This window comes from Dreissena polymorpha, chromosome 1, assembly GCF_020536995.1.
Source record: "Dreissena polymorpha isolate Duluth1 chromosome 1, UMN_Dpol_1.0, whole genome shotgun sequence".
In the NCBI taxonomy this organism is placed as follows: domain Eukaryota; kingdom Metazoa; phylum Mollusca; class Bivalvia; order Myida; family Dreissenidae; genus Dreissena; species Dreissena polymorpha.
In genome coordinates this window covers 178,499,204-178,720,500 of record NC_068355.1, presented here as the reverse complement: position 1 = coordinate 178,720,500, position 221,297 = coordinate 178,499,204, and the positions used below count along the sequence as shown (strand labels likewise).

Here is a 221,297-nt window from a genome sequence, read left to right as displayed (position 1 = left end):
AAGCATTACTTACCTAAAATTATATCCCTTTGCAAAGCAATACTCAAGTTCTATGCCATTCGGGGTTGTTAAATTAATTTTCGTTGTCATTTTGTTAAACTTGCTTAACACAGACACAACTATTACACTGACAGTCGAGCAATACACTCGCATGTACACACATACACGTGATAAAAGTTTAAAATTCAGAACATTTACCAGTTCACATATTAAAGGGGCCTTTTTACGTTTTGGTAAATTTACAAAATAAAACAAAATCTTTCAGATTGGTCGTTGTAGTTATTAATTGCGTGTACAGTAATACTGACCATTTACTTTGCTCTTAAATATCCTTTACATGTATATGCATCTTTTGACGGTTTAAAAAAGCATGAAAATGTAAAAGCGTTGCAACGCGAAACGATTGATCATTGGGAGAGTTTTGCTGTTGTCGTTTTATTTATCGACACTACGAGGATTGCTTTTATTAAGTATAAAATACATTACTCATTGTATGAGCTCGTTTTGCCGAGTGGTGTACGAGTTTGACTTTTACTCCAAGGGTCAGAGGTTCGAGCGCAGTTGATGGTTACTTATTTTCTTTTATTTATTTTATTCTTTTTTACAGGAGCTTTTTAGATTTATTGTTTACATTTATCGATATAAAGAATTTCATGACAACTTCAATATCTGCCAAAATCGGTGAAAAGGCTTGCTTAAATGGCATTTACATTCAAATTTAACAGAAACGCTCAAATACGACATTGCAACAAAATAGTAAACTAACGTTCATTTTATTTCTTTACCATTAGAATTTAATATGATTGTTATTGGTACTTTTACAACTGAGTTCACAACGTAACATGTAAATAAGTCATTCAGTTCTTTACACAATATCCATGAATTACTAATACAAACAAATAATACCACATTTTAACCAAATGTCACTTTTTATCATACCGCTGCATTTATATGCTTGATATAATAGTGACTGAAAAAAACAACAGGTTACTGCCTGATCTTTTTGTAATATATCAGCCTCGCCGGTATATCATTCTAAGCCTCGCCTGATATATTACAAAACGTTATTCTCTTTATATCAGTTTAAAAGGAAGTCTTATATCAGTCGATGATAGGAGGTAGGTCATATTACTCAGAATCAACTATAAAGTAATCATTTTTAGTAAATTCGAATAAGATTTAACAAAACAATTAATTTGATACCAATGTAAAATATTTTGAACACAAAATTCAAGAGAAACAGAAAAAAAACTTGTTTTACTAATATTAAGCGCAAGTGATCATGATGTCATTATAAACACGTCAAACGACAACAATCATATTATTTCCCGCTAAAAATGAAGATTTTTTTAGCGATTTTTTTCATTTTGTTACGAAATCCGGGACGTAAAGGTATAATAAACAGAAAAACAAGTTACTACTGCCTGATCTTTTTGTAATATATCAGGCTCGGCACGAATAAAATAAAGGCTCGGCAAGCCTCGCCTTTATATTATAAGCCTTGCCTGAAATAATACAAAAAGATCAGACAGTAACCTGTTATTCTCTATATATTATATGAGTTTATTTTATAAATAATAGAATAGTATGACGATATATCAACTTCATATCGTAACTAGTAACTAGTATGTGCCTCATAATGATCGTCTTCACTACTGTAAAAATTGACTCGCTAATCTACAGCTTTATCGTTATGATGCAATGCAATCTGACTTCGCCTTGTACAGCCACAATGCATGCGTTATCGTAATTTCATATTATTTGCTGAATGTAATTACCATGCTAATAAAACGACATGTGTTCATCTAACGCCCGAAGTCATCTGTTTTCCATCCTGTTCAATGTGAATGAGTGAGGATATGTATGCAGTTTTGTACGATGTGTATATGAGAGTAAACCTACGCTATGTCATAGTATATATGCGAGTAAACCTACGCTATGTCATAGTATATATGAGAGTAAACCTACGCTATGTCATAGTATATATGCGAGTAAACCTATGCTATGTCATAGTATATATGAGAGTAAACCTACGCTATGTCATATTATATATGCGAGTAAACCTACGCTATGTCATAGTATATATGAGAGTAAACCTACGCTATGTCATAGTATATATGCGAGTAAACCTACGCTATGTCATAGTATATATGAGAGTAAACCTACGCTATGTCATAGTATATATGCGAGTAAACCTACGCTATGTCATAGTATATATGAGAGTAAACCTACGTTATGTCATAGTATATATGGAAGTAAACCTACGCTATGTCATAGTATATATGAGAGTAAACCTACGCTATGTCATAGCATATATGCGAGTAAACCTACGCTATGTCATAGTATATATGAGAGTAAACCTACGCTATGTTCATAGTATATATGAGAGTAAACCTACGATATGTCTAGTATATATGAGAGTAACCTACGCTATTTCATAGTATATATGAGAGTAAACCTACGCTATTTCATAGTATATATATGAAAGTAAACCTACGCTATTTCATAGTATATATGAGAGTAAACCTACGCTATTTCATAGTATATATGAGAGTAAACCTACGCTATTTCATAGTATATATGAGAGTAAACCTACGCTATTTCATAGTATATATGAGAGTAAACCTACGCTATTTCATAGTATATATGAGAGTAAACCTACGATGTGTGATAGTATTGATCAATGTGGGTAAGATTGGGAGCCAAGCATTCTCACTTAATCATCTTTTAAGTTTCATGAAGTGCACGAGATAAACATGTTTACAAAGAATCTTATATTAACGGTGTATGCGATTAATATGTTTACCGAGATAGTTTAGAACTTGAACTAGGCCGCAATTGAAAATAAAAAGCTTTACATCTTAAGTGCACATGTTTATACCATAACTACGAGCATTTTTCTACCTGTGAAGGTATCGAATTTAATCGGGATGGTTTATAAGCTGTGTCAGGGGTTCAGACAAGCCTACTCGGTAGAACACTTGATTGCGGGATGTCCCGGGTTCGAGTACCTGTCTGGTTGCACACTTCCTCCACCAGGCAACAATATGTCCATCGTGGGACTATGATAGCTCTCAATAGCATGTGCCTGTGGGTTCATCAAGTTCAGTTGTACCCCGTGCTTTGTAACTAATATTCAAGGATGAATATCAACTTGGTAGGGGAGCATGTCACGGTATTGAACTTAAGCGTGATAGGTGTAGCGGCTCGGTTAGCTAAAGTCGATAGAGCACTCGCCTTGTTAGCGGGAGGGTCCCGTGTTTGAGTCCCGGACTAACAAACTTCTAACCTACCTGCGAAATTTTACATTAGTAACTATAGGTAATGTGCGAATAAACTGAACCATAAAACAGAAGGAAGCAACCACGTTGAGCGGTTGAACATACACGCCGCAATGTATTTATGAAAGAACAACGTATGTGTATAGCCAGCAATGTGAACCATTGAGTATGCTATTTTCTTTTTAAGTTTCAAACTATATGTATTGAGTGACGAAGTTGACTAGTCACCATTCGAAGTAGCCTTCCAATAACCTACAAATTAATGAATCCGAAGTGTGTCATGCTAATAAACTTGAACTTTAAAGTGAACGAATGGAACTCACGTCTTATGTTCAATTCATTGACAATAATGGAAATACGCAGAAGTATGTATTGTTCGTAGCTTGACCCGGATGTTTCTAAAGACAGTGCCGAGGTTTGGCTCGAAGTTTTTATTTATCACCAGATATTGTTCGATTATTTCATCCATTCATTAAAACTAATGTGAACATATGAGCAAATAGTACGGAATGGTGGAGTGTGATTCCTGAATCAGTTTAATGTTATAAGACGCGTCAACATGCCAACGTGGAATACATAATGGTCATTAAATTAGGTAGAAGCTGCGATACTTGCTGCGTCTTTCTGTTGAGTTATTTTTTCCCTGAAAGTTCAACAACTCTTTTATTTTATACGAAATAATAAGGTAAAACGTCAGAGAACAGAGAATCACATTTTGTTGTTTAATCGATATTCTAATTAAACTGCATGCATGTTGATCATCGAAGGTAAATGATAATACATTATAGCTCTTTGTGTTATACATGATTTTAATGAAATGCGGATTGGTACTTGATTGCGAAGATATACGAATTGTAAACATTTGCACTCTTGTTCTGATGTATATAAACTTATTGTCAAATGAGCTATTAAGAACTGTAAAGACCTACTGATTTGAATACTAATATCCTATGACCCTGAATTGATCAATTAAAATGCAACAATGACATAAACCACATCTGTACACAAACACAATTGTAACAAGAAATGTGTGCCCAGGCCCCCCCCCCCAAAAAAAATAAAAAAAATAAAAACACACCACACAAACCGTCCCTTACAAACATGATGAACAAAGGTAACAATATCAGTCAGTTTAAGCAAAGTGTCACTGTGAAAAGAGGCAATTTATATTTAAAAGTAACTCATCATTAACAATTTGAAATAAATGCCTTTAGGCTACATTCTTATTCATTGTTCTGGATGTATTTCAGCAAACACCGGTGTGATAGGAAATGTATGTGTGACATGGGTAACAGCCCAGAAACCTTCAAGGAAACAACCAACGTCTTTTGCCACTCTCTTTAGACAGGAAAGGTAACACTTGGATGATCACCCTAGTATAAGTAACTGTAAACGTTGTTTACTTTAAATGGGCCTTTTCATAGATTTTTGCATTATTGAAGTTTGTCATTTAATGCTTTATAATGATAAATGTAAAAATTGGATCTAAAAAGCTCCAGTAAAAAAATCAAAAATAAAATGTAAAAAAAAACAAAAAAACCTCAACAGGGCTCGAACAATTGGCCCCTGGAGTCCCGGTGGTAAAAGTTTAACATTTAGACCATTAGGCCATCCGTGCTCATAGAATAAAGTATGCATTTTATACAACATAAACAATCGTAGTTTTCACAAAATATAACGACAAACAACATAACTTTCCAAATTATTCAATCGTTTCGCGTTGCAACGATTTATAATATTCAGGTTTTTAAATCTAACGGATATTTTAGAGAATGGTTTATGTTAAGTATTACTGTTTCCTCACAAATATTATAACTAAAACGAACATTTGCGTATCTGAAACAACTTTTTTAATGTTGTCAATTTACCAAAACGTGGAAAGGCCCTTTAACACTTTCGCCATTAAAAGCAAAGTGCATATGGCTTTTTGCAACCAGCTTAACCCTTAAAGCGCTGGAGCTGAATTTTAAAGGCCTTTGCAAACAGTTTGGATCCAGATGAGACGCCACAGAACGTGGCGTCTCATCAGGATCCAAACTGTTTGCTATTCTGATAGTATTCTTTGAAAAAAATCGAAGAAAATGCTAATTTTAGAAATTCTGCAGACGACATTTTATCAGACGACAAATTTCCCAGCATGCAAAGGGTTAAAACCAGCCTGAGAGTAACTCGCATTCTGTGCAGGTTGTATGCTATTGGCTTCTCATCAGTATCTCAGGCTTGAAAAGGAAGCCTTTAACTAGAATTCAGTAAGAAAGGTATTTAATTTAAATGTAACTTTCTATGGGACAACACATGCGGCACAATACGTATCTAAGTAATAAAAGGGTTAGTGGATTTTACATGGGTATAAGTATATTCCATCTCGGGCCTACATACAAATATTAACATAAATTTGAAATCTATCAATATATTATATGTTTAATTATACAATCGCAGCTTTACAACATTAATTTATCAGTGGTTAAATGTCAATGAAGATTTTAGTTGGTTGGCTTATAATTCAATGGTGAATGATACATTTTTTAACCTCAAATGATTAACATGGTGGCCCATATTCTAGATAATCATCACAATTTAAATTAGTGTATTATGATATTTGGCATTTATTTCAAACTTATTGGTGAGAGTATCTGGAGTTGAAATGTTCGCTAAATATTTTATGTAACGAAACTTAATAGCTACGCGCACGTGCTAACAGGGACCATAGCACAAGCATTTGCTTCGCGCAACGAAAATATACTGACGTTAAGTAAATATACGTAAAACTCATTTTATTTTTCTATCATACAATTTATAACTTGTACACGCTATACGTACACTATCAATAGAGGTTGTTACTTTCGAGGATCTTGAAGGTAATGACAACCGTGCATTTATTGCAGACAATATTTTATCATTCATGAACTTATTATGGACAGCGACTTTGACAGAAAGGGAGAGCGAATGCGTCGACTCGAGATGTTGTTCAATTCGGATATCAGCAGCCAATTAGAGTCTAGTCCGAATATGAAGAACGCTGAAAAACTAAGCGACTTCCAAGTAGACCCAGACTGTGAAAGCATTGACGAAAGTGTCGAAATAGAACAAGCTCGGTTGCTTAACACGTGCTTGGAGGACATTATTTCAACATCGGTGTAAGGGCTGATAATCGTCCTCAGAGTGATTAAAAAACCATTTCCACTAAGAACAATAATGCTAAATGTAGTCCTGTACTTGGTATGTGGACCCGTTTGCAAAATGGAGTTGAGGGCGTTTCTCAGTGGAATTGAGTTTATGGGTTTGTAGACGTTCAAAAAAACCTAGGTGCTTGTCTGGCATCATGCCACGTTTTTGCAATTATCGATTCAAAGATGGCCGCCATTGACATAATACAATTTGTACTTTTATCTACCGTAACAACAATATACATATAATAAATATATATACTGACTAAATATGGTGTGCAGGATAAAATTATGTAATCAATGTATCTTTTCAAAGTCAGAATGACCTTAAAACGGCATTTACAAGGTCATTTTGTCATTTATACCGCTCAGTCCTTTGATTCGTTGATTTGCTGAACTGACAGCTTCAATTTTACTAAAATGTAATGCTTATTCATGCAGTTTTAAATTGTCAAATGTTTATTTGCATATGGTTTTTGTATTAAAATCAATAAAAATATGCAATAAACCATTCCTCTTAATAGATAGTCATTTAATTTTTATGCTTATTAGTGCATTTTGATTGCTTAGATTGATCCGATCATTTTATTTACAAAAGCGGGAAAGTCATGGTATAGTATTGCGAAATGCGAGTCTGTTTACCACAACATGCTGGCTGCTATTTTGATAAACTTTGGTTTATTTAGTATGTTCCCATGTAAAATGATGCTTAATTAATTGGCTTTGTTGCTTTGATTCTAGTATTAAATGTTTACATTTCAACGATCTCTGTTTATCAGAGAAAATGTCAATACAGTATCTCTTTTTGACCGCCAAGGATGGTTTTGCAGTGTTGCAGGTGATCTAAAGGTTGAGCAGACTATTCAGAGAGTATCAAAGGGTCCAGGAGGTCACTATGTTGTAGGAGAGACACGCAATGCTGGTGCATTAGCAGAATTTGAGCTTTTGTTCCATGAGATAGGGTCCATTACCAGCCTCCTCAATCTTCTAACCACCAAAAATCCGATGGATCACACAGAATGTCATCTTCAGCATTCGCTGAGCGCCACTCATCGTAACTCGTTCAACCACAATGAAGAAATGTTGTTGAACTATGTGCTCGAAGGTCAGAACCCATACACAGTGACGGTCAATGTTCCCGTTCCACTACACAATTTACTGACAAAACTGGCTGTTGACAAAGAGGTTGCTGTACGGCTTTTCAAATGTATTGAAAATGATAAACGTGTTTACCGCGCATACAGGCAGAAGAGAATAGTTGAGAAAGCCAAAAACATCAGTTCCACCATTTCAAAGAAAAAGCTTCCCAGGTTCACTGACCATCTTAAACAGTCATTATTGACTTCAAAAGCTATTCTTAAGGAACGGAAAGCCCCGTCATCCAACGATATGGCAGATGCACAGAGGAGCATGGACACTGCAAAGGAACGAGGCATGCCCCTCAAACAGAAATTATCCCATGATTTGATTTCTTCATCTCCATTATTTGATGGTGACGTCCCAGCCCATGTTAATAAGTCAAAACTTATTGGGGAGATTGGATCTAGACTGGACATCAGTAAATAGAGTCGGGAATCTCTTCTTCCCACTCATGTCATCGTGGACTTCATGTCTAAGATGCGACAGATGCCACTTGCATAATTTTCTACTCTGGGTGGTGCAATCAATACTGTCAGCAACTCAGCGTCAAGCATAGGGGCCAGAATACATTCATCTTGTACTAGTCTCATACGTTGAAATGTCTTTAAAGGAATGTGAACGGTTGCGGCGCGGAGACGAAGCAACAGGTATTGCAATTATTGACATTAGCAGAGACACACCAATCCCACAACAACTTAATAAATTCTGGGCATCCGAGGAAAATAAGCCTTATTTTCAACTATTGGTGAGGGATATAGTATGCAATAACGTCTGTGCCAACCCTCTCATTGCAAGTTCAGTTGTCTCTGAAAATGAAACTCTTCCAGCAATTAAGTTTGGTAATGAAGTCATTCCTGAACTGTTGAACTGGATTGAGACGGCCGATGCCAGGGTAGTGGCTCATGTTGAGTGGGCTGCTCGTATCAAACTGTGTTAAAGAGTTGTTGTGATGTCCAACGACACCGACAGCTTTGCATTATTGCTTCACTTTACTCCATATTTTCAGACACTCGGTATGAAATAAAAATGGCATCAGTATGGTACTGGTGAGAAGCGTCGAATTTTTCGGCTTGGGACACCGCTGGCAAGGACAATGATAAAGGCTCACATATTGACAGGCGACAACTTCATGAGAAAAATGAGAACCAAGCACACAGCTGTGACCTTTGAGCGGGTACAGTTTTTAATGAATTTTGGAGAGACAGATACCGTGTCAGAGCAGGATGAAGCATTAGCAAAAAATTATCTGGCACGCGTCTGGGCAGGGGCCAGATCGACGAAAACTGCGGAAACATTTGACCATCTCCGACTAGAGAACTATAACAGTGCGAGTGTTGGACTTGATTGCCTACCTCCTACAAGCAGTGTAATCAAAGGACATATTCTTAGAGGAGCCTTTCTAATACATAGGGCATTTAAACTGCTTATAAATATTGATGGTCCCGAGACACGGCTGGCGCCAGTTATACATGGTGGATGGGAGGAGTGCCTGAAGCCTTTACCACGGAGCTTGCTGATATTGTGCAAGTGTACAGGAAAGTGCGATACTCGACGTTGTCCGTGCCGTGCTGCTGGGGTGCTTTGTTTCACATTTTGTCATGGTAAAGTGGACAATTATTCTTGTGGAAACCTGACTTGAAATGCCTAACTTTGGAACTGTATGTAATCTATGTGAAACAACGTAATTTTAAACCAATTAAAAGCCCTATAAAGGTGGCAAATCCAATTATTATGCATATAAACTAGTATAACTTTTACCGGATTTCAGTTACTCATGCATAAAAAATGATTATAACACAGCTAAGGTGCAACGTTGTGAAGAATTATGGAAGATATACCCGTTTCATAATTGGAAGAAATGTTTACAACTTTGTAACTAACGTGATGTGTAGCCTCAAGGCGGCGACGTATGCTTAAAATAGCCGAAGACAATTCAATTTTAATTCAATTTTAAACAACTTTTTACCAGCAGAAAGTAACTTATTAGATCACTACAAACATTTTAACCATTTTGAAGAGACCTACTTTGTGAGTGATACCGGAAAACGATGAAAATCAACGATATATTTTTGGTGACCTGAGTCACTTTCACTTTCACCTTCCCAAGTAAACAGCGATGTAAATAAACTGATTGTTTGTAAACACAATTGACTTGGAGGACACTGTATTTTGAGCTTAAAACAAGTTGTATTGCTCATTTTTTATGGTTATGTCCAATAGCATATATGTATATATATATATATATATATATATATATATATATATATATATATATATATATATATATATATATATATATATTGTTTTTTGATAACCTTTATAAATAGAATATGAAAAAAATATTTAAAAATCGGTAAAAAATTACGGATTGTCACCTTTATAGAGCCTTTAAAATGAGAATGATAAGTTGTGTGCGTTTTGCTATAATGCCATATGGAATAATGTGTAAGCCCGTTGGCCAACTTAGCCTGTCCCTAGGACTGGGGATGATTCAGTGATTCTCTCAACCCAATTTTGCAAACGGGACTTCAAACCTAGTCCTGCACTAATGATCACTAAAGTGTATCCAATTGAAATGAACCTAGTAAGTCTGCTGACTAGATTTTTATACGCCCGTTGAAAACGGGACGTATTATAAGATCACCCTTGGCAGGCAGCGGGCGGGCGGCGTCCACAGCAGTGTCCGCTCTAGTTGTCATCCGATCTTCACCAAACTTGGTCAGAAGTTGTATTTAGACAATATCTAGGTCAAGTTCGAATATGGATCATGCCGGGTCAAAAATAAGGTCACGGGATCACTTAGTGCATTTCAAGGATTAAGCATGGCGTCCGCTCTCTAATTGAAATAGTTTTCATCCGATCTTCACCAAATTTGGTAAGAAGTTGTGTCTAAATATTATCTAGGTCAAGTTGAAATATGGGTAATGCCGGGTCAAAAACTAGGTCACGAGGTCACTATGTGCATGTCAAGCTTTTAGCATGGTGCTCGCTTGCATTCAATTAGTTTTCATTCGATCTTCACCAAACGTGGTCAGAAGATGTTTCTAGATGATGTATCGGCCAAGTTTGAAAATCGGTCATGTAGGGTCAAAAACAAGGACATGGGGTCATTTAGTGCGTTTCATACATTCAGCATTGTGTCCGCTTTCTAATTCAAGTAGTTTTCATCCAATCTTCACCAAAGTATTCCCAACCCTCAAACGGGCGAAGTTTGTGAAAGTTTGGCACTCTTGTTAATTATACTGCAATAATAATATTTTATTTACTTTAATTGTGGTATGTGTCGTAAGTTAATATTACTGCATATTTATTTTCTATTTTTTCGGGGCCGGGAGAATGTTTTGATTTTGGCGCGACGTCGCCGTGAATGGTCGCGTTTATAATAATAACTTATCATTTCTTGTGCTAATTAATGTCAGTAATACCTTAACGTTTTTAAAAGGTAACACCTGGATTGCGCTTTCCTTCATATTAATACACACGTACAATGGACTGTCGCAGTGTCATTTGTCAGTAAAAAACCCACAGTAGCTTAATAAGTGGCATTCCCCGTTAGATCATCTCAAACTTTTGAGTAAAGATCTGTCCAGACGATCTGGGAACAATATCGAGAATAATAGGTTGATGATGTGGATGGAGAAAGGTTATATGGCAAGTCGGAAAAATGTATCGGGTGAGCCGAAGGCAAACCAAATAAGATCCTCCGACGAGCTAGATAACCATTCTCCATCCACGACACCAACCTATTATTCTATTTATCATGTCACATTTACAACATTCGTTGAAATGTTTTTAAAATATCTAGTTTTCGAGTAGTTTGTGTTTAAATATTTAATATGGGAAACACCACGCGCGAACAAAAGTATTGCGACGTCACGTCATGCAAAGCGCTTAGGCTCGCTTCCATCTTGTTAAACAACACAAATCGAGTTACTCGTTATTAATTCAATACACAAAGACGAAATTATGCTGTTTAAATAATAATGTTTAAACAAACATTACTTTACATCTATTTGGTATTTTATAAATATAAAAAAGTATATTTTATAAATAGAAAATAGTAAAGGCATGCGCAAGCACGGAGAGCGACAGACGGATATTCGAGGTCACGTGGTCAACTAGCCTAATATCCTTTGGGTTATTAGGTTACCTGGTGATTAGGCATGTAACAGGATAAAATAAAATAGTTACGCTGAATGATACGACTGTGTTAAAAAAACGTAACATGAGCAGAACAGAAAACGCTTGATTATTTCTTTAACAAGCATCCGTGATGAATTTAAAGGCTGCTTGAAGATATTTTTTTGCAGTATAATGTGAGGGGTATGAGCTTTTGGAAATCCTCTTTTTTGCAGATATTTTCACGACATGTTGACAATGTTTTAGGATCTAAGACATACGCGAGAAACCGTGTAAGAATAGCAAGTGCTAAGAATTATTTTGTCTGTATCCGTAATTTCAATCCTATATTTGCGTTCATCTCTTTAAAACATTTTTTTGATATACAACGAAAATCCCGGTTCTTGTATTTATTGAAAAAATAAAAAAATGCAAAATGTCTGTTTACTAATAATTACATTCTAAGGATATAAGATGTATTCTCTTACTGTACACGCAGGACACGTAATTGCGCAGTTTCCGCGTCACTGCTCAGTGCGTCTTCATAGTAAATCAGCAATGAGACGAAAGGCGCAAATGTATGCTTTTAGTCTAGTCTTTTTGCAAGGTAAAGGCCGTATATTTGCATCGTCTAATTAAAGTTCTTGAATTGTATCAAAGGGAACGATTAACACATCCGCTGTCCGTGTGAAGGGTCCCAGTTTGTTCTTATCAGTCACGTAATATAAAATTAACAAGAATAACATTTATTCCTCCAAATGGTCGGTCATCATTTTTTTTATTTCTGAAAGTCTTCTGCTGATGTAAGTAAGCATTGGAGCACTAACCATGATGATTTCATCTACAATAATAGTAGATATTGTTTGAAACTGTCGTTGTAGTATTGACAACCGATAATTTGAAAGTGGTTCATATTCCAAAAATTGTTTGCAAGGAATTTTAAGTAAACTATGAATTGTGAAACCCCTTATATGTCTTGCTGCTGTTCCTGTAGGTGCACATACAACAACTGGACAAACACCAGTCTGAGAAGAAGTATATATTTGCAAGTAGGCAACAAGCATGTTTGAAATAAATGATTTTCCTGTACCAGCTCATCCAGTTATAAAATAATGGAAAGGCTCTAAACATTGACCAGATGCAAGAAAATGAAATTTAATCTTATTTAATGCATTTAACTGACATGAAGAAAGTAATGACAGTTTTTCATAAAATTCCACTTCAGACATATTACAACACAGCAAGTTATGCAAGTGTAATTGGGCATCAACATCATGAATTTCATTCTCCTCTTCATGTTGACTTCTAACATCTGCATTTTCTAGCAAAGGTATAGAGGTACGATATAATGGAAGAATATCACTAGAAGTGTCACATAATTCGGATTCAGGCAATATATTATTATTTGTACCGACTACCTCTTGTTCACATGACGAATTCTCCTGATTGCATTTTCTATTTCATTAGCAATTGCAATGAACATGAACTTAACACCTTCATCAAACAAATCTTTTCTGTTTTCAAAGGCCTCACGTGCAGTTGAAAAATCACCTAAGATTTCACGTTCATTTCGATGAGGCAAAACCATGCTATAAAAATAACCATCTGTACCAAATGCAAATTTGGGGTATTTGACAACACTAAATTAACCTTTTTTACCTAAACCATGCATTATATGTTCTTCAATAAATCTTGTTTTCCCTTTTAGAAAGTTGAGGAATTTTAACAAACCAAGAGACAAAATAAAGCAAACTACAATGCTCTAAACTTATAGGCCTATCTCGATAATAATCAAGCATGCTTTGCTGAAAAACGTCTGTAGTATTAAATGTCAAATTGTCAAGTTCAGCCGGAGGTCGCAGAATTTTGAGACGTTTCTCTAATGGTCAAGTATTTAAGTATACAAATTGCCTTGAAGCATGTAGAAGCTGCATATTACCCATACGATATGAAGCCTCTTGCACACTCATCCTTCTGTGTTTCAAAGTACAAAGGCTTCTTTAATAATCTTATATTTCTAGGAATTGATGGGTTGTCTTTTAATACATTATGAATTAAATTTGCTAATGCATTCTTTAAGTCATCAGGTTCAGACTTGCAAAGATATGAACATACATAATATGCTGCCCCTTCAGCGTTTTGTATGTACTGTAAATCCATATTTTCTCGCCAGTGTCTAAGAATAACTGCGTTATAATCATTAATATATCTGCTCTCGGAGTTTCTTGCCATCACATAAAAACGACCTTTATTTTTCTTTTGCACAAACACATTTGAAAGCAGTCTGGTATTTTTTGCTGTCTGCTTTGGAAATCCAAAACGACATGTTTGCTTATTTTTCATGCAGCATGTACTGTGGTGATGTGTTTGAAGTCTGTTTACAAGTGCATGCAACTCTGCCTCTTCATTAAGGTCAGGTATATTGCAAGATATAGTATTGTCAATATAATGTATTGCTGCATCAGAAGTATCATTATTGATAATTTTAGGTACACCATCAATCCAAAAAAACATGTGTATATGAGGACTACCTCTGTTTTGAAATTCTACTCTTGCAAAAAAATCCAACACTTTTCCAAGTGGCTGACTTCCTTTAATTATCATATTTTTTAACAGAGAACGGAACCTTCTTTCAAAACAAGTAATGGGTCACTTCGCATGGAATTGTAAAACGATTTATCAAATGCATCCTGGAAACTCATGTTTTCCAAAGTCATGCCCAACTCTGGCCAGTGGATGTCATCTGCAGATAAAGTCATGAATAAAGTGGGAGGCCCTAAACATCGAAAAGATGCCAGCAAGTCATATAGCATTTTCTTGAAATACGCAACTGTTCCCTTTATATTTTTCATAAACATGTAAGAATTCTCCAACAAATATGTGTTCATACGTATGTTGCGTAAACAGCTTACAGAAGCTGGTATATTATTGCCATTCACAGATCGACAAATTTTCATTTTAATATTTACAGCCGTTTTTAAACATGAAATGTTGCAGGATTCAGTACTATGTAACAGGAATGTTGCATTTTTTCTAAAACGGCCTTCATGGTTATATAAGCGGCTCTTAAAATACATCTTGGGCAGAAGTTTCAAAGTTCGTACCTGTTTATATCCATTACAACCTAAAGGAAATAACCAAGAATAAGCCATTTCTTTACCACCTTCAATGTCATGAATATGAACAGCTTTATTTATACTTTTATCAGGAATTCCCTTTATAAAATACAGACTTGATGGATTTACTGGTATAAGAACATCCTCATCTACTTCAGTCAATTGAAAGGAATCACTGGAACAATCTTTTTCAATTAAAAAGCTATCAGCACATTCTAACAATAAGTCATGGTACAATTTGTTATTTTTCATCAAAAGCAGGGCTTGCTGTATGCGTCTCACATATATTCCTTCACCCTGTACTAAGTTTACTACAACATATGGAAAGTCTGCTGCAGCTGAGGGCAATTTAGATATTAGTTCGAGTGTGTTTGAAGTTAAATCTAGAACCAAACCTCTCTTAGCATATTGTCCACCAGGTAATATTACAACAGTCGTGAAAATATTGATTTTAGCAATAAGCCTTCTTTCTAATTTGCTCAAATACTGCAAACATTCTGGTACAATTCCAGGATCCAACTTATTTTTATAATAGGCTGTACTTGGTAAATCACCTTTGTTTAGACTGTTATAACAGTTGTTACAAACAACACACGGTGGCGTTATCCCAAGATCAGTCAGTATTGAGTTGTTTTTTTTCTAAAATATATTACCTGATCTTCAAACAAAAATCTGCAACAGGATGCACAATAAAATTTAGGTTGCAATCGAATATACTTTTCATTACTAAAAATGTGATTTGGTTGCTTGAGGTAATCAACAAATGCTAAATTGACAGTTGAAACCTCGCATACATGAGCAACATTTAACATAGAGAATGTGCTTGCAGACTCACCGGAATTATGATGAGAAGTATAAAGCATATCTGCAAACGTAACAGAATCTTTAGGTCTGAACTTTTTTCTTTTCCACGATGGCATTGTGTATGAATGATTGCTCATTGCAGAGTTAGAGTTTTTCACCGGACCTTCAAACAAATCAGACACTTTTGTTTTTTGTTTCTTTCTTGTCCTTGACAATGGCACAATATCTTAAGAGTTACATGCTGCAAAGGTCATCGTTTCTAAATTTGAACCGGAGAGGAAATCAACTCAATTGTTGACTGGCCTGCATTGTCTGGTATATATTCAAATGAATTTGGACAACTATGATTAATCAAATTATTAGAATTTCCTTGAATTTTTATATCTATAAAAACAGGAGTCAGTTCAAAATGAGAACCCGAATAGTCTGTAAAAAGGAAGTGGACCAGGTCATCAAAAGAACCAAATCTTATTAGCACGACAGCCTCATTTTCTCTATATCGCCCGTTTATATCACGCTCATGGGAATCAAAAATAAAATACTCTTTTTTTCTGTGGAGAAGCGAATACTGAAATTGTCAATTGGTTTATTGTCAGCATATGATGGGGTGCCAAAGTCTAGTTTGAGCAATTGCTTCGTAAAAACATGTTTGCCCACATTTCTATTAATCACGCCAAAATAAACGTCTCGAAGATATTGTACCTGAAAAGAATTGTGTTCGAAAACTACTTCGTTTGGCAAGTCTGCATGACCAAGATATCTGATTTCCCCTTTTCCATTACATATTTCCGAATAAAGTCTATTTCCTTCAAGCAAAATATGATCGATGTCTTGTGGCGAATACGACCGATTACAAAATTGGAAAAAAACACACAAGAGAATCTAAAGCCATAGCAGTACATTGCATGCCATTAAATGGTGCAAAAATAGGACACCCATGGTGCATAATTATTTGCTTAAAAGCCCCTTACCATTTTGAGAAATATGTGTTAAGTCTCGTTGTAAGAAAAATGCCGCACTTAGATTTTGTGAAGAACATCACGTGACAATATCCCTTTGATTCTATTGGCAAAGAGTCTGGGCCGTATGGTACATGGTCCGTATCGTCCGTATACCCTATTGGCTATAATATTGTGTTGATAAGAAAAGACGGGAAGATGGGCACCTGCGCGGTGGAAAGATAGGGCTCTATAATATGTTTACGAATCACCCACCCACCCTCTCACACATATATTTAATGGGCATAATAAAAACAAAAAACAGTTACAATAAAACAGCATATTTATTTAAACTAAAATGTGTAAATCAAAACAAAAAGTAAACATAGAACACAAATAAAATAATTTGATTCTACTGGAGCTCGAACCTTGGACCTCTCACATGTGAAGCGAGCGTGTAACCACTACACTACGGAACCGCCTGAAAAATCACCTTTTAACAAAGATATTAATAAGCTATTAATAGTCGGTTTAAATGTAAACCCGGAAGTTTAAACGCTGGATAGTGAGCGGGGTTAAAGGTCCATACCAAAGGGTTCATACCACTGGCAAGATACGGGTCAGGCCTGCGGCCTTTTATATGTGGTTCTTAAAAAAACCCTGTAGGAGGACTTGATAATAATGAGACTGGGGTGCTGTGATGGTGCTCCTCATTGATAAGCGGCTGCTTCCTTTATCAAGACTCATTATTACAATTAATAATACGTGTCGCGCTTCGCGCTGTATAGCGCCTTTATAAGTAACTAGGTGGTTACTAGGATAGTGGAACAAAGAAGTTTTGTTTTTATACAAAACCAGAAAGTTTCACCGGTTCGCGTATTTGCTCAGTCCCTGTGATCTTTCTATTGTGATCAGTTATCAATTAAAACAATTAGCTTTGCATTATTGGCAATAAATGTTGTAGTCAATGTAATAGGCACAAATGCAGTACTTATTTACACTAATTTACCGATATGCAAGATATTCTGACAACAAAAATATATACATTTGAACTGTAAAATAACTTCTCCTCCCATAATACGAAATAAACCGCATTACATACTAGTCGCCGCACTTCAGTGCGACGCCAATAATTATCATAGCCACGTGATGTGTACATGCATGTACATTTGTATCACACACGGATTGGTAAGAAAGCGTTCGTGCTTGTATTAATTTAAAATTACTTTTACATGTTGTGTTTTTAAGTTTGTACTTATTTACTTTATTTAAATTCGAACACACCGCTAGCCAATCTATAATCAGAAACACCCTCGGTCCCTTTCCTGTTTGAAAATAATTAATATATAGCTTACCTGGTATCGAACAATCTTAACAATCTCAATGATTGGTACAGCAATCTGTGGCATACAATCTCAATGATTGGTACAGCAATCTGTGGCATACTAGACAATCTCAATGATTGGTACAGCAATCAGTTGCATACTAGACAATCTCAATGATTGGTACAGCAATCTGTGGCATACTAGATGCAACACTTTCGAGTTATATATCTTTGTTAAACCAATATATGAGTCGCCCTTGTAATGCATGTGCGTTAAGTGTCGTCCCAGATAAGCCTATGCAGCCCGAATAGGTTCAGCAGGGACGACACTTTCCGCTTTTATCGTGTTCTTTTCGTTCGACTGTCTTTTCATTTTAATTTTCTTCTAACCCTTGATTCTTTTCAATTTCGTCTCATGAAACCTCTGAAAAAGTCGTCTTGTCATATTGAGTTTAACATGTTTATATTTATTTAAATCACACATTCCATTAACACCGTCAAAAGATTGAAGTCATATTTGAACTTAAATGTTTTTGTCTGACAACAAATTATTTATCCACGTTTACAAATCGGGATTCATGTTTTGCAAAATCATTTGGGTCGTGCTCTGTGAAAAAGGGTTTTAATGCATGTGCGCAAAGTGTCATTTCAGATTAGCATGTGCAGTCCGCACAGGCTAATCAGGGACGGCACTTTCCGCTTGTGTGGTATTCTTGTTTACAGAAAGTCTCTTCTTAACAAAAAAAATATTTTTATGCGGAAAGTGTCGTCCATGATTAGCCTGTGCGAACTGCACAGGCTAATCTTGGACGACCTCTACCCACATGCATTTAACCCATTTTTTACAGAGCACTGCCCATTTATATTCGTCATAAATTTTCGTGGATAAATAAAAAACTATGAGTGAATTTTGTGTATTTCTGATTTGGGGAAAACATGAGGAATTTACGTTGGTTATTGTCCGATGTATTTGTGTTAGACTTGTTAATATGTCAACCCACGATAATAAATGCCCCGCGAATATTCATGATATAACAGTATATGGTATACGCCAATCTGTGGCATTACCACAGACTGAAAAGGAACATCGTGTCACGAAAATACAGCAAAACCAGTAACAATTAATTAAGTCTACGTAAACCTTATGTTTATAGCGAATGTATCATTAATTAAAGGTTCTAAGTTTAGCTTAGTTGACATTTAATAAATTAGATTAGGTAGCAAATGTCATGGTTATTTCGCATCTGCTTTGTTTATAAGACAACATACATCACTTTGTAGTACTATTAATGACATATTACGACATAAGTATCGTTAGAACGTCTCGGATAAATCATTTTTAATGTTTTTTTTATGAATGAATGTTTTTTTATTGCATTTATAGTGGCAAATAGAAAATTGAACTTCGTTCTTGGAAAACTGGGCTTAATGCATAACATTGCACACAGGCTTATCAGGGATGTTATTTTCCCTCTAAACTGGCTTTAAGCGAAGAAGAGACTTAATTTGAAAGATAAATACCACGAAAGCGGAAAATGGCTTCTCTGATCAGCCTGTGCGGAATAAACAGGCTAATCTTGGACGTCACTTTATGCACATGTATTACCATAAGTCTCGTCACTTTATGCACATGTATTACCATAAGTCTCGTCACTTTATGCACATGTATTACCATAAGTCTCGTCACTTTATGCACATGTATTACCATAAGTCTCGTCACTTTATGCACATGTATTACCATAAGTCCCACGTCACTTTATGCACATGTATTACCATAAGTCTCGTCACTTTATGCACATGTATTACCATAAGACCCGTCACTTTATGCACATGTATTACCATAAGTCTCGTCACTTTATGCACATGTATTACCATAAGTCCCACGTCACTTTATGCACATGTATTACCATAAGTCTCGTCACTTTATGCACATGTATTACAATAAGTCCCGTCACTTTATGCACATGTATTACCATAAGTCTCGTCACTTTATGCACATGTATTACCATAAGACCCGTCACTTTATGCACATGTATTACCATAAGTCTCGTCACTTTATGCACATGTATTACCATAAGTCCCACGTCACTTTATGCACATGTATTACCATAAGACCCGTCACTTTATGCACATGTATTACCATAAGTCTCGTCACTTTATGCACATGTATTACCATAAGACCCGTCACTTTATGCACATGTATTACCATAAGTCTCGTCACTTTATGCACATGTATTACCATAAGTCTCGTCACTTTATGCACATGTATTACCATAAGTCTCGTCACTTTATGCACATGTATTACCATAAGTCTCGTCACTTTATGCACATGTATTACCATAAGTCTCGTCACTTTATGCACATGTATTACCATAAGTCCCGTCACTTTATGCACATGTATTACCATAAGTCTCGTCACTTTATGCACATGTATTACCATAAGTCTCGTCACTTTATGCACATGTATTACCATAAGTCCCACGTCACTTTATGCACATGTATTACAATAAGTCTCGTCACTTTATGCACATGTATAACCATAAGTCTCGTCACTTTATGCACATGTATTACCATAAGTCCCGTCACTTTATGCACATGTATTACCATAAGTCTCGTCACTTTATGCACATGTATTACCATAAGTCCCGTCACTTTATGCACATGTATTACCATAAGTCCCGTCACTTTATGCACATGTATTACCATAAGTCCCGTCACTTTATGCACATGTATTACCATAAGTCCCGTCACTTTATGCACATGTATTACCATAAGTCCCGTCACTTTATGCACATGTATTACCATATTAAGTCCCGTTTTCACAGGGAGAGGCTCAAATGTAAGTTCATGAATTACGGTGTTATGGTTTATTCCTTATTGGCGTCGAACTGAAGTGCGGCGACTAGTATGTAATACTTTTTTTCGCTTATGGGAGGAGAAGTTATTTTACGGATCAGTGTATATATTTTTGTTTAAAGAATATCTTGCATAGTGGTGATTTTTTGTGTAAATTAGTGTAAATAAGTACTGTATTTGTACCAATTACATTTACTACAACATTTGTTGCCAATAATGAAAAGCTAATTCTTTTAATTAATAACTTATCACAGGGATTGGGCAATAATAAAAGATCACAGGCACTGGGCAAATACGCGAACCGGTGAAACTTTCTGGTTTTGTATGACAACAAAACATTATCAAAATATATTTATTTTGTGGTTTTTCAAACAATAGCGCAGACTTTTGCTGTTCGAGTTTTGGTTAACGTGTATTTTCTTTAATTTTACAAGACGACAGCGATTACACGGTTAATTACTTTATTGAAAACCGTTACAATACAGTCACTTATTAATATCTTAGTTAGAAGGTGATTTTTCAAGCGGTTCCGTAGGGTAGTGGTTACACGCACGCTTCACATGTGAGAGGCCCAAGGTTCGAGCCCCAGTAGAATAAAATTATTTTATTTGTGTTCTATGTTAACTTTTTGTTTTGATGTAGACATTTTAGTTTAAATAAATATTCTGTTTTGTTTTAACCATTTTTTGTTTTTATTATGCCCATGAAATATATGTGTGAGAGGGTGGGGTGGGGTGGGGGGGGGGTTCGTAAACACATTGAAACGTTAACAGTGTTTTCATATCAATGAGTACTCAACCCCTATCGTAAATGAGCAACGTAAGAATAAGTTCAGAATCATCTCCCCTTGAAGTTGAGAAAAATATGAAATTACGCTTACAAGATTAAGCAGATTTTTTAAAACCTACACAGTTCAGTTCCATTAATGAAAACTGCACACGGATGCCAGTAAAAAAAAGGAAACCAATGTAAATAAAATGAACTATGAAATATTTGGTGGTTACAACACAACATCATAGATAATGGTTATTTGGGGGTTATAACACAAAATCATAGATAACGGTAATACCACTATCTTTTTCTATTTTGATTAAAATAATCGGCCAATATATTAATATTTGCAGTAGAAAAAAAATCTTTCCATGTAACTTCATTGAGTGCCTTTTACACTGAAATTCCCGACGCCCTTTGATGCTTTGCATCAGTACTTATCTTGGATAATGTTCAAACGATATAATTACCCCATACGAGCCAAAAAGTATTTAGCCCCGTTCTGGGAACACTGGACATAAATTATATCAGTGTTTCCCAGCAGCACCGGCAGCCAGCCATTTCACCAGTTACATTCAGTCTAGATGCCGCTACTTTCCTCCAGCACCGGCAGCCAGCCATTTCACCAGTTACATTCAGTCTAGATGCCGCTACTTTCCTCCAGCACCGGCAGCCAGCCATTTCACCAGTTACATTCAGTCTAGATGCCGCTACTTTCCTCCAGCCAGCCATTTCACCAGTTACATTCAGTCTAGATGCCGCTACTTTCCTCCAGCCAGCCATTTCACCAGTTACATTCAGTCTAGATGCCGCTACTTTCCTCCAGCCAGCCATTTCACCAGTTACATTCAGTTTAGATGCCGCTACTTTCCTCCAGCCAGCCATTTCACCAGTTACATTCAGTCTAGATGCCGCTACTTTCCCCCAGCCAGCCATTTCACCAGTTACATTCAGTCTAGATGCCGTTATTTCCTCCAGCCAGCCATTTCACCAGTTACATTCAGTTTAGATGCCGCTACTTTCCTCCAGCCAGCCATATCACCAGTTACATTCAGTCTAGATTCCGCTACTTTCCCCCCAGCCAGCCATTTCACCAGTTACATTCAGTCTAGATGCCGCTACTTAGCCAGACATTTCACCAGTTACATTCAGTCTAGATGCCGCTACTTTCCCCCCAGCCAGCCATTTCACCAGTTACATTCAGTCTAGATGCCGCTACTTTCCTCCAGCCAGCCATTTCACCAGTTACATTCAGTTTAGATGCCGCTACTTTCCTCCAGCCAGTCATTTCACCAGTTACATTCAGTCTAGATGCCGCTTCTTTCCCCCAGCCAGCCATTTCACCAGTTACATTCAGTCTAGATGCCGTTATTTCCTCCAGCCAGCCATACCACCAGTTACATTCAGTTTAGATGCCGCTACTTTCATCCAGCCAGCCATTTCACCAGTTACATTCAGTCTAGATGCCGCTACTTTCCCCCCAGCCAGCCATTTCACCAGTTACATTCAGTCTAGATGCCGCTACTTTCCCCCCAGCCAGCCATTTCACCAGTTACATTCAGTCTAGATGCCGCTACTTTCCCCTTAGCCAGCCATTTCACCAGTTACATTCAGTCTAGATGCCGCTACTTTCCCCCCAGCCAGCCATTTCACCAGTTACATTCAGTCTAGATGCCGCTACTTTCCTCCAGCCAGCCATTTCACCAGTTACATTCAGTCTAGATGCCGCTACTTTCCCCCCAGCCAGCCATTTCACCAGTTACATTCAGTCTAGATGCCGCTACCAGCCAGCCATTTCACCAGTTACATTCAGTCTAGATGCCGGAAGCCAGCCATTTCATCAGTTACATTCAGTCTAGATGCCGCTACTTTTTCCCAAAATGTCAATTGAAATGGTGCAGATACACCCGTTTTATTGCTTAGTCGTCGGCTACTTTTAAAATATAACTGTTGCTCAAATTTTATGGAGAACATTTAATGCATGTGTGATACGTGTCGTCCTTTACTAAGTATTAGCTTGTGCAATACGTACAGGCTTACCAGAGACGACATTTTCCGCCTCAATGAGATTTCCGTTTAGGAGAAATTTCTTTTAAACGGGAAATTCCATAAAAGCGGATATTGTTATCCCTAATCAGTCTGTGCGGACGATACCTTTACATTCAGTTGACTTTTCAACTTTGCGCTAGAACAGTGTAGGTAGGCGTTTGCACAGGGGTTGAAATACGCGCTTCTCAACACGGGTTCACATGGCACATCAACCTCCGCGCAGATATTTGACGGGAACCAACATAGCTGGATCAAATCCCTGCCTAAATAATCAACCACGTGTTTATATCTTAGCCACGTGGTACAATAACTTTTCCGTTGTTATTTTCACTTTTTATTTAATTTGGGTAATTTATTTTTATAATGAACCTAAACTTATACACGATATTCAAAATTTAAAAGAAAATGATACTACTTTTCATCATATAATACTTAATACAACCAAAAATATTATCCTACCGAATCGGGTAGGATTTTTTTGTGATGGCAGAGATTGTATGCGAGAGCAAGGAACGACAACTGTGTGCGGAGATTGAAATGCGCATGTGAGCCATGTTTGTGGTCACCAATCCGCACTGTTGGGTTTCTTCCCGGTACGCATCAACATGTTAGTATTGTGCTTTATAAGCATGTTGACATATTTAACCCACGAAGCGCGGGCCGGGGTGGTGCTTAATTTTTATTAACGTGACCTGAAATGCAAGCGGCGTTTGATCCAACCAAGGTTGTTGGGCTGGCTTTCTCAGTTGGTAGAAATATATCCCCAATCTCCACGCAGAGTTGTCGTTCCTTGCTCCCATATATTATGAAAAGAAGTATCATTTTCTTTGCATTTTGACAATAGTAAATACGTTTATGTTCATAATAAGAAACAAATTACTTAAATAGAAAAAAAGTAAAAATAACAACGGTAAAATTAATGTACCGCGTGGCTCGGCTATCGTCACCTGGTCGGTTATGAAGGCAGGGATTTGATCCAGCGCTGCTTGCTCCAGTCAAATCTCTGCACGGAGGTTGATTTATCCGAGGTTCGAGTTCTGGTCCAGCAACTAGGCGTATTTCATGTGCGTAAAGTGACCTACTAGATTAGCACGTACAGTCGTATAAGACAATACAGAAAATGTCTTTTGTGCGAACCCACGTCGCCACAATAATTAGAATAAGTTGATTTTCCACTTACAAGAATATGCAGAAATGCCCTATATCACTATTCAATATTTTTTGTAAATTTTAAGTTACTTCAGCACAGTTTAACGAAAACTTGACGTAGAATAACCCCAATGGAGTTTTTGGGTCGGCAGGAAAATAAGGGTCGGTAGGCCGGTGGAAACACAACCTATGCGAAGAGATTCAACTGGAATCAGCACAGCTCGATCGAATCCCTGCCGTTTTAATCAATCACGTGATGATATCCGAGCCACGTGGCACACTAATTTTCCCGTTGTTATTTTTGCTTTTTTATTTTATATTTAGGTAATTATATTTTTGTATTATGAACCTAAACTTATAAACTGTTTTAAAAATATAAAATAAAATTATACTTCTTTTCCACATATAATACTTAAACCAAAATAATAAAATCCTTCCAGATCTGAAACGAGTTGTTTCTGATTGCAGAGATTGTACATATGTGATAGCACGGTCTGATTGCAAAGATTGTACATATGTGATAGCACGGAACGACAACTCTGCGTGGAGATTGGTTGAAACAAACAACTTGTTGACACCTTATATATAAGCTACTTAGCTCATGGTAAGAATTGCTGGCCATGAAACAAGAAAAGGCGTGTGCCTTGAAATTTCAGGTTTGTTTTCGATGAAAAAACATATAATATTATAATGAACTTATTTTTAATTTCATGAGAACATTGAATGGGGCCGTCCATATTTATTATTATAAGTTATTATTTTTACCACTCCCCTCTCCCCTAACAAACTGTAACAAATTCAGACACTCTTCCCCCGCCCAATAAAGTACGTCACAATTTCGAACAATTTTGAGTATGAACTTCTGATTAAAATTTAATGTTCATACCCGTAGCCAGGGGGGATGCGTTGGGTGCGTTCGCACCCAAATTTTTTGACGAGTAAAAAAATGTACCTTAAGTTGCAAACAACTTTATTTGACGCAGAAACGGTTATTTATTTTTTTCCAGGTACCCATTCAATATGCAACCGACAGGTCACCATATAATTAATTCCTCGATTAAGTCATTCCCAAGATAGCGCGTGATTTTTATTTACAATTTATAACCGCAGAATTGTTGAAATCAACAGAGATTTTGACTGCAAAATTTGAGAAGATCTAGGAAGCCGGTCCCTGCAAAATGTAATTGGGGATCTTTGTTATAAAAGGATGTTTGTTTTCTGTAAAATGCATAATTATTAACCTGGCACTCTTATCCGTATAAAATTGATACTTATTTATAAATATTTGATACTTAATGATTGTTTTGTAACTTTTGTCATCGTAATTAATGTCTGTTAAAGCCATAATTGTATTAGATATCATAACAAAATGATGAAGCCATGACTTATAACAATTACACATTTTGCACATCATTTTCGACAGACTGCGTTGTCTTTTTGTTATATCTCCGTACAACCATTTTCGGATCCCCTAAATGATTTTCCAGCAACAAAAATATCAGCTATGCTCAAGACAGGCTCATTTTGTTGTTAAATGACAAGAAAACAAATCATTTCTGTAAAGCAATGTAGCTTTTTTTATAGTTTACCAACCCCTAATGGCATCTGTTCTGCTCTACATACATAACTTTCCACAATGTTTTAATTATGTCAAACTTGACACTAGGAATGTTCTACACTCAAACAGTTGTTATAATGAATTTAAAACGTTAAAACATATGATCAGGTGGACGTTAACGTTAAATGTTCATCAACTTTGACGGATCGTGAGCATATAATGGGCAAATAATTACATCTTTTTTTCGAAGTGCTGGCATACATTGTTAAGGACTTTGAGACCATAGGGCCAGTAGTAGTTTGTGTTTATAGGGTCCTAATGAAGCCTTAAGTGCTATATTGTTCTGAAATTCGTTTAGAAAAAGATTACTTATTTGTGGAAAATAGTTTAAAAAACTAATAAAGTAACCAGTCATACAATTTTGATTTATTTTTAGTATCGATGCAGATTAGAGAAGACCCAATTTTGTTGATCAGTGTTTGTTGTACAATACACTATTATAGCACGTTTAGAGCAATGCTAATCCTCTGGTACTATCCATAGTAGCAGACAAACAAATGTTTCGAATAAAAAAGTCAAGTACTTCCATTTAATTTGCTCGATTTATGAATGGTAGAATGTTGGAATGGTGAAACACACCAATTTTATCAAGATTCAAGAAATAATGATATTTTATACGTTCTTATTGTTTGATTTAACATTCTATAAATTTGTTGATGCATATGTAAACAAAGTGTGTGCGCGCATACTAGTGTCGGATTAAACACCGTATAAAATGATGTATATCCGTGACTGATCAAAAAAGGTGGTTATTGAAAAACGTGGTGGGGAATACATGTATGTTACATGTATATCATATTCATGTCGACCAGTCACTGAGTATGGTCAATGGAAGTGAAATTTTATATAAACAATGCTCTGTAACTTCACTCTCTAAATACAGTTAAAAGTGACCAGAATGCAGTAGTTTACGTTTCATTTTCAAAATTTTCTAGGAGGAGGACATCCAAAGCCACCGATTGCAGGAGGGGGGGGGGGGGGGCATCCCCTCCCGCACATACCCCCTTCGCCACCTCGTTGCCCAATAACAATCGTCGATGGCAAAAATTCGCACCCCCTTTTCAAAACCCTGGCTACGGGCCTGATGTTAAACGCACCGCACAAGTTCACTGGACATCATCCATCTATGGTGAAGTAAATTGTCCATCCATAGTTAAACTGGCATTGTAAGTCTAATGTTTAACAATTGTATATATTTCTTAAAGCTATTAAATTCTAATAAATAATTAGATAAATAATTGCGTGACGTCCCATATGGTCTGAACCCCCTGCCACCTGTCACAAATCCTCACACTTTCTTACAACCCCTCCTTCCCGCTGGAGCTTGACGGACGCAAATGATAATTAACATGTCAGATAGGGGGAATAACTTCAGGACGACGTAGATTAGAGTTGATAAGAGTTATGCCCCTTTTAAAAAGAAAAACTACAACTGCAGCCGGTTGTATATTATTGTATAATACTAAAGACAAGAAATTCCATTCTCTCACTCGTATAAATGTCTAAAGATATGTTTTTGCTTCATTAACTCCCTATTAGGAAAGGAAATATAATAGATCTTCTTAACTTCTAAAAATGGAGCAAAACAAAAAAATATAGCATTGTTCGTTAATAATGCGCACTTACGCGATGGTTACCTGATGCAAAAGGTCATATTAAAGGGACCTTTTTACCGATTTTGTCATAATTGAAGTTTTTCATTGAATGCTTTAAATTGATAAATGAAAACATTTGAACTAAATACATCCAGTAAAAAACAAGGATACAAATTAAGGAAAGAAAAAAGGAAACCTTAACTGGGCTGCAACCACAGAACCATGGATTAAAAGTCTTGCACACAAACCACTCGACCGTTCTTGTCCTGATAATATCAGGCTTATTTTTACTTTATATAAGCAATCCTCGTAATGTAACACAATATAAGGATAACAACAGAACTCTCCGAATTATTCAAGCGTTTCCCGTTTGTAACGGTTTATAATTTAGTGGGTTATTTTCAAAGACCTATCAATAAACATATTGGTGCATCTGTGTGTGTGTGCATATAATGGGTATTTTAGAGCATTGTAAGTATTCAGTATTAATGTTTCCTAGCAAATATCAAAACAACAACAAAAATTTGCACATCTGAAACAATATTTTTCAATTTTGTCAATTCACCAAAACGTGAAAAGGTCCCTTTAAAAGAAGGTCAAACTTAATTCTTGCATGAGGATCGCCGATATATCTTAAAATTTATATAATCCAAATTGAAACAAACATAACGCGGATCGATTTTCAAACAGTTCTGATTTATAATGACCGGTAATCTTGAGCAGTTTTGAAAGTCACGTCATTGAAGTGCAAAATCAAAATGATTCGTGTTCAATTATCGTCATCAACCAATCTGATATATCTGTTCAAAATAATGTATATGTCATCTATGTAGATTTCTGTTATCAGATTCCCATTAAATGAACTCTATGAAAACAGGGTTTATTGTATGTGCTCAAAGTGTCGTCCCAGATTAGTATGTGCAATCCGCACAGGCTAATCAGGGACAACGATATCCGCTTTGATGGTATGTTTCATTGACATGAAGTCTACTTTTAGCCTTAATCCAGCTAAGGCGGAAAAGTGTTGTCCCTGATAGGTATGGGATACCAAAGGGGTCGAAACTTTAACTTCTGCTCGAGCAGAAAAAAATGCTGCTCGAGCAGCATTTAAATGCTGCTCGACCAGCAAAATGCTGCTCGAGCAGCAAATTTACTGCTCGACCAGCAATTTTTTCTGCTCGAGCAGAAAAATCCTGCTCGACCAGCATTTATTTTTAGATTATGGCATTAGCCAATCAGAACTCTTGTTATATTTGCCGTTTGGTGCGAAACTGGTTTGTTTGGAAAAAATGGCTGCCGCCATGATAATGCCTTTTTCACATCTTGTGCAAGTTTATGTGACGACCTGTTTAAATTTTAACATTGACACGCGGTAAGTGCTTTATATTTTGGCTGCAAACTAGTCGATCAAAAAATTGTTGCCATTCGCTTAATAAGAAAATCGATCATAAATGTCTAACGGCTGTTAAAACTTTTGCGAAAATCACGACGATGACTGATAAGAATGGCTCAAAGGGTGCGCAAGTGTAGGTTCTCTGTTTCTATCGATTTACTTTCTTAATGATTCTTAATAATTGCTTCCGACACAGGTGCCGATTGCCTGTGATTGTGCCTTTCTGGTTAACATTGTTTACGTTTCTCGTTCTCTCCATACATGTATATCTGCTGTTCTAACTTTTACAATTATCCCAAAAGGCAAAATATCATGTCTGTTAACCAGTTCTCAGTGCCCCAGATAAGCTGTGTATCTGCGTCTTTCACCCTATTAAAATGTTTAAAAATGCAAAGAAATACAATATCATGAGTATTGAAAACGCAATGAATTTGACTTTTACGCAAATTCGTCAAATTAACGATACAAAACTTCGATTAAAAATGCTTTGCTCATTTAAGGTATTTTCTCTTTGGAATTATTATCGTAACGAGGTGACGCTTACATTCAGCAAGCCCAGCAAACGGTCATAGTTATTCAAACGCTATGCGTTTTCAATCTGACCTAATTCGTCGCTCATTGTGCATGTTTTTGTAAAGCGTCTGTACTTTCAGTTTCTATTACGATGCAAAATAAAAATAGCAGAGAGAGGTCGAAAGACGTTCGAGATTGTTACGCCCAAAATAACAGCCGATCTCAAACTTTTTCAAATCGAGAAAGCAAGAGCCAATAAGTGCCGAATCATTCGTGTTATCGATTTTGTTAGAAACTGTGTATACAGCAGTTGAGTTGACATCCAAAAAACATGATGGAAAGTCTGTGACTTAACAAACCTGTCAAAAGTATAAAAAGGCATGTCATTGGTTAGAAATTGTCAACATTTTTTAAAGTTTATATCATGGACAGTTTCAAGGATTAAAGATATTACGAAACATCAGTTTATTAAAATTTATGATGATAGTTTACAGTTCTATTGAATCAATACAAGTGTGCAGCGTCAACGGAAGTAAATCAGCAATTATTTTAAGGTATGCATTTTTATTACTCATTTCACTCTATATGAAGAATGGAATCGCCCTATTTTTCAAAATCAATGGTTGAAAACCCTATTTCCCAAATAATTATCTGGGGCACTGAGTTCTCGAGGACTTTTCTCAATTTCAATGTAAATTATTTTTCACCGAGGCCAATTAGCTTGTTCAAAGCTAACAACAGGTAAAATGTGAGTTGTGTCTGAATTACAAGTTGTTTAATTTTTCATGATTGAAATGTTTACAATTTACTATTTATTGAATAACTTGGCAGTGCATAATTAAGTTCTGGGATGTTATTTTCAGCTCTGAACTGCAAAATTGCATAATAATTACATTGGTGGCACTATAATGAGTTACCTTTCATCTGTCCTTCCATTTAAATTTCCCTAAAGCAGACTTCCCAAACTTTGAAGAAAGAGTTTAGGCATTGTATTACACACTCATTTTAACCATGGCATGCTATTTTACAACATGTCTTGACAGCAATAATTTCGATAAAAAATATTTGCAGGAAATAATTTTTCCACTGCGAAGCGTTTGTATCTTTTTATCTTTATTCTGAAATGCCCCTCTTAAGAATAATGTCATGTATAGCTGGTTTAGAATTAAAGTCTCTATAGCGCTCAAAATCAACGAAAATTTCGTTAAGTATTTTGTAAAATAAAGGCAACACCTGAACAATCAGTGTTCCATATAGCAATAGCCAAAATTTCAACGCTAGATGTGGTATGATTACATAGATTTTTGTAGATACAAAATGCTCGTTTTTATTTATTTGTGGCCACAATTAATTCCCGCGAAATATATCTATTCATACGACACACGAACACCATTTATGTGTTCATGTGTCGTATGAATAGATATGCAAAACAATAATAAAAACGAGCATTTTGTATCTACAAACATCTATTTTACCAGACCACATCTGACATTGAAATTTCGGCAATTGCCATAAGGAACACTGATTTTTAATTGGTTAAGTTTATTTTACGAACAATTGTACGAAATTTTCGTTGATTTTGAATAGTAATGTTACTTTAAGGATGATGATATGTCCTAACAGCATTTTGTCATGTCATTTACTGTACTTCTTAACCTACATGTATTTGAATATTCAGTACCCATATAACTACGCCCATATGTTGTGGACATTTTCATACAAGAATACAAACAGGAATATGTATTGGAGTTTGCTGTTTAAATTGACAGTCAATCGGAGGGTAACAGGTTTGTTTTTAACCAGAAGTGAGGAACTAAACGCAATTTGCAGGGAAAAAAATATCTCTTTATACCACTTAAGTATATTTGTATCACAGGAGCTCTGGTGTCGTGAGGTTGAGGAAACTAGTGTTGAATCTTAAACATTTAGCATCATGGACTCAAAAGTGAGAAGCCAAGTCAGACACCGCAAAATGTAAAATAATCTGTCAGATGTTTGGCCTGACAGGCTACAAAATTCTGTCAGACTGAAGGATAATTTCTGGATTCCACTTATTAGCATACCTGATAATAGCATATTTCTGTTATTAACCAGGTTTTCCGAAGGAAAAAACTGGTTATAAGATTGGCGAATGCAGGCGGGCTGGCGGGCGGGCGGAACAAGCTTGTCCGGGCCATAACTAAGTCGTTCATTGTCAGATTTTAAAATCATTTGGCACATTTGTTCACCATCATTGGACGGTGTGTCGCGCAAAAGAATTACGTCGATAACTCCAAGTTCAAGGTCACACTTTGAGTTCAAAGGTAAAAAAAGGCCATAAATGAGCTTGTCCAGGCCATAACTATGTTGTTCATTGTGAGATTTTAAAATCATTTGGCACATTTGTTCACCATTATTGGACGGTGTGTCGCGCAAAAGAATTACGTTTATATCTGCAACGTCAAGGTCACACTGTGAGTTCAAAGGTCAAAATTGGCCATAAATGATCTTGTCCGGGCCATAACTATGTCATTTATTGTGAGATTTTAAAAATACATGGTACATTTGTTCACAGTCATTGGACGATGTGTCATGCAAAAGAATTATGTGGATAACTCCAAGGTCTATGTCACACTTGGAGTTCAAAAGTAAAAAAATGGCCATAAATTTGGACTGCATGTCATGCTAAAGAATTCAAGAGTTCAAAGGTGGAAATTGCCATAAATGATAATGGCATTATCATTCTTAAAAATCGCCATAAATTTGATTCTCTTGTTTTGTGAAGACAGCATGCAAAATAGTCTGTGTCAATGCGGCACGTGGGGGTATTTGTCACGTCTGTGACAAAGCTCTAGTTTGCTTAGTAAAGATCTGCATTAACTTTTATTCAACAAAATAATGGGAGAATGTAGAATATAATCATCGTACCTTTCTGTTGGTGCATTGGTTTTTAGAGCCTTGCATTTTCTTTTAATTTATAAAGGACATGATATTTCATATGTAATATCATAACCTGAGGATCAAACTGTGTTATAGAGTCCCACTTTTGTCAAATAACCCTGAAAAAAGGTTAAACAAGAAGATTACTCATATTTTAATTTATGAATGTGTCATATAATGAAAAAAAGCATTCTCTTTGCTCCATTATATAATTTTGTATGAAAAGTTGTTTTTCAGTGTCTTAATGTGATTGTATATTTATGATGCATAAAACATGAATACTTTTCACTGTCAAACTATCGTTCTTGCAATTTTATTTTCAGAAATAGTATGTTTTGTAAACACTTAATCTAGTGAATATATGCTTTTCTTATTGCAAACAAATGTTGTTGTTTAAGTTAAGTATGAATGACTTTTACTTTATTTCCAGACTGCCAAATGTTTGGTCATGAAAAAGCATCCCACAATGTTGCGACAGGCCCATGATTCAGTTTATCGAGACTAGTCCTGAGATGCAGACTTCTGATTCATGGAGTGCGGCAAACATATCTGTGCGACTCGATCACTTCACTGTAAAGACCCGCACGACATTAAAATGGAAATTATCAATATGTGTTGTTTCTCGAAAATATGTTTTTTTAGCAGGAAGTGCTTTGGGCTCGATTAATCTGAGAACTCAACAAAACATTAATAAAATCCTTCTGTGCCAAAAACATATTGACTTAAAATAAATAATCCCGATGGCGTAAATGACTTATCATTTCATGTTCACGAACCGGTTTTAAAATACTTTGTAGACTTATCTGCTAGGCGGTGAGGACTTTTAGACCACCTGATAAACTTCAACTTTATTTGCCCTAGTTCAGTAACCGACTAAAGATATGCTAACATAATACTGATGACTGAAGAGTCTGTTGTGTCTTATATTCTCATTGCTACTTAAAATATTAAGTCTATTTCAACGTTTAGACTAATAATAAGCAAATTCGTTAAATTGATATCCCCCGCCAAATAAATTTTGATTATTGATGGGTGCAGAACTAACAGAAAAGTTTATTTGAAGGGTTGTACCCTTATCTCACTTATTTAAAAGCAACAACATAAAAAAACAATTGGCAATAACTCTTATTTAAGAAAGTGTAGGGTTATAGATTTTGTGCATGACACCTCTCCTCATTGATATCTTAACATCCATTAAATTTCATCTTTAAATCGTGTATTGTATCTGTGATAGAGTCCTGTAAAGTAACATCAGACATGTACATATGTACTAGGGTTATGTTTCTTGTGCATGGCACTTATTCTCATTGACAATTATACACCCATGAAATTTCATGTTGAAATCTTGTATTTATAGTTTCTGAGATAAAGCCCTGAAAAGTTACATCATACAAAAACAACAAAGGGCAATAACTCTTATTTAAGAAAGTGAAGGGTTGTGGTTCTTATGCATGGTTCTATAAATGAGATATAGCCCTGAAAAGTTACATCATAAAATAACAATAATAAGTAAGGGCAATAACCGTTATGTAAGAAAGTATACGGTTATGGTTCTCGTGCATTGATAATTATACACCCATTAAGTTTCATGTTAAAATCTTATATAGTATCTGAGATATAGCCCTAGTTACATCATACAAAAACAACAAAGCGCAATAACTCTTATATCAGAAAGTGACGGGTTATGGTTCTTGTGCATGGCACGTCTCCTCAGCTATATTTATACACCCATAAAGTTTCATGTTGAAAACTTATATTGAGTTTCTGAGATAAAGCACTGAAAAGTTTGTGAGTGACTGCACTGAAAGACAGACCAACGGTACGTTTAAGTATATTTAGCGTACCCGGGGTACATTAAAGTTTACTTAAGAGTACACAGGGTACTTTAAAGCATTACCCGAGCTGAACCGACAATTACCAATCGAGCTTATTGACATATTAAATAAATGATAAAAGTGGTAACTATGATTGTGTGAAATATAATACAATAGTTTTCCTGAATTTAGTGTACATGTGAGTTAGCTAAAATAATGATAAAAATACCGATTGGGATTATACATTTCTGGAACTGAATTTGGTTCATAATCAGTTTTTAACTTTTTTAAGCTGAAATAATATATATATATATATATATATATAATCTGAAAATATTTTCTTAAATCAATGTTATATCTTTGTATTAAAAAAATTGCAACACTCGTGACTGTGAATTAGGCATTACCATATTTCTTTACAACGAAAATCGTTTTAAAAATCAAATGTTTGCATGGTGTTAGAACTACTGTTTTGATATCTTTGTTGTGAACAATGTGTTTAGGTTCAACGTCCGAAAAAAAGATGTCCGAAAATAACTGCAAGCTGTTAAAACGCGAAATTAAGTTGAATTGAAACAACAATGCGTTAAATATTATTTTTCATAAATGTGACATTTTTCACGGCGACTGATCGGAGCAATATCACGGGGGTACTGTGAAAATCGTCAGATCTCACGATTTGACAATATTGACGCTACACCGGTCTATTTCGTTTCCGTAGAGATAGCTAATGTCGTTCGTTTGTAAGCTCAAATTTGATTGGCTGACGGGTTCAATGGCTTATTCTAAAAATAAATGCTGCTCGAGCATTTTTTTCTGCTCGAGCAGAAGTTAAAGTTTTTACCCCTTTGGTGCGCCATAGATAGGCATGTGAAGACTGCACTTGCTTATCTATGACGACACTTTACGCACATGCATTAAGCCCTGTTTTCCAAGAACGCGACTCAAATATACTATGCCTTACCTCATACACGCACCCGGGGTCTTACATGTTTCGAATGTGGGTCCTAAGAGTTCTAAGCAATTGCATTCTTTTGTCAAATATACAACTCTCGGAAAACAAATAAATTCGAATGTAAAGCTCATTATGCATGCGTTTTAATGAAAGTAAAAGATTTAACTTAAATATGTATTTCCAATGACTTTTTTTAAACAAATTAAAGCCTAAAGGTGACAATCCAATTATTATGCATATAAACTGGTCTAATTTTTACCGGATTTCAGTTACTCTTGCATAAGAAATGCTAATAACACAATTTTGGTGCAACGTTGTCAATAATTATGGAAGATATACCCGTTTCATAATTGGAAGAAATGTTTACAACTTTGCAACTAACGTGATGTGTAGCCCCAAAGCGGTGACGTATGCTAAAATAGCCGAAAGAACATACAATTTTAATTCTATTTTAAACAACTTTTTTCCAGCAGAAAGTAACTTATTAGATCACTACAAACGTTTAAACCATTCAAAAGAGACCTAATTTGTCAGTGATACCGAAAAACGTTGAAAATCAACGAAATATTTTTGGTGATCTGAGTCACTTTCACGTTCACTTTCCCGAGTAAACAGCGATGTAAATAAACTGATTGTTTGTAAACACGATTGACTTGGAGGACACTGTATTTTGAGCTCAAAACAAGTTGTATTGCTCATATTTTTATAGTAATGATCAATAGCATACGTGTGTATATATATATATATATATATATATATATATATATATATATATATATATATATATTGTTTTTGATAACCTTTATAAATAAAATATGGAAAAAATATTTAAAAATCGGTAAATAATAACGGATCGTCACCTTTAAAGAGCCTTTAATTAAATGTGTAACTTAGGGTTTATCATTAAAATTCGGGCTGGGGCATATAGGGGTACGAGCATTCATTAGCGAATATACGGTAAGTTGGTTCCTTTAACGCTGATCTTATAAAACGGGTTATTCAGTTTCAACCTATTTATCTTTACTCGATTGCATCGAAAATCCTTGGCCTTTAGAGATGGGTGATGGAGGTTTCGGTAAATGACAAGTTCGGTAAATTGGATTTATATAGTGAATGCCGTGGAGGTTTCGTTAAATTTGTTTTTATAGAGGTGGTATACCTACATTGAGGTGTTAATGACACCTATTATTGGCTAACAATAACATCAGGGGCATATATTTGCAAACTGTGGATTAATTTTTAGGCGAGTAATTAATGCTATGCCTACGGTAAAGAATTAAGGGGCATTTAATTTAATCTGAACTTTTTAAAACGAATTCTTTTAGAAAATTGTAGGTACCAAACCAAAAATATAGATTGAATTTAAAATGTAACTCTATTGAAAGTAAATTTACGATATAAACAACTCAATACTATTATTTTTTTTAAATAATTGGTGCTTTTATTTAAATAACAGAAACGTAATCATAAATGATGATTTACGATGGAATCAATGTAAGATCTTCAATTAAGTTTAATGCTTTTTAAAAAAGGTTCTTGTAAAATATTGTAGACATGATTTATTAAAAATGTTTTCAGTTTAAATATAAAGCGCAATAGTATTTTAGACCACCTAAAATCACTTAACTTCTCAATATATATATATACATGAGGTAGTTTGCCAACATAATGAATATGTTGCCCAGCTCTTGCCACGTGTAGGCGACCTCTTGTAAGAGCCAAATGTTGAATTTCATACTACATATCACAATACACCATCAGCGGCCGAGCGCAGAATACGCTACATAAATTGTGGGTTGCTTCAAATTAAAGTTCAAATTCCGAGTGCGCTTTATATATAACACTGTTTTATTATTTCTTTCTGGTTGAGAAAAACACAAGATTTTTTTTATATAACATATAATACGTGTACGTAATTTATAAAAAGAAATAAAATGATACGCGTTATGTTTTATAATTTTGTTTAGTGCGCGTGCCATTGAACGTTGAGTTAAGCGAAGAGATGCGAACTAAATTACACATAATGAAAAACTGAAAAAAATGACATCTGACATAACGCTAGCAGACCCGAATGAATACACTGTGTATTAGCAACCTGCTCTGGTGATCCCTATCTTATCAGCTTAATACACAGGAACCTGGCTACTGAATTGGAACAATGGGATTTACGGCCAAAATAACTGATTTCATTTTTTGCCTGAACAAATCCGTTGAATAAAAAAGAACTAACTGATTAACTTTGTAATCCGTTTTATTTACCACATAATATAAATAAGACTACCTTTTTTATGTGCTGACCTGCTTGTAGTAAAAAGAAGCGAAAATTTTATTCATATATATATAGGATAAAATTATTATTATTATTATCTGATACACTTTGAATAAGTTTTTTCAAACTAATTGTATTTAGATAAACGTTTAATATATAAATTACCTCCCTTGATTAGAATATCAATAGGTTGCAAGTCTGGATATTTAATATTTACACTTTGCAAACATCTCTAAATTGATAACATCAACTCATTTCATTTTAATCTGATAATTTAATTAGTGCCAAACAACTCAATTTATGTACACGCTTATCGACTAAAGATGCGATAATCCCTATTTATACCAATTTACCGAAACCTCCACGGCATTTACTATATAAATCCAATTTACCGAACTTGTCATTTACCGAAACCTCCATAACTTTTAGAGATTCGAGGCCCATCAATCACGGGCGCCACCTCTTGTTCGAGAATCATTAATAAACGAGACAATGCTACACAATATGGGTTTGACAATATAAGCAGTCGACTTATAAATAAAAGGCATGGAAACATACGTTAAAAGTTACATTAAATACAAGTATGTCACTTCGTGAATGCAACAACTTGTATAGTTTGTATAGTCGATGCATTTCAAGCACAGATACGCGTTAAGTTTTCAGCCCTGAACATCGTAGACAATTATTGCGACACCATTACTAACAACATCAAGGAAGCCCTGCAGTCATCTGCTGAAGAAGTTCTTGGGAAAAAGAGAAGGCAGAACAAGCCATGGGCGACGACCGAGATCATGGACCTCTGTGACAAGAGAACAGAGTTGAGGCATGAGACGTACACCAGCCATGGGTCTAGGACAGAATACCAGAAAGCAAACAGGGAGATGAAAAAACAATATGAAAGAGGCCAATGAGGAGTATGTTGACGAGCAATGTATAAACATAGACCAACAGATAGACATAAGTTCCTCGTAGTATCTATCGTACTGTGCAGCTGCTAGACTGAGACTTCACGCGAACCAAAACGCAGGATACCCGGTACAGGCTTTGAACACAAGTGTCTCTAAAGATAGCTCCGGATCTAACTGGAGCACAAGATAAACGTGTACGTCCGGAACATGCCAGCAGCACTTGCTGGCCCACAAGAAACCCTAAACTGTGCTTCCGGAAATCCATGAAGGAGGTCGTCGTTGAGACCGTCAGAAGAAAAGCTGGAAGGAAAATGTGAACGAGTGGACGTTCCTTTCCATGGATGAGCTACTCGTATCAGCCTACAAACTTGCACAGGATCTCTGTGTCGGCGTCTCTCATAGGCGCATCCCCCCCGACGGCCAGACCGAACAAGTGAATGATGATGATGATGATGATGATGATGATGATGATGATGATGATGATGGTGATGATGATGATGATGATGGTGATGATGATGATGATGATGATGATGATGATGATGATGATGATGATGATGATGATGATGATGATGATGATGATGATGATGATGATGATGGTGATGATGGTGATGATGATGGAGATGATGATGATGATGATGATGATGATGATGATGATGATGATGATGGAGATGATGATGATGATGATGATGATGATGATGATGATGATGATGATGATGATGATGATGATGATGATGATGATGATGGTGATGATGATGATGATGATGATGATGATGATGATGATGATGATGATGATGATGATGATGATGATGATGATGATGATGATGATGATGATGGTGATGATGATGATGATGATGATGATGATGATGATGATGATGATGATGATGATGATGATGGTGATGATGATGATGATGATGATGATGGTGATGATGATGATGATGTGTGATGTCACACATTTATTTAAAAAACAACATATTTCTAAATTATTTATTATTTCTTAAGTAGAATGAAACAAGAAATATCTTTAAAAAAGATATACGGCGTAAATAGTTTAATGAATGAGATCAAGGATAGCGAATGTCTTTTTCTGTGCAGTTCTTAGCTGCATCACACGCAGTACGGGATGTTACGGGGAGTTTTCGCGGCTTATTTTACATTATAACATATTGCTGGTCATAAACCTATAGATACAAAACAGAAAACCAAAAGAAGAATGGAAGTGAAATTTAAACATATGAGTCAACCGGCCACACGAGAAGTATCCGTATTTATAGGCGCGTTCTTCGAACAAACCTGTTTTAGTGGTTTGTCGGGCATTGCTATTTGATTCGATTATTAACAGTATCAATTATCATCGTGCAAATGCTTAAAGTGATATTATGGGCATTTTGCACTGTTGAATTGAGCTGAAAAGAATTAACAGGTCAAAATAGTTAGTTAAAATGTGGTTACTGATTAATTATCTGCAACTCACCTTGCTACCAGTTGTTTATAAAAATATATTTTATATTCGATATTCTTACGTGACCCACCCAGTCCTGTAAGCTGAAATGATCCGTAAAACAATTTCGTGTCTTTGTGTCGTATGAACAAATCTGCACTAAAACTAAATTTAGGTTCAACTCGTAAACGCATGATCAGTTGTCAAACGAAAGTACGGTTGATATTCAAATGCATTATTTTTCTCTTTCTGGTATATTGTTTTAGTATGATGATGCTGCATTAATTAAAATAAGTGTATATGAAGTAGAAACATCAAAAATAATCAACGGTTGCGATAGACACCTATAAACTGTTACATGCTCATAATATCACTTTAGTACATTAGGCAATATGGACGAATAATTATTGTTAAATTTATCAACAATAATATTTATCATTGTATTGTTGAAAACACATTAAGAATCTATTATTTACATACCATAATTATATTGCTGAATATCTTCATTTAACATATTTCTGGTCTAAAGAAAATTCCAGGTCACCTAGTTCACGGATAGCGTCTTTATTATATAACGATTATTTTACTGGCCGCCAACTCCGGTGATGACCTGTATATAAACTCTGAATGTCCGCGAATTGACCCGATATACCTCGCGGGTTGAAATGCAATGCTTTAAAGTGAGGCCTCGCTTCCATTGCTCTTTATACTTTTACATGTTAACATGTTGACAGGTTATAAGGAAGTAAGTACTAAATATGAGAACATAGCCTTTTAAGTATAAACGCTCTTGCGCTGGTAATACTCTGAAAATAAAAGGTGTACGCACAAACTGTATTGATGTCGAGAATTGAGTGTAAAACTGTTCTATCTATTAAGCCTTTTCATTCGAGATAAAATTGTTTCATACAGTAAAACAGTGTTACAAAGACGCGGATATGTTTCCAATGTTCTGGTGGTATACTCAAATCAGCCAATGGAATAAATGAAGTGTATTCATTCGTACCTAGCCGCGGGAAATTTTATTGGAATTTTATTGGACACTTACAAAGGTCAGGCTAAGGTGAAAAGCTGGCTTAAGACAGCTTACGCCGAAAAATAATAATTTTCAAAACATTTGTGAAACATTTGAATAAGTCTTATGTAAAAATAAGAAGAATTGCGTATCTCCTGAATGTGTTGTTTGAATTTTTAATAGACACCTTGGCATAATCTCAATGCAGATTTCATTAGTAAATGACGAAATAATTTATTGGACTGTTCCATTGTTTAGATAGTAAAGGGTTAAAAGATATCTAAATAATATGTTCTTTTTTATTAGAGGTTTACACATGGATGAATATTGATGCCAGTCATAACTATGGATGAACACTTCACTTGACCATGCATGGATGATGTCCACAGTGAACATTTTTGAATTTAACACGTTATTCAATGAAAAACTGTGACAACTGTTGACAATTAACTATTCTAGTACAATGTATTAAAAGTCATTTTAATAATGTGAAAGTTCTTTTATGTGAAATTTTAATACGTTTTGATAGTGAATTGTTTTTTAGATTACATTTGAAATAGGTTTTAATTTTTAAAAATATGTTAGAAAATGTGAGTTTATGACGTACTTTAGGGGGGTCCAATATTTTGTGACAGTTTGTGACATGGGGGTATTAAAAATGGTAAAAAAGCGTGACATACTTTATGGACGGCCCCTTATGATAACTTGGGTTCTGGTGAAAACCTATTATATCGAATAAAACTTGAGTTTTGTAAGCCATGTGCAATATTCAAGCGATAACCTAGCGAGAAATGCTAGTGAACATTTCATCCATCCTTTATATTTTATGATATGCTTCCGCAAAATTTTCAACATGTGTTCATTGTGTAATTAAATATTGACTTACATTCGGTTGGGAAAAGAGATCTTTATTTGAGTGAACAATTATTGTGAACGCGCTCAGAAAAGGTGAACATCAAATCTGAAAATATGTTTCAGATATATCTAACTTGTATGTCGACAATAGTTCTTTAATGAATAATGAAGATATAGAGAAATCGTCGCATGCAAATTTGATGAATTGCCAATTATAGCGATGTGCTTACTCGATTAACTCGTCTTTGTAAATATTGAGATAGAAATATATATATGTACTTTTAACGATGTTTGTGTCCATTTAAAACGAATGTCTGTAGCTCTAAATGAAACACGTCGGTTTTTAAATCTGTGAGCCGCAATGACGGGCACATTGACTTAAGTTTTCAGGGAATCCATCAATCTCGACGCAGAGTTGTGGGAATTCATATGTATGGTGTATATTATTCATTTAAAAATATGATATTAAAAAAACTGTATAGATCTGAAAAAATGAAGACAACTTAAAACCAAGTTAAAAGTTTATAATCTTAGCGGTGTTTGATAAAGCTTGTAATAAACGTTCACAAGTGTAACAATGGTTTATTGTAACCTTGTACATATTATATATTTTCCCGTGGGGTTGAATACAATTTATAACACTGATTTCCATTGGCTTATAACTAGAACTCTAGCCAATCATACAGGGTTTTTGAACGCCCTTGGTGAAGTAATTTAATATTTGACGAATTTGTAAACAATTAATTAGTGAATTTTAAAAGGAACTTAAATGGTAAGAACATTTAACAAATACATTATTAAGTTCATATTTGGATGCCGCACATATTTACTTTTGTAAGTAATTTATATCACACCAAATTCACTGAGAAATCTTTAAAGCTAAATTGTGCATGTTTCTGATTTACAAACTGATCAAACCAAACTTCCAAAGTCCACAAACTGAGATAAACAGTACTACCTGTTAAAAACTAATAATTTTACATAATAGATAATTTCATTTAATTTAATTTATTAAGTTTTATGTTATTTAAGGAACTGATTTTGCAGCCTTACTGTGTAGTTGCAATAATCCAACTCCCAGCTACTGACCCACTGGTCGCTGGGAGTTGCAACTGCTTACGGCATTTTCCATGCCAAGTCCCCCAACCCAAATCCGGGCGGCAGTTTAATCTGAAATATTAGCCACATAAACTATTTTCTGGCATAAATAAACACAAATAGATCGTAAATATATCCAAAATGTGCAAATAAAAACAACTTACTTGATATGTAATGCTCGCATAATAATGATAATATTGATATCAATCCAAAGTTTTAAACACATCAACGGTTCTTTTAAATGTTAATGTTTTTGCAAAGCAGAGTATTCCAAGTAATACTGAATTCGAGAATACGCTCTGGAATCCTCGGCGAGATGAAGCTCGTGTCTAATCTACCAATTTTTTTATACGGACTATCTCCGGAACATCCATAAGACAGATCGAATCGTCAATTCAAAACTTCAGCTTCCGTTTTGATAACGGGTTTTGTATTAAGTTTTTGTTTTGAGTATTTCTCCACAATTCACTCGCAAATTGATATCGGTAATAACAGGTATTGTGTTTGTAACGATGTATTAGGTTGATTAAACTCGATTATATAGAGATACATGAGACATAATTTGTTGAAATAAAAAAATGGGTTACAAGGAGGAGCTGTACGTATGTATCTATAAAAGCTCAGAGCATTCAAGAAGAACTACCTCACTGTGTGGTTAAAGTTAATATGAACAACGAAATGGATGTTCAGATCAAATGTCGCTGGGGCCATTTGCCATAAGGCCAACTCTGCGAATCACAGCGGACCCAAAATATCTGCTGGTTGTTTATTGTGTTCGCTAAAAATAAAATAATTGAACATAAATGTATTGGATTGATCTCTTTCATTTAAAAGTGATAATAATAATGTATTTCACACCCATGCCCATGACAGTGTTTCCTGTCTTTTTTTACGCCGCGTAGTCCAGGGCCCTCAATCTGTCAAATTCACGGCCAAAATTCGGTCGCATTCCCCCACCTGAAAAGTATACTTTTTTCCCCTTTTAGGGGGAAAAATTCCCCCTAAAAACAATTGTTTTTTTTTTTTTTCTTTTTTTTTAAATAGATAGATGTGTCTCATGATTATTATATCTCAATTCTATTTTAATTTAATCTTGCCAAACATACTTATTTATGAAAAAAGCAATTAATATAGCGCAAACATGTACAAATGTAATAATAAGAGAGTAAGTGAAAAATCCTCCAAAAAGGGAAACGCCGCAAAAATTTCCCCTGCTGTGGGTAGCGGCCCGCTTCCCCTCAAATGGATTGAGGGCCTTGGGTACAAAAAGAAAACTGTGTAGGATAATGCACCTGGAGGAGTGATAATTGCATGTTTGATTATGCAATTAACACTTTGAAGCCATGGAGAACTAATGACTGAGTGTAGTAATCGTATTATCCCGGGTCTCTGGATTTCCCGATACATACATGTCAACTGTCTCAATAGCATACATGCAACCTCTCCCATCTTTATCCATTACTTGATAATCCCATATATGCCTGATTTCCATTTTATAAAGCAAATAATGGGTGATAAGAGCAGGCTTCCTGAAAAGTCCGTCCGTCGAAAAGGTCTAAGGTAAAAAAACAAAATCCAAGGGAAGTAACAAGCTTTAAAGGGAGATAATTTCTATTTTATACCATTTGGCAGCTACAGATGATTTTTACAAGGGAAGTAATATTTTTATGCCCCCCTTCGAAGAAGAGGGGGTATATTTTTTTGCTCATGTCGGTCCGTATGTCCGTATGTCCGTCCGTCCACCAGATGGTTTCCGGATGATAACTCAAGAACGCTTAGGCCTAGGATCATGAAACTTCATAGGTACATTGATCATGACTCGCAGATGACCCCTATTGATTTTGAGGTCACTAGGTCAAACGTCAAGGTCACGGTGACCCAAAATAGTAAAATGGTTTCCGGATGATAACTCAAGAACGCTTAGGCCTAGGATCATGAAACTTGATAGGTAGATTGATAATGACTGGCAGATGACCCCTATTGATTTTCAGGTCACTAGGTCAAAGGTCAAGGTCACAGTGACCCGAAATAGTAAAATGGTTTCCGGATGATAACTCAAGAACGCTTAGGCCTAGGATCATAAAACTTAATAGGTAGATTGATCATGACTCGCAGATGCCCTTATTGATTTTCAGGTCACTAGGTCAAAGGTCAAGGTCACAGTGCAGGGTTTTTTTTTACTAAGAAAGTGACGCCGATATTCGGCGTCTTCCCCTACCAGAATTTTTCCCCTAAAAACACAATTTCCCCTCCAAAAATATAATTTTTCACCAAAATATAATATTTTACCCTCAAAGAAATGTGTTTTTTTTCTTTTGGGAAGTCAACACTTATCCAATTTGTACCATGTACAACGATCTCGCTCTCTCTCTCCCGACGAACACTCAAATCTGGGAATACCAGTGATTCTAAATATAGCTCTTAAATTACGTCATTGAAACCGGGCAACTAATCGTATTAATCATGTGACTATTTTACTGGATTCCGGTCTTGCGTGAGAAGGGTGTTTAGTCAATTAATTACCGGAAACCAGTCGAATTTTCATCCGGGTTATGTGAAAGCCAAGATATAAACGTTAAAACAGAAAAAAGTCTCACAATTGGCGTTCATACACGAACAAAATAAAACGTTCGGACTCGGAAAATATTAATTGCGTTGACGTATTTTTTAAGAATGAATCATCAAAAACCGTTGAAACCCAGCAGGATTCGGAGGTACATGTAATCAACATCGAACATTGTGAAAGTGAAAGTACACAATCGGCAGCTGCTGCACCTTTCCCTTCCAATACTGTAGCAGATCTAAATCATCTACCCATTCATCATGGAATTGAATTCACAATATTGACATCGTCCCCCGGCCCCAGTTGAAAACATTTCCCATTATTAGATCTCCCCCCGCAACTTTATTTAGGACTTTGACTTTAATAGAACAAAAAAGTCAGAAACATGCCTCTTTTTCTAAAAAAAACCCCCTAAAGTCTGTAGGTGAGTTATAGAGTTGAAATGAAAAGTTTTTATTTTTTCCCCAAATATGTCGCTTTCGCGCTCTATTTTCCCCTTTTACCCAGCGTCCAGCGTCTTCCCCTTTTTCTAAAAAAAACCCCTGCAGTGACCCGAAATAGTAAAATGGTTTCCGGATGATACAACAAATGTAACTCAAGAACGCTTATGGCTAGGATCATGAAACTTCATAGGTACATTGATCATGACTGGCAGATGACCCCTATTGATTTTCAGGTCACTAGGTCAAAAGTCAAGGTCACAGTGACAAAAAACATATTCACACAATGGCTGTCACTACAATGGAGAGCCCATATGGGGGGCATGCATGTTTTACAAACAGCCCTTGTTATATATTTTTTCCCAAAATGGACCAGGGAGGCCAGGCATTTCCCCAAATCAATAAAAAAAGCCCTGCTCAGTCATAAAATAATGTCTCTGTTACAGATCTCTGTGGCCAGGGTGGGTTAAGCTGTTCCTCAGTCACACAATATTGTCTGTTATAGTCTCTGTGGCCAGAATGGGTTATGCTGTTCCTCAGTCACACAATATTGTCTGTTACAGATCTCTGTGGCCAGGATGGGTTAAGCTGTTCCTGAGTCACACAATATTGTCTGTTACAGTCTCTGTGGCCAGGATGGTTTAAGCTGTTCCTCAGTCACACAATATTGTCTGTTACAGATCTCTGTGGCCAGAATGGGTTAAGCTGTTCCTCAGTCACACAATATTGTCTGTTACAGATCTCTGTGGCCAGGACTGGTTAAGCTGTTCCTGAGTCACACAATATTGTCTGTTACAGATCTCTGTGGCCAGGGTGGGTTAAGCTGTTCCTCAGTCACACAATATTGTCTGTTACAGATCTCTGTGGCCAGGATGGGTTAAGCTGTTCCTCAGTCACACAATATTGTCTGTTACAGATCTCTGTTGCCAGGATGGGTTAAGCTGTTCCTCAGTCACACAATATTGTCTGTTACAGTCTCTGTGGCCAGAATGGGTTAAGCTGTTCCTGAGTCACACAATATTGTCTATTACAGTCTCTGTGGCCAGGGTGGGTTAAGCTGTTCCTCAGTCACACAATATTGTCTGTTACAGATCTCTGTGGCCAGAATGGGTTAAGCTGTTCCTCAGTCACACAATATTGTCTGTTACAGATCTCTGTTGCCAGGATGGGTACAGCTGTTCCTCAGTCACACAATATTGACTGTTACAGATCTCTGTTGCCAGGATGGGTTAAGCTGTTCCTGAGTCACACAATATTGTCTGTTACAGATCTCTGTTGCCAGGATGGGTTAAGCTGTTCCTGAGTCACACAATATTGTCTGTTACAGATCTCTGTGGCCAGGGTGGGTTAAGCTGTTCCTGAGTCACACAATATTGTCTGTTACAGATCTCTGTTGCCAGGACTGGTTAAGCTGTTCCTCAGTCACACAATATTGTCTGTTACAGATCTCTGTGGCCAGAATGGGTTAAGCTGTTCCTGAGTCACACAATATTGTCTGTTACAGTCTCTGTGGCCAGGGTGGGTTAAGCTGTTCCTCAGTCACACAATATTGTCTGTTACAGTCTCTGTTGCCAGGATGGGTTAAGCTGTTCCTCAGTCACACAATATTGTCTGTTACAGATCTCTGTGGCCAGGATGGGTTAAGCTGTTCCTCAGTCACACAATATTGTCTGTTAAAGATCTCTGTGGCCAGGATGGGTTAAGCTGTTCCTCAGTCAAACAATATTGACTGTTACAGATCTCTGTGGCCAGGATGGGTTAAGCTGTTCCTCAGTCACACAATATTGTCTGTTACAGATCTCTGTGGCCAGGATGGGTTATGCTGTTCCTCAGTCACACAATATTGTCTGTTACAGATCTCTGTTGCCAGGGTGGGTTAAGCTGTTCCTCAGTCACACAATATTGTCTGTTAAAGATCTCTGTGGCCAGAATGGGTTAAGCTGTTCCTCAGTCACACAATATTGTCTGTTACAGATCTCTGTGGCCAGAATGGGTTAAGCTGTTCCTCAGTCACACAATATTGTCTGTTACAGTCTCTGTGGCCAGGATGGGTTAAGCTGTTCCTCACTCACACAATATTGACTGTTACAGATCTCTGTTGCCAGGATGGGTTAAGCTGTTCCTCAGTCACACAATATTGTCTGTTACAGATCTCTGTGGTCAGGACTGGTTAAGCTGTTCCTCATTCACACAATATTGTCTGTTACAGATCTCTGTGGCCAGGACTGGTTAAGCTGTTCCTCAGTCACACAATATTGTCTGTTACAGATCTCTGTGGCCAGGACTGGTTAAGCTGTTCCTGAGTCACACAATATTGTCTGTTACAGATCTCTGTGGCCAGGGTGGGTTAAGCTGTTCCTCAGTCACACAATATTGTCTGTTACAGATCTCTGTGGCCAGGGTGGGTTAAGCTGTTCCTGAGTCACACAATATTGTCTGTTACAGATCTCTGTGGCCAGGAACGGTTAAGCTGTTCCTGAGTCACACAATATTGTCTGTTACAGATCTCTGTGGCCAGGATGGATTAAGCTGTTCCTCAGTCACACAATATTGTCTGTTACAGTCTCTGTGGCCAGGATGGGTTAAGCTGTTCCTGAGTCACACAATATTGACTGTAACAGATCTCTGTGACCAGGATGGGTTAAGCTGTTCCTGAGTCACACAATATTGTCTGTTACAGATCTCTGTGGCCAGGACTGGTTAAGCTGTTCCTCAGTCACACAATATTGTCTGTTACAGATCTCTGTGGCCAGGACTAGTTAAGCTGTTCCTCAGTCACACAATATTGTCTGTTACAGATCTCTGTGGCCAGGATGGGTTAAGCTGTTCCTGAGTCACACAATATTGTCTGTTATAGTCTCTGTGGCCAGGATGGGTTAAGCTGTTCCTGAGTCACACAATATTGTCTGTTACAGATCTCTGTTGCCAGGATGGGTTAAGCTGTTCCTCAGTCACACAATATTGTTTGTTACAGTCTCTATGGCCAGGATGGGTTAAGCTGTTCCTGAGTCACACAATATTGTCTGTTACAGTCTCTGTGGCCAGGATGGGTTAAGCTGTTCCTGAGTCACACAATATTGTCTGTTACAGATCTCTGTGGCCAGGATGGGTTAAGCTGTTCCTCAGTCACACAATATTGACTGTTACAGATCTCTGTGGCCAGGATGGGTTAAGCTGTTCCTGAGTCACACAATATTGTCTGTTACAGTCTCTGTGGCCAGGATGGGTTAAGCTGTTCCTGAGTCACACAATATTGTCTGTTACAGATCTCTGTGGCCAGGATGGGTTAAGCTGTTCCTCAGTCACACAATATTGTCTGTTACAGATCTCTGTGGCCAGGATGGGAAAAGCTGTTCCTCAGTCACACAATATTGTCTGTTACAGATCTCTGTGGCCAGGATGGGTTAAGCTGTTCCTCAGTCACACAATATTGTCTGTTACAGATCTCTGTGGCCAGGATGGGTTAAGCTGTTCCTGAGTCACACAATATTGTCTGTTACAGATCTCTGTGGCCAGGATGGGTTAAGCTGTTCCTGAGTCACGCAATATTGTCTGTTACAGTCTCTGTGGCCAGGATGGGTTAAGCTGTTCCTCAGTCACACAATATTGTCTGTTACAGATCTCTGTTGCCAGGATGGGTTAAGCTGTTTCTCAGTCACACAATATTGTCTGTTACAGATCTCTGTGGCCAGGATGGGTTAAGCTGTTCCTCAGTCACACAATATTGTCTGTTACAGATCTCTGTTGCCAGGATGGGTTAAGCTGTTCCTCAGTCACACAATATTGTCTGTTACAGATCTCTGTGGCCAGGATGGGTTAAGCTGTTCCTCAGTCACACAATATTGTCTGTTACAGATCTCTGTGGCCAGGATGGGTTAAGCTGTTCCTCAGTCACACAATATTGTCTGTTACAGATCTCTTTTGCCAGGATGGGTTAAGCTGTTCCTCAGTCACACAATATTGACTGTTACAGATCTCTGTGGCCAGGATGGGTTAAGCTGTTTCTCAGTCACACAATATTGTCTGTTACAGATCTCTGTGGCCAGAATGGGTTAAGCTGTTCCTCAGTCACACAATATTGTCTGTTACAGATCTCTGTGGCCAGGACTGGTTAAGCTGTTCCTCAGTCACACAATATTGTCTGTTACAGATCTCTGTGGCCAGGACTGGTAAAGCTGTTCCTCAGTCACACAATATTGTCTGTTACAGATCTCTGTTGCCAGGATGGGTTAAGCTGTTCCTGAGTCACACAATATTGTCTGTTACAGATCTCTGTGGCCAGGACTGGTTAAGCTGTTCCTCAGTCACACAATATTGTCTGTTACAGTCTCTGTGGCCAGGATGGGTTAAGCTGTTCCTCAGTCACACAATATTGTCTGTTACAGATCTCTGTTGCCAGGATGGGTAAAGCTGTTCCTCAGTCACACAATATTGTCTGTTACAGATCTCTGTGGCCAGGATGGGTTAAGCTGTTCCTCAGTCACACAATATTGTCTGTTACAGATCTCTGTGGCCAGGATGGGTTAAGCTGTTCCTCAGTCACACAATATTGTCTGTTACAGATCTCTGTTGCCAGGATGGGTAAAGCTGTTCCTCACTCACACAATATTGTCTGTTACAGATCTCTGTGGCCAGGATGGGTTAAGCTGTTCCTGAGTCACACAATATTGTCTGTTACAGATCTCTGTGGCCAGGGTGGGTTAAGCTGTTCCTGAGTCACACAATATTGTCTGTTACAGATCTCTGTTGCCAGGATGAGTTAAGCTGTTCCTCAGTCACACAATATTGTCTGTTACAGTCTCTGTGGCCAGGACTGGTTAAGCTGTTCCTCAGTCACACAATATTGTCTGTTACAGATCTCTGTGGCCAGGACTGGTTAAGCTGTTCCTGAGTCACACAATATTGTCTGTTACAGATCTCTGTGGCCAGGGTGGGTTAAGCTGTTCCTCAGTCACACAATATTGTCTGTTACAGATCTCTGTTGCCAGGATGGGTTAAGCTGTTCCTGAGTCACACAATATTGTCTGTTACAGTCTCTGTGGCCAGGATGGGTTAAGCTGTTCCTGAGTCACACAATATTGTCTGTTACAGATCTCTGTTGCCAGGATGGGTTAAGCTGTTCCTCAGTCACACAATATTGTCTGTTACAGTCTCTGTGGCCAGGACTGGTTAAGCTGTTCCTGAGTCACACAATATTGTCTGTTACAGATCTCTGTGGCCAGGGTGGGTTAAGCTGTTCCTCAGTCACACAATATTGTCTGTTACAGATCTCTGTGGCCAGGATGGGTTAAGCTGTTCCTCAGTCACACAATATTGACTGTTACAGATCTCTGTGGCCAGGGTGGGTTAAGCTGTTCCTCAGTCACACAATATTGACTGTTACAGATCTCTGTTGCCAGGATGGGTTAAGCTTTTCCTGAGTCACACAATATTGTCTGTTACAGTCTCTGTGGCCAGGATGGGTTAAGCTGTTCCTGAGTCACACAATATTGTCTGTTACAGATCTCTGTGGCCAGGGTGGGTTAAGCTGTTCCTCAGTCACACAATATTGTCTGTTACAGATCTCTGTGGCCAGGATGGGTAAAGCTGTTCCTGAGTCACACAATATTGTCTGTTACAGATCTCTGTGGCCAGGATGGGTTAAGCTGTTCCTGAGTCACACAATATTGTCTGTTATAGATCTCTGTTGCCAGGATGGGTTAAGCTGTTCCTGAGTCACACAATATTGTCTGTTACAGATCTCTGTTGCCAGGGTGGGTTAAGCTGTTCCTGAGTCACACAATATTGACTGTTACAGATCTCTGTGGCCAGGATGGGTTAAGCTGTTCCTGAGTCACACAATATTGTCTGTTACAGATCTCTGTGGCCAGGATGGGTTAAGCTGTTCCTGAGTCACACAATATTGTCTGTTACAGTCTCTGTGGCCAGGATGGGTTAAGCTGTTCCTCAGTCACACAATATTGTCTGCTAAAAATCTCTGTTGCCAGGATGGGTTAAGCTGTTCCTGAGTCACACAATATTGTCTGTTACAGATCTCTGTGGCCAGGATGGGTTAAGCTGTTCCTGAGTCACACAATATTGTCTGTTACAGTCTCTATGGCCAGGGTGGGTTAAGCTGTTCCTCAGTCACACAATATTGTCTGTTACAGTCTCTGTGGCCAGGATGGGTTAAGCTGTTCCTCAGTCACACAATATTGTCTGTTACAGATCTCTGTGGCCAGGATGGGTTAAGCTGTTCCTCAGTCACACAATAGTGTCTGTTACAGATCTCTGTGGCCAGGATGGGTTAAGCTGTTCCTCAGTCACACAATATTGTCTGTTGCAGATCTCTGTGGCCAGAATGGGTTATGCTGTTCCTCAGTCACACAATATTGTCTGTTACAGTCTCTGTGGCCAGGGTGGGTTAAGCTGTTCCTCAGTCACACAATATTGTCTGTTACAGATCTCTGTGGCCAGGATGGGTTAAGCTGTTCCTCAGTCACACAATATTGTCTGTTACAGATCTCTGTGGCCAGGATGGGTTAAGCTGTTCCTGAGTCACACAATATTGTCTGTTACAGATCTCTGTGGCCAGGATGGGTTAAGCTGTTCCTGAGTCACACAATATTGTCTGTTACAGATCTCTGTGGCCAGAATGGGTTAAGCTGTTCCTGAGTCACACAATATTGTCTGTTACAGATCTCTGTGGCCAGGATGGGTTAAGCTGTTCCTCAGTCACACAATATTGTCTGTTACAGATCTCTGTGGCCAGGATGGGTTAAGCTGTTCCTCAGTCACACAATATTGTCTGTTACAGATCTCTGTGGCCAGGATGGGTTAAGCTGTTCCTCAGTCAAACAATATTGACTGTTACAGATCTCTGTGGCCAGGATGGGTTAAGCTGTTCCTCAGTCACACAATATTGTCTGTTACAGATCTCTGTGGCCAGGATGGGTTAAGCTGTTCCTCAGTCACACAATATTGTCTGTTACAGATCTCTGTGGCCAGGATGGGTTAAGCTGTTCCTCAGTCACACAATATTGTCTGTTACAGTCTCTGTGGCCAGGATGGGTTAAGCTGTTCCTGAGTCACACAATATTGACTGTTACAGATCTCTGTGGCCAGGGTGGGTCAAGCTGTTCCTCAGTCACACAATATTGTCTGTTACAGATCTCTGTGGCCAGGATGGGTTAAGCTGTTCCTCAGTCACACATGGACATCCAGGTATAGTAACTGTTTTTGCTTCTTCCATGTTTTTTTTATGAACTTGACAGAGAATTTCAAGTTTTCTTTAGTTGACTCCAGGGATGTGCAAAGATTCCTTGAATATAACAAAAAGGTTAACAAATAAAGACTGACCTAACCTACTTTTTCCAGATGTAGAAACAAACAAAATACATGGATTTTAGCCTAATTAAAAATAAAAATTCATTTACTTGTGCCTTTTAGTGAAGTAAACATTTGGATTTGAGACAAAACTCATCGTGTCATGCAGGAGTTACATCTTCAATTGTTGATAATAAATTAATAATACTAAAGGAACATAAAATATTTAGTATTTTTATGCCCCCAGTAGGGTGGCATATAGCAGTTGAACTGTCCGTCAGTATGTCAGTCTTTCCATCCGTCCGAAAAAAAACTTTAACATAGTCCATAACTTTTGCAATATTGAAGATAGCAACTTGATATTTGGCATGCATGTGTATCTCATGAAGCCGCACATTTTGAGTGGTGGAAGTTCAAGGTCAAGGTCATCCTTCAGGGTCAAAGGTCAAAAATAATAATAATTTCAAAGCGGCGCAGTAGGGGGCATTGTGTTTCTGACGAACACATCTCTTGTTTTATTGAGTTTTACATATTTTGGTATTCTTGAACAATATGACTAATTCAGGTTGCTGACTTCTTGACTGAGTTGGATCTATATTATATATATTTACATAATTTGTTAATTAATTATTTTTTATATAGAACATGAGTATGTTATATATAGTTTTGGGTTTATATATTATTGTTGAATAATAAAAAGATCATATGAAAAAGGAACATTATCTGTCATATTAAAGTCATTTGATGATATTATTGTGGTCTAACAGTCATATAATTTATTTTGGATTGCCGCCCACATCCTGCTCATACAGTGCATTGGCACTGGAAGAATGAATTTTCACTGAATTGCATTATCTCAATTTTAAAGAAATGAAAAAGTGTGTTTTATTTAGTTCAGGAATCGTAAAGAAAGCTGCTTTGAAGTGGCATATTAAAAATATTACCCTTAATATAAAATCATCTTCAAATTGTTGAACAAAAGAATATGCATGTACAATGTCCAAGCATATTTTTTTTGATACTTGCTTCTAAGTTCTAACCTTAATCTGCTCCATCTCTATTGTAAAAATCTATTGGATCGGCAAGAAGCTAATGTTTTTGTTAACTCTTTCCCACTCAGAGGCAAAGAGAAAATGGCTATGTGCAAACAGCATAAAACCAGAACAGCATGTGAGTCCACTCACAGTCTGTTCAGGTTTTATGCTATTTGCTGCTCATCAGTATCTAAGCGTTTGAAATGAACCTTTTAAAATTCTAACCTAGTAAGAAAGGTCTTTGATTAAATTTAACTTTCTCAGGGACTGCAAATGTGTCAAAATACATTTCTAATTGGTAAACTTGAAGGGTTAAAACTCCAGCATGACACAACTTAAAAAGGTCCTCATGTTTTCAAATTGGTTGTGAATGTATGTTTCTGTATATTTGTCAGGGATGTGATTTTTCCGCGGATCCGCGGATTTCCGCGGATCGGGTTGTCCCGGATGTAACTTCTGAGATTTGCGTAAATTCGTTTTAAAAATTGTGGGGGAGAGGGGCTACCACCGATTCCGCGGACGTATTTCATAAGCGGCCCGAAATATCCGCGGCCCGGGAAATCTCTCCGCATTTTACACTGGTAGATTCTGCCTAAGCATTTTTATAACGAGCCATATAATTGGCTGTCGTTTCCCAATCTTCCAATTAAAACCATGTTCTTAAAATGCGCTCTGTGATTTTTTTGCAAATGGCGCCGTTGTGAAGAGAAAATTAAGATTATTGAAATAACAAATAGCAATCAAATAAACGACTGACATCACCTAGTCTGATAGGAATAATGAAATGTGTTTGTCAAAAAAAAAAGACTACGTTTTAGATACAAGCAACACATATTTAGTTAAGAAATGTGCCCACTGAATTTGTGTCACGGAAACCAGTGTTTGCAAATTGGAGTTTAGTCTACTCGCGAAGTAAAACAATTTCGAAGAGTATCGTTCGAACATGGAAATAGACAAACATGATTTTATTTTTATATGTCTGTGGGTCTGTGTATAATCAGATTCATATGCATATTCTGCTTTATTATGTTTGTCACGCTGTTCAGTTAACTGAAATAGCTTTGAACTAAGTGAAGATGTGAAATGCAAGATATTGAAAGGTAAACAAATTAAATATATTAATTTAACTCAGTTAATACATCATTAACACCAGAAGAACACTCAAGTGTGTTTGTTTATATTTAGTCTATTAACTGTAATTCAATACATTGAAAAACTGCTGCTATTGATCACAATAAATACTTACTTAACTGTTTACTTTGCATCCTCAGTATGTTAAATGTGAACTTAAACAGGTTTTTATAAAGAAATATTGTTATGAAGTTCAAAAAGTTGTTTATTTTAATGTCTGTTTTTATGTTTGTCATTGCGTTATGCGCGCCATTCGCGTAGTCAAAATCAGTCAACAGAATTTTCCTCCCCTCTGACTTGGCCTCAATCACACCCCTGTTTGTGCATGAATTTATTTTCGCTAAATCGCGTAACAGCGTCCGAATTTTTAAGTAATGTGAAATGTGTAAAAACATACACAGGCATGTACAACCTACTCACCCTGTACATTTCCCCGTGCACTTTAACCCTATGCATGCTGGGAAATTTGTCGTCTGCTAAAATGTCGTCTGCTGAATTTCTAAAATTAGCATTTTCTTCGATTTTTTCAAAGAATACTATCAGAATAGCAAACAGTTTGGATCCAGATGAGACGCCACATTCTGTGGCGTCTCATCTGGATCCAAACTGTTTGCATTAAAGGCCTTCAAAATTCGGTTCCAGCACTGTAAGGGTTAAAACATCCGGGCCTTAGCACCACCAAGGTATGGTTTGGCTTATGTTGTTTATTAATGCAAGTCAAAAAAGAGTTGGTGTCCATGCAATTGTTATGAATGTGATTTGATTGTTCATAATTTCTGGTGTACTTGCATACAACGTTTTCCTTTTTGAAATTGTCCATGTGAATTTTTAAGCAGCGTGAACACTAAATGTTTTACAATTTAGTACAAAAAATTTGAGTACTAAAACAAAGGTTTAAATATATTTTGAAAACCAGAAGTCAAATGATCAGGGGTCAAATGTATTTTCAGGGGTCATATAAAGTTGTCAGGGTAAAAAATACTGAAATTTATCAATAGTAATTTAATTTTTGCATATTTTGTTATTTTGGAATAAGCTTCTTTGAAACATTTTCTTCAAAATGATGCAAAGGACATTATTTGCAGGAGTCAAAAGTGAGAACATCTCAAAATGCTTGCATCAAAAAACAGGATTCTGCTTCAAGTGAAATGCATGCTGGGAAATTTGTCGTCTGCTAAAATGTCGTCTGCTTAATTCCTAAAATTAGCATTTTCTTCGATTTTTTTCAAAGAATATTATCAGAATAGCAAACAGTTTGGATCCTGATGAGACGCCACGTTCTGTGGCGTCTCATCTGGATCCAAACTGTTTGCAAAGGCCTTCAAAATTCGGTTCCCGCACTGAAAGGGTTAAATGTATGTGAAAGATCAGCATGGGTAATAACTACATAATAGTTGTAGATGTTCATAAGCAATTGGTTAGCTCCCTTGTTCTGTTGTAATCAAAGACAACAACAATTGTTTACAGCATTTTCAGTCTATATTGACCTATAGAACAACTCATATCTTCAATGTTTGTTTGTTTACAGAAAAGTTTTAAAATTATACACTTTGCAGGTTCATAACAGAAAGAGATTTTAATAGGTCATGAAAACCACGAGTAACATTTTATGCCCCCGGATCTAAAGATCGGGGGCATATATGTTTTTGGCCTGTCTGTCTGTCTGTCATTCATTCATTGTGTGTGTCCCAAAACTTTAACCTTGGTTAAAGTTTTGCAATAACTTTTGCATTATTGAAGATAGCAACTTGATATTTGGCATGCACGTGTATCTCATGGAGCTACCCATTTTGAGTGGGGAAAGGTCAAGGTCATCCTTCAAGGTCAAAGGTCAAATATATGGCTTCAAAGCGGCGCAATAGGGGCCATTGTGTTTCTGACAAACACATCTGTTGTTAGTGTTGAAATGAAGGTCACAATATACTAAATAGTTTCCCTACATATTTTAATGTAAAAGCAACAACTTTAAGCCAAAATAAATGCAACTTTTTGCGCATAGAGACCCCCAAAACCATGCCTTTTCTCATGAGCAATCTTACCTGAATTGATTTAATCTTCCATCGGTGCACTTTGATTTTTTTTAGAGAGTTAAGCCTGACATGAATAATTTGTTTAGTATACTGTAATCTGAAGTTTTCAAAATACATAAGTATATATATATTTTGTTTAAGAATATTTGTTAATTACTTCAAAAATGTTGTTTTGTATACATTTGAGTGAATTTAAATGTATGCAAACAGGCAACATTTGCCTCATAATAATGCATGGCAGACTATTTCCAGGAGTCAAAATGAGATCATTTTAAAAGGCTTTCTGCAAGAAGCAACTGAAATCCTAGTTGAATGTTTACTTGTTAACAGAAAATGTTATTTTATTTTTCATGTTATAAGATCTATCATAGTAGAAGTTTCTGACAGTTATAAATTAGTTGTATTGCCGGTTTCAATTGAACTAAGTAAAAAAAATGTATGGCTAAAAATTCTATTACTTCAAAGAAAAAAAAAAATGCTTTAAAGTTGCTTATTAACAATATTGCCCCTAAATATACACTAATATTAAATTGTTGAAAAAATCATTTAGAACGCCAAAAAATATTGTTTTCCATACTTGTACATGCTTATTTACTGGGGCATACACATTTTACCTTGCCTGCAAAAAATGTGCATTGCATAGCTTTGTATAATTCTTTAAAATAAATATTATACTGAACTTACTAACATGAAGTACAAAGTGACCATAAATGTGTTGATTAACAATTCAATAAATACCGTATACGTGCGCTTATAAGACGCCCTCGCTTATAAGACGCACCCCGACTTCGGACTTTTTATGGGTGGATTTCAGACTGACCCGCGTGTAAGACGCGGTCAAATTGTGCCTTATTCATCGGCCGGAAAATGGACGAAAAATGGCAGAATGTTAAAGAAAATCATCAATTAGTAAAACATTGAGAATTTTTCAAACTTGCGCTGCATACAATTAGTAATTCACGCAAGTCTGAAAAATAAAACAATCAAACAACAAAGTAAATAATATTTGTTTTTTTATGATATATTAGTGGGTTTTAATTTATTTTCAAGTATTATTCATGCAATAAAAATAATTATCAAATTGACAAAATTTCTAACTATTGCGTATTAATCATTTGCCCTAACAATTGCAAACAATTGCAAACATATTATGTTCGTAATATCAATGCACAAGCAAAATTGATTGTGTCAGTCATCTTAATTGTATTGTTTGTAATTGTATTGTTTGACAGGTATTGAAATCTAATAGGCAGATATTTTGAAAGCATTTAGTTTTATTACCTAGATTATGCAAATTTTACGCCCATTGTCTATCAAAAATAGGTAATGCCTACTTTCATAAAATTAGCCAATCGCGTGATAGAGTGATAGACTCCGAAGCGCAGATCGAAATCACGTGTCAAGAAGAAAGCCATATGCGGATAATTGCATGCGGTCGCTCTTTGCTCCCTTTGTTGTTGGCCCCTAATAAATAATGTGTCATCGGCATTAGTGGGTTGTCTGAATAAATATGTTTATTTAACAATTGACAGTTGCAAACTGGTAACTTATTTCAGAGGATACCCTAATTGCCAATTATGTCTTAATTTAAAATTAACGACGTGGAACAAAGACGATCAGATGATACAAACTTGTCAAATAGCATTTGTAACCGGCAGCGTGTTTATTAAACAATTGACAGTTTCAAACTGAGAATTGATTTTGCTGTTGTTTTTAGCATATTGTTGGCATCGTGTAGCCGCTTACACACGTATACTATAATGGCCAATTTATATGGCATTTAACGACGTCGCGCGCAGACAATCGGGTGATAAAAACTTTTCAAGATTAATCACGGACAATATAACGTCTTACGCCCCAAAAATAACAAAATTCAAATTAAAAATAATAGACAACAAAATCAGTAACAATACATTTTATTACAAATAAATCGGTAACTGAACATAGCGTTCCGATACACGGTACAGGCCAATACAGACTTTAGAGAAAATGCAAATGGCTGCCGCGATGATTCAAAACAACTGACAAGTGTCCAACTTGGCTAGCATAAGCCCAGTAAACTCGATATTTTGAAATTTTGTGTTTATTTTCACCAGTATCTCGCTATACTGAGGCGACCCCAACTGTAACTTATTAATTTAAGTCTCAAAAATGCGTCTTATAAGCGCATGTATACGGTACATTTAAAAAGATAAACTTATTTTATGAAAATATTATGCAATAATAGCCACAGATTAAAGTCTACAATCACATTTTAAAGGGGCCTATTTTTTGGCATGTTTTGAAGTTTGTCATTAAATGCTTTATATTGAAAATGTAAACATTGGATCTAAAAAGCTCCAGTAAAAAATCAAGAATAAAATTTAAAAAAAAGGAAAGAAAGTAGCCCGCATCAGGGATGGAACAATTGACCCCCGAAGTCCTGGAGTAAAAACCAATCACACAGCTCGGCCATCCTGCCAAGTATGTATGAGAGACGTATTTTATACTTTATAAAGGCAATCTTCGTAGTTTCACAAAATTAAACGACAACAACAGAACTCTCCAAATTATTCAATCGTTTCGCGTTGCAACGCTTTATAATTTTCAGGTTTTTAAATTGTCAAAAGATGCATATAATGGCTATATTAAACCATGGTAAATGTTCAGTATTACTGTTTTCTCACATATATCATAAATGAAACGAAAATTCGCGAATCTGAAACAACTTTTTTCAATTTTGTCAATTTACCAAAACGTGAACAGATCCCTTAAAACTGCTTACCCTGTACTTTGGCTCATTAAATTGCTACAAGCCATTATGTCACCACCCTTGAAACTGTCTTTACAAATAATAGAGGGATACGAAGTGGAATAATCATTCATTGATAAAATGATTGATTACATATGAAACTAATTATAATAATTTTGTCATAAAATGTCTTTCCATACATTTATTGACAGGTTATTTTTTCCAACTGATTTATTGGCAAAACATTCACCAAATTAATTCATTTCAAAATATATATTTGACCTTCCTTTAAAAGAATCTTTTTTAATGCTTGCAAATTTGAAAACTTTATTTTGCCAGAGCAAAATGTGATTGGGTACGGAGTTCACTTCTGGAAATTGGTAAAGGCGGTGCTTGATTTAGATTGCAATTGTTTTTTAATCGGTAAAACCAGGTTTAAATATATAAATCGAATCTTTGAAGCGCGATCATTGCTTCATATTTCCAAGACAGTCTGTAAAAACCTCCTCCTTTATGAGCAAAACTACCTAAATCAAATACCAGAAAGGTCAGACTTAGATTATTCAAACGTTTATGATGTGCGATCTGGTAAGGTAATGCAAACACTTAGCTTTCTGGAATGTTCATGCAAACCCTGGGCTGTATGGTATGGTAATGTTAACCATGGTCTGTCTGGTATGGTAATGTAAACCATTAGCTGTCTGGTATCGTAATGTAACCCTGGGCTGTATGGTATGGTAATGCAAACCTTGGGTGGTCTGGTATGGTAATGTAAACCCTGGCTGTATAGTATGGTTATGTTAACCCTGGGCTGTATGGTATGGTAATGTTAACCCTGGGCTGTATGGTGTGGTAATGTAAACCTTTGGCAGTCTGGTATGGTAATGTAAACCCTGGGCTGTCTGGTATGGTAATGTAACCCTGGGCTGTATGGTATGCTAATGTAAACCCTGGGATGTATGGTATGGTAATGTAAACCCTTGGCAGTCTGGTATGGTAATGTAAGCCCTTGGCAGTCTGGTATGGTAATGCAAACAATGGGCTGTATGGTATGGTAATGTAAACCCTGGGCTGTATAGTATGGTAATGCAAACCCTGGGCTGACTGGTATGGTAATGCAAACCATGGGATGTCTTGTATGGTAATGTAAACCCTGAGCTGTATGGTATGGTAATGTAAACCCTGGGCCGTATGGTATGGTAATGTAGATCCTGGGCTGTATGGTATGGTAATGTAAACCCTGGGTGGTCTGGTATGGTAAGGTAACCCTGGGCTGTATGGTATGCTAATGTAAACCCTGGGCTGTATGGTATGGTAATGTAAACCCTGGGCTGTATGGTATGGTAATGTTAACCCTGGGCTGTATGGTATGGTAATGTAAACCCTGGGCTGTATGGTATGGTAATGCAAACCCTGGGTTGTATGGTATGGTAATGTAAACCCTGGGCTGTATGGTATGGTAATGTAGATCCTGTGCTGTATAGTATGGTAATTTAAACCCTGGGTGGTCCGGTATGGTAATGTAACCCTGGGCTTTATGGTATGCTAATGTAAACCCTGGGCTGTCTGGTATGGTAGTGTAAACCCTTGGCTGTCTGGAATGGTAATGTAAACCCTGGGCTGTCTGGTATGGTAATGCAAACCCTGGTCTGACTGGTATGGTAAATGCAAACAATGGGATCTCTGGTATGGTAATGTAAACTCTGTGCTGTATGGTATGGTAATGTAAACCCTGGGCTGTATGGTATGTTAATGCAAACCCTGGGCTGACTGGTATGGTAATGCAAACCCTGGGCTGACTGGTATGGTAATGCAAACCATGGGATGTCTGGAATGGTAATGTAAACCCTGGGCTGTCTGGTATGGTAATGTAAACCCTGGGCTGTATGGTATGGTAATGTATATCCTGGGCTGTATGGTATGGTAATGTAACCCTGGGCTGTATGTTATGGTTATGTAAACCCAGGGCTGTATGGTACGGTAATGCAAATTATGGAATGTCTGGTATGGTAATGTAAACCCTGGGCTGTATGGTATGGTAATGTAAACCCTGGGCTGTCTGGTATGGTAATGCAAACCCTGAGCTGACTGGTATGGTAATGCAAACCCTGGGCTTACTGGTATGGTAATGCAAACCATGGGATGTCTGGTATGGTAATGCAAACCCGAGGCTGACTAGTATGGTAATGTTAACCATGGTCTGTCTGTCTAATGTAAACCATGAGCTGTCTGGTATAGTTATGTAAACTCTGGGCTGTCTGAAATGGTAATGTAAACCCTGAGCTGTTTGGTATTGTTATGTAAACTCTGGGCTGTCTGGTATGGTAATGCAAACCCTGGGCTGTCTGGTATGGTAATGCAAACCCTGGGTGGTCTGGTATGTTAATGCAGATCCTGGGCTGTCTGGTATGGTTATGCAAACCCTGGGCTGTCTGGTATGTTTATTTAAACCCCTAGCAGTCTGGTTTGGTCAATCAAAATGTTATAAGCCGAGAAAGACAAGACTTTAGATTGAATGAATAGTATAATTCACTATTTTGCTTGATTAGCTCCTTTAAGATCTAAGTTTATTAACAAGGAGGTCCTTCTACCTTTAGTGATTAATTGGTAGGCAACCCTTGAGTACTGGTAGGTTATAGCCGCACTTGAAAGGTGGAGGAGGACATAGGTAGAAAGGACAATTAATTAAACAGCCATATTGGGCCTGGTATGGAAAAAATCTGCTTCAGTGAAAGTCAAGATGGTTTTTACATCAGGGTCTTCCCCAGGCCATTTAAGCGCCCCTTGCCGGGGCGCTTGAATTTCGAAATCAGAGTTCCCGGGGCGCTTGAAATTTTCCGATCAGTGTATTCTTCAGTAAAAGAAAGTGGAGATTGTCCAAAAAAATCAAGGTTTCCCTATCAGTGTATCAATATTCCCTGTTTTAAAAGAGCACTCGGTACCTACTTTCACAAGTAATCGCCATAAACACCACATGGGGTAATGGATAATCCACTGATAAGAGAATAGCATGACGCGCGTATCGATTATTCTAGCCACATTACACGGTCATTTAAATGCTGACAAGGATGTATCTGGTAACTTTCCAGTCGTCAAACTGTGAAGTTCATCGTCCAATCGGTTACGCGAATGCTTATGAGGGCGGGGTTAACTATCGACCATTATTTTTGATTGACGTTGGGCATGAAGTAAGAGTTTATCGCAGCTTGATTAGCAAGAAGTTGTACCATTTGAGTAATATAAAACCGGTAATTAGTACAGTACAGAACATTAAAGACGGTTTCGGGCATCATCATCACACCTTTTTACTGTAAACAAGTGTTACCTATGACTCATAATTAATACGAGAAATTAATTGCAAGTGGTAAACAATTAATTATTATAGCGAGTAAGTTGTGCAAATGACTCCCAGTTACAATTATGTGATAACAATTAATTTAATTCCAGTACATGTATATTTCAACATGTCCATTTAAAGAACTGATTCACCTCGTTTTTCTGACATTTATTCGACACGTAATGCGCTTAAACAAATTTTCGTTGAATTAATTACGCACACTTGTAAATGTTTCGTCCGATAATCGATAGTTAGAAGCCTGATGATGGCAACCGGCCGTGATCCTCGTGGACAACGTGAATTTCATGCATAATTCCGTCAAAACATTTATTCGACTCGTAAAGTGTGTAAACAAATAATCGTTGAATTTATAACGCAACGGTTAATATTTGTTGAAATCTCAAATGGGAATAATTAAATTTGTAATCCAAAACCCATTACCGTAAGTCGATGTTAACTCGTTTTTAATCCGAAACACACTTCCGAATGTAAATGTTACCGCAATGTTAAATATTTTTGCTTCAAATTAGCAGTGCAAATTTATTTTGTGTCGAATCTTTTTCTCAATTAAAAAGAGCGCGAAAATTATGCAGCATGTACAACGTCGCGTCTATTGCATACAAATGGTGTGTATTGAGCATTTTAACAAGCACACAACAGGTCAGGGGATTGACGCATATTCAGAGGCAATATTTCATCAAATCTATAAATAGTCACTTAAAAAATGGCGAGGTTTGTGTTAAAGAAATAACTGAAAGCTTTTATCGTAAATATTTACCAGAAAGAGATTGATATAAACGGGATTATTGGGTAATAAATAGAAACTTGAATAATAGTAAGTATACAGTAATAGAGTCGGGTTGAAACGGATGTATTGGGGAATCGTTCGAGTCAGGAGTTTACTATCTGTGCGGAAAAGTTTTAAAACAATTAAACAATATACAAAAAATATATTTTTAAATGACTGGGGGATTTTTTTGAAGAGTCATAGCGCACCAAATGACGTCTTTTGACGCTGTTTTTTTAGTTATAACGCACCACAGAACGTGAATTGACACGTTAAATTAAAAAAAAAATCAACGTCGGGAGGGGACACCCCTCCCTAACCCACCCCCGGGGCGCCTGAACAAATTCCTGGGGAAGGCACTGTACATGTATATACCTTAACTTTCAAATAATTTAATCATGAAACAGCTTGGAATGTTGAAGTGTAAAACCACTGATCTTATTAAAAATTTAATAAAGATTATATTTGTTATTCATTTGTTTTTGTAGTGTAACAGGTTGGTAATGGAAGGGTTAATATGTTAGTTATTTACCTGTAGCTAGATTCCCTATGGCAATACTGTATACAAAAATGTAATAGAATTCTTCAGTGTACATTGTACTTATACTACATGCAGCTGAGTGTTTCGAACAATGACAACTATTTGATGCATTAAAAATAAAATGCTTTTGAGTGCAATTAATATTAAGTGCAACTTTTGTCACGCAAAATGCATTGTATAACAATCTCTGTGCTATGACTTTCGTGCACTTGGTTGCGTGTTGTGTTTGACAGCTGCTGACTCTAAGCCACAGGGTTATGAAGAGTTATTAGCAAAGGCCAAAAAAAAAGGTCTGTTTCCGGTCGCCCGACCTTGTCTCCCGAATCGGCGCCGACCCACAACTTTTTATTGGGGTCGCCATAAAAATTTTTTTTTTTTTTTTAAATTTTGTTCATTTAAGTACATATAATATGTCATATCAAGCAAACAAAGCATAATTATATATATACATGTATTTCTTAATATAAGCTTTAGTAGCCTTGCATTTTAGTACCCGAACAAAAAAAAAAAAAAATCCATACGGACCATCCTGTTTTTTTCCAAGGAGACCAGAAACAGACCTTTTTTTTTATGGCCATACCTGCCTCAACAAATATTTAAGTCACTGAAGGGGAGCCATTGTTCAGGCCTACAAAACTGCTGTTTCATTAGTAGCGTTTAAACTGTGACAAGTTTACTCAATACCACCACAAGTTAACTGTACCTTTCTGTCTTTGATTACCGCAAAAATGTAAGCTGTGCCTTTCATGTGTCTCACGGTCCTTTGCCTTTTGTTAAATGAGTCAGAAAAGAATGTCATATTTGTACAAATGGTTTTCATTCATTGCACTTTTTATTTATAAAGTGAACAAACTAAATACGGGTATTTGTTTGTAAAACTGGTGGGTTGGCATATTTTGTGTTGATTAGTTCATATTTGCGGTAAAAGATGGTATACAATGATAAGCATAAGTAAATACCACTGAAAATTATTGGGAGTTTGGTTTGAATGTTGTATATTATCAACTCATCACCAGAAATATGTTTTCATGGTGATGGACGCACACATTTGTCTGGGAAGTTATATAGTAAAGAAGTTAATGTTGGAATAAATAGTGACAAAGATTTTGTAGGAAAGGGATATGTGTGGATATTATCACCAGTAAATACTTGAGCACATTAAATGTAAATGCTTGGTTGTGTGTGTTCAGTTTAGTGAAACATTTGTGTCAACTGTGTGAAAAATGTGTGTCAACTTTGTGAAGCATTTGTGTCAACTTGGTGAAACATTTGTGTCAGCTGTGTGAAAAATTTGTGTCAACTTTGTGAAACATTTGTGTCAACTTGGTGAAACATTTGTGTCAACTGTGTGAAAAATTTGTGTCAACTTTGTGAAGCATTTGTGTCAACTTGGTGAAACATTTGTGTCAAATTGGTGAAACATTTGTGCTAACTTGGTGAAACATTTGTTATCAACTTGGTTAAACATCTGTGTCATCTTGGTGAAGTATTTGTGTCAACTTAGTGAAACATTTGTGTCAACTTGGTGAAACATTTTTGTCAACTTGGTGAAATATTTGTGTCAACTTGGTGAAACATTTGTGTCAACTTGTTGAAACATTTGTGTTTACTTGGTGAAACATTGTGTCAACTTGGTGAAATGTTTGTGTCAAATTGGTGAAACATTTGTGCCAACTTGGTGAAACAATTGTTGTCAATTTGGTGAAACATATGTGTCATCTTGGTGAAGTATTTGTGTCAACTTAGTGAAACATTTGTGTCAACTTAGTGAAACATTTGTGTCAACTTGGTGAAATATTTGTGTCAACTTGGTGAAACATTTGTGTCAACTTGTTGAAACATTTGTGTTTACTTGGTGAAACATTTTTGTCAACTTAGTGAAACATTTGTGTTAACTTGGTGAAATATTTTTGTCAGCTTAGTGTAACATTTGTGTCAATTTGGTGAAATGCTTGTGTCAACTTGGTGGAACATGTGTGCCAACTTTGTGAAACATTTTTGCAACTTGTTATAGCGTTTGTGTAAATTTGGTGAAACATTTGCGGCAACTTGGTGAAACATTTGTGTCAACTTTTGTGCAGACTGCACAGGCTAATCTGAGGTGACACTTACCACACATGCATTAAGCCCTGTTTTCCCCGAGGAAGACAGGTGACACTTACCACACATGCATTAAGCCCTGTTTTCCCCGAGGAAGACAGGTGACACTTACCACACATGCATTAAGCCCTGTTTCTCCCAGAGGAAGACTGAACTTGTTTTTGTAATAAATGCAGTTGAAAGCAGGAAGGGTGGGATCTATTATTAATCATTCAATCTATGTGATATAAAGTCAAGTGTTTGTCTGAGAGGTTTCAGTGAGTTCTGTATGGGGATTACCAGGCCAGCTGAGAAGGTGAGGGCACGTTCCAGTGTGTGTGTTTTTTTCGTTCACATTCAGGGTTGGTAATCAGCCCCATTATAAATGGAAAGTATATAGTCTTCCCAAACGGGACCTTACAATTCCCTTTGAAGGTTTCAAACATTTTTTTATTTTTTTATTTCAACATAAAGTTAATCTCCATATCTCCATATTACCCACTTATAGTCCAAACAACGCGGTGTTTCTCAATTCAAAGTGCCGCCGACCCCTTTCCCGAAATGGTAGAAACAACACTGACAGCAGTGTTTTTTTCACCATTGAAGGAATGGGGCCAGGTCCCTTTGCATTGGAAATGGTGGTGTTTTGACTAAAATTGGGAAATTAGTATTGTTGTTGTTTTGCTATAAAATGCACTCAACATTTAAAATAAGTGTTTTCAAATATACATACATCTGTTATGAAATATAAATATATAACACATGCTTTATCATGTTAGGGTAAATTAGGGAGAAGTTAGGCAACTTAAAGGAGAAGTGGTTTCTGTTCAGCATTTAATAAAATCTAAACTTAATTTTTATGCCCCCGGATCGAATGATTGGGGTATATTGTTTTTGGCCTGTCTGTCTGTCATTCTGTGGAAAACTTTCACCTTGGTTAAACTTTTGCAATAATGAATAACTTTTGCAATATTGAAGATAGCAGCTTGATATTTGGCATGCATGTGTATCTAATGGAGCTGCACATTATGAGTGGTAAAAGGTCAAGGTCAATGTCATCCTTCAAGGTCAAAGGTCAAATATATGGCTTCAAAGCCGCATCACAAAACTTTAACCTTGTTCATAACTTTTGCAATAGTGAAGAGAGCAACTTAATATTTGGCATGCATATGTATCTCATGGAGCTGCACACTTTGAGTGGTGAAAGGTCAAGGTCAAAGGTCAGATATATGGCTTCAAAGCGGCGCAATAGGGGGCATTGTGTTTCAGACAAACACATCTCTTGTTTCCCCTCATTACACCAAAGTGATGCCTTTAGGACTATTCAGAAACAACTCACATTTTGCAGTTTTGGGGGAAACAAACAGGTTTTTTCTCCACTTTTTGGGAAGATAGCCCATGGCTTTGGAATTGGGAATTTTATCGGCATTTTCATGAAATTGGGAAAGTAAATTCATTAGCCTTTTTTTCCACATGAAAACTCCACTGATTAGGGAAATACTAAATTTGATATAACTCTTTATAATCATTCAAATTAAAAGAACAAAATCATATAATACTTTGTTAGATGTAATTGAATTGAAATTGAGATAAAATACGCATTAGACTTCTTTCTAAAAAAAAAAAAAAAAAAAAGTTATTATTTTTTTTTTTGGAAAGTGGGAATTTTTTGCCACATTTTGGGAAAAAAGTATACTTTTTGGGATTGGGAACATAGCCGAATTTCGGCTATAAATTCGGGCCAAAAAAAATTCTAACAATAACACATATGAACGAACAAATTGAAGTGGTAATCTTATTATTGTATTTAACTGAATTGTATTCATAGTAAGTCATCAAAAGGAGTAGAAGTCACTTCTCCTTCATGTTATTAGAGGGAGCAGTTGATATTTCCAGGGAGAAGTTATCTCCTGTGTCTCCCTCACTTCTCCTTCATGTTATTAGAGGGAGCAGTTGATATTTCCAGGGAGAAGTTATCTCCTGTGTCTCCCTCACTTCTCCTTCATGTTATTAGAGGGAGCAGTTGATATTTCCAGGGAGAAGTTATCTCCTGTGTCTCCCTCAGGGCTGAGCCCTGGTGAATATGACTCAGGGGTTTTTCCAGTCATTTTGGGAAAAGGAGCCTGGTCAAATTGGGATTTTTTTAATTGATAAAAGTGGCAAATTTGGGAATTTTTTATCGACAAAAAGGACCAAATTGGTTTTTTGTTTGTTAACAAATATTGACACAACAGGTCTTTTCCTGGCCATTTTGGATAAAAATCATATAAATTATGATTCAAAATGTTGTAGGTTGTTTACAAAAAAACCGTTGAAATTATCCTATGTCATAAGACACTTCTATATACAAAATAATGTTTTTTTGTTTTTTTTTTGAACTTTGGAATATTTAAAATAATTTCGGTTTGGGATCGGGTCCGTTTGCTTTGGGTTTGGGTCTGTTTTACGGCCTTTTTTACATAACAGAAAAACCCATGTTACCCAATGGGCTGAAGTGGAACACTGGCTAGGGGTGTTAGTAAACAGTCGCATTATGGATTCTCAGGATGCAGCTGGGTTAAAGACAGGGACTTGGAACTTGGCTCAATCTACCGGTACCTGGCTGCTCTGTGTCTGTCAGTGGGGTTAAATATCCCGACAGATTACAGTGGTTTCTTTCATGGCTCTGATAGTGCAAGGCTATCAATGTTTAGTTTACAGATTGATAGGCATCAAGACAGGTGGCGTGTGTGAGTGGAGTGATAGAGAGGAGGGTGTGGAGTATACTCACTACACTGGCTTGGTTTATGTGCTGCAGTCTTGTGGAGGTCCTTGGGACTTATTGGTAGTGAATTTTAAAAACTTTTTTTACAGTCTGTTGCATTGGATACAAAAATTAGTGTGATTGATCTAAGGAAATCAGGAAGAATAAAATGTAATAAATTGTACTTATTGGTAATGATTGTTAAAAACTTTTTTAATGTCTGGGGCATTTGGAATAGAAAAATTAGTGTGATGAACCCAAGGAAATTGGGAAGAATGAAATATTTAAAATATTATTAAAATGTTACATTATTTAAAAATGTATCATTATTATACCGTGTTCAACTGCATATTGAGCACATAAAATATTATTTTACAGTCTGTGCCTTTTGGATTAGAAAAATCAGTGTGATTAACCTAAGAAAATCATGAAGAATAAAATGTAAAATGTAATAAAATGTAAAAAATATTACTAAAATATTACATTATTAAAAATGTATCATGGAAATTGGGAAATTGGTGTGTTTGTTCTAACAAATAAGTAAAAATTGAGAATAAAAGTGTTACCAAAATGAATACAGGGTTGAACTGCAATTTAATCATGATATAAAAGTGCAAGTCTAAGGTTTGTTCTTACAATTAAGTTTATTGGTCTTTTTTGGAGAATTTTAATTACATTGTTGGGGAAAATTGTAATTTGTTGTCATTGGAAAACAGTCCATATTTGGGATAGGTCACAATATATAAGATTGGTGCAGTTGTTTCGGTCAAACATATTATTCTTAAACTTTTATGTGGTACTAATTTGCTTCTTTGATACAGTTCTTGCTGGCATTTGATTTCTTACATTGTACTGTGAGTTTGGAGTACAATTGTAAGAGATCAAACTTGGAATGCACATCATTTTGGTGATTTTCTCAAACATAAGTGTTCAATTTATGTTCTGTATGTATTTTAATTAATATTCTTTCTTTTCTTTTAGTATCATTAGCACTTTTCCGTCACTTTTTCATTAACAAGGATGGTATTTATTTAGACTTTTTGACAGTTTTTTTAAAATGTGATCATGCACACATGGACACCAGTGAGTGTCATTTTTTATAGCATTACACACATTTCAATTAAATATCTAGTTTTGAAGTTAAATAGATTTATAAGATGTAATTACATAAACAAGTGTCTCATTTACTTATCGTTTGTCAACATTAACCCTTTGCATGCTGGGTAATTTGTCGTCTGCTAAAATGCTGAATTTCTAAAATTAGCATTTTCTTCGATTTTTTTTCAATAATGCTATCAGAATAGCAAACAGTTTGGATCCTGATGAGACGCCATGTTCTGTGGCGTCTCATCTGGATACAAACTGTTTGCATTTAAGGCCTTCAAAATTCGGTTCCAGCACTGAAAGGGTTAATACATACAACAGGTAAAACTGTACATAATACACGGTTGAACAAACAGATTATTTCAAGATTGATGTCGCTCTGTGAAAAGGGGGTTTAATGAATGTTGGTAAATTGTCATGCCAGAAAAGCCTGCGCAGTCTGCACAGGCTTATCAGGGACAACACTTTCCACTTGTATGGTAGTTTTGGTTTATTGAAGTCTCTTGGTAGCAAAATTCCTGTTTAGGCAGAAAGTGTCTTCCCTGATTAGCCTGTGTGGACTGCACAGGCTAATCTGGGACAACACCTTAAACAAATGCATTAAACCCCCTTTTCCCAGAGCAAGGCCCAACTGTTATAGCGTGTTCATTGGTGCAATTATGAGGATGACATGACAGACAGTGACTTTTATGGCGTAAACGTCTGCGTTGATATTATGAAGTATGAAAGTATTATAAAAGTGGATTATTCGAACGCAAGGTAATTTTCAGTTTCACTATAATTTGAGTAATCATGTTATGACAGTTCTTCTTCACACTTTGGGGAATGGGGTGGGAACCCTTTGAAACCATTGTTTTGACAAAAAAGGGAAATTGTTGTTGTATTTTTGGCAAAAAAATACTTAAAATTGAGGATATAATTTTTTTCAATATTTTATTTATTGAAGTCCAATGTATACATTCCCAAATTGTTCTGTAAACAGTCAAATAAGGATATTTATAAATCATTCATGTTGTTTATTACAATTTGTATCTGTTTTGATGCATGTATACATGTATGTACAGGGTGGGGGATAAATTTGAAATTATAAGACTTAATTATGGGTAGTCACATACTCAACAAACAAGCATTGACACCAGAGCTCCAGATAAAAATTAAGTCAAATTCTTATTTACTCCCTTTTTAAAAAATTAATTCTTATTTCACCCCCTATTTATAAAATTAATTCTTAACACTATATTACCAAATAATTTTTATTCATTGTTTTTGACACATCAACAATCCAACATTTTGGTTTATAGTCGTGGAAAAGCCTGGCTTTCTTTTCTGTTTCTTGCTTTCCCATAATCGGACAGCTTTTTCTGGCTCAAATGACCCCACATCTATCTTGCTCATCTTGCTTTTTTGCCTCCCACGATTCGATACACCGCTTCGGTCGGCCATTTTGATTTTTTTTATTTAAAACAGTAACTGACACTTCGGCTTAGGTCATAATGGCATTTTGGTCGCCGTTAAAGTCATATCAAAAAAATATATATTAAACATTTAATTTTAATGACATTTTGAAAGGGTATATTGTATATTACTTGTGTATACAAATTACGATAAGTGTAATTAAAAAGGTACAATAAACAGTAATGACTCTCCTGCAATACCAGGAGAACAGAATCGAGACCGTTTGGCCTTAGACCGTTCTTAGGTGTTGCCCTTTCTCACAGCAAACGCTTGAGTGACGTTGACTTAAAGTTGTAGTTTTAATTGAGCGCCTAGACGAGTCAGAACCGGGATGAAATATTTACCGTATATAATTTGCTACTGGAAGTTTTACGCATGTTCGAAAATGTCGAATTCGTGTTTTATTTTTTCAATGTGTAACTTTACGCAAAGATTTTAAATCTAAATCGTTATTTAAGAAATTTAATTCGTTTTTACGCCTTTACGCATGTTATCTGGAGCACTGATTGACACTCAAGACTAGTGTTCTAGACATAAAGGAATGTTCATTATTGCTTAAATCCCACTCCGTGCCAAAGTGAAAATGGCTATGTGCAGAAAGCAGTGATTTTTTTTCACCATTTTGGGAATGGGGGCCAGGTCACTTTGGATTGGGAAAAAATGCATCCTTTTGACTAAAATTGGGAAATTAATGTTGTCGATTGTATGCTTACAAATACTTAAAAATTGATAAGAAAAGTGATTTTATTATTATATTTAGTAAGGTTGAACTTACAGATCTGGATTTGGAGATAATTGACATGTTTAGATTTAAAAAAAAATATAATCTTTTTTGGAAACCTCAAATTGGGAAATTTTAGGTCCCATTTAGGAAAAATATATACTTTTTTCCATTGCGAATGGGTCCCCTACCAGACTCAAATTTTAACAGAAAAAAACACTAAAAAGCCAGAACAGCCCGCAAGTAACTCTCAGTCTGTTCATGCTGTTTGCTGTTTGTTGCTCATCAGTAATCTTAAATCTAGTTAATAAAGCCTTTAAACTTAAATCTAGTTAATAAAACCTTTAAACTTAAATCTAGTTAATAAAGCCTTTAAACTTAAATCTAGTTAATAAAGCCTTTAAACTTAAATCTAGTTAATAAAGTCTTTAAACTTAAATCTAGTTAATAAAGCCATTAAACTTAAATCTAGTTAATAAAGCCTTTAAACCTCAATCTAGTTAATAAAGTCTTTAAACTTAAATCTAGTTAATAAAGTCTTTAAACTTAAATCTAGTTAGTAAAGCCTTTAAACTTAAATCTAGTTAATAAAGCCTTTAAATTAAATCTAGTTAGTAAAGTCTTTAAACTTAAATCAAGTTAATAAAGTCTTTAAATTTAAATCTAGTTAGTAAAGTCTTTAACTTTAACTTTAGAAGGAAACAACACAAACGTGTCAAAATACATATGAGTGGTTCTCTGTAAAATGGGTGTTTAATGCATGCGCGTAAAGTGTGGTCCCAGATTAGCCTGTGTAGTCTGCACAGGGACTAAATGCATGTGTGTAAAGTGTGGTCCCAGATTAGCCTGTGTAGTCTGTACAGGGACTAAATGCATGTGTGTAAAGTGTGGTCCCAGATTAGCCTGTGTAGTCTGCACAGGGACTAAATGCATGTGTGTAAAGTGTGGTCACAGATTAGCCTGTGTAGTCTGCACAGGGACTAAATGCATGTGTGTAAAGTGTGGTTCCAGATTAGCCTGTGTAGTCTGTACAGGAACTAAATGCATGTGTGTAAAGTGTGGTCCCACAGTAGCCTGTGTAGTCTGTACAGGGACTAAATGCATGTGTGTAAAGTGTGGTCCCAGATTAGCCAGTGCAGTCTGTACAGGGACTAAATGCATGTGTGTAAAGTGTGGTCCCAGATTAGCCTTCTTCTTTAAAATAAATCTGTCTAGTGGAAAGTGTTGTACCTTATTAGCCTGTGTAGTCTGTACAGGGACTAAATGCATGTGTGTAAAGTGTGGTCCCAGATTAGCCTGTGTAGTCTGCTCAGGCTAATCTGGGACAACTCTTTCTGCCTAAATTGGATTTTTGTCAAAACGAGACTCTTACTTAAAAAAATACAATAAACTCGGAAAGTGTCGTCCCTGATAAGCCTGTGTGGACTGCACAGGCTAATCAGGAATGACACTTTATGCACATACATGAAAACCCCCTTTTTTCATAGCGGGTCTCATATCTACATTTTAAGTGGTATTAAGGGTTATACAAATCTAGCCCTGATTTTGTACTACAATTCTTCAGTTTGTTACAGGATATAAGCTCACATTACTCATGTCACAGTACACAGGAATTTAAATTTAACTATTAAAGATTGTTTATGGCTGGTTTGTCAAGCAACGTAAGAATGCTACAGGGTGTACTAGCATTTCATTATCACAGACAAGCTGCTGTAATTATTGCATAATCAAAGATAATAGTTGGCTGAACTCTTTTGTGATCCATGAAATCATTTTGGTGATATTTACAAAACACAATTATACAGTATACATTGTGGTGTAAACAGCATGTAATTGTTACTTGCCAGGGGCAATACAAATTAGTGCAATGTAGCCAGGTTAATTAGATTACATTTATGTATTTAATCCTAATTATGTTGGTTAATACATATTTTTGATACTTAAAGCTTAGATTTGTTTACATTTCTTTTGAGAGACAAACTGCTAAGTATTTTAGTTGAGTGTATGTTATCTTTACCTAATAAAATATCAATGTTGCAATAAAGCAGTATTTAAGTACTACTACTACTACTACTAGTAGTAGAAGTAGTAGTAGTAGTAGTAGTTATAATAATAATAATAATAATAATAATAATTATTATTATTATTATAATAATAAAAATAAAAATGAAAATAATAATAATAAAATAATAATTAAAATATTAACAAATAATTTTAATTTGTAAAAAATAAAAACAAATTCTGATAACTGACAATTAAAATGTTATTAGTCATTATTATAGCTATGGTGTTGGTGATAATGATGATGATCAGGTTTTTTTTCCACTTTTTGGGAAGATAGCCCATGGCTTTGGAATTGGGAATTTTATCGGCATTTTCATGAAATTGGGAAAATAAATACACTAGCCTTTTTTTCCACACGAAAAGTCCACTGATTAGGGAAATACTAAATTTGATTTAACTCTTTATAATCATTCAAATTAAAAGAAAAAAAATCATATAATACTTTGTTAGTTGTAATTGAATTAAAATTGAGATAAAATACACATAAGACTTCTTTAAAAAAAAAAAAAAAAAAAATTTTTTTTTTTTTTTCAATTGGGAATTTTTTGCCACATTTTGGGAAAAAAGTATACTTTTTGGGATTGGGAACATAGCCGAATTTCTGCTATAAAATCGGGCCAAAAAAACCCCTGATGATGATGCATTTTATAAATAAATATTCTGTTTAAAAAGGTTGTTCACCAGTCTAAATTAATTCACTATCACATACATGTACAAGGAAGGTTTGACATACAATAAATATTGACAATTTTCTGATACTGATAACTTGTATAAACATAAATTTTCCTCAAAGGAAATTATTGCTAATCCTGGTGGTACTTACATGTAATAGTCACAGTAAAAATAAGCCTTGCTTTGGGTAAAATGGGGCTAAATTCATCTTTGGTCACCCATTTATGCCTAGTGGACTCTCTCATCACCCATTTATGCCTAGTGGACTCTCTCATCACCCATTTATGCCTAGTGGATTCTCTCATCCTTCTAAAATGTATCAATTTATTTCCATAATTAGGGATGTCTAGTATATTTATTTGTATTTTTAGAATATTTCTTACAGAAATTCCTTTAAGCAAACAGATGCTAGGCATAAATAGGTTAAGTGTTGAGTCCCAGATGAGCCTATGCAGTTTGCACAGGCCAATTAGGGATGACAATTTCTGCATAGACTGGACTTTTGTTAGGAGAGATTTCCTTTAAATGAAAAGTTCCAATTAAAAGCAGAAAGTGTCATCCCTGGCCTGCGCAGGCTGCTACGAACGTACATGCATGAATTCCAGTTTTTGCAGAGGATCGATTAGGCTCAAATTCTATTAATAAGAAATTATACCGAGTGAGAACAAGAAGTTTGTATAGGACTCGCTACAAGGTGTGCTGAAATTTATTATTAAAATTTAAACGCACACACAACATTTTCTAGAGTTCTTGAAAAATAAGTTTGGCCCTTTTTAGCATGATTGCTTAAAACACAGAATTATGTAAAGTTCGAATTAGACACTTTTCAAGGGACCTTTTCACATTTTGGTAAAGTGACAAAATTGAAAAAAAAATCATTTCAGAAATCGCAAAATTTTATTTTGTTGAACATTGTAATTATGATATTTGCAAGGAAAAAGTGATACTGAACATTTACCATACACTTAAATATCTATTATCTGCACCTTTTGAGAATTTAAAAAGCTAAAAAATTATTAAGCGTTACAAAGGCAAAACGATTGAATGATTTGTAGAGTTCTGTTGTTATTGTTATATTTTGTGACACTACAAGGATTGCTTATATAAAGTATGAAGTACACCACTGACTGTACGTATCAGCACGCATGGCCAAGTGGTTTGAGAGCTCAGACTTTTACTCCAGGGGTCAGTGGTTTGAGAGCTCAGACTTTTACTCCAGGGGTCAGTGGTTTGAGAGCTCAGACTTTTACTCCAGGGGTCAGTGGTTTGAGAGCTCAGACTTTTACTCCAGGGGTCAGTGGTTTGAGAGCTCAGACTTTTACTCCAGGGGTCAGTGGTTTGAGAGCTCAGACTTTTACTCCAGGGGTCAGTGGTTTGAGAGCTCAGACTTTTACTCCAGGGGTCAGTGGTTTGAGAGCTCAGACTTTTACTCCAGGGGTCAGTGGTTTGAGAGCTCAGACTTTTACTCCAGGGGTCAGTGGTTTGAGAGCTCAGACTTTACTCCAGGGGTCAGTGGTTTGAGAGCTCAGACTTTTACTCCAGGGGTCAGTGGTTTGAGAGCTCAGACTTTTACTCCAGGGGTCAGTGGTTTGAGAGCTCAGACTTTTACTCCAGGGGTCAGTGGTTCGAGAGCTCAGACTTTTACTCCAGGGGTCAGTGGTTTGAGAGCTCAGACTTTTACTCCAGGGGTCAGTGGTTTGAGAGCTCAGACTTTTACTCCAGGGGTCAGTGGTTTGAGAGCTCAGACTTTTACTCTAGGGGTCAGTGGTTTGAGAGCTCAGACTTTTACTCCAGGGGTCAGTGGTTTGAGAGCTCAGACTTTACTCCAGGGGTCAGTGGTTTGAGAGCTCAGACTTTTACTCCAGGGGTCAGTGGTTTGAGAGCTCAGACTTTTACTCCAGGGGTCAGTGGTTCGAGAGCTCAGACTTTTACTCCAAGGGTCAGTGGTTCGAGAGCTCAGACTTTTACTCCAGGGGTCAGTGGTTTGAGAGCTCAGACTTTTACTCCAGGGGTCAGTGGTTTGAGAGCTCAGACTTTACTCCAGGGGTCAGTGGTTTGAGAGCTCAGACTTTTACTCCAGGGGTCAGTGGTTTGAGAGCTCAGACTTTTACTCCAGGGGTCAGTGGTTTGAGAGCTCAGACTTTTACTCTAGGGGTCAGTGGTTTGAGCCCAGTTGAGGATTATATTTTATATTTATTCTTGTTTTTTATTTGGAGCTTTTCAGTTCCAATGTTTACATTTATCAATTCAATGCATAGACAAACTTAAATACATGCCAAAATCTATGTAAAGGTCCCTTTAATTCATCAATCGAACACATCAATTGTGTCAGTATTTACACCATAAGAACATTTATTTCAATCAATCTTTTTTTTTAAACACTCCACGGTAAATTATCGTTTTCTTTAACCTGCAGCATTAACCAGAACAGGTGTAAAATTAAGTTGATGAAAGATTGCTATAAATTAAAAGACAGTTGATTTGTTCATGTAAATAAATAAGCAACTTATATTATATTCCCTGATCAGTGAAACTTTAACCTTACAAAGGCAGAGTTAATTGCTTGATCAGCATTGTTTTTTTGCCATTGTGGGATTATGGAGCTTAAGGGTCCTTTGGATTAGGAAAAATCACGTCGTTTTTACTAAAATTGGGACATTGGTGTTGTTTGTTTTTGATAACAAATTGTTCAACATTGAGAATAAGTGCTTTCAATTTGATATTGACATAAAATTTCAATTTTTTTATTGGGGGGGGGGGGAATTCCCATTTGATATAAAGCTATAATTTTCGATGTTGGGAATGGGGCACAATTTTGGTCCCAGTAATCAAGGGCTTTTTTGCCCTTCCTTAGCAAGGGCCTTAAAATAGCACCTTCCCCAAAGAGAAAGGCCCCTTACCCTAAGAGAATTTCATGAAAATGATGCAATTTTTCCCAAATTTTAATCTTTATACTTTGGTAAATTTTCTTCCTTTTTTAATTTTAATGGATAATTTTCACCCCAAAATTGAAGGCCAGGCCCTTTTCCCCAATCAACAAAAAAGCCCTGCTGATAAATTTTCCCCAAAAATTAAAGGCCAGGCCCTTTTCCCCAATCAACAAAAAAGCCTGTTGTTATCACTCGATCAGGAAAATTATTAATCTACATGATGTTTAATGTTGATTGTCGCAATGAGGTCAAATCTGTGTTAGCTAGACATCATTATTACAATCATTATTACATCGATGATTTCTATCCAACTAAAGTCAAGTCTCTTTCCCCTTGGGGCACATTCTTGTGAAGGTCACAGTGCAGTATGATGTGTAGGTTACAGTGCAATATGAGGTGTATAGAGTATAGCTGTCACTCAATTAGAGAAAACACATAACAGTGTTTTCCATGAAATTGGAATAAGACATCAAACCAGGAGTTGAAATCTCTTTATTATGTTGGTGATTTTCTTTTACAAAAATGTTCATTTAACGTTCTGAATGCATTATTTTTATTTTCTGTCTGTACTTTAAATATATGTTTTTAATTAGCACTTGAATTGTTTCATTAACACTGTGATGGTATGTATCATTTTGACTGTGATCATGCACACAATTGGATACAGATTTTTTAATAGGATTTTAAAAATACAATTTAAGATACAATTATGTATATATGGCATTGTCTACTTTAATAATACTTGAGTCTCGCTCTGTGAAAATGAATGTGCGTAAAGTGTTGTCACAGGTTTAAGCCTGTGCAGTCCACACAGGCTTATCAGGGACGATACTTTCCACTTAGACTAGTTTTTTGCTAAAAAGAGACTTTCTTTATATGAAAAAATATCATAAAAGCTGGAAGTGTTTTCCCTGATTAGCCTGTGTTGACTGCACAGGCTAATCTGGGACCAGTACACTTTATGCACATGCATTAAACCCCCTTTTCACAGAGCAAGACACACTTTTCATTAATTTTTCAAAATTAAAACAACAGGTTAAAGTGCATCGTTGTTGAAAAACAAAGTATATTGCAGGGTTGATGTCTTACGCCAACTTTACATAATAGAGTTTTCATTGGTCAATGTGCAAAAATGGCCCAATTTCAAGAATTGGACCTGTCCACCTGATTTTGAGTGGAATTTACTTGTTTGTCTGAGTGAAACTGAAAAAGCAAACAACTTATGCCCTGAAACTGAAAGGGATAATTATGTATGCTAATATTTTACCTTATTCTTGATTATGATTTATTGAAATAGTGGCTAAAGATGGAGTACTTGAACTAGAGGGATATTAGTGATATTGTGGTCATTTTTTGGATTATACAAATGTGCTAGTGCAAAACTGTTGGGAGTATACTAGAACAGAACTGTTGGAAATACACAGGTACATGTAGCATCACAGATTCATTGACACTGGTCTCTATACAATGATAGAAAGCATTAAATCCAACTTGTTCTCAAGATTATGAAGAAAATAAGTCTAAATAATCTGTCCAGTTTGCCTGACATGTATATACAATACCATTTTTTGCCCTGTTATTCAAAAACGCAACTTTCATGGAATATGTTTATATGGATAGTTCTTTATCGCCACTGTCTATATATACATGTTGTGGAATACAATAATAATTATATGTAATTTGCAGTGAATTCAGAAACTTTAATGTGTATGTTTTTGTCTGATTCTTTGAAAGGTGGAATTCTCTGTTATCAATTCAATTGCTGTAATCAAAAGTTCCGAACAACTTATGGAATAGATGTTTATCTTTAAGCGCATTAGTTCCGAACAACTTTTGGAATAAATGTTTATCTTTAAGTGCATTCGCATTTAATATATATGGATATGGATATGAGTTGTGCCGTGGCAAAACTGGGCTTAATGCATGTGAAGCGTGAAGTGTTGTCCAAGATTAGCCTGTGCAGTCTGCACAAGCTTTAATTATCAGGGATGACACTTTCTATCAGGGATGACACTTTCTGTCAGGGATGACACTTTCTGTCAGGGATGACACTTTCTGTCAGGGATGACACTTTCTGCTTTTATGGATTTTTTTTTGTTTAAGGGAAGTCTTTTTTAAACGAAAATCCAGTCTGCCTAAAAAGTGTCTTTGTGGAATTCACAGGCTAATCTGGAATTACACTTTACCGACATGCACTAAGCCATGTTTAACCCTTACCACTTGGAAGCAAAGTGAAAATGGCTATGTGCAAACAGCATTAAACCAGAACAGCCTGCGAGTAACTCACAGTCTGTTTAGGTTTTATGCTGTTTGCTGCTCGTCAGTATCTAAGGTTTGGAGATGAAGCCTTAAAAACTTGAATCTAGTAAGAAAGGTCTTTAATAAAATAAATTAACCATCATAGTTTACTCGAAGCCATGTTTTACACTTATGACTGTTGTTCTGGCTTTATCTCTTGTAGATATTGAAAGGGAAAGAATAGGCGTTCACTACTAAATATCTGAAAATGACAAAGTTAGAGACATATGTTAAAATTTGCACTGAAAAAGGTTACATTCAACTAGAAAATGGCCGAAAAATTAAGGTGTAAAAAACTATTGAATTTGATTTTTGTCAAGGTCTTTCTTGGTTTGAACATGATATTTTTTATTGCTTAAATTGATTACTCTTAGAATAACCTTTTAGAAAAGGTATGGTCATGGGGGTTTCTATGTGCAAAATGTTGCATTTATTTTCGCTTTAAGTTGTCGCTTTTACATTGAATTATATTGGGCAATTATTTAGTATATTGTGACCTTCAATAGGGTTACATTACACACTATTTCAGTGGGGTTACATTACACCATGATTTTCTGTGTTTTAGGGACCAGGCTGGAAGTTAGCGCGCAGCAAGTCTACCCCGCTCACCGGCCCCCGTACCGTCCACATCCCCCGCACTGAGCGGGGCTACGGGTTCACTCTACGACACTTCATTGTTTACCCACCAGCACCAAAGAACTTCCTGAAGGTAAGACGGCTTGTTCAAGGGGAAGGAGGGTTGAGCATTTTGATGTTTCATTGATTTGGAAGATTTATTTTATTGAAGATCCTGCCTGAAGTGGGAAATAGATCGTATATTGTGAAAAGGATTTGCTGAATCTTCTGCCATTATATGATGCCATATAAAAACTTTTATTTCTGGGCAACAGAAAAGCATCATCAATGCATGTAAAGAATAACTGAGTAGAGATGAATTCTCCCAGTGAGTGAGTAGAGCTGAATTCTCCCAGTGAGTGAGTAGAGATGATTTCTCCCTGTGAGTGAGTAGAGATGAATTCTCCCAGTGAGTGATTAGAGATGAATTCTCCCAGTGAGTCTACACTCTCCTACTATTGAGCCTCTCCCAGTGAGTCTACACTCTCCTACTATTGTGCCTCTCTCAGTGAGTCTACACTCTCCTACTATTGAGCCTCTCCCAGTGAGTCTACACTCTCCTACTATTGAGCCTCTCCCAGTGAGTCTACACTGTCCTACTATTGAGCCTCTCCCTGTGAGTCTACACTCTCCTACTATTGAGCCTCTCCCAGTGAGTCTACACTCTCCTACTATTGAGCCTCTCCCAGTGAGTCTACACTCTCCTACTATTGAGCCTCTCCCAGTGAGTCTACACTCTCCTACTATTGAGCCTATCCCAGTGAGTCTACACTCTCCTACTATTGAGCCTCTCCCAGTGAGTCTACACTGTCCTACTATTGAGCCTCTCTCAGTGAGTCTACACTCTCCTACTATTGAGCCTCTCCCAGTGAGTCTACACTCTCCTACTATTGAGCCCCTCCCAGTGAGTCTACACTCTCCTACTATTGAGCCTCTCCCAGTGAGTCTACACTCTCCTACTATTGAGCCTCTCCCAGTGAGTATACACTCTCCTACTATTGAGCCTCTCCCAGTGTTAGTCTACACTCTCCTACTATTGAGCCTCTCCCAGTGAGTCTACACTCTCCTACTATTGAGCCTCTCCCAGTGTTAGTCTACACTCTCCTACTATTGAGCCTCTCCCAGTGAGTCTACACTCTCCTACTATTGAGCCTCTCCCAGTGAGTACACTCTCCTACTATTGAGCCTATCCCAGTGAGTCTACACTCTCCTACTATTGAGCCTCTCCCAGTGTTAGTCTACACTCTCCTACTATTGAGCCTCTCCCAGTGAGTCTACACTCTCCTACTATTGAGCCTCTCCCAGTGAGTCTACACTCTCCTACTATTGAGCCTCTCCCAGTGAGTCTACACTCTCCTACTATTGAGCCTCTCCCAGTGAGTCTACACTCTCCTACTATTGAGCCTCTCCCAGTGAGTCTACACTCTCCTACTATTGAGGCCTCTCCCAGTGAGTCTACACTCTCCTACTATTGAGCCTCTCCCAGTGAATCTACACTCTCCTACTATTGAGCCTCTCCCAGTGAGTCTACACTCTCCTACTATTGAGCCTCTCCCAGTGAGTCTACACTCTCCTACTATTGAGCCTCTCCCAGTGAGTCTACACTCTCCTACTATTGAGCCTCTCCCAGTGAGTCTACACTCTCCTACTATTGAGCCTCTCCCAGTGAGTCTACACTCTCCTACTATTGAGCCTCTCCCAGTGAGTCTACACTCTCCTACTATTGAGCCTCTCTCAGTGAGTCTACACTCTCCTACTATTGAGCCTCTCCCAGTGAGTCTACACTCTCCTACTATTGAGCCTCTCTCAGTGAGTCTACACTCCTACTATTGAGCCTCTCCCAGTGAGTCTACACTCTCCTACTATTGAGCCTCTCTCAGTGAGTCTACACTCCTACTATTGAGCCTCTCCCAGTGAGTCTACACTCTCCTACTATTGAGCCTCTCCCAGTGAGTCTACACTCTCCTACTATTGAGCCTCTCCAGTGGTCTACATTCTACTTGAGCCTCTCCCAGTGAGTCTACACTCTCCTACTATTGAGCCTCTCCCAGTGAGTCTACACTCTCCTACTATTGAGCCTCTCCCAGTGAGTCTACACTCTCCTACTATTGAGCCTCTCCCAGTGAGTACACTCTCCTACTATTGAGCCTATCCCAGTGAGTCTACACTCTCCTACTATTGAGCCTCTCCCAGTGTTAGTCTACACTCTCCTACTATTGAGCCTCTCCCAGTGAGTCTACACTCTCCTACTATTGAGCCTCTCCCAGTGAGTCTACACTCTCCTACTATTGAGCCTCTCCCAGTGAGTCTACACTCTCCTACTATTGAGCCTCTCCCAGTGAGTCTACACTCTCCTACTATTGAGCCTCTCCCAGTGAGTCTACACTCTCCTACTATTGAGCCTCTCCCAGTGAGTCTACACTCTCCTACTATTGAGCCTCTCCCAGTGAGTCTACACTCTCCTACTATTGAGCCTCTCCCAGTGAAGTCTACACTCTCCTACTAGTGAGCCTCTCCCAGTGAGTCTACACTCTCCCAGTGAGTCTACACTCTCCTACTATTGAGCCTCTCCCAGTGAGTCTACACTCTCCTACTATTGAGCCTCTCTCCAGTGAGTCTACACTCTCCTACTATTGAGCCTCTCCCAGTGAGTCTACACTCTCCTACTATTGAGCCTCTCCCAGTGAGTCTACACTCTCCTACTATTGAGCCTCTCCCAGTGAGTCTACACTCTCCTACTATTGAGCCTCTCCCAGTGAGTCTACACTCTCCTACTATTGAGCCTCTCCCAGTGAGTCTACACTCTCCTACTATTGAGCCTCTCCCAGTGAGTCTACACTCTCCTACTATTGAGCCTCTCCCAGTGAGTCTACACTCTCCTACTATTGAGCCTCTCCCAGTGTAGTCTACACTCTCCTACTATTGAGCCTCTCCCAGTGAGTCTACACTCTCCTACTATTGAGGCCTCTCCCAGTGAGTCTACACTCTCCTACTATTGAGCCTCTCCCAGTGAGTCTACACTAGCTCTCCCAGTGAGTCTAGTGAGCCTCTCCCAGTGAGTCTACACTCTCCTACTATTGAGCCTCTCCCAGTGAGTCTACACTCTCCTACTATTGAGCCTCTCCCAGTGAGTCTACACTCTCCTACTATTGGACCTCTCCCAGTGAGTCTACACTCTCCTACTATTGAGCCCTCTCCAATGAGTCTACACTCTCCTACTATTGAGCCTCTCCCAGTGAGTCTACACTCTCCTACTATTGAGAGCCTCTCCCAGTGAGTCTACACTCTCCTACTATTGAGCCTCTTCCATGAGTTCTACACTCTCCTACTATGAGCTCTCTCCGTGAGTCTACACTCTCCTACTATTGAGCCTCTCCTCAGTGAGTCTACCTCTCCTAACTATTGAGCCTCTCCCAGTGAGTCTACACTCTCCTACTATTGACCTCTCTCAGTGAGTCTACACTCTCCTACTATTGAGCCTCTCCCAGTGAGTATACACTCTCCTACTATTGAGCCTCTCCCAGTGAGTCTACACTCTCCTACTATTGAGCCTCTCTCAGTGAGTCTACACTCTCCTACTATTGAGCCTCTCTCAGTGAGTCTACATCTCCTACTATTGAGCCTCTCCCGTGAGTCTACACTCTCCTACTATTGAGGCCTCTCTCAGTGAGTCTACACTCTCCTACTATTGAGCCTCTCCCAGTGAGTCTACACTCTCCTACTATTGAGCCTCTCCCAGTGAGTCTACACTCTCCTACTATTGAGCCTCTCCCAGTGAGTCTACACTCTCCTACTATTGAGCCTCTCCTCAGTGAGTCTACACTCTCCTACTATTGAGCCTCTCCCAGTGAGTCTACACTCTCCTACTATTGAGCCTCTCCCAGTGAGTCTACACTCTCCTACTATTGAGCCTCTCCCAGTGAGTCTACACTCTCCTACTATTGAGCCTCTCCCAGTGAGTCTACACTCTCCTACTATTGAGCCTCTCCCAGTGAGTCTACACTCTCCTACTATTGAGCCTCTCCCAGTGAGTCTACACTCTCCTACTATTGAGCCTCTCTCCAGTGAGTCTACACTCTCCTTACTATTGAGCCTCTCCCAGTGAGTCTACACTCTCCTACTATTGAGCCTCTCCCAGTGAGTCTACACTCTCCTACTATTGAGCCTCTCCCAGTGAGTCTACACTCTCCTACTATTGAGCCTCTCCAGTGAGTCTACACTCTCCTACTATTGAGCCTCTCTCCATGAGTCTACACTCTCCTACTATTGAGCCTCTCCCAGTGAGTCTACACTCTCCTACTATTGAGCCTCTCCAGTGAGTCTACACTCTCCTACTATTGAGCCTCTCCCAGTGAGTCTACACTCTCCTACTATTGAGCCTCTCCAGTGAGTCTACACTCTCCTACTATTGAGCCTCTCCCAGTGAGTCTACACTCGCCTACTATTGAGCCTCTCCCAGTGAGTCTAACACTCTCCTACTATTGAGCCTCTCCCAGTGATCTACACTCTCCTACTATTGAGCCTCTCCAGTGAGTCTACACTCTCCTACTATTGAGCCTCTCCCAGTGAGTCTACACTCTCCTACTATTGAGCCTCTCCCAGTGAGTCTACACTCTCCTACTATTGAGCCTCTCCCAGTGAGTCTACACTCTCCTACTATTGAGCCTCTCCCAGTGAGTCTACACTCTCCTACTATTGAGCCTCTCCAGTGAGTCTACACTCTCCTACTATTGAGCCTCTCCCAGTGAGTCTACCTCTCCTACTTGAGCCTCCTACTATTGAGCCTCTCCCAGTGAGTCTACACTCTCCTACTATTGAGCCTTCCCTGTGAGTCTACACTCTCCTACTATTGAGCCTCTCCCAGTGAGTCTACACTCTCCTACTATTGAGCCTCTCCCAGTGAGTCTACACTCTCCTACTATTGAGCCTCAGTTCCCAGTTGATGCTCCCGTGAGTCTACACTCTCCTACTATTGAGCCTCTCCCAGTGAGTCTACACTCTCCTACTATTGAGCCTCTCTCCAGTGGAGTCCTACACTCTCCTACTATTGAGCCTCTCCCAGTGAGTCTACACTCTCCTACTATTGAGCCTCTCTCAGTGAGTCTACACTCTCCTACTATTGAGCCTCTCCATGTGAGTCTACACTCTCCTACTATTGAGCCTCTCCCAGTGAGTCTACACTCTCCTACTATTGAGCCTCTCCCAGTGAGTCTACACTCTCCTACTATTGAGCCTCTCTCCAGTGAGTCTACACTCTCCTACTATTGAGCCTCTCCCAGTGAGTCTACACTCTCCTACTATTGAGCCTCTCCAGTGAGTCTACACTCTCCTACTATTGAGCCTCTCCCAGTGAGTCTACACTCTCCTACTATTGAGCCTCTCGCAGTGAGTCTACACTCTCCTACTATTGAGCCTCTCCCAGTGAGTCTAACACTCCTCCTACTATTGAGCCTCTCCCAGTGAGTCTACACTCTCCCTACTATTGAGCCTCTCTCAGTGAGTCTACACTCCTCCTACTATTGAGCCTCTCTCAGTGAGTCTACACTCTCCTACTATTGAGCCTCTCCCAGTGAGTCTACACTCTCCTACTATTGAGCCTCTCCCAGTGAGTCTACACTCTCCTACTATTGAGGCCTCTCTCAGTGAGTCTACACTCTCCTACTATTGAGCCTCTCCCAGTGAGTCTACACTCTCCTACTATTGAGCCTCTCCCAGTGAGTCTACACTCTCCTACTATTGAGCCTCTCCCAGTGAGTCTACACTCTCCTACTATTGAGCCTCTCCCAGGGAGTCTACACTCTCCTACTATTGAGCCTCTCCCAGTGAGTCTACACTCTCCTACTATTGAGCCTCTCCTCAGTGAGTCTACACTCTCCTACTATTGAGCCTCTCCCAGTGAGTCTACACTCTCCTACTATTGAGCCTCTCCCAGTGAGTCTACACTCTCCTACTATTGAGCCTCTCTCCAGTGAGTCTACACTCTCCTACTATTGAGCCTCTCCCAGTGAGTCTACACTCTCCTACTATTGAGCCTCTCCCAGTGAGTCTACACTCTCCTACTAGTGAGCCTCTCCCAGTGAGTCTACACTCTCCTACTATTGAGCCTCTCCCAGTGAGTCTACACTCTCCTACTATTGAGCCTCTCCAGTGAGTCTACACTCTCCTACTATTGAGCCTCTCCAGTGAGTCTACACTCTCCTACGATTGAGCCTCTCCCAGTGAGTCTACACTCTCCTAACTATTGAGCCTCTCCCAGTGAGTCTACACTCTCCTACTATTGAGCCTCTCCCAGTGAGTCTACACTCTCCTACTATTGAGCCTCTCCCAGTGAGTCTACACTCTCCTACTATTGAGCCTCTCTCAGCTGAGTCTACACTCTCCTACTATTGAGCCTCTCCCAGTGAGTCTACACTCTCCTACTATTGAGCCTCTCCAGTGAGTCTACACTCTCCTACTATTGAGCCTCTCCCAGTGAGTCTACACTCTCCTACTATTGAGCCTCTCCCAGTGAGTCTACACTCTCCTACTATTGAGCCTCTCCCAGTGAGTCTACACTCTCCTACTATTGAGCCTCTCCCAGTGAGTCTACACTCTCCTACTATTTGAGGCCTCTCCCAGTGAGTCTACACTCTCCTACTATTGAGCCTCTCCCATGTGAGTCTACACTCTCCTACTATTGAGCCTCTCCCGTGAGTCTACACTCTCCTACTATTGAGCCTCTCCCAGTGAGTCTACACTCTCCTACTATTGAGCCTCTCCCAGTGAGTCTACACTCTCCTACTATTGAGCCTCTCCCAGTGAGTCTACACTCTCCTACTATTGAGCCTCTCCCAGTGAGTCCTACACTCTCCTACTATTGAGCCTCTCCAGTGAGTCTACACTCTCCTACTATTGAGCCCTCTCAGTGAGTCTACACTCTCCTACTATTGAGCCTCTCCCAGTGAGTCTACACTCTCCTACTATTGAGCCTCTCCAGTGAGTCTACACTCTCCTACTATTGAGCCTCTCCCAGTGAGTCTACACTCTCCTACTATGAGCCTCTCCAGTGAGTCTACACTCTCCTACTATTGAGCCTCTCCCAGTGAGTCTATCTACACTCTCCTATACTTGAGCCTCTCCCAGTGAGTCTACACTCTCCTACTATTGAGCCTCTCCCAGTGAGTCTACACTCTCCTACTATTGAGCCTCTCCCAGTGAGTCTACACTCTCCCTACTATTGAGCCTCTCCCAGTGAGTCTACACTCTCCTACTATTGAGCCTCTCCCAGGTGAGTCTACACTCTCCTACTATTGAGCCTCTCCCTAGTGAGTCTACACACTCTCCTACTATTGAGCCTCTCTCAGTGAGTCTACACTCTCCTACTATTGAGCCTCTCCCAGTGAGTCTACACTCTCCTACTATTGAGCCTCTCCCAGTGAGTCTACACTCTCCTACTATTGAGCCTCTCCCAGTGAGTCTACACTCTCCTACTATTGAGCCTCTCCCAGTGAGTCTACACTCTCCTACTATTGAGCCTCTCCCAGTGAGTCTACACTCTCCTACTATTGAGCCTCTCCCAGTGAGTCTACACTCTCCTACTATTGAGCCTCTCCCAGTGAGTCTACACTCTCCTACTATTGAGCCTCTCCCAGTGAGTCTACACTCTCCTACTATTGAGCCTCTCCCTAGTGAGTCTACACTCTCCTACTATTGAGCCTCTCCCATGTGAGTCTACACTCTCCTACTATTGAGCCTCTCCCAGTGAGTCTACACTCTCCTACTATTGAGCCTCTCCCAGTGAGTCTACACTCTCCTACTATTGAGCCTATCCCAGTGAGGTCTACACTCTCCTACTATTGAGCCCTCTCCCAGTGAGTCTACACTCTCCCTACTATTGAGCCTCTCCCCAGTGAGTCTACACTCTCCTACTATTGAGCCTATCTCCAGATGAGTCTACACTCTCCTACTATTGAGCCTCTCCCCGTGAGTCTACACTCTTCCTACTATTGAGCCTCTCCCATGAGTCTACATCTCCTACTATTGAGCCTCTCCCAGTGAGTCTAACACTCTCCTACTATGAGCCCTCTCCCAGTGAGTCTACACTCTCCTACTATTGAGCCTCTCCAGTTGAGTCTACACTCTCCTACTACTTGAGCCTCTCCCAGTGAGTCTACACTCTCCTACTATTGAGCCTCTCCCAGTGAGTCTACACTCTCCTACTATGTGAGCCTCTCCTACTATTGAGCCTCTCCAGTGAGTCTACACTCTCCTACTATTGAGCCTCTCCAGTGAGTCTACACTCTCCTACTATTGAGCCTCTCCCAGTGAGTCTACACTCTCTACTATTGAGCCTCTCCCAGTGAGTCTACACTCTCCTACTATTGAGCCTCTCCCAGTGAGTCTACACTCTCCTACTATTGAGCCTCTCCCAGTGAGGTCTACACTCTCCTACTATTGAGCCTCTCCCAGTGAGTCTACACTCTCCTACTATTGAGCCTCTCCCAGTGAGTCTACACTCTCCTACTATTGAGCCTCTCCCAGTGAGTCTACACTCTCCTACTATTGAGCCTCTCCCAGTGAGTCTACACTCTCCTACTATTGAGCCTCTCCCAGTGAGTCTACACTCTCCTACTATTGAGCCTCTCCCAGTGAGTCTACACTCTCCTACTATTGAGCCTCTCTCAGTGAGTCTACACTCTCCTACTATTGAGCCTCTCCCAGTGAGTCTACACTCTCCTACTATTGAGCCTCTCCCAGTGAGTCTACACTCTCCTACTATTGGAGCCTCTCCCAGTGAGTCTACACTCTCCTACTATTGAGCCTCTCCCAGTGAGTCTACACTCGTCCTACTATTGAGCCTCTCTCAGATGAGTCTACACTCTCCTACTATTGAGCCTCTCCATGTGAGTCTACACTCTCCTACTATTGAGCCTCTCTCAGTGAGTCTACACTCTCCTACTATTGAGCCTCTCCCAGTGAGTCTACACTCTCCTACTATTGAGCCTCTCCCATGAGTCTACACTCTCCTACTATTGAGCCCTCTCCAGTGAGTCTACACTCTCCTACTATTGAGCCTCTCCCAGTGAGTCTACACTCTCCTACTATTGAGCCTCTCCCAGTGAGTCTACACTCTCCTACTATTGAGCCTCTCCAGTGAGTCTACACTCTCCTACTATTGAGCCTCTCTCAGTGAGTCTAACTCTCCTACTATTAGCCTCTCCAGTGAGCTCTACACTCCCTACTATTGAGCCTCTCCAGTGAGTCTACACTCTACCTACTATGAGCCGTACGGGTCTCCTCAGTGAGTCTACACTCTCCTACTATTGAGACTCTCCCAGTGAGTCTACACTCTCCTACTATTGAGGCCTCTCCCAGTGAGTCTACACTCTCCTACTATTGAGCCTCTCCCAGTGAGTCTACACTCTCCTACTATTGAGCCTCTCCCAGTGAGTCTACACTCTCCTACTATTGAGCCTCTCCCAGTGAGTCTACACTCTCCTACTATTGAGCCTCTCCCAGTGAGTCTACACTCTCCCTACTATTGAGCCTCTCCCAGTGAGTCTACACTCTCCTACTATTGAGCCTCTCTCAGTGAGTCTACACTCTCCTACTATTGAGCCTCTCCCAGTGAGTCTACACTCTCCTACTATTGAGCCTCTCCAGTGAGTCTACACTCTCCTACTATTGAGCCTCTACCAGTGAGTCTACACTCTCCTACTATTGAGCCCTCTCCAGTGAGTCTACACTCTCCTACTATTGAGCCTCTCCCAGTGAGTCTACACTCTCCTACTATTGAGCCTCTCCCAGTGAGTCTACACTCTCCTACTATTGAGCCTCTCCCAGTGAGTCTACACTCTCCTACTATTGAGCCTCTCCAGTGAGTCTACACTCTCCTACTATTGAGCCTCTCCTCAGTGAGTCTACACTCTCCTACTATTGAGCCTCTCCCAGTGAGTCTACACTCTCCTACTATTGAGCCTCTCCAGTGAGTCTACACTCTCCTACTATTGAGCCTCTCCCAGTGAGTCTACACTCTCCTACTATTGAGCCTCTCTCAGTGAGTCTACACTCTCCTACTATTGAGCCTCTCTCAGTGAGTCTACACTCTCCTACTATTGAGCCTCTCCCAGTGAGTCTACACTCTCCTACTATTGAGCCTCTCCCAGTGAGTCTACACTCTCCTACTATTGAGCCTCTCCCAGTGAGTCTACACTCTCCTACTATTGAGCCTCTCCCAGTGAGTCTACACTCTCCTACTATTGAGCCTCTCCCAGTGAGTCTACACTCTCCTACTATTGAGCCTCTCTCCAGTGAGTCTACACTCTCCTACTATTGAGCCTCTCTCAGTGAGTCTACACTCTCCTACTATTGAGCCTCTCCCAGTGAGTCTACACTCTCCTACTATTGAGCCTCTCCCAGTGAGTCTACACTCTCCTACTATTGAGCCTCTCCCAGTGAGTCTACACTCTCCTACTATTGAGCCTCTCCAGTGAGTCTACACTCTCCTACTATGAGCCTCTCCCTGTGAGTCTACACTCTCCTACTATTGAGCCTCTCCCAGTGAGTCTACACTCTCCTACTATTGAGCCTCTCCCAGTGAGTCTACACTCTCCTACTATTGAGCCTCTCTCAGTGAGTACTACACTCTCCTACTATTGAGCCTTCTATCCAGTGAGTCTACACTCTCCTACTATTGAGCCTCTCTCAGTGAGTCTACACTCTCCTACTATTGAGCCTCTCCCAGTGAGTCTACCACTCTCCTACTATTGAGCCTCTCCCAGTGAGTCTACACTCTCCTACTATTGAGCCTCTCCCAGTGAGTCTACACTCTCCTACTATTGAGCCTCTCCCAGTGAGTCTACACTCTCCTATATTGAGCCTCTCCCAGTGAGTCTACACTCCTCATACTATGAGCCTCTCTCCAGTGAGTCTACACTCCTCCTACTATTGAGCCTCTCCTCAGTGAGTCTACATCTCCACTATTGAGCCTCTCCCAGTGAGGTCTACACTCTCCTACTATTGAGCCTCTCCCAGTGAGTCTACACTCTCCTACTATGAGCCCCTCCCTAGTGAGTCTACACTCTCCCTACTATTGAGCCTCTCCTCAGTGAGTCTACACTCTCCTACTATTGAGCCTCTCCCAGTGAGTCTACACTCTCCTACTATTGAGCCTCTCCCAGTGAGTCTACACTCTCCTACTATTGAGCCTCTCCAGTGAGTCTACACTCTCCTACTATTGAGCCTCTCCCAGTGAGTCTACACTCTCCTACTATTGAGCCTCTCCCAGTGAGTCTACACTCTCCTACTATTGAGCCTCTCCAGTGAGTCTACACTCTCCTACTATTGAGCCTCTCTCAGTGAGTCTACACTCTCCTACTATTGAGCCTCTCTCAGTGAGTCTACACTCTCCTACTATTGAGCCTCTCTCAGTGAGTCTACACTCTCCTACTATTGAGCCTCTCTCCAGTGAGTCTACACTCTCCTACTATTGAGCCTCTCTCAGTGAGTCTACACTCTCCTACTATTGAGCCTCTCTCAGTGAGTCTACACTCTCCTACTATTGAGCCTCTCCCAGTGAGTCTACACTCTCCTACTATTGAGCCTCTCTCAGTGAGTCTACACTCTCCACTATTGAGCCTCTCTCAGTGAGTCTACACTCTCCTACTATTGAGCCTCTCTCAGTGAGTCTACACTCTTCCTACTATTGAGCCTCTCCCAGTGAGTCTACACTCTCCTACTATTGAGCCTCTCCCAGTGAGTCTACACTCTCCTACTATTGAGCCTCTCCAGTGAGTCTACACTCTCCTACTATTGAGCCTCTCCCAGTGAGTCTACACTCTCCTACTATTGAGCCTCTCCAGTGAGTCTACACTCTCCTACTATTGAGCCTCTCCAGTGAGTCTACAACTCTCCTACTATTGAGGCCTCTCCAGTGAGTCTACACTCTCCTACTATTGAGCCTCTCCAGTGAGGTCTACACTCTCCTACTATTGAGCCTCTCCCAGTTGAGTCTACACTCTCCTACTATTGAGTCCTCTCCCAGTGAGTCTACACTCTCCTACTATTGAGCCTCCCAGTAGAGGGTCTACACTCCCTACCTATTGAGCCTATCCCAGTGAGTCTACACCTCCTAACTATTGAGCCCTCTCAGTGAGTCTACACTCTCCTACTATTGAGCCCTCTCCCAGTGAGTCTACACTCTCCTACTATTGAGCCTCTCCCAGTGAGTCTACACTCTCCTACTATTGAGCCTCTCCCAGTGAGTCTACACTCTCCTACTATTGAGCCTCTCTCAGTGAGTCTACACTCTCCTACTATTGAGCCTCTCCCAGTGAGTCTACACTCTCCTACTATTGAGCCTCTCCCTGTGAGTCTACACTCTCCTACTATTGAGCCTCTCTCAGTGAGTCTACACTCTCCTACTATTGAGCCTCTCTCAGTGAGTCTACACTCTCCTACTATTGAGCCTCTCCCAGTGAGTCTACACTCTCCTACTATTGTGCCTCTCCCAGTGAGTCTACACTCTCCTACTATTGAGCCTCTCCCAGTGAGTCTACACTCTCCTACTATTGAGCCTCTCCCAGTGAGTCTACACTCTCCTACTATTGAGCCTCTCTCAATGAGTCTACACTCTCCTACTATTGAGCCTCTCCCAGTGAGTCTACACTCTCCTACTATTGAGCCTCTCCCAGTGAGTCTACACTCTCCTACTATTGAGCCTCTCCCAGTGAGTCTACACTCTCCTACTATTGAGCCTCTCTCAGTGAGTCTACACTCTCCTACTATTGAGCCTCTCTCAGTGAGTCTACACTCTCCTACTATTGAGCCTCTCTCAGTGAGTCTACACTCTCCTACTATTGAGCCTATCCCAGTGAGTCTACACTCTCCTACTATTGAGCCTCTCCCAGTGAGTCTACACTCTCCTACTATTGAGCCTCTCCCTGTGAGTCTACACTCTCCTACTATTGAGCCTCTCCCAATGAGTCTACACTCTCCTACTATTGAGCCTCTCCCAGTGAGTCTACACTCTCCTACTATTGAGCCTCTCCCTGTGAGTCTACACTCTCCTACTATTGAGCCTCTCCCAGTGAGTCTACACTCTCCTACTATTGAGCCTCTCTCAGTGAGTCTACACTCTCCTACTATTGAGCCTCTCCCAATGAGTCTACACTCTCCTACTATTGAGCCTCTCCCAGTGAGTCTACACTCTCCTACTATTGAGCCTCTCCCAGTGAGTCTACACTCTCCTACTATTGAGCCTCTCCCAGTGAGTCTACACTCTCCTACTATTGAGCCTCTCTCAGTGAGTCTACACTCTCCTACTATTGAGCCTCTCTCAGTGAGTCTACACTCTCCTACTATTGAGCCTCTCTCAGTGAGTCTACACTCTCCTACTATTGAGCCTCTCCCAGTGAGTCTACACTCTCCTACTTGCCTTGCTCTGAGACAGGTTGGGCGCCATGTATGTGCAGAAAGTGTTGTCCCAGATTATTGCGTGTAGTTTGCACAGGCTAATCAGGGACAACTGTGACTTTCTATTTTAAGGATTTTTGTTTAGAAGAGACCTCCATTTAAATGAAAACTTCTATGAACCCGGAAAGTGTCCTCCAATGTAGCCTGTGACAAACTCAGTCTCAATGCATTGAAGGAAAATCTTGGTAGAGATGAAATCTAGTAGTGTATCTATACACTCTAGAAATTTTTATAAAATGGTAGATTTGGAGCAGTTACAGAATTCTGCTGGAAGCAAGTTCAGGAGGTGATGGAGTTGAAATGCTTCTTATCTGAGCTTATCTCAAGTGAACAGCCCAACAGTTGCTGCTTCATAGATTTCATGATTCTGTAAAACAGGTCTGCCATCAACAGTATTAGGTGAAATTTACCCCTGAAATGTTTGCCTCAGTACAATAATTACAAATCAAGGAAATACTGTAAAATGATTATTATTGGCGAGAAATTTATTTCTGTACATTTTGTGGGTATACTGATTCACGAATTTTAGCACAAACACAACAGAACATGACCAACGCACATTCTGTATTGTTTTATTGTTTTCCAAAAGCAGAAATCCATTTATGTATGTGTTGAATAAAGCCGTTTTGAAAAACACAAAATTTCATCCAGAGAAAATCAAATCACTGATTGATATTTAAGTGGCTAGAAAATTAAATCTTTTTGTTTTGAAAGGCCCTATGTTATGTTAATTTTATCTTGCCGTAACTTGAAAGTTTGTAGCCTTGTTTCCAATTCGAATGTAAGCATAATTTATAGTCAAGTTATACATCGAATGTTATTTATTCACAATGTATTTTAAAAGCACAGAGCGAAATTTATACTTAAAAAATTTAATATGTTTTACAGTATAATAATTTATTGATATAAGTTGTCAATTCAAATTGAAGTTGTGTAAATAGCAAGGCCTTAAGATAGATAATAACATGTAATGGATTTAGAATTCATGGGCAAATAAATTGAACCTTTGTTCTGAAGTGAAATTGATGGATGAGCATTCAACTATTTTATCACATTCTGACCTGACTGTTCACACTTACATTTTGTGCGCTTGGGATAAGACAGCAGTAATGAAATACAGTAAGTTTCTTTTAAAGATAAATTATATACTGTTGTCTATGTGTTGTTTTTATAAAATTGATAAATTAAAAGCTCAATAGATATAATTGCATTATATAAGTTGATATTTCTCCAAAACTGGATGTCAAATTAATTGGATATACAAAAAATGTTTAACCCTTTCAGTGCGGGAACCGAATTTTGAAGGCCTTTGCAAACAGTTTGGATCCTGATGAGACACCACAGAACGTGGCGTCTCATCAGGATCCTAATTGTTTGCTATTCTGATAGTATTCTTTGAAAAAAATCGAAGAAAATGCTAATTTTAGAAATTCAGCAGACAACATTTTAGCAGAAGACAAATTACCCAGCATGCAAAGGGTTAAACAAATGTCACTATGAATGAAATACATGTAGTAACAGAAAATTGCTCATTGCTAACAGATACTTAACATAGGAGAATAAGTGTTTACAATGTATTATACCAACAATGTTATGACTAATACAGCTGCATACAATGATGAACTGAAGTAAAGATTTAAAAAAAAATAAATGTTTTTTAAACTTTAAATGGGGATTTTTTTTGCAGTCAAATTGGAAAAAAACAACTTTGTGGGAATAGGGCCAAATTTTGTCACAAACTTTTGCCAAAAAAAAAGCATAGCACCACCAAATAGCAAGACTATACAGTAGTTTAGTTCCACTTGCCTTCTTTATATCAGTTTTTTTTTCTTGTCTATGTGAAGCGGCCTTGACCCCCCCCCATTTTGTGATTAAAATGAGTCGCAAAATGTTCAAAATTGTGAAAAAATGAGTCGCAAACTTTCAAAAAGAGTGAACATTTTAGTCACAAACTTCTTGATATTGTGAAAGTTTGAGTTGCAAACTTCTTGAAATTGCGGACATTGGAGTTGTGAATTTTCCAAAATTGTAAAAAAACCGGCCATTCTCACAGAAGGGAAAAAAGTTTATTTCCACTTGCCTCCTCTATACAATCCATATAACCTGTGCCTGGGTTTGTAATCAAAACTCATGCAGACCTGTTCTGGAATATCTGAATAAATCAAACATCCCTGCTGCCACTGAAGTAGCTTACATCTAGGCCTTCTCAAGTGTTTATCTCTTTCAGTGCGGGAACCGAATTTTGAAGGCCTGTGCAAACAGTTTGGATCCAGATGAGACGCCACAGAACGTGGCGTCTCATCAGGATCCAAACTGTTTGCTATTCTGATAATTTTATTTGAAAAAAAATGGAAGAAAATGCTAATTTTAGAAATTAAGCAGACGACATTTTAGCAGACGACAAATTTCCCAGCATGCAAAGGGTTATAGAACCTCTTGAATATAGTAATGTGAGCCTTGTTCTGGGAAAACTGGGCTTAAAGCGGGTATATACGATTTTGTCAAATATTTATGAATTTATATAAACTGTGTAAAAAGCTTATTATATATATATTTCAATATAAATAAAAATAAAAGTTAAGAAGAACATGTGTCGAAAAATGCGAAATAAGCCAGATATTTAATTCTGAAATTGAAAACGGCTGTACAGCCGAATTCGCCAGCATGTATACCATACATGTACGATGTGCATTTAAACTTAGTTTAACGGTTTATTATACGTCACTATCGGCTCTAATTTGTCTCTGCTGCATTTTATGAAATTCGACTTATATGTATAATTTTTCTTGCCTATTTTGTGTTATTGTAACATATTTTATCAATATATTACAATTAAACACATATAAAAAAAAATCGTATATACCCGCTTTAATGCAGGCCATTTAACCCTTTACCCCTAAGATGCGTAATTTAATGCATTTTTAGTCCCCAAAAAGTTGATTTTTATTACAGACCTTTCTTACTTAATTCATGTTTTAAAGATCCGGATCAAAGACAATAAACAAAATTAAAAGATGGTGATGTATACACTTACCGTATACATTCTCCGCATTGATTACAAATAAATACAGAACAGTTTGATTTGTGTTTGGTTGTTTGCGTTTAACTACAATACAGGTGTAAAAATAGCTTGTGCTTCGTTTTATGGGCTATCGATCTTTTTAATCATTGACATCTTTTACAAGTTTTACCAATACATGTTAAAAATAATTGTTACTTGTAGCAATTGAAAACGTAACTGGTAAAGAGAAATTAGCAATCATGACGATAAGTTCCATCCAAACGTAGGGAAATTGTTTTCAAAAATTCACTTTTATTTTTGCGCGGTTTCCAGGAAATCCCCGGAAAGCACGCATTTCGAATGACTGAGTATGACGCAATAAAACATTGCTTTGTATCCCATTGCATTCAATCTAATTTAAACTCACTCGTCCATTGGTTGTTACAATTATATCTGAACTTTGCCCAATGAAACCGCTGCCCCATAATGAACTGTTAATTTTACACTTTCGAAAATTATTGTACTTAAAGTGATAAAATATTTACGATGCAAAACTCTTGAAACTTTATTGAAAACTGACCAAACAGTTTGCTAATACTAATTTTAACCAATAATCTATGCACCTTCTCTAATTTGCGCAGATAAAGGTAAGATTGTACGGTAATTAGTTTGGCCATGATAATAAATGAATAGGACCAATTGGCAACTGGCTTCACTGTTTCAAACTCGGGTTTCAAACACTCGTTAACGGTTATTCGGTCCCACTAATCCACTAATCATAATAATGATACACTAATGGGGGCAAATTACTGATCACCTGATAACAAAAGACTAGTATATTGACATGTGACAAACAGGCCCCACCTCCTTCAAGTGACTCTCAAGTGTCCTCCTTCTTTCCCGACTACGATTTTTCGCAACCGCGATATATTTCGGACAAACAAATTGGATATTTACTGAAGCTTTTTTTTTTAAAGTCAGGAATTGGCGAATTTAATTGCTGACGAATATAAAAATGACAAAATTTCATGCTGGGGAAAGTAAATGAGTTCACAGTATTAAAACCACAAGCAAACATGTTTTCACATTACCGGTACATTCTAAAAACTGTAACAGGTCCCTTAGAGTACAGTAATGTAAGGTGCTTATTTACAAAACATTAGCTATAGTCAACAAGGTAATTCCAGTCGCACATAAACATTGACAGATTTTAACCCACAAGCAAAAGTACCTTCATATTAGAGGTAAACACAGGTCTGTTAGAGTACAGTATCATTTATCATTTAGCACTTGCTTACAAAGCATTAACCTTAGTCAACAAGTTCAATCCAGTGGAACATGAAGAGTTACAGATTCAAGCAGTGCAGTGTTTTTTTTGTTTTTTCCTTTTACAACAGATTACCAGATATATTTTACAGGCAAAAGCAAACAAATAATTTGAATTGTGCTTCCCCTGAATGAAAAAATATGTTGCCAATACCGTTTTGTAATGAGAGTTTTTTCACCGCTTTGGGAATGTAACGGGGTCCTTTTGAATTGGGAAATTTTTGTGACGTCTTGACTTAAATTGGGAAACTAAGGTTGTTGTTGCTGTTTTGCTAAAAAATACTTCAAATTTAGAATCGATGTGTTTTCAGTATCATTTTTACTAAGGTTGAACTTGAATATGGCTGGATGGGAGATGAACAAAATGTTGAAAAAAAAAAAAATAGGGAATTTGTAGGTCCCATTTTCCGAATACCGGACCCAATTTTTAATGAAAAAATAAACAGCCTCTGGTATTGCAATAGAATCATGAGCCGCACTCTGGGTACAAAGTGTTAATGCATGAGAGTAAAGTGTTGTCTCAGATAAGCATGAGAGTAAAGTGTTGTCTCAGATAAGCATGAGAGTAAAGTGTTGTCTCAGATAAGCATGAGAGTAAAGTGTTGTCTCAGATAAGCATGAGAGTAAAGTGTTGTCTCAGATAAGCATGAGTGTAAAGTGTTGTCTCAGATAAGCAAGAGCGTAAAGTGTTGTTTCAGATAAGCATGAGAGTAAAGTGTTGTCTCAGATAAGCATGAGAGTAAAGTGTTGTCTCAGATAAGCATGAGAGTAAAGTGTTGTCTTAGATAAGCATGAGTGTAAAGTGTTGTCTCAGATAAGCAAGAGCGTAAAGTGTTGTTTCAGATAAGCATGAGAGTAAAGTGTTGTCTCAGATAAGCATGAGTGTAAAGTGTTGTCTCAGATAAGCATGAGAGTAAAGTGTTGTCTCAGATAAGCATGAGAGTAAAGTGTTGTCTTAGATAAGCATGAGTGTAAAGTGTTGTCTCAGATAAGCAAGAGCGTAAAGTGTTGTTTCAGATAAGCATGAGAGTAAAGTGTTGTCTCAGATAAGCATGAGTGTAAAGTGTTGTCTCAGATAAGCATGAGTGTAAAGTGTTGTCTCAGATAAGCATGAGTGTAAAGTGTTGTCTTAGATAAGCATGAGAGTAAAGTGTTGTCTCAGATAAGCAAGAGTGTAAAGTGTTGTTTCAGATAAGCATGAGAGTAAAGTGTTGTCTCAGATAAGCATGAGTGTAAAGTGTTGTCTCAGATAAGCATGAGAGTAAAGTGTTGTCTCAGATAAGCATGAGTGTAAAGTGTTGTCTCAGATAAGCATGAGTGTAAAGTGTTGTCTCAGATAAGCATGAGTGTAAAGTGTTGTCTCAGATAAGCATGAGTGTAAAGTGTTGTCTCAGATAAGCATGAGTGTAAAGTGTTGTCTCAGATAAGCATGAGCATAAAGTATTGTCTCAGATAAGCATGAGAGTAAAGTGTTGTCTCAGATAAGCATGAGTGTAAAGTGTTGTCTCAGATAAGCATGAGTGTAAAGTGTTGTCTCAGATAAGCATGTGCCGTCCAACCGTAACTGGATTTTCGCTAAGGAGAGACTTCATTTAAATACAAAATGCTATAAAAACGGAAAGTATCGTCCCTGATTAGTCTGTGTGGACTGCACAGGCTTATCCGGGATGACACTTTAAACACATGCATTACGTCTGTTGCTATGGATACTGTTTTGTATAATGGAATAGGTATTTGGTGTGTGTCATATTACTGAATCATGACATTTATTGAGATGTGAATAATAATATTCACTTGTATGACTGTCAGATAACACTGATTGCACTAACAATATTAAAGTTAAGTATCTAGCCTTCCAAAAGAAGTGACTTTGTACAGATGTTCTCATTGCAGTAATATTGATGGGCCACCTGTGGATGGTGTTTACATCTAAAGCTGTTATTATGATGTTTTGTTTTTTCCTTGATAACTTTGTCAGCATGCCAAGTTCAATCACAACCTACCGTAGTTAACTCAAATAGCAGCATGATAAGCCAGTAACTGCTGGGCAAAGCACTCCAGCATATTTACAGTACAGCCAAAGCGGAACAAACGTATTTCGCGATCCGCGGCGGCAAGACGAAACGAGTCGATGCCGCGTCAGTCGTTGAAGCCGTGTCAGTATGCGGCGGCAAGTCGCATTTCGCCACGAAACTTCGCATCTGTCCGCCGAGGCATGCCGTGATCCGCGACATGATGCCGAGTCGATTCGCATCATGAAAAAAAAAATCTTTTTAAAATTATTAGTTACATGTAGTTAACAAATTATGAAAGAACAATTATAATAATAATTAAAATCATAATAAATTTATTGTGCGCGGATTGTATTAGCATATAAATGTAAGCGTAGTTATTGTGTCTGGCCAATTATTAAGTTTGTTTCCCGCCCGTGGCGTATGTATTTCACACATAAACAAGGTCACGTAATTATGTTTTCGCACATACAAGTGGTCAAGGCTCCAGCATATGGTTGAATTATAAATTAATTGCATGTTGATTCCGCTATTATATTTTAGCTGAGAAAAATAGCAGTTTGAAGCCACATCAATAATCAAGACGGTGACGACGTATTTGTAGTTTTGTTAATTATCAGCTTATTATAACTATTGTCTGAATATGCGTATATATACACATTTTATTTTGTTCATATTATACAGTTAATATCGCTACTAATTACCCGATAATCCCGTATATTCCAGTTTTAAAGCAAATGCTGGTAAATATTTACGATACACAAACATTCTCGATATTTCCTTAAGTATCAAATACATTTTGGCATTTGTTACTATTTATAGAGATGATGAAATAACGTCTAATCGGGACGGTTTTTTTTCTCCACTGAACACGCGATTTACGCCTGACGTGATGTTCATGTAAATACAACACAAAATACACCCAAACTTTCCAAACGACGTTCTACATGTCTGCATAATTTTAGCGCGCTTTTTATGAAACAAAGGATATTTTAGCACTGTTTATTTGACGCTAGAATTTACCAAAGGACGCGTTAGCATTAAAATTCGGAAGTGTGTTTCGGATTACAAATTTAACAATGATAATCGAACGAAACATAAACAGTTGCGCGTAATTAATTCTATGCTACACATACATGTATGTACATGTAGGTGGATATCTTTTCACTCGATCCGCTGCGTACGTATGCGGCGGATTTACTCCGCGAAAGTACGCGAGGTTAATACAGACTCGGCGTCGTTGCGCATTTCGATGCCGAGTGCCACGGCGATACGCCGCGTGAACACACGATTCGGCCGCCGCGGACTAATAATCTGGCCGTGGCGTAGCCGCGGATTATGTTTGTGCCGCTTTGGCTGTACTGTATATGAGTCACTTTTTCGGTCGGTCTGTCTGTCCCGAAATTTCATCCGATCTTCACCAAACTTGGTCAGAAGTTGTATCTAGATGATGTCTAGGTCCAGTTTGAAAATGGGTCATGCCAGGTCAAAAACTAGGTCATGGGGTCACTTAGTGTGCTTTAAACTGAAAGTTTGTCCGGACCATAACTATGTCATTTATCGTTAGATTTTAAAATTACTCGGTGCATTTGTTTACCATCATGGGACAGTGTGTCGTGTGAAAAAAGTACGTCAAATATCTCAAAGGTCAAGGTCACACTTGGAGTTCAAAGGTAAAATGCTTGTCCGGGCCATAACTTTGTCATTTATTGTGAGATTTTAAAATGACTCTGTACATTAATTTTGTTTACAGTCATTAAACGGCGTGTCATGTGAAAGAATTCAAAAGTTCGAAGGTCAAAATGGCTATAAATGATAAAGGCATAATAATTCTTAAAAATCGTCATAAATTAGATTCTCTTGTTTTGTGAAGACAGCATGTAAAATAGTCTGTGTCAATGAGGCACGTGCATGGGGTATATGTCACGTCTGTGACAAAGCTCTAGTTGGTCTTAAATGTTATTTTACAAACAGTGTTGGTGCAGTTAATATTGTATGAATTAACTATGATTATATGGCTTATGGAAGCTTAAGGAGTTTTATTGTGATGAGGTTTTTCTGATTTTGTTGAAAAGAAGAAGAGAGGCCTTTTTAGAAACCTGTTAAACAGTTCCAGATCTTGGAATAATAATGAGACTCGTAAACATGTTATAAAGCAGAAGTGAATATAGTTATAGAAACTTAACAGTACATTGAACATTGTACAAAATATATAGTACATTACACACAAAATATATGGTACATTGAACACAAAAAATATATAGAACATTGAACACACGAAATATATAGAACATTGAACACACACTATACCGTATTTTACCATGCATAGCTTGGTAATTTCAAATTTCAAAATAAAAATTCAGTGCGCTTAATACATTGACACAAGGCTTTCCTGGTTGCCTAATTGCAAAAAATCCATTTCGTAATAGTAAATCTTCACAATTGCCGTCATTTTTTTTATTGCAGAAAACTACACCCTATAATGTTATAGACCGAAGGGGCCGTTGTCGAAACAACAAAAAGCGGGAAAGGGTAGGAATGAACAGGGTAGTAACAGTTTTGACAAAAATTAAAAGATGAAAAAATGTCTTTGTTGGTGTTTTCACACTTCTTCATTGATTGTTCATTAAAAAAAAAATCAAGGTATATTGATCCCGCGTCGTCGCGGTATTGTTTGTTAAAATTTTTGTTGTCATGAAAACTTGTTGATTTACAACGCAAAACGTCTTATTTGAACTGACGCTTATTATTTCAATCATATTTCTCAACTTCGCTTTTGCTTTATTTTGATAATTGAATCCAAAGTTTAATGTTAGCAATTCCGTAAATTTGCTTTCTATGTGAATTGACAGTTTGACATCATCAAAGGAAAGCCGCTTCCTGTCTGAAGCAATAAAGCGACAAGTTTCTCGCTGACAAAATTGGCTTCCTTTGTCTAGCAATCAACATGCCTAACCAATCATGTGTTTGTTCCTCAATGGCAATCGTCCAATTAAATAATAGCACATGCAAAGCTCCGCCTTCGAACATTTTGCAGAGAACGGAGGTGGAGTTTAACGGTTAATTAAGCAAGTGTTATACGTAAGTTGAGCTCCGATTTGCCGAAATTTCTCGGCCCTAAGCAATGAAACGACGAATACATTTATCGCTGATTTTCCGATTTCTGCATTAATATGCTACCGTGCAAGTATACTACATAGGTTACAAACCAACAATAGAGATATAGACTATAGTTTTATTTTCTTTCAATAGAGACAAACAAATGATATTTTTGTGTAATGGCTTTACGCCAATAACGCCAACTGTATGGAATTGAGGGTTCGGGTGTATTGTTTGTCTCACTATAAATACTGATCAACTAGACGCAGTGAAGGCACGAAATACCGGGTCAAACTGGATTTAATGGGGAGCATCTCTTAATGGGGCAATATTTAAGTGGATGAAGAAAAAAAATGGGATCCACGGACGATTTGCGTAAAATTGGACATTGCGATGTTGCAGGTCTGCAGAAGACTATGTCATATGATGTTGTGAGTGGCAGGTAATGAAAATGTTACACTGTTCAAATGTGAGGAATAGGTAATAGTGGTTCGAATTTAACACGCAGGGGTCTTGAAAAAACATGCGCAGTGCGCGGCAATAAGGACATATACGGTGTTCTTGAGAGAATAATCTTAAAAATTGTCGAAAATATAGTGCTATGCAACCCATGCTCCTGATCATATAAACACTCCCTACTTTAAAACAAAAAATTAAGCGCCCGAAAAACTCAGATTAAATGATTGCGCAATATAAGAATGGCGGCCATTTTGGGCCCAATTTTCAGGTTTTGGGTCTTGAATTTTTTTTGGTCTCCATTTTGGCTTTAAAAATTGCATGCGCGTTATACATGGGAGCGCGCTATACATGGTAAAATACAGTAGTTTATTGAACACACAAAATATAAAAAAAAATAATAAAAGAAGTGAGGTGTTATACATAGCCAGTCAAGGAGTGAGGTGTTATACATAGCCAGTCAAGGAATGAGGTGTCATACATAGCCAGTAAAGGAGTGAGGTGTTATACATAGCCAGTCAATATTTAATGTAAAATCATCATTATTTGTGGGATAATTGTTAATTTTGTTGATTAGAACAGTATACAAATTTAACACATGTCAGCTAATGAAAGATGTGAATTGCTCTCCAATGAAAAGTTTTTTCTTTTGAAAATAGGAAATAAATTTTATGCTGACATATTCAATGAGCAACGCTCTAGGAAAACCAGACTTGATGCATGTGTCTAAAGTATTGTCCCAGATAAGCCTGTGCTGTCTTCACAGGCTAATAAGGGATAACACTTTCCATGTTTATGGTAATTTTTGTTTAAATCAAATTCTCTTCATAGCAAAAATCCAGTTTAGGTGGAAAGTGTCATCCCTGAATAGCCTGTGTGGACTGCACAGGCTTATCTGGGACTACAGCTTATGCACATACATAAGGCCCATGTTATTTTTCACAGAGCGTAGCTCAAACGTTTGTACAGTATTTCTTAAATTGTAATGTCTGCTGCTGCTCACTTGGGTGCTGCTATTTGAGGGTGAACGGTACTTTCTCCAACTGGAAGCTGCTTATTGAGTGATCTACTGTACATACCAACACATACCTGTTGGTAATATTACAACGACACAATACCCACAATACCCGGTATGTAATCGGCTCCCAGGGAGAAAGGCATGTTGCTTCAGGAGCTGCCAAGATCTCGCACTGATTTCGTCCTCTGTCACTCAGTGTTTGTGTGTCTGTGTGCGAGTGATTGGTGCTGCTTGGATCTGGTGTCCCTTCAGTGTCTCAAAGGTTGACAGTTCTTGAAACTTTTGCCTGGGCATTGATATTAAATAGTGAATGGGTTTCAAACTGGAAACTTTTGCCTGGGCATTAATATAAATAGTAAATGGATTTCAAACTGGAAACTTTTGCCTGGGCATTGATATAAAATAGTGAACGGGTTTCAAACTGGAAACTTTTGCCTGGGCATTGTTATTAAATAGTGAATGGATTTCAAACTGGAAACTTTTGCCCTGGCATTGATAAAGTGACTGGACTTGAAACTTTTGACTGGGCATTGATATTAAATAGTGACTGAATTCGAAACTGGAAACTTTTGCTTTGGAATTGTTATTAAATAGTGACTGAATTCGAAACTGGAAACTTTTGTCTGAGTGTTGATTTTAAATAGTGACTGAATTTGAAACTTTTTGCCTGGACATTGATAGTGACTAAATGCGAAACTTTAAACTTTTGCCTTGGGCATTGTTATTAGGTACTGACTGGAATCGTAACTTAAACCTTAAATAGTGACTGGATTTGATTATTTTTCTGGTCACTAATACAAAGTCAGTCATGAATAATAATTTCTTATGGAATGGAAGCCATATATTGACAGCTCTCAGTGCAAGACACATGGGAAAGATGTAGTTATTTCGGAATTATGTTATCTCTTTAGGATTCCATCCATGCTGCAGTGTTATAACAGGAGTTTATTGAGTCTTTAAGGGACTTGCTCACAGTTTTTCGTATTTTAAAAATAAATCATAAACATTATTTTACTAACAAAACTGTTATATTTGGAATAGCTTTAAATATTTAAAACAAGTATCTTTAAAGTATATAGAGTTATTACAAATTCTAGTAAATTTACAAGCTGTGATTTGGATTTGAGGCATATAAAAAACACAAATAACACCATGACTTGTTGCAGTCAATATTATTAGTTGACATTCACGGACAGTTGCGATGTCTATGTTGCTAAAATAAACACAATTGGAAAGAAAATGTTCTGCCTATTCTACAAATTATTGTTAATTGAAAACTAAATATCATCATGTTAGACAATTCACCTTTTTCGCATGGTTTAAATTCAGTAAGCGACATGTTCGTTAAGGAATACAGTAACACATGTTTGTTAAGGAATACACACCCATGGCTCGCATGATCAGATAGATATTGAAAACAACATGTTTGGTCACAGTTCAATGTTCTCGTTCGATGAGCCTGAGCCTGAGTTGGAGATGCTGGAATGGAAATACCTGGTGAGTCTAGATACCTACGGAAAAAACGGCTTAATTCATGTTCTATTCCAGTTAACCCAAAGTGAAAGTGGAACCAGCATAAAACCTGGGATTTTTACAGCCTTTGAGTAACTGTCAGTCTGTTCAGGTTTTATGCTGTTTGCTGCTCATCACTATCTAAGGATTGGAGATGATTTGCTTTAAATAGTTGAATCTAGTAAGAAAGATCTTTAATTAAATATAACTTTCTAAGGGACTACAAATGCATTAAAATCAGATTTTTAGTGGTAAAGGGTTCAATTAACAGTTTTGAATTGCATTCTTACACACATGGGCAGTTTTGGAGTGAAATCAATGTATATGATGCAAGTTTTTTTAATTAAACAAATTTGATAATAATAAATACAACAGGAGAAACTGCAAAATGCATTATTGACAAAAAAGATTAATCCAAGATAAATGTCTTGTTCATGCTATACATAAAAGTGTGTTTGAAGTTATCTGCGCAAGATAACACCAAAAAACAGCAAATGTGTTTACCTTAATTAGTGAGATATTAGTGAGATTTGAGTGATAAGCAAGTAAAATTATCAGATTATGACTGATCATTATTCCCGGCAGCTGCCTTGCATACCTCTTGGTAATAGAGACTTTGGGGGGGGGGGGGGTGTATAGTTGTGAGAGCAGAGGCATTTCATTCTAAGCTGTGTTACAAAGAGCTTTTTAATGCTCCAGTTTTTATGCCTCCAGTAGGGTGGCATATAGCAGTTGAACTGTACGTCAGTCAGTCCGTCTGTCTGTCGGTCAGTCCGTCCGAAAACTTTAACATTGGCCATAACTTTTGCAATATTGAAGATAGCAACTTGATATTTGGCATGCATGTGTATCTCATGAAGTTGCACATTTTGAGTGGTGAAAGGTCAAGGTCAAAGTCATCCTTCAAGATCAAAAGTCAAAAATACAATCCAAGGGAAGTAATAAGCTTTAAAAGGGAGATAATTTCTAAACCTGCCAAATGATACATTGAAATTTTATTTCAAAGCGGCGCAATAAGTGGCATTGTTGTTTCTGACAAACACATATCTTGTTTAAACATTGAGCTATTGTATCCTCAAAGCAATCTCAGCTATTGTATATTCCAACCTATTTTATGCTACAAGTTATTGTATGCTCCAAACTATTTTACACTGAGCTATTTAAGACTTCAAACAAAAATAGCATAGCCTTTAATGCCCCCCCCCCAGTTGTGGTCGCAATTTGATATGCTCATTCAAAATCCATAGGTAAATCAATGTAACACATTCAACATTTTCATTTCAAAAATGAAGTCAGGTAGCTGGGCTCCATTTGGCTCAAAATTTTCTGTAGCCAAATTTACCTTTTTATGTCTTAATTCTTATTATTGTGGATGTCTTATGGGTGATATTGGACAACTTTGTTGCAAAATGGATTTATTTGTAGCCAAATATCCTTATGTGTAGCCATTGGCTAATTTGGCGAACTTTAAACGAATCTTAGTTCACTGTTTTTATATTGTTTTTTTCCTGCTACATTTTAGTTGATTGTAACACCAACATGCCTACTTTGCTTGTTGATCATAAATAATTTCCTTGAAAACAGGTCGCAAAAAAGAATAACAAAACAAGCGTCATTTACTGAAAAAATGTCTTCCAGTTAATTAAAATGATGTTTTAGAGGTGATTCCACTGCACATCTCAGTTATTTAGTATACTGTAACCCTAATCCTGGGAACCACTTGAGATTCATTCTTGCTGGGAACCACTTGAGAATCATTATTGAGCACACAAATGTCAGCTGTCTGGTAGAATTCCTGGAGCTCGGTTCCCAGCTTAGATCCGCATTCTTTGTGCACAATAATGATAGACTTTCCATCTGCGGTTCCCAGCTTAGATCCACATTCTGTCTGCACAACAATCAGACTTTCCATCTGCTTTATGAATTAGCCTCAAGTGCAGTGCTCCAGCTATGACTAAATGGAAGGGCTGCCCGCCAGCCCTTCCGAAGCCACGGCCTGCCCTTTTTAGTACATTTTTATTTTTTTTATTTTTATATACATTTTATAATTTATAATTCTCTTATTACGTATTTATTAATTTATTCCTCATTGTAGATATTTTATTTGCATGGTTTAATAAAATGATGGAAATAATATATTCTAACAATTATCAATAATGTACAAATTAATATGCAACAGGGAGCATTCTGGATACTAATGCACGCACAAAGTGCACTTTTGACAAACAAGCCCATCCCTGCCCTTTTCAAATGCTAGCTGGATAGTGTGTCTCACATTTTAGTGGCAACAAAGGTCATGAGTCCCACTCTGAGGAAAAACTTAGTAGCCTGTGCAGTAAACACAGGCTAGTCTGAGACAACACCATCCAACAAGACTACATTTTCTATTTGAAGAGACTTTCCTTAAAAAAAATCCATTAATGTCCAATACAGTACTAAATAGAGATTATACCAGAATATGCTAGATTTTAAGAAACCTCAATTTATCTGGCATTTCTATCTTACCTTGCCAAAATTAAAAAAAGTATGTAAAACAGACCCGATCCCAAAGCAAAGCATAGCATACGGACCTGTTCCCAAACTGAAATTGTACAAAAAAAAATGTGTCAATATTTGTTGAAAAATATCCCTATTGTGTCCATTTTGTTGATTTTTTTTCTAAATATGCCATTTTATTGATTTAAAAAATCCCAATTTGACCATACTCCTTTTCCCAAAAGTGTAGGAAAACCCCTGATATTAAAAACCTTTCAATTCACAAACTAAACCAACTGTATTTAATTGATGCATGTAGTTGGTCAAAAATTCTGCACCATTTCCAATCTCAAAAAGTATATAATTTTCAATGAATTGCCAAAATTCCCAATGGAAGTTCTCTATTAAACAATAAATAAAATCTATTTAAAAAATCTAAACTTTAAGTTCATCTTCCAGTATCTGTATGTGTTGTTGAACCGCACTTGATATGAATTAACAACACCATTTTCATTCTCAATGTTTAAGTATTAGTTCACAAAAAAACAATACCCATGTTTCCAATATTAGTCAAATAACAACATGATTTTCCCCTATTTAATGTGCCCCGGCTCCATCCTCCTTAAATGGGAAAAAAGCACTGCACAAATTTAGCAAACATGGACTCAATTGTGAGTCACCTCAGTGCTTGATTGACTCAGTAACTCGAAGTATATGACTATTTGTTAACAAAGTCATGTCACTGTATACTGTTGAAGTGCATTAGTTACACCAGGTATATGACTGCATATTGCTGAGCCATGTCACTGTATACTGTTGAAATGCATTCCACACATAGCTTATAGTCTACTACTGTTGGAGCTATCAAGACATACCTGGGATAATATGAGATCTGTGATCACCCTCATGGTATCACTTTGGTTTTGTGTGGGGATATATTGATGCATTTTGTGTAATTTGCTGCATTGGGGTAATTTGCTAGCTGAATTGGGGTATATTACTGCAGTTGAGGTAGATTGTTGGAGTTGGGATAGATTGCTGCATTAGGGTACATTGCTGCATTATGGTACATTGCTGTATTGGGTAAAATTGCTGCATTGGGGTACATTGCTGCATTGATGTCCATTGCTGCATTGGGGTACATTGGTGCATTAGGGTACATTGCTGCATTGCGGTACATTGCTGCATTGGGGTACATTGCTGCATTGTGGTACATTTCTGAATTTCTGTACATTGCTGCATTGCGGTACATTGCTGCATTGCGGTAGATTGCTGCACTGTCTTTTTAAAGTATTGGAACCCAATCCTGCATTGGTGTCATTGGGTGCATTGCTAGGTTGGGTTAAATTGTTGCTTTGGAAACAAAGCTGCATTGGGGTACGTTGCTGAATTAGGGTTCATCGCTGCATTGGTGTACATCGCTGGGTGCATTAGGGTATATTGCTGTATTGGTTCAACATTGCATTGAGATACATTGCTGCATTTTGGTAGATTGCTGAATTGGGGTACATTCATGCATTTGAGTACATTGCTGCATTGGAGTACATTGCTGCGATTGGGTACATTTCTTTATTGGGTAAAATTGCTGCATTTAGGTACATTGATTCATTGAGGTACACCATTTCTTTTGGGTAGATTGCTGCATTTAGGTACATTGATTCATTTCTTTTGGGTAGATTGCTGCATTGGACCAATTATTGGAGTTTTTGCCATTAGGATATTGATTGAACCCTGTCTTTCCCAGTGACTAGGTGGACAGCCATTTAATCTATAACATCTTGCCCACCCTGTCTTTCCCAGTGACTAGGTGGACACCCATTTACTCTACAACATCTTGCCCACCCTGTCTTTCCCAGTGACTAGGTGGACACCCATTTACTCTAAAACATCTTGCCCACCCTGTCTTTCCCAGTGACTAGGTGGACACCCATTTACTCTACAACATCTTGCCCACCCTGTCTTTCCCAGTGACTAGGTGGACACCCATTTACTCTACAACATCTTGCCCACCCTGTCTTTCCCAGTGACTTGGTGGACACCCATTTACTCTACAACATCTTGCCCACCCTGTCTTTCCCAGTGACTAGGTGGACACCCATTTAATCTACAACATCTTGCCCACAATCATTAGATTGATTGAACCCTGTCTTTCCCAGTGACTAGGTGGACACCCATTTACTCTACAACATCTTGCACACCCTGTCTTTCCCAGTGACTAGGTGGACACCCATTTACTCTACAACATCTTGCCCACCCTGTCTTTCCCAGTGACTAGGTGAACACCCATTTACTCTACAACATCTTGCCCACCCTGTCTTTCCCAGTGACTAGGTGGACACCCATTTACTCTACAACATCTTGCCCACAATCATTAGATTGATTGAACCATGTCTTTCCCAGTGACTAGGTGGACACCCATTTACTCTACAACATCTTGCCCACAATCATGAACCCTGTCTTTCCCAGTGACTAGGTGGACACCCATTTAATCTACAACATCTTGCCCACAATCATGAACCCTGTCTTTCCCAGTGACTAGGTGGACACCCATTTAATCTACAACATCTTGCCCACAATCATGAACCCTGTCTTTCCCAGTGACTAGGTGGACACCCATTTAATCTACAACATCTTGCCCACAATCATGAACCCTGTCTTTCCCAGTGACTAGGTGGACACCCATTTACTCTACAACATCTTGCCCACTTGATTGAACCCTGTCTTTTCCAGTGACTAGGTGGACACCCATTTAATCTACAACATCTTGCCCACAATCATGAACCCTGTCTTTCCCAGTGACTAGGTGGACACCCATTTAATCTACAACATCTTGCCCACAATCATGAACCCTGTCTTTCCCAGTGACTAGGTGGACACCCATTTACTCTACAACATCTTGCCAACTTGATTGAACCCTGTCTTTCCCAGTGACTAGGTGGACACCCATTTAATCTACAACATCTTGCTCACAATCATGAACCCTGTCTTTCCCAGTGACTAGGTGGTTACCCATTTACTCTACAACATCTTGCCCACGATCATGAACCCTGTCTTTCCCAGTGACTAGGTCAACACCCATTTACTCTACAACATCTTGCCCACAATCATGAATCCTGTCTTTCCCAGTGACTAGGTGGACACCCATTTAATCTACAACATCTTGCCCACAATCATGAACCCTGTCTTTCCCAGTGACTAGGTGGACACCCATTTAATCTACAACATCTTGCCCACAATCATGAACCCTGTCTTTCCCAGTGACTAGGTGGTCACCCATTTAATCTACAACATCTTGCCCACAATCATGAACCCTGTCTTTCCCAGTGACTAGGTCAACACCCATTTACTCTACAACATCTTGCCCACAATCATGAACCCTGTCTTTCCCAGTGACTAGGTGGACACCCATTTACTCTACAACATCTTGCCCACAATCATGAACCCTGTCTTTCCCAGTGACTAGGTGGACACCCATTTAATCTACAACATCTTGCCCACAATCATCACAGCCTCCTAGGCTGGTTATAATTTGCCAAACAATGTGTAGGCTGAAGTCTAAGAATAGAGAATATTTGTAAAATTGGAATATTCAGAAATTCCTTTAACTTTAAGTCAAACTTGGCGTTAATTGCCTCTATCTACGTATTTGTTTTTAACAACTTTCCGTTAAGGACATTATTGCCAGTAGTAGCCTGTGTATATTCAAAAGGAAGACATATTTTTTTTGGTATAATTTTATTCTTTACTCTTATGTGTAAGAAATTGGTGAATTTGTCTTGGTAAAAATGGTTGGGGTCTCTAGCTAGACAGGTGGATGCCCATATACTCTGCATCTTGACCTCAATGTTTTTTTTATTATCCATTTCAGGAGAGAGACTACACCAGTGATGAAGACCAAAGGGAGGGTTAGTACATTCTAGTAAAGTATGTTTTGCATTCTCCAAAACCAGAAATCCACAATTTATGTGTCCATGACAAAGTCCTTTTTTTAACCAATAAAATTCACGAGAAAAAAAATGATTTGACAGAAATTTATGTTCTGCAATATACTGTATTATAGCTACAGTTGCTCTTTATACTCGCAAATTGGACTCTTATTCAGAAGCCATTTAACGATTATGCAAGCACTCTTAAAATTTAAATTTGGGCGTGTAAAACTTCGTACAATACATGGTAAGGTACACAGTGCTCCAGCTATGCCTAAATAAAAGAGCGCACCGCCCTGTTCTTCTGAAGCCCCACCCTGCCCTTCCAAAATTAATGTATTCCTCTTTGTTGACATTTAATTTAAATGGTTGAATAATACTGGAAAAAATATATGTTACCAATTATGAATAACATAAAAATTAATATGCAACAGGTAGCATTCCAGATACGACTACTCGCTCGAAAATGCCCTTTTGACAAAATAGCCCCCCCCCTGCGCTTTTCAAATCCTAGCTGGAGCACTGGGTACGGTACTTGACATTACCTATCCGCAGTATCCGTACTGCAGAGGATAAGGCGCTTGCGTTGAAATCCAGAGGTCGCTGGTTCGATCCCGGGTCGAGGCACATACATGCCAGTCATGTTCCTGCGGAATGCTGACTGAAAAATAAAGGCTTAGCCAGGCATTAAGATGATAAGATGATAACTTATCACTTTTTAAAAAACTTAATGTTTAACTCATTATTCCAGAGCTGTACTACCAGCAGATAGAGTCAGGCAGCCTCCAGCCTCTGGACACCATCTTCGTCAAGAATGTCCGGGAGGGCGGGCCAGCACAACTTGCGGGCCTGAACGCTGGGGACCGGATCATCTCAGTCAACGGGGAACCAGTCACTGGGAGGTCTTACGGTCAGGTGATCAGCCTCATACAGCATACGACCTCTGACCTCAGTCTGCTTGTTGTGCCGAAGGAGGAGGACATTCTGCAACTGGTGAGTGCATTTCCTTAGCCAATATCCTCATAGTGAAGGGAAAGTCAATTCTCCCTTTGTCTTATTAGCTCCCTTTAGTGTAAATATTCAATAGACGACCTCTGACCTGAGTCTCCTGGTGGTACCCAAAGAGGATGATATTCTGCAACTGGTGAGTGAAGTTCCTGAGCCAATATCCTCATAGTGAAAGGGAGTCAACTCTCCCTTTGGCTCATTACCTCCCTTTAGTTTAAATATTCTGATGACCTCTGACCCGAGTCTTCTGGTGGTAACCAAAGATGAAGATATTCTGCAACTGGTGAGTGAAGTTCCTGAGCCAATATCCTCATAGTGAAGGATAGTCAACTCTCCCTTTGTCTTATTACCTCCCTTTAGTGTAAATATTCAACAGACGACCTCTGACCTGAGTCTCCTGGTGGTACCCAAAGAGGATGACATTCTGCAACTGGTGAGTGAAGTTCCTGAGCCAATATCCTCATAGTGAAAGGGAGTCAACTCTCCCCTTGGCTTATTAGCTCCCTTTAGTTTAAATCTCATGACCTCTGACCCAAGTCTCCTGGTGGTACCCAAAGAGGAGGACATTCTGCAACTGGTGAGTGCAGTTCCTGAGCCAATATCCTCATAGTCAGGGGTGTGATTTTTCTGCGGATCCGCGGATTTCCGCGGATCGGGTTGTCCCGGATGTCACTTCTGAGATTTGAGTAAATTCGTTTTAAAAAATGTGGGGGAGAGGGGCTACCACCGATTCCGCGGACGTATTTCATAAGCGGCCCGAAATATCCGCGGCCCGCGAAATCTCTCCGCATTTTACACTGGTAGATTCTGCCTAAGCCATATAATTGGCTGTCGTTTCCAAATCTTGCAATTAAAATCGTGTTCTTAAAATGCGCTCTGTGATTTGTTTGCAAATGGCGCCGTTGTGAAGAGAAAGTTAAGATTATTGAAATAACAAAAAGCAATCGAATAAACGACTGACATCACCTAGTCTGATAGGAATAATGAACTGTGTTTGTCGAAAAAAGACCACGTTTTAGATACAAGCAACACATATTTTGTTAAGAAATGTGCCCACTGAATTTGTGTCACGGAAACCAGTGTTTGCAAATTGGAGTTTAGTCTACTCGAGGAGTAAAACAATTTAGAAGAGTATCGTTCGAACATGGAAATAGACAAACATGATTTGATTTTTATATGTCTGTGGGTCTGTGTATAATCAGATTCATATGCATATTCTGCTTTATTATGTTTGTCACGCTGTTCAGTTAACTGAAATAGCTTTGAACTGAGTGAATATGTGAAATGCAAGATATTGAAAGGTAAACAAATTAAATATATTAATTTAACTCAGTTAATACATCATTAACACCAGAAAAACACTCAAGTGTGTTTGTTTATATTTAGTCTATTAACTGTAATTCAATACATTGAAAAACTGCTGCTATTGATCACAATAAATACTTACTTAACAGTTTACTTTGCATCCTCAGTATGTTAAATGTGAAGTTTAACAGGTTTTTATAAAGAAATATTGTTATGAAGTTCAGAAAGTTGTTTATTTTAATGTCTGTTTTTATGTTTGTCATTTCGTTATGCGCGCCATTCGCGTAGTCAAAATCAGTCAACAGAATTTTCCTCCCCTCTGACTTTGCCTCAATCACCCCCCTGATAGTGAAAGGGAATCAACTCTCCCCTTGGCTTATTAGCTCCCTTTAGTTAAAATACTCTCATGACCTCTGACCCAAGTCTCCTGGTGGTACCCAAAGATGATGATATTCTTCAACTGAAGAGTGCTGTTTCGGAGCCATTATCCTCATAGTGAAAGGGAGTCAACTCTCCCTTTGGCTTATTACCTCCCTTTAGTGTAAATATTTTCATGACCTCTGACCCAAGTCTCCTGGTGGTACCCAAAGAGGAGGACATTCTGCATCTGGTGAGTGCAGTTCCTGAGCCAATATCCTCATAGTGAAGGGAATGAACTCTCCCTTTCACTTATTAGCTCCCTATAGTTAAAATACTCTCATGACCTCTGACCCAAGTCTCCTGGTGGTACCCAAATATGATGATATTCTTCAACTGAAGAGTGCTGTTCCGGAGCCAATATCCTCATAATGAAAGGGAATCAACTCTCCCTTTGGCTTATTAGCTCCCTTTAGTTTAAATATTCAACAGACGACCTCTGACCCGAGTCTTCTGGTGTTACCCAAAGAGGAGGACATTCTGCAACTGATGAGTGCAGTTCCTGAGCCAATATCCTGATGGTGAAAGGGAGTAAACTTTCCTTGGGCTTATTACCTCCCTTTAATTTAAATATTTAACAGACGACCTCTGACCCGAGTCTTTGGTACTCAAAGAGGAGGACATTCTGCAACTGGAAATGACTGAAAACTTAAAAAACTTTGAAATTGTGAATGGGAAAGTATTTTGGCCACACATTAGACTATTAAAAAACAATGCAAATTAGTGGACCCAGGTTATGGAAAGAACCTGTACTAAAATTGCAATTCACTCACAGCAGTTGCAACCACAACTTTTAATAATTGATTTACCAATTTCAGGGTGATGATGCAATCTTCTTGTCATTGAATAAATTCAATTGATATTGATTTCCTTTTCAAGTGATTTCTATTGCCAGCCATTTCCATTTCAAATTATTTTCCTTTCCAGTGATTTCTATTTTCAGCAATTTCCTTTTCCATTTCCAGTGATTTCTATTTGCTAGTGATTTCCATTTCAGGCTTATGAAAACTCGAGTCAATCATTTGACTCGGACTACTGCAGCCAATCAGCACACACATACAGTCGCCAGTCATCAATGGACAGCAGCCAGCGAACCTCACGAGAGAGTCGGGATCGTAAGGTCCTCTCTACAAGTTCTTTAGACGCCAACGTTTTACTTGAGGGTCAAGAGCCGGGTGGGGGTCACGTGCTCCGGACTCTCCGAACTTCAACCTCGTACACATCCGGGCTTGGCGGACTACGGGACTCGGGGCCCATGTCGGAGGAGCAGACGATGAACAAGTCTGTGTTTCTTGATCGGAGGCGGGAGTTTGAAGCCCGTGCAGCTCAGGAAAATGTAAATCCAAATGCGTCGAAAGCGTATTCGTTTGGGTTGTACTTCCCCAAAAAGGAGGCGAAAGTCAACAGTTCGGTGGAGAATTTAGCCCGGGAAGTGGCTGTGAAAAGATCAAGGGAATCTGTTCTTCAGCCGACGGACTCACAGGAAAATATTTCAAAGACTCAGGGGCAGCCATCACGAACACGGAATGTGCCGATTGAGTATCGACATAGCAGCAGCCCGGATCCCAAGATAATGGAGAGGCTCAAGTCTCAGACAGAAGTTTCCACTCGGGTCAACGGGGCATCGTCTGGGTCGGGGTTCAGTTCCTCCATCAGGCACAGTTTCCCAGACTCCGGACTTCAAGTGTGGACGTCCCCGCGGCGCAGGACGAGTGATACCAACTCCCCGCACGGGTTTCTTGGTGGGGGCACTCCAATACCTGATGGTAGCCGACAAGAAGTTGGTGGTAGCAATGCGAACAGCTGGCAATACGTGCCCGTCATTTCTGACTCTTCCATTGCTAGAAGTCAAAACATGTCGGCTAGTGTTGATAGCATCGATCCGCGATCGAATGTGTATCACACGGAGCACCAGTTACGAACTGCGTACAACAAAAATGCGCCTATGATGGAATCGACCCCGAAACACAAGCCCCCTCCTAGCAGGACGTTTATTGTAAAGATAGGTGACGGGGAAGATCGGAGTACCACACCTGTGGCGGGAAATGCAGCGTCGTATGGAGCTGCCTTCGCCGTGACTCGATCTCCCAATGCGACAGAAGTGGAGATAAGGCACAAATCGCGAGAGCCGAGAATTCTCGTTTCTCACAGAAAGAAACAGTTTGAGGAGAGGAAGGACTTAACACCGCCGGTGGGTAACGCTGTGACTCAAAGATATAAAACAGAAGTGACGAGTTTTAGGAAGTTTGACGGTATTCAGGCGCGCCTGGCCTCGTTTGAGAGCAGTAGCAGCGCGGAGCAGTCACCTTCACGGTCCCAGACGCCCGTCGGCCCGGCGGGTAAAACCCGTCAGCAGTCGATGGAGAGACTCACGTCTCCAGAACCACAGGGGTGCAGCACACCATACCCCACTCAGGTAAATACTTTTTTCTTTGTTTTGTAGTTGGTTTTCGCCTCCACATATTACACATTTTCAAATTGTATTGTTAGTTATCATGTTTATTTGTAAGTATATAATTGAGTTCCTTTAACAATGTTTTCAATTTGTTCAGGGAAGTTCTGATTCAAATTATTCAGACTTGACAGCCAGGTATCAATTCTGATTATTCTGTGTATTATGTAATACTATCTTTTATTTAAATTTTGTGCCTAAGAGCATTGCATTACTGTATGATATTGACGTCAATTCTTGTGGTTATGTTATAATTGGACAGATTTCTCTTTCTTTCAGCTGATTTTCTGCCTTTTAAAAAAAAAATTATTTCACCAATAGTTATGAATTTAGGCCAAAAAAAAAATAGGTCCGTTTCTGGTCGCCCAACCCTGTCTCTCGAATCGGCGCGAACCTTCAACTTTATATTTACAAAAATTTTTTTTTTTTTTTAAACTGTTCATTTTCATTCATATAGGATGTAATATCAAGCAAACAAAGCATATATATACATGCATTTCTTATTATAAGCTTTAGTAGCTGCTAAAAGGTATACTTTGTGCGATTGGGAATATAGCGGAATTTTGGCTATAAAATCAAGCAGAAAAAAGCCCTGACAAGTGAAGAGTATTATTGTAATGCTGTAAGGGGGTTGGGTATTTACCTTGCTGTAAGGGGGGTTGGGTATTTACCTTGCTGTAAGGGGGGTTGGGTATTTACCTCGCTGTAAGGGGGGTTGGGCATTTACCTCGCTGTAAGGGGGGTTGGGCATTTACCTCGCTGTAAAGGGGGTTGGGGCATTTACCTCGCTGTAAGGGGGGTTGGGCATTTACTTCGCTGTTAGGGGGGTTGGGCATTTACCTCGCTGTAAGGGGGGTTGGGCATTTACCTCGCTGTAAAGGGGGTTGGGCATTTACCTCGCTGTAAGGGGGGTTGGGCATTTACCTCGCTGTGAGGGGGGTTGGGCATTTACCTCGCTGTAAGGGGGGTTGGGCATTTACCTCGCTGTAAAGGGGGTTGGGCATTTACCTCGCTGTAAAGGGGGTTGGGCATTTACCTCGCTGTAAAGGGGGTTGGGCATTTACCTAGCTTTAAAGGGGGCTGGGCATTTACCTCGCTGTAAAGGGGGTTGGGCATTTACCTCGCTGTAAGGGGGGTTTGGCATATACCTCGCTGTAAGGGGGGTTGGGCATTTACCTCGCTGTAAGGGGGGGTTGGGTATTTACCTCCCTTGTGGTGGTTCTTAACCCTGCACCACTTAGATATGTATTTTGACGCATTTGTAGTTGTTTAGAAACTTAAATTAAATGAAAGGCCTTTCTTACTAGATTCAAGTTTAAAAGGCTTTATTCCAACCCTTAGATGAGCAGCAAACAGCTTCAAACGTGAAGAGACTGCAAGTTACTCGCAGGCTGTTCTGGTTTTATGCTGTTAGCACTAAGCCATTTTCACTTTGCATCTGAGTGGGAAAGGTTAAGATCACACCCCTGACTTTGTACTAGTATTTGTTCTATATATTTTCACCAAAGGACTAACATTACTTTATGAAGTTGACGTAACTTCAGGACTTTATGTTTAAATCAATCCTACTGATGACGGTTATGGCTGAAATTTGTGTAGTATTTAAGGTATTAAAATAAACAAAAGTAACTTTGTAGGGTATATTTTATTAAATTATGTAATTTCTACCCAACTCAGTGAAATTATATTTTTTACCCAACTCAGGGAAATAATGAATCAAAGTAATTGTATATAACTATTTTATTTTTACAAAATTCAAGGAAATACAGAATCAATGTATGCAACTATTAAATTTCCAACCAACTTTGGGAAATACGGATTCAAATTATGTAACTATTTTTATTTTAACCCAACTCGGGGAAATACTGAATTAAAGTATGTTATTATTTTGATTTCAACTCAACTCAGTGAAATGCAGAATCCAAGTATGTAACTATTTAATTTCTACCCAACTCAGGGAAATACAGAATCTAAGTATGTAACTGTTTAATTTCTACCCAACTCAGGGAAATACAGAATCCAAGTATTCAGAGGGGACTCCCATACGGATATACTTGTCCCAAGGGAACTCCAAGACCGCGGGATCTCCCATTGTTGAGATCGTTCCCATGCCATCCTCATATAAGATGGATTCCGCAGCGCCGGACGGAAGGTCGGCAGGATTTATTTCTCACAGCGGGGAGGCATCGGAGCAGGTGGAGAATGATGGGCAGAAGCCGGTCAGGAAAGGGTCGTTCCTGTCTGCTGTTAACGCCCCGTACAGTCGATGTAAGTGTAGAGTGGTTCTATATGAGCTTTGTACAGTAGATGTAAGTGTAGAGTAGAGTGGTTTTGTATGAGCTCCATTGTGAAAAAACGTGGCTTTACAGGTTTTTTTTCCCAATTTTTGGGAAGATAGCCCATGGCTTTGGAATTGGGAATTTTATCGGCATATTCATGAAATTGGGAAAATAAATTCATTAGCCTTTTTTTCCACACGAAAAGTCCACTGATTAGGGAAATACTAAATATGATATAACCCTTTATAATCATTAAAATTAAAAGAACAAAATCATATAAAACTTTGTTAGATGTAATTGAATTAAAATTGAGATAAAATACACATATTTGTTTTTTTTTTTGGAAATTGGGAATTTTTTGCCACATTTTGGGAAAAAAGTATACTTTTTGGGATTGGGAACATAGCCGAATTTCGGCTTTAAAATCGGGCAAAAAAACCCCCTGCTTTATGCATGTGCGTAAAGTGTAATCCCAGATAAGCCTGTGCCGTCCGCAAAGGCTAATGAGGGACGACACTTTTTGCCTTAAAGTATTTTGTTTAGCAGAGACTTCCTTTTAAACAAAAAACTCATTTAGGCAGAGTTTTATCCTTGATAAGCCTGCATAGCGTAGTTCATTTTTCCCAAAATGAGGCTCATATGTCAATGGTGGCATAGTATATATAGGTGAATGCAGCGATGTGCTTATTATGCCAGGGCTTTTATATTTTTTGAGGCAAATCATTTCTGTTAAAATATGCATTTTTCCCTAATTTTTTTTATGGCAGAAACACCATTCTGTTTTCTTAGTTCTGTTGATAAATCCTTCAATGAAATATAACGGTAGCCATGTTCCTAAAGTGAGATAAAAACCCTTGTATGCATTCACCTTTAAAGTGTTGATTGGGCTTTATCTGTCAAAGTAGAAATTTTATTATTCAAAAGTATTTTGGGTTCAAGAAGAAAATATGCATAATTCAAATGTTGTTGTTTTTTTGTGCCAATTTAAAATAAATAATTGTATCAGGGGGGTTTTCCCGCCATTTTTGGATTGGGGCCCCTTTGGAAAGTGAAAAATTGTGTTGTTATGACGAAAATTGGGAATGGTATTTTATTTAATTTTGATTAATGATACCATAAAATTAATAATAAAAGTGTTGTTTTTTTACATCATATTTGTGAAGGTTTAAATTTTAGTTTTTAACGGCAAGTGTTTAGTGAGGAATTTCAGGCATTCAGTCATCTGGAAACAACTTGACAAAATAAATTATGCAGTTAAAATGAAAACATTTGTCGTTCAAATTACTTTTATAGACCACAGGGGGAAAGGGATTTAATATTTATTTGGTTGGTTTGTCTGCACAAGTTAGCTTTTTCTGTTTAGATCTTTTCGTACACTAATAGACATGCTTTAAGTGATGTAGCGTTGTTGTTGTTGTAGCGTTGTTGTTGTTGTAGCGTTGTTGTTGTTGAAGCGTTGTTGTTGTTGTTGTGATCCCAGTGCTGTCTTGTAGATCTCCCCCAGACTGGGTATGACAATGAAACCCCTTCCGAGACCCCTAAATCATCAAGAAACTACATCACCAGTGACATTCGAGCGTCCAATCAAAGTCTATCCAGAGAGATTCGTTCTTCCAATCAAAATGTATCGCACGATGTGCGTTTGTCCAATCAAAGCCTGGCGTTTGATCTGCGGTCGTCAACTCAGAGCCTGTCTCGTGAGGGGGCAGCGACTCCCACCCCGACCTGGAGACAGCCCAGTCCAGCAAGGGGTAGATATTGTAATGCTGTTGTATGTAGCGATTTTTTTTCCCAATTGGGAAAAGTACCGGTATCAGCCCAAATGGAAAAATTGTGTGCGAAAAACACTGAAATCGGGAAAATTTGCGTTGTGCTGTCTTCATATTGGGAAATGGGTGTATTTTGCTCACAAATCCTTAAAAATTTATAACTTAATGTTGTCAAGTTGTCAATATTATATTTACTTAGGTTCAAGCCATAGAGCTGCATAGGGAAAATAACGAAATGTGGCATTATATTTATACAAAAAAAAGTGCTGTTTTCTTGTACTTAATAAAGAAGGAAAAAAATCGCTGGTTGAATGTACCTACTTTGCAATGTATTGTGTGCAGTTTTATATACTAACATTTAAATTTGATGTGTTGTTCCACGTTATAATTTGATACAACGAATTGTGCTATAGTTAAATAGCCCAGTGCAGCAAGGGGTAGATATTGTGATGCTGTTGTAGTGTTTTTCACCATATTAGGAATGGGGCGGGGTCCCTTTGGATTGAGGAAAATCGCTGCATTTTGACCAAAATTGGGAAATTAGTGTTGTTGTTGTTTTTGCAACAAATGCTTCAAAAATGAGAATTAAAATGTTTTAAATATAAAATTAAATATATTGTTACTTATGGAGATAGATGGGAGATTACCTAAATGATCTATAAAAAAAAACAACTTCAATTGGGTATTTAGGTCCCATTTTGGAAAAAAATATTCTTCTTTTCATTTGGAAATGGGGCCGGATACCAGCCCGATTTTGATATAAAAAGAAACGAACTGTGTTGTATGTATCGTACTTTACAATGTATTGTGTGCAGTTTTATATACCAACATTTAAATTTGATATGTTGTTCCTCGTTATAATTTGATACAACGAATTGTGCTATAGTAAAATGGTGGCCATTTGTGACTATTTTCTTTATAAGCTCAATGTAATAATAATAAGGGATATTAAATGGTAATTGATCCTCTGATTCTACTATTTTATTAAAGTTTCGAAATCGCGCCTTTATTAAAACATTTTTAAAAAATCAGTTTACTTCAGTTTTACTTTTTTTTGACAACACATTTCAAATAATACATAACAATTTTTTTTAAACGTTAATGCCGAAACGTTAATAGAAGAAGTAGAATCAGAGGATTGTTTTCTTAATTTCAAAACTGTTTTCCTCCATTTTGTCATGAAATAGTGGATGTGCGTTATACATGGTTAACCCTTTCAGTGCGGGAACGGAATTGTGAAGGCCTTTGCAAACAGTTTGGATCCAGATGAGACGCCACCTAACGTGGCGTCTCATCAGGATCCAAACTGTTTGTTATTCTGATAATATTCTTTGAATTTTTTTTGAAGAAAATGCTAATTTTAGAAATTCAACAGACGACATTTTAGCAGACGACAAATTTCCCAGCATGCAAAGGGTTAAGTATGGTGCTGTATATAAGGTGCCTGGCTCTTCAGGCTGAAACAAAGATTTTAATAGATTGTTTTCTTTGCAAATTTTGGTGCTTTATTTCATTTGAATACGAGTCCTCACAGGCCAACCAGGGACGACTCGTACACAATTGATCCACGATCTTGGAAAAAGAGGTTTAATGCATGTGTGTAAAGGGTTGTCCCAGATTTGCCTGTGCAGTCCCCACAGGCTAATCAGGGCTGGCTCTCTCCGTTTTTATGCTCCCAAAAAAATTATTTTGGGGGGGGGAGCATATAGTCGCCGCTTTGTCTGTCCGTGTGTGTGTGTGTCTGTCCGTCTGTGCACAATTTTTGTCCGGGCTATTTCTCAGCAACTATTGACCGGAATTCAATGAAACTTTATGGGAAGCTTCACTACCAAGAGGAGATGTGCCTATTATCAGCAGGTTCTGGTCGAATGATTTTCACAGAGTTATGGCCCTTTGAAATTTTCCATTGTACATATAGTGCAATTCTTGTCCGAGCTATTTCTCAGCAACTTATTACGGGAATTCAATGAAACTTTATGGGAAGCTTCACTACCAACAGGAGATGTGCCTATTATCAGCCGGTTATGGTTGGATGATTTTCCACAGAGTTATAGCCCTTTGAAATTTTCAATAAACTGTACATATAGTGCAATTCTTGTCTGGGCTATTTCTCCCCAACTACTGACTGGAATTCAATGAAGATTTATGGGAAGCTTTACTACCTTGAGGACATGCACATGTTATTTGTGGGATCTGGTTAGATGATTTATTTAGACAGTTATGGCCCTTTGAAAATTTTAAAGTTGCTAAACCAACCATCATATTATTTTGTCCAAAGTTATGCCCCTCAAGACGTTTCCTTTTATCTGAATATATAGTGCAAAATTGTGACAAAAAAACAACTTTTCTTTCTTGTTATTGTATGTTTCATTTAAAGGAAAGAAAATACTGTAAAGGCAAAAAGTGTAATACCTGATAAGCCTGTGCTATCTTTACAGGCTGAACTGGGATGACACTTTACACACATGCATTAAGCCCCATTTTTCCAGAGCAAGGCTAAAAGGCTAAATTGTTTGTATATTTATTAGAACTCGAGCAAGTTTAAAGTGTGAACTTATGTTACTAATTTTAATAGGCATTAATACATTTGGCAAGATAATTAGTCCAATATTTAACTGTTGTATAGCCAGCAGCCTGCAAAGATCTTCATTAAGACAAAATAGATACCATATTTCAAATGTATATTAACATATATATTAGCTGAAAAGTCTGATCATAACTCTGATAGTAAGTTCTCATTTGTGGCTTTTCAAGGAACTATATGTATGCTGATTAACTCTTATAAATCAAATTAAATTTAAATTTATAAAACATGGCAAATAGTACAGATTGGTCATTCGGTGTTAAATGGAGTACATTGTGAACAGCAGTTGTTAATGTAGTACATCATGCTCAGTGTTAAATGTAGAACTACATGATATGCATGGAATCTGTGTTAAATACAGTACATCATGCTTAATCATTTTTAAATGCAGGAAGGCATTATAAGTCTGTGTTAAATGTAGTACATAATGATTAGTGGGTGTTAAATGTAGTTCATCATGAGCACGTTGTGTTTAATGTAGTACATCATGATCAGTTGGTGTAAAATGCAGTACATCATGTTCAGTCCATGTTACATGTAGTACATCATGATCACTTTGTGTTTAATGTAGTACATCATGATCAGTCAAAGTAAAATGCAGTACATCATGATCAGTCCATGTTAAATGTAGTACATAATGATCACTTTGTGTTAAATGCAGTACATCATGACCAATCAATGATTAATGTAATACATCATTATCAATTGATGTACAATATAGTACATCATCTCCAGTTTGTGTGAAATATAGTACATCATGATCAGTTGGTGTTAAATGTAGTACATCATGATCAGTTGGCAGGGGTTTTTCAGCACTGCCTGCGCCTCCGTAAAACGGAGGCGTTCCCAAAGCAAACGGACCCGATCCCAAACTGAATTTTTTTCCCCTAATTTCCAAAAAGTAAATAATTGTTTTTTGTTTGTTTTTTTTTTAGAAAGAAGTGTCTTTTGACTTATGATTATTAGATTATTAATGTTCCAACTCATCCAGCTGATGTGTATCATTTAAAAAAACCTGCTGTGGTTAAGCAAGGATTCAGCATCATGAAGCTGCTGTGCTCCCCATTACGCAGCACATTCACACAAAGCAAACTTACTCAACTGATGCTTACCTGCACCTGAATGACAAAACATTGGAGGAGCTATGTGATGCTTTCAAAAACGGAAATCAGAGAACAATTATGCTGTAACTTGTGTGACTAACCAGTGTTTGTTTTGGTCAAAAATATCTGCTATAAGTTTTTGACTGTACAGTTCTTATCCCAGAGTGTAACTGTAACTGAAAAACAAAATTGCAGTACTTGAATAAATGTTGAACATGCCCAATATTGCATGTGTTTATATAAAGAAGACAAAATAACAAATGAAAACAAATTTATTTGTTAAACCACTGACTTATTTAAGCATGATAAATTCACAATGTTTTCCCAAAATGAGCTGTTTCATCGAAGCAAAAATTCCCAAAATGGACAATTTTGTCAATTAAAAATTCCCAATTTGGTCAGACTCCTTTTCCCAAATAAGGCAGAAAACCCCCTGGTTGGTGTTAAATTTAGTACATCATCATCAGTTTGTGTGACATGTAGTACATCATGATCAGTCTGTGTTGATTGAATTGCAGCTCTCTCCCCCAGCAGCCTTGGGGACTCCAGTGTGGACATCACCTTGACAACCAACACTGTGACCCTGACCTCCGGATCTGGTACCGTTCGTATGCGCAACAAGCCCGAATGTAAGTAAAAGCCATGAAAGACCATTAATGATAAGGGCATGGTTTTGCAAATAATGTTATATCCAAATTGACCTGTTTCAGTTATTATGAAGATTTATAAATGAAAAGTTATTATATTAATTTTATTTTTGAAACAATTGTATGCACAAAAAAGCATTTTACAGATAAAATAAAATGCGTCTATATTCCATATGCTTAGGTTGGTCTTATATACAAATGACATAAACAGAGCAAATGCTAGTCTTAGATGAACAGAGCACAGGCTAGTCTGAGATGAACAGAGCACAGGCTAGTCTGAGATGAACAGAGCACAGGCTTGTCTGAGATGAACATAGTACAGGCTAGTCTGAGATGAACAGAGCACAGGCTAGTCTGAGATGAACAGAGCACAGGCTAGTCTGAGATGAACAGAGCAAAGGCTAGTCTGAGATGAACAGAGCACAGACTAATCTGAGATGAACAGAGCACAGGCTAGTCTGGGATGAACAGAGCACAGCCTAGTCTGAGATCAACAGAGCACAGGCTAGTCTGGAATGATAAGTTACACACATGCATAAAGCCATGTTTTCTCAAAGTGAGACTTAGTTTTCTATTCATTGCTTCAGTAACAGCTGAGGACGCTGAGACCAAGCTTCACAGACGTACCTCATACCTGATGGCGACTGCAAAGGACCGGTCTGCAGCCAGTCTCGCTATGTCCCCTCACTCCAATATCCCTATAGATCCCAGGTGAGTTGTGTGTAACAAATCCTCCCACTCGAGTATCCCTTTAGATCATAGGTGAGTTGTGTGTTACATATCCCCCCACTTGAGTATTCCTATAGATCCCAGGTGAGTTGTGTGTCACATATCCCCCACTTGAGTATTCCCATAGATCCCAGGTGAGTTGTGTCAGTCTCACTATGTCCCCTCACTTCAGTATCCCTATAGATCCCAGGTGAGTTGTACCAGTCTCACTATGTCCCCCCACTCCAGTATCCCTATAGATCCCATGTGAGTTGTGTCAGTCTCACTATGTTCCCCCACTCCAGTATTCCTATAGACCCCAGGTGAGTTGTGTCAGTCTCACTATGTTCCCCTCTTCAGTATCCCTATAGATCCCAGGTGAGTTGTACCAGTCTCACTATGTCCCCCACTCCAGTATTCCTATAGATCCCAGGTGAGTTGTGTCAGTCTCACTATGTCCCCCACTCCAGTATCCCTATAGATCCCAGGTGAGTTGTGTCTTACATATCCCCCACTTGAGTATTCCTATAGATCCCAGGTTAGTTGTGTCAGTCTCACTATGTCCCCCACTCCAGTATCCCTATAGATCCCAGGTGAGTTGTGTCAGTCTCACTATGTCCCTCACTCCAGTATCCCTATAGATCCCAGGTGAGTTGTGTCAGTCTCACTATGTCCCCCCACTCCAGTATCCCTATAGATCCCAGGTGAGTTGTGTCAGTCTCACTATGTCCCCCACTCCAGTATCCCTATAGATCCCAGGTGAGTTGTGTCAGTCTTACTATGTCCCCCCACTTCAGTATTCCTATAGACCCCAGGTGAGTTGTGTCAGTCTTACTATGTCCCCCCACTTCAGTATTCCTATAGACCCCAGGTGAGTTGTGTCAGTCTTACTATGTCCCCCCACTTCAGTATCCCTATAGATTCCAGGTGAGTTGTACCAGTCTCACTATGTCCCCCACTCCAGTATCCCTATAGATCCCAGGTGAGTTGTACCAGTCTCACTAGGTCCCCCACTCCAGTATCCCTATAGATCCCAGGTGAGTTGTACCAGTCTCACTATGACCCCTTACTCCAGTATCCCTATAGATCCCAGGTTAGTTGTACCAGTCTCACCATGTCCCCTCACTCCAGTATCCCTATAGATCCCAGGTGAGTTGTGTCAGTCTCACTATGTCCCCCCCACTCCAGTATCCCTATAGATCCCAGGTGAGTTGTGTCAGTCTCACTATGTCCCCCCACTCCAGTATCCCTATATATCCCATGTGAGTTTTGTCAGTCTCACTATGTCTCCTCACTCCAGTATCCCTATAGATCCCTGGTGAGTTGTGCCAGTCTCACTATGTCCCCCCACTCCAGTATCCCTATAGATCTCAGGTGAGTTGTGTCAGTCTCACTATGTCCCCCACTCCAGTGTCTCTATAGATCCCAGGCAGGTTGTGTGTAACTGCACTAATTCTGGAATTCATATGATTTTTGTTAACCTTTTTTTGCTGGGTTAATTAACTGCCCCCGGCATATGTTTCGCTGCCTATAGTTAGGCATTATATGTAGAAGAAATATGTTATGCAATACAATTAATATATTTATTTTTATTATGTGAGCTTTTTTTAAATTTTAATGAAATTCACTGTCTTAAATATTGTGGACAATCTTTCATGGTTTCAAGCTCCTTTCATATGCAAGTTTATGTTCTGTTCTCAATGATACATGTATACATATTTCTATTACATAACACAGGCTGTTCAGTTCTCAAGGATACACATATTTCAATTCAGCAAACTGGCTGTCCTATTTTCAATGATGTACATATTTCTATTGCAGCACACCTGCTGTTCACTTCTCAATGGTATACATTTTCTTTTAGATCACATTGACTATCAGCTCTCAATTTTCTTCATATTCTATTCCAGCACACCGGCTGTTCAGTTCTCATTGATAAACATATTCTGTTCCAGGACTCTGACTGTTCAGTTCTCAATTATATACATATTTCTGTTGCAGCACACCTGCTGTTCACTTTTCAATGATATACACATTTCTTTTTCTATATGAGATTCATATTCCATTCAGTACACTGGCGGTTCAGTTCTCAATTATATACGTAATTATTTTTATTCCAGCACACCAGCTGTTCAGGTCTAAACCCATTTATGCGTAGCATCTAGAAAAAAGGCCTTGGCAAACAGCGTAGACCCAGATGAGACGCCGAATGATGCGGCGTCTCACCAGGGTCTGCGCTGTTTGCTTAAAGGAATTCCTGTAAGAAATATTCTAAATATAGAAATAAAATATACTAGACATCCCTAATTTTGGAAAAAAATTGATCCAATTTTGAAGGATGGGAGAGTCCACTAGACATAAATGGGTTAATGTTCTACATATTTTTTTCAGCAACCCGGCTGTTCATTGCTTAATGTTCTACATATTTTTTTCAGCACCCCGGCTGTTCATTGCTTAATGTTCTACATATTTTTTTCAGCACCCCGGCTGTTCATTGCTTAATGTTCTTCATATTTATTTTCAGCACCCCAGCTGTTTATTGCTTAATGTTCTACTTATTTTTTTCAGCACCCCGGCTGTTCATTGCTTAATGTTCTACATATTTTTTCAGCACCCCTGCTGCAGGACAGATGGGCAAGCACAAGAGTATGCGTAAACTGAAGGACTTCTTTGGAGAGAAGGTGGGTAGCATATAGAAGGTGGGTAGCATAGAGAAGGTGGGTAGCATAGAGAAGGTGGGTAGCATAGAGGGAGAGAAGGTGGGTAGCATAGAGGGAGAGAAGGTGGGTAGCATAGAGGGAGAGAAGGTGGGTAGCATAGAGGGAGAGAAGGTGGGTAGCATAGAGGGAGAGAAGGTGGGTAGCATAGAGAAGGTGGGTAGCATAGAGGGAGAGAAGGTGGGTAGCATAGAGAAGGTGGGTAGCATAGAGGGAGAGAAGGTGGGTAGCATAGAGGGAGAGAAGGTGGGTAGCATAGAGGGAGAGAAGGTGGGTAGCATAGAGGGAGAGAAGGTGGGTAGCATAGAGGGAGAGAAGGTGGGTAGCATAGAGGGAGAGAAAGTGGGTAGCATAGAGAAGGTTAGTTCTGGCTACCATAACTTTAAATATCACTTTTTATGATTTTTGACTGGCGCGACTTTAAAGTTATGGACCAAACCCATTAGGAAAGTCAACCAGAAATTCCTGAAAAGTTGACAGTTAACAAAGACCGGTCAATAACAGCTTTTAAATACAGTTATTGGCCCAAATAAACCACTTGATCGGAAAGATTGACATTTTCACATTTAACTGATATATTCTTTCACAAAATATTATCTTAAACATTGAAATTTTATCTTTTCTGCTCTAACATATCGAGAAGAACAGCAATGCGACAGGCATTCTTGAAATGCGAATCTCTCGAGATTTCACGGTCATATGACGTTATTTCTATTTTTAGTAACATACCATGTGCTCAAATGTTTTCAAATTCAAAATGACATTTCCCGGTATTTTAAATTATTCTTGCTTGTTTTGTAAATAAGTTGTAGTGTAAATACAAACTCAAAGTAAAAATATTTAAAATTACCTGATTCACTTTGAAGTCAGTCTATTAATCCACCAGACGTAAGTTGTTAATCACAAATAATATATTTCAGAAAACGAAAATAATGTTTACAATTTCAGCAAAAAATGTCAATGTTGATCCGAAAGTATCCAAATGAAAACTCATCACGTGACAAAGCGACAATGGCGTCATAATTGTGAATTTCAGGCTGATGAGAGTTATTTTTATCTATTGTAAGATGCATTTGAACCTTAAAATATGCCCCGATATAGTAATTTATATTCAATCACCAATATATGTAGAAATGTATCCAAGAAAATGAATTGTCTTTGATTTATAGCGTGACATAAATATGTTACGACTCTGGTTGACTTTCGATATGGGGTTCGCTTCAGCGTACAGGTCCTTCAATACTATATAAACTGTACGCTGAAGTTTCTTTAGCTAAGAGAAGGTGGGTAGCATAGAGGGAGAGAAGGTGGGTAGCATAGAGGGAGAGAAGGTGGGTAGCATAGAGGGAGAGAAGGTGGGTAGCATAGAGGGAGAGAAGGTAGGTAGCATAGAGAAGGTGGGTAGCATAGAGGGAGAGAAGGTGGGTAGCATAGAGAAGGTGGGTAGCATAGAGGGAGAGAAGGTAAGTAGCATAGAGGGAGAGAAGGTAGGTAGCATAGAGGGAGAGAAGGTAGGTAGCATAGAGGGAGAGAAGGTAGGTAGCATAGAGAAGGTGGGTAGCATAGAGGGAGAGAAGGTGGGTAGCATACAGGGAGAGAAGGTGGGTAGCATAGAGGGAGAGAAGGTGGGTAGCATAGAGGGAGAGAAGGTATGTAGCATAGAGGGAGAGAAGGTAGGTAGCATAGAGGGAGAGAAGGTGGGTAGCATAGAGGGAGAGAAGGTGGGTAGCATAGAGGGAGAGAAGGTGGGTAGCATAGAGGGAGAGAAGGTGGGTAGCATAGAGGTTTTTAGATGATTAAAGCTTTGCATGCTGGGATGTTTGTTGTCTCCAAAAATGTTGTCTGCCGAATTTCAAAAATTAGCATTTTCTTTGATTTTTTCCAAAGAATACTATCAGAATAGCAAACAGTTTGGATCCTGATGAGACACCATGTTCTCTGGCATCTCATCTGGATCTAAACTGTGTGCAAAGGCCTTCAAAATTTGGTTCCAGCGCTAAAAGAGTTAAAAAAGTAGGAGGGGAATGTAAATTTATATTCCCTATTGCTATTAATGAATGGAAGCTTGATATTATGGCAGAACACAACAATTATTAGTATTTTTTTGCATGAACTTTTGTGCTTAAAAAAAATGACTTTCGTAGACACGTAAATTTGTTTACTCCTGATTTGGGATTGATTTAAAGTTCGCTGCTACCGTGGGGATCAAACAATTGACCTTGCGGTCGTTAGGTGGACACCATTATTCACTAAGCCACTCGGACTACATAAAAAGAGGAATATTTTAGGATAAATATGGATATTTAGATATTGATACTAATGCATGGATTTCATCTTGTAGCATGGTGTCCACATAGTCAGTATTGATATTAATGCATGGATTTCATATTGTAGCATGGTGTCCACAGAGTTAGCGTAAGTGCAGCACCAAGTGTGGACTTTCTTGTAGTGTTTGATTTCTGTAAAGCAGTTGTTCAGAAACAAGAACGCTTAATATTGACGTGGAACTAATTGTGACAACTACTTGATTGTTGCTACTAATGTAATATTGTACTTCTGGTTTAACCATTTCCTGCTCAGAAGCGAAGTGAAAATGGCTTTTGCAACCAGCATAAAGCCAGAACAGCCTGCCAGTAACTCTCAGTCTGTTCAGGTTTTATGCTGTTAGCTTCTCATCAGTATCTAAGGGTTAGAATTGAAGCATTTAAAACTTGAATTAAGTAAGAAAGGTATTTTAGATTTTATTTAACTTTTTTTAACAAATTTGTCAAAATACATATCTAAGTGGTCAAAATACGTATCTATGTGGTCAAAATACGTATATAAATGGTCAAAATATGTAGCCAAGTGGTCAAAATACATATCTAAGTGGTAAAGTGTTAATTGTTTGATGTGATAGGACTTACTGTTAAATCATTTATATTCGTAATCATCAAACTATGAGGTTTAAAAAAAGCCCTTTTTGTTTTCACGCTTATGAAAGATTTTGGATTTTGGACAAAAGAACAGGAATTTAAGTGGTCATTTTCTGATGTTATTGTGATTAATTCATGGATCTTTGTTGACGATATCATTGACAATTAATGCCACAAGATCTACAGTATTTTCATCAAAAAAACATACAAAAACATTAAATAAATCTTGTGGATTTACTTATCTCATTTTATTAGGTTGTAAAAACAACTATGGCAGATGATGTGCTGGAGTATCCGTACTTTCAAAATAACTAAATGCACTGTCTTTGTAATGGTTTATTTTTTGCTTTTTATGTGTTATTCTGTTGATGGATTAGTTTTGCTTGAAGATTGGCAAATTTTAAACCATAGTAAAATATAATAAATAAAATTGTTGAGTAAAAATTACTCTGAACTCTGAATTGAATTTAATGATATTTAAATTAAGCATTTCAGATTTGACTGTTTCACTTCATTTCAAGCTCATGGTTTATATAACTTTATTTTATGCTTTCGGATCTTTTATAGAGAAATATCAGTGCATTAAAACTGATATTTCACCGTTTCAAACAGTGAAAAATAGCATTGAAAATTATCAATAATTTTCATTGTTTTTTACTGGAACCATTTGAAGATATCTTTGGTTTCCCCATTGTGACCCCCCCGATGTTACCAATGGAAACTACCTTGCATTGAATGTTTATAAAAACATACAGATAAGCTCCCCTTGAACATACATGAAATAACATTTTAGGCGCGCCCATTGGGGAATTATATTGTCTGTAATGGCAAAAATAATCGTTTGTAAGCATAAAATAAAAAGAAATTTTTTGTTGGATGTGGTGGAGTATCCACTTTAATTCACTTGCGATCAGAGAAAAAATATATGCGCCACTTGTGAAAATATTTTCTATGATCACTTTTGAGTTAAAATCAATATTCCACCAAATCCAACAAATGTTGTCTATACATGTGTATCTTGCAGCATTGATTAATTTAATACATTTTGTCATTGATATTTAATACCTGAAAAAGCAACAACTGCACAGCCATATATGTATCGCCCCCATTGGTGCATAAAGGTACCATGTGCCTTCTAAATGTTTGCCCCCTACCGGTGAAACCGGAGGGAACTTATGGTTTGCGCTCTGTCCGTCAGTCAGTCTGTCAGTCCGTCAGTCCGTCAGTCAGTCACACTTTTCTGGATCCTGCGATAACTTTAAAAGTTCTTCATATTTTTTCATGAAACTTGAAATATGGATAGATGGCGATATGGAGATTATTCACATCATTTCATTTTGTTCCTACGTCAAAAATTCTGGTTGCTATGGCAACAAATATATAAAAAATAAATAGATCTGACAATGGTGGTGTTTCACCGGTAGGGGACCATATTGCTTGGCAATCTCTTGTACAATATCACATGTTACCTTTTTGCACCCAGGGAGCGATATGGAACAACACTGTATGCATGAAACCCATGAAACCCAGTTTTCCGAGATCTCATATTAAATTTAAGTTGTTACCATCCTCCTCTACTTTCTCTTCTTCACAGACACCACGAATCATGGAGGCGCAGGAGAAGAAACTGGATCCGTTCAGTCAAGTGTTCAAGGACGGGAACCATATGTCCAGTCAAGTGGTCAATGCAGGGAACCAGCCTGCCAGTCCGTTACAGGGAGTGATAAAGGAGGGGAACCTAGCAGTGAAATTAGATGTTATAGATGGAAAGGTATTACAGATGTTTCTGGGTTAAAAACTGAGAATTTGACTGAGCCAGCTAGTTAAGTTTTGAACTACATTTTGACAGCACTGGTTAATTGAGTTGGTGATCAGATTTTGAGTGAACCAGTTAGTCAAGTTGCTAATCTTAAGAATACATTTTCAATTCTCAGCCCCACTACATAACCTATATGGGGATCAGTCATGCAATGATTGTAGCAACAATTCTGCCCCTACCTCTGGTTTAAGATGTTGCAGTACCATGCAAGATTATGTGACTAAAATACTGTTGAAACAGAGACACATCTAAACAAGCACACTTAAACTGTGACTATGTTTGCCCACAATTTGTCACTCAATGCTTCTTCAGTAGAAGATAAGTAGTTTTCACTACCTGCATGTTGAAGTGGTTGGGTACTTTTTTGCATCCAGATGTCCTGGACTCCTATTGCGACGAAAGCAACCTTTACGCTCACCTGAGAACAACATGCTCATGGTGAGCTTTTGTGATCATTTTTTGTCCGTCGTGTGTTGGGGTGTTGTCTGTCGTGAACATTTTCCTTTTTCACACTCTGGAGGCCACATTCGTAATGAAACTTGTGCAGAACATTTGCAGGGGTGTCAATTTTCCGTATTACTCCGGAAGTCCAGATTTCAGCCGACTAGGGTCGATTTTTCAGATCAATGAAAATTCAATTAGATATATTTTTGAGGAGGAGGGTGTAGGGAAAATCCTTTGAAAGCACGATCAACTGAGAACGAATTTAATATTTTTGTCAAAGCTTCATTTTCATTAAGCTCAGTACTTATTTTGCCCGGTATTTTATTTATTTATTTTTGATTGGCTAGTCGATGGCATGGACATGAACTGTACCTAAATTTTTACAAGTCAACGAAACGTTGCACATGTCTACCACCATGAAAAATTCCTAGTGATTGATAAGCAAAGTTAAGCAGTTTAATAGAAAAGTAATAAGTTTACCAAATTATATATTGATTATGTATTTGCTAGGTAAATGTTTTTCATTTTTCAAACGATATGCACATTTAATTTCATGTGAAAACAAGTACATTTTTCCGATTGTCGTTTTCAGATACAACATTTTATGCAGATTTCATTCATTTTTATACGTACATTTTAAGCAAACCTTTAATGATCAATACACATGCGGTGATGCGGATGGTCTGATTTATAATATTTTGCTTAGTGTTCACCAGAAATTGCAACTAGAAATACTATGAAATAGTACTATTAGAGAGGGCTTGAGGGCGGGGGGGGGGGGCATTGCCCTTTATCTCCCAGACCCCTGGCCTAATTTTCTGGATTTTACATTTGAGACAATTGACACCATTGCATTTGTCCCAATGATATCTTAGCTAAGTTGTTCCGATCCATTGAACAATCTATTAAGCCTTATAAGTACATTTATGGTAATATCTTCAAAGAAACTTGGTCAGAACAATTGTGTTAATGTTATCTGGGCCTAGTTTGATAATGGTTCTGGGCCATTTAAAAACATGGCCACCATAGGGCAGGGCAGTTTTCCTTATATATGGCTTTATTTAAACCTTGTTAACACTCTTGAATTGACAATGACAGTGCAATCTTCACAAAACTTTGGTAAGATCATTTTGTATAATGATATCATTGCTGAATTTGAAAATGATTTTGATTCTTAAAAAACATGACCGACATGGGATGGGGCAGTTTTCTTTATATGGGTATAGAAAAGCCTTGTTTACTTTCTAATGGCCACCTTTATTTGCCAACCGTCAAGAAACTTGTATCGAATGAAATCTCCGCTGAGCTTGAACACGCTTTCCAAATCCAAATTACAATTATTACTTAAGCATCAAACTACAGATCCATAGTTCAGCTTCACAAGACTTTTCCTTCATGTTACAGCGTGCAGGGGACCGGTCTTGGCGCCCAGTGTGGGCCGTACTGCGTGGACACGCCCTGTACCTGTGTAAGGAGAGACGGGACCCAGTCACAGTGAGTGGCCATTTGACCATATGTGAGCCCTGCTCTGTGAAAAGGGGTTCTATGTGTTTGCCTAAAGTGTTGTCCCAGATTTGCCTGTGCAGTCTGCTCAGGCTAATTAGGGACGACCTTTTCTGACTATTCACTAAACTTGATTTTAATCAATAACAGTCTTTCTTTAAACAAAAAATACAATACAAGAGGAAAGTTGCATCCCTGGTTAGCTTGTGCAGAATTCATTGGCTAACCTGGGACAAAATTTTACGCAAATGCATTTAGACCCCTGTTCATAGAGCGAGGCTCGTTTGTTTAATGTTGTACCATTCTCTGCCTGTGTAAGGAACCATGTGACCCGGTTGACAATTATTGATTATATTTGAGCCTTGCACTGAGAAAATGGGGTTTAATGCATGTGCGTACAGGGATATTTTTGGCCCGATTTTATAGCCGAAATTCGGCTATGTTCCCAATCCCAAGAAGTATACTTTTTTCCCAAAATGTGGCAAAAAATTCCCAATAGCCAAAAAAAAAAAAAATTTTTTTTTTTTTTAGAAAGAAGTCTTATGTGTATTTTATCTCAATTTTAATTCAATTACATCTAACAAAGTATTATATGATTTTTTTCTTTTAATTTGAATGATTATAAAGAGTTTAATCAAATTTAGTGGACTTTTCGTGTGGAAAAAAAGGCTAATGAATTTATTTTCCCAATTTCATGAAAATGCCGATAAAATTCCCAATTCCAAAGCCATGGGCTATCTTCCCAAAAAGTGGAAAAAAAACCCTGGCGTAAAATGTAATCCCAGATTAGCCTGCACAATTTGCACAGGCCAATGAGGGACGACAATTTCTTTTTTTTACGAAAATCCTGTTGAGGCGGAAAGTGTTGTCCCTGATTAGCCTGTTTAGTCACTTTGGGTACATATATTAAACCCCCTTTTCACAGAGAGGGGTTCTTTGATTTATGTTGTATCGCTATGAGTATTGTATTGAGCAGTCAAGTTCATTAGTGTTATTTACCATTTGATTTATGTTGTATCGCTATGAGTATTGTATTGAGCAGTCAAGTTCATTAGTGTTATTTACCATTTGATTTATGTTGTATCGCTATGAGTATTGTATTGAGCAGTCAAGTTCATTAGTGTTATTTACCATTTGATTTATGTTGTATCGCTATGAGTATTGTATTGAGCAGTCAAGTTCATTAGTGTTATTTACCATTTGATTTATGTTGTATCGCTATGAGTATTGTATTGAGCAGTCAAGTTCATTAGCGTTATTTACCATTTGATTTATGTTGTATCGCTATGAGTATTGTATTGAGCAGTCAAGTTCATTAGTGTTATTTACCATTTGATTTATGTTGTATCGCTATGAGTATTGTATTGAGCAGTCTAGTTCATTAGTGTTATTTACCATTTGATTTATGTTGTATCGCTATGAGTATTGTATTGAGCAGTCAAGTTCATTAGTGTTATTTACCATTTGATTTATGTTGTATCGCTATGAGTATTGTATTGAGCAGTCTAGTTCATTAGTGTTATTTACCATTTGATTTATGTTGTATCGCTATGAGTATTGTATTGAGCAGTCAAGTTCATTAGTGTTATTTACCATTTGATTTATGTTGTATCGCTATGAGTATTGTATTGAGCAGTCAAGTTCATTAGTGTTATTTACCATTTGATTTATGTTGTATCGCTATGAGTCTTGTATTGAGCAGTCTAGTTCATTAGTGTTATTTACCATTTGATTTATGTTGTATCGCTATGAGTATTGTATTGAGCAGTCAAGTTCATTAGTGTTATTTACCATTTGATTTATGTTGTATCGCTATGAGTATTGTATTGAGCAGTCTAGTTCATTAGTGTTATTTACCATTTGATTTATGTTGTATCGCTATGAGTATTGTATTGAGCAGTCAAGTTCATTAGTGTTATTTACCATTTGATTTATGTTGTATCGCTATGAGTATTGTATTGAGCAGTCTAGTTCATTAGTGTTATTTACCATTTGATTTATGTTGTATCGCTATGAGTATTGTATTGAGCAGTCAAGTTCATTAGTGTTATTTACCATTTGATTTATGTTGTATCGCTATGAGTATTGTATTGAGCAGTCAAGTTCATTAGTGTTATTTACCATTTGATTTATGTTGTATCGCTATGAGTATTGTATTGAGCAGTCTAGTTCATTAGTGTTATTTACCATTTGATTTATGTTGTATCGCTATGAGTATTGTATTGAGCAGTCAAGTTCATTAGTGTTATTTACCATTTGATTTATGTTGTATCGCTATGAGTATTGTATTGAGCAGTCTAGTTCATTAGTGTTATTTACCATTTGATTTATGTTGTATCGCTATGAGTATTGTATTGAGCAGTCAAGTTCATTAGTGTTATTTACCATTTGATTTATGTTGTATCGCTATGAGTATTGTATTGAGCAGTCAAGTTCATTAGTGTTATTTACCATTTGATTTATGTTGTATCGCTATGAGTATTGTATTGAGCAGTCTAGTTCATTAGTGTTATTTACCATTTGATTTATGTTGTATCGCTATGAGTATTGTATTGAGCAGTCAAGTTCATTAGTGTTATTTACCATTTGATTTATGTTGTATCGCTATGAGTATTGTATTGAGCAGTCTAGTTCATTAGTGTTATTTACCATTTGATTTATGTTGTATCGCTATGAGTATTGTATTGAGCAGTCAAGTTCATTAGTGTTATTTACCATTTGATTTATGTTGTATCGCTATGAGTATTGTATTGAGCAGTCTAGTTCATTAGTGTTATTTACCATTTGATTTATGTTGTATCGCTATGAGTATTGTATTGAGCAGTCAAGTTCATTAGTGTTATTTACCATTTGATTTATGTTGTATCGCTATGAGTATTGTATTGAGCAGTCAAGTTCATTAGTGTTATTTACCATTTGATTTATGTTGTATCGCTATGAGTATTGTATTGAGCAGTCTAGTTCATTAGTGTTATTTACCATTTGATTTATGTTGTATCGCTATGAGTATTGTATTGAGCAGTCAAGTTCATTAGTGTTATTTACCATTTGATTTATGTTGTATCGCTATGAGTATTGTATTGAGCAGTCTAGTTCATTAGTGTTATTTACCATTTGATTTATGTTGTATCGCTATGAGTATTGTATTGAGCAGTCAAGTTCATTAGTGTTATTTACCATTTGATTTATGTTGTATCGCTATGAGTATTGTATTGAGCAGTCAAGTTCATTAGTGTTATTTACCATTTGATTTATGTTGTATCGCTATGAGTATTGTATTGAGCAGTCAAGTTCATTAGTGTTATTTACCATTTGATTTATGTTGTATCGCTATGAGTATTGTATTGAGCAGTCAAGTTCATTAGTGTTATTTACCATTTGATTTATGTTGTATCGCTATGAGTATTGTATTGAGCAGTCAAGTTCATTAGTGTTATTTACCATTTGATTTATGTTGTATCGCTATGAGTATTGTATTGAGCAGTCAAGTTCATTAGTGTTATTTACCATTTGATTTATGTTGTATCGCTATGAGTATTGTATTGAGCAGTCAAGTTCATTTGTGTTATTTACCTCCAGTGGCTCAGCATCATGAACATTCTCAATCTGTTATCTCAACTCAAAAGAAGAGATTTTAGTTTCCACTCATTATTGAGAATGTCTGTAGACTCACAAACTTCCTTAAAACTTAGCTATAAGAATATGTGCATATTTCTCCTGTAACTCAGAATTGAGTCAGACTCAAACTCAAAAAGTACCAAATCAGGCATTATGGTCAAACTCATGTAAAACAAAATGAGAAAAAACTCAAAGTTGAGTCAGAACATTGACTTATAGCCACATAAATCATTGGGCAAACTCAGATTTGGGTCAGACTCAAAACTTAAAAAGGTCCTCTGAACACCTATTTGGTCATTATGGTTAAACTCATTCAAAAAATAGAACAACTAACAGTTGATCCAGGGCATTGACTAAATAAAACATCGGGCAGCTCATGAGAACTACGTTGTGTGTCCAACGCTGCCCAGGCAGCTCATGAGAACTACCTTGTGTGTCCAACGCTGCCCAGGCAGCTCATGAGAACTACCTTGTGTGTCCAACGCTGCCAGAAGCCAATCTAGCATTTGATTGTCAATTTAAGGATATTGTTGCGAGAAATTAAAATGGAACGCAAAAAACCCGAGCATTTTGTATCTCGTTAAATCTATGTAACCATACCACATCTAGCGTTGAAATTTTGGCTATTGCTGTAAGGCACATTTTTTTATGGGTTAACTTTATTTTATGAAATATTTTATGGCATATTCGTTGATTTTGAGTATTAATGTGGCTTTAAATGCAGTACATCTTGATCAGTCTGTGTTGAATGCAGTACATCATGGTCAGTCTGTGTTATATGCAGTGCATCATGATCAGTTGGTGTTAAACGTAGTACAGCATTGTAAGTCAGTGTTATATGCAGTACATCTTGATCAATCTGTGATGAAACGCAGCACCTCATAATACGTCTGTGTTTAATGCTTTAATTATGTATATGACACCAGGACCTGATGTATTGTGTTCTTTATTTTTGCTCATCTGATCACAATGTGGCTTGTGTGTTGTGCGTTGACAATATGTACATTGTTAATACTCTAGAGGCCACATTTATCTTCAAATCTTCATGTAACTTGGTCAGAAAAAGTGGCCCAATTACATCTTGGTCATGTTAAAAAAACAAATATGAGATCAAAAACAAGGTCACTAGGTTACATTTAAAGAAAAAGCTCGTTAGCATAGTAGTTGTAACATTTGATGTCCAATCTTCTTGAAACTTGGTCAGAACATTTGTTTTTATGATATCTTTGCCGAGTACACAAAATGTTTCAGTGCTTTGAAAAACATGGCTTACATGAGGCAGTACAATATCTGTAACATGCCTATCGTGAAATACTGTTAACATTTCATTGACCACATTTATTATTATCTCCTGCGGAGGGATACAAAGTTGGGGTTGTCTGTCCCTCCGTCTGTCAGTCAGTTACACAATTTTAAAATTGGCTGGGATATCAAAGGAACGAATTCACTTGTTGTTCATTTACATGTATTGGCTGAACTAGTCACAATACTCAGTCATATATATAGTCACCACTATGCACTATGTTGGTGGCTAAAGTTCCAGTTTCAGATTTTTCCTACTTTTCTCTTGCAGCTTGTAGCCCATGCACTTCCCATGAAAGTGCGTGCGGGATCCCAGGTTTGTATTGCACACAGGTTGTCTCCCTTTTCCAGCTTTGCGTTGGGTTTGAGCCTTATTCTTCTTTAAAGCAAGCGTTTTTTGCACAGATATTTGTTCCCTTTGCAAGCTTTTGCTTACTGAGTGGTGTTTTTTAGCTCCGCTGTGTTCAGAGAAAACCTGAGGTATTGTCATAGCCAGCTAGTCGTCGTGGTGTCATGTCGTCCGCGTTGTGCTAAAACATTTTGTCAAAGTTATGAACATTGGCTCTAAAATCAAAGTGCTTCAACCTACAACTTTGAAACTTTGTATTTAGCTGCAACTTGATTAGTTCTACATGCCACACCCATTTTTGGGTCACTAGGTCAATGGTCAAGGTAACTTTGACCACTAAAAAAAAAATAAAAAAAATCTGACAAGATTTGCCGAGCGTGGCACCCATTATGCGGTGCTCTTGTTGTATTTTTGTGGTCAGGTATTTTGGCTTTGTCAGCTTTAGCAATGCTTATGTCCCTTTGTTTTCCAGTCTTTGCACCACATATATGTCCCTTTGTGAGGATTTGGCGATTCTTATAAGATTTCTTCCCTTTTGCCAGTTTTAGCACCAGTGTCAGTGCCTGTGCCAGTTTTTGCTGCAAGGTTGTGTCCCTTTGTCATATTGCGTTGAAGAGTTGCATCCATTTGTAGGTTTTTTGCACAAGGTATTTGTTAGCTTTTGTAGCAGGGTTCTGTCCATTTGTCAGCTTTTGCTGAAGGGTTACTTCCCTTTGCGGAGATTTTGTTGCATAGTTGTATTCTTTGACTAGCTTTTGCTATGGGGGCGTGTCCCTTTTTTTATAGGAAATTTGGGCTCTGCAGAAAAATCTAGTTTCTCTCAAACAGCAAATTTGTGTGATTGGATGATTTTCTTTGCAAAAGACTTTTGGTTTATTTTTGCTTAAAATTCTTCAGATTCCACGAACCAAATCTGTTGCCTTTTGTTGGCTAGTTACATGTCTACTTTGCTGCTCTTATATTTGAGTCACACTGTCTGAAAAGGGGTTTTAATGCATGTGCCTAAAGTGTTGTTCCATATCTGCCTGTGCAGTCTGCACAGGCTAATCAGGGACAACAATTTCCGTTTAAACTGGATTTTTGCTTAGAAGTGACTTTCTTAAAACGAAAAATATAGCATAAAAGTGGAAAGTCTGGTCCCAGATTAGCCTGTGTGGTTTGCACAGGCTAATCTTGGATGGCACTTTACACACATGCATTAAACCCCCTTTTTACAGAGTGAGGATCATGTCTATTACGGTGCTGCACAATTAAGAACCTTGTTTGAAGTGTGAGTGTGAATTCATCAATTTATTTGGAACGCAAACAGGGTGTCAGTGTATCAGGAATGATATGAGTGTTATCCCCCACAGAATAACACAAAAAGGAAAGCTTTTTATTAAATGCTTTTGATAAAATGGTCATGGTGGTATTATGGTAATCTATCGACCGGGAGGTCACTGGTTTTATCCCAAATGTGGGAGCATTGTTTAGATCTCCCCAAAAGTACTGGTACTAGGCCCAGGCAACGGACTAGAGAGCGTTTCAAATAAGTAGTAAGTACTTTCAATGCAATCAAGCTGAAATAAAAAAAATTAAACTAAATGCTTTTAAAGCTTTTTTTAAACATAATTTGTTTGGTGGTGGATGACATTTTTGTGATACATATAACACAGTTTTTTTCACAATTTGATGCCATTGAAATCAAGAATTGTCAACTTATTAATTTACTCTATTTTTTCAGTAACAAATAAACCACAGTAAAAAACCAATTTATCTCCCATGAATTTATCACTGCATAGCCCCTTGTATATTTCACTGCTTAGTCCATAATAGGTAAACATCAATATTGGTTTTATATTTCACTGCTTAGTCCATAATAGGTAAACATCAATATTGGTTTTATATTTCGCTGCTTAGTCAATAATAGGTAAACATCAATATTGGTTTTATTACATTAGACGCGCGCTGGGAAAACAGGTCTTTATGCAAATTGTATATTGCAAAGCTAATACCTGGTTAAGTTAACCTTGCTGACACTCAAAGGATGACATTTAGGTACAGTGTTTTTTTGGTCAGATATGGGACCCAAATTTTGCCCAATATCCAATCTTAAAACGTATATTTGTTTTTCCCAAATGACGCCCTAAAAATCCCAGTTGAAGGTTTTTACAACAAAATAAAATTAAACAAATCATTAATCTCTTTTTATGCCCCCCCCCCCCCCCCCCCAAATGACCAGAATTCAATAAAACTTTATGGGAAGCTTCACTGCCAAGAGGAGATGTGCATATTATCAGCCGGTTCTGGTTGGATGATTTTTCACAGAGTTATGGCCCTTTGAAATTTTCTATAAATTGTGCATATAGTGCAATTCTTGTCCCTACTTTTCCTTTTATCTGAATATATAGTTCAATATTGTGACAAAAAAAAACAAAACCTTTGGGGAGCAACACCTGTCTCCGACGGTTTATTGTTTACAGTTCATCTCTATCCAGCTGCATTGATTGAAACACAATAAATTATTAATTTGTATTCTCAATAATTGTTAGCAAAAACCCCCACAACATCATTAATTTCAAAATTTTAGTTAAAATGACAGGCTTTTTTTCAAATCAAAGGGACCTGGTCCCGCTCCAAAAATTGAGAGAAAAACAAACAAACTACCGTGTCTTGTTTCAGACGAGCGTGTTCTCATACGAAGAGCAGCCAATCTCCGTGAAGTCCTGTATCGTAGACATTGCCCACAGCTACACCAAGCGCAAGAACGTGTTCCGACTGAAGACGTACAACGGGTCGGAGTACCTGCTCCAGGCCGATGACCAGATGGACATGCTAGTCTGGATACGACACATCAGCGCCAACAATAATCCAGACCTTGACGTGAGTCAACCCTGTACCACTTAGATACTAACCCTTTACCACTTAGATTCTTACCCTTTACCACTTAGATTCTTACCCTTTACCACTTAGATTCTTACCCTTTACCACTTAGATACTAACCAGTTACCAGTTAGATACTAACCCTTTTCCACTTAGATACTAACCCTTTACCACTTAGATATTAAACCTTTACCACTTAGATAATAACACTTTACCACTTAGATCCTAACCCTTTACCACTTAGATACCAACCCTTTACCACTTAGATACTAACCCTTTACCACTTAGATAATAACACTTTACCACTTAGATAATAACACTTTACCACTTAGATAATAACACTTTACCACTTAGATACTAACCAGTTACCAGTTAGATACTAACCCTTTTCCACTTAGATACTATCCCTTTTCCACTTAGATACTAACCCTTTACCACTTATATACTAACCCTTTGCCACTTAGATAATAACACTTTACCACATGGATACTAACCCTTTATCACTTTGATAATAACCCTTTACCACTTTGATACTTAACCTTTACCACTTAAATACAAACCCTTTACCACTTCGATTCTCAGCTTTACCACTTACATGTAGGTACTAACCCTTTACAACTTAGATACTAACAGTTAAACACTTACATGCGTATTTTGACCACTAGGATGCATATTTTGACCACATAGATACGTGTTTTGACGCGTTTGTAGTCCCTTAAAAAAAGGTTAAACTTAATAAATAACCTTTCTTACTAAATTCAAGTTTTAATGGTTTTATTTCCAAAATTAAGATACTGATGACCAGCAAACAGCATAAAACTTGAACAGACTGCAAATTACTTAGCCAAAGCCATTTCCACTTTGCCTCTTAGTGGGAATGGGTTAACCCTTTATCGCTCAGGGTTGATAAAAAAGTACTAATTTTTCTGGATTTATTTCAAAGTGAACTGTTTTGTCAACTATACTGAGGGGAGGTCGCAGGTTCTATCCCCACTGTGGAAGCGTTCTTTAGATCTTCCCCAAAGAGGCCAAGTCAGGAAAAGGACCAGTGTTTCCATAAGCTTTAGTATTCCGATGCAATTTAGCTGAAATAAATCACTGTCAACTCTATAAGAAGGGTATAGCATTTTACTTTCGAGAGATGGTTCCAAAATCACACACCTGTAGCATGTTGTTTAATTGACTGAAAAACGTAAGGACAAACAATGTTGTTGTTTAATTTTAGGAAAAGGGAGGGACAAACAATATTGTTGATAAATTGACTAGCAAAAGATCGGACAAACAGTGTTGTTTTATTGACAGGCAAACATAGATACAAACATCCCATGTTGTTGTTTAAGGCAAACAACAGGCAAGGAAGTGAGATATACTGTTGTTTATTTGACAGGCCATTTGTGTGTTATATACTGTTGTTTATTTGACAGGCAAATGGTGTGTAATATACTGTTGTTTATTTGACAGGCCATTGGTGTGAGATATACTGTTGTTTATTTGACAGGTCAATGGTTTGTAATATACTGTTGTTATTTGACAGGCCAATGGAGTGTAATATACTGATGTTTATTTGACAGGCCAATGGTGTGAGTTATACTGTTGTTTATTTGACATGCCAATTGTGTGTAATATACTGTTGTTTTTTATTTGACAGGCCAATTGTGTGTAATATACTCTTGTTGTTTATTTGACAGGCCAATTTTGTGTAATATACTGTTGTTAATTTGACAGGTCAATGGTGTGTAATATACCATTTTTTATTTGACAGGCCAATGGTGTGTAATATACTGTTGTTTATTTTACAGGCCAATGGTGTTGGTGTGTAATATACTGTTGTTTATTTGACAGGCCAATGGTGTGTAATATACTGTTGTTTATTCGACAGGCCAATGGTGTGTAATATACTGCTGTTTATTTGACAGGCCATTGGTGTGTAATATACTGTTGTTTGTTTGACAGTCCAATGGTGTATAATATACTCTTGTTGTTTATTTGACAGGCCAATGGTGTATAATATACTCTTGTTGTTTATTTGACAGGCCAATGGTGTGTAATATACTGTTGTTAATTTGACAGGCCAACGGTGTTACAAACGCAGAGCTGATTATCCGCAAGAGCCAGGAGCTTACCGAGTCTGGACCAACCCTGGGGAGCAACACGTCCCCAACCCCCGCCCATAAGATCACCAAGAAACTCTCTGTTATCAAACAGAAGGTGCCGCAGTCTCCCAGCATCAAGAGACGCAAGACAGTGTCCGGGGATAAACTTGGTGAGTTGTTATTACACATCAATCTGGGGAAAATGTGTTACTTGTTATTTACATTTCAGATAAAAATAACCAATTTTGTGTAAGCCTTTTTTTATAAAGGAAACACTCCTTTTTTTCCTACGAAGTGCCTAACATAGTCCAATTTCTTTAAGAGACTTTGTTTTAAATTTCAAATCATGAAGCATTACACAAATAAAATTGACCATGATAAATCTTTCATTTTTTGTAAGTTTTGTTGATACAGGCCAGGTTTTTTTTTAGTCTTTTTGGGGAAAGAAGTCTGGTAAAATTTTTGTTATCAATAAAAGTGGCAAATTCAAGAATTATTTATCAACAAAAAAAGTTACATATTGTGTAGTATGTTTACAAAATGAAGTTGATATGTACAGCCATATAATCATAAGTCGTAAGAGACTTATTTCTAAAAAAAAAAAGTCAATTGGGATTTTTTTTCATCATTTTGGTTTGGGATTGGGTCCGTTTGCTTTGGGATTGGGTCCATTTTAAGGCCTTTTTTTACATAGCATAAAAACCCTTGCAGGCTCAAAGGGATCCTTGTCTGTTTCATTCATAGAGGACACCGGGAAGCCGAAGACGTGGAAGGGTAAGCTAGGGAAGAGCATTAAGAAGCACATGGGCTCGAGTTCGTCAACTGGGCAAATTGCAGTCGTACCTGAGACCGGAGGGATGTTTGGGGTGCCATTGGAGGACTGTCTGCCCTCACCAAACAATGAGGTCAGTGTTTGTTTCACCCTCACCAAACAATGAGGTCAGTGTTTGTTACACCCTCACCCAACAATGAGGTCAGTGTTTGTTACATCCTCATCTAACAGTGAGGTCAGTATTTGTTACACCCTCACCCAACAATGAGGTCAGTGTTTGTTACATCCTCAACACTAACAATGAGGTCAGTGAATGTTACACCCTCACATAACAATGAGGTCAGTGTTTGTTACACCCTCACATAACAATGAGGTCAGTGTTTGTTACACCCTCACATAACAATGAGGTCAGTGTTTGTTACACCCTCACCCAACAATAAGGTCAGTGTGTGTTACACTCTCAACCAACAATAAGGTCAGTGTTTGTTACAACCTCACCCAACAATGAGGTCAGTGTTTGTTACACCCTCACCTAACAATGAGGTCAGTGTTTGTTACATCCTCACCTAAAAATGAGGTCAGTGTTTGTTACACCCTCAGCCAACAATGAGGTCAGTGTTTGTTACACCCTCACCTAACAATGAGGTCAGTGTTTGTTAAATCCTCACCTAACAATGAGGTCAGTGTTTGTTACACCCTCACCTAACAATGAGGTCAGTGTTTGTTACATCCTCACCTAATAATGTGGTCAGTGTTTGTTACACCCTCAGCCAACAATGAGGTCAGTGTTTGTTACATCCCCACCTAACAAAGGTATTGAGTGACATTTAATTTCAACTACACTTTTTTGCACCAAGGGGGCAATATTTTGTTTTTCAGACTTTCCAAAGTTGTGACATTTGGATCTTAATACAGTGAACCGGCGTTTATCCGGAAGTTTTGACAAGAGTTTAATACTAACCTTTTGACATACACCTGATGTTTATGTACATTTACATGCTTATTTCGCATCAAGAATGATATTTTCTTGTTACGCCGACATTTATTTAGTTTAAAAAATCAAATGTTGTTAAAAAATATAATTACAAAAACGCGTAAGGGTGAATCCTAATTGTAGTAGATGTACACACCATGAGGACTGCGTGTATCTTGTGTGATACTGCCGCAGTGAAAAGATGTTGCCATGGGTGGCATGCGAGCTGTAAGTTGGTAACGTCACAGAGTAACAAATCAAGGGTGTTAAAGGCAAATGAAAATAAAACATTAAACTGCGATGCTGTTTTAATATCTTTATTTATAACCCCTCTCAGAATGTTGAAATGATTAAAATAGCGACATGTTAAAAATCATAGTGATAATTTTTTAACGGATTGTTTAAATTATCCTAGCACAACTTTTCACGCATACATGTAACACGTTCATTTCGTTTTATTCTGAATGAGCATGTCAATTTAAGTGTTTAACAGTTTTTCAATGACGGTCCGATTGTTATCAGCGTCTAAATTGGTCGCGTGTTCAGCTCATTAAAGACATTGAAGAAAATCATACATAAAATCAAGTGTGTCATTTCAGATGCATTTTGTAAAGCTGACACCAATTGAAGTTTAAGTAAAGTCGGAGTCGAATCATGATTAATCACTACCATTAGCTATCACTTCTTAACAAATAATATTTCGCGCCTCGGTGAATGCGCTTTTGTTTAAACGACAGGTAGGCCATTTAGCCTAAAACATCAATTCTTCACGCCTCATTGAATGCACTTTTGTTTATTCGGCTGGGGTCGATTAAGCCCCCATGTTGGGAAGCATCCGGATAATCATGACATAATTACAGCTAAATACACAGATCGGTGTTGCAAAATATATGTCCGGATCTGGAACACGAGATTTCGGACGTAACGAGGGAAAATACTGCATAATAAATCCGTTCCCCTTGACTCTCGTCCAGATCGCGAGTTTTCTGAACTATCTAATTCTGTATAAACGGGGGTTCACTGTAATTGAATAAGAAAAATAAAAATTTGAGTATGATTCCAGGGCACGTTTCCATCCCTACAAATTATACACAGTTTGATAAGTTTTAGTGTCTTAATTACTGATTATAAATAGTTTTATGAATTAAAGGGAGTAAATTAAGTTTGTGTTTGGAATGTTCATCCATGCTCTTTGAACACATGTCTTGTTTTAGTTTGAAACCAGCCTGGAATATGTTTAAGCTCAAAGCCTTATTCTTATTGAAACCAGCCTGGAATATGTTTAAGCTCAAAGCCTTATTCTTATTGAAACCAGTCTGGAATATGTTTAAGCTCAAAGCCTTATTCTTATTGAAACCAGCCTGGAATATGTTTAAGCTCAAAGGCCTTATTCTTATTGAAACCTGCCTGGGAGATATTTAAGCTCAAAAGCCTTATTCTTATTGAAACCAGCCTGGAATATGTTTAAGCTCAAAGGCCTTATTCTTATTGAAACCGGCCTGGGAGATATTTAAGCTCAAAAGCCTTATTCTTATTGAAACCAGCCTGGAATATGTTTAAGCTCAAAGCCTTATTAACCAGGTTTTCTCTCTAAATACAGTTTCCTTATTAAAGGGGTAAACCGAGGTTAATAAAATGTTGGTACAAATATCTTACAGCTCAGGAACAGTTGGTGACATTTTTAACCAGGTTTTCCGAAGGAAAAAACTTGTTATTAGATTGGCGAATGCGGGCAGGCTGGCGGGCTGGCTGGCGGGCGGGCGGAACAAGCTTGTCCGGGCCATAACTATGTCGTTCATTGTCAGATTTTAAAATCATTTGGCACATTTGTTCACCATCATTGGACGGTGTGTCGCGCAAAATAATTACGTCGATATCTCCAAGGTCAAGGTCACACTTTGAGTTCAAAGGTCAAAAATGGCCATAAATGAGCTTGTCCTGGCCATAACTATGTCATTAATTGTGAGATTTTAAAATCATTTGGCACATTTGTTCACCATCATGGGACGGTGTGTCGCACGAAAGAATCACGTCAATATCTCCAATGTCAAGGTCGCCACGACTAAAAATAGATTTTTTTAAAAAACAAACTTACAAAGGGGGTTAATTTTGTTTGTTCATTTCAAAAGTTCAGTTTGAGTTTTCTCCCTTTATCAGATTTTTTTTTCACAATGAAAACCTGGTTTTGTGACAATTTTGTCCCTTGTTCTTATTGAAACCAGCCTGGGAGATATTTAAGCTCAAAAGCCTTATTCTTATTGAAACCAGCCTGGAATATGTTTAAGCTCAAAGCCTTATTCTCATTGAAACCAGCCTGGGAGATATTTAAGCTCAAAAGCCTTATGCTTATTGTCCCCTACCAGACTTATGGTTTGCGCTTAGTCTGTCCGTCCGTCACTCTTTTCTGGATCCTGCGATAACTTTTAAAGTTCTTAATATTTTTTCATGAAACTTGAAACATAAGTAGATGGCAATATGGACATTATGCACGTCATTTCATTTTGTTCCTACGTCAACAATTCTGGTTGCTATTGCAACAAATAGACTTGAAATACTGCTGAACATGGTGGTTTTCTGGATCCTGCGATGACTTTAAAAGTTCTTAATATTTTTTCATGAAACTTGAAACATGGATAGATAGCAATATGGACATTATGCACATCATTTCACTCATTCCTACGTCAAAAATTGTGGTTGATATGGCAACCAAAAAAATAATCTGAAAATGGTGGAATTTCTCACAATGGTGGAGCCAGTAGGGGACAATATTGCTTGACAATAGCCTTGTTGAAACCAGCCTTGTATATATTAAAGCTCAAAAGCCTTATTCTTATTGAAACCAGCCTGGTATATATTAAAGCCCAAAGGACTTATTCTTATTGAAACCAGCCTGGGAGATATTTAAGCTCAAAAGCCTTATTCTTATTGAAACCAGCCTGGTACATGTATATATTAAAGCTCAAAGGCCTTAGTCTTATTGAAACCAGCCTGGTATATATTAAAGATCATAGGACTTATTCTTATTGAAACCAGCCTGGTATATATTTAAGCTCAAAAGCCTTATTCTTATTGAAACTCACCATGTATATATTTTTCCTCAAAGGCCTTATTCTTATTGAAACCAGCCTGGTATATATTTAAGCTCAAAAGCCTTATGCTAATTGAAACCAGCCTGGTATATATTTAAGCTCAAAGGCCTTATGCTATTTTAAGCACTTTTGAGTTTGTTTGTCTTGGTAGAACCAGTACCAGATGTCTTTAGTACCAGTACCGCAGGCTATTCTGGGATGGAACTTAATGAACAAGCATTAAGCCCATTTTTTGCAGAACAGTGAACCGCTTGGTCTGTAATAATTAAACACCATATCATAATCCTATGTTTCAGTTTGTGCCCCTCATAGTGGACCTATGTATCCAGATAGTTGAGGCACGTGGACTGGAGATGACTGGTGTCTACCGTATCCCTGGTAACAAGGCAGCCGTAACCATACTACAAGAAGAATTCAACAAGGTGCGCATGACTTGGGTCTTAGTGTTGATTGAAAAGCAATTATAACACTAAAATCTAAGAAGAAAAAATATTCTTTAATGTTAGAGAAATGCTTTATTTAGAGTCAAACTTGGTATTTACAACCTCTATCTACAGCATTCTTCCTGTGGAACATTTTCTTTTGGAGACAATCACCAGTGGAAGCCTACGTGTATTCAAACGCCGGACGTATTTTTTTAATGTTTTATTTCATTATTTATTTTGAAGTCTCAGAATGTGTTGTTGAATACGGGCCCAGCATTCTGTGTATTTGTACAGCTAAGCATACTTTTACAAAAAGGACAGCATGAATTCAGGGGGAAATGCTAGGATGCAATCATTGCCACTTGAGTAAGGATGTTTTTAACCAGATAAAGAACGCCTTCTTTCATCCGCATTTCAAATATTTTAAAATGTAGGCACAGAGGGTGTCACATTTAACAACAGAAAACTAGCCCATCAGAATGTATATGTAAATAAGGGTCATAAATATGATAATTATCTGGCCGTTATTATAATTTGTAGATAATTGAGCCCAACTTTGGGAAAATAAGGTTTCATGCATGTGAGTTACGTGTTGTCTGTTTAAAGGAAGTATTTTCTAGGGGAAAATCAAGTTTAGGAGGAAAGTGTGGTCCTTGATTAGCCTGTGCAGACTACAAAGATGAAACAGGGACAGAAATTTCCGACCATGCATTGGGCCCAGATTTTCCCACAGTGACGCTCAAATTATGATGCCATGTAATTGTTGCATAACCCAGCATTGTCACTATGTTATTTTTGTGGCAGGGTATCGACTGTATGAACCTGGAGCATGAGAAGTGGTGTGACGTGAACGTGATCAGTTCTCTATTGAAGTCTTTCTTCCGCCAGCTTCCTGAGCCACTAATTCCCGATGGTAAGTCTGGCAATTTGATGCTGGTTTTTATCATCCCCGCCATAGGTGGAGGGATTTTGTTTTGGCGTTGTCCGTCCGTCTTTCCGACCGTCCTTCTGGAGCCATATCTTGGAAGTGCTTGGGCGGATTTCATTGAAACTTGGTATGAGTATATATATGGATAACAGGATGATGCAGGCCAAATGGCATTGTACACCATCTGTTAATAGCAGAGTAATGGCCCTTTGTATCTTGAAAAAATGTTTTTTTTGAGTGTCAAATATAACATTTTGTGTCCAGAAGCATATTGGCATGGGTTATCAATTCAACGAATTTGCTTGTTTACTTTATTACAGTGATTTTTTTGGTCTTTATAAAGTACTAAAAAAAGGCACTTTTGCAATAAGGACAAAACTGCAAATTTCCAAATTGCTTTTAAAAAAATCCTGATTGATGGTCTCAAAAAAAAATTTTTTTTTTTTTTTTTTTTTAAATAACATTTACAGTACAGCCAAAGCGGCACAAACATAATCCGCGGCTACGCCACGGCCAGATTATTAATCCGCGGCGGCCGAATCGTGTGTTCACGCGGCGTATCGCCGTGGCACTCGGCATCTATCCGCGCAACAACGCCGAGTCTGTATTAACCTCGCGTACTTTCGCGGAGTAAATCCGCTGCATACGTACGCGGCGGATCGAGTGAAAAGATATCCACCTACATGTACATACATGTATGTGTAGCGTAGAATTAATTACGCGCAACTGTTTATGTTTCGTTCCATTATCATTATTAAATTTGTAATCCGAAACACACTTCCGAATTTTAATTCTAACGCGTCCTTTGGCAATTCTAGCGTCAAATAAACAGTGCTAAAATATCCTTTGTTTCATAAAAAGCGCGCGAAAATTATTACATCACGTCAGGCGTAAATCGTGTGTTCAGTGGAGGAAAAAAAACGCCCCGATTAGACGTTATTTCATCATCTCTACAAATAGTAACAAATGCCAAAATGTATTTGATACTTAAGGAAATATCGAGAATGTTTGTGTATCGTAAATATTTACCAGCATTTGCTTTAAAACTGGAATATACGGGATTATCGGGTAATTAGTAGCAATATTAACTGTATAATATGAACAAAATAAAACGTGTTTATATACGCATATTCAAACAATAGTTATAATAAGCTGATAATTAACAAAACTACAAATACGTCGTCACCGTCTTGATTATTGATGTGGCTTCAAACTGCTAATTTTCTCAGCTAAAATATAATAGCGGAATCAACATGCAATTAATTTATAAATCCACCATATGCTGGAGCCTTGACCACTTGTATGTGCGAAAACATAATTACGTGACCTTGTTTATGTGTGAAATACATACGCTACGGGCGGGAAACAAACTTAATAATTGGCCAGACACATTAACTATGCTTACATGTATATGCTAATACAATCCGCGCACAATAAATTTATTATGATTTTAATTAATATTATAATTGTTCTTTCAAAATTTGTTAACTACATTTAACTAATAATTAAAAAAAAAATATTTCATGATCGCATCGACTCGGCATCATGTCGTGGACCGCGGCATGCCTCGGCGGACAGATGCGAAGTTTCGCGGCGAAATGCGACTTGCCGCCGCATACTGACACGGCTTCAACGACTGACGCGGCATCGACTCGTTTCGCCTTGCCGCCGCGGATCGCGAAATACGTTTGTTCCGCTTTGGCTGTACTGTAGTTACTTTCCCTATGCAGCTCTATGGCTTGAACCTAAGTTATTATAATATTGACAACTTGATTACACTTAGTTATCAATGTTAATGTATGTTGAAGCAAAAAATAAAATACACCAATTTCCCAATCTGAAGAGATCATGACGAGAATTTTTCCATATTTTTCCCATATTTTTCCCATATTTTTCCCAATTGGGCTGGTACCTGTACTTTTACCAATTGGATAAAAAAAATTGCTGAATTATATCGGGAACAAAAAAAATCTAGAGAGATACTACTGTTATCTTAAAGATACTTTAAAATCTTTTATGTTTGTTGGCATGAAATTTCTTGGTTAAAAAAAGACTTTTAGGCTAATCATTTCATCGATTTGTAATGTTGAAAAAATGATGAATTTGTGATGTGTTTGTGTTAAATTTGTGGATCGTTCAACCGATGACATCAATGACTATTATTAACCCATAAATAATAATGATTGCTCAGTATTTCTCTATTTTACGCTACTTAGCTTAAAATAAACTATGACAATATATGGATGGTTTGGTTGCAGACCTGTACCAGCCATTCATCGATGCAAGCCGTAATAAGGATTCGGAGAAGCGCATGTTGAAGCTGAAGGCACTCATACACAAACTGCCGGAGCACCATCTAGAGACGTTCAAACACCTTGCGCGACACCTGAACCGCGTAGCCCAGTACGCTGACGTCAACAGGGTAAGTCCGCCCAGGTCAAGGAGGTAACGGGTTCAATCACGCTATGGGAGCATTGTTTAGATCTCTCTTAGAGACTCCAAGTACTGATTTTACCCTGGAAAAGAACTCGAGAGTGTTTCAATAAGCATTTTGCTTTTTATGCAACTGAGCTAAATTAAATAGTTTTAAACCAATCAGGGTAGGGACATGTTTTGGTGTTGCATTAATATTACCTTCGTTAAACTCGATGTTTTTACCGTCCGACAAACAATGTTTTATAGGGTGCTGGTGTTACCCCTCTGTCAGGTTATCCGCAGTTGGTAAGACTCTTTAAAATGCTTGTATAAGTTTGTGGTTGAACCTACTTCCACATATCTCAAGCCATCAATTGAAACTTTATACATGAAGTTACGATATGCAATACTTGTTTTATCTCTAGTGATCCACAGATGCCCTTGTTTCATCCGCATGTAGTACAGGTCAATTTATTATCTGTATTTTCATAAAATATACATTTACCTGTTCTGGAATTTTGTCCGCTCACCCATGAAGGCTGATGCATTAGTTGTTATTTTCAATCATAATCAAGAATTGCTCTGATGCAGGATTCAAATCGGTAATCCAATAGAACTGTTTTATATCATTATAAATAAATTGACGAAGACTGTGGACACAAGTCTGTTCTTGTGGTCAACATTTATTCCAACAGTGTCTTTCCGTTATGACTATATTGGTCAACTTCAGAAATGGATAAACACATCCATGGACTTTGTTAACCAAATGAGCACCCACCCTGTGCCCATTACAGTCAATTATCCACACTTTCCTGAGTTATTTGCCCTTGTTTCTTTCCTAGTGATACACACTTTCCTGAGTTACTTGCCCTTGTTTATTTCCTAGTGATCCACACTTTCCTGAGTTATTTGCCCTTGTTTCTTTCCTAGTGATACACACTTTCCTGAGTTATTTGCCCTTGTTTCTTTCCTAGTGATCCACACTTTCCTGAGTTATTTGCCCTTGTTACTTTCCTAGTGATACACTCTTTCCTGAGTTATTTGCCCTTGTTTATTTCCTAGTGATCCACACTTTCCTGAGTTATTTGCCCTTGTTTATTTCCTAGTGATACACACTTTCCTGAGTAATTTGTTTGTGTTTCATCCTTAGTAATTTACATATTCCAGAGTTATTTTCCCTTGTTTCATCTGTAGTTATTTACACTTTCCTGAGTTATTTTCCCTTGTTTTATCTGTAGTAATTTACACTTTCCTGGGTTATTTTCCCTTGTTTTATCTGTAGTAATTTACACTTTCCTGGGTTATTTTCCCTTGTTTTATCTGTAGTAATGTACACTTTCCTGAGTTATTTTCCCTTGTTTTATCTGTAGTAATTTACACTTTCCTGAGTTATTTTCCCTTGTTTTATCTGTAGTAATGTACACTTTCCTGGGTTATTTTCCCTTGTTTTATCCTTAATGGTCCACACTTTCATGAGTTTGTTGCTCTTTTATCATCCTTAATGGTCCAAACTCTCATGAGTTTGTTATCATTGAATGTTAGCTGACAAAGGGTTGTTTGGGTGTAAGTCATTTTTAGCTCGGCTGTTTTCGGAGAAAACCCGAGGTATTGTTATAGCCAGCTCGTCGTGTCGTGTCATCCGCCGTCTACGTCGTGCTAAAACCTTAACATTTTGTCGAGGTTTTGAACATTGGCTATAAAATCTAAGTGCTTCCACCTACAACTTTGAAACTTAATATGTAGCTGCACCTTGATGAGTTCTATACGCCTGACCCATATTTGGGTCACAAGGTCAAAGGTCAAGGTCACTGTGACCTCTAAAAAAATTAATAATAATTTCTGACAAGCTTTCATTTATTAAAAAATGCACCTGCAGCGGAGTGTTGGCACCCGTTATGCAGTGCTCTTGTTTGAATAATTACTTTGACAGCCTCTACATGCTGTTGTTATTCTGTATTCAAACTAGAGCTGCAACAGTTTGAATCAACTTAAAAATATTATGTAGGAATGGCAAAATAGTCTGTAGGTAAAACTAAATCATTTGATGGGTTCTTGTCCCAAAGCAGTTGAAAAATGTTAATTAAAAAGCAATTTGAAGACACTGTATAGTGATTTTTATGCCACCGGATTAAATGAACGGGGGTATATTGTTTTTGGCCTGTCTGTCTGTCATTGTGTGTGTCAGTCAAAAACTTAAACCTTGTTGATAACTTTTGCAATATTGAAGATAGCAACTTGATATTTGGCATGCATGTGTATCTCATGGAGCTGCACATTTTGAGTGGTGAAAGGTCAAGGTCATTCTTCAAGGTCAAAGGTCAAAAATGGCTTCAAAGCGGCGCAGTAGGGGGCATTGTGTTTCACAAACACAGCTCTTGTTTCTTTTGACAACCCCTGCAACAAAGTAGAGATGGTTTTATTGTATGGTTTTAGCGGAATATATGTTTTTATTGTTGAAAAAAATCTATTACCCAGGAATATTTAAGATTTATATATTTTTCTCTGCAAAAATAATGGTCAGAATATAATAATAATTATTGCATTATTTTTCCATTAGTTACATCGGTCTTCATATATCTTAAATGTTAAGTGACACATGAAAAGTGTGCATAATATGTGTTTGTCACCACAATGTTTACATGAATAGGAATTGATAAGTCTGGAGTCATATTGCCTACAAAAATGTATAGAGTCATAATGCAACCTGCTCCAAATATTGTAAAATCATTTATACTTGGGAGCATTCAATTTCGTGGTTTAAAAAAAGACATTCCTGGACACATTGACTTTGGAAAGAACAATAACCACCTTTTCGATGTGTTTGTGTTAAATTTCGTGGATCAGTAAACCCCAAAAAATCAAAGAAAATTAATGTGTGACGAAGATAAATGATTTTACAGTAGTCTGGTAATTCTTTCAGATGCAGGCCAAGAACCTTGCTATCGTGTTTGGGCCGACATTGATCCGCAAGGCCGACGACAACATGGTAGCCATGGTGACAGACATGTCGGACCACTGCAAGATCATAGAAAGCATCATTCTCCATGTATGTACTGTACTTAAGCATATATAAGGCACAACCATGTATAACGCGCACCAATTCTGGAAAGTAAAATATTGTGGTGTAAAACTATAATAACTTACGGAACACTGAAATGTCAAGGACCACAAACAGTCTTCACCTGATTTTTTCAGAGCACCAGGCTTACAAAATCACTTTTCTGAAGACCTTTAACTTACCCAGCTGTCTTGTAATGCAGCTTATTGAAAATTCTATGAACTTCGCTTAATTGTGGGTTTAATTAGTTATCAAGAATTATATTTATTTTGTTTGTGTGTAACTTGTTATGTTTCTAGTTGGTTAACTGCTACCATATTTCACAACTGCAAGAATGCAGTTGTTATTTATAATCTGCCATAAGAATCTTTTGTGAAATAAAAAGAAAGTAAAAAGAACTACACAATAAGACCAATTAGGACAATCTTCACTTGCCCCAAGCTAACAGCAAACATCCAATTCTTAAGGCTAGTGGATTAGAAACAAGTGGATTAGAGGCTAGTGGGTTTGAGGCTAGTGGGTTAGAGGCTAGTGGGTTAGAAACTAGTGGATTAGAGGCAAGCGGATTAGAGGCTAGTGGGTTTGAGGCTAGTGGGTTAGAGGCTAGTGGGTTTGAGGCTAGTGGGTTAGAGGCTAGTGGGTTAGATGCTAGTGGGTAAGATACTAGTGGGTTAGATGCTAGTGGGTTAGATGCTAGTGGGTTTAAGGCTAGTGGGTTAGAGGCTAGTGGGTTAGAGGCTAGTGGGTTAGAGGCTAGTGGGTTAGAGGCTAGTGGGTTTGAGGCTAGTGGGTTTGAGGCTAGTGGGTTAGGGGCTAGTGGGTTAGAGGCTAGTGGGTTAGAGGCTAGTGGGTTAGAGGCCAGTGGGTTTGAGGCCAGTGGGTTAGAGGCTAGTGGGTTTGATGCTTGTGGGTTAGAGGCTAGTGGGTTTGAGGCCAGTGGGTTTGAGGCTAGAAGGTTACAGGGAAGTTTGCTCAAAAAGGCTTGGGTGCGCCTAAAGACCAGTGGAAAGCAGACCCATATGATGACATTTTCTTATTAAGTATTGGCATCATCTGCAGTCAGCTGAGGGATTGTTATTTTACAATGATTTGCTACATGCTTTATGTTTGTTTCTGTGTGAGTGGTTCTTTGGCTCCTGTACATGCTACATGTTTGTTTCAGTGTGAGTGGATCTTTGGCTCCTGGGACATGGACAGCAGCGTCCCCACAGATGACGAGGCTGCAGAGTGCATGTCTTTGGTGTCAGCGCCCTCCAGCAGTAACATGAGAGAGGAGGCTGGTATGGACAGGTTCATTCACCCATTACCACTGAGATACTTACTTTGACGTGTTTGTATTCCTTTAGAAAATCAAATAAAATATAGATTATAGTTTTAAAGGCTTAGGTTCAAACCATGTGATACTGATGAGTTGCAAACATCATAAAACCTGACCAGACTGTGGCAGGCTTTAGCGATTTAATGCTTATTGCATAAAGCCAGTTTGTTTTTGCTCTTGAGTCAGGTTTAATGAAACTTTAAAGGAATGATCCTTGCTTAAGATCTTTAATGGTGAAGGCTCAACACACCAGGAGCGTCAATACTTCGACCAAAACAGACACGGCGTGTGACAACATGCGTTGTTACGGAAAACAAAAATTGGTTTGACCGGCTGATATTCAATGATACAAATTACTTTTTTGTATTTTTTTTATTCATTTTGTATGCAATTAGTAGTTAGAAATTCAACTGTAAATGTCAAACCTATATTTGATCTTCTAACCAAAGTTTGTATATGGATTTAATGCATCATGTTTATTTTTGTCTAATTTTGGTTCCTTCCATGATGAGTCATTGCACACACGATACCTTTGTTCATCGTCATTTCATTTTGGTGGAAAGACATTATTCGCTGAACTAGCAGAGGAATAGCCTTTTCATTGAAAAAATAACCCTTTAATTGATCCGTCAATTTCTGTTGAAACAAAAAAGAACTTGAAATGATGCAGCAGAGGCCGACGCATATCCCCACACCGCATGTTTGACCCAGGGGACGCCCCAGGGTTGGTAATGGGGCCATGCATAGTTAAGAGTGACCGTATTGTCATAAGAGATATTCAGTATCAATTTGAAGTGTCTTTTCATGTTAGAAATAAAGATAAGCATTGTTAGATTAATAACTATGGCTTTTATTTTTTACGGTATATTGATATGAAATGTAAACATCCAATGCAAATATGGAAACAAAATGTCAAAAATGTAGTCCACTATGTACATGTAATAGAAGAGTAAAGGATGGTAGGCATGTGTTGACATGTAAAGCATAAGTTTAAACGACACCCAGAGTTTCCTCCTATAAAATCATTATGCTGTTTGATAAGATCGTTTATGTGCAATCCTCTTAAAGCGTATTTCAATCAACTTTGATGTTTTTTCTTCTTTCAGAGTTAAACCCACGTGAGATTGTTTCAAGTATCGTCTCTGCAGCCAATAGAAAACTTCGGGGTGAAAGCCCAGCTCGCGTCTTGCCGCCGGACAAACGAAGCGTGTCCGTGTCAGACCCACCCCTTGGCTACAACGAGCGAAACATAGACAATGAGATTCTCATTAGGACGCAAAAGATCGACACAACATCCCGCAGCAGCCCGAATCTAGCAGCCATGCAGCATAGCACGGACCTGCTGAAACCATTACCGGATCTACCAGACAGACGCATGGCAAAGTCCCAAGACTTTGTAGACCGCGAATTTTCTGACTTCGATTTCATCGATTCTGAGAAGGAAAATTCGGTGGCTTTTCTTACGCCGATGACGCAGTATTTTTCGGACGAGTCTCTACTGGACCGGAATGACGAGTTGGAGCTCTCCCACGGCAGCACATCACTCCACGGGAGTTTTAACCGACTCCGACGTGAGACGATCGACAGTCTGAGGCGCATTGAGCTGGAGGCGCGTGCCATTCGGGAACGGGAAGAACGGGAAGAGCGCCGACAGCGGGAGGAAAAGAAGCGTCAACTTGAGCGGCAAAGAATTGAGGCAGATATCCTGCAGACGCAGCGTGAGCTAGAGATTGAGGACAGGCATAGCGTGGAAGATCTGCTCCAAGCAACAACTGGATATTCACTGAGTCTGCACCCACACGGAGACACGCCAGAAGAATCGGGTAGAACCAAGCGGTACGGTGGTAGAGACTCACACAGGAGTGATAAGCATATTGTTGTGAAGAGTAATGCTGGATCTAACTATCGGTCAGCGCGGCAGCCCCGACAGATGAGCGCAGGGTCGCTGTCATCCCAAGCGAAACGAACGGGCTCAGTGGAAAATATGGCGGACGGACACAGCTTTCCAAGTGCTATTAACCGCCCCACCGCCCAGGTAAAGGCTCAGTCTAAGAGGGACTCAGCAGAGATAAAGCGGCGAAGTGCGGGTTTAACCCGGACAGGTTCAGTGCGGCGCGGTTCTCTGGATTCCCTGATTGACTTGCTGGAGAGGCGGGACAACCGTATGTCCTGGGCTTCCACAGACTCCGATGAGGGATTTGATTTGCTAGCTACGCTAACCTCGACTTTCGATAAGAAATTGCAAACATTATCTAGTGCTAAAATGTCCAATTGTGCATCATCATCAAAGCCTCCTAGGTGGGGTCTGAATTCAAATGGTGGCAGTGTAAGTAATGGCGCTTTACCTGATGCAGGCGATTCCCCGGCAGCTCAGACGGCACAGCACCGACTCCCTCCACAGCCTCCCCTGTCCCACTTATCTCGGCAAGCAGCCATGCAGGCAGATAATCAGGGTCAAGGAAAGCAGTACAGAGATCCCAGCCTACACAGGACGCCACCGAAATCGGACGCGAAGATAGGATTGGCGACCAGATTTGAGAGAAGCACCACTCACAATCCTCTCTATGAAGGCCACAGTGAGCCAAGTCTTAACCTTCTGGTTCGGTCAGGTAGCAACAATAGCGGTATCAACCTGCACAGTGATGTTACATACTCAGCTGATAGTGCTGTTGTCCAAGGGGTTGCTTCTAGGGGGATGGAACGTTCTGAGAGTAACGCTGCAATCCAAGGGATTGCTTCCAGGGGGATGGAACGTTCCGAGAGTAGTGCTTCAATTCATGGGGCTGCTTCTAGGGGGATTGAAAGGTCCGAGAGTGATTCAAGGGTTGCCTCAGTCATGGTAGTGATTTCCAGTCCATCGATAATGTCTGCTGACAGCAGCGGTCGCATGGCAATACAGCAACACGTCTCTAAACCTCTCACTGCATACCAGTCACCGCTAAAGTCGTTCTTAAACTCGCAGAATGACGGTCTCCATGGTGACCCCTTAAGGACAGAAACCCCATCAAAACGTCCAGACTACCGGCCCATTACAAAATCAGAAAAGACCGAAGTGAATGTGAGACTATCTCAGAGCTTAGAGAAAAACAGAGCAGCCGAGGAATCTGACGCTGCCAGTCGTGGACCGGTCAGTGAGAGTGTGCCAAAAACTCGGTCTGCATCGCCGCCTGTATTCGGTAGGAAAAGAAACGAGCAGTGTAAACGTCGTCGCCATACAGTGGGTGGTACAAGTGATAGCAATAATATTTTAGCAATGGACGCCGCCTTGTCAAATGTGAAACGACAGTCGGCTTGGGAGCAACTGCGACCGAACGTTGGTGCCAACGTTGTGCCTCACGCAAACATGCAGTCGTGGCTGCAGGCTGAGCGACTCAGGGGAAGTTCACCTGATCTGTCGTCCCTCAGGGATAGGGGAAACAGACAGGCTACATCCTGACCTTGAACTTGAGTATTTACCATGTTTTGACCATTGACCTTGGTTTTTACTTTGAAAATAAATCTTGGTTGGGGTTTGACCTGTGCTTGACCTTAAGGGATTTGATGCTATGTTTGGTCATTGACATTGGAGTGTTTAGGATTATGTGTATAGACAGAAGTTCAAAATGTCGCAATTCTGATAAAGGGTATTCAACTGCAATATGTTTGTTAAGAAGGTGAAACTTTGTGAACTTGATGTCGTTGACATGAACTTTATATTGACACAGAGACTCAAATACAGTTGACATGAACTTTATATTGACACAGAGACTCAAATACAATCAGAGAGTATTTAACTATTGATTTTGTTAGACAATATTTTTTTTAATGTTTATTAATGCATTGTTGATATAGGTATGTACATTTTATTTGACTTTTTTTTTACTTTTTTTTTACTGCAAACTGTTTAACCTTTGAACTGTTTATTTAAAACTTGAGTGTTAAATCCCCCAAACTGCCGCTGTTAAAATACTCAAGAGATGGAAACGATGTTATGTCAAATCATTATTACTCTTTGGACATGATTTTTAACCAGGTTTTTAACCAGGTTTTCCGAAGGAAAAAACGGGTTATTAGATTGGCGAATGCGGGCGGGCTGGCTGGCGGGCGGGCGGAACAAGCTTGTCCGGGCCATAACTTTGTCGTTCATTGTGAGATTTTAAAATCATTTGGCACATTTGTTAACCATCATTAGACGGTGTGTTGCGCGAAAAAATTACGTCAATATCTCCAAGGTCAAGGTCACACTTTGAGTTCAAAGGTAAAAAATAGCCATAAATGAGCTTGTCTGGGCTATAACTATGTCATTCATTATGAGATTTTAAAATCATTTGGCACATTTGTTCACCATCATGGGACGGTGTGTCGCACGAAAAAATCACGTCAATATCTCCAATGTCAAGGTCGCCACGACTAAAAATAGATTTATTTTAAAACAAACTTACAAAGGGGGTTAATTTTGTTTGTTCATTTCAAAAGTTCAGTTTGAGTTGTCTCCCTTCACAGATTTTTTTTCACAATGAAAACCTGGTTTTGTGACAATTTTATCCCTTGTTTTTTCATTGATTTCGTGAGTTGATCAATCAATTTATCACAAACACATCGGAAAATGACCAACGCAAATTCCTGATTCTTTTTTTTACTAAAATAAAAAAACATGAAATTATGTGTCTGCAAAAGCCATTTAAAAAAAAAATAACGTTATTTCTTGCCAACGAATATAAACTATTTGGCAGCATTCCAAAACCGGTTGGTACTGGAATACAAATTGCTACGGTATTTATCGATATATACTATATGAATAGTTTCCGCCATTAAAGAAACCCCTCCCCCCATTACACCCCACCCACCCCTTTTTGCCAACTTTCCTTGTACTTGCAATATTTTTTATTTGACTGAAACTTATAGATATTTGTTAAATAGAGTTGCAGATATTGTATTTTAAGACAGCATGTGCATGCATGCAAATTAGAGACGATAGGTAATCATTTATTCATTCGTGTATACTATTTAATACGTTATTATAGTTGTATTGTACGGTTGTTTTAACAAGAGTTGTTTCCCTTTAATGTACATTTTATATTGAATGTGTACATTTTTAACAATGATAAATTAAACATGATTTTTCAAATCCATGTTCTTTGATGATTACGAATATTGGAACAAAATGCAAATACTGTTTAACGTATTAGTGCGTATTTCTAGGTATTCTATAGACATTGTGAGAACCCGAAGTTCTATAGAATTTATATAAAGTGTGAAACTGTTGTATCCATGAATCAAATAAGGCAGTTTTACATGTTTGCATCGGTAACGGTATTTAGTTCCTGTGTTATTCAAAATACAACCTGAATTTAACATATACAAACTAAGAATATGGTCGACAGTTGTTTAAAATATTTGAAATGAAGAGACCTGTTGATAAATGTTTAAAAAATATTATTCCACGCAAAAATGGTCTGTGAATGTCACAAATTAACGGTAAAGCAAACAAGGTATGTCTTAGCAATGTTTGTGCAATGTAATATGTAATAATTAATAATGGACAATTTAGTTTAGTTCTAATACACAATATATTAATTGTAAAGTGCAATGTCCCCAGTTTGTGGCATATAAAATAACACACACAATAACTCGCATGTTGTGGGGTCAGTGGTACTTACCTGTAGCCAATTGTATAGTGCAATGTCCCCAGTTTGTGGCATATAAAGTTACACACACAATAACTCGCATGTTGTGGGGTCAGTGGTACTTACCTGTAGCCAATTGTATAGTGCAATGTCCCCAGTTTGTGGCATATAAAATTACACACACAATAACTCGCATGTTGTGGGGTCAGTGGTACTTACCTGTAGCCAATTGTATAGTGCAATGTCCCCAGTTTGTGGCATATAAAATAACACACACAATAACTCGCATGTTGTGGGGTCAGTGGTACTTACCTGTAGCCAATTGTATAGTGCAATGTCCCCAGTTTGTGGCATATAAAATAACACACACAATAACTCGCATGTTGTGGGGTCAGTGGTACTTACCTGTAGCCAATTGTATAGTGCAATGTCCCCAGTTTGTGGCATATAAAATAACACACACAATAACTCGCATGTTGTGGGGTCAGTGGTTCTTACCTGTAGCCAATTGTATAGTGCAATGTCCCCAGTTTGTGGCATATAAAATTACACACACAATAACTCGCATGTTGTGGGGTCAGTGGTACTTACCTGTAGCCAATTGTATAGTGCAATGTCCCCAGTTTGTGGCATATAAAATAACACACACAATAACTCGCATGTTGTGGGGTCAGTGGTTCTTACCTGTAGCCAATTGTATAATGCAATTCTCAACAAGTATCTTATCCAGTGTATAACTTTTGGTTATCTTATATTTAGGATACAAGCTTTGGTTAGTGATTGTATAGAAAATTGGTACCCGAACAGAAGCTAGTTATGGTTGAGTTTCAGATTTAGCTTAGGTATTTGACTCCGGTTATCTTTATCCAAATAAAAGAATGTACTGCCAACATGACTGACACCGAATAACGGAGCGCTTGACTACATATACAATTTTGACGAGTTAACAGATTTACGAAGCTGACGATCCTAAAGCTGACGTCAACGATGACGAATCGACAGATTCACGAAGCTTGATAATCCTAAAGCTGACATTAACGATGAAGAATTGACAGATTTACTAAGATGACGATCCTAAAGCTGACATAACGATGACGAATTGACATATTTACTAAGATGACGATCCTAAAGCTAACATTAACGATGACGAATTGACAGAATTACTTAGCTGACTATCCTAAAGCTGACATTAACGATGACGAATTGAAAGATATACTAAGATGACGATCCTAAAGCTGACATTAACGATGACGAATTGACAGATTTACTAAGATGACGATCCTAAAGCTGACATTAACGATGACGAATTGACAGATTTACTAAGATGACGATCCTAAAGTTGACATTAAAGATGACGAATTGACAGACTTACTAAGATGACGATCCTAAAGCGGACATTAACGATGACGAATTGACATATTTACTAAGATGACGATCCTAAAGCGGACATTAACGATGACGAATTGACATATTTACTAAGATGACGATCCTAAAGTTGACATTAAAGATGACGAATTGACAGACTTACTAAGATGACGATCCTAAAGCGGACATTAACGATGACGAATTTACAGATTTACTAAGATGAAGATCCTAAAGCTGACATTAACGATGACGAATTGACAGATTTACTAAGCTGACTTTCCTAAAGCTGATGTTAACGATGACGAATTGACAGATTTACTAAACTGGCCATCCCTAAGCTGATGTCAACGATTTAGATTTTCACTACACAACATTGACCGAATAGAAAAACTGATAGAATATGACCTGAGAGACCAACTAGGAGGAATCAACCATTGACACCGAGGCGAAGAATATTAATAACTCTGAGATTTTTTGCGTCCGGGTTTTGTTTACTATTAATAAAGGATATGTCTGGGGTTGACATTGCAACTAGGTCAACGGTCTTGACATGAGGAACTGACAAACTGAGTGACTTTAAATACCAAATAATTAAATGAACTATGGTTAAACGATGCCAATGGGATTTATGAAACTTGAACAATCAGTATCCAGAATGATTTGTTGAAAGCGTTGAAAGAAAAACAATTTAAAAAGCTGAAACGTTATTTTGTCAAGCGCGGGTGATTGCATTAATGTGTACAATTACCGAAAACCCCTTAAAGAGATCGTCTTTATTTTATGCTCACCTGCCACGTTGTGCGTGCGTGTATGCGTGTGTCCGTCAACAATTTGTTTGTGTAGACAGTAGAGGTCAGTTTTCATCCAATCTTAATGAAATTTGGTCAGAATGTTTATCTTGATGAAATCTGGTTTGGGATTGTATTTGGGTCATCTGGTGTCAAAAACTAAGTCACTAGGCCAAAAAATAGAAAAAACTTGTGTAGACAATATAGTTCACGGATTTTATCCAATCTTTATGAAATTTGGTCACAATGTTTATTTTGTCGAAATCTGGGTTGGGATTGTATTTGGGTCATCTGGGGTCAAAAACTAGATCACTAGGTCAAATAATAGAAAAACCTTGTGTAGACAATAAAGGTCACAGTTTTCATCCAATCTTTATGAAATTTGGTCAGAATTTTTATCTTAATAAAATCTGGGTTGGATTTGTATTTGGGTCATCTGGGGTCAAAAACTAGGTCACTAGGTCAAATAATAGAAAAACCTTGTGTAGACAATAAAGGTCACAGTTTTCATCAAATCTTTATGAAATTTGGTGAGAATGTTTATCTTGATGAAATCTGGGTTGGGATTGTATTTTGGTCATCTGGGGTCAAAAACTATGTCACTAGGTCAAATAATAGAAAAACCTTGTGTAGGCAATAGAGATCACATATTTCATCCAATCTTTATGAAATTTGGTCAGAATGTTTATCTTGATAAAATCTGGGTTGGGTTTGTTTTTGGATCATCTGGGGTCAAAAACTAGGTCACTAGGTCAAATAATAGAAAAACCTTGTGTAGGCAATAGAGGTCACATATTGCATCCAATCTTTATGAAATTTGGTCAGAATTTTTATCTTGATAAAATCTGGGTTGGATTTGTATTTGAGTCATCTGGGGTCAAAAACTAGGTCACTAGGTCAAATAAAAGAACAACCTTGTATAACAATAGAGGTCACAGTGTTCATCATATCTTTATGAAATTGGTCAGAATCTTGATGAAATCTGGGTTGGTATTGTATTTGGGTCATCTGGGGTCAAACACTAGGGCAAATAATAGAAAAACCTTGTGTTGACAATAGAGGTCACAGATTTCATCCAATCTTTATGAAATTTGGTCAGAATGTTTATCTTGATAAAGCCTGGGTTGGGATTGTATTTGGGTCATGTGGGGTCAAAAACTAGGTCACTAGGTCAAGTAATAGAAAAACCTTGTGTAGACAATAGAGGTCACAGTTTTCATCCAATCTATATTCAATTTGGTTAGAATGTTTATCTTGATAAAATCTGTGTTAGGATTGTATTTGGGTCATCTGAGGTCAAAAACTAGGTCACTAGGTCAAATAATAGAAAAAACCTTGTGCAGACAATAGAGGTCACAGTGTTTATCCAATCATTATGAAATTTGGTCAGAATGTATATCTTGATAAAATCTGGATTGAGATTGTATTTGGGTCATCTGGGGTCAGAAACTAGGTTACTAGGTCAAATCATAGAAAAACATTGTGAAGACAATTAAGGTCAAAGTTTTCATCTGATCTTAATGAAATATGGTCAGAATGTTTGTCTTGTTAAAATCTGGGTTGGGACCGAATTTTGGTCATCTAGGGTTAAAAACTAGGTCACTAGGTCAAAGTTAAAAAACCTTGTGTAGACAGTAGAGGTCACAATTTTCATGCTTACTTAATACAATTTGGCAAGAATGTTAATCTTGATGAAATCTGATTTTGGATCGTATATGGGTCATCTGGGGTCACAAATTTGGTCACCGGGCCAATTCTAGTTAAACCTTTTGTAGATGATAGAGGTCACAGTTTTCATCAACTCTGAATAAAAGTTTGTCAGGATGTATTAATTGATGAAATCTGGCTTGGGTATACAATTGTATATGGGTCTGATAGAATTTAGATTGATGTAGCAAGGTTAGTCAGGTGAGCGATTCAGGGCTATCATGGCCCTGTTGTTTAAAAATAAACTATTGCGTGTAAAGCTTTCTATACTGAAATTTCATAAATATTTAAATTGTAAAACCTTGGTGGATTCCGGAACCGCATTGCGTAACTTATCGAAATCCCTTCGTATAAATCGCTGTTTTTTGTATAAAACTAATGCAAACATTTATGTATTCATAGTTTTGATAAATGCCATCAAAGAAGTGATACATATTACAAGTACCACTAGTACATGTGGTAACTTGGCTTTGTCGATACCCTCGCGAACGTTTTAGTTTATGTTCTGCCATCGGCCACTTCTAGGTATAGCATCAACGAATTCACCGTTTTAAAACGTTAAATTATTTGCGAAAATTACCCAATGATTTGTTGTTTTGCATTCTCAAATAAAGTGATTGATACAATTTATTTAAAGACCCATGAACACTCAAAATCAACGAATAAGTCGTAAAATAAAGTTAACCCATACACTAAATCAGTGTTCCATATGCGATAGCCAAAATTGTAACACTAGATGTGGTCAAGTAACATTGATTTATGAGATACAAATTGTTCGTTTTTAGCGAGGCTGTTTTCGGAGAAAACCCGAGCAATTGTAATAGCCAGCTCGTAGTCCGATGTCCGCCGTAGGCATCGTGCTAAAACCTTAACATTGGCCATAACTTTTTAGATATTGAAGATAGCACCTTGATATTTTGCATGCATGTGTATCTCATGGAGCTGCACATTTTGATTGGTAAAATTTCAAGGTGAACATCATCCTTCAAGGTCTAGGGTCGAAAAAACAAAGTCAAGGGAAGTAGTAAGCTTTAAATGCACATAGTTATCTGACCTGCCCACGTATATATCATTGTTAAATAAATCAAAGCGGCGCAGTAGGCGGCATTGTGTTTCTGACAAACATATTGTGGTAAAAGGTCAATGTCATCCTTTACAGTCTATGGTAAAAATACAGATTTAAGGGAAGTAATAAGCTTTAAAAAGGGAGAAAATTATTCAATATTGAACATAGCCACTTTATTTATTTGGCATGCATGTGTATCTCATGGAGCTGCTCATTTTGAGTGGAGAATCTACAGTCACGGTAGTGGCTTTTAATTATTTGCTACTAAAAATAGAGATTTGTTACAGACAATTATTTTCAAGGGAAGTAATTTATATAATAAATCTCATATTATATATTTCCTTACCAAGAATTGAAGTTCTTTTCACAGTTACTGTACAGATTTATTATTTTGATTATTTATAACCCAAATTATTGATTTGTCAAAGTTTTTTTCTAAATGATATAAATATAATTTCTTTGATGTTCTTTGCATACCTGTGGACTTATGTCCATAGATACATGATCAACTCTGGCTATGATCTCTTTTGAACCACAGGCCTTAGTTGTCAGTGATGTCTGACATGGTCATAATTGATTGTGAGACCCTCCCCACCCCCCCCGGTTGGATTGAACAAAATTCAAGGGAAGTAATAACCTTTAAAGGGAGATGATTTCTCTACCTGCCAAATATGATAAATAAAAATGTTGTTTCAATGGGGTGCAGTAGGAGGCATTGTGTTTCTGACAAACACATCTCTTGTTGGGTCACTAGGTCAAAGGTCAAGGTCACTGTGACCTCTAAAAAAAAATATGACAAGCTTTCGCAGCCGAACGTGGCACCCGTTATGCGGTGCTCTTGTTATTTTTGTGTGACAATTAAATCCATTTGAACTTCCCACAACAATATCCTATCATTTACGAGCTAAAGCAATATTGGCTTTGGGCAACGTCGGAGGCATGACCTTATTCTCATGAATAATTACGTGATTAATAAGCGGAGCTCAAGCAAGGACGTCCTGCTCTTGGCGATTCAGCAAGAAACAAAAGGAAAAGAGAGCATAACATAACCGAATGGAACTGCGTCAAGGAAACAATGGTGTTGTCACATGATTTTGAAGTTGCCTGTTAGCTATTATAATAGAGCATTGACCAAATGAAAGTATAGGCATGTGCGCTCGAAATTATGCAAATAAACTCAAATACGACATCGTGGAGCGATTTTTAAATGCTAAACAGTTTCAGAATGTTTGTACTTTGACATTATAACACAAATAAACTTTAATGTTAATTGTTGTATGGTCTTTCTAATTGAAATTAACCTTCGTGTGGCAAATTTTGTTGATGGAAGTAATTATATAACAATATAATATTATTTTAAGTCAATGGTTGTCTTATCCTAACTTCAGATAGTCACATGTTTTCTGCATGAATTTTGTATTGTGTATTATCTGGATGAAGCTTAATGCTATGGGATCCACAAAGAAGGTATTAAAGATCTTGTTATGCCCCCCTTCGAAGAAGAGGGGGTATATTGCTTTGCACATGTCGGTCGGTCTGTCGGTCCGTCCACCAGGTGGTTTCCGGATATTAACTCAAGAACGCTTGGACCTAGGATCATGAAACTTCATAGGTACATTGATCATTACTCGCAGATGACCCCTATTGATTTTGAGGTCACTTGGTCAAAGGTCAAGGTCACGTTGACCCGAAATAGTAAAATGGTTTCCGGATGCTAACTCAAGAATGCTTAGGCCTAGGATCATGAAACTTGATTGGTAGATTGATCATGACTCGCAGATGAGCCCTATTGATTTTCAGGTCACTAGGTCAAAGGTCAAGGTCACAGTGACCCGAAATAGTTAAATGGTTTCCGGATGATAACTCAAGAACGCTTAGGCCTAGGATCATGAAACTTGATAGGTCGATTGGTCATGACTCACAGATGAGCCCTATTGATTTTCAGGTCACTAGGTCAAAGGTCAAGGTCACAGTGACCCGAAATAGTAAAATGGTTTCCGGATGATAACTCAAGAACGCTTATGCCTAGGATCATGAAACTTCGTAGGTAGATTGATAATGGCTGGCAGATGACCCCTATTGATTTTCAGGTCACTAGATCAAAGGTCAAGGTCATGGTGACCCGAAATAGTAAAATGGTTTTGGGATGATAACTCGTGATCATAGAAAAATAATTATTTTCTATTATCACTCATGAAATAACAAACGATCTTACACTGACAAGAACATATATCCTCTATTTCCATTTCTTACACTGACAAGAACATATATCCTCTATTTCCATTTCTTACACTGACAAGAACATATATCCTCTATTTCCATTTCTTACACTGACAAGAACATATATCCTCTATTTCCATTTCTTACACTGACAAGAACATATATCCTCTATTTCCATTTAAAGGAGAAGACTCTTGTTTGTAATATTATAAGGCTCAGAAAAACATATATAAATTTTCGAGGTATATATATATATATATATATATATATATATATATATATATATATATATATATATATATATATATATATATATATGGCATTATCTTTTGACATTATGGTATTTCTTTGATGGAATTTTACTGTTTTGTCCAATTTTCTTGACACCCTGGAATTTTACCATTTTTTTCTAGCCCCGCCTCTTTCTGGAAGATCATGATTACATATCAGTTGTTATGACCGTTCAAAATTCAACCATATTGCCCAATTTGTTTTGTACATGAAATTATTTGTCTATAATTAATTCGATACTTTTATTTCAGTGATACGTTAATTAAGAATTTATCTCTTTGCCTCGCAATAAAACTACATACAACAAAAGGTACTACAATATATTTGTCTTATGACCATCTCAATTCCAACCATATGACCCAGGCTGGCAATGACCTTAACATTCGACCTTGGCCATTTGGACTTTAAATAATTCAAATGGTCACTCAAGCACTTGAAAAAGGCATTGTTTTTGTTGACAGAACCATTTATTTAAAGACTTCTCACAGAATGTGCTGACATTTTTGGAGAGAAAAACAACAACAGCTACACCCACAGCTAGCACAAATAAAACTGACCAATTTAAAATCCTTTTAAAATCTTTATACATGTACCTTATAAAGTTAATAAATTGTGATTACTGAAATTAACTATCATTGGCACTTTAAGTGTCAGTGTTTTTAGCATTTTTGTCTCTCTAAAATGCTGCTCAATGTGGAAAGTCTTTTGGTTACTGTTAATAGAAGTGAAATTGCAAATACTTGGGTATTTTATGGTTCAGTTTAATTGAAGTTTTTTTTAATGTTTTACTTCTTCAGGAAACGGTCGAAGGAATGCTCAACAAGTGCAAGATAGCCATAGGGAAGAAACCATCGTAAGTTGTACCTTATTGTGTTCCACTGAAAAAAGAAGTCATTTTAGACCATAAAAGCCACTTTCTGGGAAAACGGGGCTTAATCCATGTACATAAAGTGTCGTCCCAGATTTTCCTCTGCAGTTTGCACAGGCTAATCAGGAGCAACAGTTTCCACCTAAACTTGATTTTCCTTTAGATGAGACTTAGTTCAAACAAAACAATCCATACACACTTAAAGTGCTGTCTCTGATGATCTTTTTATGCCTCCGGTAGGGTGGCATATAGCAGTTGAACTGTCCGTCAGTGTGTCAGTATGTCAGTATGTGTGTATGTCAGTCTGTCCGTCCGTCCGAAAACTTTAATGGCTATAACTTTTTCAATATTGAAGATAGCAACTTGATATTTGGCATGCATGTGCATCTCACGAAGCTGCACATTTTGAGTGGTGAAAGGTGAAGGTCAAGGTCATACTTCAAGGTCGAATGTCTAATATATGGCGTCTGTCCGCCATCCAAAAACTTTAACATTGGCCATAACTTTTTCACTATTGAAGATAGCAACTTGATATTTGGCATGCATGTGTATCTCATGGAGCTGGACATTTTGAGTGGTGAAAGGTGAAGGTCAAGGTCATCCTTTAAAGTCCAATATCAAATATATGGCGTCTGTCCGTCCGAAACTTTATCATTGGCCATAACATTTTCAATATTGAAGATAGCAACTTGAAATTTGGCATGCATGTGCATCTTACGAAGCTGCACATTTTGAGTGGTGAAAGGTGAAGGTCAAGGTCATCCTTAAAGGTCAAATGTCTAATATATGGCGTCTGTCCGTCCAAAAACTTTAACATTGGCCATAACTTTTTCACTATTGAAGATAGCAACTTGATATTTGGCATGCACGTGTATCTCATGGAGCTGAACATTTTGAGTGGTGAAAAGTGAAGGTCAAGGTCATCCTTCAAGGTCAATGTCAAATATATGGCGTCTGTCCATCCAAAAACTTTAACATTGGCCATAACATTTTCAATATTGAAGATAGCAACTTGATATTTGGCATGCATGTGTATCCCATGAAGCTGCACATTTTGAATGGTGGAAGTTCAAGGTCATGGTCATCCTTCAATGTCAACGGTAAAAAAAAAAAAATTCAAAGCGGCGTTTCTCACGAAGCTGCACATTTTGAGTGGTGGAAGTTCAAGGTCAAGGTCATCCTTCAATGTCAAAGGTCAAAAAATAAATAAAAATTTCAAAGCAGCATTCCCATGAAGCTGCACATTTTGAGTGGTGGAAGTTCAAGGTCATCCTTCAAGGTTAAAGGTCAAAAAAAAAATTGTATTTATTTTCAAACCTGCGCAATAGGGGGCATTGCGTTTCTGACGAACACATCTCTTGTTACATGATATTTCTTATACATTTGTTCACCATTGTATGACATTTAATTCAATAAAGATTGCAAGAATTGTTTATTTTTTCATTGTAATTGAAAATATAACGTAAGTATTTATTGTTTTGTATGGGCCAGTATTCTCAAAGCTTTTTAGTGGAAACTTATTCATGTTAGGAACTCGAAGTGTGCGTTTAAGGGAAACCTTGTAAGCACATTTGAATTTCCATTAATATCAAATTCGTCATGAAATTTTATATTTGTCCCTATGATACTTAGTTTAATTTGAAACCAGGCTTTTTGTGTCTAAAATCTGGTCACTGGTTTACTGGCATATCAATTCTTTTTTTCAAATCGCTAATGTCATAAACAAAGGTTAGCTGCCAAGGCCCATAGCAACGTCTTGTTCTGTATTTTAGTTGCGTTCTTGAAAAACCAAGCTTAAAGCCTGTGCGTCAAGTGCAAACCCAGATAAGCCTGTGCATACTGCAATGGCTTATCTGGTACAACACTTTACGCAGATGCATTTATACTTTGGTCAAAATAGCAAGGTATTTTTCAGCCTCTTGTATCTCAATTACCAGTACATTCCATTGATCAATGTTCTTAACTGAGCTTAAAGCATATGCCTAAAGTGTCGTCCCATATAAGCCTTGCAGTCCGCACAAGCTTATCAGGGACAACACTTTCCACTAACGCTGGAATTCTTTTAAATAAAATTTCCATTAAAGCAGAAAGTGGAGTGCTCAGGCTTATCTAGGACAACACTATATATACGCACATGCATTTGCATACAATAATAGACATAATATCGTACAGATTCACAAGTTCCGTATGTTCCCACCTCATTTCAGCAAAAAATGGGCGTCCCAATATGCAAAACTGGACGGCTCAAACCTAGTGTTCTATAAGGACAAGAAGGCATCAATTCCAACGAAACAAGACGTGCACGGGAAGGTAGAGCAGATGGTCTGTCTCGTGAATTGTTCCGTGTCCAAAGACTCGTTCGACAAAACTAGCAAGAAAAACACCATAGTGGTAGGTCATCAAGGTTGTTGTTTTTTTAACCAATTTGGTAATGGAGCCAGAGCTCTTTTGATTGGGACAAAGTGTGTTGTTATGACTGATATTGGAAAATTGGTGTTTTTATGCCCGCGAAGGAGGGCATATAGTGATCGCACCGTCCGCCCGTATGTCTGTCTATCTTTCCGTCACACTTTGCATTTAGGTTTCACATTAAGGTTTCGAAAAATTCTCATAACTTCTATGTCCCTTCACATAGCAACTTGATATTTGGCATGCATGTGTATCTCATGGATCTGCACATTTTGAATGGTGAAAGGTCAAGGTCATCCTTCAAGGCTAAAGGTAAAAAAACATTATCAAGCGGCGCTGTAGGGGGCATTGTGTTTCTGACAAACACATCTCTTGTTTTTTTTTAAATAATTACAAATTGAGAATAAAAGTGTTTTCAATTTTATATTTACCATGGTTCTACTAAAATAGCTGGATAGGGAGATAAATTACAAGTTGGCATTTATTAGTCCCCTACCGGTTTCACCAGAGGGGACTTATGGTTTGCGCTCTGTGTGTCTGTCAGTCTGTCTGTCACACATTTCTGGATCCTGCGATATAACTTTTAAAGTTCTTAATATTTTTTCATGAAACTTGAAACATGGATAGATGGCAATAAGGACATTATGCATGTCATTTCATATTGTTCCTACGTCAAAAACTCTGGTTGCTATGGCAACAAATATAAAAACAAATAATTTTATTTTTTAGCTCACCTGATTGCTCAGGTGAGCTTTTGTGACCAGTCTTTGTCCGTCCTATGTCCGTCCGTCCGCCCGTCCGTTAACATTTGCTCGTAAACACTCTAGAGGCCACATTTCTTGTCCCATCTTCATGAAATTTGGTCAGAAGCTTTGTCCCAATGAAATCTCGGCCGAGTTCGAAACTGGGTTGTGCCGGGTCAAAAACTAGGTCACTAGGTCAAAAAAGAGAAAAACCTTGTAAACACTGTAGAAGTCACATTTCATGCCCAATCTTCATGAACCTTTGTAAAATGTTTGTCTTAATGATATCTTGGTTGAGTTCAAAAGTGGTTCCGATCCGTTGAAAAACATGGCTGCCAGTGGGCGAGGCAGTTTTCCTTATTTGGCTAAAGAGAAACCTTGTAAACACTCTAGAAGTCACAATTTTTGCCAATCATCATCAAAATTGTTCAAAACATTGGTTAAATTGATGTCTTCGACGAGTTCAAAAATGGTCGAGATCGGTGAAAAAACATGGCCGCCAGTGGGCCGGGCATTTTTCTCTATATGTATATAGTGGCAGTTTTCCCTATTTGGCTATTAAGAGAAACCTTGTAAACACTCAAGAAGTCACAATTTTTGCCCAATCATCATGAAAGTTGGTCAAAACATTGGTTTTATTGATATCTCGGAGGAGTTTGAAAATGGTCCGGATCGGTGAAAAGACATGGCCGCCAGTGGGCTTCGAAGAAGAGGGGGTATATTGCTTTGCACATGTCGGTCTGTCGGTCGGTCTGTCGGTCGGTCCGTCCACCAGGTGGTTTCCGGATGATGACTCAAGAACGCTTGGGCCTAGGATCATGAAACTTCATAGGTACATTGATCATGACTCGCAGATGACCCCTATTGATTTTGAGGTAACTAGGTCAAAGGTCAAGGTCACGGTGACCCGAAATAGTAAAATGGTTTCCGGATGATAACTCAAGAACGCTTAGGCCTAGGATCATGAAACTTGATAGGTAGATTGATCATGACTCACAGATGACCCCTATCGATTTTCAGGTCACTAGGTCAAAGGTCAAGATCACAGTGAGTCTAAATAGTAAAATGGTTTCCGGATGATAACTCAAGAACGCTTGGGCCTAGTATCATGAAACTTGATAGGTCGATTGATCATGACTCGCAGATGATCCCTATTGATTTTCAGGTCACTAGGTCAAAGGTCAAGGTCACAGTGACCCGAAATAGTAAAATGGTTTCCGGATGATAACTCAAGAACACGTATGCCTAGGATCATGAAACTTGATTGGTAGATTGATCATGACTCGCAGTTGACCCCTATTGATTTTCAGGTCGATATATCAAAGGTCAAGGTCACGGTGACCTGAAATAGTAAAATGGTTTCTGGATGATAACTCAAGAACGCTAATGGCTAGGATCATGAAACTTCATAGGTACATTGATCATGACTTGCAGATGACACCTATTGATTTTGAGGTCACTAGGTCAAATGTCAAGGTCATGGTGACCCGAAATAGTAAAATGGTTTCCGGATGATAACTCAAGAACGCTTATGCCTAGGATAAAGAAACTTTATAGGTACATTGACCATGACTAGCAGATGACCCCTATCGATTTTGAGGTCACTAGGTCAAAGGTCAAGTTCACGGTGACCCGAAATAGTAAAATGGTTTCCGGATGATAACTGAAGAACATTATTCCTAGTATCATGAAAATTGATAGGTAGATTGATCATGACTCGCAGATGACCCCTATTGATTTTCAGGTCACTAGGTCAAAGGTCAAGGTCACGGTGACCCGAAATAGTAAAATGGTTTCCGGATGATAACTCAAGAACGCTTATGGCTAGGATCATGAAACTTGATAGGTAGATTGATCATGACTGGCAGATGACCCCTATTGATTTTCAGGTCACTAGGTCAAAGGTCAAGGTCACAGTGACAAAAAACTTATTTACACAATGGCTGTCACTACAACAGAGAGCCCATATGGGGGGCATGCATGTTTTACAAACAGCTCTTGTTCTCTATATGTATATAGTGAAAACATGTGAACACAGTAGAAGTCACATTTTTGGCCCAATTTTCATGAAATTTGCTCAGAACATTTGTTTCCTTGATATGAGAGTTGAGTTCAAAATGGTGGCGGTCAGTTGAATAACATGGCTGCTTTGAGGGGGGGCAGTTTTCACATTATGCCCCCCCCCCCCCTTTCGAGGAAGAGGGGGTATACTGTTTTACTCATGTCAGTCCGTCCGTTCACCAGATGGTTTCTGGATGATAACTCAAGAGCGCTTATGCCAAGGATCATGAAACTTCATTGGTACATTGATCATGACTTGCAGATGACCCCTATTGATTTTCAGGTCACTAGGTCAAAGGTCAAGGTCACGGTGACCCGAAATAGTAAAATGGTTTCCGGATGATAACTCAAGAGCGCTTATGCCTAGGATCATAAAACTTCATAAGTACATTGATTATGACTAGCAGATGACCCCTATTGATTTTAAGGTCACTAGGTCAAAGGTCAAGGTCATTTGAAAAAAAAGTTATGAGCTATTGTCATCACCTTGGCGTCGGCGTCCGGTTAAGTTTTGTGTTGAGGTCCACTTTTCACATAAAGTATCAAAGCTATTGCATTTAAACTTGGTACACTTACTTACTATCATGAGGGGACTGGGCAGGCAAAGATTGATAACTCTAGCATGCATTTTGACAGAATTATGTGTCCTTTTTATACTTAGAAAATTGAAAATTTGGTAAAGAAAAAAGTATACTTTTTATGTTTGGGAATATTGCCGAATTTCGGCTATAAAATCGGGCCAAAAAAAAAACCTGCCTTGGATCATGAAACTTCATAGGAACAATGATCATGACTGGCAGATGACCCCTATTGATTTTCAGGTCACTAGGTCAAAGGTCAAGGTCACAGTGACTTGAAACAGTAAAATGGTTTCCGGGTGATTACTCAAGAATACTTAGGCCTTGGATCATGAAACTTCATAGGTACATTTATCATGACTTGCAGATGACCCCTATTGATTTTCAGGTCACTAGGTCAAAGGTCAAGGTCACAGTGACAAAAAACGTATTCACACAATGGCTGCCACTACAACTGAAGCCCATATGGGGGGCATGCATGTTTTAAAAACAGCCCTTGTTTAATTTAAAAAGAAAATAAATTTGGAAGCCTTCAATTGAAAACTTAAGTCAATAATTTGGGACACATATAGTCTTTTTGAGATTGGGAATGGAGTCAAATTTTGGACCCAAATTTGATTTAAAAAAGAAACAATTTTGATTGTAGCGATTTTCACAAGCCATTTGAAGTCTCAAGGTTCCAACATATCTTCAAACTTTTTTTTGGTTTTAGCTCACCTGAGCACAATTTGCTGATGGTGAGCTTTTGTGATTGCCTTTTGTCCCTCGTGCATTGTGCGGTGTCAACATTTGCCTTGTTACAGGCCACATTTATTGTCCGATATTCATGAAACTTGCTGAGAAGATTTGCTCCAATGATATCTTGGACGAGTTTGAAAATGGTTCCAGTTGGTTGAAAAGCATGGCCGCCAGGGGGCAGAGCATTTTCATTATATGGCCATAGTAAAACTGTTAACAATCTAGAGGCCACATTTATTGTCCAATCTTCATGGAACTTGGTCAGAGAATGTATCCTTATGATATCTTGGATGAGGTTAAAAATGGTTCTGCTTGGTTGAAAACCATGGCCACCAGGGGGTGGGGTATTTTTCCTAATATGGCTATTGTAAAACCTTGTTTAGACTCTAGAGGCCACATTTATTGTCTAATCTTCATGAAACTTGGTCAGAAGATTTTTGCCCAATTATATCTTGGACTAGTACTGGTTCCAGAAAAACATGGCTTCCTGGGGGCGGGGTATTTTTCCTAATATGGCAATAGAAAAAATTTGTTAACACTTTAAAAGTAAGATTAATAGTCCAATTTTCATAAACTTGATCAGAACATTTGTTCTAATAATATCTTGGATGAGTTTTAAAATGGTTCTGGTCTGCAGAAAAATGTGGCCGACGGGCATTTTTTGTCCCCCACCACTATAGTGGGGGACATATTGTTTTTGCCCTGTCTGTTGGTTGGTTGGTTGGTTTGTGTGTTTGTTTGTTTGCCCAAACTTTTACATTTTGCCATAACTTTTGCAATATTGAAGATAGCAACTTCATATTTGGCATGCATGTATATCTCATGGAGCTGCACATTTTGAGTGGTGAAAGGTCAAGGTCATCCTTCAAGGTCAAAAGTAATAAAAAACAAAATCAAAGCAGCACAGAACTGGACATAGTATTTCTGACAAACACATTTCTTGTTCCATTAAAACCTTGTAAACACTCTTAGGTCCACTTTCATTGTCCGATGTTCATGAAACGTGGTCAGAAGATATTTGTCCCACTGATATCTTGGAATAGTTTGAAAATTATTCCAGTTGGCTGAATAACATGGCCACCATGGGATGGGGTAAATTTACTTATTTGGCTTTAGCAAAAACTTGTAAACACTTTTTAAGTCACATTTATTGTTCAATCTTTATAAAACTTGGTCAGAATATTTGTTTCAATGATATCTAGGACGAGTTCGAAAATGGTTACAAAAAACATCGCCACAAGGGGGCGGGGAATTTATCCTTTAATGGCGATAGCAAAACCTTGTTAGCACTATAGAGGCCACATTTATTTTCCAATCATCATGAAACTTGGTCAGATCATTTGTTCTAATGATATCTTGGGCTGCAGGTCAGTTCCTTTGTATCTCAGGTGGGCGACTTTGGGCCTTTCAGGCCCTGTTGTTGATAGTTGTTGGCAATGGTCAAGTATATTCTTGTTTTCTGAACATTTTCTTTCCATCACCATCATAGACAAGTGAAATGGGGTTGGTATCATTTTTCTCAATTCTGTTTATTAATCATTATTGTGTTATGCATAGGTGTGCGTTATACATCTATGTGCATTATTCATCATAATTGTGAGTTACAAGTCAAGGTGCCTCATTCATCCCTGTGGGTTATACGCAGTAGATTATGGTCAACTAATATTGCTATAGAAGAACAGATTTTCATTCAACTTTGGGCACTGCATTTTGTTTCTTTAAGCTGGTTACCGCGAACTTGGCAAATTTACATATCAGGTTAAATTCATGTCTTACGAAATGAATATGTCAGTATTTATGATTACCTCAAGGGAAATATGCGCTTTGCCCGTCTTTTTAGGAAAAAAAAAATCATCAGTTTTCTATATTTGGGGATACTAAGCCCTGTGCCTTCATTTTGGGGCAGAAAATATTGTCTGTTCTATATTGGATAATTTTTTTGCAAGTTACTGGATCTGTATTCTGTTTCCTTAGTGCATTACCAGTGTGTTTTTAGCTCACCTGAGCTGTGCTCATTGTGAGCTTTTGTGATCGCCTTTTGTCTGTCGTCTGTCGTGTGTTGTGCTGCGTGCGATGTCAACATTTGTCTTGTGAACACTCCAGAGGCCACATTTATTGTCCGATCTTCGTGAAACTTGGTCAGAACATTTGTGCCATTGATACCTTGACTGAGTTTGAAACTGGGTCATCCTGGGTCAAAAACTAGGTCACTAGGTTAAAAAAAAAGAAAAACCTTCTGAACACTGTAGAAGTCACATTTGATGCCCAATTTTCATGTAACTGTGTCAAAATGTTTGTCTTAATGATATGTTGGTTGAGTTGAAAAATGGTTCTGGTCCATTGAAAAATATGGCCGCCTGGGGGACAGGGCAATTTTCCTTATATGGCTATATAGAAACCTTGTGAACACTCTAGAAGTCACAATTTTAGCCCAATCATCATGAAACTTGGTCAAAACATTGGTTTCATTGATATCTTGGACGAGTTCGAAAATGGTACAGATCGGTGAAAAAAGATGGCCGCCAGGGGGTGGGGCAGTTTTCTCTATATGCATATAGTGAAAACATGTGAACACTCTAGAAGTCACATTTTTGGTCCAATCTTCATGAAATTTGGTCAGAACATTTGTCTTCTGGATATGACGGTTGAGTTCAAAAAAGTTTCGGTTTGGTAAAAAAACATGGCTGCAGGGGGGGGGGGGGGGGGGGGGTCATTTTCCATATATTTATATAGTAAAAAAAGCTTGTGAACACTCTAGAAGTCACATTTTTGGCCTAATCATCATGAAATTTTGTCTAAAGATAGATTTTATAGATATCTCGGATGAGTTTAAAAATGGTCATGATGGGTGGAAAAACATGGCCGCCAGGGGTGGGGCAGTTTTCTCTATATGTATATAGTGAGAACATGTGAACAGTCTGTTAAAGAAAGATAACCTGTACATACTTTCTAATACCAGTAGTTAACTCCCTTGTTAAAAACTTGTTAACACTCTAGAGGCCACATTTATTGCCCAATGTTTATGAAATTTGGTCAGAAGATTGGTCTAAATGATATCTTGGATGAGTTCGAAAATGGTTACGTTTGATTGAAAAACATGGCTGTCAAGGGGCGGGACATATTCTTATATGGCTATATATGGCTATAGTAAAATCTTGTTAACACTCCAGAGGCCACATTTATTGTCCTATCTTCATGAAACTTGGTCAGAAGATTCATCCAAATAACATCTTGGTAGAGTTTAAAAATGATGCTGGTTGGTTGAAAAGCATGCCGGCCAGGGGGCGGGGCATTTTTCCTTATATGGCTATAGTAAAACCTTGTTAACACTCTAGAGGCCACATTTATTTTCGGATCTTCATGAAACTTGGTCAGAAGATTTGTCCCAATGATATCTTGGATGTGTTCGAAAATAGTTTTGGTTGCTTTAAAAACATGGCCACCAGGGGGCAGGGCATTTTTCCCTAAATGTCTATATATATCTTTAGTAAAACCTTGTTAACACTCTTGAGGCCACATTTAATGTCCAATCTTCATGAAATTTGGTCAGAAGATTGGCTTCAATGATATCTTTGATGAGTTCAAAAATGGTTATGTTTGCTTGAAAAACATTGCTGCCAAGGGGCGGGACATTTTTTCTTATATGGCTTTAGTAAAATCTTGTTAACACTCTAGAGGCCACATTTATTGTCCAATCTTCATGAATTTAGGTCAGAAGATTCATCCTAATAATATCTTGAACGAGTTCAAAAATGATGCGGTTGGTTGAAAAACATGGCTGCCAGGGGGCGGGGCATTTTTCCTTATATGGCTATAGTAAAACCTTGTTCTGTTGAAAAATGTGCCGGCCAGGGTGTTCACTAGTCATGAAAGTTGGTAAGAACATTTTGTTCTTATGACATCTTGGACTGCACAGAACAGGTCAGTTCCTTTGAATCTCAGGTGAGTGACATTGGGCCTTTCAGGCCCTCTTGTTTTCATTCAAAATCGGGTACGGTAATCCCTATTCCCAATGGAAAAAAGTATATTTTTTCCCCAAATGGAAGCTTAATATTCCCAATCTTTTTTTAGATCTCAATACTTTGTTAATATCCCATCCATATAAGTTCAACTTTAGTAAATACAATACTGAAAACACCTGTATTCTCAATTTTGAAGCATTTTTTAGCAAAACAACATTAATTTCCCAATTTTAGTCAAAACAGAGCAAATTTTCCCAATCCAAAGGGACACGGAACTATTTCCAAAATGGTCAAAAAAATCACACTCAAATCCTGAGTGACACTTGTCACGGTAAGCCAATAGATATTGTGTTATTGCTCTAGTAAACCCAGACGTTGTGTAATTGCTGTAGTGTACTGTTTTTCAGCTCTCAAATCCGGACGGACATTTGTTACTGCAGGCCGACAGTGAGACCTCGATGCAGGAATGGTTTATCAAGATACACACCCGAATAGGAGAACTGGTAATTATCAATAGTGTTAACCCTTTGCATGCTGGAAATTTGTCATCTGCTCAAATGTTGTCTGCTGAATTTGTTAAATTAGCATTTCCTTAGCATTTTTTTCAAAGAATACTATCAGAATAGCAAACAGTTTGGATCCTGATGAGACGCCACGTTCTGTGGCGTCTCATCTGGATCCAAACTATTTGCAAAGGCCTTCAAAGTTCGGTTCCAGCACTGAAAGAGTTTAGCACAGAACAGAACAGTTTATTTTTGACCTAAGCATATAAATCTCATTGTCATTAACATACATATGGCCGCGCTCTGTGAAGACTGGGTTTAATGGATATGCATAAAGTTACATCCCAGATTAGCCTGTGCAGTCTGCACAGGCGAATCAGTGACAACACTTTCCGCCTAATATGGATTTTTGCTAAGAAGAGACTTTCTTTAAATAACCAAATATTATGTATGTGAAAAGTGTCGTCCCTGATTAGCCTGTGCAAACTGCACAGGCTAATCATGGAGGACACATAAGGCACATGCATTAAATCCCCTTTTCACTGAGCAGGGCTCATGTTCATTTACAGCATACGTTTGAAGTAAACACAAAACATTCACATTTCAAGAATGATAAATTTACATAAACAAAAGCATGTTTTAGTTTGAATGTTATGCGGATGAGGTAAATACATAGTAACCACAAAATTATATATTGACATGACATTGACCACATGAATGAGGGCTCAATTTTAACAATTTTTAGCCTCTGGCTAAATGTTGCCAGTGTCCTATTTCTCACATTGCAAAAATCAGTTTTTAATCACAATCTGTATTTGCTATATACATGTAATTATCTATCTTGTTTTATTTTAGGGAGGTATATTTTCTATATCTTTATCTCCCTTGTTTTTTTAGGGAGGTATATTTTCTATCTACTTATCTCCCTTATTTTTTCAGGGAGGTACACCAGACAGCCCGGATACACCCATCTCAGGTCAGGACCATGAAACCGCAGGGGATAAACCCCGGTCCTTCCCCAAATCGCGTTCGTTCATCAATCTAAGTAGACGCGGTATACATTAATGTAGTCAATGTATTAATGTATACCTTTGGCTTTACTCAAGTTTCGATGTAAACCTTTGGCTTTTACTCCTTCTCTCTAATACGCTTACACAATAATTAATTTTAGGTTTGAGAAGTGTAGATTGCAGTTATTAATTGTTGATATTAATCTGCTAATTAAATTGCTGTTTTTATGCCCCTGTTAGGGTGGCATAAAGCAGTTGAACTGTCCGTCAGTCTGACCGCCTGTCAGTTAGTCCGTCTGTCCGGAAACTTCAACATTGGCCATATTTTTTGCAATATTGAAGATAGCATCTTGATATTTGGCATGCATGTGCATCTCATGGAGCTACACATTTTGAGTGGTGAAAGGTCAAGGTCATCCTTCAAGGTCACAAAACAAAATCCAAGGGAAGTAAAAATCTTTAAAGGGAGATAATTTCTATTTTATATCATTTGGCAGGTACAGATCATTTTCACTTGGGTAATATTTTTTAAAGGGATATAATAAAAAAAAATTTTTTAATTTAAAGCGGTGCAGTAGGGGGCATTGTGTTTCCGACAAAAAATATCTCTTGTTAGTTAGAAAAGTTCACTGCTTTAAACATGAATTTGCTTAATTATGAACGAAATAATATGTGCATGAAAAAAAAGGGAATGAAACTTTACATCTTTTGCAAAAGGAAGAAATGAAAATGACACAAAAATTGATCGGTTACCACTTTCATTTGCACCGATTCCATCAGATTTTTACGAAAAATGTGTGCTTATTTAAAGCAAGATGTAATGGCTTGGATTTAAAATTGACATTTTCACTTTTTTAACCTAGAATGGCATAAACTTCATGAAAATGTTCGTAAATTTAAAGCAAGATGCTATGGCTTGGATTTTAAATTTGAAATTAATATCTGAGCTTTTTTTACCCAGAGTTGCATAAACTTCATGAAATGTTCCTAAATTTAAAGCAAGATGTAATGGCTTGGATTTTAAATTATAAATTAACATTTTAGCTTTTTTAACCTAGAATGGCATAAACTTCATGAAAATGTTCGTAAATGTAAAGCAAGATGTAATGGCTTGGATTTTTAATTTTTATTAATTTCTGAGCTATTTTAACCTAGAGTAGCATAAGCGTTCTCTAACAGCTCTGTTCTTTGGTCTGTAATAAATGTATCATTGCCTAATACAATCTTTGGGCTCAGCTTTGGTGATATTTGTGGGATGTTAAAATATTGTATATGTTACATATTTCTTTCAGTTTGCTTTCAGAATATATTAATTTGTATGCAATGAAAGTAATTTATGTGATAAATTTATAATGCCCGCCATCAAAGAAGTATAGGTATTTCACTGTCATTTGCTTTGGTAGGTCTGTTGGTTCTTTAACAATTGTTCCCGTACTATATGTATGGAACGCTTCAACCTGTAACAGTCATTGTATGATTTTTTTTTGGTAAGAAAATAAGATGTCTATTGATTTTGACATCATCAGGTCGAAGGTTAAGCTCAGAGGTTCTTGTCTTAGCACATTTATTACTGCAAGATATTTCAAGAATTCTTGAACTTAAAATAATAAAAATTTGTAAGAGAGATTTTTAAGTCACAAGGTCAAGGTTGCAGGGTCTTAAAACAGTAAATACCTTTCAAAACTATTTTTTGAGAACGCTTGACATGTTATCATAGGAGTTGGTTAAGTGGTTACATGCAAGAAAAGAAAACAGACATTTTGTTTATGAAGTCACCAGGTCAAAGGTCAATGAACTTGTATTGTATAGATTTTGAGGTCACCAGGTCACAGGTCATTGTCAAAAAAAGGCTTGTAACAAGAAATTTGTTTACACACACTAATATGACAATCATTAAACTAGGATCATGCAGAATTGATTAAGTGTTTACTTAAATAGATGCCTATTTAAATTGAGGTCATCAGGTCAAAGTCACAGAGGCTTTTATCCTCAAATTCGTCTTTTGACAAGACCTTGAAAAGTCTCAGTATCATATAAAACAGTATGCTCTGAGGTCGTGACAAAGGAATGACCCCTGATGATTTCACATTGCTTGATTAAGTGGGGGGGGGGGGGGGGGGGGGCATACATGTGTTACAAACATCTTTTGTTACACAATTACTGTTGGTATCACTACTGCTAAAAGTGATTATTATGAAGATTATAGAAATTATAATGATGATGATATTAGTAATAATGATAATAATGATGATGATGATAATAATAATTATTATTATTATAATAACGATGATAATAATAATAATACAAAAATGTGTTGTATGGTTATTTTGTTGAATAGTGAAAACCCTCTATAGCAGATTCTCTCTAAACCGTAAAACTCTCCAAAGATGACATAATGCTACTGTCCCATTTTATTTCACTTTTGTCCCCTACCGGTGAAACCGGAGGGGACTTATGGTTTGCACTCCGTCTGTCTGTCTGTCCGTCAGACTTTTCTGGATCCTGCGATAACTTTAAAAGTTCTTCATATTTTTTTAATGAAACTTGAAACATGGATAGTTGGCAATATGGAGATTATGCATGTCATTTCATTTTGTTCCTACATCAAGAATTCTGGTTGCTATGGCAACAAAGCAATCTCATGTTTTACATATTACACATACAAAAATGTCTTCCCTGTTTTATCCTGGTCAAGGTGATGTCCAGTTTAGAGGGGTTCCACTGTAGTTTAAAATGAATATTTCTTAATAAATAAATTGTGCTGAATAAGATGCTTTATAAAAAAATGCTTTTTCTAGCTGCAAGTTCATTGTTTCTTTTTCAGATTCTGGGACGTTGGAGCGTAAAGGAAAAATAAAGAAATCCCTGGAGAGTTGGATCTCGAAAAGAAGTGACAAGAAAACACTGGAAAATAAAGGCATCTATAAAGGTACAAAATAAATTTATTTATAGTCTGTTGTTGCACTTTTTTTCACCTTTGGGGGAAAATCGGGTGGACACGGAATATTGGGAATTTCATAGCGAAAGGTGAATTTATGTTTTAATAAGCATGGCAATTATGTATATATGCTTCTTTGTTTTATACGTTAATGGAACGATTTGCTAAAAAGGCTAAATAAGATTTTGCTCAAACTTGGTTTCATGCAAATATCTGGCATTTTTTTACACAATTGCCACTTACTTTGTCTTTTTATGCCCCCGGTAGGGTGGCATATAGCATTTAAACTGTCTGTCCGTCCGTCCGTCCAAAAACTTTAAAATTGGCCATAACTTTGCAATATTGAAGATAGCAACTTTATATTTGGCATGCATGTGTATCTCATGGAGCTGCACATATTGAGTGGTGAATGGTCAAGGTCATCCTTCAAGGTCAAAAGTCAAAAAATACAATCCAAGGGAAGTAATAAGCTTTAAATGAGAGATAATATCTAAACCTGCCAAATGATATATTGAAATTTTATTTCAAAGCGGCGCAATAGGGGGCATTGTGTTTCTGACAAACACATCTCTTGTTTCTCTGAATTTAGTCCTTTTTATGCCCCCCTTCGAAGAAGAGGGGGTATATTGCTTTGCTCATGTCGGTCGGTCTGTCGGTCGGTCTGTCGGTCCGTCCACCAGGTGGTTGTCAGATGATAACTCAAGAACGCTTGGGCCTAGGATCATGAAACTTCATAGGTACATTGATCATGACTCGCAGATGACCCCTATTGTTTTTGAGGTCACTAGGTCAAAGGTCAAGGTCACATTAACCCGAAATAGTAAAATGGTTTCTGGATGATACAGTACAGCCAAGGCGGAACAAATATTATCCGCGGCTTCGCCACGGCAAGATTCTTAGTACGCCGCGGCCGAATCGTGTGTTCACGCGGCGAATGGCCGCGGCACTCGGCATCGTTCCGCGCAACGACGCAGAGTCTGTATCAACCTCGCGTACTTTCGCGGAGTGAATCCGCCGCATACGTACGTGGCGGATCAAGTGAATAGATATACATCTACATGTTCATTTGTGTAGCATAGAAACCTAGATTTACGCCACTTTCATAGTTATTAGTTTCATGTTATGAACTGATATCATGGGCATCGTACAGTTTATAGGTGCCTATCGCAACCGTTGTTTATTGTTTGTGTTTTCACTTATTTACACTTATATTTGTTAATGCAGCATCAACATACTAAAATAACAATATCACGAAAGAAGAAAATAATGCATTTGAATATCAACCGTACTTTGACAACTGACGACAGAAATTATTTGATTTACGATGTAAATCTCGGTTTAGTGCAGATTCGTTCATACGGCACAAAGACACTATTTTGTTTTACGGATCTTTTTCTTAGAGGACTGGATGAGTCATGTAAAATATCGACTATAATAACAATTTTTTTATAAATAACTGGTAGCTGCAAGATGTGTTGCAGATAATTGGTCAGTAACCACATTTCAACAAACTATTTTTTACATAATTATATAACCTTGTTAATGTGTGAAATACATTCTTTACGGGCAGGAAACTTACTTACTTGCCAGGCACACTAAATATGCTAATATGATAATACATGTTGTCGTAAAAATAAAACCAAAAACAAATATGTTTGTTGATCCTTTAGTTTTCTAATGGTCATCTAACAGTTAATAGGTGTCTATCGCAACCGTTATTTATTGTTTTTGTTTTCACTTAAGATACACTTATATTTGTGAATGCAGCATCAACATACTAAAACAATATCCAGGAAAGAGAAAGTAATGCATTTGTATATCAACCGTACTTTCGTTTTTCCCAACTTACGACAGAAAGTATTCGATTTACGATGTGAATTTAGTTTTAGTGCAGATTCGTTCAAACGACACAAAGACACTAGTTTGTTTTACGGATCATTTCGGCTTAGAAGAATGTCAAGTCATACAAAATATCTAATTTTATAAACAGCCGATAGCAAGATGAGTTGCAGCTAATTGTCAGTAACCACATTTTCACTAACTCTTTTGACCTGTTTATTCTTTTCAGTTCAATTCAACAGTGAAACATGCCCATAATATCACTTCAATATAAAATAATAATGAAACGGTGCAGTTAATAGACGCACACAGAGTAACTTAAACTACTTAAGCCGATTCAAAAAATGACAAAGATATAGAGGATATTTGTTGGATTCGGTGGAATATCGATTTTATTTCACGAGTGATCATAGAAAACAATATTTTCACGAGTGGCGCAGCCACGAGTGAAAATATATATTTTCTATGATCTCGAGTGAAATAAAATCGATATATCATCTAATCCAACAAATTTTCTTTTTAATTTATGCTTTTTTCACGGTTTTTTACATTGTAAATGATTTAAACTGGATACTTTCGCTGGATTTATGACGTCATTTAGTTGAAAAAATGACGTCATTTCACAGTAAAATAGTGACAAATATCGATATTTTTCACTGTTATTTTTCACTGTTTAAAACAGTGGAATACCAGTTTTATTTCACTGATATTTCTCTATAAACCACAGGAAAGCATAAAATAAAAATTATTATTGAAATTGAATTAATACATGCCCTTGATTATCGTGTTTTGTTTTGATGACTTCGATTTTTGTTAAATTTTCAGGATTACAACAATTTGTTTATAAACAGGAATGCACTCACTAAAAACACAACAGCACGCTTTTTTATTAACTATGTTATCTATTTTATTTTGAATCTGCGCACATTAAATAATAGGTCTTGACATATTATTATAAATGTTCTTTTAATTTTATTTAACAACTAATCATTTAAAATAGATTGTTTATTGTATGATACATGTACGCATATACTCGGCTTCATGTCGCGGATCGAGGCTTGCCTCGGCATGCCGCGGCGGACAGATGCGAAGCTTCGCGGCGAAATTCGACTTGCCGCCACATACTTACGCGGCTTCAACAGCTGACGCGGCATCGACTCGTTTCGCCTTGCCGCCACAGATCGCGAAATATGTTTGTTCCGCCTTGGCTGTACTGTAACTCAAGATCGCATACGCCTAGGATTATGAAACTTCATGGGTAGATTGATCATGACTCGCAGATGACCCCTATTGATTTTGAGGTCACTAGGTCAAAGGTCAAGGTCACAGTGACCGGAAATATTAAAATGGTTTGCGGATGATAACTCAAGAATGCATACGCCTTGGATCATAAAACTTCATGGGTAGATTGATCATGACTCGCTGATGACCCCTATTGATTTTGAGGTCACTAGGTCAAAGGTCAAGGTCACGGTAACCCGAAATAGTAAAATTGGTTTTTGGATGATAACTCAAGAACGCATATGCCTAGGATCATGAAACTTTATAGGTACATTGATCGTGACTGGCAGATTTTTCAGGTCACTAGGTCAAAGGTCAAGGTCACAGTGACAAAAAACGAATTCACACAATGGCTACAACTACAACGGACAGCCCATATGGGGGGCATGCATGTTTTACAAACAGCCCTTGTTTCAAATGAAATCTTTCAAAGAGAGCTAAATTTTAAAGTTATTATAGGAGACTAATATATGCATTGTAAAGTAGACATTTCAACCCATAATAGCGCTTAAAAATCAATTTATATGGTGTTTGTATGTTCTTTCTCTTTTGTCATTGTTTCATGTGCAAGTTTGCACGTCTAGTGATGTATGTTGAGATGATTGTATCCAGCCCAAAGCACAGGTGTTTGGCGCGTGGCCAATTCACTGAAACACTATCAATATGTTATAAAACAACATTTTTCATCACTGACCGAAAACAAAATTCTGATGAAATTTATCTGAAAAATTATATCAGATTTTTTTGTTTTGGTCAAAGAAATGAAAAATGTTTTATGACATATTGATAGTGTTTCAGTAAGTTGGCCACGCACCCGACACCTGTGGCCCAAAGCAACCGGAATATGGATACTTATGTATGATGTAAATTATACAAATATTTAGAAATAGTTTTTGTATAAGGAAGAGACAGCTGTCTGGATCTATTATGCTATGAACTTCAATTTTGCTATAACAAAGAGTGTTTTATGCGTTCAGAAAATATTGAACCGTTTCTGTCTTTTGAGCATTAGAACTGGTTTAAGTCCTTTATTTCATGCCTAATTTAAAGTTGATGGTTTGTATGTTTTTCATTGTACATATAACTTTCATTTAAATGTAACAATTTTACTCAATTAACCTTTTTCACATTTATTGCAAACTGGAAAAAAGTGATCTTAAGCTAATCTTATTAAAAAAAGGTTAAAAATAATCAAGAGTTCGGGGACCCTAGTTATTAAGCTGAAAAATATCAATTTTTCTGTGTTAAAGCACTAGTCCCGGTATTCTATTGATAAATTTATTTAGTTTTTGTTAATAACCAAAAGAAAAATACTTCATAACATAAAAATAGATTGTAAAATAATGTTGTAAAATAATGTCACGATAAACAGCAAAACAAAACTGGGAACTAAAAAGAGTAGAAGTAAAGCTACATCAATCCCTATGGGAACAATATCACTATGGAATGAATTAGTAAAATGTCATTATTGTCCCCTACTGGTTTCATCGGTAGGGACTTGTGGTTTTCGCTCTGTGTGTCCGTCGGTCCGTCAGTCTGTCACACTTTTCTGGATCCGGCGATAACTTATAAAGTTCTAAATATTTTTTCATGAAACTTGAAACATGGATAGATGGCAATATGGAGATTATGCACGTCATTTCATTTTGTTCCTACGTCAAAAATTCTGGATGCTATGGCAACAAAACAAAAAACATATTCTGACAATGGTGGACTTTCTGACAATGGTGGAGCGGGTAGGGGACCATATTGCTTGACAATAGCCTTGTTTATATTGATAAAGAGTGATTCAAATCTGTAATATATAATTGGAAAATGAATGGGATATAAAGAATTATTCATATGTTACATATGTTACAAAAAAAAACAAGAATAATTTATATGCTACATAAAATAGAAAGCACTAAATTGTAAAGAACAAAATTTAAATATTTTACCATTAATTATTGTTTGCCTTTAGATTGACTACAAGCCATTTGGGTTAGATAGATGTCATGTCTGGTTGTATGTGTGGGTCTTAACCCTTTGCATGCTGGGAAATTTGTCTTGTGCTAAAATGTCGTCTGCTGTATTTCTAAAATTAGCATTTTCTTCGATTTTTTTCAAAGAATACTATCAGAATAGCAAACAGTTTGGATCCTGATGAGACGCCACGTTTTGTGGCGTCTCATCTGGATCCAAACTGTTTGCAAAGGCCTTCAAAATTCGGTTCCAGCATTGAAAGAGTTTATCATTGTTGTCTCCCTTTGCTTCAGAAAACATGTTTGGAGGTGAGATTAAACAGATTTGTGCCAAAGAGAAATCAAAAGTGCCTACTTTTGTAACGAAGTGCGTGGAGGCCATTGAGAAACGAGGTGAGATCAATTAGTGGCATTTAGCCGTGAATAATTTTTAGCCCCGCTCTGGGTAAATCAAGCTTAATGCATGTGTTGTCCCAGATTAGCCTATGGAATGTTCACAGGCTGATCAATCAGGGATGCCACTTTCTGCTTTTATGGTATTTTTTTCATTTAAATAAGGTCTTTTTTTAGTGAAAGTCTAGTTTAAATGGTGAGAGTTGTCCCAGGTTAACCTGTGCAGATGCGCAGGCTAACGGGGAGATGCGCAGGCTAACCAGGCAGATGCACAGGCTAACCAGGCAGATGCACAGGCTAACCAGGCAGATGCACAGGCTTACCAGTCAGATGCAGAGGCTAACCAGTCAGATGCACAGGCTAACCAGGCAGATGTGCAGGCTAACCAGTGTAGATGCACAGGCTAACCAGGCAGATACACAGGCTAACCAGGCAGATGCACAGGCTAACCAGGCAGATGCACAGGCTAACCAGTCAGATGCACAGGCTAACTAGGCAGATGCCCAGGCTAACCAGGCAGATGCACAGGCTAACCAGTGTAGATGCACAGGCTAACCAGGCAGATGCGCAGGCTAACCAGGCAGATGCACAGGCTAACCAGGCAGATGCACAGGCTAACCAGTCAGATGCGCAGGCTAACCAGGCAGATGTGCAGGCTAACCAGGCAGATGCACATGCTAACCAGGCAGATGCACAGGCTAACCAGGCAGATGCACAGGCTAACCAGTGTAGATGCACAGGCTAACCAGGCAGATGCACAGGATTACCAGGCAGATGCACAGGCTAACCAGGCAGATGCACAGGCTAACCAGGCAGATGCACAGGCTAACCAGGCAGATGCACAGGCTAACCAGGCAGATGCACAGGCTAACCAGGCAGATGCACAGGCTAACCAGGCAGATGCGCAGGCTAACCAGGCAGATGCACAGGCTAACCAGTGTAGATGCACAGGCTAACCAGGCAGATGCACAGGCTAACCAGGCAGATGCACGGGCTAACCAGTGTAGATGCACAGGCTAACCAGGGACAACACTTTATATGCACATGCTTTTAACCTCATTTTCCTAGAGTGAACCTCATTTCATATAACAAAAAATTGACTGTGAAACAACAATTGTTTTCTTCAAAATGTTTAACAATTTGTATGCAATCTTATTGGTCCTTGTCAAGCAGATTTATTTAGAAAATTCTTCAGCAAAAACTTTGAAGAATTTATACCTATTCAATTCAAATGTAGGGTTTTTAATAAAACTGGTTTCACCCATGAGATGTTTAATGATAATGAGTCACATAAACAATGTGCTTTTTAATCAGTCCTTAACACAAATTGCTAGTTAATTTATTTTCTGAAAGTTTCCATATTACTTTAGCCAATTGAGGGTTTACTCTGAATTAGACCAAATTAGCAAATGGTAAAAATTTGCCAGGTGAGCTTTTGTGACCGGTCTTTGTCCGTCTTCCGTCCGTCCGTCCGTCGTCCACATTTGGTTTGTAAACACTCTAGAGGCCACATTTCATGTCGGATCTTCATTAAACTTGGTCAGAAGATTTGTCCCAATGATATCTCGATCAAGTTCCAAACTGGGTCATGCTGGGTCAAAAACTAGGTCACTAGGTCAAAAAAAAGAAAAACCTTGTTAACACTGTAGAAGTCACATTTTTGGTCCAATCTTCATGTAACTTTGTCAAAATGTTTGCCTTAATGATATGTTGGTCGAGTTCAAAAGTGGTTCCGGTCCGTTGAAAAACATGGCCACCAGTGGGCGGGGCAGTTTTCCTTATTTGGCTATAGAGAAACCTTGTAAACACTCTAGAAGTCACAATTTTTGCCCAATCATCATGAAAGTTGGTCAAGACATTGGTTTTATTGATTTCACGGACGAGTTCGAAAATGGTCCAGATCGGTAAAAAAACATGGCCGCCAGTGGGCGGGGCATTTTTCTCAATATGTATATAGTGAAAACATGTGAACACTCTAGAAGTCACATTTTTGGCCCAATTTTCATGAAATTTGGTCAGAACATTTGTTTCCTTAATATGAGAGTTGAGTTCGAAAATGGTTCCGGTCAGTTAAAAAACATGGCTGCCGGGGGCAGTTTTCTTATATTTATATAGTAAAAAAAGCTTGTGAACACTCTTGAAATCACATTTTTTGCCCAATCATCATGAAACTTGGTACAAAGATTGGTTTTATATATACCACATAATTTATGCCATAATTATTGCCCTTAGATTGTCCAAATTTTCATTATATTGTACAAAATCCTTGTAAACACTCTAGAGGTCACAATTTTGTTTCAGATTTTATAAATCTTGGTCATAATATTTATTTTTGTAAGCAAAGTTTGATGTTCGGTAAGGAGGGGGTCAACTCAAAATATAGTTCACCAGGTCAAATCTTACAAAAACAAAAACACTCCATATGTTAGAGTTTTGGTTCAATAATGATGAAACTTGACCAGGATATTTGTCTGGACAATATCTAGGTCAAGTTTGACATTTGGTAAAGATTGAATGAACCGACTCCTCTCAGGTGAGAGAACTAGGGCCATCCTGGCCCTCTTGTTTCTAAATAAAATTGGGCAGAAGAAGGTTTTAGCCAGGAAAAGATCTGCAATTTAGCAATTTTCTAACACATAATGCCCCAAAAATAGAAAAATATGCAAATATGATAGCCTGATTCTTGGAAAAGTGGTCTTAATTCATGTGCATAAAGTGCCGTCTCAGATTTGCCTGTGCAGTCTGCACAAACTATTCCATAAAATGCATAAAGTGTTGTCTCAGATTAGCCTGTGCTGTCTGCACAAACAATTCCATAAAAAGCATAAAGTGCCGTCTCAGATTTGCCTGTGCAGTCTGCACAAACAATTCCATAAAATGCATAAAGTGTTGTCTCAGATTAGCCTGTGCTGTCTGCACAAACAATTCCATAAAAAGCATAAAGTGTTGTCTCAGATTTGCCTGTGCAGTCTGCACAAACAATTCCATAAAAAGCATAAAGTGTTGTCTCAGATTTGCCTGTGCAGTCTGCACAAACAATTCCATAAAAAGCATAAAGTGTTGTCTCAGATTTGCGTGTGCTGTCTGCACAAACAATTCCATAAAAAGCATAAAGTGCCGTCTCAGATTTGCCTGTGCAGTCTGCACAAACAATTCCATAAAATGCATAAAGTGTTGTCTCAGATTAGCCTGTGCTGTCTGCACAAACAATTCCATAAAAAGCATAAAGTGTTGTCTCAGATTTGCCTGTGCAGTCTGCACAAACAATTCCATAAAAAGCATAAAGTGTTGTCTCAGATTTGCCTGTGCAGTCTGCACAAACAATTCCATAAAAAGCATAAAGTGTTGTCTCAGATTTGCGTGTGCTGTCTGCACAAACAATTCCATAAAAAGCATAAAGTGTTGTCTCAGATTTGCCTGTGCAGTCTGCACAAACAATTCCATAAAATGCATAAAGTGTTGTCTCAGATTAGCCTGTGCTGTCTGCACAAACAATTCCATAAAAAGCATAAAGTGTTGTCTCAGATTTGCCTGTGCAGTCTGCACAAACAATTCCATAAAAAGCATAAAGTGTTGTCTCAGATTTGCCTGTGCAGTCTGCACAAACAATTCCATAAAAAGCATAAAGTGTTGTCTCAGATTTTCCTGTGCAGTCTGCACAAACAATTTCATAAAAAGCATAAAGTGCCGTCTCAGATTTGCCTGTGCAGTCTGCACAAACAATTCCATAAAAAGCATAAAGTGTTGTCTCAGATTTTCCTGTGCAGTCTGCACAAACAATTTCATAAAAAGCATAAAGTGCCGTCTCAGATTTGCCTGTGCAGTCTGCACAAACTATTCCATAAAAAGCATAAAGTGTTGTCTCAGATTTGCGTGTGCAGTCTGCACAAACAATTCCATAAAAAGCATAAAGTTTTGTCTCAGATTTTCCTGTGCAGTCTGCACAAACAATTCCATAAAAAGCATAAAGTGTTGTCTCAGATTTGCGTGTGCAGTCTGCACAAACAATTCCATAAAAAGCATAAAGTGTTGTCCCTGCCAGTGCAAACTGCACATATTAATCTCAGATGACACTTTAGCCAACTGCATTTAGCCCAGTTTTCCCAAATCTGTATTGGAATCGTCATTTTCAGGGCTGGAGCATGAGGGTATTTACAGAATTGCCGGCAGCATGTCACAGATTCAGAAACTGAGGTGTACTGTGGACCAGGGTAGGTTTTTAACACCCCACAATTTGGTTTTAAACATCTTGTCTGGACTTAAACTTTGTCATTCATTGTAACACTTGTCCCCCATATTTCATAGGTTAAGGTTAACCTAATTTTTCCAGAAAACAGATCACCTGGCCTGTATTTTTGTTATTCCGTATGCAATTTAAAAATAATCTACTACAAATGTACACCATGAGATGAGTTACTCGCAGAGTGTTCTGGTTTTGTGCTGGTTGCAGAAGCCATTTCTACTTTGCTTCTGAGTGGGAAAGGGTTAAATAATTCCATGCATTATTGACACTTGCTCAAAATGTTGCCAACATTTAAAAACTTGCCACAAATGGACTTCTTGTAGAGTAGCTGTGTTGCAAATAGTAATAAGATGTAATTTCCTGAAAAAATAAAAAATCATCGACAAGTCTTCTTACAAATATATGTTAAGAATATGACAAAAGTGAAAACATTCGTAGAAAAAACAAATGACCATGGTATTAACCCTTTCCCTCTTAGAAGTGAAGTGAAAATGGCTGTGTGCAAACAGCATAAAACCAGAACAGCCTGCGAGTAACTCGCAGTCTGTTCAGTTTTTATGCTTTTTGCTGCTCATCAGTATCTTAATGTTGGAAATGAAGCCTTTAAAAACTTGAATCTAGTAAGAAAGGCTTAAATTATATTTAACTTTCTTAGAGACTGCAAATGCGTCAAAATACGTATCTCAGTGGTAAATAATGGTTAAATATTTTCAGGTGAACAATATAACCTTGATGACCAGATGTGGGATGTACACGTGCTCTGCGGAACCCTAAAACTGTTCTTTAGGGAGCTAAAGGACCCTTTGTTCACATACGCCCTGTTTGATAAGTTCCTTAAGGGGTTTTGTAAGTGTTATGGTTTACCAACAATTCAATTATTATGCTCCCCCAAAAAAAATTTGGGGGGGAGCATATAGTCGCCGCTTCGTGTGTCCGTGTGTCCGTCCGTGCACAATTTTTGTCCGGGCTTTTTCTCAGCAACTAATGACTGGAATTCAATAAAAAATTAATGGGAAGCTTCACTACCAAGAGGAGATGTGCATATTATCAGCCGGTTTTGGTCGGATGATTTTTCACAGAGTTATGGCCCTTCGAAATTTTCCATTGTACACATAGTGTAATTCTTGTCCGAGCTATTTCTCAGCAACTGATTACGGGAATTCAATGAAACTTTATGGGAAGGTTCACTACCAACAGGAGATGTGCGTATTATCAGCCGGTTATGGTCGGATGATTTTTAGCTCATCTATTTTTTGAAAAAAAATTATGAGCTATTGTCATCACCTTGGCGTCGGCGTCTGCGTCGGCGTTGGCGTCCGGTTAAGTTTTGCATTTAGGTCCACTTTTCTCAGAAAGTATCAATTCTATTGCATTGGTACACTTACTTACCATCATGAGAGGACTGGGCAGGCAAAGTTAGATAACTCTGGCGTGCAATTTGACAGAATTATGTGCCCTTTTTATACTTAGAAAATTGAAAATTTTGGTTAAGTTTTGCGTTTAGGTCCACTTTTCTCAGAAATTATCAATGCTACATGTATTGCATTCAAACTTGGAACACTTACTTACTATCATGAGGGGACTGGGCAGGCAAAGTTAGATAACTCTGGCGTGCATTTTGACAGAATTATGTGCCCTTTTTATACTTAGAAAATTGAAAATTTTGGGTATGTTTTGTGTTTAGGTCCATTTTATTCCGTAAGTATCAAAGCTATTGCTTTCATACTTGCAACACTTACTAGCTATCATAAGGGGACTGTGCAGGCAAAGTAATGTAACTCTGACTAGCATTTTACAGAATTATGGGCCCTTTTTATACTTAGAAAATTGAAAATTTGGTTAAGTTTTGTGTTTACGTCCACTTTATTCCTACAGTATCAAAGCTATTGCTTTCATACTTGCAACACTTATAAACTATCATAAGGGGACTGTGCAGGCAAAGTTATGTAACTCTGACTGGCATTTGGGCAGAATTATGGGCCCTTTATACTTAAAAAATTGAAAATTTGGTTAAGTTTTGTGTTTTGGTCCACTTTACCTCTAAAGTATCATAGATATTGCTTTCATACTTGGAACACTCGCAAACTATCATAAGGGTACAGTAAAAGGACAAGTTGCATAACTCTGGTTGTCATTTTTACGGAATTATGGCCCTTTTTTGACTTAGTAACTTTGAATATATGGTTAAATTTTGTGTTTCGATCCACTTTACTTCTTAACTATCAAGGCTATTGCTTTCAAACTTCAAATACTTTCATGCTATCATGAGGTTACTGTACCTGGCAAGTTGAATTTTACCTTGACCTTTGAATGACCTTGACTCTCAAGGTCAAATTATTAAATTTTGCTTAAATTGCCATAACTTCTTTATTTATGATTAGATTTGATTGATACTTTGACAAAACTACTCTTACCTTACATACCACAATAGACTCCACCCAAACCATCCCCCGTGCCCTCCCCCCCTCCCCCCCCCCCCCCCCCGAATCCCCCCCCCCCCCTATTTTTTTTTTTTTTTTTTTTAAGATCATCTCACAAATGACCACCACAACCCTCACACTATAACCCCCACCCCCCTACCCCCCCCCCCAAATTATTTTTTTTGAAACAGATAAAAAACACAAATATTTATTTTATGTTTGAAATACCGTCCAACCATCGCACCCAAGAATCCCCCCCACCCCCCCCCCCCCCCCCCTCCCCCCCATCCGAATCCCCCCCCCCCCCCCCTAATTTTTTTTTGTTTTTTTTGTAACGATCATCTCACAAATGACCACCATACCCTCACACTAACCCCCCCCCCACCCCACCTCCACCCCAAATTTCATTTTTTTTTAATGGTTAAAACCCCCCCCCCCCCCCCCCCCCCCCCCCCCGATTTTTTTTTTTTTTTTGCTTTTTTTTTCCCATTTTTGGAAAATAATGTAATAAATGTCCACATTCCCATGCTATACACCCCTCTTCACTCCACCCCTCCCTCCTTTGTGATTGAAAATGAGAGTCCCTTCACCTTTAAAAAGAAAATAGATGAGTGGTCTGCACCCGCAAGGCGGTGCTCTTGTTCACAGAGTTATGGCCCTTTGAAATTTTCCATTGTACATATAGTGCAATTCTTGTCCGAGCTATTTCTCAGCAACTTATCACGGGAATTCAATGAAACCTAATGGGAAGGTTCACTACCAACAGGAGATGTGCATATTATCAGTGGGTTATGGTCAGATGATTTTTCAACGAGTTATGGCCCTTTGAAATTTTCTATAAACTGTACATATAGTGCAATTCTTGTCCGGGTTATTTCTCCCTAACTACTGACTGGACTTCAATGAAGCTTTATGGGAAGCTTAACTACCTTGGGGAGATGCGCATGCTATAAGTGGGTTCTGGTTAGATTATTTATTTAGAGGGTTATGGCCCTTTGAAATTTTTAAGTTGCTAAACCATCGTATTATTTTGTCAAAAGTTATGCCCCTCAAGACGTTTCCTTTTATCTGAATATATAGTGCAATATTGTGACAAAAAAAACCTTTGGGGAGCATCACCCGTCTCCTACAGTTTCTTGTTATTTTAGCCTTGCTGTGGGTAAATGGGTTTTAATGGGTTTTAATGCATCTGCTTGAAGTGCCATCCCAGATTAGCCTGTGCAGAATGCACAAGCAAATAAGGGACAACACACTTTTGTTGTATTTTTTGTTTAAAGGAAGTCTCTTCTTAGCAAAAATTCAGTTTAGGCTGAAACTTTCATCCCTTATTAGCCTGTGCAGACTGTGCAGGCTAATCTGAGATGATATTACATGCAAGCATTAGGCCCTGTTTTCCCTGAGTGAGGCTGATATTACACGCAAGCATTAGACCCTGTTTTCCCTGAGTGAGGCTGATATTACACGCAAGCATTAGACCCTGTTTTCCCTGAGTGAGGCTGATATTACACGCAAGCATTAGACCCTGTTTTCCCTGAGTGAGGCTGATATTACACGCAAGCATTAACCCTGTTTTCCCTGAGTGAGGCTTATATTACACGCAAGCATTAGGCCCTGTTTTCTCTGAGTGAGGCTGATATTACATGCAAGCATTAGGCCCTGTTTTCCCTGAGTGAGGCTGATATTACACGCAAGCATTAGGCCCTGTTTTCTCTGAGTGAGGCTGATATTACACGCAAGCATTAGGCCCTGTTTTCCCTGAGTGAGGCTGATATTACACGCAAGCATTAGGCCCTGTTTTCTCTGAGTGAGGCTGATATTACACGCAAGCATTAGGCCCTGTTTTCCCTGAGTGAGGCTGATATTACACGCGAGCATTAGGCCCTGTTTTCCCTGAGTGAGGCTAAGTTCTTGTGTATTTTTTATTTATATTAGTATTCAAATTAATATTAACCGGTACATAATACTAATGTTTCCAATTAATGTTGAACAATTAATGTTATCTGTAATTTGTAAAAGATAAAATAGCCGGCATGTTGCACGAATGGGATTTTGTAATAATACAGTTAATTTGTAAATGTATTCTAGTTTTAAAAATTTCAAGTACAAATGCCTGTATAGGTATTTAGAAATGTTACCTTATGGTATACATGAGTCCAGTGAAAACTGGATACATATTTTCAAGACCAGTATAATATTAGGGTAATGACTTTAGTCTTGACTTTCAATGTCTGGAAAGGCAGCTGCGAGATAGAACAATTTCAAGTCTGTAATTCTGTATGTAGTCTTGACTTTCAGTGTCTGACAAATTATCTGTGGTAACGACAGATAAAGTCTTACCCTAGCCTTGATTTTCAGTGTCTGAATAGGCAGCTGAGAGATTTCCACAAATCTAGTATGTCTGTAGTCTTGAGTTTTAAGGTGTGACAAGGAACCTGTGAGAAAAAGACAGATCAAGCTCAGCATGATATGCAGGTCTGATTGCAGTCTTGATTTTCAGTGTCTGACAAGGAAGCTGAGAGATTTATAAGACATAAGTCGTCATTTTCAGTGTCTGACAAGGAAGCTGAGAGATTTATAAGAAATAAGTCATCATTTTCAGTGTCTGACAAGGAAGCTGAGAGATTTATAAGAAATAAGTCATCATTTTCAGTGTCTGACAAGGAAGCTGAGAGATTTATAAGACATAAGTCCTCATTTTCAGTGTCTGACAAGGAAGCTGAGAGATTTATAAGACATAAGTCATTATTTTCAGTGTCTGACAAGGAAGCTGAGAGATATATAAGACATAAGTCATCATTTTCAGTGTCTTACAAGGAAGCTGAGAGATTTATAAGACATAAGTCATCATTTTCAGTGTCTGACAAGGAAGCTGGGAGATTTATAAGACATAAGTCATCATTTTCAGTGTCTGACAAGGAAGCTGAGAGATTTATAAGACATAAGTCCTCATTTTCAGTGTCTGACAAGGAAGCTGAGAGATTTATAAGACATAAGTCATCATTTTCAGTGTCTTACAAGGAAGCTGAGAGATTTATAAGATATAAGTCCTCATTTTCAGTGTCTGACAAGGCAGCTGATAAATCAAATCTAGTATGATATGTAGGTCTAAACGGAGTCTTGATTGTCAATGTTTGACAAGCAGCAGGGAGATAATAGTAGATCAAATGGGTGATATACAGGTCTGACTGCATATAATTCTGACTTATGTCTTGATTTTCAGTGTCTGACAAGGCAGCTGATACATTTTGGCATATCTAGTCTTACTTGTGTCTTGATTTTTAGTGTCTGAGAGATCAAATCTTGATTTTCAATGTCATAAAAGGCAGCTGAAAATAAGGCATATCTTGTCTGACTGTAGCCTTGATTGTCAGTGTCCCACAAGGTAGCTAATAGGTGAAGACATATCAAATCTGAATGTAGTCTTGATTTTCAGTGTCCGAGAAGGCAGCTGAGAGATTTAAACAGATCAAGTCTGTCATGGACGAGCTTCCTAGACACAACTATGACACCATCAAGGCCCTCTTCAAACATTTCTGCAAGTAAGTGAGGGCAGTGTTTTTTTCACCATTTTGGGACTTGCGCAAAGCCCTTTTGATTGGTAAGATCGCGTCATGTTGACAAAAATTGTGAAATTGGTGTCTCTTTGTTATCAATTTGGTTTTAATTGAAAATAAGTGTTTTCAATATTATATTTATTCAGGTGGCTAGGGCATAAATGAAATATTTTGGATTTTTAGTAAAGTGGTAATATCAGGCAGGCATTTGGGAAAAAAATATGGTAAAAAAAATCAACCCCAAAAACACTGGAGGGAGAAGTTTGTCTACTACTGACAGTGGAAGTGAAACTAATTTGGCAATGCAAAACTTTAACAAAGACTAAAGCGTAACATTGAGTGTCACCTAATATGGCAACATTTTTTATCAGGTTTTCTATTACTTTTACAATTGTTGTACCATTATTTATGTTTTACTGACATGAAATTTGGAGGATTAAAAGAAAATTTCAGATATTAAGGTTTGTTGAACATTTTATTTTGTGGTTTAGGGTACCCAACAAAAATCCACAAAAAATTAATGTCTAACTAATAATTTTGGGTTCACATTCCTTTTCTGTACTTTCAAGATCAACCAATAAAAACAGCTGTTTTGTTTGAAATACCCTTTAACTTACTACAAATATAATTGCTGAATTATTCCACATTTGTGTCATTAAGAATTTTAAATACCTCTTTATTTTAACGTGATACATATTTTATACATGCATTATAAACAAATAGTACTACAAAGAAGTCACTCTTTCAGTCAGCTTTCTGTCAAACTGTTTGTCCCTTAATGTAAAAAATATTTTTGGAACAAAGTACTTAAGCATTTTTGTAGTGCTAAAGTTGTAATATGCCATCACCATGAAGTGTTGGTGTGCAAGATACTGTTTTCTGGCCCAGTAATTTACGCATTCCTGAGTAATGTGTCCTCATACCTCTGTTGATAAACGGTGATGGGATGTTGGTCATGTCTGTGGATTAAAGGTGGTGGGATGTTTGTCAAGTCTGTGACAAAATGAACATTGGTGGTAAGATGTTTGTCACTTCTGTGACAGAATGAAAAATGGTGTTGGGATGTCTGTCGAGTCTGTGACAAAATGAATAAAGGCGGTGGGACGTTTGTCACTTCTGTGACAAAATTACCAATGGTGGTGGGACGTTTGTCAAGTCTATGATAAAACTCTTTCCATTCTGTTTCAGTGTCATGGATTTACAAAAGGAAAACAAGATGGCTGCTCATCAACTCGCCATAGTTTTCGGGCCAACGTTGATATGGCCTGACCCGCAAACAACATCTATGCAACTGGCCACTAGCTTAGTCTACCAGAGCCAAATTGTGGAGTTTGTGCTTTTAGAATACAAGAACATTTTTAGATGAAACTGAAATCGCGAACTATTAAAAATCCATTTTTTAAAGTTTGTGCTGTCAGAGTACAAAAACATTTTGTATTCCCTCACTAGAATACAAGAACCTTTATAGATGAAGCTGAACAAATTGAACTATTGAAATTAAAAAATTTTGCCCTGTCAGAGTACAAAAAAGATTTTGTTTCCCATCAGCGATTGATTGATTGATTATGATAGGATATGAAAATGCGATATCATTTTTAGATATTCTAAAATTCTGAACTTTCCTCTGCTAATTCTTACCAAGGTAGCTGTGGCATAGTGGATATGATGTCCGCCTAGCGACCGGGAGGTCATGGGTTCGATACCCACTGTGAGAGCATTCTTTTTATCTCATTCAAAGACATTTAAGTACTGGCTCCACCCAGGAAACCGACTCGAGAGCATTTCAATAAGCATTAGGCTTTCAACGCATTTTAGCTCAAATAATTAAGGTTAAATTAATGCTTGATAATGAGAAGCAGGAGGCTGGCACTGCTGTCTGGAAACAAAAGAAAGTTTGTGCTCTTAGTATATGAGACGTTTTCTGATGAAACTAAAATTATTAACATTCCATCAGTGAGCCACTTTTGTGATAAAGTCTTGTTCAGGCTCTTTTTTAAAAATTAAAATTACATACTACATAGTCAAGTTTAGTAAAAAGCAACACAATGTCATCCTCATTTTTTCAATCTAAATATGTTCATAAACACAGGGCATTTTATGATTATGTATTACTGTGCCTAATTCATATCATTCTGTCTGGAGTGTTTTGTGCTAAATATAAAGTGTACTGTTAATGGAGAATTTCTCTTTACATAATGTTATCTGTTATTTGTAAAATTAATCATTTTAAGATTGTGATTGATTGTGAACAAACTACTATTTTAAGATTTCATTCAAGCATCAAAACTAAATGCGTGTGTCAGGGCTCCGCCTACAATCAAATTTGAAGGAAGAAGTTTTATTTTATGCTTTCTGATGGTTTATAGAGTAATATTAGTGAATTAATACTGATATTTTACTAATTCAAACAGTGAAAAATAACATATTTTTAGATATTTTTGGTTTCCCCATGATGACCCCCCCAATGTTACCAAGGGTGATTACTCTGCATTGAAGTTTATAAAAACAAGCTTCCCTTGAACATACATGTAATAACATTTCAGGGCGCACAAAGGGGAATTATATTGTTCGGAATGGCAAAAATACAAAAATAATCGTTTGAATGCATAAAAGAAAAAATGTTTGATTTGGTGGAATTCACATGTGATCATAGAAAAATATATTTTCACAAGTGGTGCATATCATTTTCTATGATCACTAATGAATTAAATCGATATTCCACCAAAAACAACAAATATCCTCTGTGTGTCCCACATCTCCCTCACGGCTGAGTCTTGACTGTGTGAAATAATTTGTTATCATTAATGTGGGAACAATTTGTAAAATAAATACTATTCACTATTGTTGAATTGTAAGCATGTTAATTACATGCGTGTGTTGTGTTAAAGAATGTCTACAAAATCCATGTACGAAATATGAGTCAAATTTGTCTACAAAATCCATGGACGAAATACAAGTCAAATTTGACATATATATAGATATATTGATGTTTCTCACATATTGTGCTAAATCTGCAAATCATTTCAAGTATTCTGTGTTTTTGTTTATTGGTTAATGTTTTTTTACAATCTGAAAACTGGTTATTCAGTCATGCTTGTACGGTCAAGTGAAATTATATGTATTTGTTAATTAATATAAGAACTATTTTTTATACTTCTTTACTCAGTATTTGCATATCACTTTTAATGAACATTCCATTTTATATGACTATAGCGATATATTATCTAAATATGTATTAAACATTTACAATTGTAAAAGAGATGATTTTTAATAGGGAGAAAAAACTTTTGAAGTCATAAACGTCCGCAGCAGCCTACATTGGGCATTAAATTTGTAGTCAAAAAAGATTTCTTTATGGGGATATTACACTGAAGTAATTAACGTTAGCAGAAGCCCCCCCCCCCCCCCCTCCCCCCCCCCCCCCCAAAATAATTAATGTCAAAGTGCATTATAAGGGCTTTTGATATCATTACGATATGATAAATATGATATTATGTGAAATGTGTTGTACAGAAATCATAATTTAAAGGTGATTGGTACTCAGTATGAATATTTTTGTACTGAACTTTTTATTTCATATGCAAAAAACTTGTTATTTTGCATGTATATTTTTTTTCTTATAAAATGTTTAAATTGCCTATTTGATTTTGGTCCTTTGCATGCTAATTATTCTAGAATTAATTTTCAGAATATATTCTAGATTAAAATACTCGCCTAAAATGAATTTTTTTTAATGGATAGTAATGTCATCTATTCATTCTACCGTTCCCCCTCATTTAAATGGAATTGTTTTGTTCAAAGGAGCTGATAGTCTTATTTCTTTTTTGTACAGAGTTTTTTTTATATTTTAATGCTACAAAAGCCAATCATATCATTATTGTGCAACATTCCATTGCGTTTCTTAAAAATGTATGCTATGGTAACAGTTAAATTATTATTAAAATTGTGTTCAATCATACTTTCAAATAAATCCCTATATTTTCCATGTATTAAAAGTAAAGACATTCCATTTCTATGTGCCTTCCAAGCATGAACTTTTTGGTATTTTTTCACAGTGTGTTAACGTGCTATTCATTTTCATAAACATCTGGTTTAAAGTAATTGGAAATAAAAAAATTGGTAAAATATTTGGGCCCATCTCTGGTAAAATGGGGTTACATGCCAGTAAGTAGTGTCCCAGAATAGCCTGGTTTCACAGTATTGTAGATTGATTTATTACCATGGTAGACTGTCATCAATATAGTCACTAAACTTATGATGTATACTCCATATGTTATAGGTATAAGAAACAATTGAACGCTGTAGTTTGTGCCAGTATGGTTTACAAGTGTGACATTGATCCACCGTTAATTAAAGTTTAATAGCCATACATTTTGAAAATAAGTTGAAACGCTCTTATTGAATATATTTGCCCCCAGTAGATTGATTTCTTTGTACACTTTGTAATGTGCTGGCACAGAAAAATGGTTGTTGGTGTGTTCAGACAAATTTTAAATTGAGGGAGATAAAGTACATTAGAACTGTTACCGTAATTTAAAAAACATAGTTCTTTCTTTCTCATCAATAAATCGTCGCTGTCGTTCTCAAACCTCGTAGCTACAAAATGCCAACTTTTCAGGAGAGAGAAAAAACCGTCTCATTTTTTTATAGGAAACCTTGTAGTTGCAAATAAAAAATTTTAAAAAAACGTTTTTGTCAAATTTGTCCAAACAAAACGACGTACCTATAGGTGAAATGGCGTCGCTACGACTTTTTGCGGGGAAAAAAGCCAACAATCATTCTACAACATTTTGTCACGTCACATGGCTTTTTCAAGAGCTCTGATTGGCCTAGAGCCACGAGATATAGCACAAAACACAGGCCAGACTTCATATATTCGGAAAAGACGAAAAAAATATTTTGAAAATTTTGGAGCTACAAGGTTTGAGAATGACAGCGACGATATTATAGTTTGATAACTCTTATATTGCAACTTAAATTGAAATACATGCAAACCATCTGGGCAAATTATTTCCTGATAGTGTTGTTGCCCTTGACAATTTTCAGTTGAAGATAATTCAATAAATAATTCATTGCTACCTATGTTTAATAACAGTCATATTTTAAAATCTGTAAAGGGCTGTTTTATGTATTTTATTGAGCTCATCTGAGCGCAATGTGCAACTAAACAAAAACCTGTACTTGTTTTGGTCAAAACTTATAAATATGTAATAGTGTGTATAATTAATTGATCAGATTCAGGTTAAAGGATTTTAGTTATTAGAATCATAAACATTGTAATGCTAAAAAAAGACCTTAAAAAAACACTCATAGAAAATATGTACTAAATATTTACTGTATTTGCTATGAATTAAAATTATTGTATAAGAAATTTTGGCTGTGTATTGATGTATTCACAATTATAACTTTGTTTTTCCGTTAATAAGCTATGTGATGTATTCCAAGTATTTTTGTTGATTACAATGCACTTGTATCACTTTTATTAAGTGGATTGTGCTCTGTGAAAAGGGAGTTAAATGCATGTGTGTTAAGTGTCATCCAAGATTAGCCTGTGCAGTCCGCAAAGGTTAATCAGGAAGAAAACTTTCCACTGTAATAATATTTTTCGTTTAAAGAAAGTCTCTTCTTAGCAAAAATCCAGTTAAGCTGTAAAGTGTCTTCCCTGATTAGCCTGTGCAGACAGCACAGGCTTATCTGGGACAACACTTTATGCACATGCATTTAACCCCTTTTTTCACAGAGCACAGAGTATTTTAAATTGCATTGTTGATGGATATTGACACAAAGCTTTCATAGCCAAATATTATTATGTATCATTTGAGAGTATATAATTATTATAATAATGTAAGTAAATTCCGATGTTGAAAAGAGTCTTGTCTTGTTGTATTTACTCATGGTGAGCAGTACTCACAGTGAACACAACTCATGGTGAGTACAACTCATGGTGAACACTACTCATGGTGAGCACTACTCATGGTGAGTACAACTCATGGTGAGCACTACTCACAGTGAACACTACTCATGGTGAGCATTACTCACAGTAAACACTACTCACAGTGAACACTACTCATGGTGAGTACAACTCATGGTGAGCACTACTCACAGTGAACACTACTCATGGTGAGTACAACTCATGGTGAGCACTACTCATGATGAGCACTACTCACAGTGAACACTACTCACAGTGAACACTACTCATGGTGAGTACAAGTCATGGTGAGCACTACTCACAGTGAACACTTCTCATGGTGAGTACAAATCATGGTGAGCACTACTCACAGTGAACACTACTCATGGTGAGTACAACTCATGGTGAGCACAACTCACAGTGAACACTACTCATGGTGAGCACTACTCATGGTGAGCACTACTCACAGTGAACACTACTCATGGTGAGTACAACTCATGGTGAGAACTACTCATGGTGAGCACTACTCACAGTGAACACTACTCAGTGAACACTACTCATGGTGAGTACAACTCATGGTGAGTACAACTCATGGTGAGCACTACTCACAGTGAACGCTACTCATCGTGAGTACAACTCATGGTGAGCACTACTCACAGTGAACACTACTCATGGTGAGTACAACTCATGGTGAGCACAACTCATGGTGAGCACAACTCATGGTGAGCACTACTCATGGTGAGCACTACTCACAGTGAACACTTCTCATGGTGAGCACTACTCATGGTGAGTACAACTCATGGTGAGTACAACTCATGGTGAGCACTACTCACAGTGAACACTACTCATCGTGAGTACAACTCATGGTGAGCACTACTCACAGTGAACACTACTCATGGTGAGTACAACTCATGGTGAGCACTACTCATGATGAGCACAACTCATGGTGAGCACTACTCATGGTGAGTACAACTCATGGTGAGCACTACTCACAGTGAACACTACTCATCATGAGTACAACTCATGGTGAGCACTACTCACAGTGAACACTACTCATGGTGAGTACAACTCATGGTGAGCACTACTCACAGTGAACACTTCTCATGGTGAGTACAACTCGTGGTGAGTACAACTCATGGTGAACACAACTCATGGTGAGCACTACTCACAGTGAACACTACTCATGGACTGATGTTAATATGGATATATCAAATGCGCATTTACAACTGCCCAGTATGCAAATTTGGATCTGTGTGGATTAGCCATGTAGGAATCTGTGAAGAAAGTTTGAATGCCATTTTTAGCCCCATTCAGCATGTCAACAAGAATGTAAACAAACACATATTTGCATACTACTCAAAAATCGTTCCAGACTGAAGGAAGGCCATGACTATCATATTTTTCTACTCGTTTTCATACCATGGTCTGCTCTGTAGACCCGGACATTGCTGTTCTATTGCGGCTTTTATTTAAGCACCCTATTTGCACTATCCTAATACATATTATATATGGAAACAAGAGATGTGTTTGTCAGAAACACAATGCCCCCTACTGCGCCGCTTTGAAGCCATATATTTGATCTTTGACCTTGAAGGGATGACCTTGACCTTTCACCACTTAAGATGTGCAGCTCCATGAGATACACATGCATGCAAAATATCAAGTTGCTATCTTCTATATTGCAAAAGTTATGGACAATGTTAAAGTTTTCGGACGGACAGACAGACTGACGGATAGTTCAACTGCTATATGCCACCCTACCGGGGGCATAAAAACAAACAATAAACTATAACTAATCATAAATAAACAATGCACGAACAGCAATATATCTATATTCAACACTTTATTATAATAGTAACAATAATTAGGCATGTTCTATTTATCACAGCAATATTTAAACTTGCGATACTATAAAAATATGAAATTTATGTAAAACAATGCTTTGAAGATATAATTGTACATTAAATATATTTAATAATTGCTTTTTGTTGTAAAGGACACAACATTTTGGACGCAGCTTTGAAAGAAAAACACAAAAAAAGAAATGCCACCATTCTTTAAACATCTTTTGGAGAAGACCCATATTTTATTTGTATCTTGTATGTGGAATGTTGTTGTAATGGAAATCTAAATAGAATATTTCCAATAAATTCTTGCTTGATAAATGAAAATCAGATTTTTTAGGACAGATTTGTTCATTCGTTAAGGAGTTTATATCTGAGATTTTCAGTATGAGCAGTGATAAATTAAATGCCTGTCAAAATTAACTATAACTACAACAAATAAACAAATCCTCTTATTTGAAGAAAACAACTTTTTCTAGGTTTATCTGATGGATGTAAATAAGTATTTTACTCCCCATTTCCAACATGTATGTTCACAACTTTATTATCACCCAGTTAAGGTAACAAATGTAAAATAAACATTTTTATTCAGTCAAAATCATAGAAAGTATAAATGATTTTTTTAAGAACATTCATGAATTAAACTTACAATGACAAATATCATTAGCGGTTCTTCTCGTTAAACTATGTAGCATTCTAAAATTTAAACACTTTACTCTATATAACTATACAAATTTAAGCATCAATCCCAGAAATTGTTTGCATCCTACAAAAGGACTTGTAAAAACTACCTGTACTAAATATAAATAACATATAACTATGTAGTAACAAAACAACAGCATCAACTGTATGGATGACTTGTACAAATACGAACGAATCTAAATTAACCAATTTATGCCTAGTGGACTCTCCCATCCTTCTAAATTGGATCAATTTATTTCCAAAATTAGGGATGTCTAGTATATTTATTTCTATATTTAGAATATTTCTTACAGAAATTCATTTAAGCAAACAGCGCAGACCCTGATGAGGTCGCATCTGGGTCTACTGTGTTTGCCAAGGCCTTTTTTCTAGATGCTAGGCATAAATGGGTTAAAATAAAACATTAACTTTGTGTACACTTTTTTGTTTGCTGTATAATGGAAAAAAACAAAAAACAATTTTACCTGAATATTTTAAAACAAAAACTTAAATGTAAAATAATGGTTTAGAAACTAAACCATATATACACATACATACATCCACTTGATCTATCACTTAAAACATATAGGCAGTTACACCCACAGAGCGAATGAAGACTATGAAGACATTATATTTTTATCTGTTTCAAATTTTAAAATGTATATTCCTAGTGAGAGATAAGACTGAACAAAGCTCTGATGGAACATTTTCACATAAGTTTAACTAAAGTAAACTTTTCAGATTATTATTAAAATTTCAGATCAATGTTTTCTTGTGTTATCAATGTTTTCATGTGATATCCAATGTTTTCTTTTCAAGGCTAAAGGTAAACATTTAACAGTGATCTAAAATTATAACAGGCGCTACATTGTTTAATGTTGAACCAGGCTTTGCCACAATTGTCTATTTCATACTGGCGGGCCTGTTACATTTTATTGGTCAACAGGCATGTAATACTTTGTTTGATCTGTAAGATGTTTTTGTAACATTTTTTGGTTGGCAGGCCTGTTACATTTTATTGGTCAACAGGCATGTTACATTTTTTTGTCTGGCAGATTGTAACATTTTTTGGTCGGCAGCACTATTACATTTTATTGGTTGACAGGCATGTCACATTTTTTTGGTTGGCAGGCATGTTATATTTTATTGGTCAGCAGGCATGTAACATTTTATTGAACAACAGGCATGTAATATTTTATTGGTCGGCGGGAAATCTAACATTTTATGGTCGGCGAGCATGAAACATTTTATTGGTCAGCGGGCATGGTACATTTTATTGGTCCCTGGTAATGTAAAATTGTATTGGTCCATAGGAATGTAACATTTTATTGGTCAATAGGAATAAAAAAAATATTGGTCTTTTGGAAGGTAACATTTTTTTGGTTGGTTAGCATTTCACATTTTATTGGTCAGGGGCCTGTACAATTCCATTGATTGGCCTGCATGTAACATTTTATTAATTACAACAGGCATGTTACATTATATTGGTAGGCTAGCATGTAACAATTTTTGGTCTGAAGGCTTGTAATATTTCATTGGTTGGCTGGTGTGTAACTTTTTTTTGGTCTCAGCATGTATGAATATAAAATTTGGGCTTCCTTGGTCAAACAGAATTTTTTTTGACTGATTAAAGCAATATTAACCATTATTTTAAATACATTTTAATGGTAAAAGTGAAATGAAATAGCCTCTTCGAGGGATTGTTGGGAAAAAATAGTTGTTCATACATATTGTCAAATGAACTTTGCAAATAGAGGTCCAGAACAGTTTCTGAATTTTTAAATGTAACAACTATAACAGCCACTGTTAAATAAACTGTAGCTAATGAATAAATCACTACATGTACATGTATACGAGAACCTTGTTTTCCCAGACTCGTGTCAATTATATCTCTAATGTACATACATATAGACAACATTATATTAAAAATACAATGTAACACTAAAATTTATTTAAATGACTAAGTTACATATAAAACCATATGACATACATACATTACATAATGCTTGTCTAGGTAATAATATATTTATATAACTTACACGTTTATTGGCACTAAAACCTTCCGTAGGTCTATGGATAATCACATTGTGCAAAAGTGAAACAATAAATAAGCTCAAAAATTAAATACATAATAACGCGGATGATGGGGCCTAGCAAATGCGCTTTCTTTCAAAATAGAATTTTATGATGTTATGACGTGTCTTATTATGTTTTTTATGTCATTGGATGAACTTTGACTTACTCCAGTAAAGTGTGATAAACAAAATATTCACATATCGAGAAAATCTAGAATAAATAATGTATTTGATTTAAGTATTTATCAATAAAAGAAAAAAGTCTGCTTTGATTGAAATGCTCTCGAACTTCTATTCAAAAACCGGTTCTAAATGTAATAGGAATTTATGTTTGTTGCGCAAATAGATTATCAAATGATCAATAAATATATGGATGATTTTGATAGGCTTAATGCAACATTTTCATAATGTCACAAATTTTAGCATTTCTGGTTAACCGAAAGTAATGATTATAATTATAATAATACAAAACAATATTTCATGTATCAATATGTTTAATGGAAAAGCACAACAATTTAATACTAATGAAGATGGTCCCAACCAATGCTTGAAATGAAATGTAAATAAAAAGCTGTTCATCAAATGACAAAATGGGTGCTTTTAATTGACTAAATGTATCCATCTACCCCCATAGGTTTTTTGCTCCACAACTGAAACTCCCAAAATGCCTTGATATTTTTTTTTAAACAAACACAATTTGAAAAACTGTGTTGCTCAAATCAACCATAAATCTGTGGTCCAAAAATAGTTTAAAATTATTTAAATTAAAGTCAAGACTTTAAATAAATTATTGACAGTTTTTGAGGAAAAAAAACAGTGTATCACAATTTCTATGCATCTCTTGAACAAAACGACTGTAAGAGACTTTAAAAGTCACACTAAAAGCACATATGTTTTCATATTGCCATAAAAATAATACTAAGTTGACAATATATCACTTTTATTAAATTTCTCAAGTCTTGTTGCGCAACAAGGATTTGAAGAGCTTAATGTGTTGTGTCAAGGTCACGCTTTTACAAAAAAATCAACATTTTCCCTGACTAAGTCAACTTTTTGCAAAAAATGTCTGAGTTAAAGTACATCAAACAAACCTCATTTTGATGTGACATCTGCATCGGTGTTCACAATTTTGAAGTCTGTTTTGGGATATCTTGTAAGATTTATAATTTATACACATTTGGTAGGGTCAATTTAGGTCAAACATTTGTAGCTCCGTAATCCTTGAAGGTGTCAAGATATCCAAACACTAGCACCGGATTTGTGCTCAGCGTAGACTCCGTACATGGATCTGATCAGTTTAATATGTTGTGTCAAGGCAAGGACCTATACACCAAAATTAAACATTTTCCACATGTATGCATCAGGTCAAATTTTGGGTCAAAATGTAAAAGTTCAATGACATCCATCAAATATCAATGTCTAAGTGACGTCTGCATCGCTGAGAACAAATATGAAATCCGTTTTGAGATTTCTTGTAAGATTCAAAAGTCATATACGTTCCGTATGGTCAATTTAGGTAAAACATTTGTAGCAAATACTGTTTACCGAAATTGTCAAGAACCCGGATAACCACTGGCCCAGCTAGAAATAGTTCTGTTTGCATGTTACTATTGTACAATATATAGTGCGATAAACAGTGCACGATGATAGTTAAACATTGCAACAATACACTTAAAAAGGAAGTATTGTATTTACGTAATATTTACAATATTCACATCAAATAGTTTTGCATACGTTTGAAACATACGAATTTTACTGCAGGAATAATAACAATCACATTGTCAACAATTCATGTAATTCTTTAACAAGTGCAGGAAGCCCTTGTTTGGCATTTGTATCACTAAGTATAATATTTATCTTTTTGCAAGGGGCACAGGACTTACCGGCCACATGGTGAACATTTATTGCGAGTTATTTTTTTTTTATGATGAATAATTAAGGTGCAATCTAGACACGCTAAATAATGCTCATCTTACCTTTAACGTTCAAGTGTGATGTTTACCTTTGAGCTAAGGAGCATTGTCCTATACACATCGTCTTCACAAGGCGAATATGTTTGGCAAGTTATTTAAAATAATGAATCCTGAAGTAACTGTTTGTACTTGATTTTGAACTCAAAGTGTCACTTTCAATCTTTTTAGAAAAGACAAAAATCTATACCCCGTCATTATTACTATTTTGACATAAGTGACCCCTGTGACCTTGACTTGGTGAATCCTTATTCAACAAGCAAATTCGTTGAATTGATATCCCCCGCCTATATACTTCTGGACACAAAAGAGTTATATTTGACACTAAAAAAAGCATTTTTTTTGAAGATACAAAGGGCTATAACTCTGTTATTATCAGATGGTGTACAATGCCATTTGGCCTGCATCATCCTATTATCCATATATATACTCATACCAAGTTTCAATGAAATCCGCAAAAGCACTTCCAAGATATGGCTCCGGACACAAAAAAGCCTATTGTAAAAAGCATTTTTTCAAGATACAAAGGGCCATAACTCTGTTTTTAACAGATGGTGTACAATGCCATTTTGCGTGCATCATCCTCCTATGCATATATATACTCATACCAAGTTTCAATGGAATCCGTCAAAGCACTTCCAAGACATGGCTCCGGACACAAAAAAGCCTATTGTAAAAAGCATTTTTTTAAGATACAAAGGGTCATAACTCTGTTTATAACAGATGGTGTACAATGCCATTTGGCGTGCATCATCCTCTTATGCATATATATACTCATACCAAGTTTCAATGAAATCCGCCAAAGCACTTCCAAGATATGGCTCCGGACACAAAAGTGCCTATAGTAAAAAGCATTTTTTCAAGATACAAAGGGCCATAACTCTGTTTTTAACAGATGGTGTACAATGCCATTTGGGGTGCATCATCCTATTATGCATATATATATTCTCATACCAAGTTTCAATGAAATCCGCCAAAGCACTTCCAAGATATGGCTCCGGACACAAAAGTGCCGGACGGACGGAAGGACAGCCGGACGGACGGACAACGCCAAAACAATATCCCTTCGCCTCTGGCGGGGGATAAAAATTGTTATATCTTGAAGACGACTAATCATTATGTGAAATATGTATGTGTGTAAGGAATAGTTTCTTAAAATTCTGAAGAATAAAGAAGAGTGACAAAAGTGTTATAGAGGACTTATGGACGAGTGGACAGTTACAATAAAACAAAATGTACTCCCCAGGTTCAATAGGGGACAGTTAAATATAAATGGAAAGACAATCATTGGAGATTTTTATTTGTAATAACAAAGTGTCACTAATCAATAATATTACACATGAATGGCTATGCACTTTATCGAGAGTGCAACAACAAACTTATATAGGGAAATGCATATCACCAACATAAACATGTTCAATTATTTACATACAACATTTTTTATAGAAATGGTTGAACAAAACAACAGGATTAGTGTTATGCACTTTGTCTTAACAAAACAACCACAATAAAAAGTAAAAATACGAACGTTTATAGACAATATAACATTCAGTATGCAAGAAAATTTAAGCACGTTCAAATAAATGCAACAGATGCCTGGTTACAGTTTAGATAATATTTTAACATTTTAAAATTAAAATCCTCTTAACGCTTTTGAAGATATTTACACAATTCAGACATATCAAACAATCATGCAATCATTTACAAAGACCCTGATCAATATAAAGTACACAAGCGATTTATAAGTTCCTACGTGTACTTTCCATAGAGATTATTACCCTATATTTGCTTATTCAAAATGATTATTTGGAGTAGACGAAAATATAAACACATTATTTTTAAAATTGAATTTAATACGGAATTAAAAATATGGACCAATACTTCTATTGTTTTCAAATATTTTTATTGTTATTTTTATGTATCAATTTTATCAATCTACCCCACAATTTAAAACAAGAGCACGGCATAACGGGTGCCACGCTCGGCTGCGAAAGCTTGTCAGAATTTTTTTGTAGAGGTCACAGTGACCATGACCTTTGTAACCTTTGACCAAGTGACCCAACAAGAGATGTGTTTGTCAGAAACCCATTGCCCCCTACGGCGCCGCATGAATAACTAATAAAACTAATAACTAATAACCGCTCATCTATTTTTCTTTTTAAAGGTGTAGGGACCTATCTCAATTTCAATCACAAAGGAGGGAAGGGTGGAGTGGAGAGGGGTGTATAGTGTGGGGGTGTGGTCATTTATTACATTATCTTCCAAAAATGCAAAATAAATGGAAAAAAAAGTTACTTTTTTTTGGGGGGGGGGGGGCAGACTCTTGGGTGGGATGGTTGGACGGCATTTAAAAAATAAAACAATAAAAATAAATATTTGTGTTTTTTAACCATGTTTGAAAAAAACGATGTGTTTGTCAGAAACACAATGCACCGCTTTGAAAACATTTATTGTTTTTTTTTTTACCTTTGACCTTGAAGGATGACCTTGACCTTGAACTTCCACCACTCAAAATGTGCAGCTTTACGAGAAGGCAGCTTTGAAATATAATTTGTTTGACCTTTGACCTTAAGGGTTGACTTTGACCTTGAAGGATGACCTTGACCTTGAACTTCCAACACTCAAAATGTGCAGCTTCATGATAACGCCGCTTTGAAATAATTTTTTTTTTGAACTTTGACCTTGAAGGATGACCTTGACCTTGAAGAATGACCTTGACCTTGAACTTCCACCACTAAAAATGTGCAGCTTCATGAGAACGCAGTTTTGAAAAATTTTTTTTTTTTTTTTTTGACCTTGAAGGATGACCTTGACCTTGAACTTCCACCACTCAAAATGTGCAGCTTCATGATAATGCCGCTTTGATTTTTTTTTTACCTTTGACCTTGAAGGATGACCTTGACCTTGAAGAATGACCTTGACCTTGAACTTCCACACTCAAAATGTGCAGCTTCATGATAATGCCGCTTTGGAATTTTTAATTTGTTTTTTGACCTTTGAACTTGAAGGATGACCTTGAACTTGAAGGATGACCTTGAACTTCCACCACTCAAAATGTGCAGATTCATGAGAACGCCGCTTTGAATTTTATTTATTTATTTTTACCTTGAAGGATAACCTTGACCTTGAACTTCCACCATTCAAAATGTGCAGCATTATGAGATACACATGCATGCCAAATATCAAGTTGCTATCTTCAATATTAAAAAAGTTATGGCCAATGTTAAAGTTTCGGACGGACAGACGCCATATATTTGACATTTGACCTTGAATAATTACCTTCACCTTTCAGCACTCAAAATGTTTAGCTCCATGAGATACAAATGCATGCAAAATATCAAGTTGCTATCTTCAATATTAAAAAAGTTATGGCCAATGTTAAAGTTTTCGGACGGACAGACACCATAAATTCGACATTTGACCTTGAAGGATGACCTTGACC

General features: G+C 37.5%; 2 protein-coding genes across 6 annotated transcripts; both read left to right on the top strand.

The window, feature by feature from the left end:
* The first annotated feature begins 42,671 nt into the window (after positions 1-42,671).
* Positions 42,672-165,892, top strand: LOC127863158 (uncharacterized). Of its 4 annotated transcripts, none has more exons than XM_052402552.1 (23): positions 42,672-42,778; positions 53,257-53,310; positions 81,635-81,778; positions 113,904-113,940; positions 114,713-114,954; positions 117,689-119,107; positions 121,150-121,411; positions 122,916-123,173; positions 127,397-127,507; positions 128,113-128,236; positions 130,845-130,914; positions 135,460-135,636; positions 137,533-137,622; positions 142,823-142,867; positions 145,562-145,762; positions 147,833-148,025; positions 148,600-148,760; positions 152,986-153,111; positions 153,919-154,027; positions 156,301-156,464; positions 159,378-159,503; positions 160,678-160,795; positions 161,940-165,892. In XM_052402552.1, exons 2-23 carry the CDS (start codon positions 53,299-53,301, stop codon positions 164,267-164,269), a joined length of 6,519 nt encoding a protein of 2,172 aa, XP_052258512.1. In that variant the 5' UTR covers positions 42,672-42,778; positions 53,257-53,298; the 3' UTR covers positions 164,270-165,892. The 4 variants fall into 4 exon arrangements, with proteins under 4 accessions (XP_052258512.1, XP_052258523.1, XP_052258532.1 ...); XM_052402545.1 differs by lacking the exons at positions 42,672-42,778; positions 53,257-53,310 and adding exons at positions 67,016-67,154; positions 67,205-67,398; XM_052402563.1 differs by lacking the exon at positions 53,257-53,310 and having other exon boundaries at positions 42,719-42,778.
* Positions 165,893-173,979: 8,087 nt separating this feature from the next.
* Positions 173,980-211,247, top strand: LOC127863008 (rho GTPase-activating protein 15-like). Of its 2 annotated transcripts, none has more exons than XM_052402354.1 (10): positions 173,980-174,729; positions 176,952-177,135; positions 185,643-185,738; positions 186,678-186,792; positions 189,573-189,677; positions 195,062-195,160; positions 199,294-199,371; positions 200,118-200,249; positions 205,257-205,362; positions 206,566-211,247. In XM_052402354.1, exons 1-10 carry the CDS (start codon positions 174,689-174,691, stop codon positions 206,741-206,743), a joined length of 1,134 nt encoding a protein of 377 aa, XP_052258314.1. In that variant the 5' UTR covers positions 173,980-174,688; the 3' UTR covers positions 206,744-211,247. The 2 variants fall into 2 exon arrangements, with proteins under 2 accessions (XP_052258314.1, XP_052258318.1); XM_052402358.1 differs by having other exon boundaries at positions 173,992-174,729; positions 186,678-186,714.
* The last annotated feature ends 10,050 nt before the right edge of the window (positions 211,248-221,297 follow it).

Excerpts from the sequence above, each read along its gene's own strand:
- LOC127863158 (XM_052402545.1), top strand. The coding sequence starts at position 67,372 with ATGGGGATTACCAGGCCAGCTGAGAAG. Across the intron at positions 127,508-128,112 it reads TATGCGCAACAAGCCCGAAT|TAACAGCTGAGGACGCTGAG; the intron begins GTAAGTAAAAGC and ends TCATTGCTTCAG. Across the intron at positions 156,465-159,377 it reads AGTACGCTGACGTCAACAGG|ATGCAGGCCAAGAACCTTGC; the intron begins GTAAGTCCGCCC and ends TAATTCTTTCAG.
- LOC127863008 (XM_052402354.1), top strand. The coding sequence starts at position 174,689 with ATGCTCAACAAGTGCAAGATAGCCATAGGGAAGAAACCATC. Across the intron at positions 177,136-185,642 it reads GCAAGAAAAACACCATAGTG|CTCTCAAATCCGGACGGACA; the intron begins GTAGGTCATCAA and ends ACTGTTTTTCAG. Across the intron at positions 199,372-200,117 it reads GAGGTGTACTGTGGACCAGG|GTGAACAATATAACCTTGAT; the intron begins GTAGGTTTTTAA and ends AAATATTTTCAG.